At 42.3% G+C, this 288,358-nt stretch overlaps 5 protein-coding genes, 2 long non-coding RNA genes and 1 pseudogene across 12 annotated transcripts in view; 2 read left to right on the top strand and 6 right to left on the bottom strand.

The window, feature by feature from the left end:
* Positions 1-51,131, top strand: part of LOC136950449 (sperm axonemal maintenance protein CFAP97D1-like) — a 62,089-nt gene extending 10,958 nt beyond the window's left edge. The window contains exon 6 of one of the 2 annotated variants that reach the window (XM_067244796.1): positions 50,843-51,131. In XM_067244796.1, the coding sequence (XP_067100897.1) occupies positions 50,843-50,851 (9 nt within the window). In that variant the 3' untranslated portion in view covers positions 50,852-51,131. Of the gene's footprint in view, positions 1-5,652; positions 5,695-50,842 lie in introns of those variants that run through there. The other variant, XM_067244794.1, reaches the window with a different exon arrangement.
* LOC136950448 (glycylpeptide N-tetradecanoyltransferase 1-like) lies at positions 5,795-22,762 on the bottom strand. 2 transcript variants are annotated; one of them, XM_067244793.1, is made up of 11 exons: positions 22,726-22,762; positions 21,169-21,313; positions 20,882-21,000; positions 15,178-15,269; positions 14,954-15,070; positions 11,287-11,457; positions 10,776-10,884; positions 10,457-10,627; positions 6,409-6,576; positions 6,116-6,253; positions 5,795-5,976 (listed from the first exon to the last, which is right to left on the bottom strand). In XM_067244793.1, exons 1-11 carry the CDS (start codon positions 22,726-22,728, stop codon positions 5,956-5,958), a joined length of 1,254 nt encoding a protein of 417 aa, XP_067100894.1. In that variant the 5' UTR covers positions 22,729-22,762; the 3' UTR covers positions 5,795-5,955. The 2 variants fall into 2 exon arrangements, with proteins under 2 accessions (XP_067100894.1, XP_067100893.1); XM_067244792.1 differs by having other exon boundaries at positions 5,795-6,253.
* On the bottom strand, positions 29,927-114,153 carry LOC136950446 (1-phosphatidylinositol 4,5-bisphosphate phosphodiesterase delta-3-A-like). Of its 3 annotated transcripts, none has more exons than XM_067244789.1 (15): positions 114,009-114,153; positions 103,419-103,586; positions 83,625-83,853; positions 82,811-82,940; positions 75,692-75,917; positions 75,339-75,540; positions 69,898-70,042; positions 66,008-66,160; positions 64,928-65,074; positions 64,585-64,732; positions 61,395-61,511; positions 53,027-53,205; positions 52,258-52,393; positions 34,171-34,320; positions 29,927-34,027 (listed from the first exon to the last, which is right to left on the bottom strand). In XM_067244789.1, the coding sequence occupies exons 1-15, from the start codon at positions 114,073-114,075 to the stop codon at positions 33,873-33,875; spliced, it is 2,352 nt and encodes a 783-aa protein (XP_067100890.1). In that variant the 5' UTR covers positions 114,076-114,153; the 3' UTR covers positions 29,927-33,872. The 3 variants fall into 3 exon arrangements, with proteins under 3 accessions (XP_067100890.1, XP_067100891.1, XP_067100892.1); XM_067244790.1 differs by having other exon boundaries at positions 66,008-66,127; XM_067244791.1 differs by lacking the exons at positions 29,927-34,027; positions 34,171-34,320 and adding an exon at positions 51,683-51,762.
* A 27,210-nt stretch (positions 114,154-141,363) lies between these two features.
* On the bottom strand, positions 141,364-143,129 carry LOC136950957 (uncharacterized). Its single transcript, XR_010877528.1, has 5 exons — positions 142,970-143,129; positions 142,665-142,769; positions 142,329-142,517; positions 141,567-142,185; positions 141,364-141,438 (listed from the first exon to the last, which is right to left on the bottom strand). It is a non-coding gene; the product is annotated as an uncharacterized lncRNA (long non-coding RNA).
* A 28,134-nt stretch (positions 143,130-171,263) lies between these two features.
* Positions 171,264-177,311, top strand: acbd4 (acyl-CoA binding domain containing 4). 2 transcript variants are annotated; one of them, XM_067244337.1, is made up of 11 exons: positions 171,264-171,455; positions 171,579-171,770; positions 172,906-173,026; positions 173,529-173,613; positions 173,710-173,830; positions 173,926-174,030; positions 174,188-174,276; positions 175,690-175,897; positions 176,101-176,321; positions 176,482-176,544; positions 176,650-177,311. In XM_067244337.1, exons 2-11 carry the CDS (start codon positions 171,698-171,700, stop codon positions 176,776-176,778), a joined length of 1,215 nt encoding a protein of 404 aa, XP_067100438.1. In that variant the 5' UTR covers positions 171,264-171,455; positions 171,579-171,697; the 3' UTR covers positions 176,779-177,311. The 2 variants fall into 2 exon arrangements, with proteins under 2 accessions (XP_067100438.1, XP_067100437.1); XM_067244336.1 differs by having other exon boundaries at positions 173,923-174,030.
* Positions 177,312-178,605: 1,294 nt separating this feature from the next.
* Positions 178,606-256,879, bottom strand: LOC136950643 (rho GTPase-activating protein 23-like). Its single transcript, XM_067245084.1, has 24 exons — positions 256,752-256,879; positions 202,766-202,948; positions 201,525-201,555; positions 199,975-200,067; positions 199,797-199,875; positions 199,614-199,674; positions 197,898-199,365; positions 197,415-197,591; positions 196,471-196,579; positions 196,279-196,318; positions 196,038-196,175; positions 192,741-193,055; positions 192,520-192,581; positions 192,255-192,361; positions 192,022-192,134; positions 182,731-182,883; positions 182,473-182,551; positions 182,177-182,250; positions 181,866-181,955; positions 181,600-181,725; positions 181,470-181,514; positions 180,309-180,402; positions 179,802-179,833; positions 178,606-179,646 (listed from the first exon to the last, which is right to left on the bottom strand). Exons 1-24 carry the CDS (start codon positions 256,758-256,760, stop codon positions 178,606-178,608), a joined length of 4,719 nt encoding a protein of 1,572 aa, XP_067101185.1. The 5' UTR covers positions 256,761-256,879.
* Positions 256,880-268,394: 11,515 nt separating this feature from the next.
* LOC136951029 (5S ribosomal RNA) lies at positions 268,395-268,513 on the bottom strand (annotated as a pseudogene).
* A 6,130-nt stretch (positions 268,514-274,643) lies between these two features.
* On the bottom strand, positions 274,644-275,424 carry LOC136950843 (uncharacterized). Its single transcript, XR_010877514.1, has 4 exons — positions 275,358-275,424; positions 275,151-275,264; positions 274,957-275,040; positions 274,644-274,844 (listed from the first exon to the last, which is right to left on the bottom strand). It is a non-coding gene; the product is annotated as an uncharacterized lncRNA (long non-coding RNA).
* Between the last annotated feature and the right edge of the window lie 12,934 nt (positions 275,425-288,358).

The following is a 288,358-nucleotide window of genomic DNA, read 5'->3' as shown; positions in this document are numbered from 1 at the left end:
ATAGGCTAAGCATTCTGTAGCTAATAATAACAATATACTCACTATTTATTAATTAAAACTACTTCAGCATAATAATGCACCTAAAATACAAACGTGAGCAAGGGCAGCAATCGCTATCGAATCGACATGTGCAATTTCGCTAGCAGGGAAGAATAGCCTACAAACAACGAAAATCACCAGTTAACTTAATTTAAATTAGCAAACACTATAGACTAATACAATAACTGCCTTAAATTAACTGACAACATAAGTTATACGACTTAGCTCTACAGTTCTCAAGGACGCACACACGCAATCTCAACTGCGCTGTGAAGCGCGTGTCCGTGCAATCCTCCGATACGCTTTAAAACAATCACTGCTGATAGACGGCCTAAAATGTTGTACAGCCCTATTTCTGATACCGTGGCGGCAGAAATTTAGCCGTGGCGGGCCGCCACGGAAAAATCAACATAGCGGAAACACTGCACACTAAATTCTGTGTTTGTGTAACATACATACCGAATTCTGATTCTGATGATTACTGTAACTCAGACTGCCTTTCAGGAAAAACACCGGAAATGTTTTAAAGAGTTAATGCACATTCTTCAGATGGGTGGCAATTGCTTGCAGTTTTCCCTAGGGATGGGCGTAGTGATTACCAGACTGATACTTTCATTCAGCCATGTGTCTTCACAGTGCATGTTTTAAATGTGTCAGCCTTGCATGTTTTATGCTACGTCTACATTAATCCGCATAATTGAAAACTGCGTTTTTGTTTTGAAATTCTGTCTGTCCACACTATGGTTTTATAAAAGTTACTCGTTCACACTGAAAAGTCTGAAAACGCTTATGTCTCTACTGCGCAATGAGTAAAACTTAAGGTGCTTCGAAATGCGTAATTTCCTTCAGGCTTTATTTATTATGATGTACAACCCCAATTCCCAAAAGGTTGGGACGTTATGTAAGATGTAAATAAAAACAGAAGGCAATGATTTGCAAATCTCATAATTGCATGTCTTTCACAATAGATAATTGAAAACATAACAAATGTTTAAACTTAGGAAATGTAAAATTTTAAGGAACAAATATGGTAATTTGGAATATGACAGCCGCAACACCAATCAAAAAAAGTTGGGACGGGGACAATGAAAGGCTGGAAAAAGTGTTACTAAAAAATAAACAGTTGGAGGAACATTTAGCAACTAACTAAGTTAATTGCAAACATGTCAGTAACATGATTGGGTATAAAAAGAGTATCTTAGGGAGACAGTCTCTCAGAAGTAAAGATAAGCAGAGGTTCACCAATCTGCGAAAATCTACACATTGTGGAACCATTTCAGAATAATGTTCCTCAACGTAAAATTGCGAAGACTTTGAATATATCATCATCTACAGTACATTTACATTTAGTCATTTAGCAGACGCTCTAATCCAGAGCGATTTACAGTAAGTACAGGGACATTCCCCCCGAGGCAAGTAAGGTGAAGTGCCTTGCCCAAGGACACAACATCAGTTTGCATGACCGGGAATCGAACTGGCAACCTTCGGATTACTAGCCCGATTTCCTCACCGCTCAGCCACCTGACTCCCCACAGTACATAATATAATACAGTTAATCTGAGAATCTGTAGAAATCTCTTTGTGTAAGGGACAAGGGGGAAAATAAAATGTTCATGCCTGTGATCTTAAGGCACTCAGGCGGCATTGCATAAAAAAAACAGGCATGATTCTCTAATGGAAATCATTGCATGGGCTCTGAAACATCTACAGAACTCATTGTTTGTGAACACAGTTTGCCGTGCATCCACAAATGCAGGTTAACGCTCTATCATGCAAAGAAGAACGCACATGTAAACATGATCCAGAAACACCGCCAACTTCTCTGGGCTAAAACTCATTGAAAATGGACTGAGGCAAAGTGGGAAAACTGTTCTGTGGTCAAATTGAAATTATGTTTGAAAACCTTGGACGCTGCATCCTCCGGATTAAAGAGAAGCACCAACCATCTTTTTATTAGTGCTCAGTTCAAAAGCCTGCATTTCTGATGGTATGGGGCTGCATTAGTGCCTATAGAATGAGTCCCTGAACGAGGAAGTGACGTTCAAACTGAAGACCCGCCTTGACGATCAACTGACAGATTGCATTTCCATTTGAATTTTAAACCAAAAAGAGCGTGGTGACACATATGTTAATGCAATTGCCTGGGGGCGCTGTTTTGCTGCCCCACATTGAATCGCCATTTGAAAAATGCATTTCCATTTGAATAAAGAGTTGAAAAAACTTTGTCAATATGATATGCAATATCATATTGGGAATCAGGTGGCTGAGCGGTTAGGGAATCGGGCTAGTAATCAGAAGGTTGCCACTTCGATTCCTGGCTGTGCCAAATGACGTGTCCTTGGGCAAGGCACTTCACCCTGCTTGCCTCAGTGGAATGTCCCTGTACTTACTGTAAGTCGCTCTGGATAAGAGCATCTGCTAAATGAATACATGTAAATGTAAATATGCAATGTAATAAGCGTTCATTCAAAATGTTATTCAAAATAATACACACTGATTTGCGGATTACATTGTAATTTGCATATTGAATTGCCATTTGACAACTGCTTTCTATTTGAATTGTGGATTGCATTGCCACTTTGCACATTGAATTGTATGGAGCTAAATCAGGGCCAAATGTTTTGTTAATTAAAAAAAAAAAAAAAAAAAGTAGTAATATAGTATAATATAAAAACTAAAGCTTGAAATTGAAAATTTAAGTGTTGGTCTGAAACTTGAAAAATAAAACCATGTATTCAAACTAAAAATAAGTGTACCAATTTTTCTTTCAGTTTGAATAAAATGTAGATTAAATTCTGGAATTATTTTGAATGACTTAATTTTCATTTTTCACTTTTATATTTGTTTTCAGTTCCACATTTCATGTTTTACGGCTTCAAATCTTTTTTTTCAGTTTCAGATCTGTTTTTTTTTTAAATTTCAGACTTTTGTCCCCGATTTTGCGTAGGGGGCGTAGCTTCAACTCAGAGGGGTGTGGAATGTGCAAAGAAGGCAGAAGACTCTTCTCAGTCATGTTGCCTTCAGGAAATTACATTTACATTAATTCATTTAGCAGACGCTTTTATCCCAAGCGACTTCCAAGAGAGAGATTTACAAAAGTGCATAGGTCACTGATCATAACAACGAGATAGCCCCAAAACATTGCGGGTAGCCAAAACATGAAGCATACATTGTGAAAAGCAAATAAGTGCCAATGGGAAGAACCATAAGAGCATGTAGTTAAACAAGTTACAATTAAACCTTGTGTTATTTTTGGGTCATTCTGACCCATCAGTCATTGTGACCCACCGTCGTATTGCGACAACTTTACCGCATACAAAAACAAAGTGAAGCATTTTCTTTTAACCTTTAGGCTGTCTCAGACCCCCCACATTGCAAAGGTTAAAAGAAAATTATTTTTATTTGTTTTTGTATTGGGTAAAATTGGGTAAACACAACGATGGTTCGTTGTGCTGCCTTCGGGTCACATGACCCAAAGGTTCATAAGGGTTAAACAACATGAACCTCAAAAAGTGCAAGAGTGTACCTGTAGAAAAAGCAAGCAACAATAATATAATTCACAGCGAGTACAAGAAGTTAAATCAGTTACAACTAACCAACAAGAGCAACAAGTCCCTCAATAAGAGTCATTGTGTGTCATTGTGGAGGAAACTAACATCAGGTCCAGCAAATCATTCCTAAGTACCGTTATACTCCCGGAACAAGTGCGTCTTGAGCCTTTTCTTGAAGGTGGGGAGACAGTCAGTGTCTCTGATGGAGGTGGGGAGGTGATTCCACCATTGGGGGGCCAGACAGGAGAAGAGCTTGGGTTGGGATCGGGCGCTCTTGAGAAGTGGGACCACCAGACGGTTGTCAGAAGAAGACCGTAGGTGGGGGTGTAAGGCTTGAGGAGAGACTTGATGTAGTCGGGTGCAGTCCCGTTCACCGCTCGGAAGGTCAGTACCAGGGTCTTGAATCTGATACGAGCCATGGCCATACGGGAAATGGTGTTACTGCGAGAACTATGACTGAATGCTTTCTATCCAGCAAATACATTTTAACGAAACAAACTGATGCCAGTGACAACGTTTCAAAAGTTAAAAAAACAGTTTTGGACAACATGTGGTACCAATAAGTTCAAGTTCAACTTTATTTTTATAGCACATTTACAAACAGCCACACGGCTGGCCAAAGTGCTTCACAGAGCGTTTGACAATTACACATACACCATCAAGTCTAGGACCTGCCACAGAAAAGGCACGCTCTCCTCTACGCTTGAGCCGTACACGAGGGATCACTAACATAGCCTGGTCAGATGAACGAAGACTTCTAATAGGAAGTAACACTATAAGAGCAATAAACTGTGCCAGATTGTGAAGATCAGCAGGAACAATGACTTCTCCCCACTTTCACGTACAACTTTGAATGTATGCACCACAGTATTCACTCAGCAGTCAGCATGGCGTCCTCTCGGGCAAGGCAACACGCTGGCACCAGCACACCATTTCCTTTACCATTACCAACAGATCTGAAACTGATAAAAAAAGATTTGAAGCCGCAAAAGAAATACGTTTTGAATCTGAAAACATGAAATGTGGAACTGAAAACTAATTTAAAAGTGAACATTTTTAATTAATAATGTATTCAAAATTATTCCAGAATTTAACCTAAATTGTATTCAAACTGAAAGAAAAATTGGTAGACTTATTTTTAGTTTGAATACATGGTTTTATTTTTCAAGTTTTAGACGAAAACTTAAATTTTCAATTTCAAGCTTTAGTTTTTCAACTCTATATATTTTTTTTTATTAACAAAACATTTGTCCCTGATTTAGCTTGATAGAATTGCCATTTGAATAAAGAGTCTAATAAACTTCCATAAAAAGGAACAATGACTGTAGAGCAAGTGTTGTCATTTCTCTTACGACCACAGCAGATGTTTAGGTTTAGTGGCATTGTCTTTTTAAATGCAATGTGAGACAAAGCATGTACCATAAAGAAACTCAAAACAAAACAAAAATGTCAGTTATTGTGTGGTTTTTAGGAGCTTTATGGAATATTATTTTAGCCAATTGTATGTTCATGTTTACTGCTCAGAAACTGTGACTTTGCTGAAAACACTTGAAACTTGAACTCCCAGCCATCCAATCATTTATATAAAGCGATCTTGCAAAAACACAAAATATTATGAACCCTTGTGCTGCCTTCGGGTCACATGACCCAAAGGTTCATAACGAACCATCGTTGTGTTTACCCAATTTTACCCAATACAAAAACAAATAAAAATAATTTTCTTTTAACCTTTGCAATGTGGGGGCTCTGAGACAGCCCAACGGTTAAAAGAAAATGCTTTACTTTGTTTTTGTATGCGGTAAAGTTGTCGCAATACGACGGTGGGTCACAACGACTGATGGGTCAGAATGACCCGAAGATAACACAAGGGTTAAGCAACTCTCTCCCTTGCAACATGTTATTCTGAACTTGACCATCAAAGATACATTATAGGAGAATTAGGACTACTAACACAAGAACAGTGAATCCATTGTTCTAACTGCAACAGCCTTGTACCAGATGAAATGTGTCATTGACTATATTATTTAAGCATTTAATTTGTAACATCGTCTTTTCTCCCCAGGGACTAAACTTGGTGTAGCACTTGGATCGGTGAAACTTTGCCAAACACTGACTTCAAATTGTCAGACACTGACTTAAATTCAGTAAAATACGTTTTGTTCAAGAATGTTTTATTCATTTTTTCTGTTCCATAATCTTTTAGGACATGTATGTGTAGAATGTTACATGATCTTGCTGTCTTTGATATTTCAGACTGCTATTTTTTTCAATTGCAGTGCAGATTTAATTGTTTAGTTTGAGTTAGTTCTTGTTGTCAATTAAGTTTTAATTGGACCGTCTTTCACGTTGAGCACTCAGGCTTGATTCAGGTTATCACCAAACCCATCTGTTAAAAGAAAAACATTACTAACAGTAGACCAGACAAACTGTATTTAATCTACATATTATACATTGTGGTTTGTATCATACAGCACTGAAAATTAAATGAAAACTATAAACACCATGATAATGTAATAGTATGTTACCTTATGTGGGTAAGTACTAGGGCATTTCCAGTTGTACAGGTAATAATGGAGGTTTCTGTCTCCTCTGTGAAACTTGAGCTTCTCCAAGAAAGAGCTGTTGTCCATCACGTCTAAAGTAGTAAAGAGGTCAAACTCTTTCTTCAAGAAGAAGATAGAGAGGTAATTATAGCTAAGCATATTTGCATTTATTATTTTATTTATATAATTTACGGGTTTAAAACCTAAACACACTGATACAACATTCACACAAAATGCTTTAACAAAACACCCTTGTAAACAGAAAAAACACTTACAGTTTTGGCCAGAACCAGTGTGTCCTCTATAAGTTCAGGCAGGACAGTGTTTGTGCTGACACAGTAAAAGCAGTGGGCTACCCTCAGGAAACTGTGCACAGGATGGTTCATCACCTTGGAGGTGACTGTGTAGAAACTCACCAAGTCTGTCAGTGCTCCATCAGAACCCTGGAGGCAGAATACAGTTTATAGTCACAACAATGAACAACAAAGAAATAATCATGATTACCATTGACATCGTTATCAGTTGCTTAGTTTCGAAGGTATTATTTTGTAATTACATATAAGAGGCAATACCAAATATGAACAGTAGTAATTCTTGCCAGTATTAATTTGTATTTATTTAATTTAACAAACTCCGTAAGTTTGCGGATGACACCACCCTCATTGGGCTCATCTCTGGTGGGGATGAGTCTGACTACAGGTGGGAAGCTGACAACCTGGTGACCTGGTGCAGCCAGAACAACTTGGAGCTAAACACTCTAAAGACAGTGGAGATGGTTCTGGACTCTGGAAAAACCCATCCCCACTCAGCCCCATCACCCTGTGCGACTCCCCAGTCAACACTGTGGAGTCCTTCCGCTTCCTGGGTACTATCCCCTCCCAGGACCTCAAATGGGAACTGAACATCAGCTGTCGCACCAAGAAACAGAGGATGTACTTCCTGCGGCAACTGAAGAAGTTCAACCTGCCAAAAATAATGATGGTGCACTTCTACACAGCATTGAGTCCATCCTCACCTCCTCCATCACCATCTGGTACGCTGCTGCCACTGCCAAGCAGCGTATCATCCGCACTGCTGAGAAGGTGATCGGCTGCAATCTGCCTACCCTCGAGGACCTGCACGCATCTAGGACCTTGCGGCGAGCAAGGAAGATTGTTGCCAACTCCTCCCACCCTGGACACACAATGTTCCAACCACTCCCCTCCGGTAGGAGGCTCCGGTCCATCAGGACCAAAACCTCACGCCACAAGAACTGTTTCTTTCCATCTGCAGCTGGTCTCATCAACAAGGCCCAGGTCCCCCAACTGACACTAACTCACTTATAAATTACTGAGCGTTACATTAACGCTCCTCTGGCACACAGCCTTACTGCACTCTTTTACTTCATATTTTATTTTATATTGTACAGTATTGTTAGTATTTTGTTGTAAATTTCTTACTTTTGTATATATTTAAGAACCACTTTTTAAGATTGTTTACTGTATGCACCTGTCCACCAAAGTAAATTCCTTGTTGTGTAAACTACTTGGCAATAAACTTTATTCTGATTCTGATATACACAGCCTGTTCAAAGCGATGTTGTACCTTTATGCCACCTCGCAGTTCTTTATAAACAGTACGAACACAGAACGGGGGGGTCGTTATTGCCCTGGCATTAAGGCAGGGGTTGTCACAGAGGTCAATCATGTCTGTGTGAAAGGGAGAGCCAGCATGGCGGGAATACACACTATAGCAACGCTGAAGTCACGCCTTTGATTCCAGAACGCTGGAATGCAATGCCGGCATTATTCCGTCTGTGTTTGGTTCAGTGTAAACAAGCAGAGCTAAAGGGGGCTATTGAGACTGGATTGCACAACCAATATATGTACATTATAATGTAATTATAGATTACTATAACTTACTATTACTAACAAATTGCTAAAAATAATAATTGCTGCAATTATTGATGTACAGTTAGGTCCATAAATATTTGGACATTGACACAATTTTCATCATTTTGGCTCTGTATACCACCACAATGGATTTGAAATGAAACAATCAAGATGTGCTTTAAGTGCAGACTTCCAGCTTTAATTTCAGGGTATTTACATCCAAATCAGGTGAACGGTGTAGGAATTACAACACATTTTATATGTGCCCCCCCCCCCCCTTTTTAAGGGACCAAAAATAATTGGACAAACTAACATAATCATAAATCTAATTGTCACTTTTAATACTTGGTTGCAAATCCTTTGCAGTCAATGACAGCCTGAAGTCTGGAACCCATAGACATCACCAGACGCTGGGTTTCGTCCCTGGTGATGCTCTGCCAGGCCTCTACTGCAACTGTCTTCAGTTCCTGCTTGTTCTTGGGGCATTTTCCCTTCAGTTTTGTCTTTAGCAAGTGAAATGCATGCTCAATTGGATTTAGGTCAGGTGATTGACTTGGCCATTGCAGAACATTCCACTTCTTTGCCTTAACCCTTGTGTTATCTTCGGGTCATTCTGACCCATCAGTCATTACATTTACATTTACATTTAGTCATTTAGCAGACGCTCTTATCCAGAGCGACTTACAGTAAGTACAGGGACATTCCCCCCGAGGCAAGTAGGGTGAAGTACCTTGCCCAAGGACACAACGTCAGTTGGCATGACCGGGAATCGAACTGGCAACCTTCGGATTACTAGCCCGATTCCCTCACCGCTCAGCCACCTGACTCCCCTCATTGAGACCCACCGTTGTATTGCGACAACTTTACCGCATAAAAAAACAAAGTGAAGCATTTTCTTTTAACCGTTGGGCTGTCTCAGACCCCCCACATTGAGAAAGTTCAAAGATTTTTTTTTTTTTTTTTTTGTATTGGGTAAAATTGGGTAAACACAACGGTGGTTCGTTATGAACCTTTGGGTCATGTGACCCGAAGGCAGCACAAGGGTTAAAAAACTCTTTGGTTGCTTTTGCAGTATGCTTCGGGTCATTGTCCATCTGCACTGTGAAGCGCCGTCCTATGAGTTCTGAAGCATTTGGCTGAATCTGAGCAGATAATATTGCCCGAAACACTTCAGAATTCATCCTACTGCTTTTGTCAGCAGTCACATCATCGATAAATACAAGGGAACCAGTTCCATTGGCAGCCATACATGCCCACGCCATAACACTACCTCCACCATGCTTCACTGATGAGGTGGTATGCTTTGGATCATGAGCAGTTCCTTCCCTTCTCCATACTCTTCTCTTCCCATCATTCTGGTACAAGTTGATCTTGGTCTCATCTGTCCATAGGATGTTGTTCCAGAACTGTACAGGCTCTTTTAGATGTTTTTTGGCAAACTCTAATCTGGTCTTCCTGTTTTTGAGACTCACCAATGGTTTACATCTTGTGGTGAACCCTCTGTATTTACTCTGGTGAAGTCTTCTCTTAATTGTTGACTTTGACACAGATACGCCTACCTCATGGAGAGTGTTCTTGATCTGGCCATCTGTTGTGAAGGGGTTTTTCTTCACCAGGGAAATAATTCTTCTGTCATCCACCACAGTTGTTTTCCGTGGTCTTCCGGGTCTTTTGGTGTTGCTGAGCTCACCAGGGCGTTCTTTCTTTTTAAGAATGTACCAAACAGTTGATTTGGCCACACCTAATGTTTTTGCTATCTCTCTGATAGGTTTGTTTTGATTTTACAGCCTAACGATGGCTTGCTTCACTGATGGTGACAGCTCTTTGGACTTCATATTGAGAGTTGACAGCAACAGATTCCAAACACAAATACCATACTTGAAATGAACTCTAGACCTTTTATCTGCTCCTTGTCAATGAAATAACGAACTCCCATGAGGGAATAACATACACCTGGCCATGGAACAGCTGAGCAGCCAATTGTCCAATTACTTTTGGTCCCTTAAAAAGGGGGGGGACACATATCAAATGTGTTGTAATTCCTACACCGTTCACCTGATTTGGATGTAAATACCCTGAAATTAAAGCTGAAAGTCTGCACTTAAAGCACATCTTGATTGTTTCATTTCAAATCCATTGTGGTGGTATACAGAGCCAAAATGATGAAAATTGTGTCAATGTCCAAATATTTATGGACCTAACTGTATCATTCTACAGCAATGCATGTCAAATGTTTAATGTCAGGTTCTTCTAACAACGTAAAAACATTTCAGACCCCTGTCCCATTATATCAGGTACTCTTTGACAGCAGCATCCTTATTTCTCCATCCCCACTGCAGTTTCTCCTCACCTCCACCAGGCAGTCATGCCCCATTACTGAGAAATAGCCTACTGTTGAACATTATGACCTTGCTTATAATAATGTGGCACAGAGAAGGATACAAATTCTGACCTCTACCACATATGTGTCAATCACAGTCTCCCTTGGCATAAGCCAGTGCTCTACTTCCTCCAGGGACATGATGGGGGCGAGGTGGGGCTGGGTGAGGTGCTTCTGGAGCATGGTGTGTACCCCTGCTATGTCATGTCTCATCATAGGCCGCAAACCAAAAGTTTTTGTAGCCTAAGATTAAATGATGAATAGAGAACAATAATATAGACAGATTAATTAATACAATAGATGTCAAGAATTGTGTCAAATAAAACCTGCTTAAATACAAAGATTGGGATATTTTTCTATATCTAACCTATAGGTGTCACCATGCACTAACCTCAGGCAGGCGGTGGAGCTTCAGGGAGCGCTGGAGTGTCATATTCCTTCCCTGACTTGAGAGATCCAAATCCGTCAGCTTTCGAGGGTTAAGAGAGCGATGCCAGTATCTAACAGAGTAAAAAACACAATCTAGTACAGATGTTGTACTTAGTGTGTGTGGGTGTTGGTTAATGGAGCAGGTGGTCAATGTTCCTACTAGTTTAACCAGCTGTTTTAACCCTTGTGCTGCCTTCGAGTCACATGACCCAAAGGTTCATAACGAACCATCGTTGTGTTTACCCAATTTTACCCAATACAAAAACCAATAAAAATAATTTTATTTTTACCTTCGCAATGTGGGGGGTCTGAGACAGCCCGACGGTTAAAAGAAAATGCTTCACTTTGTTTTTGTATGCGGTAAAGTTGTCGCAATACGACGGTGGGTCACAACGACTGATGGGTCAGAATGACCTGAAGATAACACAAGGGTTAAATATGCATATGTGGTCGTGCATATGTTTATACCTCACCTGCAAGTCACTACAGGCTTGGGCAGCACCACACTGGTTGTGTAAACTGCCTGGTAGATGCCCTGCTGGTGGACCCGCCTGGTGATCTCTCTGATCAGAACTGGGGACATCCGTTTGGCACGCAATTTCTTATGAACACAGAGGAAGTTCACCTGCACCATCTTCTTCTTCCTAGAAAATACATAATTCTTAACGACTACCTTTGGATGTAATTTGAGAGACAGATGTTTTTACCACCACTGTAAACATCCATGATGATATCCTTCAGATCTGGTGGACTACAACATCAGAATTAATATTTTCGGAGAAATTTCTGTAGTGTCGGACCTTTGACTGTACAAGGCTTCAAAAAGGTTTCTTATATACTAGTGTAATAATTGGACCAATACGCTGTTCCTATTGGTCCAGAAGACGTTCTCAAAAGTTAATAAATCCGTTTATATATATATATATATAAACGGATTTATTAACTTTTGAGAAGTTACCTACTGAAAGTTCGCAGAGGTAAATAAACGTTTTTACAGACCTAGCAACAAGCGGTTGCCTTGGAGATGTAGCCATTGACCTTAACAACGTGGCATCTGCTCGGCAACAAAGTAACCTAAATTGCCTTAAAAAAAAACTAAAACAACCAAATATGGTTGCGCCATATAGACAAGTTTATGAGCCGTTTCCGCTCTACTTCCTAAACTCCTCCCTTCGATGCAATTAACTTCCGTTCTGGCGGGCTGGGTTTGTTTTGCTAGCTAGCTCCGTTGTGCCGACAAAGCACTGATATCGCAGTGACAAAGAGGATATACAATTTACAACATGAAGAAAAGTGGTTCGGGAACGACGTGTGCGGTAGTTGGTTGAAAACACTCGAGAAAGCACCTGAACGAGTGGTTAGATAGAGTGCTACGACCACCAGTTTTAAAACCTAGAATCGCCTCTAGCCTGTTACAGTTATACTACAGTAGTATGCTTATTGTTTGTAGGCTATTCACATTTTGTTGGTGTTCCTTTGTCATATTGTTGCAGTGGATTTAATAATTATACATTGATATGTGGATATAATAATTCAAACCTTTCAAAGTGCCAATACACCCATCTGTAAAAGCCCGGCATGAGGTGTGTAGCCAACCGGTGCTTGTGCTGCCTTCGGGTCACATGACCCAAAGGTTCATAACGAACCATCGTTGTGTTTACCCAATTTTACCCAATACAAAAACAAATAAAAATAATTTTCTTTTAACCATTCCAATGTGGGGGGTCTGAGACAGCCCGACAGTTAAAAGAAAAGGCTTCACTTTGTTTTTGTATGAGGTAAATTTGTCGCAATACGACGGTGGGTCACAATGACTGATGGGTCAGAATGACCCGAAGATAACACAAGGGTTAAAGCAGTCATAACCGGGTTCATAGGAAGAATAGATAGATAAGTAGGCACTTCAGGCAGTGACAAGCCACTTAAATAAGGATAACAGTGTACTGCCTGTCTTGTCCTTCTGAAGTTGTTAAATTAAATAGGCTGAACATCAACATGCAACATCAATAGCCTAGAAATTCCAAACGAATTAGCTTTCAATGTTATGTATACCTAGGCTACTTGGACCGTGTCCTGGCAATAAATAAAGAACATTATGCTACATGTTTTGCCAGGATAACTGGCAAGACCATTGAATGTTCATGATGTTCCTGTATGTTTATTCCTTTGACTGGGTACAACAACGCGATCAGTCAACCGACTATAAATGTTTTTAATGTCGGGCTACAAATTTATAGAACAACTTCTGTCTGATACGTGTGGCATCCTTTAGCCAAATAATTAGCCTACATTTTGCTGAGATTGAAGAGCTAGACAACAAATGTTCTAATGAATCACCGACTAAAGTCATCTTCTGACATTGCCTTTGCTCCATGTTAAAAGCTACAAAATGATGGACTGGCAAAAGCTTTATAACTATAAATCTACTCTAAAATGTACTTAAAAGTATGGCGACGATGTTGGCAACTTATCCAGTAGTAAATGTCAAACGACAAGTATGTCAAAGTAGTAGAACCGTGATCCCAAGCTAGCATCAACATCGCTGTGTTTACACCGCAGACGCTTTGCAAACCACTTCCGGCGGAAATGCATGTGTAGAGTTATGGCGGCCCCCTGGGATTTGGCGCGTAAACTTGTCTATACGCAAACGTCCCGCAATCGCTTCCCGTTTTAAAGAAGTATCTGAAGCAGACAGAAGACGAATTGATGTTGTTGATATGTTGCCTTGGAGATGTAGTGACTTCACCAGTGCAAGTGCAGCTGATTGCTCTGTAGTGATGGGCATTCCTAGCCTGATAATAATACTCATAATTCTAGTCAGAATATGAGTCTGAGAACTCTCCGTTGGGCTGTGACTATGGGGCGTGTTTCAAACGAACCTGGAAAACAAATGCCTCTTCGCTCAATTGGATAGATCTACAACCAATCAGAGCAACGTAGTATGTTAACTTTTACCGAATCCCGTAGGAAGGACGGCAAAAACATATTTTCCATCGACAAATGCCTTGATTGCGTTTCTCTGTTCCTCTTTCAAAATTAATGCGCTGTCGATGGCAGAATCATAACATCCCAGATCTCCAGCGGTAGCCATGTTTGTTCAAAACTAATTCAACTTAAGCGCTCTTTTGTGACGTGGGTGATTACGTTACTGTTGATCATCTGTCCATCATCGTATAAAGCCCACCCTGGCAATTTCATTGGTCCGCCCAGATTCTGGTTTTCTGTAGTTGTCCCCAATACGAGACCCTCCAGACCAAACTTCCCTGCCAAATTTTTTTGTGGGCGGGACGAAGTTGGGCTGGCAGCCAGGCTAGGGCATTCCGGCTCTTTTTTGTGAGCCGGCTCTTTTGGCTCCCGAACGGCTCTTTAAAAAATACATGTTTTAACTATGAATTTGACTATGATAGGTGTGAAAACAATTTGAATTAAATTATGAAATGAAATCATACTCGACCGTAACCACATATCTTAAAAAATGCATTGATTTGTCATGGCTCTCCTCCGAGTTTTGACTACTCTCTGACTGTGTGTGAGTTGGCTTGGCCCTTCCTCATGCAGGATTGACAGGAACAGAATGTGAGGATGATCGTGTGCGCCTTTAAGCCTACAAGTATTTTTTTGTTCTTTGAATTAGTCAATTATTTTAAATACAATTAAAATTCATTATTTCATAATCATTTAGTTTTTATAGGCTGTATTAATCTATTAAAAATAGAGTCGGCTCTTCAGATATGCGAGCCAGCTCCCGACATTCACCTTCAAGAGCCGGCTCTTAGAGCCGGATCGTTCGCGAACGACCCCTCACTATTGCTCTGACAACATGGCGTCTGCTCCAGATTCGACGTGTTTGATTTGGGATCTTCCCACGTATTGTTGTAGTATATAAGAAACCAAATGTTTACTCCTTGACAGGTCAGCAAACGCTTTGTCGCCTCGATTTGTTAAAACGATTTGTTTGTAAACCTCGACCTGTGGTCTCGGTTAACAAACATTTTAACAAATCTCGGTTTACAAAGGCTTTTGCAGACCTGTCGAGGAGTAAACATTTGCTGTTTACTGTTATTTCATACACTATTACCAAACAATCCCATTAGCTGTGTTTACTGTCAAATTATTCATAAAAAGTGTCACATAACTTACGTATCATACGTCCTAATATTAGAAGGGACCGCAGCAACAAAGCCAACTAGCTTCTGATTGGTGTTCCCTCTCACTCCACAGTGCCATTGGGGCTGCCAGCCAGGAGGACACAGGGCCCTGTGGCACAGACAGTGAAGGAAGGGAAAGAGTCAGATCTGCTCAAAAACTTTAGTCATTGAAACCTACAAAGTGTTACATTGTAATAATCAGCCACTTGTACTTACCATGAAAGGTATTCAGGAGAGAAGTCACAACTGAGGGTATTGTCATCGTTCTCCATATAGTTTGAATTAAGGAACTTGCACAGCTCATTCATCTTTCACAGAGAATGAAATGGGAAGAGAGAAAGAAATGGACAGAGTGAAAGATAAACATACATTTTTTGCAGAATGTCTAATTGATGCTTTGCTCAAACATTAAAAACAACTCCATACGAATGACACATTATAATGTATCTTACTAGTGCACAGTGCCCGTGATGCAGTTGGTGCTTAAGATGTCAGTGAAACACACAAATACAGATACAGTTCTTCTCAGTGGCTTTGGTACCTTTATTTCTCAGATAAGAAATTGAAATACTCCGTCATCTCTGAAGTACTTCAACCTCATCTATTCTAGTCACTTATGCACATCATAAAAGCAATTTTGCATTATTTTAAACAAATTGCCAATGCTCTAGTTAGTACCTTCATGCAAATGATAATGTAGCCTTCTTTTGTCTTGTTACATTATAAATTGCTTATGTTATGTTGATCAAAATGCATTATATTGGTTCCCTGTTAAATTGTCTTACTTATAAATGACGAAACACAATTTCCCTTACTGCGCTTTGTTTCATTGCAAAGGCATTTGTTAATCGCATTAGTTCAATTGTGGTAGGCTATTTAGGCAGTTTTTACATCAGGAAACATGTTAATTTATGTAACAAAATTCACTGATCTACACTGAAAGTGTATCCACTTTATATTGTCGTTCTGTTAGCTAGCCAGCACTTTTGAAAGCAGCAGAATATCGGTTGTAAAAGCAAATTTGCTTTTAAATAACGAAACAGAATTTCCCTATTTTCCATATGCCTTTGTTAATCGCCTTAGTTCAATCGGGTTACTGCACACCATTGTATTATAAAATGGCCACCTGCAAAATATTAACTTTGCAAAGTGCCCGGTCCTCGAGGACCAATCAGAGTGAAGGGGCTGGGACGCAAAGAGAGCAAGCCAAACTGGCGGCGTTTCATTATTTGATGTCGATATTTGCAGAGTGCCTGGTTCTTTTTGTGATTGTGGGAAACTAAACCCGTTCTAATTTGTACACGCACAGATTCCTGTCATTATTAGAGAGATGTGTGTCATTTTAGTGATGTTTTATTGATCAGTTGTACCGAGTAGGGTATGCCACTTGGGTTGAGTAAATCAAGGCCAACTCAAGTACAGTATATAGAAAAGTATATGAATAATAATAATATCATAATAATAATAACTAGAGAGGGTACAATTTCTGGGGAAATTGTAGGGTGTGCTTGCTTGCGTCGGTTGCACAGGGGTCCATTTTTGAATGACATTTTTACAACTGATATTTCTGTATATTTTATATAAAAATGCCTACTTATTATTTATAAAGATTACATAGATTTTAAAGATTTTTTTTTGCTGCTCATTTACAACTCAAAATACGAGTGAAGTGTAGACTAAAATAGATAGATGTCTTCTCATTTCCCCTGCAAGAGGCAGCCTCATAGCTGAATCAACGAATAGCACACCTGTGTAAATTGACCTAATCTCTATGACTTAAACGTCCTTTTAAGTTTTTCCCTTATCGTGATATTTTCAGGCATTTAGCCTACTCATTGCATTCATTCATAATAAAGAACCCCCTTTGAAGATTATTCTAAGACGTTACCGGAAGTAGAAGATGGAATCGCGATTTAAACAGTACCATCTGCTAACTGAAAATATGCCCCCCAAAACGTAAATAAGCTTGACATTTATTTAGTGGAAAATCGCTCATTCATAAAAAGCTCACTGGTAGCGATCATTGTCAGTAACAACGCAAAATGCGATATAGCCCTGTGTGGAGAAGCTGCCCCGGTAAATTGTACTACTACGGTACAGTACTAGACTACTGTACTGCTGTGTTCGTCTTGGTAGCGATTGCGTTGGTTGAATTGGATTTAACGTTCCGTTGTACGGTTTAGGCTGAAATTAATTATTTTCATGAACAGATTGACAAAGTTTAGGCTGTGGCAATGAAGTTCAGGTTAGTAGTTAGACTTTTGATTTAAGTAAGGGGAGTGCCGAACATGTTCTGTCGCCGTTTGAATTCTTAAACAGCTGTGTACAGTAGTTAGATGTTTTTGTAGTGTCTCGCGTAGGCTACAGCGTTGCAGTACGCTACACTGGTTTGAAACCACAGGTAATGATCATTTCACCCACAAATCGTTTACTTGTAATCTAATGTCATAATAAATCCTACAACGAAAATGTATTTGTGAGGAATGTTTATTTTAACGATTGAAAACAGATGCATCATAGACCACTGTAGTATGTGTTGCCCGGGCAACAGAGGCTAATGTCATGATGCTAATACTTCAGTGAAATAGTAGACTACTGTTTCCGAAAGTAGATGTACTTCCTTAATAATATCAGCTTATATTGTACATTACACATCACAATTGTGTGTCATATCACAAAGTAAAATTAGTAAATAGTTATCACCCTGGCCTCTTTGCTTGTGGCGTTTCTGCAGCTGCCTTGCAGTAAAGCAGTTAGCTTAGCTATCTCCCAGAAGTTAACGAGCTGCTAAACTAATAGTGATGGGTCGTTCGTGAACGATCCGGCTCTAAGAGCCGGCTCTTGAAGGTGAACGTCGGGAGCTGGCTCGCATATCTGAAGAGCCGACTCTATTTTTAATAGATTAATACAGCCTATAAAAATGAAATGATTATGAAATAATGAATTTTAATTGTATTTAAATAATTGACTAATTCAAAGAACAACAAAAAAATACTTGTAGGCTTAAAGGCGCACACGATCATCCTCACATTCTGTTCCTGTCAATCCTGCATGAGGGAGGGCCGAGCCAACTCACACACAGTCAGAGAGTAGTCAAAACTATGGAGGAGAGCTATGACAAATCAATGCATTTTTTAAGATATGTGGTTACGGTCGAGTATGATTTCATTTCATAATTGAATTAAAATTGTTTTCACACCCATCATAGTCAATTCATAGTTAAAACATGTATTTTTTAAAGAGCCGTTCGGGAGCCAAAAGAGCCGGCTCTTTTTGGTGAGCTGAGCCATACGAGCCGGCTCACCAAAAAGAGCCGGAATGCCCATCACTATAAACTAAAACCCAATTTATACTTAGGTCGCAGATACTTTTGAAAAGGTCGCCGACAGAAATGACATCTCGGTCGACACTTTTAACCGTCGCTTAGAAGTGTCGCCTACCAGGAGAAATTTCTATTGGCGCGGATGTCGTCACATAGTGAAAAATTAAAATTGTCAGTTTCTCCGATTGATCACCTAGGCTACAAAGCGTTAACAATGTAACCATGGCTATGAATGTAACGGTAAAATGATTCTGTTTACGTCACGCGAACCTTGAGCACAGGCGACTGTTTTCCAAAGCATAAATGCAGCAGCCTGAGCGACACTTTTTTTTTTTCGTCGGTGACCATTTCAAAAGTGTCCGCGACCGAAGTATAAATTAAGCTTAATGTTCTGCTAGAGGCAGTCACGCGAGTTTTCGTGACGTTAGTGACGTAAGGAGCGTCATTGACTGTGGCTAGCAAGTTAGCCACCGTTAGCTTCACTTTTCGCCACAAAAACTTAATTTCTACTTAAACCATGCAACGGAACGTAAATCCCAATAGAAGCAACTCAATCGCTACCAAGACGAAACTTTTGGCACCTAGGTTGTCTATGGAGGCCAAATATTGACTGAGTTTTAGGGGCGCGAAAATAAACAATAACTAAAAAAGGCTGTTCCTGCGAAACAGCAGTGAGAATGCTGAAAACCTGAATGGGGATAGCTGACCATGCTAAAAAAGCTGAAAATAGTGAAAATTTAGTAGAAAGTTATAAGCTGAAGCTTCAAAGCAACCGAAAGGTATTTTTGAAAGGGGCTGGAGCAGCATTCCAACAATGATTTGAAAGGATTTACCATTACTTTTAAAGGGAGTATAATTTGCACAAAAACCTTAATATTTTAAAAAGTATAAAAGTGAGAAATGAGAAAATACCCGCAAGCTGAAAGCTGAAATGAATTTCAAAAATGTGTGAGTCACACAAAAGAGGCAGTGTGGAAGCTGAACTGCATCATCTAACAAAGAGCTAAAATAGCCTACAATGCGGGAGAAGCTGAAAGCTGAACTGTTAAACAGAAGAAGTAGGCTAGCTAGTCGTAACAAGAATATTATCGTTTTAACAGCTGAAATTATAGTTGGGATAGTAATAGCAGTAGCAGATGTAGCCTACCATTGAGTGCGTTTACTCGGCTTGCTTAGTAGGATTCAATGTGTTGATGGAATGACATATACAGCAGTAGGGCCGATACAGGAAGACACGGCGACACTTTGTTGCAGAAGGATGATGGTGCAAGTTTTGTCCGTGGAGCATGTAATGTTCATGATTTATAACATGTGATATTAGAATTGTTAGACTATCTCCACATGTGATGTGTCTCAGTTTGTAAGGAGACATTGTTTTATTTCATCCACAAGAGGGCGTTTTAGTTTGGTTTGTGGTGAGGAAAGTAGATATGGCGGTGTTAGCATGAGACGCAAACTATTGTAACCGAGACATATATATTTACTAAAGTATATAAAAGCAATTTTACCGTGCCTGAGATTTATTGAAACATTACAGAGCATACAACGATTAATAAAAAAGAATCATGTAGACGCGTTTATTGAGTAATCGCATAACTAATTACACATGTAAACGGAGTAATCGTATTATTGGCATAAACCGACAATTGCTAGTAATCGGGTTTCTCATGGTAAACGCACCAATCACCTGTGTGAGAGACTGAGTGGTGCGTTTCTGTTGTTGCCATTTGCATTGGTCTCTATGGGGACTTTGTCTCGCTTTCGTGGGGCTCTGAACAAATGTGTACGTTTGTTGGATTCAACAGACAACTGTCTACGACCAGCACAAAATTAGCTATCTATTGATCCAAAAACGAAGCATGAAGAGCGAAAATTGTGGCAATGCTGGCAAACTAGAAATATTTTTTCAACGACATCCGAAGCTCCACTCCACTCTAAGCGTTTCAGTCTGCACTCTAGGCTTTCACGAACACACCCATGTAAATCTCAGAAACGGTTTGAAAAAGTCATGAAACATAATCAGTGATATTGAAAAAAGTTTAATAGATATCAAAAAGCTGAATGATTTAAAAATAGTTTAGGGTTTTGTCAACATTTTAAAGTTTAAATGGTGGCTCTAGCTGAAAGATTGAGGAAGAAGAAGGATTTGGAAGTTGAAGAAGTTTAAAGAAGTTTGAGAGGATTTGAAAGAAAACTCCATTGGAAACCCATGTTAAAAATATTATGAATATTGATTTATAATAATTCAAGCATAAGAGGTACAAAGCTGAAAAGTCATAGCACCCATGGCCTGAAACTGCTGATTTGTTTGATAGCTGAACGGTTTTAATAGCTGAAGATTTGAAGGCGCTGAAAGGTGCCACGGAAGAAATAGAAGAAAAATAATAAGTTGATTAAAGATTCAAAGAACAATACTTGGAATTCTGAAGCAGCATTAAAGAGACAATAAAGAGAAACAGGAAAACAATAGTGAGAATGCTTAACAGCATTCTCACAATAATAATAAATATATATGTGAGAGGACAAAGGTTGTGCCCTTGCCGAAGGCAAAGCACACCCAATAAACATTCTACCCAGGAGGAGAGCAGTGTCACTTACCACTGCAGGGCGAGACAGAGCCAGGGAATCCCAGAGGAAACCCTTTGGTAAAGAATAAGGCTCCTCACGAAAGATAGTCTTATCTTCCTCTATAGGACCATGGGAGGTCACATCCTCGCCTGGGGAGAGAAAACAACCGAGAAAAGTGAGCGGCAGGAGTGATGAAAGTAAAGGAAGGCAGACAAAGAGTAGGAGAGAGATGTTTTCACCCTTTTATCTCTGTCTCAACATCCTATTTAGCACTCCACAGCCCTAAACACGTATTGTGGATTAGGTTTGTTACATACTTAGTTTTGGGACAGGCTGTGTGTCCCAGAATCGATATGTGTGTTTGCTGGCCTCCTCCAGTGTCTTAGGGTGTCCCCCACCCAGGGAGAAGAGGTGCAGGGCCCTCTGGATCTCCTGTTGCTTCTCCTCTGGGAGAGCATCTAGCTGCAGGAGGTGGGAGAGAGACAAGACGCTGATGACCCCACAACCACTGGAACAGGCTCCATTTACATTGAGGGAGTGTTGTGTTGTAGGAACAATGGGCCTCATTCACCAAAATCTAAGTTATTTCTTAAATTTGTTCTTAAGAAAGTTCCTAAGAAAAGTCTACGTGTTATTCATGACGTGTTCCTAAACAGCAGAATTGTTCGCAGGTGTGGTCTTAGAATGATGAATCCCAATATGTCGTAAATTGAAAGCTTGTGCCCCATTGCTCCTATTTAGCATAGGTAAACACCCCGTTAATTCCCATAAAAGGGCATGAGATGGCATGGCCGTGTGCACACTCAGAGAAATGTCGAAAAGACGTTGTAAAGATGGTGGAAGCCTCGATTCCAAAAGAAAGAAAAACTTTAGTAATTATGAAGTGGAGGTACTGCTGCAAGAAGTTAGCGACAAATGACACATCATATTTAGCGTCAGCTGTGGATATAAATAAAACAGATGCATGGAATGCAATTACTTATGCAGTGAACGCTGTATCTGGAGAAGGGCACAGAACTTATGAAGTGAAAAATAAATGGTTTGATCTGAAATCTGAGGGAAAAAAAAACATTTCAAAAAATAGAAGACAGATGACTGTTACAAATATCCATGAGGACTGCTCTTGGTAGCCTAAAGCATCCCAACAGGTACTCGTCACTCTGCAAATAAATCGGTATGGTCACGGAAGATGTGTTCCCTCCTCAGGGCACGATCAGTAACATTTTGCAGCAGCAAAAAATACACCATTGTGTGGCGTAGTCCTAGTGTGCGGAATAGGCCTACTTTGGGCCTATAAATACCGTGATAAGTCACTTATTATTGGATGGCAAGGTTCCCCGTTAACATAATTGATGGGCAAAGCAAGGCTAGTTTATTTATATAGGCCTAGCACAATGCATACACAATGGCAATGGCACAAGTGCTTTACAAATGAGCAGAAGTGTAAGTGTAGTGTTTATTTATTAAAACAAACAAAAATTAAGTAATTAATTATGTGTAAATTAATTAAAATTATTAGTTGCAAAATTATAAAGGAGAGAAATATTCTATTTTAAATTAGAACGGGCGAAAACGATATAATTACTTATTTTGCGCAAACATGTCAGCTCTCAATTGTGTGTAAGAGTGCTCTTGGGTGTGCGTAAATTCTGTTCTTACCTAAGAACAAATCCCAAATTAAAAAACATTGGTGAATGCCAGATACTTCGTTAAAACTGCGTAAGTGGGGTTTAAGAACAGATTTGTTCTTAAGAACATTTGGTGAATGAGGCCCATTATTCTTAAAATATATGTATCCTCAAAGCATCTAAGCAGATTTTTACAGCACACAGACTGTAGATTACAGACTCACTGTAAACTGGCCTTCTACACACCATAGCAAAAGGGTCTCTCTCTCCATCAGGTCTCCAGGGGTCCTCTTTAACACTCTTCGGTTTCTTTTTTCTAGAAGTCTTGATGTCCTTGTCCTCGCCACGCTTCTCACTATGTGAAAACAATCAACAAGATGACAAACATTTCTATAGAATATATTGGTATAAAGAAACAAGTAAGGATAGAGAAAACATACAGAATGTTTGAGTCAGCCATGGTAAGCAGAGACTTACTAAAGAAAAACTCCAACTGTCTTCTGCATGACACTTGTGATTATTTGTGGGGGTCTTTATCTTGCAGTGAAAGGAGGCGAGGAGCCGCCTTTGCACCTACACACCCAAACCTACCACTCCCCACTCATAACGGAAAACAATGCTTACTACTTACTTCAACTGGCTCTGTAATGGGGAAATGCTGATCTGAGGTCCATTCATTTTATGTTTTTTTTTTTTTATGTTCTGTTTTTTTGGTGTGCTTTTGGTCCTTCATAAACATTGTTTTTAACTGTTTACTGTTTATGCACTAATCTTCATGACATGATAATCTTAATCAGAAGTTACCTATCACAAACCATTTGACATTACAGTATTAGGCTGTGCAAGCTTACCAGGCTGTGTCATCGTTTTGTAATGATGTGATAGCTAAATATAACATATTTGCATTTGTTAGTTGGTGTCATAATATTTCTTTTTGTCCTTTTGTAGTTTTAATTCAAAGGGTTAGTGTAATTCACACTAAAGTTATAGGTTTGGATTCTTACACAAGAAAGCATACAATTACAGAGGTTAAATATTCAATTTTACTTATCTAATCATTTACTCAGTCACCAATCTCCCAATCTGCAAATTCTCCTCCGATTGATATTCATAACACTTTACACTGGGACCCACAATTGTTCTGGATAATACAGTACATTACATTTGATTAATTAAGCTGATGCTGTATGCAAAGTGACATACAAATAGCGCATACAAATAGTGCATATAGAAAGTACAGCAGAAGATCAATGATCAGAAGTGCGTGGCTCTAACAGTATTTCGGTGGTTAGAGTCTAGGAATGGTCTGTATTTACCAGGCACAGTGCAACAACTCAACCACAGTGGAACAATAAAATATCCCCAAAATATTAAATAGTACAGAGTTAAAAGCAGCATCATATCTAGTGCAACATCATAAACAATTTTGTGGGTGAAGTCTGTTGCAAAACAGGATCTCATACAACATGCAGAAAAAGATCCATAAACAGACTGCACCTACAAAGATGTTTACGGCAACATTTGACATTAAGGTTACATTAACTACCATGTAGTTACACTTCAGTAGAGTTTAGCCGTTCTTAAGTTATTACTCAACTGAAACTTGGTATGGAGAAGCTTGGGCTTTCAGGGGTAAGTGGTGATAACATTGATGTAGTTTTATTGACACAACCTTCAACTGCCTCTTTACAACATCTATTTACCCCTTACACCCATCCCCTCTTCCCCCATATTATCCTAATTATCCTAAAAAAAGAAATTGCTATGGACGTACAATGTTTTTACTATATGTATTGTTATAAATTATCTGATGGTTAATGAAAGTTCATTAAACAGGGTTGCCTTGTTTATGATAATTTAAACCTTGTTTTAAGTCATAATCCCTAGTTTTAATTCTCACGCATGGTTAAATTAATTAATCCTAGTCTGGATTCTGACAAATCTTTGCCAAAGCATTATTGGGTGTGCTCAAGCCTTCGGCGAGCACAACCATTGTTCTCTCTCATATATATATATAAAGGTTCGTCTTGTTAGCGATTGCGTTGCTTGTATTGGGATTTACGTTCCGTTGCATGGTTTAGGAGCTTACAACGTTTTTGTGGCAAAGAGTGCCTTGTGTGCACAAAGGGACCTCAGTGCTAGTTTAACGTTACAACGTCACAACGTCAGCAATGACGCATAGATACGACGTGCATAGATGTGCTAGTAAAGCCTCGGTCACACCAAACACTGACATAAAATTACCGTACGGTAATTTAACGCAAACATCGCAATCAATATGGGCAAAAAACGCAATCAATCTTCCGCATCTTCATAACCAGTATTGCAAAGATGGAGGAGATCCTCGTTTTGCTAGTGTCTAGCCACCCTTGTTTATATGACACTACCTCGGACGTTTACCGAGAACTAAATGTAAAAAATGCGGCGTGGAAAAGCGTAGCCATGCAAGCAAAGATGCCAGGTTTGTAGAGTTAATTTAATATTAACTTAATATTTCTTAACCAATCGGATCTAGGATGTGTCCCGCTCGAATATTTAGCCAAACTTTGATCTGGTAGGCTAGGCCTACTACAAATATTTAATGAGCTGTCAAATCTATTTTGGCGATCCCATAAACACATAGCTGAAAGCTACATATTAGCACTTCGTCGGTGGTACATCAACTTCCGTTTCTGATACCGTACGGAAAAGCACTGCGCAAGTTGGAAAATTTCAACTCATGCGGCACACTTGCCGTATCGCAACCAAATCTGTCCGAGTACGGTAGATTAGACGCAGCGGTGCGGATTGCTTTCTATTGAAATGAATGGACTTCCGCGGGGGGGGGGGGGGGGGGGGGGGCTGTTGATAAATCTTGCCTAGGACGCCAAATGTGCTAGGACCGGTACTGGGTGTCAAACTCATTTAAGGGGCCACATACTGCCCACTAACCATACATAAAAACAATATTTCTCGATGTTTAAATCATTGGTGAAGGTTTTTTAATGATAAACCCTATTTTAAGGTCTTTCTACAATAAACTAGAAACATAAAGACCGAAAACTCAGACATCAGCCCACTGTGTATCTGCCTGGGCTCTCCTCTGCTGATTCCCAAGGGCAGAATAGCGCATTTACGCAATTTTTGAAGCAATTACTGGATCGATAAAAATAAAAAATAAACGTTTGTACTCATAAACCTCCATAGTCTTAAAAGACATTCGGATTCGGAATAGCAGTCACTTTTATAGAAATGCAATTTATGTCTTTCTGTAATTTTCAAACTTAGCAAAAACATCTGATGGCCGAGCTGGACCCCCTGTCAATTCCCTGGCCTAAATACGTCCAGTGCAAACATTTATCATATTCTCATGTAGGCCTATAAGTTAGTGCATGTAAACCAGCAGATACTATTTTAAAAGAAATTCCTGCATTAAAATAATGCATGAAGACAGTTTGTATGATTTGAAATGGTCATTTAATTTAATTATGGCGGCAAACAATTACACTGCACTTAACTGTAAGTAAAGTACTAAAAAGTTTAAATAACAAAACCTGTAATTATTACTTGTGGACGAATATCATTCACGTCTTACTAAACCTATAGTCACTCGAAAGTGAACGAGGTAAACAAATCCTTTCCGTTTCCTCTTCTGAGCCTATGCAGGTCACGTGACAAATGATCCAAAGACTCGTACCCGGCAGATGAACGAATCGTTCACCTCCCAACCGTGTCTTCGGATCAATGTTTCGTTCTTCTGACAACCGAGTCAACAAAACCAAAGACTTATAAGTTATGCTATTCTGTAAACTTGTTCAACCATTTATTAAACACATCCTGGATAAAATAAAAATGAAATCACATTTCTAGTAATAAAAAATAAAAAGGTAATAGTCAGCAAAACAATTGACTTTTTAACCTCAAACATGACGTGCTCTCTCCCTGCTGACAGCCATCTCTGCACAACTCTGTCTGGCTGAAACTGTGAAACCTCTGGTCCCTCAATGCTAATATATAAAAGCTTCCATAGCATTTCATCAGTACGATACTGAGTACCCAAGTCGACACCATTCTTCTGCCGCAGTTCAATAGCCCGGGGGAACGAGGCAAACGGTTGGTCCGTCCTAATGACGTGATATGCCGTTGTTATAAGTCGTGCAATAACACGATGGGCTACTGCATTTAAATTCCTGACCAGCATTGTCAACGGCCCGGAAGATGGATTGTCATCCAGCCGCTTAGCTGTCACGCAAAGCAGGTGCTGTCTGCTATTAGCATTGCTGATCAGGGATTGTTTTCGAATTTGTCGGTGCCTGTGTAAAAAGATCCACTTCTGTCTGCTTTAGACGGGAACATACGACAGACGACAGTGCATCTTAGTTCCATAAAAAAGTTGCTTCCGTTTGAGCTTGTAGCTCTCCTTGGCTGCCATCTTCACTTTATTGTCTCGCGCCAGTTGCTAAAAAATGTATCGAAATTAGAGAATTACAATATGACAACCACTCGTCACTCACTACTCAACTTTTGATTTGCCAACTGTGCGCCCCACGAGCCGCAAAGTTATTTATGCATTTAGCAGATAGCAAAACATATGAAGGATGTAAACTTTTACAATGCAATTTTTTTTTCAATCAATAATTTGCAGTGGCCCGATCGGGATAGTGAGTTGCTAGTTTAACTGTCCCAACGTTACTTTTTACTGGCCCCGGGCCAGTACACCGATCGTACATTTAAAGATCCTGTAAAGTAAATTTCATGATTTGCTTCTCAGTACATTATATACGTGTGAAATGAGTTCCTGAAAGCATGTGCAAAGCGCTAAAACTTTGTCGCACTGAAATGTGGAGTTAGACCGTAGAACAGTTTCTCTTCCGTTTTCAGATCAGGTTTTGATGGGTGGGGCCAAAAAGTTACCCATCTACGTCATTTCGACCCATCTACGTCAGATCACTGAATGGCTCCTTCTGCTGTACTGTTATTGTATCCTACATCAGCTAGCTAGCCAGCTTCAGGATGTCTCCCTCCACCCGCAACTGCATCTTCCCTGGATGCAAAAACTTCAGCTGCGCTGCAACGCGCGGCTTCTCTTGCAGCGCGGAGCTGTACCGAGCATCGCCCTCCCGGCTGTTCCTCCTCCGGTAGCACCTGGACCATCCACCGCCGCCAGCAGTTCATCACTCAGTTCTGTGTGCTTGTTATAATTATACTAGATAACTTTCCAGAGGTATCTCTGCTATGAGTTAGTGCAAACCGCTAACTTGATATTAGGCTACTCGGTGTAGAATTATGGTATTTTGGTGAAATGGTAGCTAATGTGCTAGAAGTAGCCTAGTTGGAGAGCTCACTGTCTGCTGTCTCTGGTGTCAATTTTTACTGTTACAGCTCAGGGGAACATTTCATTTCTATGCATCTGTATGTTTCACTCATTGAACAAATAAATTCTAATTCTATACGGTTTTGTTCGGCTTGACGTAGCGTCCATTATCTGGGTCGTAGGTAGGCAGCAAGGGGCGGAGCTTCCGCTCCTTCAGGCGACACGCCCCCCCAGTCTCAAGCAGAGAAGATTGCTGATTTTCACGATTTCAAAGCCTAATTTAACATACTTGTCTGTGTTTTTTCCATTCAAATTTGGATGGGTAGTTAATAACACATTATTCTGTGGTGTGGTGAACTCGTTTTCAATTCCACTTTACAGGATCTTTAAGTGTACGGGGCCAGTACACCGATCGTACACTTAAGTGTTTCTACCTTTTCTTATTACGCATCTTCTTCCACCATTGGAGTCTATGGAAGCCCCTAGAAATTTGGCACACTCATTAAGGACAGTCCCCTCTTTATTTTCACCAAGTTTCATGTCTCCCATTGGAGCACCCTAGCGCTAGCCTGGCTCTGCCCTCCTACGTACTTCCGCTCAATTTAGATTTTGCTTCTGTACTAGGTCTGGCCATTCGGTACGCAAGTCAGATTTTTCAGGTTGATTTTCAACCGTCCAATCAGCGAAGAGAGGAAGTGGCTAAGACCGATGACATTGATGTCGTGCGCCAGTTTGTGTTGTAGTTCCGTAATGGCGGCGGAGAAAGATGCGAGCGAAGCCATTCGGTCCGTTGTGGCAACACTGCCGAATATCTATAAACTAAAGCCGGAGCAAGAACAAGTTTTGCTGAGTTTTGTTGGTGAACATGATGTTGTGGCTCTCCTCCCCACGGGGTTCTGGAAAAGTTTGATTTTCAAGCTACGGCAGCTATGTTACAGTAGTGGTGAAGGAATTGGCTAAAGCGAACGCTGGCGATTGGTTATGGCAGATCAGAGTGGCTCTGGGCAGATCCAATAGTTTTAAACTTCAACAAAGTACCCGCCTACAAGGAAGTCAACGCTTGTCAATAGAGCGAGGCCAGACTCTCTGTACAAATGAAATGTACGAGAGTCTGGTTAGGACCAGGCTACCCTAGCGCCACCAATGGGTCAAAGTTGGATATGTGTTTACACGCGTACCGTTTGAACCGTATGGCAGATTTTCAAAAATGAAGTACTGTTGGATTCCCTATATCAAGTCAACGTTATTGTCGAGCCTGGTTAGAATAGCTTGTTTTAAGGGGTTCAACTTGTTTCAAAGGGGGTTCTTAATGAATGAGTAGGCTAAATGCTTGAAAATATCACTAGAAGCGAAAAACTTAAGGTGACGTTTAATCTTCATAAATAATAACTAGGCATTTTTATATAAAATATACAGAAATATCAGTTGTAAAATTACAGTTAATAAACGGACCCATCTGCAACCGACGCAAGCAAGCACACCCTACAATTTCCCCAGAAGTTGTACCATCTCTAGTTTTGTATTTTTAGGTGGAAAAATCCTGACTCTTAATCCATAGTGGTAAAAAACATTTGAATAAATTACATTTAGTCATTTACATTTAGTCATTTTAGCAGACGCTCTTATCCAGAGCGTCAATCAGTACCTTTTAGAGGCACTGTTTAATATATAATGCTGTGCTTGTGGTATTGTACTAATATCATAATTTCATTCAGAGTTGTAGTTGCATCGTGTTTGAGATGTTTTGTTGCACTGTGGTTAGTTGCTATTCCTAGGCACGAGGAATACATCTGTAAAATAGATCAAACATAACTGTAACACATCTTGTTAACAGCACAGCCAGGTTAGCTTGACATGCAATGCTGGCATGTGTTAATAAAAAAAAATATTAGTAAAACAATTTGGGGACATAAATGCTTGAAAAGTTTAGAAGTACATGCCTTAAAAGTTAACTGGAATACGTCAGGAAAAGAGTATAGAAGCCCATGGAACAGATACAACTGTACCGGCGTATATACTGTAGATACAGGATTTTTGTCTTCAAATGTAATGGAGAATAACTCTAACCCCACAATATATACTTTGGAGAAAGAAAATCTGAATGATGGTGGACTTGTTTGGGGAAAAAATTAAACAAAAAAGGTCTAACCCTAACACAATTTCTTAAATATAGTAGTAATTAACTAATCTTAACATATCAGTACTAAAGTCTATAGTTTGGATTACTGAAAAGGCCATTTAAATTAGCATTATCATAATTGTTTATTTAATAATCTTGTTCGGATGGGTTAGGGCTAGAAAACAGAAAATCCAAACAGATGAAAACAGAAAATACTGCATTTGGTGAAAAGGACAGTATTACAATCAAACAATGTGGCATCTCTTCTAAATGTGTATACTCTATATACCATTACAAAGTAATCCTGTCTCCTGTATTGAGATTGTTCATCGCAATACTATATGTTGCACAAGGTAGATTTGTCTTTGTTTCGATCTTCCGAGCGTGTCTGTGCTGTCACACAAGGAGGTCTGATTGACTGAATGTCTTTTGCTTTCCACCATGTGACAAAAATTGTGTTATTGTACAAATAATGGAGTTCCCTCAAACACATTTGAACAGAATTAAATGGTAGAAAGATTTAGGATTTAGGGCCATATCCACCAGCTATCCAAATCCACCAGCCATAATGCTGGAGATTGTGTCAGGGGCTTCTCTCTCAATTAGAAAGAACCCAACTGTACAAGTGTAAAGTCATATTCAGCAGAGGCAGACATGTTTCTTGAATCTGAAATTGATTAAAATAGCTGAGGTGTACCATGAGCCACCATCATCCTTTTCAACAGGTCTCCATTCAGATATGGTTCACAATATGAAAATGATTGAGAAGAGATCAATTGAGATTTTCAGTCTGGTTCTTGGCTCCGAAGTGCTTTGCTGTGAAGAAAACTAAAACTATGAAGAACTACTGGCAGCACGGGGCATGGTTGAGATTTGCCTGTGATAAATGGTCACCGAGAGGTGATGCATCACCTTCTCAGTATTTTTTGAAAGTGCCTGCCTTTTTCCAAACCGTTTCCGATGACAACTTTCAAAATGGATTTGCATAAAAAACCATCTGATAAGTCAGGTTACATGAAACTAGTCTACCGACAAAATAAAACAAAACAACAAAAAACTGACAATTCTACCACAGTACAAAAACTTTGTATGTACTAGGTTATTTTACAAAAGTAAGCTAACACCAACATTTTTACTGTAACAAAAAATATAGCTTCTAATCAAATTATAAACTTAATTTTCAATCTTAAAAATAGACAAAAAACCCTGGGCTCACATAACTTCAGCACAGCATAGGACATATTGTAGTGTATATTAAGTAATTATATAATTCTGTTTATATATAATAAAAAAGCTTGAACCCTGGTTTCTATTGGTAACTATTACTGCCATTACCTAAACATACAATGTAGTGCATATGTAGCCTTAACAACTCAAAAATGTATATAAATATGGATAGTTTACACTCAGTGAATAACAGATAGCAATCTTTCAAGAACCTGATGTTTGATCATTGTTGATTGACCTGTAACTTGTATAACAGAGTATCATTAAAATAGTCCTTAGTCCTATTGTAATATCATCAGATAAAATTTATTTTGAAAGTTTGTATTACGAGCAAAAGGCATTCTTCATATTGACAAACCAGACATCTTTTTACATGCATGGTAACATGAAATGCATACTGGGATAGATGAGGTGCACATGCAACAGGCCCATTCACCCAGGATACTTTTAGGAGAATGGTTTGGTTTCAAGACTTCAAGAAAATCAGTCAAGCAGTCTGACACAAGGACAGTATTAATACTTCAAATTATTGCATAAAGAACACTAGATACAGTACATAGGTAAGTGCTAAAATGAGCCACAATCATGCTCTCTAAGATCTATTCTGAGGTGTCAAAATTTGTTTGAATCAAACTATCCCTACTTTAATGGGATATATGAATCCTGGAACGTAACTTTCCTAGAATTTAGGAGAAAAAAAATCATGAAGAATCAGGCAACCATATGTGACTTGCTCTGGTGAAAAAGGTGCCGTTGTCAGCATTCCGTTTTGTTTTTTTACGGTTTCCCTTTTCTTGCATATTACAAAAGTTTAATGTTCGGTTCAGTTGTAAATCACTCAACATAATAAACAACATGTTTAGGATCACTAAATACTCATAATTTGTTCTTGTTTACTTAAGCTTCCAGTTGAGGTCTGGGCGCATCATGCATGATGTAGCTTTGATTTGTATCACAGTGCAGACGGTTTTCCCTAGGCTACTTTTAGCGCAAAAAGGGGGTCAATGGTCCCTTAATGATCGGTAGATCATAGCTTCTTGCACGCAACCAAGGCAAGGTCGGAAACTGAAGTGGCCTTGGTCAATCTGTCCCTCAAGTTCCCTTCAACGTATAGTCTACTCAAGTCAAGATACCGTCAACATTCCAAGCATTCCAATGCTTACACAGTTCTTTCACCACATCAATAATAGGCCTACATTTCCTTTAGCTTTCTAATATGTTGTAGAATACTCATAGACTCATTTATTGTAACTCACTTGACTCATTTATACTAGGGCTGAACGATTTCGTAAAATAAGCAAATTGCGATTATTTTGACTAATATTGCAATTGCAATTTAATATGCGATTATTACATGATTTATTATTCATAAATATAGATAGGCTATATTGCCTACTACTGATCTCCGGTCTGCAACATAACACACAAAGTTCAGAAAAATTAAGGAAAACATACTGCCTGTAGCCTACCTCATCAAAAATATGTTGGTACATCAAAGCTAAACGTAATAACATGTGGGTTGCACTTTCTTAACTAAGCTAGCTAGCTACCGTTTTGGGGACTGTCAGAAATATTTAGAACTCACGCATCTAAAGGTTAAATCTTAAAAGAAAAAGAAACACTGTCTGAACATTTCTGGTCCAGTCAGTAGCTTAACAGAAACATAATGGCACTGACAGCCATAGTGATCCTACTGTATGTGTATCACCGAGGGGCATCATATATTTTGTGATGAACGCTGTTATTGCTTGAGTAATTTCATACATGAATATGGAGTTAGGCTTTGAAACATTTTGATCAGTGATCCTGTCGGGGGTTATTAGGCTTATTTGACACACTGGTGTTCAGCATTTTAGCAATGCATCTTACATGGCTTTGTGTTGTTTTTTAAGACCAAATTAGGTGTTGCCCGGTGATGTAGCAACGTTAGGCAGGCAGGTTTTGCACAATACTTGACACTGCGCAGCATCTTTTTGAAGTCAAAATTGGCAAAGTGTCAGGTTCTGTCGAGCCTGAGGCCATCGTACAGGTCAAGGTAAATGTTTGTTGTGTATGCAATTAACAAAACATAGGCTACTTCGTTTTACCATTACAATTATTGTTGCCGCCAATGTCATAACATACGAATTGCACTTACCTGTCTACACACAAATGGCTATGTAGTGAACTTCATAGAATTCAATAAAATTGTTGAAAAATCCTTTTGCATAGTCTATACATATTTAGTTATAAATATAAATCTTATTTAGGTTATAACCGTCTGAATTACATATTTGTGCAAGGGAGTCCTTGCAACATAGAAAAGCGAATTGCAGCCTTGAAAATTGCCAGCAGCAATTGAAAAGAAACAGGAGGAAAATAGCTTTAAACTACCTATTCCTGATGTGATTTTGAAAATAAAAAAACACTGGGTGATAAAACATATCTAGTGTAAGTTAAGAAAGCAGGACCCTGGAATTTGATCGAGTGTGAAGATATAATTTTCTTCTTTTCAATGCAGTGAAATGACCGGAGCTTTTGGGGGGGATTTCTCTACTAGAACATTCCAGGTTTATTAACATTCAGATACGCAAATCTTCAACTATTTTCTGATTTCAATGTCTGACACAATTCGAAGTCTTACAATCTGCACTTACAATCTATAAAAAACTGAGAAATGACCTTGGCTGACAATGGCCCCTTTTCACCAGTGTGTCACATATTAGTAAAATTTTGAATTTCTCACAACAGTCTGACACAATCAGGGTGTACACATTAAGTATTTTTGGCTGGTAATTTAGATGGTGACTTCTCAGCAGTGGGGCTCTTGGTGGGGCTGCTGTGGCAGGGAGTGACCTTGATGTGAATGAAGAGAGAGCTGGGGGACAGGCTGGAGCCATCAACCTTCCTCAGGGGAACATGTCGGTAACCTGGGAGTGCAGGGAAGGACAGCTCTTTAACATTCCTCTACAAGGTTGATGAACAAAATATGTTAACTAGGTTTGCATATTGCATAACACAAGAATGAAATTAAATGTGACCACTACAATGTCCACAGATTGTACATACACACCTGTGCGCATGCTGGAAAAGGGCAGGCTAAACTGCCCCAGGAAGTCGTTTCTGGAAGTGTAGTCATGGTCTTCTACCAGAAAGCGTACCAATGTGAGTTCAGGCACGTGAAGAGTGAAGTTGAAAGTACAGTCCCACCGAGGGTTAAACCCTGCAACACAGAGATTTCTTTTCTTTTCAACAACACTGTGTTCCTTCCATATTGTACCACTATGAAAAGTATCTTTAGCAAACTTTGTGTAATAAAATTGCAGGGATGAAAAATTATTGTTTTGTTATTCAAGGGATTCACAACAACCCATATATAAATTAAAGATGTGCTATTAATGCAGAATATTTATTTTTCTTTAATAGATCAGAAGAAAAACCTGGGGACAAATGTACAAAGGCGCGTGTGCAAGAAAATGGGTGCAGAAACGTGTACGGGAGTTTCAGATTTATGAAAATGTGGTTTGAGAATCTGTGCACTTGGGCCACAAATGAGTATTGCCAAATGTGATATATTTGGGGGCCAAGCAGCAAAGCCACGTATTGTGTTTCTACCTTTTCTTATTATTGCGGACAAAGCAGCAAAGCTGCGAAGGCACCAATTGTTTTTATTAATAGTATTATTGGTGGCCAAACAGCGAAGCCTCGGAGCCACTTAAGTGTTTCTACCTTTTCTTATTATTATTACGCATCTTCTTCCGCCATTGGAGTGTATGGGAGTCTATGGCAGCCCCTAGAAATTTGGCACACTCATTAAGGACAGTCCCCTCTTTATTTTTACCAAGTTTCATGTCTCCCATTGGAGCACCCTAGCGCCACCAACGGGTCAAAGTTGGACACGAGTAACTTTTGAACCGTACGGCAGATTTTCAAAAATGAAGTACCGTTGGATTCCCTATATCAAGATGAGTTCAACACACACTGACTTCTATTTCCGATTATATTGATTTTCCGCCATTTTGAATTTGAAGGAAAAACTTTTTTCCGCTACTCCTCCCAGGGGTGCAGATGGAATTTTTGAACTGGGGGGGACCAAGCTGTCAGCAAATGATTCCAACTCAATTAGTTATTTTGTGTAATATATATGTATATATACTGAAGCTGCAATAAACATTAGTATGTCAATCATGCACCAAAACATCATGCCCTGCAAATGTTTTATTTAAACATTTGCTGATCTCAGCAGTAATCATTTGTAAATGATTACAAATATAACAATGTGTATGAAAACGGAAGTATAAACACAGATTTACATAAATAAAAATAAGTATAGCCTACATAGCATGAAATGTGAAATGAAATTTACACTTTAAATTAAATATTCGGAATTCCCTCTGCAAGTATGACTTTTCATTGTAAATTTTTTCCAATAATAAACTAAATTGATGGTAAAAAAATAAACTAGGTGAGTATCTCTTAAAAATGTCTTCAATGGTGAACCCATCTGGGCCAGGGGCTTTGTTGTTAGGGAATTGAGAAATAGCTGTTAGGATCTCCTCCAACGTTATAACGGCATCCATTGCCTTAGCTGCTTCGTCTAGTGAAGGGAGCTGGCTATTCTCTAAAATAGCCAGCATATTCTCATTATCTGTGGATCCGTGGATTTGACTTTAGACTGGTACAGGGCCCCCGTTCGTCGTAAGGGTTGAAGCTAAGTTAATCAATTGTCCCTTTAGCCCGTTAACATTAGCGAGATGAGTGAGAACAGCAAATATCGGTTCGTCAATGGCTGATCCGCATCCAAATCATGTGGTTAATTTCAATCAGGCTAAACTTTAGTGGTGTCGTTCGTGAACGATCCGTTCATTTTGAACGAATCCTTACAAGGACTCGGGAGTAACGAGTCCTCTCAAAGAGTGATTTGTTCATTTTCTCGTGGCCGCGCATCGGGACTGTTGCATAGGCTCTTCCAAGTAAATATAAATGATTCGTTCATTTCCCGACTCGGTCTTCGGGTCTGAGTATTTGGATCATTTTTCACGTGACCTGCATAGGCTCTGTAGTGGTAGCTAGAGGAAACGCTAGAGGGAACGATTCGTTCATTTCCCGACTCGGTCTTTCTATGAGTCTTTGGATCATTTTTCACGTGACCTGCATAGGCTCTGTAGTGGTAGCTAGAGGAAACAAATGATTCGTTCATTTCCCGACTCGGTCTTTCTACGAGTCTTTGGATCATTTTTCACGTGACCTGCATAGGCTCTGTACTGGAGGAAACGAACGATTTGTTCATTTCCCGACTCGGTCTTTCTACGAGTCTTTGGATCCTTTTTTCACGTGACCCGCATTGTATTTTTTAATAGAGGAAACAGTTTCCTCATTCCCTTTCGCGTGGCCGCTGTTTTAGTAAGGCGTGAATGATATTCGCTCCAGTCATCATACAGACTGGTTTTGTTATTTTCACTTTACATTTACACTTAAAGTTTAGTGCAGTGTAATTGTTTGCCGTGATAATTAAATGCTAGTGTGATAATAAATGACCAAATCATACAAACTGTCATGATACATTATTTTAATGCAGGAATTTCTTTTAAAATAGTATCTGCTGGTGCACATGTCATGCATGAGAATATGATACGTGTTTGCAGTGGACGGATAGCCCCCCCCCCCCCGTTGAAATGAACGAATGACTTGAAAAAAGATTCGTTCATTTTACTAAACTAGATTCAAAGAACCGAATCAGTAAAATGATCCGAACTTCCCATCACTACTAAACTAATCAGGGAAATTGCACATGCACGTCCTACTTCAAAAGGCAGGAAAGGTCGATCACCAAAACCGTGATTTTCTAACGGTATGATGGCGGAAAAGACGAAAGAGAGAGCGGTGATAGGCTATTCTCGCCATCCGAGAAAACTATTATAATGAGTCTCTACGAAGACAATAAGCACATGGCTAAGTCAAACACCGCCACCGCTGCCAGAGCAAGACAAGCAGCTTGGCAAAAAAATTGCAGATAAGCTAAATGCGAATGTTTTGGGGAAATGTATAGGCTCATTTTAAGTGCCTCATTACCCCAATCAATCAGATCACATTTCTTTAAATGTGCCTGCTGGCAGTAGGCTTAATGGAAATTAATAATCGAATGAAATCTTGCTAGCGAAAATAATGATCTCAACTCTTTCAGAATAAGTAGGCTAGATAAAAACAAGGCCAAAGAGTATCTAATTGATACGAATTCATAGACAATTATGAGGATATACTGCGCTTATATCATGTAGGCCTACTATATATGTGCATTTAGGCCTATGTGTAAATCCCTCTTTGATTTCATTGACTGGGACATGGCCAGGGAATATGATGAATTGATTCATCAGCTGGTTAAGCGCCAAGTACACTTTTCTTACAGCAACGCATGCTGCGGCTTTGCCAATGTTTTCTGCATCGCCTATACTATATAAAAATGTAGCCTGTACCTGACGCAAAAAACCTCAAGGCTATGCAGAGTCTGAAGCACAGTTAAAGTTTCAAGTAGCTTTATTGTCAATTTCTTCACGTCAAGACATTAAAAGGAATTGATATGACGTTTCCCACTCCCACTCTCCCACCTTGAAACATAAAAAGCACAGGCACAACAGATAAGACAAGACATTTCCTAAAACATTGCGTTACATATTCATATACAGCAGCATAAGCTCATAATAAAGCATAAAGCTTGCTGCAGTGTGTGATATTTGCAATGTACGGCCCGAGAAGGTCTTGCAAATAAATGAGTCCTTGTCGGCTGAATCGATATTGCTCAAACAAGAACTCATCCGTGTGAAATAAAGGATCTTGGCAATCGCGAAGAACTCTATTGGTATGGAAAGCTAATCGAACTAAAATATAGCTCCTTGGTCAACTGGGTCTCTCAAAAAGGGAGCTGCCATGTTATTTTCCGGGGGTGTGGCAAGCTTATCTAGCTACACTTACGTTAGCCTGCTCTGGAGCAGGTTAGTGCTAATTGATATGTTACTATGGTGATTTATCGAAAGTTGCTTCCACGAACCAAAAAGAGGGGCGTTTTTTATCTTAGCCTGAAAATTAGGCCGCTAAACCGCTTAGCGAGGATAGAGTCGTTGACGTCACCAGTGTCATTCTCAGTGATAAAGTGAGAAATAGGTTCTTGAAGGTGGTTAGAAAACTGTTCATCTGCTAGAAGTGTGGGGTCAAAGCGCCACTGACTGCGTCCAGCTCTATCTACCCCTATTTTAAGTATCATGGACAATGGCGCATGATCTGATATAACAATAGGTTGGTATTGTAAGGCTGGGTGTCAAACCTGCCCCCACCTCCCATATGCTAAAGTCTGGAGTTTCTGGACGGTCTCAACTTGATGGCCCTCACACCCCATTCAAGATGTGGTCTGATTGGTTGTCCTTGTGTATAAAGGGAATTGTAATGCATTGTTCTGTGGATTCTTCATCTCCTGAGACCTTCGCCTCAGTTTTCCCTTGTCCTACTGTCCTACTCTTGCTTTCTCTCTGATTTACAATGATCATGGTAGAGTAGGTAAGATTTAAAGCTTTCATTTTGTAACATGTTTGCCTTGTAATTGATTTCACTCATTTGCAATGTTATTAAATGTGTATTTCATTTAACCGTACGTTGACCATTCTTGCTCTGATTTAACCCATATAATCAAATAACTGGAATTATATTTGTATTGGCATTATTTGGTTCATGCTAATACACTGTTCAGTTTCCTATCTTCCTTTAAACCATAGGGGAATTTGTTTTGGTTGTTTGGACAATATTTAACCCCCTACAGTTTGTTACAGTTTCGACAGTTGATAACAGTTTTGAGTCCAGTAAAAAATAATCAATACGGGAGTATGACTTATGCACCGGAGAGAAGAAGGAATAGTCCATCACTGTTGGATGTTTAAGCCTCCATATATCAACTAGGTTGAGGTTGTCAGCTAAAGTGTTTAGGCGAACACAGGAGTTGATTTTTGAAGGGATTTGGAAAACTGTTTATCCAGAAGAGGGTCTAGCACGCAGTTAAAGTCGCCCCCTAGTATAATATTAGTACTGGAAATGTCTGGAATCAAATTAAAAACCTTCTGAAAGAAGTCTGGGTTGTCAAAATTAGGTGCATAAAGGTTGACGAATGTTACTGGAACAGAGTTTAGGGTTCCAGTCACTACTAGAAACCTACCATTGGGATCATTAATTGTAGAAGATTTGATGAAAGGGACATTCTTTCTAATTAGGATTGCCACCCCCCTAGCTTTAGTAGTGAAATTCACTTCATACTGTTGGTCTACCCAACTGACCTTAAGTTTAGCTTTGGCGGTATGTTTAATGTGTGTTTCCTGCAGAAACATTATATCAGCAGACAAGGATTTCAGATATGCAAATACTTTAGCACATTTCATAACATGACCAAGACCCCTCACATTCCAACTGACAAACTTATAGCCACTTCCATGCACTTGAGTTGTAGAAGTGTCATCTGTTATCATCTAGCTTTGTAAGGCAAAGTAAGTATACATTGTCAAGAGAACATCTAAAGATATACCGTTAGGTCCATAAGTATTTGGACATTGACACAATTTTCATCATTTTGGCTCTGTATACCACCACAATGGATTTGAAATGAAACAATCAAGATGTGCTTTAAGTGCAGACTTTCAGCTTTAATTTCAGGGTATTTACATCCAAATCAGGTGAACGGTGTAGGAATTACAATACATTTTATATGTGGCCCCCCCCTTTTTAAGGGACCAAAAATAATTGGACAATTGGCTGCTCAGCTGTTCCATGGCCAGGTGTATGTTATTCTCTCATAAAGGGAGTTCGTTATTTCATTGACAAGGAGCAGATAAAAGGTCTAGAGTTCATTTCAAGTATGGTATTTGTGTTTGGAATCTGTTGCTGTCAACTCTCAATATGAAGTCCAAAGTGCTGTCACCATCAGTGAAGCAAGCCATCGTTAGGCTGAAAAATCTAAACAAACCTATCAGAGAGATAGCAAAAACATTAGGTGTGGCCAAATCAACTGTTTGGTACATTCTTAAAAAGAAAGAACGCACTGGTGAGCTCAGCAACACCAAAAGACCCGGAAGACCACGGAAAACAACTGTGGTGGATGACAGAAGAATTCTTTCCCTGGTGAAGAAAAACCCCTTCACAACAGTTGGCCAGATCAAGAACACTCTCCAGGAGGTAGGCGTATCTGTGTCAAAGTCAACAATTAAGAGAAGACTTCACCAGAGTAAATACAGAGGGTTCACCATAAGATGTAAACCATTGGTGAGTCTCAAAAACAGGAAGACCAGATTAGAGTTTGCCAAAAAACATCTAAAAGAGCCTGTACAGTTCTGGAACAACATCCTATGGACAGATGAGACCAAGATCAACTTGTACCAGAATGATGGGAAGAGAAGAGTATGGAGAAGGGAAGTAACTGCTCATGATCCAAAGCATACCACCTCATCAGTGAAGCATGGTGGAGGTAGTGTTATGGCGTGGGCATGTATGGCTTCCAATGGAACTGGTTCCCTTGTATTTATCGATGATGTGACTGCTGACAAAAGCAGTAGGATGAATTCTGAAGTGTTTCGGGCAATATTATCTGCTCAGATTCAGCCAAATGCTTCAGAACTCATAGGACGGCGCTTCACAGTGCAGATGGACAATGACCCGAAGCATACTGCGAAAGCAACCAAAGAGTTTTTTAAGGCAAAGCAGTGGAATGTTCTGCAATGGCCAAGTCAATCACCTGACCTAAATCCAATTGAGCATGCATTTCACTTGCTAAAGACAAAACTGAAGGGAAAATGCCCCAAGAACAAGCAGGAACTGAAGACAGTTGCAGTAGAGGCCTGGCAGAGCATCACCAGGGACGAAACCCAGCGTCTGGTGATGTCTATGGCTTCCAGACTTCAGGCTGTCATTGACTGCAAAGGATTTGCAACCAAGTATTAAAAGTGACAATTAGATTTATGATCATGTTAGTTTGTCCAATTATTTTTGGTCCCTTAAAAAGGGGGGGGGCACATATAAAATGTGTTGTAATTCCTAAACCGTTCACCTGATTTGGATGTAAATACCCTGAAATTAAAGCTGAAAGTCTGCACTTAAAGCACATCTTGATTGTTTCATTTCAAATCTATTGTGGTGGTATACAGAGCCAAAATGCTGAAAATGGTGTCAATGTCCAAATACTTATGGACCTAACTGTATATATCAGCTGGCAAAGAAAATGAAACCCATAACCAATCCACCACCCTATTCCCCCCCAAAGCCTGGAGACTACAACAGAGGTAGCTCCCGCTGCTGCACGGCATCTCTTGGGTTCTCATGTCTCGAACTCGCAACCCACCAGGCTATAAGACTGCCCCTTCCTATTTGATAATGGTAACAACGAAACAGTAATGTTACAATAAACAGCTTGTTAACACACAGCACAATGTAGACGCTACCCCTCCAGACAAAGTTACGGCAAAGCCGAAGGCAATTAGCCTGGCTCTGCCCTCCTACGTACTTCCGCTCAATGTTATTTTTGCTTCTGTACATAGGTCTGGCCATGAGGTACGTAAGTCAGATTTTTCAGGTTGAGTGGGGAGTGGCTGAGAACGATGACTTTGATGTCATGCGCTAGTTTGTGTTGTAGTTCCGTAATGGCGGCGGAGAAATGTGTGAGCAAAGCCATTCGGTCCGTTGTGGCAACGCTGCCGAATATCCAACAGCTAAAGCCGGAGCAAGAAAAAGTTTTGCTGAGTTTTGTTGGTGGCCATGATGTTGTGGCCCTCCTCCCCACGGGGTTCGGGAAAAGTTAGATTTTCCAGCTACGGCAGCTAACTCTGTTACAGTAGTGGTGAAGGAATTGGCTAAGGCGAACGCTAGCGATTGGTTATGGCAGATCAGAGTGGCTCTGAGCAGATCCAATAGTTTTACACTTCAACAGAGTACCCGCCTACAAGGACGTCAACGCTTGTCAATGGAGCGAGGCCAGACTCTCTGTACAAATGCAATGTACGAGAGCCTGGTTAGGACCAGGCTAGAAGGCAATGCCTCAGTAGGCTAAAAATAGTAGGTAGAAGAAAAGTTTAGCCTAGGTTTTTACGTGACAACATATATGCCGATGGCTATAACCACAAAATAAATAGTTCGCCATAATAACAATCACTTCTAAAGAACCACTAGCGATAACATCAGAAAGGAAAATGTAAGCAGCCAAAGGCACATGACGTTAAGCTTATAGACAGTTAGCATAGCAAGCAACCTATAAAAAAAACTAAAAAAAACTGCTGTCCTCTTCAACTCATGTCTAGTCAAAAACTCACAGGTCGTATGGTTGACAGTTCACGTTGGATCTCGTCGCCTAAAGACTGTGGTGATATGGCTGTTGAAATCTCTGCATGCTGCCCCTTGTCAGCGTAGTATGATCCATCTACTCGTTCGGGTGTGGACGGCTAAACGAAGACACAAACTCTTGAGCCTCTTGGGGAGAGAAAAGCTGTTTCTTGTGTGACGAACAGCTTAGCTGGGTAGTGCAGAGTAGGTTCGAGGCCAAGGTTGTAGAGGGCCTTCATGACATCTCGGTATTCAGCTCGCTGATTCAAAACATCCGGACTGTAATCTTCAAAAATGTGAATTGGATCGCCACGATACTGGAGTTTACCCTCTAATTTTGCGGGCTTCACGTATCACCCGATCGCGAACTTGGAACTTGTGGAAGCAAATCAGAATCAGAATTCGGTTTATTCGCCATGTATGTTATACAAACACGGAATTTACTGTGGCAGGGAGGTGCAAACACTAAACATATACGAATCTTAAATTAAGTAAAGGTACAGAAGTTTAACTATTCCTAAGAACTAAACAATCTAAGAATAAAACAATTGAATATAAAATAAAATATATATAAAAATAAGAATAAGAATGAGCAGCATGAGTGGTCAACATAGTCATAATAATCAGATACTGGGTTAAATAATGAATGAATGTCAATGGGAGTCCTTGGCCTTGTTGAAGAGGCCAGTAGCAGATGGAAAGAAACTGTTCTTATGGCGTGAGGTTTTGGTCCTGATGGACTGAAGCCTTCTGCCGGATGGGAGTAGCTGGAACAGGGAGTGGCCAGGGTGGGAGGGGTCAGCCACAATCTTCAGGGTCCTCGAGGTGTGCAGGTCCTCGAGGGTAGGCAGATTGCAGCCGATCACCTTCTCAGCAGTGCGGATGATACGCTGCAGTCTGCTCTTGTCCTTGGCAGTGGCAGCAGCGTACCAGATGGTGATGGAAGAGGTGAGGATGGACTCAATGATGGCTGTGTAGAAGTGCACCACATTGTCTTTGGCAGGTTGAATTTCTTCAGCTGCCGTAGGAAGTACATCCGCTGTTGTGCTTTCTTGGTGAGGGAGCTGATGTTCAGTTCCCACTTGAGGTCCTGGGAGAGAATGGTGCCCAGGAAGCGGAAGGACTCCACAGTGTTGACTGGGGAGTCGCACAGGGTGATGGGGGTGAGTGGGGCTGTATTCTTCCTGAAGTCCACAACCATCTCCACTGTCTTAAGAGCATAGAGCTCTAAGTTGTTCTGGCAGCACCAGGTCACCAGGTTGTCAGCTTCCCACCTATAATCAGACTCGTCCCCGTCAGAGATGAGCCCAATGAGGGTGGTGTCGTCCGAAAACTTCAGAAGTTTGACAGACGGATGACTGGAGGTGCAACTGTTGGTGTACAGGGAGAAGAACAGAGGGGAAAGGACGCAGCCCTGAGGAGATCCGGTGCTGATGGACCGGGAGTCAGAGACTTGTGTTCCCAGCTTAACGCACTGCTTCCTGTCAGACAGGAAGTCTGCGATCCACCTGCAGGTGGAGTCGGGCACGTTCAGCTGGGAGAGCTTGTCCTGAAGCAGGGCAGGGATGATGGTGTTCAAGGCAGAGCTGAAATCCACAAACAGGATCCTGGCGTAGGATGCTGGGGAGTCCAGGTGCTGTAGGGTGAAGTGGAGGGCCATGTTAACGGTGTCATCCACCGACCTGTTGGCTCTGTAGGCAAACTGCAGTGGGTCCAGGAAAGGGTCGGTGATGGATTTGAGGTGTGCCAGCACAAGGCGCTCAAAAGACTTCATAACCACAGAGGTCAGGGTGACGGGTCTGTAGTCATTGAGTCCTGTTGGCCTTGGCTTTTTGGGCACAGGGATGATGGTGGAGGACTTGAGACAGGCTGGAACATGGCATGTCTCTAGGGAGGTGTTAAAGATGTTGGTAAACACCGGAGACAGCTGGTCATCGCAGTGCTTGAGGGTGGCAGGAGAGCCCAGCTGCTTTGCGGGGGTTCTGCCTTTTGAAAAGTCTGTTAACTTCACTCTCCTGAATGGAGAGAGTCGTCACTGTAGAGGGGGGGAGGTGGGAGGCCTCCTGGGTGGGAAGGGGTAGTTCAAGACTGTCCAATTGTCTTTCAAATCTACAGTAGAACTCGTTCAGGTCGTTGGCCAGGCGAGAGTCGTTAGTGGAGTGGGGGGCTCTGGGCTTGTAGTTGGTAATCTGCCTGAGAACTCTGGTTGTCGTTTGTTGAAGCTTGTCGTTGTTGAAGTTCACCCTGGTGCGTGTTGGAATACAGCAGTCCTCACAGAAGCTGATGTATGATGTCCCAGCCTCTGTGAGTTCATCCAGACTATTGGTAGCAGTCGTGAACATTATCCTGTCAGTACAGTCCAAGCACGCCCGCAGATCCTCCATAGCCTCACTGGTGCACTGTTTTGATGTCCTCACAACAGGTTTACAGAGCTTTAATTTCTGCCTGTATGCAGGAATCAGATGGACCATGGCATGGTCAGAGTGACCCAGTGCTGCACGAGGGATGGCGTGGTAGGCTCTACTGACTGTAGTGTAGCAGTGATCCAGAGTGTTCTCTTCTCTGGTTGGGCATTTGATGAATTGTCTGTATTTAGGGAGTTTGTGGCTGAGATTACCTTTGTTAAATTCGCCGAGTACGATAACAAGGGAATCCGGGTTTGCTCGCTCCACACTCAGAATCTGGTCGGCGAGCATGCGTTGGGCCTCTTTAACCTGTGGACCCGGCGCCATGTAGACTCCGACCAAAATGAGTGACGCAAATTCCAACTGATCGAGGTTTATCCTACGATTTTGGCCTAGCGGTGAGGGCACGATGAGCACGGTCTAAATCTGGTGTTGAAGGAAGGACATTTTCACCCAACACCTCCACCAGTAGTCCAGCAAAAAATTTGGTGGGACGTGAGCCCACGACTGATTCTGGTGGGCTAATGATGCGTATGTTATTCCTTCTGCTACGTCCCTCCAAATCCATCACCTTTGCCTGTAGCTTAGCATTGTCGTTGGCTAGGGCTGAGCAGTTAGTTTCCAATTCCCTAATGCTATCGCTGACCGCATTGGCATTAGACTCAAGGGATAGCAAATGGCTGTCATGGCCATCTACTTTGGATTGCATCATATCAAGTTTTGACTCGAGGGCTGAGAAAGCGGATCTGAATTCAGTCGAAAGGGCCACTCTATGTTCTTCTAACATGGCGGCAATGGCGTCCATATCAGAACGGCCAGCAGCCACGCTATTCTTGGCAGTAGTGTCGTCCTTGTACTTCTGCAGTTTTTCGTGGCCATCTTCTCACAGGATCGATTATTAGGGGTTAATAGTTGTAAATGAATATTCGTAGGGTAGGAAAAAAGGGGCTAAATTCACTACATTTATAAAGTAGGTGGGAGCGTGAAGTAAACGTGTCTACTCCATGTTCACGACGACCGGAACTCCACAAATTTACCCTCTAGAAGCAGACTCAATAGGTCCCTAAAACATCTCTCCTCCTTTCATTTCCCTGAAAATATTACTGGGCAATATCTTGTCCAGTTTGTCAAGTAGGCTATGTCTTGGTGAATATGGCACACAGCAATGCCATTGAGCCTTTTTTGTGTCATGGTTGATCGCAACCATGTTTTCAATCTGCGTAACGCACTGAAACTGTGCTCTGCCTCCGCAGATGATATGGGCACCACCATCAGCAACCTTACTAGTGTCTCTACCTGCTAATACACGCTAACAACGTTACACACGCTAATACACGTTAACAACGTTACACACGCTAATACACGCTAACAACGTTACACACGCGAATACTTCGCTAACATCGCCTAATCAGCTGTGCAGTTATTAACCGATGCTTGTGGCCTTACGTAGGGAGAGTGGTGGGGACGGATCGGGGTCACTAGGATTCTGTCCCCAGTGCCATCTGCGCGCATGACTCCTCCTACAATTCTTGTCCAATCTAGCGCATATCATCGTCAGAGAAACCCTCACTCAAATTATCAAAGGATTTTTGATTTTCAAAACTGTTTTCAAAAAACCAAACAGGAAGTTGGGTCATATCTCAGTAACTCTTTGACACATCAACACCAAACTTGGTATCTCGACTCGGAACCCTTCTGAGGATGTCAATTTTTTTTGTGTCATGTGACCACTGGGAGTGGCCGCAGGAAGCAAAAATGCGTTTTGGCCAATAACTGTTGATTTGTTTGCCTTTATTAATTGATTCCTTTGTCTCGTGATATCTTGGGAGATCCTGTGTCTAACACATGATAACGTGTGATACCAGCCGAATTGATACGGCCGCCATTTTGAATGAATGAAAATAAGTGTTTTCTCTACTCCTCCTACAAAGTTTGTCCAATCTTCACCAAATTTGGCAGAGAATAGGTGTTTTCGACTTCATGCAGCGCCGGCGACGCCGACAGACAGCTGCACCTGGCTGACTTGAAGCAGTGAATGCCATTGGCTGCTTCAAGTCAGCCGGCTGTTGGTGCCGATGGCGCTGCATTAAGTCGAACACACCTATTATATTCAGACCAAGCCTCACAAAAGTTATCACGTTTTTTCTAATTTTCAATTTCGGTTTGCGCGGTGAAGCCTGGCAGAGCTATACAATATAATATAAGATACGATAAAATCAAATTATATACCGTATTTCTTTGATTAAACGCTGCCCTCAAATCAACGCCGCCCTCGAATAAACGCTGCACCAAAAATGAACATTGTTATAAACGCCGCCCTCGATTAAACGCCGCACCAAAAAAATCAGAAAACGGTTATTTAATTGGTTGAATTAAAACAGTATTTATTACACAAGTAAATCACAAGTGTAGGCTACTTTAATTCCCTCAAAGCACTGGCAGACATAAGTGGCTTTCTTGCTACAGGTTTATTTGAAGCTTTTTCTCCAAATCCACCGTGAAAACTAAACCCACAGTATAACGAGAAAATAAAGACCACATTAGCTTAATATGAACATACAATGACATGCGCAGCATGTAAATAACGTTCACCAAAGTAAAATACAGACAAAAAACAACATACCTCGTTGGCTGCATGCTGTAGGCTAAACAAGGGAATAGAGGTTTCCTTAGATTGCTAACATCCGCTATAACAACCTTAAACTTATCGGAGCATTAAATTGTCCGTGCTTCGCTCGCTGTTAGCTTGTCGAATCTCACTCACGAGCGTCCCAAAAGGCCTTCAAAATAAAGGCATTTTACTCTTACCAAATAAAGTCACTTAATAATACTGAATGCAATTATATAATTCTAAATTATGACATTGGTTGAAAACAAATTATACATTGTTATAATGTAATTGCGACAATTACATGACGTAGGCCTACAATATAGCGAGGTAGCTGACTTCACCACTCGCGAATTCGCCTTTCATCAACCCCAAGTTTGCGTGCTACAGATCTGTTGCTGCTGGTGAGTGCTTTCTGCACAGCTTTCTGTTTGAAAGCCAGTGGTGTAACTATAGGGAGTGCAGCTGCACTAGGGCCCGTGGCGAAAGGGGGCCCGTCCTCAATCTCATCGTAGAAGTGAGACAATCTTACCGGCCAAACCATCTGCTTTCACATTGAAGAACTGACCGGGCCCCTCACTCCGCTCAAAACACCGAAAGAAATTCATATGATCCAGTCCCATCAATTCGCAAACATTTCTCTATTATGGTGTCAGTTATTCATAATTATGAGCTATCACCTGCCCAATAAACATTTTAACAATAGTCAGTCTTAACAAGAGGAAATAATTCATTTTGCCTCATTTGCCTTTTGCTGAATGAAACAAGTCTCGTTTTTATTAAGTAATTTTGCCATAAAAAAATAGCAAGGATGTCTGGGTAATATTGTTGTCAAAGATTCTATATCCCACCCACACATGTTGCGATTGTTTCCCATCCTGTTGTGTTGTGTGCATTGCGTTTCGTGTTGAGTAAGCGATAAGTAGGCTACCCCGTGCCCCTCAAACACAAAAGTGGCTGCAGGAAGCAGCACGAACGCAAAGAGCAGGATGAAAGGGTGACAAAGCTGGCAAAATTATCTTCATTTGGAGGCGAAGAGTGTTCAAGAGGACGCTACGTCTGACCCCGAGCCCAACAGCAATGAGTGTGAAACTCAGCCACCAGGGTAGGATAAACACATAATGTTTACTGTCTGGTATAGCCTAATTGAATGCATTTAGACATGGCTAATAAACGTCATAAAATGCACGTATAGGCCTATAGGCTAAGGCAGCAGCCAGGTTAGACATTGTAAACTGCGCAGGATTTAGTCGGAAAATCTAGATAGGCTAAACGTTAAGATAGCATATCTTACGAAAATAAAATCAAACATTCACCATTAAAGTGACAGTATTTTTTTTAGACTATAGCATTTCACGAGCAATTTCCTGTTGCAGGCCTAATGAGTCGGACAGAGAGGATTGCAGTGAGTCAGTTGTGGTCAGTGATCGTCAAACCGAAGCAGGAGTTGACAGTGATCAGGAGGACCATGTTGAGGAGATGCCAGTCAGTGCAGAACAGGATCAGACCAAAGCAAGAGCAGGACGACTGTCTTGTTACCCCCCAGACAGGGGGAGTTTTGATGAAAATATCTTGGACGCTTCATTAAAAAGATATATACTTACTAATGGCTCTTGCAAACCTAAAGGTCCTTTCGCTAGGACAGTGGTTCCCAATCCTAGTCCTCGGGCCCCCTGCCCTGCATGTTTTAGACCAGGGGTCACTAATTGGCGGACCGCTGTCCGGGTCCGGACCCAGGCGGTTCCTAATCTGGACCCGGACCTATAACCGATATATTATTATGGAATTAATTCCTTTTGACGGAACGTTTCCATTTTAACCGGCACATCTGTTTGTTCCAACTAAATGTGGTTTCTATCTTACTTGTCCAATACAAAGGTCCAATCAGGAGCTTTAATAACTGTAATCACCATGACAACTCACTCACTGAAAGTTGGCCGCAACCTCTGTGGGTCAGGTCGTTTGTGTCATTCGCAACAACGCAGGCTAATCGATTTGCTAACAGTACCCGTTTCTTCCTTAGCGAAAAACATGGCGTGCTCTAAACCCCGCAAAAATTTGATTCCAAAAATACCTAATTTCAGACAAGTATGCATTTGTGCTTCCGGTGGGGAGCACAAAACCGATGTGTTTAATGAGACGGTTGCCCTTGTCAATAGTGGTAGCTAATGTGAAACATCACTATCATGGCCGTGGGAACTAGTAGTGCTGTAGCACCCCCTGACAGCACGAGAATTTCCAATGATATGACTTGAAAATTCACCACCGCGGCACAGCCCAGCCCCGCAGTAGCGGACTGGCCATCGGGAGCACCGGGAGAAGAATAACAATGGAAAACCAGGCTAAGAAACGTAAGGGTGGGGCTGAAACATTAAGAGACAGAAATACATTACCTTCACTAGACAAGGTTTTACCATTGAAAAACGTCTATGTTCATTTTACATAAAGCTCCAAAAACTATTTTGTGCTCAAATAAAGGCAAATTGTCTCGCATTAAGTATCCTAGCGTTCTCACGAACTAGCATCACATCAAACATAGAATGTGCATGCCCTATTTTTACTCCCAGTCCGTCCCTACTGCCCCGCAACATTAAGCACCCCCCTCCCCAGCAGCACCCCCCTGATAAAATATCCTATGTTCCCACGGCTATGGTCACTATGACACAAAGCATGGACACTTTGAACAAAATTACCCCCAGAACTCTGAGGTAAGGGCAGGAAAAATAAACCATAATTGTTCCGGACCCTGGACTGAATGGAAATTTGGTTAGTGGACCTTTTGGGTTTCTAATTGAGTACCCCTGTTTGAGACGTGTCCCTGCTCCAACACACCTGATTGAAATAAATAGGCTTCTGTTGAGCTTGATAATAGTACCAAATGGGTATCAAATAATACCCATTTATTTGAATCAGGTGTGTTGGAGCAGGAACATATCTAAAACATGCAGGGCAGGGGGGCCCGAGGACCAGGATTGAGAACCACTGCGCTAGGAATCAATTCAATCAATTCAACCCTTTTCAGAGTCATTTTATCACATCACAACAAAGGCCGGTATCAAACTGCCCTGTGGTTGGCTTTGCTACTCACCAAAATTGGATTGTGTTTACTGTGAACCGTGCTGGCTGTTTGGGGATCGCAGTTCACCTCATTATAACAACACGTGGGTGAAGGGGGTTAGAGACTGGAGGCATTTAGCAGAAAAAATAGAACGGCATGAATCCTCTCAATCTCATTTTACAGCATGTGTTGTCTTTGAGCAATGGAAACTTAATGGCACCATAGATGTGCAGTTGGGGAGGGATGTTCGTAATGCAGCACTCTTTTGGTGACAGGTGCTGGAGTGTATTGTAAATGTAATGCTGACTCTGGCTTGTTGTAACATTTCTTTCAGGGGCCATAGGGAGGTATTGGGGCAGCCAAACAGTGGGAATTTCCTTGCTATAATCAAGCTCTTGGCAGGCTATGATCCTGTGCCACAATCTCCCTCGCTCACCTCAGGGTCCGACTCCTCCCACCCTGGACACACTCTGTTTCAGCCACTCCCCTCCGGCAGAATGCTGCGGTCCATCAGGACCAAAACCTCACGCCATAAGAACAGTTTCTTCCCATCCGCTGCTGGCCTCTTCAACAAGGCCAAGGACTCGCACTGATATAACACTTTATCTATATTTATAAGTCCATCCACCACCTATTTTGCACAAGTAATTTTGCACTATGCTGCCCGATTCATATCATTTTGTATCTTATCTTGTACTTGTAATAGAATGTATCTCATTGTTTAGCTCTTTAGTACATTGTTTACCTCTTTAGTACACTGTTTAGCTTAGTATTAGACCAAAAATCGTATTTATACATTCAACATTTTCTACTTTTTGTTGTTGTTGTAAAGATCCACATACTGTATGTTTATTGTATGCACCTTCCTGCCACTGTAAATTCTTACAAAACTTACATGGCAATAAAAACAAATTCTGATTCTGATTATACCCTTATTGTAATGTGTGCAGTCAATGGCATTGATTACATTTGGGAAAACTGTTTTCGCTGTAAATTACACTTTAATGTTGGTCTCGTCAACCGCAGTGAAAGGCAATCTAATGTACCTTGGGGACAGGCGGATCATGTCATCCCACACCTCAGGCATCACATGACCGATGGTAGATTGTCTTTCCCTCACCTGTCTGCCAGCTCCCGCTGAAAATCCCAGTCGCAGAGAACTTTTACAGTCGATGTGCTTGACTTTTCCTTGACTTTTGTTGGGCATTCCAACACAGGACCCCGCTCACTCAGTACAGAGATCCAAAAGAAGGGCTTTTCAGATATGTACAATTATTTATCAACCAGTCATCATTGTGGGCCAATAAATCAGCACAATCCCTGAACTCCCGCTTGCCTTAATCTCCCATTGGCAATATGCTCCAAAAGAACTAAAGCACTAAACCACCGATAGTATATGACAAATATATATCACATTTGGCATAACTCACTTGTGGCCCAAATTCACACAATTTCTTTCTGGCTAAATAGGCTAAAGCGATATCATTGGCATAATTTGTAGATAACCTATACAATTTACTCCCAGTAAATCAAGTAAAACTGTCATTTGTTAAGCATGCACGCATTTTCTCTCTGTATTTTTGTCACTCTGTGTCGCCGTATAACAGCTAAAAACATAGCGTACCCATAGGTTCTAAAGTGCGCAGAAGGAACGCAGATTCTCTCGCCACGTTCTTTCATAAATCTGAAATTCTGTGAAGAAACACCCGTACACGTTTCTGCGCCTTCGTACATTTGGCCTGTGTTTACCGTTGTTATCAATGCGATGGGTCTTCTCCTTGTTGTTGTCTATAGGGACACCATGTGTTTCCACCCACACCCAAGGGTCCACTATCGAGCTGGGCTTGTCCCACTCTGGTTTAGGAAGCTGCTGGGCCGAGATCACCTTGAAGGGAGTGGGACAGGGATTTTGGGTTACTGTTAAACAATTATGTTGTTTCATGTAATGCTCAAATAATCTCAATGATTATGTCTGGCGACCAACACAAGACTGCAATCAAAGATTTTGATTTACTAAATTCTATCTGTATGTATATTCAAAATTCTGTTTCTATCAAGTTCAGATAGAATCTTTATTTACATGTAATCAACGTTCAATATTAGCAGTCAAACAGCTATCCCAGAATGACTTTTGAATAGACCAAAAGAAAGACAATTTGATAAAGATCACTTTCTCTACCTAGATTGTGTTTGTTGTTGTGGTACCTGATAAACTGTTTGTAGACTGACCTGCATGTTGTATTTGAGATCCTGTTGCAGCACTTGTGAACACAGATTCTACCTACAAATGTTTTAACATGTTTTCATTTGAGATGTTATTGCTGTACTGTCCTATAGTCAGAGTTATGTAATGTTGTAGTTGAGATGATGCTATTGTTGTACTGGCAAAAGTAGGACCATACTTTGACATTAGCCACTGATATCCTGTGCACTTCTGTACCTCTGCTTCTTTGCTGTGGAGAAAAGCAACTGCTGAATGAATAAACTATAAGTGTGTGTATGTATAATTCCCATTTACCTGTATGGTGAGATGGATGGGGTTGTGGCCTGGCCCACCCCCAGTATTGTATGGGTTGAAGTTACAGTCAGGCTGGCACATGAAGGACGGTTTGAGGACATAGCCACAAAGGCCGTTGGGTGTGAATCTCCCCTGGTTCAAGTCCATCTGTTCACCTGGAGTCTGGAAGTTTAATGCCACTGGAAGAATAGAGGGATACATACAGTATATCTTTTTTGAGCTTCAAAATAAAGGTCCATACAAATAAATAATGAATATTAAACCTGATGGCCTACTTATGTATTTTAGTTTCTTTTACATTGAATTGTGGTATTTAATAGTCTAATAATGTGCGCTAAAATATAAAGAATATTTGTCAGTAAATTGCTTAATGACCAGGTCCAGGTTCCTAATTCTTATGTTAATTGGGGTTAGGTTATAACGGCACGCACACATAAAATAACCTTCAAAACATCCATTTGTACCGCAAGCCCAGAAACCGGATAGGCATTCAAAAAGGATCTCGCCAAGGCAAGCTCCTGAGAGTCAACATTAGTGATTGCAACACTTTCTGGACAATTCTGCTGAAGTAACCAAACGCAATTCTAATTGCGACATTGAGATAACCAAACTCAGTCTCACTGTGGATTAAAAGGAAGCCTTTAACAAAAGAACCTTTTGTGAAAGGTTATATGGATTTGTTTAACTACTGCCAAGACTTAAATGGACTCTGCTTCAACCCACAACTACAACACACCGGCAAAAGTAAATGCAAATAGCTATATTTCTTACTTGTGACATTGGCATGAAGTAATTTATATTGTGTGTGTTTCATTAGACTACATGTAAAACTAACTCTCGTTAGTTTACCACTAGACCGGGGGTAGACTACTCAATAGGTGGGCACGGTCCGGATCCGGACACAGACGCAATACAATTTTCCAAAATCAACATTCTAATTTAGTCATGATCCAAGCGAGTTTTCATTGGTGCATGATTTCACGCCCATATTGTTTTCCTACCAGAGCCATATAAAAAGAGAGTTTGCGACACTCCCATGGTTATCGAAGAATGCGGAAGTAAAACGTGTCACATGCGACCTATAGTTCCAAACATTGTATTTTCCACTGCTCAACCCCATTCATTTTCAGTGTCTCCGAAGCAAGTTAGCTGGTAAATTGATGAAAATCCTGCATTTTTTTATATTTCTACCACCACATATCAATTGTTATTAGTAGTATTTTATACAGCCAGCTTTAGATAGTTTATCGTAAGATTATAGCTTGTTAGATTCTAAATGCAGTTAGAGCTAGACTGTAGGTCTAGTATCTAACGTAAGCAACACTTTTACTGAAGCTAGCTAGAGAGCACGTGTATGGGTCAATACTGTTAACCGGTGCCTTTTAATGTCCCCAGGAAATCCTACTTCATAATTGCTATAAAATGTTAAAAAATGTTATTCTAAAAGGCTTTGATTATAGGTTTAGGTCTTCCTTATCATATAAATAACCAAAAGGTGTCTTTAAGACAATTCCTTTGTATTTTAACCACTTTGGGATTTTGTACACATGTTCGTTTTGCCATGTCCCCAGCACAAATTATCAACTTTTACAATAAATATCAGTCATTAAATAATAAAATACTCAAATGATTTGCTCATTATGTTTTAGATCAAGTTAAAATATTTCTACTTATATAATGATGATGATTTAATAATGTAAACCATTTTTGGGGGGATTTACTGTGTTTGTCCCAAAAAAAGTTCCACCCTGTTAGTTTGTAGTTTTTCCCTCTTAAGAAAATAGCCTACACTTCGCATGACACAAAGTTCATGAAATTACATAATTTCAACTTTGCCAACTGAAAAATCAAAACCTTAAATTTCCACCCTGTTAGGCTACTTTAAGAAAATAAATACAATTTTATAATTTCAAATATGGTTTATATAAGAAATAAAATGCTGTTCACATGTAGGGTCTCATGCTAGCTAGATCATGATCACTCACAGAGCTAGGGCTAACATACTTAACACAATTCACCCCTGTTAGGTTCCCCCCTGTTAGGTGTCAGGGTGTTAATATTGTTAGAAAAACTAACTAAAACTGCTTTATTAAGTTGTATTGAGGTTATGAGGTTAAAGAGTCAAGTGGCTGAGCGGTGAGGGAATCGGGCTAGTAATCCAAAGGTTGCCAGTTCGATTCCCGGTCATGCCAACTGACGTTGTGTCCTTGGGCAAGGCACTTCACCCTACTTGCTTTGGGGAAAATGTCCCTGTACTAACTGTAAGTCGCTCTGGATAAGAGCGTCTGCTAAATGACTAAATGTAAATGTAAAGAAGGGCATCAATGTTTTGTGATTTAGGCCAATGTGTTGTTGATTTTATGTTTATTGTTGGTGGTAATTTCACTCCTGTTATGCTCCATTCCACCCTGTTAGCTGAACACAATGAACTCATACAAAATTATTTGGTAATCATTTTTGGACAATAAACAAATCAAAATGAACAAGGGACATATAATGGACAAGAAAATTTAAATACTGTTATGCCTTTACATTTTTTAAGCTTTGTGATTGTTATTCATATGTCCTAACAAAGTGGAATAATGTCACTGTCCATGTCTGAACCAAATGTCCATAATTATTAGGATTTAAGTGCATGAGCTTGGCCAATATGTTTTCAGTTTAACATATCCCTTTCCTGATTGAATGTTAAAAACAGGGAAAATAAATACTTTTGTTTTCAGAAGATACACCGGTTATCAGGATTGACCCGTATCATAACCAGAAGTCAAGTGGTTTATAGTCTGCCAATTAGTTCTAGTTATTGGTGTTCGTTGGCATACAAAGGATCTTCACTTATTAGCATAGTTAGTACATCTTATTAGAGCTAGCAACAATGAATTGCAGATTAAGGGGTCCCCTATCGTCCAGATAGCTCTCAACGCTCGGCAGGAATTGCAGGTCCACTCACTAAAAACAAACTTGATCCTCTCACTGGACGTATTGTATAATAAAATGTTTTATTGAATGCAATTGATTGCCTTGTATATTATGTTCTATTTACAAAACTCATTGGGCCTCATTCACCAATATCTTCCTAAGTTATTTCTTAAATTTGTTCTTAAGAAAGTTCCTAAGAGAAATCTACGTGTGATTCATGATGTGCTCTTAAACAGCAGAATTGTTCGCAGGTGTGTTCTTAGAATGATGAATCCCAATATTTCGTAAGTTGAAAGCTTGTGCCCCATTGCTCCTACTTAGCATAGGTAAACGCCCCGTTAATTCCCATAAAAGGGCATGATATGGCAGGGCCGTGTGCACACTCAGAGAAATGTCAAAATGACGTGGTAAAGACGGTGGAGGCCTCGACAAAAGACAGAAAACCTTTAATAATTCTGAAGTGGAGGTACAGCTGCAAGAAGTTAGCGACAAACAACACATCATATTTAATAGCGTCAGCTGTGGATACAAAGCAGTAAATAAAACCGATGCATGGAATGCAATTACTCATGCAGTGAACGCTGTATCTGAAGAAGTGCGCAGAACTGATGAAGTGAAATGAAATGGTTTAACTGAATTCTAAAGCAAAAAAACATATTTCAAAACATAGCCTAGAAGACAGTTGACTGTTACAAAATATCCATGAGGACTGCTCTTGGTAGCCTAAAGCGTCCCAACAGGTACTCGTCACTCTCTGCAAATAAATCGGTATGGTCACGGAAGATGCGTTCCCTCCTCAGGGGACAATCTGCAAAATTTTGCAGCAGCAATAAACACGCCATTGTGTGATGTTGTCTTAGTGTGCGGAATAAGACTACTTTGGGCCTATAAATACCGTGATAAGTCACTTATTATTGGATGGCTAGGTTCCCCGTTAACATAATTGATGTGAATTGAAGGCAAAGCAAGGCTAGTTAATTTAAATAGGCCTAGCACAATTCATACACCATGGCAATTCAAAGTGCTTTTATAAATGAGCAGAAGTGTAAGTGTAGTGTGTATTTATTAAAACAAACAAACATTTAATTATGTGTAAAATAATAAAAAATATTAGTTGCAAGATTATAAAAGGAGACAAAATATTCCATTTTAAATTAGAACGGACGAAAACAGCATAACTACTTATTTTGCGCAAACATGTCAACTCTCAATTGTGCTTAAGAGTGGTCTTGGGTGTGCGTACATTCTGTTCTTACCTAAGAACAAATCCCAAATAAGAAAACATTGGTGAATGCCATCATTTTCGTGAAAAATGCGTAAGTGGGGTTTAAGAGCAAATTGTTCTTAAGAACATTTGGTGAATGAGGCCCATTGTCTTAAATTGAGCAGTTGCTGGTGTGATTGCTATCTAGATTAGATTCAACTTGCATCAAGAACTACAAATATAAATGTTGTTAACATAGTCAATTATAAGTGGGTTTATGAATACAAAAACGTTTTTAAAATGTCCCATTTCAGGGCTCGACATTAAGGCTTGTCCGCGACAACTGGATTTTTTTGTAGGGCAAGTGGAAGAGAAATGTACAAATTAAACCTCAAACAAAATAAAATGCCATGTTACTTAACGTTATGTGCCACTCATTATGTATATTTAACCTATTTTAAAGTAGCTATCTTTTTTACTCTGTGTTTCGGTGAAGTTGATCATTTCGTCTTGGTGAATTCTGCATTGAAAAGGTCGAGGAGGACAGCCTTTGAGAGAAAGCGATTCCCCATTGATCTGTCGCATCCAAATTTTGATTCATCCGAATTTTGATTTGAGTCACGAAAGTCTTGAAATTTGAGTGAGAATGCGTCGCCCGCATAGTCTTAGGTGGCAGCCATGTCTTGGTCCCCTGTTACACAGTTTTGACGTTAGCCTCAGTCAGACTCGGGTCACTCACTGGCAGTGAGTGTGTTCACAATGTGACATTTCACTCCATTCTACACCAAAAACGTCAGGGAGGACTGCTTTTTGTAGATACGAGCCTGCTGAAGATAGCAAGATAGCAAGAAGATACCAATCTCGGATTTCTTGTTTCATTCGTCATTTGCCTGAGAAAGCGACTTCCGTTATCCAGCCTATTCGAAAACCATTCAAACAGGTTGACAGCAGTGTTTTTTTTGGAACTACAGCGAGCTACTTGAACCACATGATCACGTGTCGGCAAGACCAAAGCGTGTCGCAACTCACTTTTTATATGGCTTTGTTTCCTACTAGATGTGGTTTCTTCTGTGTCCAATCCAAAGATATAATCAGGAGCTGTAATAGTAATGACCATGACAACTCACTCACTCAACGTTGGCCGCAACCTCTGTGGGTCACGCAGGTTGTGTGTGTCATTCGCAACAACGCATGCTAATCAATTTGCTAACGGTAGCCTACCTGTTTCTTCCTTAGCAAAAATCATGCCATGACAAAACCCAACAAAAAGCGAAAAGTTGATTCCGAAAATCTCAAATTTCAGACAGAATGGACTGACAATTATGCATTTGTGTTCCCGGTGGGGAGCACAAAACCGATGTGTTTAATCTACAATGAGACGGTTGCCCTTGTCAAAAGTGGTAGAGCTAACGTGAAACGTCACTATGTCACAAAGCAGAGACACTTCGAAGAAAATTACCCCCAGAACTCTGAGGTAAGGGCCAGAAAAATAAACCATCACCCTGGACTGAATGTTAATTTGGTGAGTGAACCTTTTGAATTTCTAATTGAGTACCCCTGCACTAGACCATTCCTGTTCTTAGACAAGGTCAAATTATTTTCCCCTCTTCCCGCTCTTTTCACCTTTCCATTGTTCAATTTGTTATCCAACTCTAATACTAAAAGAATAACATTTCCAGGACTGTTAATTATATTTACATTTACTTTAATAAATCATTGTGCATGGGTTTACGAAGATCATCTACAGGGGGGCAAGGGGGGGCAGTTGCCCCCCTAACTTTGGTGCCTGGACTGGAGCGACCGTCACCTTAAGGTTTCCTAAAAAAGATGGGTGATCATGTTTCCTTTGTGGACTGTAATTATCATTTTTTATTATAATAGGCTACTTGAGTAGGCCTATTGTCTGATGTTTTATACTTGTAGTCCACTGCATCTAGGACAAAATTATTGTACTTTGAATTTTCATTTAGCTTTTTATACTTTTATTTTTTTAAAGATGCAGTTTTGTTTTGTTTGAACACTGGGCTCAGGCCCGGAGTGGCCATCGGAATAATTCACGTTGGGCCGCTCTGCCCGCTCATAAATTGGGCCAGCAGATTGCCTGCTTTATCTTAGTTTTTTCACACACCGAATAAAACCATATGTGTTAAGTTTGTTAAGTTAGTGTGTGTATGATAAGTAAGCTAATAGGCTACACTAGGTTTTAATCTAAATAAGCGCATGATCAGATTGTGCATTAAAAAGTGCAGTTTTCAGTTGTCGCGCATGATCTCTTTCTCAAACAAGTGTGTGTACCAAGGTTGTTGCCATGGAGACAACCCTAAACCATAATTTATTGTTGTGGAGGGAGTTAGCAAGATTAAGCGGATGTGAAAATAATAAAATGGATTGGAAAAAGATGCCAGGAGGAACTGAAAAAGTCAGGTAAAAAAAATTAAGATCTGTCACTTCATAAATCTATGTTCCTGCAACAGTGGGAAAAATATTTTTTTCAAATCGTTCAGGTAAAAATTTGGGTTATAATTTCCGCAAAAGATTTAACAATATGAGTCCAACGTAATGTTTATATTACATAAAGCTCCCAAAAAAAGGTTGCACTGAAATTAATGCAAAAAATCTCGCTTGCGCTTTGCGCGCTCGCATTAATGTGAAGTTCTGATTTCACCTCACATAAAAACCTTGACTAGGTCCTAGGTTTGGGTTAAGCCCCGAATGTTCAACGTATGGCTCGGCCCCTGGTGGGGATGGGCTGGTTTTGGCCATTACACTGCCGAAAAATGGGTCCCACTCCGGCCCTGACTGGGCTTATTCCTGTTGTGAATCAAAAACGCTTGTAGTGTGTAAGGGCATGATTAAACAATAACTACCATAGTTTTTTGTGTTTGTTTTGTTAAAGCCATTCACATATAGTGATTCCCACATACCGTTTACCCATGCCACCCTCCCAAGACCTCTTGCCAAGCCTTTGCCACCCCATGTAAAATGTTCTCGATCCGCCACTGCCGTAAACCAATATCGAGGTGGTGCCCCGATGACTAAATACTTGATTATAGATCAAGTATATCTATTCTTAAACAACCACACCCTGCTACAGTCCCCTGAAGCTGCTGTTACGTGATGCGATTTCCATCATTGTGCAGCCGGTTTTCACGAGGCTACTTTTAGCGCAAATAGGGGGTCAATGGTCCCCTATTGATCGGTAGATGGAGCTTCTTGCAAGCAATCAAGGCAAGGTTGGAAACTGAAGTGGCCTTGGTCAATCTGTCCCTCAAGTTCCCTTCAACGTATAGTCTACTCAAGTCAAGACACCGTCAACATTCCAAGCATTCCCATGCTTACACAGCTTTTTCACCACCTCAAGAATAGGCCCACATTTCCTTTAGCTTTCTAAGATGTAGACATTTACTTATTTATTGTAACTCACTTGACTCATTTATACCTCTTGATATTTCAGAGATTAATTTATTTGTTATGTGTATCCGATTTACAAAACATAGGCTACAATTATTGTTGCCGCTAATGTCATAACAAACTAATTGTGCGTACGTGTCTATATGGCTATGTAGTGAATTTAATAAAATTGTTGAAACAATAATTTTGCATAGACTATACATTTGTAGCTGTAAATCTTATTTACGATATAACCATCTTAATAACATATTTGTGCAAGTAAGAACTTGCGACATCTGCTGATAGAAAAGCAAATCACAGCTTTGAAAGACAGTAAAGAAATGGCTGAATGTGCAGCTGGTAACAATTTAACATAAACAGGAGGAAAATAGCTTTGAACTAGCTTTTCCTGGTGTGATTTTCTAAATAATACTGGGTGATAAAACACACATATCTAGGATACGTCAAGAAAAGCAGGATCCTGGAATTTGATCGAGTGTGAAGATATAATTATTTTTCTTTTCACCGCAGTGAAATGACCGGCGCTCATTACTTCTGATGATTGACACAAATCATTCACACCGTCTGAAGGCGTGAAAAGGTCAAGAATCTTTAAAGGGGGATTTCTGTACTAGAGCATTCCAGGTTTATTAACATTCAGATACGCGAATCTTCAACTATTTTCTGATTTCAATGTCTGACACATCATTTGAAATCTTACAATCTGCACTTTCACAATCTGTAAAAAACGGAGAAATGATCCTTGGCCGACAATGGCCCCTTTGCACCAGAGCGTATCACATATTATACACAAACAATTCTGGTAATTCCAGATCAAGGTGACTGTGTACCTACCAATCTGGCAACCTCCATTCCACATTTCTTGTGGGTCATAGTTGGAAGACTGGAGGCGCTGGCCTGAGGGGTAGATCCGACTCAGCTGATGACTGTTGTGACGTACAAAATACTTCCCTGTAGGAATGAGAGCAACAGAGAGGTTAAGGGATGTTGAGACACACAACACATAAGACTTATGCATAACCTCACATACATTTGTGCTGAACTCCATTTCATCAATGTGTGTTAATGTAATGTACACTCAAAAACATCTGGATGTATTTTGAAACGTTATGTCAAGGGTTTCATGCAGCTGTGTTGAGTAATTTAAAAGAAACTTGATTTAATAATACTAGTGCACAGGGCCCGTGATGCAGTCGGTGATTGACGGTGAAACACACAAATACAGATTCCTTGAACTATAGATAGTGCATAGTGCCCGTGATAAAACTGGTGGCATACACACACAGATTCCTGGAATTATAGATAGGGCACAGTGCCAACAATGATGTTGGTGACAAAGACAGATTTCTGTAATTGTAGATAGATAGGGCAGTGCCCGTGATGCAGCTGGTGATGACAGTTCTTCTCAGTAGTTTTGGTACCTATATTTCTCAGATCACAATTTAAATGATCTGTCATCTCTGAAGTACAACCTGTATCTATTCTAGTCAAATTGCCAATGCTGTGGTAGCCAACATTCATGCAAATGATTATGTAGCCTTCATTGGTCTTCTGTTTCCTACGTTATAAATTGCTTATGTTATGTTGATCAAAATGTTCTATATTGGTTCTATGTTAAATTGTCTTATCACCACAAACATCTAAACATTTAGTTTATAACAGAAGTCATAACATGCACAATGGTTGAGCCAGTTGTCATAATTGTAGGCCTAATTCACCATACATCGCTTGTACATTTGCAATGTGCAGGCAGTTTTGACATCTGTAAACACATTAATTTAGGTAACAAAACTCTCTGATCTATACTGATAGTATAAGATTTTATATTGTCGTCCTGTTAGCTAGCCAGCCCCTATGAAAGCAGCTGATTTTCGGTTGTAAAAGCCTAAATACATTTTCTATGGCAGGAAGGTGCATACGGTAAACATATAGGAGTTTTAAATATAAAATGTGGAAAATGTAAAATGTAGAAAATGACTAAATAAAGAATTCTAAATAACGAAGCAGATTTTCCCTATTTTCATTGCAAATGCCTTTGTTAATCGCATTTCGCGTAAGGCTACTTAGGCAGATTTGTAAACACATTCATTTATGTAACAAAATTGACTGATCGATACTGAAAGTATATCCATATTTTTATATTGTCGTTCTGTTAGCTAGCCAGCCCCTTTGAAAGCAGCTGAATATCGGTTGTAAAAGCGAATTCGCTCCTAAATAACAAAACAGAATTTCCTTATTTTCCTTAATATTCATCAGGGCTCAACATTAACATTTTTTGGCACTGGCCCGGGTTTGAAACTTACTGGCCCCAAGACAATTTTTACTGGCCCCCCCTCCAAAAGTTGTAATTTATCATTGTTACAACAAAACAAAAGACTTCTAAGTTGTGTTATTCTGTTAACATGTTTAACCATTTATTAAACACATCCTGGATATAAAAAGAACAAAAATGAAATCACATTTCTAGTGATAAAAAATAAAAAGGTAATAGTCAGCAAAACAATTGACTTTTAACCTCAAACATGACGTGCTCTCTTCCCCGCTGACAGCCATCTCTGCACAACTCTGTCAGGCTGAAACTGAAACCTCTGGTCTCTCAATGCTAATATATAAAAGCTTCCATAGCATTTCATCAGTATGATACTAAATACCCAAGTCGACACCATTCTTCTGCTGCAGTTCAATAGGCTGGCCCGTCTTAATTACGTGATATGCCGTTGTTATAAGTCGTGCAATAACACAATCTACATTTAAATTCCTGACCAGCATGGTCAACGGCCTGGAAGATGGATTGTCAACCATCCGCTTAGCTGTCACGCAAACCAGGTGCTGTCTGCTAGCATGGCTGGTCAGGGATTGTTTTCGAAAATTGTCGGTGCCTGTGTAAAAAGATCCACTTTTGTCTGCTTTAGACGGGAACATACGACAGACGACACAGTGCATCTTCGTTCCATAAATAAAAATGTTCCGTTTGAGCTCGTAGCTCTACTTTGCTGCCATCGTCACTTTATTGTCTCGCGCCAGTTGTTAAAAATGTATGGAGATTAGAGAATTACAACCAACAATTATTTGACAACCACTCGTCACTCACTACTCAACTCTTGATTTGCCAACTGTGCGCCCCACAAGCTGAAGTTATTTATGCATTTAGCAAAACATATGAAGGATGTTAACTTTTACAATGCAAATTTTTTTTTCAATCAATAATTTGTAGTGGCCCGATCGGGCCAGTGAGTTGCTAGTTTAAGTGTCCCGACGTTACTTTTTACTGGCCCCGGGCCATCGGGCCATCGTTATTGTCGAGCCCTGTTCATTATGTTTCATTATTTGAAGTCGAAATGCCAAACAACGTCAATCACGGCACTGAACTCCGTTGGATTATAAAGAGGACACTCACAGAATATGAATTCTGCAGAGTGCCCAGTTCTTGAGCTTATTGTGGGAAACTAAACCCATTCTAATTAGTACACATAGATTCCTGGCATTATTAGAGAGATGTACTCAGATTAATTCAAGTAAATATCACCGTGAATTGAGTGAGGATAATATATTATATTAGATACATATAACATTACATTCAATTAACAAAAAAACTAAAAAGTTGTTACCTAACCTAGTGAAATATTTTTTACTGAATGGAGTTAAATAAAGAACCACCCTTTAATGCCTGTGGTATTTGTCTCTTTCCTTTTGCAAGAGGTTTGTGTGGATTGTTGAGCAGGATTGGGAATAGAGGCTGTACGGTGCTCATATAAGGACTATCTAGTTCGCTGGAAAGATCTTAATTTTACCTCAACTTTCACTGACTCAACAAACCGCTAGTAAATTAAACTAAGACACTTTTTTCAAATATACAACACATCTGACACATTACCTGCTGGCATGTATTTGCTGAGTGAGACAAGGTGATTTATTAAAAGAAGACAACAGTAACCTTTTTTGAGTAGGTGTTGCTTAACATGCAAAAACAATTTATTCCTCCACAGAAGACCAACAGACATTCTCACACACAGACAGACAATACCTGAGTCTTTGATATGTTTGAGGGCCTCACTCTCTGAGAAGGAGGACATCTCAGTTGGTAGTTTCTTGACCTCAAAACCTTTAAAGGAAACACTGCGAGTATATACCACCAGCTCTGACAGTTCTGCACTCAGCTTTGAGACACGTGGCTAGGGAGGAACGTACACACAAAAAGCAGATCTACATCAAACAGTATGGACATTAATAGATATATAGATGTGGCACTTTTGTTGCAGGGACAAACAGTCCCACACTGAGGAGAAAACTGTGAAACACACACACTTCCCACCACAAAAAACTAAACACATCCAGTCCACTCAATAGTTTCCTCACAGCTTTCTCACCTTCTTCTCCTCTGCGCTCCTCTTGTGTTTCCTGTCTGCCCGGGAGCTCTCTTCTTCTGAGGAACTGACGTCTGAGGAACTGGAAGAACTCTGCAGCTCCGTCACACTTTTCTTCTTCCCTTTCACTAGAATCTTTCCCTTAAGAGCCTAAACACAATGTGATAAAATAATACATGGGGAATATGATATACATGGGGAAGTGTTTATTTTCCAAGCAAGTTTATTCAGCAGCAATTCAAAATCACTATTGTCTAAAATAGTGTGGCAGTTCACTGGTTGGTCATACTGGAGCTGACACCTAAAATCCCATTAGGGTGCAGGACAGAAAAAATTAGACGCTGAGATGGTAAATTGACGGTAACGCTTTGGTTGTATTTCGTTTTCAGGGAAGCCAGAACCTAGTAGGCATACTGCCGTACTAGGAGATCAAAAGGTAAAATAAACACTTTATGTCAAAGCAAAATCATAACACAAAACAAAGAAACCACAGACGGTCCCTCAAACGCCGTTAGAATGAGTATTCTCCTTCACATTTGTCCCCCGTGTTCACCTAATTGGGTCCTTTTAAAGAAAACACAATCAAGTTCATGCATTTCACCTGGTTATTTAATCAGGTAATTTAGGTGTCCTTAGGCCTACCTCCCAGGAGAGGGTGCCCACGGTCCCTGCATTCCACCTGAACCCTCACAATAGTTATAGGAAACTGTGCCAGAAGAAGAATACAAAATGGATCTTAAGAGTCTGAACTGAATTTTAAGACATGAAAACCTTCTGGTGAACCCAAATTCCACAAGAAGTGCAGAGAGCAGGGATATGACAAGATTGTCTACTTGGTCAGGAGTAAGGAGAGACTAAGAATATTTTTTTTTTGGTGAGATAGCATGTCTAAGAATTCAAGTGAGAGAGAGGGAAGCTTAAAAAGATACAGATACAAAGAAAGTAAGAGAGGGAGAGAGGCAAAAAAGAAATAGAGGAGTGAATAAAATAAAGACATCTACAAACACAGCAACCACCCACAGAACTTGTCATAAACCAATGAACACATCTCCAGTAAAGGAACTGTCCCAGCAGTTCACTCACCTCTGGTGAGGGTAAAGTCTGGAGCTGCTCTTCGTTGAGGGGCTTGGTGAGCAGCCGGTCTCCAAGGATGGAGCGCAGATGTCGGGCCATCACTGTCTGCTGCTCCACTGAGCAGTGGTTCTCCAGGGAAAGGATCAGAGGATAGGGAGAGCTCTGGAGTCAAATGGGTCATTTACATTTAGTAATTATTTAGCAGACGCTCTTAGCCAGAGCGACTTACAGTAAATACAGGGACATTCCCCCGAGGCAAGTAAGGTGAAGTGCCTTGCCCAAGAACACAACATCATTTTCACTACCGGGAATCGAACCGGCAACCTTCTGATTACTAGCCCGATTCCCTAACCGCTCAGCCACCTGACTGATTTACATAATGATTAACAACATTTTCTAAATACAGTCGAAAAGCTGCTAATTGTATAAACTGTATATTAAGACTCAAACTGTGATGTTTTGGGAGATGCTAGTTGTTGTAGGATATACACACAGACACTTGTACGAAAAATACCATAGAACATTGGGCCTCATTCACTAATATCTTCCTAAGTAATTTCTTACATTTGTTCTTAAGCAAGTTCATGTGTGATTCATGATGTGTCCCTAAACTGCAGAATTGGTCTTAGAATGATGAATCCCAATATGTCGTAGAATGATGATACCCAATATGTCGTAAATTGAAATCTTGTTGCTCCTATTTAGCATAGGTAAACAGTAGGGGTGCAAAACCGAACCGAAAAAAAAAAAAAGTTGGCAGCCCTGTGCTAAATGTAATACATCTAACATGATGGGGCATCTACGCTGGATATACAGAAAATACACCGAAATAACAGAGAGAACAGAGGTAATGTTTTTTTCTTCCCCCTAAACCATGACCCATAAAACCATACCGAACCGTGGGCTTGTTGACTTGTTGCACCCCTAGTAAACGCCCCGTTAATTCCCATAAAAGAGCATGAGATGGCAGGGCCGTGTGCACACTCAGGGCCTCATGTACTAACATTTTTGCGCCCACTTCAGGCGTATTTGTTTCGCAATTTGCGCGTAAAAGCATTGCGAGGTATGTACAAACATGCCGCACTGAGGTAAAAGCGCAGACATGTCGCGGGAACCGAAAATAGCAAATTGCGCTTTTCCGTGTCTTGCATATGCATTCACAGGAGGGTCGAGGGGAAAGTGGGAGTTTCCCATAAAGCGATGGGAGGGGATGCGTAAAGTGCGCCTAATAATGTATTCCGCGGTATGTACAAAAACTGCCTGTGAAAGCGCACCTTTATTTTGCTGTGAAAATTCTCCGCCTGTTAAAAGCAGTCAAACAACGGGGATGCGCATATGCCTCCTGCTGAAATGGCAGCCATAACCCGAGCAAGATGAAGACATAGGCCAAAGGATTTTTGCTACAAGGATCACACTTTTTTAGTTGAGTGAACACGAAATCATTACGCATTACAGATTAAGCAGCCATGCAATATTACAGTATTGGCATCAGGATCATTTAAACAGTCATCGCTGTTTTGACTTTGGTGGCTGATCCATGATAGAAAGAGAGAAGGAGGCCCATTCAATTGCGCGTTTAAATGCTCGCAATGTACGGTATAGTGGGCGGAGAAAGGCGCTGATTAACCGATGACCTGCAGGTTTTGTAAATACGACGTAAACTGAAGTATCACAGCATGCGCAATCTGCGGGTTGGCCATGGCGCTAATAACACTACGTTTGCAAATGTACGTACATGAGGCCCTCAGAGAAATTAGAAAAAGACGGGGTAAATCAGTGGAGGCCTCGACTCCAAAAAAATACAAACTTTAGTAATTCTGAAGTGGAGGTACTGCTGCAACAAGTTAGCGACAAACGACACATCATTTTTTGTTTTGTCAGCGGTGGACACATAGCAATAAATACTAATTTCTAGTTCATTCGGTTCCATAAAGCTAGCTCAACGTAGTTTGAACTCGGTTACAATGGCAACTTATGCTGCGAAACTAGTCTGGTCCGGGGCAGGCTAACTGTCAGGCTTAGCGTGACTTGGTACTTAACCATACCTTCCTGTAACACTGACCCAACGGGAAAACGATGATTTACCACGTATATTCTCATTTTCTTATTCTCATCAGTTCAATATGTTCAACATTAATAGAAAATCAACTTAAATAGCCTATATAGGCTACAACATTTAGCCTAATGCATTAAACGATGATGAACAATGATTTGATACACGCCACGTTAAACGTAGCCTATGGCTTGCCTAGTTTGTGATTTCAAATGTTTAGGCATCAGGCATAGGCCTATCTCAATCTAAATTATCTGAGAATAATTAGCATAGCTGTATAGTTGTTAACAGTAGTATACAATTGCAAAACAAATCTAAATCCATAGGCTACATCTATATCCTCCATTTTCCCGACACAACCATGTTAAAAAGTTAGGCTACTGGGTAATGTATTGATTAATAGTAGGCTATTTATTTAAAATAATGTCAAAAAAGTAAATTTACATGTGTTTAGAGGGTGTCTGTTTTTTAATCAACGAAGTAACTAAAGGTCTAAAAAAGGACCTCGACCTACATAGCCTATCGTTCACGTCAATCATGGCGTGTCGTTTCATTTTTATGAAGCGGTGGATAAGGGAACTGTCATAATACAAGGCTTAAAGGGAACGTTCTTTCTGGAAGAAGTCACATGGCCGTGTGCATTGCTTTTGCCGTGGTGGATTGTATGATCCATGTTTTACCTCTCTGGCTGCTTAAGAATAGGGTTCACGCGCAATTAGCTTGACTACTTAAATCTGACTTGAATTAGTAGGACCGTGTGAGCTGAAATTGGCCTTTATGGAACCGCTTTAGCCCCGCTTGACTTGTTAAGCTAATTCAATTCTGGTTTGGGACTTTAAGTCCAACTTATTTGAGCGGCCTTTATGGAACAGGCCCCTGAACTCTGGGTAACACTAGGCTTACATAAACAGGGGGACCTGGGCTTGATCACTATCTTACTAGAGAGGCCATAAAAGAGTTGGTCAAGCTTAGAGGGGTCAGAGAGCGCACACGCACACACTCAAACACGCACGCACACAGGCGCGCCAGGTCTATGCAAGGAAGCCAATGAAGAAGGACCATGGGACATTTGCATGCCTTTATTTTAACCAATGACTGTCAAGAGCGGTTCTGTTTAAATAGGTAGCTAGCACAACATGCTAGCAGACAAACTTTGTAGCACAATGGCGTGTGATGTTTTTGTCTCCTTGTGGGCCGGCCGCAAGCAATAAAGCTTTCTTAAACTTGTTCACTGACTGACTGTGCAATGCTTGATAGATTAATATTTCTGACATAGTCCTAGTGTGCGGAATAGGCTTACTTTGGGCCTATAAATACTGTGATAAGTCACTTATTATTGGACGGCAAGGTTCCCCGTTAACATAATTGATGTGAATTGAAGGCAAAGCAAGGCTAGTTTATTTATATAGGCCTAGCACAATTCATACACAATGGCAATTCAAAGTGCTTTACATTACATTACATTAGCAGAAGTGTAAGTGTAGTGTGTATTTATAAAAAAATAAAATAAAAAAAAACATATAATTATGTGTAAAATAATGAAAAATATTAGTTGCAAAATGATAAAGGACATAAATATAAAAATTTTAATTAGAGTGCACGAAAACTGTATACCTACTTATTTTGTGCAAACATGTCAGTTCTCAATTGTGTGTAAGAGTGCTCTTGGGTGTGCGTAAATTCTGTTCTTACCTAAGAACAAATCCCAAATAAGAAAACATTGGTGAATGCCAGAATCTTCGTGAAAACTGCGTAAGTGGGGTTTAAGAACAAATTTGTTCTTAAAAACGTTTGGTGAATGAGGCCCATTGAGTGTCAATGGTATTGAATATTGCAAATAGCTCACCTTAAAGGCGTACTCTGCTATAGTCTCAATGACATCTGTGAACAACACTTTGGAGGTTAGTGTGTGACCATGGAAGATAACTGGTTCTCCTTTATCACCATCCCAACAGTCTAGCTCTACACAACGACAGCCATGGTTCAGGGCCCTGAAAGTAAGAACACACACAAACTAGAGAGGGTACAATTTCTGGGGAAATTGTAGGGTGTGCTTGCTTGCGTCGGTTGCACAGGGGTCCGTTTTTGAATGACATTTTTACAACTGATACTTCAGTTTATTTTATATAAAATGCATACTTATTATTTATAAAGATTACATAGATTTTTGCTGCTCATTTACAATTGAAAATATGAGTGAAGTGTAGAATGAAATAGATTTCTTCTCATTTCCCCTGCAAGAGGCAGCCTCATCGTTGAATCAAAACGAATAAATTTGGCAGACCGGTGTTAAAATTGACCTAATCTCTATGACTTAAACGTCCTTTTAAGTTTTTCCCTTATCGTGATATTTTCAGGCATTTAGCCTACTCATTGCATTCATAATTTAATAAAGAACTCCCTTTGAAGATTATTCTACAACGTTACCGGCAGTAGAAGATGGAATCGCGATTCAAACAGTACCATCTGCTAACTGAAAATATGCCCCCAAAAACGTAAATAAGCTTGACATTTATTTAGTGGAAAATCGCTCATTCATAAAAAGCTCACTGGTAGCGATCATTGTCAGTAACAAAATGCGATATAGCCCTGTGTGGAGAAGCTGCCCCGGTAAATTGTACTACTACAGTACAGTACTAGACTACTGCTGTATTCGTCTTGGCGATTGCGTTGGTTGAATTCGATTTAACGTTCCGTTGTACGGTTTAGGCTGAAATTAATTATTTTCATGAACAGATTGACAAAGTTTAGGCTGTGGCAATGAAGTTCAGGTTAGTAGTTAGATAGACTTTTGATTTATGTAAGGGGAGTGCCGAACATGTTCTGTCGCCGTTTGACTTCCTAAACAGCTGTGTAGATGTTTTTGTAGTGTGTCTCGCGTAGGCTACAGCGTTGCAGTGAGCTACACTGTTTTGAAACCACAGGTAATGATAATTTCACCCACAAATCGTTTACTTGTAATGTAATGTCATAATAAATCCTACAACAAAAATGTATTTGTGAGGAATGTTTACTTTAACGATTGAAAACAGATGCATCATAGAAGTCGCTCGGGATAAGAGCGTCTGCTAAATGACTAAATGTAAATGTAGACCACTGTAGTATGTGTTGCCTGGGCAACAAAGGCTAATGTCATGATGCTAATGCTTCAGTGAAATAGTAGACTACCATTTCCGAAAGTAGATGTACTTCCTTAATAATATCAGCTTATATTGTACATTACACATCACAATTGTGTGTCATATCACAAAGTAAAATTAGTAAATAGTTATCACCCTGGCCTCTTTGCTTGTGGCGTTTCTGCAGCTGCCTTGCAGTAAAGCAGTTAGCTTAGCTATCTCCCAGAAGTTAACGAGCTGCTAAACTAATGTTCTGCTAGAGGTAGTCACGCGAGTTTTCGTGACGTTAGTGACGTAAGTAGCGTCATTGACTGTGGCTAGCAAGTTAGCCACCGTTAGCTTCACTTTTCGACACAAAAACTTAATTTCTACTTAAACCGTGCAACGGAACGTAAATCCCAATAGAAGCAACTCAATCGCTACCAAGACGAAACTTTTGACACCTAGGTTGTCTATGTAGGCCAAATATTGACTGAGTTTTAGGGGGGCAAAAAGAATAATAATAATGTATATGTGAGAGAACAAAGGTTGTGCCCTTGCCGAAGGCAAAGCACACCCAACTAGAGAGGATACAATTTCTGGGGAAATTGTAGGGTGTGCTTGCTTGCGTCGGTTGCACAGGGGTCTGTATATTTTATATAAAAATGCATCGGGCCTACTTATTATTTATAAAGATTACATAGATTTAAAAGCATCTTTTTTTTGCTGCTCATTTACAACTCAAAATACGAGTGAAGTGTCGAATGAAATATGATGTCTTCTCATTTCCCCTGCAAGAGGCAGCTGACAGGCTGAATCAAAACGAATACATTTGGCAGACCGGTGTAAAAATTGACCTAATCTCTATGATTTAAACGTCCTTTTAAGTTGTCCCTTCTCGTGATATTTTCAGGCATTTAGCCTACTCATATTGCATTCATTCATTAATAAAGAACCCCATTTGAAGATTATTCTACGACTTTACCGGCAGAAGATAGAATCGCGATTCAAACAGTACCATCTGCTAACTGAAAATATGCCCCCAAAAACGTAAATAAGCTTGACATTTATTTAGTGGAAAATCGCTCATTCATAAAAATCTCACTGGTAGCGATCATTGTCAGTAACAACGCAAAATGCGATATAGCCCTGTGTGGAGAAGCTGCCCCGGTAAATTCTACTACTACAGTACAGTACTAGACTACTGCTGTGTTCGTCTTGGTAGCGATTGCGTTGGTTGAATTCGATTTAACGTTCCGTTGTACGGTTTAGGCTGAAATTAATTATTTTCATGAACAGATTGACAAAGTTTAGGTTGTGGCAATGAAGTTCAGGTTAGTAGTCAGATTGTTTCAACTATTGAAAGACTTTTGAGTAAGGGGAGTGCCGAACATGTTTTGTCACCGTTTGACTTGAACAGCTGAGGAGTTTTTGTTAGCTACTCAGACTAGTGTCTCGGGTAGGCTACAGCGTTGCAGTGAGCTACACTGGTTTGAAACCACAGGTAATGGTAATTTCACCAACAAATCGTTTACTAATGTCAGAATAAATCATATAACGAAAATGTATATGTGAGGAATGTTTATTTTAACGATTGAAAACAGATACATCATAGACCACTGTAGTATGTGTTGCCCGGGCAACACAGGCTAATGTCATGATGCTAATACTTCAGTGAAATAGTAGACTACTGTTTCCGAAAGTAGATGTACTTCCTTAATAATATCAGCTTATATTGTACATTACACATCACAATTGTGTGTCATATCACAAAGTAAAATGAGTAAATAGTTATCACCCTGGCCTCTTTTCTTGTGGCGTTTCTGCAGCTGCCTTGCAGTAAAGCTATAGTTAGCCTAGCTATCCCCCAAGTTAACAGATGCGAAACGAATGTTCTGCCAAAGGTAGTCACGCGTGTTTTCGTGACATTAGTGCAGAACGGTGTAAAAATTGACCTAATCTCTATGATTTAAACGTCATTTTAAGTTTTTCCCTTCTCATGATATTTTCAGGCATTTAGCCTACTCATATTGCATTCATTCATGAATAAACAACCCCTTTGAAGATTATTCTACGACGTTACCCGGCAGTAGAAGATGGAATCGCGATTCAAACGGTACCATCTGCTAACTGAAAATATGCCCCCCAAAACGTAAATAAGCTTGACATTTATTTAGTGGAAAATTGCTCATTCATAAAAAGCTCACTGGTAGCGATCATTGTCAGTAACAACGCAAAATGCGATATAGCCCTGTGTGGAGAAGCTGCCCCGGTAAATTGTACTACTACGGTACAGTACTAGACTACCGCTGTGTTCGTCTTGGTAGCGATTGCGTTGGTTGAATTGGATTTAACGTTCCGTTGTACGGTTTAGGCTGAAATTAATTATTTTCATGAACAGATTGACAACGTTTAGGCTGTGGCAATGAAGTTCAGGTTAGTAGTTAGACTTTTGATTTAAGTAAGGGGAGTGCCGAACATTTTCTGTCGCCGTTTGACTTCCTAAACAGCTGTGTACTGTAGCTAGATGTTTTTGTAGTGTGTCTCGCGTAAGCTACAGCGTTGCAGTGAGCTACACTGGTTTGAAACCACAGGTAATGGTAATTTCACCAACAAATCGTTTTCTAATGTCAGAATAAATCCTACAACGAAAATGTATATGTGAGGAATGTTTATTTTAAGGATTGAAAACAGATAACGCTACATCATAGACCACTGTAGTATGTGTTGCCCGGGAAACACAGGCTAATGTCATGATGCTAATACTTCAGTGAAATAGTAGACTACTGTTTCCGAAAGTAGATGTACTTCCTTAATAATATCAGCTTATATTGTACATTACACATCACAATTGTGTGTCATATCAAAAAGTAAAATGAGTAAATAGTTATCACCCTGGCCTCTTTTCTTGTGGCGTTTCTGCAGCTGCCTTGCAGTAAAGCTATAGTTAGCCTAGCTATCCCCAAGTTAACAGATGCTAAACGAATGTTCTGGCAAAGGTAGTCACGCGTGTTTTCGTGACGTTAGTGACGCAGTGACGTTAGTAACGTCAGTGACTGTGGTTAGCAAATTAGCCACCGTTAGCTTCACTTTTCGCCACAAAAACTTAACTGAAGCTTAAACCATGCAACGGAACGTAAATTCCAATAGAAGCAACTCAATCGCTACCAAGACGAAACTTTTGACACCTACGTTGTCTATGTAGGCCAAATATTGACTGAGTTTTAGGGGGGCAAAAAGAAATAAAAATAAAAATAATAATAATAATAATATATATGTGAGAGAACAAAGGTTGTGCTCTCGCCGAAGGCTTGAGCACACCCAACTAGGGGTGTAATGATACACTCAGCTCACGATTCGATATGTATTACGATACTGGGTGTACGATACAATATGTATCACAATATTTTGAACAGCATTTTTTATTAAACAAATTCAATTAACAGATTTATTTTAAAGAATATATTGTGCTTAGTAAAGTTATGCATTGTGCTTATTAAAGTTCTGTCTTATGATCTGAGAAGTGTGCTCAGGCTTAAACATGGTGTGTCACACAGGGTGTGGGAAGCAGGCTGTTCTTTGTGTCTCTATCTTAATTTTCAGAAACAACCTTGAAACCGGGTGGAGACGGCACCCGAGCAGGTGGGACGCGTAGGCAAGAACAACTCCCTGATGCACGAGAGAACAAGCTCAACCCTCTTTTCATCTTTCTGTTTTAATTGCACTGTATACATATCTGCTGGGGAGGGACAGATAGCCAGTTGGACTTCGTGAACCAGCCCAAACTCTGTTGCGGGTAGGGAAACGTAGACAACCCCAGAGCTCTGTACTTGTTGATTTCCAACTGCTGCATTAAAGCTGATATTATCGGACCTCTGCGACTCCAGAACACTCTTTCTAGAACACAGATTTGTGTCATTGAATACCACCATTACATATTGGAATAGACACAACAATTAAAGTCCTTCAATTTTCAAAACATTAAAAAATTTCTATCATTTTCTTTGTTGTACATACAATTTAGTTAACTCAGTTCAAGCGATTTCTGTGAATGCAATGAATGCACACATGACGCAGGTGCTGAGTAGTTTGCGTAAAATATTGCCATAATGCACTGTTCTGTTCATGTCTGTGGGTTTTTATGCATACCCTGTCTGTGTACAGGTCGTTGTTATGATGTGTTGTGTACCTGATATAAGGCTCTGTGCTGCTGTCCCCGGTCAGCTGGTCTTTAGTGAGGTAGGTGTTATGTGAGGAGGAAATGAAGTAATGGGCCAAGGTCCGGGTCATATCCTGGTAGATCCTTGCATGGTCAGGGTTAAACACAGCATTCTCGTGGGACAGCATGTACATCGTGAAACCATTAGGTGTCATGAAGTGGTTCTTTTGAGCTGTACTGGGCAAAATACAAAAACATTACAAAAGGCAGAAAATAAAACTGTCTACTTTTGAATGATTTAAATGGTTACTGTAATAGAAATCTTAGAGTATAATACTGGACCACTTTGCAGCAATTAGCACTGCAGTTGACAGTTAGCGTACCCCACTCGTTGAGCTCATAGGTGAGGATTAGACTCTGAGCATGGGCTACAGAGGCATCCTCTCCTTGGTCCTTCAGGAATCCTCTCAGGTCCACGGTAGAGAGAACACATCCGTTAGATGAGTAGCCCTGGAACACTGCATCTAGTTCAGGTCGTCGTAGCATCTCCCGGCAGAACATTTCTATCTCATTGTGGTCCAGGCGGTTGTCCAGGGAGCGATCACACTTCTATGAAAGCAAAAGAGGAAGAGACACTGTCTCACCTGGAAGAAGCCTGGTAAAGTCCTGTCTGGGGTCTGGGTGTAGGTACATCCAGGAAGGTGCTTCTTCACTTAACCTTTGTCTGACCGCTCTAAAATCACAACGGTCTAACAAATATGTCAAACAGCACAACATAGGTCAAACAGCACAACAAAGAAATATGAAATAGATACCTACATTTAGTCAAGATAGTGTCATGCCCGGACCTGGAGGTGAGTACCAAGACAGACTAAACTGAAGTAACACAGCCTAACTTATTTTGGGGGATTTCCTAAAAAATTCTCAATTAGGTTACAAAATACTGTGTTAATTTCGGTTTTTATTCTGTTCTAATTTGCAATATGAAGAGGAAACTAGTTAGTACTGTAGTTGCTAGCTAACTGAACTTGTCATAATGAGCAACTGTGCCTTTGTCCAAATTGAAATAATATTGTTGTGTCTGATGGCAATGACAACAAGACTTGTTAATGAACCCAACACCTGAGGCCTGTTCCAAAAAGCAAGTTTACCGAATAAGCCAGACTTATGTCAGTTAGTCGGACTAATTTCTAGTTCATTCGGTTCCATAAAGCTAGCTCAACGTAGTTCGAACTCAGTTACTATGGTAACTTATGCTTCGAAACTAGCCTGGTCCGGGTCAGGCTAATTGTCAGGCTTAGACCGTGTTCTTGCTTAACCAGACATTCCTGTAACACTGACCCAACGGGAAAACGATGATTTACCACGGACATTCTCATTTTCTTATTCTCATCAGTTCAATATGTAGGATACATTTATAGAAAATCAACTTAAATAGCCTACATAGGCTACAACATTTAGACTAATGCATTAAACAATGATGAACAATGATTTGATACACACGGCTATGGTAGTTTGTGATTTCAAATGTTTAGGCATCAGGCGTAGGCCAATATCTCAATCTAAATTAGTATAATTATCATAGCTATATAATTGTTAACAGTAGCCTGTTGCAAAATGAACCTAAATCCATAGGACATCTATCCTCCATTTTCCTGACACAAAAACCATGTTAAAAAGTTAGGCTACTGGATAATGTATTGATTAATAGTAGGCTATTTATATTAAACAATGTAAAAATAGTAAATTAAGATGTGTTTAGAGGGTGTCTGTTTTTAATCAACGAAGTAAAGGTCTAAAAAAAGGACCTCGACCTACGTAGCCTATAGTTCACGTCAATCATGGCGTGTCATTTTATTTTGATTAAGCGGTGGATAAGAGCTGTCATAGTACACGGCTTAAAGGGAACGTTCTTTCTGGAAGAAGTCACGTGGCCGTGTGCATTGCTTTTGCCGTGGTGGATTGTATGATGCATGTTTTACCTCTCGGGCTGTTTAAGAATAGGGTGCACGCGCAATTAGCTTGATTACTTAAATCTGACTTGAATTAATAGCAGTGCGTGAGCTGAAATTGGCCTTTATGGAACCGCTTTAGCCACGCTTGACTAATTAAACTAATTCAAGTCAGGTTTGGGACTTTCAGTCCAACTTTTTTGAGCGGCCTTTATGGAACAGGCCTCTGAGGGGTGTTCCATCAACGTCGATTAAGGAAAAGCAAGACTTATTTCGCCAAGTCTCACTTACTTTAGCGAGAGTTCCGTTCCATTAAGGTGGCTAGCTACGTAACCAAGGTAACTTATACTTCGGAACTAGCCTGATCCGTGTCACGCTAAAAGTCAAGCTAAACTAAAATGTGTTGAAAATAATTTCAAACAGGCGGAAACAGAATCTCAAAAGACAGTTCCGTAGAGTAAATTCCTGCGCGCAAAGCACTTTAGTGCGTGTTCGGAAACGTAAATTCAGACGAAGTGCAGACATGAATGATTTACATGTTTACTTCATCTCCAAAAAATATATTAATTTAAATAAACAAGTTAAGAAATAATGTAACTTTAACTGTTTTCAAAAGCCATTGGTTATTGACATAAGGCCTTAGAAACTAAGCAGAGCGTCTAGACGGTTACAATCAATTATGGCGTATCCGTTCTTTGACAACTCTGTGGTGGATGAAGGTGCTCAGATTATACAAAGAGTGTTTATCCCACCAGCCCCAAGGGTCTTCAGAGACAGAAGTAATGCTTCCCTGACCAGTATCTGTGGAAGAAGTATAGGTTCAGCAGGCCCAGCATAGTTTATCTAGATAGATTTAAATGTGATGTAATTATTTAAAAAAACAAAACATAATATATATATATATATATATATATATATATAATGAAATAGCAACTCTTAAGGATGGCGATGAACACATAAGAGCAGCCTACCATCCTTTGTAGAAAGTAATAGAAAGGAGAGTAGTAGACTATAATAGTAGAAAGGAGGGTAGTAGACTGCAGTCTATGTAGGTAGGCCTAGACTATGTAGTCTGCTGGAATCACACACAAGGAAGCAAACTCACTGTAGCCAAGCCTTGACACTGTTCAGTCTGTCTGCATCTGTCTATGTCTTTGCATGTGGGACATTCTTGAACGGGCAACTATGCCAGGAAATATGAAGGGTATACCTTGTGTGGAAGAAATTGGGATTTCCTGTGTTACATTAATCACTAATCAATAGAACTAGTCATTGGATACTAGTTAGTACGTTTATCATGTAAGCTTGCTATTAATAACAGTATATTGTGTCTATGTGTCAGGTTAATAGATGTTCGGGGTCAGGAGAAAGTACTGGCTAAACGGTCCTTGTCATGACTACAAGGAGAGCTCCAACTATGAGAACTCTCTAGTGTGAGAGTTCTCATGTGTTGGGAGCAGTGAATCTTTTTCTCTGAGACTGTTGTAACGTCATTCCTGCCTGACTGTCACAATCTATGTTTACATTCTTGTGCCCTACAAAAGATGGTCCTCCGGCTTTCGGAGCGGAGAGAGACCTGGTTGAGACCTAAGCTTGGTGTTGTGAAGACTGGTTTTCTCTCCCAATTTGCAGATTGATAAATACGTATTAAAATCCAGAACTTAACTGAACTTAGTCACTCCGTTTATGAAGAGACGGACAAAACACTTTCTTCATCACTTGCTACAAAGCAGCACCTGAATATTATCATCAGTTTTTCAGGTCATCTTGAAACACAAAGAATCAAGGAGACTTTTTATTCAATTGCATAAAGTATTTTCATTGTTTAAAGTAGCCTATATGTTGACAAGCCTCTATATTACCTGTCCTTCTGGCTTCCCCAATATTATAGGTGCAATATACTGTCCCCATGGGTGTATCTAGGCCCACTGGAAGACTCAGGGGGTGACTGCCTGGTGCCCCCATGGTTGAAAAAGTGTTTCTTTAATGCCCTCTAGAGTGGCAAAAATTAGACCAAGTGCCCTACTGTCTGCCATTCACATTGTGAAATATGCTTGAGTGCACAGGATGCCCCATGCAATAAATGACAGTGTGCCCTCTATAAATGTAAAAACATGTCATCATGAGTTCCTTTATAGTAGAGAAAATGTAATGCAGTACCCTATAAGTTGCCCTTACAATGGTCTAAATTGGACTGTTCCCATGCCCTTACTTCCAATGGAAAAGGGTGCTGTTATGAAGTGCCCTTTATGCTGCCCTTACATGACAGTGTCCCAAATGTTGCCCTTTCCAAAGAAGACGATTAGATGCTGTGCCCAACAGTCTCCCCTAATGTTCCCACTAGGGCATGCTTTCCCAAAGTGAGGCTGTGACAACCCTTGGCACCCAAGCCCCCTCTGGATCTGTGGAGGCAGACTATGTTAATTGGAAATATGGGGCAGCTGTCCATACACTGTCAGCCAAAATAGTAATAATTGGATTTGGATTAAATATGCACATGTAATATAATAATGATATATTCTTAGTCATGCTGAGCATTTTTAAATGACTGTTCTGCCAAGCAAAGTGTACTACAGTTTTGGTCACCTTCTGATCTGAAGTCGGTGCTGGTTCTGTGCAATACTAGTTCTTGACATTTAGTCATTTAGCAGACGCTCTTATTCAGAGCAACTTGCAGTAAGTACAGGGACTTTCCCCCGAGGCAAGTAGGGTGAAGTGCCTTGCCCAAGGACACAACGTAATTTGGCACGGCCGGGAATCGAACTGGCTTCAGATTACTAGCCCGACTCCCTCACCGCTCAGCCACCTGACTCCCTTATTTCAGTGAATCCCCATTTTAGTCATGGTTATCTTTCCCTTTTATCTTAAAGCTCAGCATTTAGCCTATCAGTTAATAAATGCGTAAGTGGCAAAGTTATTTTGAAGTAATTTATTAATTTTGTTCAAGATGTGAAGACAAAAACCTTATTACTCCACATCAAGTGCAATTAACCATGGCCTTCTTCAGTGTTTTGAATTTTATCCTACAATTTTCAATTGCTGCCACGTTCTTTTTTGGGCTATTATTCTCAATCTCCTATTATTCTCAATATCGGCCATAGGCTAGCCTACTGTCAGAACGGTTTCAGACAGCTCATCAAATTACGCTAATTATCAGTAGGCCTAAATATATAGGCTATATGTTAAGTAGATTTGGTAGGTCTACAATTTACGCATTTTAACAGTCGTAATGGTTTGACAAGTTGTCTCCTTTGCCATGTTAATTGCGGCAACATTGCCCTTTTTGGGGACAACTCCAAAAAAACTAAAAAAATCAATTTACGCTGCTGAAACAACACCACTCTGCTGGTTTACGCTTTGCTTTTTGCGACATAACTCCTCTTTTCGACGATCGCCTGATCTGGGCTGCACAGTCTAAGCTTATTGAGGTCTAGCTTGAATTAGCGTTGCCTATTAGAATCAGAATCAGAATCAGAATGGGTTTTTATTCGCCATGAAAGTTTGCACAGACAAGGAATTTACTTCGGTAGGAGAGCCTACCTAGGCAGCCAATTTCGGCGCCACTAGAAAGTTACAGCATAACATGAGGAGAGAGGAGGAGAGAAAAAGGCAACACCCAGACAATGCTCCTAGAGGAGTACAGTGTGGGAACAGACAAAAACCTCAGCACATAAGCACAACAACATTTACAAAAACACGATACTTGCAACGAGTGGGGGGGGGGGGGGTAGACAAGCAGCATAGTGTAACGGAACATTAGTGGAACGGCTTGAGGCTTAAGTCTAAGTTTACGTTTACCCAAGTGAGACTTCCCTTACAAAAAAGCAGAATATATTTGATATACTTTTAAGGAGTATACTTAGAAAATAGTTCACTTTTAAGTATGCTTTAAAAATAGTTCACTTTTGTAAGAAGTATACTTAGAGAATAGTTCACTTTTGATGTACTTTCAAGTATGCTTTGAAAATAGTTCACTTTTGATATACTTTTAAGAAGTATGCTTAGAAACAGAATATGTTATACATTTCTTCTGGAGTAGGATGTACGTTTTCTATTATTATACAGCAAAAACAGTCAAAATAATTTTTAGGTACATTACAGGTTACATTTTTTAGATCCATCTAATTCTAATTATTCATGTCTATGAAAATCTATTATGCATTGCACATTGAATCTTTTTTGGTACTGAAGCTGTAACCTTAATTACTGCCAAAACATTCTGAAGCCCTATAATCTTATACTAATAATTATCAATTGGAGTATTAATGGAAAAAAAGAAAAAGCTACTTGAGAAAGAAGCAGACAGAAGGATTGCATTATGCATTTGAAGGTTATACTGTCAAACTGACTGAAGAACGAAATAACGACGTGAAAAAATGAAGATGGCGTGGATCATTGGCTGGTCTATTCCCATGATGCAAGGCGGTAAATAGTGTTAAAATTATCTGATAATTTTGCCGTTTGTTTGAAATACAAATGTAACTTCATGAATTTCGTTTTTTAAATGTGTCTGCTTAGAATATAGTGTTTTGTTGTGTTGTCATTGTTGTGGTGGTTAACCATTGTAACCATGAGTTAAATTACTGTTACGTTTTATAAGAAGAGCTGGATTCTTATACCTTCAACGCTTGCAGTCAATAGCTTCTTTCAGCTAAGAAACTGCCATGTAACTTTGCAAGGGCCCATATTCTCGCTAAATTACTTATAATCTGAGGCGTTTGAGGGGCTCCTAAACATTATAATATATACTATATAAGCAGAGGTGATAGAGGAACTCTGTCACAGACATGTCTTGTCCATTTTTACGACAACAACCTGTTGCGGACGGTGCAAGAATAATTTGCAGAATTTAACATGAAACCAAATTAATTGCTCATTGCGTGATAGATAGCCTATCCTTAAGCACGGCGCGATATGCTACTAGCCTATACTTTTTGAGAGATAGGCCTAGCCTATCTTTTTATGTGAGGGTGTCATTTACATCATAAATTTGTTGAAACCACATTATGTGACATTAAAGATAATAAACAAAGTATGAAAATAAAAAAACATAGGACTAGCTTACTGTGATAAACATCTAACGTGGTCACTACTATACATTTAATTTGGTCTGCTACTTTTTGCCAGCCCTCTTTCTTGGATTTTGCAGACTTTGAGGTGTTCCCTGGCGTTCTGATTAAATCTTAAAATTCGGAGTAACCTTCGAGCAAGATGTTGCTCTGTTGGCTCTGTTGCGGAAAAAACGGGGCGCTCTTTTTGGCCATGGTGAGCAGCCATAGACTTATGTGAGCAGTCAATAGCAGCGTTGCTGATCAAGGTTTCTACTATCGATACATACCCCCTTTCAGACCAACGCATAACTCAATCCAGCTATACTAATTATAAATAACATGGGTGTTCGAAGAACCGAATTAGCCAGATCATGATAAGCAAGATGATGTCATCTTGGATATGTCATTTGATCTCGGATGTAATAAGCGACGTACGGAGAACGGGCCCCTGGATGGTAAAGGGGGCCCATACAAACAATACTAATCCCTTTGTACCAACCTTGAACAGGGTGGATGCATACTGTTCACTGAGGTCAATGTTGATCATCTGCAGCAAGGTCTGAACCTCCTCGTAGCTCATCTTCCCATCGTGGTTCTGGTCGGCCCGTCTCAGGTAACCATGAATCCAAGTGACAACACAGTCAAGGACAATAACGCGACACAATGTATGAGTGTTACTGTACAGCCTAAGTTATTAAAGTGGGGTGCTAGGTAGATCGGACCTACCAGGGTAAAGATGCCTATTTATTTGGTCTTTGGTCTCATCTGTCAGTTCAGTTCACACCACTACACAAGCACTCATGACAAACTAAAATGCCTAATCACACAATTTGTCCTTTCAAGAAATAACCTCAGAGATCCTTTAAATGTGTGTTATCAATAAACACAACATTTCACAGCAGCCATGTCACAAAATAATATTGAACGTTCACAATGGACCACAGATAGAACAACAATAGAGCGAAGTCAGATTAATCAAATCCAGCTCTAAACTATAGGATCATCAGGCATGTCTTTTCCTGAACTAGTGAGTAATGGCAAACCCTCACAAGGAAAATGTTGATGCAATCAGCCAAATACCGCATAATGTTATTCGACTGTAAGGACAAATCACTATTATACAACTTACCAGATTGTGTGATTTAAATGCTTCAAATGACAAGTTATCAAACTCATTCCTGCACAAGATGAGGGACAGAATGCTATACAAGTTGAGCCAGCCTAAGTTAGTTGCTTAACCTTATCACTCTAAGAGTGAAACATAATTTAAAATATTTTTCCACATTTTGATTTTTCCACACTTTTAAAGATATTGGTCAAGCTTTTCCTTCTGGGTCATGTTTTCTGCACGTTCCTGGAGGGTGCGAATGCCACGGACCCACTGCCTTGCTTCTTCATCGCTCTGGCAACGCAAATCTAGGCTCTTCCTGCCGCCCTTGAAGACCACTGTCAGACACTGGCCCTCTGGGACCGAGTCTGCTGCACGTCGTAAGGTCTCCGACTGGCAGCCCTCACGCACACACTCCACATCTGTTACTGAAACTGAAGAACAGGGGGACATGAGCAGGAGAGACACTAGACAGAACAGTGGACAGAATACTGGACAAAACACTGGACAGAACATTGGAAAGAACAGTGGACATGGTGGACAGTGAAGAAGCTGTGTTATCAGTGAAAGCTCTGAAAATAACTCTTAGTACTTTTATGGTAATATTGTATTCTATTATGCAATAAACATACATCTCTCATAGATGGACACGCACACATACACAGATGCTTCCAGTAATTCTTGAAGGGTATTTTATCACAGGCCTCCATTACTTATCTCACTTATCTTAAGTGTACATGATATAGACACAGTTGCATGTTCTGTACTGCTGCCAATTTATACATGCCTCTCAAACTATACTCACCAAATTAATAATTAAATAGTCCTGAGTAAGTTCTAAGAACTACATCAAGAAAATCAGAAGACTGAAAGAGGAACACAAGAACACAGCTCCTTTAGAACCAAGAAAATGTCTCAGATCACTGTACATGATTTCATACACAAGCCTATCGTTCTGCATACTGTACATGATACCACATAACTCAAACCGTGTTGTTTTTCATCGCCTCTGCCTGTTTATTTACAAAACCATACTGCAGCTACAACAGTTCACTTAAGTAAGGGACTGCACAAAAATAAGCGCAGCTAGTTTACATTTACATTTACATTTATTCATTTAGCAGACGCTTTTTATCCAAAGCGACTTCCAAGAGAGAGCTTTACAAAGTGCATAGGTCACTGATCATAACAACAAGATAGCCAAAAAACATTGCGAGTAGCCAAAACATGAAGCACACATTGTGAACAACCAAAGTAAGTGCCAAAGGGAAGAACCATAACAGCATGTAGTTAAACAAGTTACAATTAAACAACATGAACAGCTATAAGTGCAAGTGTACCTGTGGAAAAAAGCAAGCAACAGTAATAAAACAATATATCACAGCGAGAACAAAAATTTAAATCAGTTACCACTAACCACAAGAGCAACAAGTCTCTAAGCAAGAGTCATTGTGATCCTTGAGGAAACTAACATCGGGTCAAGCGAACCGTTCCTAAGTACTGTTGTACTCCCGGAACAAGTGCGTCTTGAGCCTTTTCTTGAAGGTGGAGAGACAGTCAGTGTCTCTGATGGAGGTGGGGAGTTGATTCCACCACTGGGGGGCCAGACAGGAGAAAAGCTTGTGTTGGGACCGGGCGGTCTTGAGCGGTGGGACCACCAGGCGGTTGTCTGAAGAAGACCGTAGGTGGCGGGTGGGGGTGTAAGGCTGCAGGAGAGACTTGATGTAGACGGGTGCAGTCCCGTTCACTGCTCGGAAGGTCAATACCAGGGTCTTGAATCTGATACGGGCCATGATAGGTAGCCAGTGGAGAGAGATGAGGAGCGGGGTAACATGGGAGCGTCTGGGTAGATTGTAGACCAGGCGGGCCGCTGCGTTCTGAATCCTCTGAAGAGGGCGGGTTGCACATGCTGGGAGACCAGCGAGCAGCGAGTTGCAATAGTCCAACTTGGAGAGGACGAGTGCTTGGACTAGCAGCTGGGTGGAGTGCTCAGACAGGTATCTCCTGATCTTCCGGATGTTGTAGAGGGTGAATCTACACGACCGGGAGACCGCAGCAATGTGGGCCGATCAGCTAGTTCGATCAGCTAGTTCAGGCAGGGCAATCGGGCAGCGCGTATCATCCATTTATCGGGGACGTAAGGCGTCTTACTCCACCTTCCTTTCCTCCGCCCACTACTACACCCATGTTAGCAGCGCATATTCATGTCCGATAAGGCGTCTGTAGCGACCATCCAGTTCTGTAGTCGCTTCTGGGTGCGGGGGATCCAGTTCATGACGCGCTGTGTACAGAACCAGAACGCATGTCGAGACGGAATTGCGTTCGTTTGGGGTGTTCCCGTTTATTAAATATAAAAGCGGTAAAAACAGTATGACCTCCCGTCACCCTGGTCTCCCGTCAAATGGTGCCTGTGGCCCTATATAACCCAGCCACCACAAACCACACCCAAATGAAACAAGCCCCATTAACCCCATAAGTGCACAATAATGGCTCCTACAGCATCTTTAAAAGACGGATACGCACACACTCACCCCGGTTGTTGTATGATCAGTACTGCTGCCGCCCTCCACCATCCCCTTCTCCCCCATGCTGTCTGTATGTTCTCTCCAACAGGGGGATTATACCTCTATTGCTCCCTGCCTCATATGTTGTGTATGTATGTGTTGCATCGAGGAGGCAGAGAGTGCTTCCCTTAGATCATCCACTCCGCCAAAGTCAAATCTACATGTCAATGTCATGTAACAATAAATGCTCAAATCTAATACGTGATTGTCTTGACTGAACCAATGATTGTAGTCCTAACGATATAGGACAAACCAAACCACAGATGCATGTTGGTTTAGAACTACCGTATTTTATGGTAAATAAGCCGCATCGTGTACAAGCCGCACCCCCCCAGAATGAGCACTTTGTGTTTGTATATCAGAGTATTGACCTTATTCCGCCCCGCCCACGTTTTTCATCTTTTTGCACTTCCGTTGTATTGGCACTTCCTGTTTACCGGGGATATCATTCAATTCAATGGAGAACTGCCGAGAAGTCCCGCTGCTAAAATATTAAATAATTAGGTAAATTTGTGCCAGATGTGCTATGTTCGTGTGCTACAACAAGTCAGCAATACACCCTTTCACTGGATGGCTTGAAAACGACTTTTAAGTGTTTATATAATTTGTTTGCCGGTCAGATCGCTGCCCTGCGCTCTGCTGTGCTGCGATAAGTTACATTAGCCACAAGATGTTCTAACGATTTCACTGCAGGGAATATGCATTTGCTATACTTTGTTTGAAAGCTTAGGTCCTCTAGAATTCAGTCGTTTGATTAATTTTACAGTCAGTACATGTATTTGAGATTCCCCCGCAAAACTGACCAGCTAACATTGTTAGCAGTAGAACATTAGCTTCTTGTTTATATACTTGAGGCATTAGTTTTTACATCAGGTCTCTGTGTGACAAATTACACAAATTATGCTGTAATAATAAATAGTAACAACTTTTTCATCGAGGGTCTTTGGTACAAGCTTTATGCAATGTGTTAAAACTTACATGATATAGGGCAGGGGTACTCAATTAGAAACCCAAAAGGTCCACTAACCAAATTTCCATTCAGTTCAGGGTCCGGAACAATTATGGTTTATTTTTCTGGCCCTTACCTCAGGGTTCTGGGGGTAATTTTGTTCAAAGTGTCCATGCTTTGTGTCATAGTGACCATAGCCGCAGGAACATAGGATATTTTATCAGGGGGGTGCATCTGGTGGGGGGGGGGGGTTCTTAATGTTGCGGGGCGGTAGGGATGGACTGGGAGTAAAAATAGGTCATGCACATTCTGTTTGATGTGATGCTAGTTCGTGAGAACATTAAGATACTTAATGCGAGCGCGCGTAGCACGCAAGATCTTTTTTTTTGCCTTTGAGCACAAAATAGTTTTTTGAGCTTTATGTGAAATGAACATATCCGTTTTTCAATTGGTAAAACCTTGTCTAGTGAAGGTGATGTCTTTTTGTCTCTTAATTTTTCTGCCCCACCCTTACGTTTCTTAGCCTGGTTTCCCATTGTTATTCTTCTCCCGGTGCTCCCGATGGCCAGTCCGCTACTGCGGGGCTGGGCTGTGCCGCGGTGGTGAATTTTCAAGTCATATCATTGAAAATTCTCGTGCTGTCAGGGGGTGCTACAGCACTCCTAGTTCCCACGGCCATGATAGTGACGCTTCACATTAGCTACCAATATTGACAAGGGCAACCGTCTCATTAAACACATCGGTTTTGTGCGCCCCACCGGCAGCACAAATACATACTTGTCTAAAATTAGGTATTTTTGGAATCAACTTTTCGCCGGGTTTAGAGCATGCCATGTTTTTCGCTAAGGAAGAAACAGGTACTGTTAGCAAATCGATTAGCCTGCGTTGTTTGCGAATGACACACACAACCTGACCCACAGAGGTTGCAACCAACTTTCAGTGAGTGAGTTGTCATGGTGATTACAGTTATTAAAGCTCCTGATTGGACCTTTGTATTGGACAAGTAAGATAGAAACCACATTTAGTTGGAACAAAAAGATGTGCCGGTTAAAATGGAAACGTTCGTCAAAATGAATTAATTCCATAATAATATATTGGTTATAGGTCCGGGTCTGGATAGGGAACCGCCTGGGTCCGGATAGGGAACCGTCTGGGTCCGGACCCGGACCGCCAATTAGAATTAGAAAGACTATTAAATAATTTTAATGCTGCGTTGTTTCAAAAGCTTTACATTACATTTAGATGCACTGCAGCAGTTGTTTTGCTCACAGCCATGCCCATACATTTGGTTATAATCTTGTATCTACTAATATTATACATCGAGAATACTAAAACATACTAAAATATAACCTAGCTAGTTTATCTCTTATTACACACTTGATGTTGCAAGTGATACGAGCAGACAAAAGGAAACTTCGGTGGGTCTTTTAAATTCAGCGCCTTCAGCCAGGGACGCTGAAGTTTTCTCCAGCTGTTATGGCAGCCACGAACTGCAGTTGACGCTGGGCATCTCTATTAGCCTTAAATTAGTACCAGAGCCTGTTTAGGAGATTCTCTTTTAGTACCGTTATAAAGCGGAAAGTATCTAAAACGGAAATGAGAATACGCGGATCGCCGCGCCCATCGTGTCTTCCGGAATAAGGTGAATAAGCAGTACAGGAATACAAGCCGCACTTTATCAGCAAACAATGTTACCGTTGCGTGGACCAATGCTGTCAAATTATCACTTGCACGAACTTGCTATGGCTACCCAGATAGCAAGACGACATTGAATTAATATTGATTTTCCATCTAAATCATCAGAATGGTTGAGATTGAAATCTCAATGCCATATAAACGTTGAATCACTATTGCAATACCGATGAAACATAGGGTACATTCGAATAACATTGATTTATAGTTGTCCTGATTAATTGATCAAACATCGATTTGTAGTTGACCGGGTAAACAACAACGATGTTAAAAAGTCATTGAATTATAGTTGACCGGGAAACGAAAAGGGATTGAATTATAGTTGACCGGGAACAATGATTGAAAAGTAATTGAATTATAGTTGACCAGGAAATATGATTGAAAAGTAATTGAATTATAGTTGACCGGGAAATATGATCGAAAAGTCATTGAGTCATAGTTGACCGGGAGACCTTTTGGTAAATCAACATCAGATGAACTTTTTTTTCTCATTTGTGAATCCACATCAGGTAAGCAGAATATTGATCTCATGTTAAATTGTACGAAATGTAATATTCGTAGACGTTTATCATTTATTTACATTGTCTTTATTAAATACAGTCATAGTCAAGTGTTTCCATCAATATTTTATTCTTGAATGTGTACAGTAGCCAATTTACCAATTGTACTATGGAGCTAGCTAGCTCTAGTGTTAACGGCTAGAGCTATCTCTAGTCCCTGGTCATGTGTATAAAAAAAAAATGATGATAAAACATTGTACTTTAATAGTTAGATACATACCAAGCCCAAAACATTCCGGCTTAAAAATCCAATGGTTATATGTCGGGAATCTCTTTTCCTCAATTTGGTAGAGCTAGACTGTGCTAATTTAGCTAGAGCTTGGCTAGTCTACCGGCGTTATCGACAACCCAGCCACTTTCAATACAGAAATGTCAAGTTTGACGCTGCACAAGACAATTATGATAAGCTACACAGTTATAGTTTGAGATAGTGTTTAGATATATCAATGTAGGAGGCTAATTTTCTTAGTTGCTCTGGCAAATCTTTAACAAATGAACGCAAGAAACGGTTGTGACCGATATGCGCCAGAGTTGCCAGGTCTGTGTGACAAAACCATCCCAAAACCAGCCCAATGGCCAATAAAATGTGTGTATGTGCTGATCTGGAGTCATTTTGGTAGGATTTGGCTATAAATAAATAATTAAAATATGGATTTCTATTTAAAGATATTCATTTAATTTGCATGCAAAATCTACTCGAACCAGCGGACAAAAAATTCAACCCGGCAACACTTTAAAAGTAGCCCAATTCCGAGGGAAAACCGTGGACCTGGCAACAATGGGTACAACTTCCAACAGATTTAATCCACTGCATATTTAAGACTACACACATATCTACATATATACCAAATAATAACATAATAAAAACTAGTATGGATAACATGATTACAGATATACATTTATTAATGAATATTAATAGTACAGTAATTCCATTCATACAAAGTCCCAGAGATGTGACGTCAGATTTTAGTCAAAAGTCACGTAAAACATGCAGGCCATTTCCCACGAACAAGAGTGGTACATCGCACATGATACATCGTACATCATACATTGCGCGAGTGTAAAGTTAATGTCGGCGCGCGTGAAATTATATAATTTTCTTGTGAGCCTGTTTTACGCGTTCTTGACTTTTGACCCAAATCTAACGCCATAGAGATAACATGCAGTGACAGGCAATTACATGCGAAATGGTATACCTTGTAGTTGAAGATGTGAACAGTTATGTAACATAGTTCGTTGTAGGCTACATGATAACAGTTAGACCTTTAGAGAAGCCTTTGCAGGATCCGCAAAAAAAACGTGCGAGATTTAGTGTGATATATTGGCTTTTGACATACTATTATATGTTTTGCAGGAAAATGATTTGGGGGGGGCAGTAATGTGTAAATTCGTTTTTGCTTATATGTGAATTTAGTTGTCCCTGAATGTTTGCTAACCTTGCGCTGTATTTTTTATTTTTTTTCAGATTTCAATAAACAGCAGTGATCAAGTAAGCAAGTCTTTAAAATAGATCTATCCCTCTGTTATTTTTAATTATAATTTTTTTTCTGAATCTGTACCCTACTTGCTTAGAGCACCACTGCACCACTTAAATATCCTGAATTAGCACACCACACAATGGCATCACGCTGGTCAAAGAGGCGCAAATTTAGGTCAATGCTTGAGGCCACTGAGTCAGAGATACTAAATACCTTTAGAAATCAAAAATTGCAAGGCAACACCAGTACTGCCTCAGCATTGGAACATGTTGAGTGCCCAAGTGTAGTAGTGGAGTCAGGTGCTTCAGACTCTAGTCACTCAGTTGTAGAGGAGCTACCAGTTATAGGAGACCATGAGCCAAGTTCAGCATTCAGTGAGACACGTGTCACTGGACACTGCTCATGACTGCAATGTTGAGAGGTCTGGTTGCTCTACATCAGCTATTGACTTAGATGATGACGCAGATGTTGAGGCTGAAGCTCCAACTTTTGACTTTTTAATCACAAGCTTAAGGTATTGGGCCTCTACATTTTCAGTCTCCCTAGTGGCACTGACTGCACTCCTGAGCATTTTGCGTGTGTTTCACCCAGAATTGCCTAAAGATGCCCGAACAGTTCTCAGGACGCAAGGTCCAATCCCAACCATGAAAATGGAAGGCGGGGAATACCATCACTTTGGTCTGGTTAAGGGTTTGGTGTCACGGCTGAAATCTTTGATCCTCCCGGCTAACTTGAATACCATTAAGTTGCAGTTTAATATAGATGGACTACCACTATTCAGTAGTAGACTTCAGTTCTGGCCAATTCTTGCTATTTTAAATGTTGATTACACCAAATCTCCATTCCTTGTTGGCATCTACTGTGGACTGAGCAAGCCAAAAAGTGTATTTGAGTTCTTGGGCCCATTCATTGAAGACCTTAGTGACATTTTGAAGAATGGTTTTATTTACAATGGCCAGCAGATAATGGCAAAAGTTTGCTCATTTGTGTGTGATGCCCCTGCACGAGCCTTTATTAAAAACATAAAGGGTCATAATGGTTACTCCGGTTGTGGCATATGTGTTCAAGTGGGTGAATGGAACAACAAAATGACATTTCCTGAGGTTGACGCAAAACTACGAACTGATGCTGATTTTAGCTCTATGATTGATGATGAGCACCACTTAAATCAAAAACTGTCTCCTTTAGCTGGTATCGTAAACATGGTCACAATGTTTCCATTAGACTACATGCATTTATGTTGTCTTGGAGTAACAAGGAAACTCCTGTACATGTGGATCAGGGGCAAAACACTTGCAACTAGGTTGCCCAGTCGTGTCATAGGGGAAATTTCAGTTAAGTTAAAAGGACTGGGACCCTACACACCAATAGAGTTTAGCCCAGAGAGCTGTCAGAAATTGACAGATGGAAAGCAACAGAACTCCGGTATTTCATGTTGTATGCAGGCCCAGTAGTACTCAGGAATAGTATTCCTGTTGAGTTGTATGACAACTTCATGTTGTTTTCTGTAGCAATGCATCTGCTTTTATCTCCTGGTACATCAGACAAAATGATAGACTGTGCCCATGAGTTCCTGGTAGCATTTGTTTCTGACTTTGGACAGATATATGGTAGGCAGGACATTACTTACAATGTCCACCAGCTAACACACCTGGCAGAGGAATATCGACTCTTTGGGCCTTTAGATAACATCTCAGCATTTCCTTTTGAGAATTACTTAGGGCAAATTAAACATCTCCTGCGCAAGCCTCACTTGCCTTTACAACAAGTGGTAAAAAGGCTTTCAGAAATACCTGATGTAGAGGCATCACAAGTAAAGAAAGCACACAAATTCATGCATCTGCATTGCGATGGTCCATGGGTGCCTCACATAGGCCATGGAGAGCAGTATACGAAGGTTATTGCTGAGAAGTACACCCTGTCTGTACAGAAAGGGGATAACTGTGTATAAATTCTCGATGACATTGTTATTGTTCGCAATATTGTTAACGTGGATTCTGTCATTTTCCAAAGGTTTTTACACAAGGAGTCTTTTTTCCAGTATCCCCTACCATCATCGAGCATTGACTGCTACAGAGTATGGGATTTGAGCAATGGTCTTGGTGTGGCCAAACTCCAACATATTCATTCCAAATATTTCCTTTGCCCTGACAAAACAGAATTTATCGCCATGCCCTTCACACATAGTCAATAGTACACTTTAAAATGTATCAGTTCACGTTCTTTCAGAACATTTTCTGTGGTTTAATATAGATTGAAATACCATTGAAGTCATGTTGATCTTTAGTTAGGTTATGATTACAATGTTGTTTCAAAAGTAATATTGGTGGAAATACCATTGATATCGCGTTGATTTTGCGTTGTGATTTCAATGTTGTTTCAATATTAAATAAGGGTGCAAAATGATGATGAATCAACATCAGAATCTGACGTTGGTTCAATGAAATTAGCGTTGACAGCTGAATGTTGATTCAACGTAGTTTCAATGAAGTTTTCTATCTGGGTACGGACAGCTTGGATAGCGATCTAACTAGACAACATTCCAAATCAAGGTGAACACTCAAATTATCTCAACTATAGACCATAGCATTACACATATCAAAACAGAATGAACACAACAATAGAACTCCAAACAATGCTTATTTAAGTAAGCTAATGCCCTTAACTTAGTAGCTTTTCAGCTTGCCGCAGGGCATTCTGGGTACCAAGGCGATCTTACAGCATTGTGTAACACACTTCGGTTGTGGATGGTATGTCCAGAAATAAATCCAAGTCACTCATTTAGTGGCAGAATCCATTGTTATGTCAAAAAAATTATTTAGATATATTATAAGTTTAGCTAGCTTGCAAATCCTGACGATATCCTACTGTAGCAGACCTTTCTATGTGACAACCATAGACATATATAAACACTAGATGTCTTACGGCGGAGTCTCGAACGTCCGCACATGGCGGCCATAAACCTTTATGTTTAATATAAATATTTAACAGACTAACATGACATCAACACCAGTTTACTTTAAAATTTTTACTTAGGCCTACTAATAATGCACTAAACAACAATCACAAATCACAAAGACGGTGCAGCCTGCGGTCTTCCACTCTGCAGTTAGATAGAGTGGCAGGTTTATGCGGGGGGAAAAGCGTTCCGTTAGTTGTGGCGCGTCTGGTCTGCGCAGCTCCCGCGGATCCGGCCCAGAGCCATAGAAAAAGATTAGTTATCATCTTTTTATATGGCTCTGATCTGGCCCACACCCGCCGGGCGGACTCGATTCAGTTGTGGCGCTTCTGGTCTACGCAGCTCCCGCAGATCCGGCCCAGAGCCATAGAAAAATATTTGTTATCATATTTGTATATGGCTCTGATCCGGCCCACACCCGCCGGGCAGACTCGATTCAGTTGTGGCGCGTCTGGTCTGCGCAGCTGCCCCGGATCGGCGCCGCAACCTCCGGACGGAATGTCACAGCCAGAATTGCTATAGAGGTCTGGCGCAAATTTGGTGCAGATCTGCATAGTAAGTGCGACTGCTGCGTGAATCTGCTGATTCGAAAACGGATCTGGCACAGATGTAAATGCTGTCTGGGTAGTGACGTAAGTAGCCTCATTGACTGTGGCTAGCAAGTTAGCCACCGTTAGCTTCACTTTTCGCCACAAAAACTTAAGTTCAACCTAAACCGTGCAACGGAACGTATATCCCAATAGAAGCAACGCAATCGGGACCAAGACGAACATTTTGACACCGCCGTTTTCTATGTAGTACAAATATTGACTGATCCTTAGGGGTGGGAAAAATAATAATAACTAGAGAGGGTACAATTTCTGTGGAAATTGTAGGGTGTGTTTGCTTGCATCGGTTGCACAGGGGTCAGTTTTTGAATGACATTTTTACAACTGATATTTCTGTATATGTTATATAAAAATGCATACTTATTATTTATAAAGATTACATAGATTTAAAAGCATATTTTTTTTGCTGCTCATTTACAACTGAAAATACGAGTCAAGTGTAGAATGAAATAGATGTCTTCTCATTTCCCCTGCAAGAGGCAGCCTCATCGTTGAATCAAAATGAATAAATTTGGCAGACCGGTGTAAAAATTTACCTAATCTCTATGACTTAAAATTCCTTTTAAGTTTTTCCCTTCTCGTGATATTTTCAAGCATTTAGCCTACTCGTTGCATTCAGTCATTAACAAAGAACCCCCTTTGAAGATTATTCTACGACGTTACCGGCAGGTAGAAGATGGAATCGCGATTCAAACAGTGCTAACTGAAAATATGCCCCCCAAAACGTAAATAAGCTTGACATTTATTTAGTGGAAAATCGCTTTCATAAAAAGCTCACTGGTAGCGATCATTGTCAGTAACAACGCCAAGTGCGATATAGCCCTGTGTGGAGAGATGCCCCGGTAAATTGTACTACTACGGTACAGTACTAGACTACTGCTGTGTTCGTCTTGGTAGCGATTGTGTTGGTTTTAACGGATTGGATTTGGATTTAACGTTCCGTTGTACGGTTTAGGCTGAAATTAATTATTTTCATGAACAGATTGACACAGTTTAGGCTGTGGCAATGAAGTTAAGGTTAGTAGTTAGATAGACTTTTGATTTAAGTAAGGGGAGTGCTGAAGTAGCACTCCCCTTAGTGTCTCGCGTAGGCTACAGCGTTGCAGTGATACACTGGATTGAAACCACAGGTAATGATAATTTCACCCACAAATCGTTTACTTGTCATCTAATGTCATAATAAATCCTACAACGAAAATTTATTTGTGAGGAATGTTTATTTTAACGATTGAAAACAGATGCATCATAGACCACTGTAGTATGTGTTGCCCGGGCAACAGAGGCTAATGTCATGATGCTAATGCTTCAGTGAAATAGTACACTACCGTTTCCGAAAGTAGATGTGGGCCTACTTCCTTAATAATATCAGCTAATATTGTACATTACATTTCACAATTGTGTTTCACATCACAAAGTGAAATGAGTAAATAGTTATCACCCTGGCCTCTTTGTTTGTGGCGTTTCTGCAGCTGCCTTGCAGTAAAGCTATAGTTAGCCTAGCTATCCCCCAAGTTAACAGATGCGAAACGAACGTTCTGCTACAGGTAGTCACGCGTGTTTTCGTGACGTTAGTAACGTCAGTGACTGTGGCTAGCAAATTAGCCACCGTTAGCTTCACTTTTCGCCACAAAAACTTAACTTGAGCCTAAACCATCCAACGGAACGTAAATCCCAATACAAGCAACTCAATCGCTACCAAGACGAAACCTTTGACACCTAGGTTGTCTATGTAGGCCAAATATTGACGAAGATTTAGGGGGGCAAAAATAAATAATAATAATAAATATATATGTGAGAGAACAAAGGTTGTGCCCTTGCCGAAGGCAAAGCACACCCAACTAGAGAGGGTACAATTTCTGGGGAAATTGTAGGGTGTGCTTGCTTGCGTCGGTTGCAGGTGGGTCCGTCCTCTACGTTTTTCCCTTCTAGTGATATTTTCAAGCATTTAGCCTACTCATATTGCATATTTCATTAAGAACACCCTTTGAAACAGCTGCGAACCACCTTTGAAACAAGCTACTGTAACAACGTTGTCACTGGCAGTGTGGAATCGGGATTCAAACAGAACCGTCTGCTAACTGAAAATATGCCCCCCAAAACGTAAATAAGTTTGACATTAATGTAGGGGGAAATGGCTAATTCAAAATAAGTTTGCTAGAGGCAAGCTAGCTGCTGTTGCTCCACATTTCACTGATTGTTTGAAAGCACCGGAAATGAGAACGTTTCTTTTGATATAAAGTTTAGCTGTGGCTTTGAAGACAGTACGACACACTGCCAGTGGGAGAGCCGAGTCTGACTGAGGCTAATGTCTAAACAAGCCGCGGTGTCACTCAAATTCCAAGTTTTACACAAATCACAAAAATATGCTGACCCGCTGGCTATCTTCGCAATCGCCATATCTTTAAAACACTGCCCTCCTTCTGATTTGTGATGTAGAATTGACCCTGGTACGAAATTAAGAAAATACTCATCAGAGATCAACAACAGTTGACTCAATCGTCAACGGAGGCTGACGGGGCTCTCACGTAGCAAACCAAAGTTTTTACAGCAACCTACATTAAAATCTCACCATCTGGCTGTCTTCACAATAGTCATATCGTCATAACATTGCCCTCCTTCTGTTTTTTGGTGTAGAATTGACTGAACTATAAAATTACGAAAATACTAAACTACTATGACGCTTGCATGGCTGCCGCCTAGGCAGTCTCACGGGCGACGCCCACTGGCTCAAATTACAAAGACTTTCACGACCTAAATAAAAAATCAGAAATGGCAGTTCCACTCAAAATTGCTTTCTAATTTTTTTAATTTTGGTGGTTAATTTTGGTGGTTGGCATTTTTCACTCATAAAAAGCTCCAATTTGCGTGCTAGAATGTCTCTATCACGTTGTATCCATGCGTCGTTGCTAACGTGTGCTGACGTAGTGACATAGGCTAGCACTGGTACCCTTCGTTGACAGAAGACACTTTTTGCCACAAAAACGTTGTAACCTCCTAAACTGTGCAACGGAGTGTAAATAAAAATACAAGCAACTCAATCGCTACCAAGACGAAACTTTTGACACCTAGGTTGTCTATGTAGTCCAAATATTGACTGAGGCTTAGGGGGACGAAAATAAACAATAAATAAATATATATGTGAGTATATATGTGAGAGAACAAAGGTTGTGCCCTTGCCGAAGGCAAAGCACACCCAATAAATATATATGTGAGAGAACAAAGGTTGTGCTCTCGCCGAAGGCTTGAGCACACCCAATTACTCTTTCAAGTAATAAGCCCCCTTTCAAGTGTTGAGCATAAAATTAGCTGCACGGTCAGATCTTGAGAGAAGCCACTTTTTTGTTCTAAACTATAAACCGCTTTGAAATATAAGCCGCACAAGAAAACTGTAAAATCGGAGTACAAGCCGCGGCTTATTTTCCGTAAAATACGGTAGTTCTATGGGTATATGTGAAGCCCCCCTGTGACATTGCTTGATTTATTTTGACCGTTTCATCAGTTTAATCCGTGCTGGGGTTAAATCTACTCATTCAGCATTGAATATATGAACACCAAATGTACCATACTAGATCTACAAGTGATTATCTCCAAACAAATCTATGTTTGGACAAATAACATATAGATGTTAGAAGACAGTAAACTCAAGTAGGTGCAAAGAGTGCTCAATGCAAATAAGACAGATAGACAGATACTTAAAAAATTTCAGTATGCTCAATATTGAATACAGTACAACACAGTCATGGTGGTGTAGCCTACTAACCTGCTTTAGACTATATAAATGTTTTAGTTTTTTGCAAACATAACTTGAAAACTGCTTGCCAAAAGATGACATGGCATGCTGTTTTTGGATGCTTTTATATAGGCCTTAGTGGTTCCCTAATACTGTATCTGAAGTCTCTTTCCCTAAATTAAGCCTTGGTGCAGAATTACAGCCACTACGAGCATTCCCACAATGAGCTTTCTGTAGGACGTGCCATTTCAGTGTCTGTAGCTTTAAATGCTATGAGGAGGAGAGAGGCGGGGCTAACTGCCATTCTTCGGTCGTTTGCAAGCCATGATGTCTCTTGAGGAAAAAACTATTGCGCTCACACGGTCTCATTTTCTCATTGGTGGGCCAAATTCTCTGTGCCGGCAAAGCAGAGAAAGGGGAGGTAACCTTTAGGGAGGTAAAGTTTTTCAGATCAGAGCATTTGAGCTTTCATTTTCTCAAAGGCGGAGAAGAATACCCAGGGCTTGTTTTACACCTATCAACATTTCTAGCCACTGGGGGACCATAGGCAGGCTAGGGGAACTCATATTAATGTTAAATAACCTAATGATGTGAAATGTTTATGCCATGTGACCTTTAATGTAATCCAAACCAATTCATGACAGGATTTTCTTCTGATTGGCTTTTTACTACTATATAACTCAAGATAACTAGCATCTCAGTATGCCTGCGCCTCATCCATTAATCGTATATAGCGGGAAGTTATCCCTTATTTCTCAGCATGAGAAATGGTTGAAATACGTGAGAAATATAAGGTGTTGCGTGAGAGCGTGACAAATGGCTGAAATGTGCGCGTCACACGACGAGAGCCCTGTAAGTAATGGACGAGGCGCAGGCATACAGAGGTAATTTTTCTGCCGAGTTGAGATTGTCTGAAGTTATACAGCCAATCATAAACAAAAACCCCCCCAAACGTTGACAGGTATGGTCATCTCATGACAAACTTTAGATAGAACTTGAAAACCCTGTAAATCTATAACATAAACATTGTAGTTGTGGTGCTCCTTAATTTTAGATGGGTGCTCCTACATTTTTGCTGGTGCTCCTAACTTTTCAAAGTTGGGAGCACCAGTGCCAACAAGTAAAAAAGTTAATTTCAAGGCCTGGGCTACTCTTATCAGTTGTTGGACTGGATAAATGGGTGCATACAAAATAAGTGGTAATGGTTAAAATTTGAGTTGATGCCAATAAAGAAACACTGAAAACATCCACCCCACAGTTCAATTATAGAACCTGTCTCTATACAGCAATACATTACATTTATCCTCACATTAAGGCACACTTACGAAGATAGTCTTTACTATTTAAGTGCAAAAATGTTTTGAAACAACCGACCAATCTACCAGTTACATACAGTCATGGCCGAAATTGTTGGCACCCCAGAAATGTTTCCAGAAAATCAAGTATTTCTCACAGAAAAGTATTGCAGTAACACATGTTTTGCTATACACGTGTTTATTCCCTTTGTGTGTATTGGAACAAAACAAAAAAAGGGAGAAAAAAAAAGCAAATTGGACATAATGTCACACAAAATTCAAAAAATGGGCTGGTCAAAATTCTTGGCACCCTTTCAAAATTGTGGATAAATAAGATTGTTTCAAGCATGTGACGCTCCTTTAAACTCACCTGGGGCAAGTAACAGGTGTGGGCAATATAAAAATCACACCTGAAAGCAGATAAAAATTAGAGAAGTTCACCTAGGCTTTGCATTGTGTGTGCCACACTAAGCATGGACAACAGAAAGAGTAGAAGAGAACTGTCTGAGGAATTGAGAACCAAAAATATCAACAATCTCAAGGTTACAAGTCCATCTTCTGAGATCTAGGTTTTCCTTTGTCCACAGTGCGTAACATTATCAAGAAGTTTGCAACCCATGGCACTGTAGCTAATCTCTCTGGGCGTGGATGTAAGAGAAAAATTGATGAAAGGTTGCAATGCAGGATAGTCCGGATGGTGGATAAGCAGCCCCAAACAAGTTCCAAAGAAATTCAAGCTGTCCTGCAGGCTCAGGGAGCATCAGTGTCAGTGCGAACTATCCGTCGACATTTAAATGAAATCAAACGCTTGGGCAGGAGACACAGGAGGACCCCACTGCTGACACAGAGACATAAAAAAGCAAGACTACAGTTTACCAAAATGTACCTGAGTAAGCCAAAATCCTTCTGGGAGAACGTATTGTGGACAGATGAGACTAAGATAGAGCTTTTTGGTAAAGCACATCATTCTACTGTTTACCGAAAATGGAATGAGGCCTACAAAGAAAAGGACACAGTACCTACAGTGAAATATGGTGGAGGTTCAATTATGTTTTGGGGTTGTTTTGCTGCCTCTGGCAGTGGGTGCCTTGAATGTGTGCAAGGCACCCATCTGAAATCTGAGGATTACCAAAGGATTCTGGGTTGCACTGTACAGCCCAGTGTCAGAAAGCAATTTGGATTTGCGTCCGAGATCTTGGGTCTTCCAGCAGGACAATGACCCCAAACATACATCAAAAAGCATCCAGAAATGGATGGCAACAAAGCCATCCATCCAGGAAGCAACTGATTTCAGTTATTTTTTCCAAAGGGTGTGCAACCAAATATTAAGTTAAGAGTGCCAAAAATTTTGACCAGCCATGTGTTACTGCAATACTTTTCTGTGAGAAATACAAAAAATATATACTTAAGGTTTCCTATGTTTAATGTGTACTGAACTGAAGAGAGCCGTGTGGTGCAGTCTTGGGTTTGATTCCCACCTAACCCACCTGGGAAATGACGGGGCCTATCTCTTGGGCCTTTTTGATTTGGGATTTGCATGTACTATCCAAGCTCTGTGTCCTCTGCAAAGAACCCTAATTAACCCTTGTGTTATCTTCGGGTCATTCTGACCCATCAGTCATTGTGACCCACCGTCGTATTGCGACAGATTTACCGCATACAAAGACAAAGTGAAGCATTTTCTTTTAACAGCTAGGCTGTCTCAGACCCCCCACATTGCAAAGGTTAAAAGAAAATTATTTTAATTTGTTTTTGTATTGGTTAAAATTGGGTAAACACAAAGATGGTTCGTTATGAACCTTTGGGTCATGTGACCCGAAGGCAGCACGAGGGTTCAAACATGTAGAACGGATTGCTCTCCTGCACATGTCCCTGGTCAGGACAATGGTTGAGCACTTGGACTAGTCCCCCAGGCGCTGCTGACGTGGCTGGCCACCGCTCCTACCAGCCCTGGGAGGAATTGGATATAGGCAGAGAAGGAATTTGTCTTTTGGATACTTCTTGTATGTGTGTGCTCTACAGTGTTAAGGCCGATTTATGCTTCTCCGTTTTTACGGAGACGGACACAGGGAACGCCCTCTCCAACGAGGAATTCCCTCTCCGTGCCCTCGCCGAGCCCCTCGGAGAGCTCTATGTGCACCTCCTGATTTTCCTGACTATCCGTCTGTCCGTCCATCATTTTACGGATACCCCTTGGCTGTGATTGGTCCGTATTAAGAACCGCTTGCGTCAGGGGCGGGGTTGCCGTGATAAACAGGACAAACAGAATCCTTAGACCGGCATTGCTGTAAGTTTTTACAATTCATATTTCAGCTAAACAGTACATGTAAATCAGCATCTGAATTCAAATGTGACGAGAAATGGTCAGTGTAGTTGCTGAAAATGTGCGTATTTTATTGATGAAACGGCTAATTTGTACATTTGCTCCGAGTTCTCGATAACCTAGGTAAATAAACACTCGATGACGACTTACAAAAAAACGTTGCGCCACCTACTCTTCTGGCGGTGAATTGTTTTCAGCACCCACAGCCTTCGGAGTACTATAAATTCAATCAATCCGTCCGACTCCGTCCGTCTGTCCGTAACGGAGTCGGAGAAGTATAATTCGGCCTTTACGCGTTACAGTAGTCAGACTACTTTTGTTAAGTAACAAGTAACTTAACTTAACTTACTTATTTAATTGAATGAATCCGTTACTAGTTCCTTGTTCAAAAAAGTAACGCGTTACTCAATTTAGTCTTTTGGTCGTGAGCCCTCAGCATGTAGCTGAAAGTCTAGGAAAGTTGAGGCTACTTTATAGGTACCTACGAAATGTCTTGATCTGCTAGACAAGTGGGTTCCCCTCTTTTGGTGAGCAGTCTCACAAGCCCAATTTACCCGGCGTCACGGAGCCGACCAGCTAAATAGTTATTCAAGACTTGCATGTACAGTAGGCCTACGTAATGTCATATTAAATAATGTATTTGAACTCAAGCTAATAATACAATGAATGATCTCTTTGTTTTTACTTGTGTTTGGCAATAAAGGTTAAATATCACTATTGACCAAAAAGTAAACATCCATATTGCCCGACCATCCCCCTGTATCTGCATGAAATGGTTTGATCCTGCCTTAGCGCGCGGTGACGGTGTTAAGTTGCAGTCAGTAGATGCACTAGTCGCTAGAATGTCGGGCCGTAAACACAAATCAGGGTTTCAGAAAAGATCAGAGAAAAAAGAAAGAGAGGATAGACAAAAGAGAGGGTTTCAATCAGTAACCCAGTTTTTTACCAAGAAAGGTGGGTAGCCAATCTGTGAGTGGTATTAACCTGTTGGTTTAATGTCCATATAAGCTATCTAGCTACCCAGCTAACAAGCGACGGCCTGGGGACGTCATTTTGTTAGCTGGGTACAGTGTTAGCCTACATTTCAACATTTCAACATTGAATCAGTGCAGGGAAACATTTAGCAAGATATTCAGATTAAATCATTGTCCCGACTCCCTGCCCCTTTTAACAAACTTAACAACAGATGAGTCAGCAGCACCCCAGGCTCCCCATTACTATCGAACTCCAAGAAGCAATCCATTAATTAACCCTCCCGCACTACCAGCAGAGGGCGCCAACCGCGACACGTCATATGTCCGATTTTCGGCGCGAGGGGGGGGGGGGCACTTTGAATTTTTGCCATGGGGCCCGAAATTCCTGGCAGCACCCCTGGGTGTGTGTGTGTAGATGAGTGGGTGTAGATGTGTTGGTTGGTGTGTGAAGGTGTGTGTGTGTAGATGTATGTGTGTGTGTGGGGTTAGGGGGTGTAGGTGAGTATGTGTGTGTGTAGGTGTATATGTGTGGGGGTGGTTGTGGGTGTGTGTGTGTGTGTGTGTGTGTAGATGTGTGGGTTGGTGTGTGTGTGTAGATGTATTTGTGTGTGGGGTTATGGGTGTGTGGGGGTGTAGGTGAGTATGTGTGTGTAGGTGTATATGTGTGGGGGTGGTTGTGGTTGTGTGAGAGTGTGTGTGTGTGGGGGGGGAGGGGGGTTGTGGATGTGTAGGTATGTATGTGGGTGTATATGTGTGTGTGGGGGGGGGGTTGTGGGTGTGTAGGTGAGTATGTGGGTGTTGGTGTATATGTGGTGGGGGGGGGGTGTTGTGGGGGTGTAGGTGTGTGACAGGACACTGCACACTCACAGGACTGTAGTTCCTTGGCCCTGCTGGAGGTCTTGTTGGACTGGCACCAGATAGTGACCCCATCATCGAGGAGCTTGAGAGTACGTCTTTTCTGCCAGCGAGGTGATCGAACCTTCACCATGCTGGAACCCTTCAGCATCCGCTTCACATCTTCATCATTCTCAACACCTGGAGGTAGAGAGGGAAGAACACAGACAAGGCGTTTAGCTCCAGTAGTGTGGATCAGGAGAGATAGAGAGCATAGAGGATGTGTTATATGCATGCATTGTTCATGTTTAGAGTATCATGTGTGTATAAGCGGGGCACCCCAGTGCCTCAGGGATAAAGTCCCACATGGGCTGAGATGTTTAGTGTATGTATTGGAACAGACAGAAATAAAAGATCCAGCACATCCTACGTCATTCGTCAGCAGCACGTGTGTTGCATGCTGGAAGACTTGAGTTAACCATTAGCAACATGGAGCGAGCCAAAGGGTCGGCTGTGTGGAAATATTTCACACTTGCTACGCCAACTAGTTTGTTGGCTGTTTGCAATGTCACATTTGCAAACAAAATGTTTCGAGGGGTGGTGGTAGTACTACGAAGTACAACACTACAAATGTAATCGAAACCTCCAAAATCACCATGCTCAGGAGCATGCCGAATTCCTGCAGCTCAATAAAACCAAAGGAGCAGGAGACGATACAGCCCAGCAACTAACTTTGGCAGATGCATTCAACAACGCGAAAAGTTTCCAACGGCAAGCTTGAAAGCATTGGCAATAACACAGAAAGTTTTAGAATTCATTGTTTTAGATGCTCAACCAATGTCAGTTGTTGAAGACGAGGGCTTCCGTCGCCTACTGGAACACTTAGAGCCAAGGTACTCTCTTCCATCGCGCAAGTATTTTTCTGAGACCGCACTGCCAGAACAGTACAAAAAAGTGTGCGAACACATCTCAAAAGAGATTAAAGACGTAAAGGCAATGACTTTCACTACAGATATATGGAGCTCTGCTGTGTGTCCAATGTTGCTTTTATTTTTAACTGTCCACTGGTTGGACACGAGCTGTACACCGCACAGTGCTATGCTTCAAGCGAAGAACTTCCATGGTTCACACACCAGCTATACCATTTCGGCTGCAATGAAGGAGATGCTTTACCAGTTTCACATTCCTTTGAATAAAGTGCATGTCATACTGCTTTGTTCACACATTGCAGCTTGTAGTCAACATGGGACTACTGTCACAACGGAGCGTGAGCGATGCCATTGAAATCGGTAGACACATTGTGGGACATTTTAAAGATTCCACATTTGCATATTCACGGCTGCAAGATATCCAGATGCTAATGCAACCTAAACGCCTGCAACAAGACTTCAAAACAAGGTGGAAGAGTTCTGGAACCATTTGAAGAGCTGACAAGGGGAAAGTAAGCTCATCGACTGCCTCCACCGCCGACGTCATTCCAGCTGTCACCGTCCTCAAACGCATCCTGGCTAAAGAAGGCGATGCAGATACTGGAATCAAAACAATGAAAAAAAACCTGCTTCAAGCTGTCAACAAACGCTTCGACATTGTGGAAGATGAACCCCTATATGCACTTGCCACCCTGCTGGACCCGAGATATAAAGACAGGTAAGATTTTAAACTAATTACATTAGGTCTATATTATAGATTGTTTTACTCTCCACAGTAACACTACTACTGTAATTGATGAGATGCCATGCTGTAAATTTTTTAAACATGTAGAACATAAAGTATATAAGGCCTACATTCTTTATATAGTTTATACAAATGAACATTTGTATATTACTTTAATCAGCCTCAAGTTGTGTCATAAAGTTTTTCATATTTAGCCTAACCCATGTTTTATTTCTGTTTCAGATACTTTACAAGTGCACAATCTGCAAAGCGTGCAAAAGATGCACTGACAGGGGAACTAGAGGAAGACTTGAGGAGCAGCACAGCTGGAGCATCAGAGGCTGCAGAGCCACAAGAAAAGGCCCCTCGGGTGGAAGCATCAGCAGCACCAATTAAGAGCAGCTTTATGCAAGAGTTTGACCAAATCGTGGAGGAGTGTGAAGATCCCAGTGCAGCAAGCAGCTCGAGCCCTGCAGTCCAACTGCATGGATATCTTGCAGAGAAAACCATCGCTGCCTCAGACAACCCATACCAGTACTGGGGACTCAACAAATACCGATTACCTTGTCTTGCTGCCACTGCCACAAAATACCTCTTTGCCCCCTGCACTAGTGTAGAAATCGAGAGAGTGTTTAGCACAATTTCCAACATTGTGGATGAAAAGAGAAATAGACTTACAGCAGAGAGAGCAGAAATGCTAGTCTTCATGAGAAAGAATTTGCCATTGCTGATTAAGTGAGCAATCACAGGTCATGAGTGGTGTGACACTGCACTACATGTTTAAAATGTTTGGTTATTATTTGTATGTGTGACCAAGTTGTTGTTTAACCAACATTTTATTAGTTTATTCTCAATTACAGCTGCTATGTTTTATTTTGAATTCCTGTTTGCAGGACTTTGCACTTAATATATTTGTTAAATGTTTACAATGTTGGTTACTGATTACTATTGTATGTTCAACCATTACACTGCTGCATACCCCTCTGACACTGGGTAGTTGCCCCCCTGAGCAGGGGCGTAGCAAGCTTTTCAAAAGTGTGGGGGATGGATGTGATTTGTTTATTAACAATAGAAACGATGGATACAATGACAGAGGTGTACAACATGTATAACATACAAGATATAAAAAGCATCCCATTTAAATGAGTGATACTAGAAAAGTATAAAAACACTCGGAATACACGAAAAATAAGTCAAAACTCTGGTTAAAATACACAACAGTAGACTTGCTAAAGAATCAGAAATACTTTAATAATCCCAGGGGGAAATTATTTTTGTTACAAACTACAAATATACAAACTAAATATATTAGCTAGCTAACAGCCTAATGTTAAATGATAGGTTCAGTTAGCTAACGTTAGCTCAGGTTGTATCTACCTAATTACGATAGCAATTTGTACCAGTATTAAAGAGTTAAGCTTTACATTGATTTAACACATTAACGGTGATAACACGTGTACGGCAAACACTAAAGATACTTGCATTACATTTCTTAAAAGTACTGGACTATTGGTTGAATTCCAGTGTAGAATGTGGTCTGTTAAGACCGCTGCGAAATATAACACACCGTTGCCATGAAAAACAGAGCGTTGCTATGGACGCAGTTCTGTTCACTCAGGCAATATAATCGCTACACACAGCCTACAATGTAGCTACGGTGGCAGTTCGACGCAAGGCGTTTGTGCAAAACTGTGGCAAAACTGCAGAAAAAGTGTGGGTGTTGGGTGCAACGCGCCTGCCCCTGAACAGCAGTGTTGAGTTGTGAAATGTGTGGCAGGTGAAAGACATTTACAAATATCTGAAGTTTCTACCAAATTCTATAGTGATTACGGGTAATTTTTGACCCATGTGTGCAAGGCTTGACATTAACACCCGCCCAACCGCCAAATGTGGGTAGAATTCGGCTGTGGCGGGTAAAGCAGTCACTCTTACTAGCCACTTCGGCAGGTGGAATTCTATATATCTGTCTCTATATAGTTTGTATTGTAGTCTTCTCAAAGAACATCTAAAACAGGGTTCTCGTGCTTCACGCGCATTGACCGTGAGACACACGCATTTTAACCAGTTCAGACGCTCACACACCACACCTTGTCAGGGTTTTTTTGCATAGAGAAAATGTAGGCGCGCGCCCAAGCCGTTTTCCCGAGCGCCTAGGACAAATCCCAAACGCCTAACAGTGCGTTCACACTGCAGCGACGCGAATCGCTTGCCATCGCTCGCCTTCCCACAGTTCACCACGCTCGGGGGCGTTTCAAACAGATTAATGTAGAATGTAGTTCTCTAAAGTCACTGTTGTAGTTGTCATGGCCAAGTGTGCAGACTTGGGTTTACGTACTCGCAACATCGATCAAAATACAACTTATATACAAAATACAAAACTGTTTAATAGACATACACGTTGACATGTGTAAAAAACTTTTTATTATATTACTCGAAGTCTCTGCTAATCTGTCGATACGATACAGTAGCGAGTTCCAGCCAGGCTAGCTAGCTAGTTACCACAGGACGAAGTTACGTAATGTGACTAGACTGAATTTGAAAGTACAAGCACCAACAACTTCGGCAACCTTGCGCCATGCATCGTTTACAAAAAAATTAACATCTGTACGAATACAGCTATGTATCGTACAGGACTGGGTAAGCAGCCACACAAACGATTAGTTTCTCCTCCACCTTGAAACCTAGAAAGCTAGAAATGTTTACCATGGTTGCTATGTTACGAGAAACAAGAAAACACTCCGATTAGCCATCGCTAGCGAAAATCGCTCTTCATTTACATAAAGTTGAGAAAATCTCAACTCGGTCGCGTCGCTACCCACAATGCATCGCTTGCGTGATGCATTGTTGTTCCGCTGCACTGTTGCACAACAGTGATGCACTGTTGTTCCGCTGCAAGGGCCAGTCCGACGTGCACAAATGCAAATGAAATTTCCACTCAAAATGCTGACAACAGTTTGATTAACGATTTCCAACGCAGCCTCCATTGGTAGGCTATTCTTAACCTGGAATGATAATATATAGTGTAGGCACGAAGAAAATAAAAGGAAATGCGAAACACCTGGGAATAAATACATTGATTAGAAAATATATATAAAGTTCTATGTGCTCGCTATAACTTCTATTGGAGCCGTCATCGCAATTAATCACTCGTGCAGTCGAAATCGACTGCAGGATGATGAAATACACCATATTAGTTGATATATTTGAATAAAAAAACATGTTATTAAGATTTTACTCCATTAATTGTAGACTACGGTGAACATTTGTAAAGTTGTAGACTTTATAATTACACAATGTTGGTAACGAACGTCCTTTACATGTGGTTACCCTGATGAAAACGAATGAAAATAAACGGATTGATCCGTTGAGCTAGCATGCCCGTAGTTGTTTTGTTTGTTTGAGAGAAACGAGTTGTCACGCGTTGCACACAACACACAGGCAGACATAGCCTACTGAGAGAGAACCCCCAAGTAGATTTCTAAAATCAGCATCAAATGAATTCTCGAAGTTGAAAAGCACAGGGAGTTGTTGTATGTCAGCAACAATTTTTCAAGGACAACGTAGATAAGGATCAATGCTGGGATATAGCCAATGCCATGTTTATGTACCATGTCAGCGTAAAGGAAAGCTCAGAGTAGCTGAAAGGCTTGGTGACCGGCGGGGAGAAATGCGCGTCTGGTGTGAACAGCTGGCTGCGAAGGGCCACGCAGCGCCACGATCGGCTACGACTGAGCAAAAGCTGTTCACACCAGACACGCATTTCTCCGCGCCGGTAACCAAGCCTTTCAGCTACTCTTTGCTGACATGGTACATAAACATGGCATTGGCTATATCCCAGCATTGATCATCTACGTTGTCCTTGTAAAATTGTTGCTGGGGGTCATACAACAACTCCCTGTGCTTTTCAACTTTGAGAATTCATTTTATGCTGATTTTAGAAATCGACTTACGGGTTCTCTCTCGGTAGGCTATGTCTGCACGCGTGTGTGTTGTGTGCAACACATGACAACTCGTTTCTCTCAAACAAACAAAACAACTACGGGCATGCTAGCTCAACGGATCAATCCGTTTATTTTCATTCGTTTTCATCAGGGTAACCACATGTAAAGGACGTTCGTTACCAACATTGTGTAATTATAAAGGTAATCGGCATTTGTAAAGTATAAACTTTACAAATGTTTACCGTAGTCTATAATTAATGGAGTAAAATCTTAATAACATGTTTTTTTATTCAAATATATCAACTAATATGGTGTATTTCATCATCCTGCAGCCGATTTCGCAAGCATCTCGCGAAAAAATTAGACCAGCTGCCGAAACGATCGCTGACGATCGCAGGCGATCATGGCGCTTCGCAGCCAGTGTGGTCAGTCCCATTTGATAACATGGGCACCGAAAGAAAAAAGGAGGCGCTTCCAGGCGCGTTGCAGCAGATCGCAGCCGATCGAAGGCAGTGTGTCCCAGGTGTTACAGTGCGTTCACACTGCAGCGGAGCGGGCGGCGCGGGGCATCTGCTTCCAATTCATTTTCAATGAAACCAGGTGTTGACGCTCGCGTAGGGCATTGTGGGAACAAAGTTACTAATGTGACGAGCCTGAATTTAAAGATTACATTAAACTAATAATGCATGGTGCATGGTTGCCGATGTCGTCAGTGTTCCTAGTGTGTTTTCATAGCCTACTTTTAAATTCAGTCTCGTCACATTACATGACTGTTCTGTGCCACTGCTAGCTCGCTAGCCCAGCCTACAAACGACTGGTTGAGTGACCGGTGGCGTAACATGTATTCTACTGTAATCTTGCACTAGTAAAAATTCGGTATTTATACATAAATGTTGTGTAAAAGTGGTATTTTGATCGATATTGGGAGTACATGAATCCAAATTTGCACGCTTGGCCATGACTACAACAGTGACCTTAGAGAACTAAAACTCTGTATTAACTTGTCTAACACGCCCCCGAGCGTGGGGCACTGTGGGAAGGCGAGCGGTGCAGAGCGTTAAAAAACGCTGCAGTGTGAACGTACAGTTAGGCTACTGTAGGCGGCAGCCACGTCTCGTTCGCGTCATGTCACAAAGTAAATCATTTTACATGTCGGTCAATTTTACACCAAAAAGGTCGAGGAGGGCAGCTTACAAGATATATGGGAATTCTGCATTTAGCCAGGCGGTACGACATCAGGTCATCCGGACATTTCACACTGAGATACGCAGTAAAATTCACTGTTCGGATTTTCCCGCATCTGGTACTTAAACGGTTTGGATAAATACATGGTCTTCAAAGTGAAATAATTTAAACGCCCAAAATGCTCATAATGATAATAATGTTATTGATTGTGTGAACTAGCTGGGTTTGCCGTTTGGTTAGCACAGCAGCGGAAATGATTACATCTGTTTTCCGGTTAGTTTCCGGTTCGCACTCCGCATAACCCTGACATCATCAGTTGGCGGTTAGATAGTTAGATAAACAGTTTGCATATGTAAAGAGGTAAACCTTAATAATCTTTGAACCATACATGATAGCACCATGGGGCTTGGACTATTGTCAATATATTAGCCTATCTATTTTAATCTAAAGTGGAAGCAAAATGATTTCCTCCAGCACAGCCTCCATTATTTATGAAATGGTAAAAAAATATAAAATACATAGATGTCTGCTAATAAGGTGACACGGTAACACTGTTTTTTCTTTTTGGAGCACCGAAGACCCATTTTGACCCAGGGAAAACGTGCTTGTATTTCTCACGCTGAGAAGGCGACGCCAACCAAGTTGTCCTGCTAACGTTGTATACATTAATGGACTAGGCGCAGGCACACAGAGTGAAGTTAGGGTTAGGGTGTTAAACAGTCTTGGTCACCGTGCGTTCGTTACTAGGCAACATAGATGTGCGAACACATGGAACAGTCTCGGTCACCGTACGTTTGTTACTAGGTAAGCAACATAAGGTGCGTTCGACTTCATGCAGTGCCGGTGGCGCCGACAGCCGGCTGCAGCCAGCTGCCTTGAAGCTGAGAATGCCATTGGTTGCTTCAAGTGGCGGCTGCATGAAGTCGAACGCACCTATAGACGCGCGAACACACGTGACGGAGAAGGTAAGTTGGAAGAAAGCTTGTCTAACATTTTTTATATTTACTCCAGAGAGGCTAGAACATTTGGTGATATAGCCCATTTTTGGCTAAATTATTATTGATGCAGTCAAAAACTCTACAACTGCTTTGCAACCAGAAGCTTTGGCTGAATTTCGCTGGCTTAGGCCTACGTTATCTGAAACTAAGGGAAATGTTAGAGGGTATGGGAAGGACTGAAGATGTCTTTCTTCATTTTATTTCAAATTATACTGCATTAATAGTCTTTCTAGTTAGTGATATCCAGAGTGCTCTGGATATAATTTCTGTAATGTTTCATAACCTGTCAAAACATTTACATTTACATTACAAGTAGTCATTTAGCAGATGCTCTTATCTAGAGCGACTTACAGTGAGTACAGGGACATTCCCCCAAGGCAAGTAGGGTGAAGTGCCTTGCCCAAGGACACAACATCATTTTGCACGGCCGGGAATCGTACCGGAAACCTTCTGATTACTAGCCCGGTTCCCTAACCGCTCAGCCACCTGACTCCCAAAAACATAGGCCTACATTAAATCTCACTCCAAGCTTTTGATCAAACTTGAGGACCCTGTCTAAAATAATAAACTCATTGCAAGGCAAGGATGTGGCGGCACATAACAGGTGTAGGAAAACCTGGAGGGCAGACACCAACACAAAAGAGAAAAATGAAAATGAAGAGGAGACAAAGAAAATTGTGGCTAATGAAATTGCTGAGTGGCTAGTAACTTTGGAAAACCAATAGCCACAGTGGCTGGTGAGCACAAATGTTAATGTCAAGCCCTGCATGTTTGTAAACTTAAGGTAGTAACACAAAAACAGTTGTTTATAAAGTATGAAAAGAAAAAGAAGTATTTGCGGCAATCAAAAACAAGATATTTAAGAAATACTAATTAATTTGTAATGAATTACAAAAATTATTAAATGAATTGATTTCAAAAGATATACTCAGCCATACATTAAATATTATAGGAAATGAATATGGGTCATTTTAGACTCATGTTGTGCATTAGAAGGGTGGTGATACAAAAATGAATAAAAAAAATGTCAATAAGGTCTTGTGATTATCAAAAAACAGTTAATTGAGGAATACTGAATGATTCAACTGAATGATTCAATTCATTTATTGGGGAAGATAGAAAATAAAATCTTTGTTGGGTCACTTTTGACACATTACATTTACATTTGGTCATTTAGCAGACGCTCTTATCCAGAGCGACTTACAGTAAGTACAGGGACATTCCCCCGAGGCAAGTAGGGTGAAGTGCCTTGCCCAAGGACACAACGTCAGTTGGAATGACCGGGAATCGAACTGGCAACCTTCGGATTACTAGCCCGATTCCCTCACCACTCAGCCACCTGACACGTGTTGTGTATCAAAGGGTAGTGTTTCATGCTGTCTTGGTAATAAGATGTTGAGGTAATGACAGCTAATTGCTGTCGTGGTTTTAGATGTATTTATTCATCAGAGTTCTAAACTATTCATCATTCTTCCTTATCTTGCATGTTTTAATAGAGCTGTTGTAACATGGGGAATACTGATTTTTGAATAACAGACTCAAAACATATGACATAAATACACAGGAAGTTCAATCTACTTTGTAAGCTTCATAAAGACTCTAGAAGGTAAGTTATGGTTTGGCCTCTGAGACTGTTAAGACTGTTACAGTGTACTAGTGTTAATAGCAGTGGTAATACGATTATCCACCGTGGGTTTGGAAGTTGAATCAGTAACACCAGAATGCAGCAGGACCATGCTCAAGACACAAGGAGATCTTCAACAGCATATTGAAGTCATATTATACTCTGTACATTTCCAGTCACATTGCGAGTACCAAAGTGAATAGGTCTATATGTTCAATTAAAAAAGAAAGTATCTTCTGAGGTGTTTTCTGTGTGCGTTGGAAATGGTGAAACCAGTGTTGACCTTGAGCTGTTTAAAATGCCAGAGTAAGCAACTGTGCTTATAGGGGTGTGGGAAGCCTCCAAACAAGCTACACTAGACACCAAACATTACCCTTCATTTATATTTGCAGAAAAGTTGGCTAGGCCAGTATCAACAACCAAAACTGTAGGTTCACTGTGTATAGGGCTTTGACTTGGTCTATGGGCTGTCAAAGCAGTCTGGAGTAAAGGCACATACACAACATTAACGGGAAAGGTTGGAGCATGGAAATATAATAATTGAATCATATAGTTTTTAAATCTCAGTAATTACCATAAATGACTATAAAATGTTGTGATAACTTCCGCATTTTTGCCATTTTAGTCTTTATTCGAGAATGTGTCCAAGTAAGAAAATAATGCAATGCCTGGTGTAAGCTATGAGGTCTTACAAGGTCTGAAACCGTCTCAAAAAGCTTAGGAATTGTCTATGAACATACTGATACAAATACATTGAAATTACACTTGAGCTATGTGCCTATGCTATATAAAATTGTAGGAGAATATATATGAGTTTGTTTTCAAATGTCGGTGGGACAGCCTTTTTCTATAATTAGCTATATATTTTTATAACAGAGGATGCGGCCGTTGAATATAATTTGCTTAATAAAAAAGTTGGGAGATGTATAATAAATGAATACATAATGTATAATCAAACCTACCATATTACGCATACAACTAGCCCACATCTTTAATTGGTGGCTTATGCAGCAAAAGCCGTAGCCTGCCTAATGTGTCTACGGCGGTAGCCTAGCCTTTAAGCATGGGCTTTATAGGCTACAGTAAATCCTTGCAGCACAGATGCAGTGGGATATTTTACGTTATTATTACCGCCTATATGCCATTTAGTCCACTAATCGTACATTTTAACAGAATAGTGTACATTAATAATACAAGTAAAAGGTAAACAACAAACGCTTACCCAAATCCTTCAGAGGGTCGTTTGTCTTTGATTCTGACGTCCCAGCTTTCTTACCGCTACCCAACATGATAATAGGAAGTGCGCTCGCTCCTTTTATATCCTTTTTTTCCTGTATGACCGCTGTGTTACAACAGCAAGCGCAGAGGAGGTTTTAAGATGAAGAAGTGTTTGCTAGAAAATGTGGGAAGTGTGTTGCATATCGTCAAGATTCAGTCTGAAGCGACACATGATCATGTTCCCTAGGAGAAAAGGCGAGACAGAGATTTGAAGACGTCATGAGTATGGGCGAGCGCACACTAACGTAACATACATAAACAGATTATCTTGAGATGCGGTATGCTCCATAGCCATGCAACATTTATGGCAACTCATCATCAAATAATAGCCTTTAAACACAATGGCAGTGACCGTTTAAAAATCGATATATTTTAATATATATATATACTTTAACTAATTCAGCCATGTCCCATGTAATGACCTTTCAACTTAAATTAAGCATAGGCTACTAGTGCAGTGCAGTGATACCCAGATCCGTAATGCAGACGGTGAATGAGATGTCTGTTAGTTGATTCAGTGTTAATGTGACGGTAACCTATAAATTAAATTCCTGCATTAGTGGGTACAACGCCATCTCCTGTCAATGTTGTGTAATGTTTAATAATTCTGGATGATTGGCAGTAGAGAATGGTGTTACTGAGTTATAGGGCCTAGTAAGATCCAGCGACAGTATTTGTCACCACGTCCACGCGACTCATCTTTTGTGCGGAATGTCAGACAGCTGACTGGAGACGGGACAGAGTTCACATCGACTTAGCCTAACGGGTAAAACCTTTTCACAGTTTGATTAAGCTATTGCTCGGATGAGTGGTTTTGTGTTCTTTAAAGATCCTGTAAAGTAAATTCCATGTTTTGCTTCTAAGTACATTATATACGTGTGAAATGAGTTCCTGAAAGCATGTGCAAAGCGCTAAAACTTTGTCACACTGAAATGTGGAGTTAAACCGAAGAACAGTTTCTCTTCTGTTTTCAGATCAGGTTTTAATGGGCGGAGCCAAAAAATGCCCTATCTACGTCATTTCGCCCTATCTACGTCAGATCACTGAATGGCTCCTCCTACTGTACTGTTATTGTAGCCTACATCAGCTAGCTAGCTAGCTTCAGGATGTCTCCCACCACCCGCAACTGCATCTTCCCTGGATGCAAGAACTACAGCTGCGCTGCAACGCTATTTAAGTTCACTATTGCTAATGAAAGGAAAAATAGGTGGATAGATTTTTTGAAGAGACACGCTCATGGAAAGCTTCGGATAAACTCCAACAGCCGCCTCTGCACTGACCATTTCACGGCGGACAGTTTTAACATGGACCAGAGACAGACGGGGTTCACCAACACACGGCTTCTCTTGAAGCGGAGCCGTACCGAGCATCGCCCCTCCGGCCGTTCATCCTCCGGTCGCACTTGGACCATCCACCCCCGCCAGCAGTTCATCACTCAGTTCTGTGTGCTTGTTATAATTATACTAGATAACTTTTCCAGAGGTATCTCTGCTATGAGTTAGTGCAAACCGCTAAATTGATATTAGGCTACTCGGTGAAGAATGATGGTATTTTGGTGAAATGGTAGCTTATGTATTAGAAGTAGCCTAGTTGGAGAGCTCACTGTCTGCTGTCTCTGGTGTACATTTTTACTGTTACAGCTCAGGGGAACATTTCATTTATATGCATCTGTATGTTTCACTCATTGAACAAATAAATACTAATTCTATACGGTTTTGTTCGGCTTGACATAGCGTCCATTATCTGGGTCGGAGGTAGGCACAAGGCAGCGAGGGGCGTAGCTTCAGCGTCTTCAGGCGACACGCCCCCCCAGTCTCAAGGAGAGAAGACTGCTGATTTTTTCACGATTTCAAAGCCTAATTTAACATACTTGTCGGTGTTATTTGTTCATTCGAATTTGGATGGGTAGTTAATAACACATTATTCTGTGATGTGGCGAACTTAAAACTCGTTTCCAGGTCCACTTTACAGGATCTTTAAAATCAAACAGTCCAATAGCCTTAAGCACAGGCAGGCAAAGGACTCTAAGGAAGCTAAGGACTCCACGTAGACAGAGTCAAATGAGCAAAATAACAGTTAGTGCTCTGTAGGCTAGGCCACACAAACTGACAGAGGTTTAGCTCTATGGATTTGATTTCCATTTCAGTCAAGACACGTGATTGATTTCACCATTTATTCATATACATGAGAATAGGTTTAACATTGGCAGAATGGATGTACATGGGGAAGCGCTCCCTGCCTTCACTGCACATGCATGACATGATGCAGGGAGCAACAAGTTAAATCCCCCACGGGGAGTACAGACAGACAACATGGGGGAGACGGGGATGGTGGTGGGTGGCAGCAGCGCAGAACACTAAGGTAATAGAGGATGCGTGTGTGTGCATGTGTGCAACTTTATAGCGCCGCCTATCTAGCTAAGCCTATGGGCTAAGAACACGGCGATGGGTGATATGACGCGCGATGCCCGAGTGCCATGCCTGAACTTGCTTTGCTCATTTCAGTCAAGACACTCACGTGATTGAGTTCACCATTTATTCATATACATGAGAATAGGTTTAACACTGGCGGAATGGATGTACATGGGGAAGCGCTCCCTGCCTTCACTGCACATGCATGACGTGAGGCAGGGAGCAACAAGTTAAATCCCCAAAATACCAGCGCTCCGTGTGTCGCTCCTCCTGAGCCACAGGAGGACCACATGACATCCCACTATGTACTAGTGACAAAAACTAGTTTTTTTTCTGGATGCCCAGGCCATGCTATCATTAATGATGACTAAGGCTATGTGTGCACATCCGTCATGTTTCATACCATCTGATGCGCAGTCTACGAAACCGTCCCACGCGCACGTCCCGTCCAGACCCAGTGCTCGACGAGACGTGCGCCCGCAACCAGCCCCATACATCGATCATCTCTCCGGTACCCTTCTCATCCAACGGCGGGCAGATGCTACCTCTAGAGCAGAGCTGACACTCTAGCGGCCCATCGTCATTGCGCCCAGGATGTACACAAAGGCAGCATAAAGACGCTATGCTGGAACACGGGGATATGTTATCTAGTGGGAAGGAAACAAGGTGTGTGTGTCAGCAGCATGCTGTTCCCTGGCCGATATCCGGGGTATCTCCTCAGATACCTCCAGAAAGATTGCAATAGTGCATGCGCATGCATGCACTATTGCAATCAGCAGATTTATGCAATCAGCAGATTTATGCTACCTCTAGAGACCCGCCCTGTATCGCCCGTCGACAACCCAAAGGATGTACGCGAAGGTGCCTGTGTGTGCAGACATGGGACATGTAACAACATGAGGATGTAAGAAATGTGGAGCATCCGCTGTTCCCTGGGAGTCCAGGGCATCTCAACGGATATCCCCATGTAGATGTTACCGGCTCCAGACCTAGGGGATATCTGGACCGGCAGCAAATGACACACAGGCTGGACAGCACTGTGTATCTGTGATTAAACAGTGAAGGCTGTGAAAACACGGAGACACACAAGAGTTAGCGTCTTGCTCAGGCCCACGCCAGTTTAATACTGTGTAACATAATCTTGCAATGCAATATAAAACCAATACATCACATTATACACATTATCTTGAGAAAATGCAAACAATAAAATACACTTGAATATGTAATAGTATAGTACAAGACATGCCACATGATATACTGCATCTTTATATTTACATGTAGATACCTATACATGCATATCAATACACATTCATCATTCATCCAAAAGTAAAACATATAAATATCCAAAATAATTTATCATCAATGCATTTCCACAAATGAACCAAGGACTTAACAACCACTAGTGTCTTTACAACCACTAGGTAAAATACATAAAAACGCAGGGCAGACACAACCTCAAACAAAACAGTGCAGAAAAGCATCTGCTAATTATAACTCAGAATACTGTTGATCCGTTTAATATTTGGTACTTTTCAATACAGCATATTACCAACATTTCAGTACTGTACTTACGGTTAAAGTTAATTTACAATTTGCATTGGAACGGGTTAGCTAGCATACTATTAGCCAGTCAATGGCGATCCTCAACAATGTTAGACAATCCGTTTCTTAAACATCTACACAACTTACAACGCTACCAACACACTATTGAAGATCTCATTTACATAATATTCATATTTGAATAGCCATAAACTAATTTATAATATGATTTTATTGTACCTGTGAAAACACAGAGACACACAAGAGTTAGCGTCTTGCTCAGGCCCACGCCAGTTTAATACTGTGTAACAGGCTCGGAGGAAGCTATGGTCTCCCGTGCGATTCACATATGCGCTAAAGCGCTACAGGGTTCTCAAGTTTTGAAGACAGGCAAGAGTGACATCCCCCCCCCCCCGTCAGCGGGTCAAAGGGGGGGCGGATTGGACGGGTCGCAGAAATGGGGGTGTTTAATAATAATATTATTCGTGTTTTTGTTGTTGTTATGAATAATTGCTCTGACTTGCAGAAGAAAATATTGTGTTGTTTATTCTAAGTGTTTGTTGCCTTTTTGGACTCCTTTATCATATGTGGTGTTGGCTCCAATTTGAAACAGTTCGCCTCAAGCCCAGCCATTTTCAAGGTCACGATTGAGGACAATGTCCCATCCAGAGACAAGCTGTTTCGTGTTGAGGTTTTGTTCAAACCGACCATCGAAGATACCCTCTTGGCATCAGCATTAGAATGTGGAAGCACTAAAACCAAGGCTGTGATCTTTGATAGCCTCCCAAATTGGTTCAAGACAGTCACCTTTGAAAAAAAGAACCAGGGGCTGTCAGGGCGAGAGGTACTGTCACGGCAAGAGGTGGGGAGGAGGTAGGACCCAAATGCAGGAGAGTCGGCAAACATGGCGTCAACACAAAGGGATTATTACTCAAAACAGGAACAGACAGGGTACTTACACCAACAGGGGTAATGACAAGACAAAGACTGGACACAAAACAGAAACTTAAATACACAGAACCAAACAAGACACAGGTGGACACAATGAAACTAACGAGACTGAAACCACTGAACGAGACACAGGTGAAGACAATAGGGCATCAAAACGGGGGCATGGCTGTGGCCATGACTGGGGCCTCTATTACTCAAATGTTTTCCTTTCATCGTAATAATGAGCAAGTCATGTTATGTGGGCCTTCCCTTTCTGCCAACTTCTCTGGGCCAGCATCCTCTAACCTAGCCTTTTTAGGGGGCTTTCCTCTGAGGGCAAATGAGAGGATGCTTAATTGCTTTTTACCTGACATCTTTGAAAGACAGATGCTATGATTAATGCATCCATGGCCAGGATATAATGACCTATAACATCGACTATGCAATACACTTACATTTATTTAGTGCTAATACAATTATTAAGCCTATTTGGAGAGAGATGTTTATAATGTGACAATACGTCAGTCATCGTGTGATAATGAAAATATGACTAGGATGAGATTACTTGTTCTGAGCAGGTGTTGTCAGTGAACAAGCAGTAAAACTGTTGGTTAAGTTACAGACACTCATGAAAAACTGATGCTAATTATCTGGGAAACATTTTCTGACAGCAGTCAAGTTGTCATTGTTTGTGTCAAACAAGTTGTGAATTTGTTTTAACATTAAAACAGGAGATCATTACTTACTCTGTGCTCAAAGTGCTCGAGCTCCAGTGGTTTCCTCTGTGGGTGAACGAAACTTTCGGAAGATGTTGTAGTAGAATCACATGTAACAATTCCAGGATATGCTTTTTTTTCATTGGTTGTTGTGTTAAATCTTACTCAGATACAATAGTGCTATTTTCTTTTTTTTGATTGGCTGATAAGTGGCAGGCTCGACTAAGAACTCCAGGGGGGAAGCGCTTGATTCCTGCCGGTTCCATAGGGAGAGCGGCGCGGCCAGAGGAATTTTGGTTTGGCGCTGCGGCATATTACATATATTATAAATAGTTTTTCAGCGTGAGAAATACAATGTGTGGCGGGAGTGCGTGACAAAAGACCGGAATGAGTGACTGTCACGCTCAATGTGTGACACTTGAGAGCCCTGGTGCCATCTACAGACATGGCTGTGTATGAACACGCTACAATGAAAGCTTAAAAAAAATAGAAGGGGGTGTCTGTTTAATGTAAACTAAATCTTAATCCGTTACATAGACACTGTGGATTCTGATGGCTAGCTTAGCGCATCAGATCACGTCTGCGGACCACCACGGCTACATGGAGATCCAAAGAGACATAATAGCATTAGCAATGTACAAAGTCACCCAGCCACAGGATACATGCGGACCACATGTCTCAGACCCGCTCGGCTTGAGCGCTTGCTCAGCTTGAGCTCTATGCCTAGAGTACAGACAGTCGCTGAGCGTTATCCAATGCAAGCCTCTATTGTGTACCAGCTGCAAACATTGCCTGACACAGTCACAGTCTCTGTTCTCAAACGCTCATGAGTACTGCACTTCTACAACGTCCAGCGCAGACGTGGACACCAGAAGCAGAGGTGGCCGCCCCGATCTGGAAGGAATGTGCCGTATACAGCTCCGGGGACAGGTCACAGCGCTCGCACAGAACTCGGTGGTGTTACGTGAGCCACGATCTGGTTGTGGCCTTGCCGGCTGCGTCCCTGGTAAACAGTGGCTCATCAGGTGTCGCCCGGGGGCGGTATAGCAGGTACCGGCGCATGAAGGAGAGGGGACAAAGGTACTTAGTTTGGACAATCACAATGGGGGGTGGCAAATACAAAGAGCAGAACAGGATAAGACACAAACGGTAGTCAGATAAACAATGGTCCAGAAGTCATACACGAAAATCTATAGACAGGGAACAAAGAGTAAATCTAAACGGCTTGGTAATGAATGCTACAAAAAAACAATACCTCACAAAGCATTAAGGGTAAATGGGAGTACTAAATAGGGAGTGCAAATAGGTAAAAGGGAGTCAGTTGGTTGAGCGGTGAGGGAATCGGGCTAGTAATCCGAAGGTTGCCAGTTCGATTCCCAGCCGTGCCAACTGACGTTGTGTCCTTGGGCAAGGCACTTCACCCTACTTGCCTCGGGGGAATGTCCCTGTACTTACTGTAAGTCGCTCTGGATAAGAGCGTCTGCTAAATGACTAAATGTAAATGTAAATGTAAAAGGTGCTAGTACTCAGGTGACTGTGATCTAAGAGAAGAGTTGTGATCATGAGGCGGGTTGTGTGTGTGTTTGAAAAGGAACTGCAGGTAGAGGGCTTGATTGAGCTGGAGGATGATTGAGGGAAGACCTAACAGAACCCCCCTCTCCACGGGCGGCTCCCAACGTACGAGGGCGCCCCACAGGAGGACAACCACGAGGCCTGGGATCAGGGCGATCAGAACAGTCCCGATGGAAGGCCTGAATGAGCTACGGATCAAGGACGTCCCACTCGGCGGGAGTCCAGAATCCCATTGATGGAGTAAGCTAGTTCACCCCCAACATTGAGAGCCTGAGCCGCAGTGATGGGAGGATGCAGCGGGCTGTAATGGACAGGCTTGAGCAAAGACACATGGAATGAAGAGAGAAGTCGGTACTGGCGGGGCAGCTGAAGACGGTATGTGACCGGGTTGATCCGATGAGACACTTTGAAGGGCCCAATATACCTTGGGCAGAGCTTCCAACAAGGCAGACGTAGTCGAATGTCCCGGGTCAACAGCCATACTCGTTGCCCAGGGTGATAGAGTGGCGTAGGACAGAAGGCGCCGGTCAGCCTGGTGCTTCTGAACAAGAGAGGCCAGGCGGAGGTGCTGGCGAGCAGATTCCCACAATTGAGCACTGCGCCGGAACCAATTGTCGATGGTGGGTACAGTCCCAGGTTCTATGTCCCACGGAAACAGCGGGGGCTGATAATCCAGGACACTTTGTAAAGGAGTGAGACATAACGATGAGTGAATGAGTGAGTTTTGAGCATATTGCATATGGTAGGTAACGGTTCCAGTCATGTGGTTGTTGGGAACATTGTTGAAGGAGGTATTTTCCGACGTCCTGGTTGAGCCGCTCCATCTGCCCATTAGATTGAGGATGGTACCCCGACGAGAGACTGATGGACACCCCAATAAGCCCATCACAATAAGCCCTCCATACTCTGGAGATGAACTGGGGTCCTCGTCAGAGAAGATGTCTTCCGGTATACCAAACTGGCGATAAATGTGTAGAAAGTCAATTCCATGGCAGTAGGCAGGGAAATCAGACGACACATCTTGGAGAACCTGTCTACCACTACTAGGATGGTGGTAAACCCGTTGAAATCAGGAAGGTCGGTGATGAAATCCACAGGGATGTGTGACCATGGCCTGTGTGGTGTGGGTAGAGGCAACAACTTGCTGGCAGGTAGCTCCTGAGGGCTCTTGGATTGGGCACAGACAGGGCAGGACAACACGTAATCCCTTACGTGCTCTACCAGAGAGAGCCACTACCGCTGGGCCACAACTTTAATGGTTCTTGAAATCCCTGGATGACCTGTCCCCAGAGAGGTATTGCACCACTGAATTAACTGCGGGCGGATAGGAACCGGTACATAAATTCTTCCAGGTGGCGTTTCAGCAGGTGCAGGATCGCGAAGTAGAGCCTCCTGGATCCAACGCGACAGGAGGACGGTAAAATGGGACCCGAGGAAGGAACACAAGCTGAGTGCTCCAACTGGCAGGACAAAGAATCAGCTTTGACATTCTTTTTTCGTGGTATATAGGAGATAGAAAAATTTAAACGATTAAAGAACAAAGACCAGTGGGCCTGGCGAGAGTTGAGTGTCTTAGCTGACTTGATGTATTCTAAGTTACGGTGGTCTGTCAGAACGAGAAATGGGTGCCGAGCCCCCTCCAGCCAGTGTCTCCATTCCTCCAGTGCCTGTTTGATTGCCAGTAACTCACAATCTCCCATGTCATAGTTTCGTTCAGCAGGGGGCAACAGTCTGGAATAAAAGGCACAAGGATGTAGTTTAGAGGGGTCTCCTTACCGCTGGGATAAGACAGCTCCATCTGCTGACGCATCCACTTTGACAACAAAGGGTAACTAAGGGTTAAGTTGGCTCAAAATGGGTGCCAAGTAAACGCAAAGCAGATTGGGATGCTGTGGTCCATTGTAGCTTAAGGTTCTTCAGGCTGGTGAGAGCAGACAAAGGTGCAGCGATGGAACTAAAATTGCATATAAAGCACCAATAATAGTTCGTGTTGAAGAACTAGACGTCTAAGTTGCTCTGGATAAGAGCGTCTGCTAAATGACTAAATGTAGACGTCTTCCAAAAGGATTATCAAAAATAGAAAATATACCGGTACGAGGAGGCAGACGTAATCGTCAGAGGCGTCTCAACATAAAAAAAAGGTAAGCAGACACCTGTTAATTCAAAGTACTGCTATTCGGAAATTACTGCTATACCAAATTTAGACGATTACTATGTTTCATCGTACCTAGTCAAACCAACAGTGGTGGGAAATCAACCGTTTTTGTGTTTTGTCTTTGTCAAGGGGAGGTTAGAGTCCTCTCCAAAAGGGTGGAAGTCCCTACACGTGTTTTGTCCTTGTCAAGGAGAGGTTAGAGTCCTCTTCAAAAGGGTTAGAGTCCTAACACGTGGCTTGTCTTTGTCAAGGAGAGGTTAGAGTCCTCTTCAAAAGGGTGAGAGTCCCTACACGTGGCTTGTCTTTGTCAAGGAGAGGTTAGAGTCCTCTTCAAATGGGTGAGAGTCCCTATACGTGTTTTGTCTTTGTCAAGGAGAGGTTAGAGTCCTCTTCGAAAGGGTGAGAGTCCTAACACGTGGCTTGTCTTTGTCAAGGAGAGGTTAGAGTCCTCTTCAAAAGGGTGAGAGTCCCTGTAGGCCTACGTGTTTTGTGTTTATAAAAAAGGAGAGGGTTAAATCCACTCCAAGGGTTAGAGTCCCTGAACTTGTTTTGTGTTGAATAAAAATAGAGAGGAGTGTGGTGTGGTTTTTTTCTTTGACCAAGAAGTTACAGAAATCCCGAGGAGAGATGGAGAAAGGTGGGGACTAAAAGAGTCCAGTTACGTTGACATCTTACAAAGGTGATCCCAGAGGGTATACCCCTGGTTTATAAATTGGTTCTAATACAATTGGAAGAGTTATACTAGAGCTAAATTAAGTGAATAGTCGGTAAACGCTAAACAGCTGTATTGGTCAAAGAATGGTTTGAGGAAATGTATGTTAAAAATTATGAGGAAACAATTGGAAAGTTACATAAAGGATTGGTTTAGAGAGGATAATGGAAGGTTATGAAATAAAACAAGAACATTTTGTGGATGTGAAGAGATGATTGGTTTAAACACTGATGTTTTGAAGAGGAAACTATGAATATACTTTGAAGGTTTATGGGATAACATTTTAAGTCAAAATAGTAAAATCTAGGGTTTTTAAGAGTTTTGATAAAGGTATTAGATACAGTTAGGTCATTAGGCTGAATCTGAGCAGATAATATTGCCCGAAACACTTCAGAATTCATCCTACTGCTTTTGTCAGCAGTCACATCATCGATAAATACAAGGGAACCAGTTCCATTGGCAGCCATACATGCCCACGCCATAACACTACCTCCACCATGCTTCACTGATGAGGTGGTATGCTTTGGATCATGAGCAGTTCCTTCCCTTCTCCATACTCTTCTCTTCCCATCATTCTGGTACAAGTTGATCTTGGTCTCATCTGTCCATAGGATGTTGTTCCAGAACTGTACAGGCTCTTTTAGATGTTTTTTGGCAAACTCTAATCTGGTCTTCCTGTTTTTGAGACTCACCAATGGTTTACATCTTGTGGTGAACCCTCTGTATTTACCCTGGTGAAGTATTCTCTTAATTGTTGACTTTGACACAGATACGCCTACCTCCTGGAGAGTGTTCTTGATCTGGCCATCTGTTGTGAAGGGGTTTTTCTTCACCAGGGAAAGAATTCTTCTGTCATCCACCACAGTTGTTTTCCGTGGTCTTCCGGGTCTTTTGGTGTTGCTGAGCTCACCAGTGCGTTCTTTCTTTTTAATAATGTACCAAACAGTTGATTTGGCCACACCTAATGTTTTTGCTATCTCTCTGATAGTTTTTTTTTTTTTTTTCAGCCTAACGATGGCTTGCTTCACTGATGGTGACAGCTCTTTGGACTTCATATTGAGAGTTGACAGCAACAGATTCCAAACACAAATACCATACTTGAAATGAACTCTAGACCTTTTATCTGCTCCTTGTCAATGAAATAACGAACTCCCTTTATGAGAGAATAACATACACCTGGCCATGGAACAGCTGAGCAGCCAATTGTCCAATTACTTTTGGTCCCTTAAAAAGGGGGGGGCCACATGTAAAATGTATTGTAATTCCTACACCGTTCACCTGATTTGGATGTAAATACCCTGAAATTAAAGCTGAAAGTCTGCACTTAAAGCACGTCTTGATTGTTTCATTTCAAATCCATTGTGGTGGTATACAGAGCCAAAATGATGAAAATTGTGTCAATGTCCAAATACTTATGGACCTAACTGTACGTTTGCGCTGGCACCTTAACACTTGGCATCATGATCTTGGGGAAACGCTGTTTCATTTTTATTATGTACAACCATATGTAATTGAAACAATATTTGTATATTGCCACCAACTGAGTTTGCGAATTGCCTCTTACATTTAGGAATGTTGGCAGTGAAACCGAATTGCGCACAATACTGAGCCAACGCAATCGCAGTGCAAGGGAAGTTCACAAAGCTCCAAGCCAGCCAGCCTGATATTACAACATTTATTCATGTATTTGCACCCCTGGTCAAAAATGATGTCTGTAACCAACTAAATAGGCTACGGCTAAAGCATACAAACCTCAGGAGTCAGGTGGCTGAGCGGTGAGGGAATCGGGCTAGTAATCCGAAGGTTGCCAGTTCGCTTCCCGGTCATGCCAACTGACGTTGTGTCCTTGGGCAAGGCACTTCACCCTACTTGCCTCGGGGGAATGTCCCTGTACTTACTGTAAGTCGCTCTGGATAAGAGCGTCTGCTAAATGTAATGTAACCTCACACAGCTTGAGCTTAAGTCAAATGAAACAAACAGATGTGGCTGTAAACCCTTCCCCACCTTTTTATATCATACAGTATTTCAATAGTGACCACCAACTTCATACTACAGTTTTTCTCGATTGGTTACACACATTTTCTGAAAGCATACCTCATACTCTCACACAAATCAAAAAACACACACACAATGGGCAAAATCCCTCACTTCTCCTGCAAAATTAAACTTTACACTCAAAACAATGTTATTTAATCTCAAAATTGTATTTTTTTTCAAATGACACACACAAACCATCATATGAATAGACATTTATAAGAATCATTTGAACACTGATGTACTCAATGTAAAACACTATGATGAATGGAAAACACTTCTTCATTCATCATAGTGATTTAGGCCTTTTTTGTTCAGTGTTACACTTACTGTACCACAGACAGTACATACATAAGTGTGTTGTAAAATATTTGAGAATATTGTTTTTATACTCAGAACACACAAATACACGGTAACAAATATATTTTATTTTTCCCACAAAAACAATGTACACTGTGTACATCCCAACCAACACATACAGTGGTCTACATACAAAACAACAAAATAATTTACTGTATACAGTTACATTATTATTATATTTCTTTGTATTTGCCGTAATGTTATGGCGTTATTTTCTAGGACCATGTTCATGATTTCAGTTTCCTGTTCAGGAGACAGAAGAAGTTCCCGACCACCTTGTGTTGGTAATCTTTAAGTTCTGCCAAACAAATAGTAAAATACTGTAAATATTGTGTAGGAATACAAAGTAGGAATACATTTTCCAAATACTTGAAACATACTTTATTTTTACAGTCCTACAGAACAGTCCACAGGCAATACTGTACTACTGTATTCATTGAGTACAGTATTGATATGCAGTAGGCCTACTGCAATTTCGTAGTGAGAGTAGAATTCTTACCTATTCTCATTTCGGTAAGTCCGGATGATGGATGCTAGAGTGTACCTGCTCAAATTTGGCTGTACTCTTTGCCCAGCCTCCCTCATTGTTAGACCATGGTTGACCACATGGTCAACCAAAGTGGCTCGGATCTCATCAGAGATTACTGTTCTTGGCCTTCCTCATCCTCGTCCTCCCCGTCCTCCTCCTCTTACTCTCACTCCTCTGGCTCTGCCTCTGTTTTCAATGTTTGCATCCATTGCTCCAAAACAGAAGAGGTCACCTGTTGCCCTTTTATGCTAAAGCTATGATTTCTAATTGTAAAACTGTGTGACAGGTGTTTGCCCATGTGATGAGTCAGTGTGCATATTTGAATGGCAGTGTGTTCCTTGTGAAAACAAAAGATTTTCTTCATGACAATTGTGCCAAATGCAGAGAATTGTGTGTAGTGTTTTGAAAAAAGTGTGTTTTAGAACTGCAATTTGAGTGTAAAGCAGGAATTGTACTTGTAGTTTAGCAGAATTGGTTCAGGGGGTTGGTGCATGAGTTACATGTTGTGGTAATTGTGTCTCAAGTGCCAGTATTTGTGTGTAAACAATTGAGAAAAACTGTAATAACTAGCTAGCTAACTGTTACGTCCCCCGGTTGTCTGAAGGCCTGTTACTGTTTTATGTTGGTATGTTTGTGTTCTACCCGAGTTTGCCCAACAGAAAGAACCATTCGGGTCGGCGAGGACGCCTCGTTTCCAGCCCGTGTCTCTGGTCTGGTGCTCATCTAGGCTCCACCCCCTCATCAGCGCGCTACCAGCTGTGGCTGCTTTGGAAGATATATAAAGCCATCAGTATTCGGTTCGGGCTCTCTCTTGGTTTTGGTGGGTCGAACATGTGTCAGGTCAGTCCTGTGTTTTTGTGTAACTACCCCTGTTGTCTTTTACCTGTAGAGTGCGAGGTGTACACCTCCCGTAGGACAACTATCGTTAGGCAAGATCTTGGCTAACGCCCTCTGTGTTTTGGACATGGCGCCTTGATCGTGCGCTAGCTTAGTGTGGGTAGGCGGTCAGGAGCATCTTCTTTTGAGTTCTTTGATTAGGCTCCGTCCAGCATTGACCACAGGGTAAATAAAGCCCTTTGATTACACTTTACATTTTGCCTCTGTGTCCTTGCTCGCACCCACGACTCCATGCCCTTTTCACTGTCCCATGGTTTTCATTGAGCAGCGGGCTGTCGGTCCCCATCCTCTGGGGTGGCGTACGTAACACTAACCAAAATTGTATTTGATAGTAGCTAGCATTAGCACAAGCATCCTTAGGCTAGAGCTACTTTACTAGTTGTTACAATTGTTGTCATAATTTCGCATCCGAGATTCAAGCAAGACTTTAATTTTGGAAACCAGACGCTGATTGAGCCAAACCACACATTAATTTTGAGTGGTTTACTGTACACGTCTTAAAAATGTTGAGGACATTTACGTTTATAAATGACAACGTGTCACGGGACACGGTTCAATTCAAGGCAAAAAATACGGCAAGATAGCATGCAAAGTTGGCGGTAATTTTGTGTGGTCTACACATGTGTCTTAATATTTGCCCACTAGACCTTCCATAGGAGTAGGCAGGCTCCGTAAATTCTGTTTGCAGAAGCGTAACATCAGAGAATGTCTAATAAGGGGAGAACTGCCACTCTCGGGAAACTTACGGCTTCTGAACTGGTTGCAGTTCCACTCCAGGTTCCATAAGAGGATGCTCACAGGCAGGGGCAGCGCCAGAGAATTTTTAATGCAGGTGCTGAGGGGCAGGGCCGGATTTAAAAATTCTGGGCCCCTGGGCACGAAGGCATCATGGGCCCCTCCCACCTCTCCTATCAGCTCAACCACAGCTTGTTATATATGTAAAACTATGTTGGTTACAAAATTCTAAATATTAATTAGCAATATGTGGTGTCATAAGGGGCTGTGATTTTGTGGCAAATATGGCTATTGCCTCGAGACAACCCCTGATAGTAGCCCTACGGTAATGCAACCCAGTATCATAATTTCGTGAAATAGTCACGAAAAATAATCAAATATTTCGTGATACGTTCACGTAATTGGCACTTTTTTCGTGACTATGCCACGTTTCTTCAACCAGTGCATTTCAATGGAGAGAATATTCCGTGACCTCGGCACGTTTTAATTAACCAATTCATTTCAATGGAGAAACACAATGGGGAAATGTTTTCGATTTTTAAGCGATAAAAAACGAGTTCATAAAATAACTTGCCGTATTTTTTAAGAGGTAGGTGAAATAGGCTACATAGCCACAACAGAGACAGTGTGGTAGATGGATTCTTCAGAGCCATTCCTCCATCCACCTATCTAGCTATTGGTGAAGCTGGGCAGTACACCACCCAAGAGCAAGGTACGCTTCTTTTACCCTGTTATAATACTAAGATTTTGAATTGGTTATTTTTAATTATCAGTTGAAGAGCAAACGTGAACTTCACTTGTCCTGGTACAGTATGTTTCTGTGTTCCGTCTGCATTATTAGTTGAATATACGTGTTTATAACATATTTTTTTGCAGCTTGCATTTTACCCACAGTGCGTGCTCCTAAATTGTGATCCTGTGAGGTCGCCAACGTCACTGAGTTGGCTGGAAAAGCAGTAATCGTCATTAACTTGAATGGTAAGGCAAGAATTTCCCCTCATTTAACATTCTTTAGTGTATGTACACAAAGTATAGAATGTTGACATTATTTACTAATTTTTCATCAGGACGTTATGAGTTGCACAAACCTGTGTATTTGTGCAATATCTGCATGCAAAAGTGGACCCCAGAAGTCAGGGACCTGATCAAAAGTGGTTATTGGCCAGCTACAACACTTTCACAGACCCTATGCTCTCTTGACCTCCTAAGTTCATTCCAGGAGCTGAAGGGGATCTCTCCAGGGGCCGAGTGCACCAGCTGGGCGTACGCCTGGGTGTAACGCTACGTCCGACGTAGAACTGAAAGTTACGACTAACTTAAAGTTACGACTAGTGCACCAGTTAGATTTAAGCCCTTTATGTGCTGCACCTGGGTGTACATTTTACGCCTAGTGGGGAGCAGGCGTAAGTTGGAAAATCGGACTAATATCCATGGTAATGTACAACAGTTTGATCGGACAATATACTCACAACGATGGCAGCGCGTCTCGTTTATAGACAACTAATTGAAAGGGCTTTATGGCGAGAAAGAGTCGTCCGTGATCGCACGAATCTACTTGATATTTATCCCGAAAATGAGCTAATTGAGAGGTTTCGTTTCGGTAGGAACGATATTTTTGAGCTAATCGAGGAGCTCTCCCTCATCTCCAACATGCAACGGACAGAAACGCCGCGCTGTCCTCCGCCCTGCAAGTGCTGATTGCACTGAGGTTTTTTGCAAACGGGGCCTTTCAAAATACAATGGGAGACATGATTAATGTTCACAGAACGACTTCTTGTCGAGCAATTCGAAGAGTGTCGTTGGCACTTCAGTGCTGCTTTAGGCGACATATCCACCTACCCACCTACGAAGAAGCATCCAAAACCAAGCAGGATTTCTATTCGAAATCTGGAGTACCTGGTATTGTCGGGTGCATTGACGGTACTCATGTTCGCATTCAGGCCCCCTCCGATCATGAGTATTTATATAACCCTAGAAAGGGTTATCATTCGATTAATGTACAAATAGCATGCGACTCGGATATGTCCATTATCTTGTGGCAAGATGGCCTGGGTCAACACATGATGCTCGCATCCTCCGAGAGAGTGCCCTCCATCGGGAATTTGAGGCAGGGAGAGGGAATGGCATTCTCCTTGGGGATAGTGGATACCCACTAAAACGGTGGTTAATGACACCGGTGATTGCAGCGAGAACTGCACAAGAACAAACCTATAACAATAAGCGCGCACAAATAAGGAACATCGTTGAGCGGTGCATTGGAGTGCTCAAACGCAGGTTAGTAGCCCGGTTAACGGGCAAAAATGAATAGCCTAAGCAGCACTAACACATTTTTTAAAGGTTAGTATAGGACCTATAGGTGTATATTTTGCTCTGATAGCCTATATCATGGTGATTTTAGTTCTTGTTTCTTTTAGGTTTCACTGCCTCCACAGTGAAATGCGAATGCACCCTGAACGCGTCTGTGTTGTTATTGCTGCTACTGCGGTGCTGCACAACATCTGAGTTAAAAAGAGAATCCCCCTTATGATGCAAGGAGAAGTGGTGCTGGAGACTGACGAGAACCCCGTGGCTGGCATCCCTGAAGATATCGGTGGACGACTAGTCCGCAATCATATCATAAATAACATCTAGGCCCATAGGCATAGGCTATGTGTGCTCATAACTTAGTTTTCAAATGGTTTTCTTCAATTTCATTTATATATATCTTATTCATAAGAAACAAACAGTACAAACAATCTCTAGCTACATCAGTAGGCCTTAGAAATAGCCTATCAATGGCAATTATTTATTTATTTATATGTATATTTGTAAATATTTGTATAGGCCTGACAATTGTTTTCATTAAATCAAAATAGCTTAACTAAAGAATGGTGTATGTCATCATGGTGTCTTCGTTTGAGACGTTAGTATATTTTGTCTCAAGAAGTTTGAGTTCTAGTTTGAGTTTTTCTTTTTGAAGCTCTATCTTCTCATGTTCTGCCTTGAGTTTGGCGGTCTCGACCTCAACACGAATGATTTCCTTTTCAAGAAGTATGCGCTACAGCTCAGCAAAATCTGTCTTTCGTTTGGGGGTTGTGGGCATGGACCTCTGGGATTGTGTCATCCTTTGTGTTGTGGGGCTCTCCTCTTCACTCAGGGTGTCGTTTGAGTCTGTAAAATTGCAACAGTGTAGACTATTTGTAGCTATTTGTCTATAGGCTAGCACTTGATCGTAATGCAAACGATATATAGGCCTAACGATACTCGCTAGTATGAGGCTATTGATTAGCAAACAAACAAATGTAGCTGTAGTGGGAATAGGCAAAATGACTTACCACTCACACTGACAGCTGTCATATCGTGATCTGAGCTGCACTGAACGTCGGAGTCTTCAACCATTTGAACTGACAGTTCAGAACTGTCAAAGCCGTTCAATCCGTTAAAGGTGGGAGATTCCTCTCCAAAAATATCAATAATAATACCACTATAAACTGATATTTTTGGTGAAGGACCACCCCCGGTTGGCAGGTTTTTAAATGCCGATGCATCCTTTTTTGCCCTGGAAAGAAGATCTTTCCACTTCTTCCTAACCTCTAAAACTGTCCGCAGTCCTCCGTCACATTCATTATTAATTTGATCGGTTATTGATTTCCACGCTGACTTCTTTTGCTTGTTTGTGTTGCTGTTATTGAATTTTCCCGTGAGTACGCTTCTATTCTGGTTATACATCTATATAAGTTTTCTAATTTCTGTATCTGTAAAGTTTATTTTCCTTTTTTTGGGGTTTTCTTTATCCTGCATTGCTTAATTTTAAGGGAGATGCTAGGCAGTAGTAGGGTGCGCTTAGGCTCTTAAATGTGTTGCTTGGCAACGATCGACGCTTTCTCATTTTCACAAGGACGCGCATCTTAAGACCAGGCGTAGCTACGACCGTGGTCTGTCAAGCTTGGTGCACTCGGTGTAAATTCAAATCACAAAGTCGGACGTAGCTAAGACCGACGTAGGAGTTAAGACCAACTTTTTCACGCCCAGCTGGTGCACTCGGCCCCTGGCTTGTCCAGGCAGGCCTTCACAAAATTGCTTGAACATCGCACACAGCGTGCTGGAAGAGTATGTGTAAAAGAGAAAAGGATATCAGCCATTTTATGTATGTTTTTTGGTATTCTCTTGTTGTGAATTGCTGTAATTTTATTTGTGAGAATGCTGTTAAGCATTCCAAGTATTGTTCTTTGAATCTTTATTGGGTGTGCTTTGCCTTCGGCAAGGGCACAACCTTTGTTCTCTCACATATATATTATTGGGTGTGCTTTGCTTTCGGCAAGGGCACAACCTTTGTTCTCTCACATATATATTATTATTATTATTCTTTTTATTATTCTTTTTGCCCCCATAAAACTCAGTCAATATTTGGCCTACATAGACAAAGTAGGTGTTAAAAGTTTCGTCTTGGTAGCGATTGAGTTGCTTCTATTGGAATTTACGTTCCGTTGCATGGTTTGGGCTGAAGTTAAGTTTTTGTGGCGAAAAGTGAAGCTAACGGTGGCTAATTTGCTAGCCACAGTCACTGACGTTACTAACGTCACTACGTCACTAACGTCACGAAAACACGCGTGACTACCTTTGGCAGAACATTCGTTTCGCATCTGTTAACTTGGTGGATAGCTAGGCTAACTATAGCTTTACTGCAAGGCAGCTGCAGAAACGCCACAAGCAAAGAGGCCAGGGTGATAACTATTTACTCATTTTACTTTGTGATATGACACACAATTGTCATGTGTAATGTACAGTATAAGCTGATATTATTAAGGAAGTACATCTACTTTCGGAAACAGTAGTCTACTATTTCACTGAAGTATTAGCATCATGACGTTAGCCTGTGTTGCCCGGGCAACACATACTACAGTGGTCTATGATGTATCTGTTTTCAATCGTTAAAATAAACATTCCTCACATATACATTTTCGTTGTAGGATTTATTCTGACATTAGTAAACGATTTGTTGGTGAAATTACCATTACCTGTGGTTTCAAATCAGTGTAGCTCACTGCAACGCTGTAGCTTACGCGAGACACACTACAAAAACATCTACAGTACACAGCTGTTTAGGAACTCCCCTTACTTAAATCAAAAGTCTATGTAACTACTAACCTGAACTTCATTGCCACAGCCTAAACTTTGTCAATCTGTTCATGAAAATAATTAATTTCAGCCTAAACCGTACAACGGAACGTTAAATCGAATTCAACCAACGCAATCGCTACCAAGACGAACACAGCAGTAGTCTAGTACTGTACTGTAGTAGTAGAATTTAACGGGGCAGCTTCTCCACACAGGGCTATATCGCATTTTGCGTTGTTACTGACAATGATCGCTACCAGTGAGCTTTTTATGAATGAGCGATTTTCCACTAAATAAATGTCAAGCTTATTTACGTTTTTGGGGGCATATTTTCAGTTAGCAGATGGTACCGTTTGAATCGCGATTCCATCTTCTACTGCCGGGTAACGTCGTAGAATAATCTTCAAAGGGGGTTCTTTATTAATGAATGAATGCAATATGAGTAGGCTAAATGCCTGAAAATATCACGAGAAGGGACAACTTAAAAGGACGTTTAAGTCATAGAGATTAGGTCCATTTTTACACCGGTCTGCCAAATGTATTCGTTTTGATTCAGCCTGTCAGCTGCCTCTTGCAGGGGAAATGAGAAGACATCATATTTCATTCTACACTTCACTCGTATTTTGAGTTGTAAATGAGCAGCAAAAAAAAGATGCTTTTAAATCTATGTAATCTTTATAAATAATAAGTAGGCCCGATGTATTTTTATATAAAATATACAGACCCCTGTGCAACCGACGCAAGCAAGCACACCCTACAATTTCCCCAGAAATTGTATCCTCTCTAGTTGTGTGTGCAATGTAGAACAGCAGCCCAGCTAACACATAACGTTGCGGCAACGTTGCCAGTAAGTGCTCAGTTGGTAACCCGCGACGTTACCTTCTGGCAACGTCGTAGCAAGCAACGTTATATATGTGCTATCAGATTCACATTGTTTACGTTAGGATTTCGCTAGCTACAGTACAGTAGGGTTAAACCCTCCAGAAAGTTATGTTGAAATACTGAAAATGCATAGGCCTACATGTTATCAAAGTTTAGCGTCTCACAAATCACCCACAAAAGAATCAGTGAAAATGAACGTTCAGAACTGTTAAAAAACCTTGTCTCAAAATAGTTTATTTAGCCCGGAATTTTCAAAGACTGTGGAGCTAGCGTGGCTGATCACGTTTTAATCGCAGTCGGTCATGGCATGCACAGCAATGGCGTCTATAAAAGTATCATTTCACAAATTTTTCCAATTTGTACATGACATCAGTTTTTGGATAAGTTTATTTGTTTTAACCTTTAGATGCGTGAGTTCTAAATATTTCCGACGCTTCCACCAGTTATTTTTCCAAAACGGCAGCTAGGTAGCTTTAATTAGCTTCCGTTATCTAGCAACCTAGCATAATACTCGTAGCAATGCTACTACCTGCTAGTGTTACTTAGCCTACTAATTGTACATTTTGAAGCCATACTATAGCGTTTGTCATATAGTTTTTGTCTATCGGAAACCAGTCGGTTGGAATGTTCAGAATCACACATGTGCGACGCTACGATGTGGGGCCCTGCGATCACATATGTGCAATGCTACTCCTTTAATATCAATATGCTATAACTATGTACGTAAACTACATTCCATTTTCATTTCTGTACAGATTATCCTACCACCGTCACACGGCCTAGCACTGTGTCCCTGGGAAATGATGGTAAAGTAATGAATGACCGTTTAAAACAGTGACAATAATTGTATGAGCCATGGCAACCTAAAGGCTATGTTTTGAAGCAAAAGCATGACTTAAAACTTTTGCATCACCAGATTCCATACCCCTAGATGTCAACTCTGGTCTGGTGGAGGTGAACCAATTGGGGGCCCAGGAAAACAGCTGGTAGCCAGGCAAGTGCAAATATAAGACACTTGTCACAAAATATATGCTTTGTAAACAACCATTCAAGCTAACATTTGTTATTTACATCAATGTTACAGCTAATCTAGAAGAACCACAGTGTATGCCAATCATGCTAACTCTTGTAAACTTGTTTTACTTGTCTTTAATGACAGACACATTACAGGTTATGCTCCGGAAGATGGAGACATTGGAGGAGAACCAGCGAGAGGCTCTCCTATTCAGGGGACTACAGGGCAGACACACTGAAGAGGTGCCGGTGATGGACCTACAGGTGGCCCAAACACAGGCTGAACTCCAAGACCTTGAATCAGAATCAGAATGGGTTTTTATTCGCCATGAAAGTTTGCACAGACAAGGAATTTACTTTGGCAGGAGAGCCTACCTAGGCAGCCATTTTCGGCGCCAACTAGAAAGTTACAGCATAACATGAGGAGAGAGGAGGAGAGAAAAAGGCAACACCCAGACAATGCTCCTAGAGGAGTACAGTGTGGGAACAGACAAAAACCTCAGCACATAAGCACAACAACATTTACAAAAACACGTGACTTGCAACGGGGAGTGGGGGGGGGGGGTAGACAAGCAGCATCTGGACCTGCAGCCATGGTAGGCGCTGGACACAGACCCGCCAGCCACCCTGGGGAAACAAGCAGGCGAAGGCGTTGGATGGGGGTGGGGGGGTGGTGATATCTGTAGTAGGTGAAAGTTAATGTGTGAGTAGGTCTGGGTTGGCGCCCTCGACCTAGGCCACAATCAGTCCGATTCTCCCTATGCAGATTGTGTTGGCCAGGAGACATCCTTGGTCATGACCCGGGAAGAGACCAAACCACAGATGTCGGTGGGGGGGGGGGGGGGGGAAGGGAGGAGCAAGATAGTCTCGCTTCAGCGCTCTCCAGGGGAGTTGTTTTCCAGCGACGACCTTGGCCAGGGCCTGTGCTGGTTACGGGGCCGAAAGTGGATAAGATTGGGTTAGTTGTTTTGAAGAGTAGCCGCAACTCAATTTTCACGTCCACCCTTCAGGAAGGTCTCCATGTCCTCCATCTTCCTTTGCAGAGCCGCAAACTTATCCCTGTTGTAATCAATGCTGCGTTGTAAGTTCACAGTCTGAGTTCCAACAACTCTGCCCACCGCATCAATCATATCGGGCAGCCTAACGGGTCTTTTGATGGCTGCAGCCGTTTCCTTGATTTTCCGATATACAAGGCCAGCGCCTATTCCAAACAGCAGAAAGCCTGTAATCATGGTTCCGAATATGAAGATGTCTTCAACGTCCTCCACGGAAAGCACCGCTAGACACACGACACGCCAATTCTCCCACGCGTCCATCGTGTAGCCAGCTGCGAACGTCCCGTCCGGACAGTTGGGTTCCCCCGCACCCGAGCTTCTCTTCGAGAAGATGGTGTCAATAGCATTGAGAGACCATCTAATTAATTCCATGCTTCTAGTTTCGGAGAGTGATGATGAGAGAGTATCTTGAGACAAGACAAGACACAGCCAAGCAGGGAAGGTCAGGGAGGGGAGAGAAAAATGCGACCGCCTTCGTCGAGAGCCAAAGAAAGAGGAACGCCTTAAGGTGCTGGAGTTGCGAAAGAGAGTGGTAAGTGTTTGGAGATGCCATGAACTATGGCTTACACGCAGCGTTCAACGTTCACATTGGTGCTGACAATAAGTTCATGACTTCTAATTCCAGACGCTGTGATGAAGTGGAAGACGGGACTGGGAGAGAAAGCTGTGGAGTTCCTCATAGAGGAGACACTCAAACACACCACGGCAGCCCATTCAAAACAAGCCAGGTGAATGAATCATGATTGCAGCTTCCATATCCAACCTTTCACATGGCTATGTGACAAAAATCTAGAATCACATATTATTTTAGATGTGATTTTTTTATGACTTGTATAGCGCCTTTTTACACGTGCAATTATGTTGATAGAACACTAACTTATTTTGTGCTTCATTGTCAGGGCCAACAGACAGGACCTGTAGCGGGGACTGGCAGAAGATTTTAATTCACTGTTTGGCACTTTGTTTGAAATAAAATGACAATGTTACATGGAAATGCTGCCTTGTTTATGATTAGCTGGAGTTAGGCTACACATCACACAAACATAGTCCTCCTAAAGTAGGCTACCATGTAGCCTATTATACAAGAACAAGTAGCATTTTGGGCAAATGAGGTCTGCATATGAACCGCCCCAATATAAGCAGTAGAATTGAGAAATATAGGTTACTTAGTTAACGTTGCAGTTACGGACTGGCAACGTCACAAAATTACGTTGCTAGGAGGTCGCGGTTACGGACTGGCAACGTCGGAAAATGACGTTGCTAGGAGGTCGCGGTTACAGACTGGCAACATTGGAAAATAACGTTGCCACGACGTCGCGGTTACGGACTGGCAACGTCACAAGATTACGTTGCGGTTAAGTTCTGGCGTCCCACAGATGCACGGCCCCTCAACGTCGCGGCAACGTATGTTTGGTCATCGAATGACATTGCGGCAACGTAAAGGCAACGTAACTGTGTTAGCTGGGAGACAGATTTTAAATATGATCTTTTGTTATGGCCATTCTAGTGACACTACGACTGTCATCATACGGCGAAACCAGGTCACAGGTCACACTACGTTTTTCCAGACATAATATTCGTTACCTAGCTACAAACAAATGCTTCGTAACTGAAGAGTATTTACTTTTTATTGGCGATATTGACAACAGAGGTTAAGGAACTTGTCTTTAATCAAAAGATGGTCTCCGTTTTCAATTTGAAGCAGTAGATATGGCTTAGATAGTCTCCCATTGCATCCTCTCTCTAGCTTAGCTTCGGCTACAGATGGAAGACAATCACGATGCATGCATTATTCATGCCTACGGTGTTAATAGTCTGTAAAAATACCACTTTGACACACTTGCAAGATGATCCGCTGGTTAGATGTAGCATGATCTTATTTACTACCCACAATAGTTCAACTTTTTTTGCAGCAGCATTTTAATCAGTTAGCTCCAGGTCCTCTCTAAAATACATTTCAGACCTTTTGAAACCTGAGCAAATGACTTTCTACTACATTTTCAAATTCTTCTGAATTATTTCTCTTTTTGCATTGTTCTTCTCTTTTCTGTAGTTTATGCTGCTTCAGCATTCCAAGCATTGTTCTTTGAATCTTTATTCAAGTTATTGTTGGAATGCTGCTTCAGCATTCCAAGTATTGTTCTTTGAATCTTTATTCAAGCATCTTCTTCTTCCAAGACACCTTTCAGCACCTTCAAATCTTCAGCTATTAAAACCGTTCAGCTATCAAAAAATTCAGCAGTTTCAGGCCATGGGTCCTGTGACTTTTCAGCTTTGTACCTCTTATGCTTGAATTAATATAAATCAATATTCATAATATTTTTAACATGGGTTTCCAATTGAGTTTTCTTTCAAATCCTCTCAAACTTATTTAAACTTCTTCAACTTCCAAATCCTTCTTACATTTACATTTAGCAGACGCTCTTATCCAGAGCGACTTACAGTAAGTACAGGGACATTCTCCCCGAGGCAAGTAAGGCGAAGTGCCTTGCCCAAGGACACAGCGTCAGTTTGCATGACTGGGAATTGAACTGTCAACCTTCGGATTACTAGCCCGATTCCCTCACCGCTCAGCCAACAGACTCCCACTGTTCTTCTTCCTCAATCTTTCAGGTAGAGCCACCATTTAAACTTTAAAATGTTGACAAAACCCTCAACTATCTTTTAATAATTCAGCTTTTTGATATCTATTCAACTTTTTTTCAATATCACTGATTATGTTTCATGACTTTTTCAAGCCCTTTCTGAGATTTACATGGGTGTTTACGTGAAACCCTAGAGTGCAGACTGAAACGCTTAGAGTGGAGGGCAGCTTCGGATGTCGTTGAAAAAATATTTCTAGTTGGCCAGCATTGCCACAATTTTCGCTCTTCATGCTTCGTTTTTGGATCAATAGATAGCTAATTTTGTGCTGGTCGTAGACAGTTGTCTGTTGACGTACACATTTGTTCAGAGCCCCACGAAAGCGAGACAAAGTCCAACTCTCGCCCCATAGAGACCAATGCAAATCTGGTGACAAAATCGTCAGAGAAAGCAAAAAGAACAAGATTTTGAAACTGCCGGTAGAGTCGTATTTCTGACCGCACAGAAATATAAAGGACATCTCTGGTTTCGGCAGAGTCTTGGGTCTCGGAAAATATCCATATTTTTTGGATTGGACGTATAGTTTTGCGTCTAGGTCAACTTGTTTGAGGTGTGGATGCTAGGTAAATGTTCGTTTTTCTCTCTGCCTAGCTCGTTAGCCATCACAGCTGCGCCATCACCGTGGCAACCAAACAAACACGCACCAGGAAAGCAAAAGGAACACGTTTTCGAAACTGCAGGTAGAGTCGTATTTCTGACTGCACAGACATATAAAGAATATCTCTGTTTTAGGCAGAGTCTTGGGTCTCGGAAAATATCCTTATTTTTTGGATTGGACGTACAGTTTTGCGTCTAGGTTATCTTGTTTGAGGTGTGGATTATAGCTACATTTCTCTTATTCTCTGCCCTCAGCGCGTTAGCAATCATTCATAGCTGCACCATCACCGTAACGACAGACACGCACCACTCAGTCTCTCACACAGGTGATTGGTACGTTTACTTGACCATGAGAAACCCGATTACTAGCAATTGTCGGTTTATGCCAATAATACGATTACTCCGTTTACATGTGTAATTAGTTATGCGATTACTCAATAAACGCGTCTACATGATTCTTTTTTATTAATAGTTGTATGCTCCACGGACAAAACTTACACCATCACCCTTCTGCAACAAGTGTCGCCGTGTCTTCCTGTATCGGCCCTACTGCTGTATGTTTCATTCCATCAACACATTGAATCCTACTAAGAAAGCCGATTAAACGCACTCAATGCACACATCTGCTACTGCTATTACTATCCCAACTATAATTTCAGCTGATGAGACTATAATATTCTTTTTATGACTAGCTAGCCTAGGCCTACTTCTTCTTCTGTTTAACAGTTCAGCTTTCAGCTTCTCCCGCATTGTATTTCAGCTCTTAGCGTTGTTAGATGATGCAGTTCAGCTTCCACACTGCCTCTTTTGTGTGACTCACACATTTCTTGACATTCATTTCAGCTTGTGGGTATTTTCTGCAGTGTCCTCCTTGGGTCATGCTTCTGGTCACCCTAATCATGGTGGAGCCTATGGCAAGATTAGTTGGTTATAGCTGTTTTAAAGAATGACAGTTAGCTATCATTAGCTTTCAGCTAGATCAGGGACCCGTTGGGAGGATCCCTATTTGCGTGCAGTTTATAGGCAAATAATAATTGCTGTTTGTTATTTGAAGGTGTTTGAGGTGAAAAAAAAGTAGGCCTATAAAAAAGTATTTGGAAGCTTCTAGATCGGGAATTTCCGTAAAATCCGAGTCCGGATGATGACATGTAATCGATATAAAGCGTTGGATGACGTTCTGCGTGTTATTTAGAGGCATTTTCTGTTGATAGAAAGAATGGGAGGAATTCGCGTATAAACTGCACGAAAAACTGTGTCTCAATTTTCACATATTTCGCGTGCCATATATGTAAGCTTGTATAATTTAATAAGGAATCATTTATATAGCTGAAATATTATTTGATCCCCTGCTAATTGTGTACGTTTGCCTACTGACAAAGAAATGACCAGTCTGTAATTTTAACTGTAAGTTTATTTGAACAGAGATAGTTCTGCTAAGGGGACAGTCCATCCACATTGTCTGCTACCACCGCCCCTCATCTTTTAGCAGCTTACATCTGAGGAGAACAGAGAGTAGGACAGAGATAGAGGGAGAAAGAGAGAGCGTTTGAGTGATTGTGGTTTATGAAGTTATTTTTCTGAAGCTAAATCATGCAGGAAAGTGGATCACCGCATTAAATAATACCTTCTTCAGCCTCGTCCTCCTCACTCTCTTCATCGCTGCCCATCCTGTCACATTCCTCTTCCTCTCCCACATCGCCAAGGAGAAAGGCCTGTTGACCTACAGCTGCCTTGTAGTACTGGAGAACCAGCTGCAATTTTCCCTCCACTTCTGACAGTCTTAGTTGCAGTAGACAACGTAGTCCATTATTTTCCACCCCTAACAATTTAAGGGGAGTCAGTTGGCTGAGCAGTTAGAGAATCGGGCCAATAATCAGAAGGTCACTGGTTCGATTCCCGGCCGTGCAAAATGACGTTGTGTCCTTGGGCAAGGCACTTCACCCTACTTGCCTCGGGGGGAATGTCCCTGTACTTACTGTAAGTCGCTCTGGATAAGAGCGTCTGCTAAATGACTAAATGTCAATTTAAATGTAGCAAGACAATATGCAGAACCTCATTAAAGTGTCTCAATGTATGTCAAATCTGCAGATTTTTTCCCCTAAACTTATATTGCTCAGTATTACCCTCTTCTGCAATCTTTGTACTGAGGACAGTGGCCAGGTGCAGTGTTGGGCCATCTCACAGATCAGGATGGTCCTCTCCTCTTGCAGGCGTGTGGTCAGCCTATGTTGATCATGCATCCTCTTTTTCTAAGCAATGGACACTACTGATTCTAAATAATTTAAGAAATAAGTACAGTACATCTGTTGTTTTGTAATTTTTGTAGACTGTAGAGATACAAATAAAAAGTTGATACCTTTAGGGACACTTCTAAAAAGACACATACCATTGCAAAGCACCCCCCATGGCCATAGCAGTGACTCTGCACTCGATCCAGCCAGCGACCCCTCTAACACAGCCACATTGATGTTGACATCTTCAGGTACCATGCCATTGTATTTTGAGACCTGCTCAAAAAGCCGCCTTTTATCCTCTGCCAACCTACAGCGTATGCGATGACGAAGCTTGTTGCTGTCTGTAAAAAATCAGAAGAGTTCCAACTGGTGTGAGACAATTGTATCTTTATGAAATGATCTGTAATGTCATTTGATTATGTTCTTCATAATTCATAGATTTGTATATCTTAATCTAAGTCTTTTTAAAGAAAAGAATGCCCACATACCATTCTGACGGTAGAGGCTTTGTTTTCGTGCATGCACACTCATATGAAGCCCCTCAATGGACTGCTGCAGAGCCCGAAGATCAGGGTTTGTGGTACTGGTTTTCTCTACAAAAAAATACGTATGTAATGAAAAAGCATTCGGTGTATGTTGTCTATTATCAAATCTAATTTATTTGTATAGCCCTTTTTACACGCAAGCATGTCACAGAGGGCTTCACATACGCCCATAGAACTGCCCCTAAACCAACCTAAACCCTCAAGGAAGACAAGGAAAAACTCTCAACAGGAGAAAAGATTTAAGAAACCTTGGGAGGAGCAATTCAGAGAGGGATCCCCTCCTCCAGAGATGGTTGGTGAGAGAGAGGAGCAGAACACAGGCTAAACATAGTCATACAGTGTCGATGGGTTTTGAAACACCAAAATCCATTGTTCAACTTTATAGATGTAGGACAAGACCAGAAGACTCGCGACCAGGTCCAGCGTTGGCCGACCGACGACCAGGCAGGTGCTGACAACTCAAACCACACCATAAGGGATGTGTGTGGGGGGGGGGACAGAGAGAGGAGAGCAGGGATTAGAGAATGCCAGGTGCAGCTAACAGTTACAGTCATAATAGAATGAGATCCCCACCGGTCAAGTGTGGACTGGTGCAGCAATTTAACAGAGCAAAAAAGGGGTATTTGATGCAGCCCCACACACCAAGACAGCGACAGCCCCCCTCGGTTGGAACATGAAATCTGTTCCAGGGGAAGAGAACTCTAAAATAAGTTATACTTATAGAATAAGGATGGAAACAACCCGTCCCCCGTTGCCTCCAACTAGTAACATACTTACCTTTAACAGTCGTAGAATTGACTAAACAATAACGTTTTTAACCTAATTTTAAATGTCGAAACAGTATCAGACTCCTTAATTGAGACAGGTAATTTGTTCCAGAGAAGAGGTGCTCTATATGAGAACGCCCTACCTCCAGCTGTTTTTTTCTTAATTTTGGGAACCACCAGATAGCCTGCATCTTGAGATCTAAGTGTCCTTGCGGGGCAATAGGGTGCAAGGAGACCGGAGAGGTACAGTGGTGCCAATCCATGCAGAGATTTGTAGGTTAGTAGTAGAACTTTGAAGTCAGCTCTGGCTTGGATAGGGAGCCAGTGTAGAGAGACAAGAGTAGATGTTATGTGATCAAACTTTCTTGTTCTGGTCAATAGTCTAGCATCAGCATTTTGCACCCGCTGTAAATGTTTTAGGTGGGTAATTGGGAGGCCAGAGAACAACACATTGCAATAGTCCAATCGGGACGTAACAAATGCATGTATTAGTTTTTCAGCATCATCCTTTGAGAGAAATGTTCGTATTTTGGCAATGTTACGTAGAATATTACGTATCACAGTAGTCATTTTGAATGTTGTGTACTTTAATGTGTAGTTAAGCTTGAACAGTCAGTAACAAAGTGTAGTGCTGCTGCCTACAACACAGATTATGTCACGGCCACAGCCGTGCCCCCCTGTTTTTGGTTTCCCTGTCATTGTCTTCACCTGTGTCTCGTTCTCGTTAGCGTCATTGTGTCTACCTGTGTGTCGTTTGGTTCTGTGTATTTAGGTTTCTGTTTTGTGTCCAGTCTTTGTCTTGTCCTTACTACCTGTCCGTGTGAGTACCCTAGCTGTTTTCCCGTTTTTGACAATAAACCCTCTGTTCATCGCAATGCCTCGCAACTCCCTTGCATTTGGGTCCTACCCCACCTCACACCCTGACAGATTATGCCTAAAAAAGGGCTCACGGGAGGGGTGCCATCCTTACCGCTAACTGACCAATCCTGAATATCAGCAACCCACTTCAGTGCCAACTGGTCGGAGCAATGTAGCTACGCCTTGAGCTCTGACATTTTTGCTGCCTCAACCACAGCCCTTTGACAAGTCTGTTTTATAATAATAATAATTAAATATTACTATTCAACTGTGGGATTTCTTTGGAACCACCATATAGATTTCCCCACAGAAGTGGACGCACACACAAAATACAATAAGACAGCTAACATGACTACCTTCACATATCTTGTGGAGAGGGCCTGGTGAAGTTTCACCCTTGTACCTGTTCCACACTATAGCATGGACTGTCAGCATGTCCACACGTGCTGTTGTAAGAAAAAGGATGTGGTTATGTGGCAAATTTAAGAGCAATCTAAGAAGAGAACAGATACTTAATTAGTTGTAAAAGTAGCCAACCTGATTTGGACATGTACTTGGTTGTCAGGGCACAACGGGAGAGGAAACTGTTGACTTGCTCAACTTCTTCACCGGCGGTTGTGCCTGCTCCGCTCTGGTTCCTTCCACTCCATTTGATCTGATAGGGGTAACAATGACAATGTTGGGGAACTAAATACTATGAACATTTATATTTTGGTTGAATGTTCTCAATCTACTTCCTTTATAATGTAACATAGCAAAATGTTAACAGATGCATACCTCACACTTTGTGGCATGGGCTCTAGCATGCATGATGCTGAGGAAGGGCTTCATATCAAGGAGCCCCTGGAGAGATGAAACAACACCGGCCACCTTCTCTAGGTAGGGCCAGTATTTGCAGGCAACGTCCATTGCAAAGAACCTGATGTTTTCGGTGGCATGTAGCTCTTTCTGTAGATACAGTGGGTATGCAAATATCTCCCCCCTGTACATGCTGAGGCCTTTCAGCAAATATCCGTGGCGACACACAGCCACCTCAACCCCTTCCTCATCCAGCTTGTTGGGCCTCCTGGAAGTCTCCCTTGCGGCTGTCCACTGTGAGGCACCACACGTGCCCCTCACTTGTGTCTGTGAAGACAATTCATAAACAAATACATTCAATAACAATGAAATCTAAAACTTTGTATTAGCTTAACACTTGTGTGTGGTAAAAACATACACTTTTTACAGCACTGTGGATGAGGTCAACAAAACTTGCCACCTCGCTGTCCTTCGCAAGGAACAGCCCATCAAAAAGTGCAGCTTCATCAGAGCTAGAGAAAAAACAATAATGTAAATTGCGTAAACCATTTGAGTTGTAATTGAAATGTATTTTAATTAGATACCAAACTCACCTTCCTGATCGCCGAAAGTGGTAAAGCTTGTGGTTACCATCCACTGACACAGCAACTGTTTGTGGTGTGCAGGCTGGACAGGTGAATGGGGTCACACAGCAGAGCTGCTCTTTCTGAAAGGAACAGTAATCAAACTCCAGAAAGCTCTGCTGCAATGCATCCCCATTGATTTGACCGGTACTGAAATATAATAAATAAATAAAATTACAGCAATTCATAACAAGAGAATACAAAAGACGGCTGATATGCTTTTCTCTTTTACACTTACTCTTCCAGCACGCTGTGTGCGATGTTCAAGCTATTTTGTGAAGGCCTGCCTGGACAAGCCTGGAGAGATCCCCTTCAGCTCCTGGAATGAACTTAGGAGGTCAAGAGAGTATAGGGTCTGTGAAAGTGTTGTAGCTGGCCAGTAACCACTTTTGATCAGGTCCTTGACTTCTGGGGTCCACTTTTGCATGCAGATATTAGTATCAGTAGTATTAGTAGAAAAATTAGTATATAATGTCAACAATCTATACTTTGTGTACATACACTATCTAAAGAATGTTAAATGAGGGGAATTTCTTGCTTTACCATTCATGGTAATGAGGATTACTGCTTTTCCATCCAACACAGTGACGTTGGCGACCTCACAGGAACATAATTTAGGAGCACACACTGTGGGTAAAATGCAAGCTGCAAAAAAATATGTTAGAAACACGTATATTCAACTAATCATGCAAACGGAACACAGAAACATACTGTACCAGGACAAGTGAAGTTCACATTTGCTCTTCAACTGATAATCAAAAATAACCAATTCAAAATCTTAGTATTATAACAGGGTAAAAGAAGCGTACCTTGCTCTTGGGTGGTGTACTGCCCAGCTTCACCAATAGCTAGATAGGTGGATGGAGGAATGGCTCTGAAGAATCCATCTACCACACTGTCTCTGTTGTGGCTATGTAGTCTATTTCACCTACCTCTTAAAAAAGAACACGGCAAGTTATTCTATGAACTCGTTTTTTATCGCTTAAAAATTGGAACAAAACCTTAAAGGTGACATGACATGAAAACTTCACTTTAGGAGGTTATTTAACATTAATATGAGTTCCCCTAGCCTGCCTTTGGTCCCCCAGTGGCTAGAATTTTCGATCGGTGTAAACCAAGCCCTGGGTGTTCTTCTCCGCCTTTCAGAAAATGAAAGCTCAATTGCTTTGTTTGAAAATCTCCTCTTTGTGACGTAACAAAGAGGAAGGTTACCTCCCCTCTCTGCTTTGCCCGCCCAGAGAATCTGGCCCGCCCATAAGAAACTGAGATACGACCGTGCAAGTGTTTTTATCCTCGAGAGACATGGCTTGCAAACGAACAAAGCATTACATTTGCTCAGTTTGGATGTACAAAGGAAAACAAAAATCTTTTTACAGTTACTTCATCCGAGCCTCTGAAGACCCAGTATCTTAATTTTATTTTCTCTGGAAATGCGCCTACACAACTTCTGTTGTAGGCGCATTTGTTTTGTATGTCTGCGCCAAACACTTCAGCCACGACTGTTTCCTCAACTTGAGCTAATACAAAACTGGCCTTGCTGAAATTAAATTCTGGATCAGTACTAACTCTCCTTCGTCCAGCTACTAACCTCGGACAAGTAAGTTTACTAACGCTATATCATTTTGTAGCTTTACTGTATATGGTTACCTAGCTTGCTACCCTTAGAATGTGGATGTAACATTAGCTCTGCAGCTAACAGCTGAGTTACTGTCACTAATGGAAAGGTAGATAGCATCAAGTATGTGTGTGAATACACATGCTGTAACATGAGTGTTGTACACTTCTTTGTTATTTGGATAACCGTTCTGCTGTTGGTGTTATGGCGCGCGCGATATTCGCCTTTCCCCTCATTGAAATGACTGAGTGTGTACCTCTGCAAACCAGGGTTATCAGATGAGAATGGGCAAATTCGAGGCATCTTACAGCAACGGGGCTACAGCCATTGCGATACATCCATTGTAAACATTAGCGCATGGTGTCTGCTAAATGAATAAATGTAAATGTAAATGATTGTGCAAACATTGGCAAGGCACTTCTCGCCACAACCATTGACCATAGCGGAACGTTTCCGTTTCCATAAGAGGAATCAGGAGGAGGGGGAGTCCGTGAATATGTTTGTTGCTACCATGAAAAGGCTAGCTGAGCATTGTGAATTTAAAGAGTCACTAAGCGAAGTAATAAGAGACAGACTGGTGTGTGGTCTCAGGAGTGAAGCCATACAGAAGAGATTGCTTACGGAAAAGGCATTGACACTAGACAGAGCCGTGGAAATAAGCGTGTCCATGGAGATGGCAGCTAAAGAGGCCCATCAGCTGAGTTCAAGTACCACACTGCATAAGATTGCAAGTGACACTTATGAAAAGCACATCAAATGCTACAGGTGTGATAAGATGGGACATGTAGCATCTGAATGCTGGAGCAAGGACCTAGATTGTAGGAAGTGCGGGAAGAAGGGTCACATCGAACGTGCTTGCCAGAGTAGAAGGGTCACCAACAGTAAAAGAGAGCCTCAGCCACCAAAACGGGTTTGGAAGAAGAAAGGGGTGTATAATGTGGGTTACCAGAATGACTCATCTGGAGATAGTAGCAGCTCAGATGATCGGAGAGTTCACATACTGACCATTAAGGGAGGGTCACAGGGGTACTCTGTTACTCCATTATTGGAAGGGCAACCCACTCCCATGGAGATTGACACTGGGGCAGCAGTGTCAATTGTATCAGACCGCGTCTACAAGAAGGCATTAAAACATCTGCCGTTAAAAAGGTCTAACATCCTCTTAAAGACCTACACTGGTGAAACAGTGCCAGTCAGCAGCTTAGTTGAGGTAGGGGTCCAACTGAATAAACAAACAGCTACATTGCCGCTCTACATCGTGCAAGGCAATTTTCCATCTCTCTGTGGTCGTGCATGGCTGGAAAAGATGTGTTTTGACTGGTAAACCATCTTCATGAGCACCAAGGCGGAGCCAGGTCTAACCACCGTCTTAGAGAAGTACGCAGAGGTGTTTAAAGACGAGCTGGGAAGCATGAAGGATATCATGACTAAATTAGATCTGAAGGCTGGTAGCAAACCAAGGTTCATGAAAGCCAGAGCAGTGCCCTATGCTCTTAGTCAGTGTGAGTGAATGGGCAACGCCCATAGTTCCTGTAATGAAAAAGAACGGCGCGCTCAGAATTTGTGGGGATTTCAAGGTGACAGTTAACCCGGTGTTGGAAGTGGAACAATATCCACTCCCTCTCACCGAGGATCTGTTTGCTGGCCTAGCAGGAGGAATACAATTCAGCAAAATTGACCTGAGCCAGGCATACCTGCAGATGCATGTCGCGGAGCAGTCACGACAGCAGCTGACCATCAACACTCATAAGGGGCTATACAGATACTTCCGTCTGCCTTTTGGGATCACATCTGCCCCGTCTTTGTTTCAGCGAGCGATGGATCAGGTCTTGAGTGGTCTGTCTGGAGTACAGTGCTACCTGGACGATATCTTAGTCACGGGGAAGACTGAGGAAGAGCACTTGAGAAATCTTGAGGACACCCTACAAAGACTGAAAGCATATGGACTCAGAGTCCGCAAGGCTAAATGTGAATTCTTTAAATCTTCTGTGGAGTACTTGGGGCATGTGATTGATGCCCAAGGCTTGCACAAAGCTCCATCAAAGGTCCGAGCCATCACTGGGGCCCCAGCGCCTCAAAATGTAAGTCAACTACGTTCCTATCTTGGTCTGCTTAATTATTATGGGAAGTTTATTCCTAATCTGGCATCCATGTTGAAGCCACTCCATCAGCTTTTGTGCCAAGACAAGGTGTGGAAATGGACAGCTCAATGTGAGCAGGTGTTTGCACAAACCAAAGAAGCTTTAGTGAAATCAGAGGCATTGATACACTTTGACCCCTCACTTCCGCTACAATTAGCCTGTGATGCATCGCCGTATGGCGTAGGTGCCGTGGTGTCACATGTTCTGGCAAATAGTGAGGAAAGACCAATAGCGTTTGCGTCACGCTCACTCAACCGGGCCGAAAGCAACTACGCCCTAATAGAGAGGGAGGCCCTAGGGATAGTTTTTGGTGTCCGGAAGTTCCACCAATACCTGTTTGGGAGGAAGTTCACTCTGCTAACAGATCATCGTCCTCTTACCACTATTTTTGGGCCACACACCGGGATTCCGTCGTTGGCTGCGAGTCGGATGCATTGATTCTCTCCGCTCACACCTATGACATTAAGTACCGGAAGTCTGAACTGCACTCAAATGCTGATGGTCTCTCCAGACTGCCATTGCCTGACACTCATGTCATGTCTGAGCAAGCAGACATCTTCTACTTCCAGCAGGTAGACGGGACACCAATCACCTGTACACAGGTGAGACATCAGAGCAGAAATGACCCTGTGCTCTCTAAGATGATTGATGTCGTGGTGAGTGGAAGGAAAGTGGAGAGTTTAGCAGAACTGAAACCGTATCTCTCAAGGATGACGGAACTTTCGGTCCAAGCAGGATGTCTGTTATGGGGGCAGAGGGTAATCATTCCACCAAAGCTGAGGGAAGCGCTGCTACAACAGTTACATTCAGAGCACTGTGGAATGGTTCGCATGAAAGAACTCGCGAGGAGCTACTTCTGGTGGCCAGGACTCAATGGTCATATTGAAGACAGGGTGAAGTCTTGTGGCTCATGTCAGAGCGTCCGCAACACACCACCGTTGGCCCCTCTGCACCCATGGGACTGGCCTGAGGAAGCATGGCAATGGATACATATCGATTTTGCCGGGCCATTTGAAGAGAGGATGTTGCTGGTAGCTATGGATGCACATAGTAAGTGGCCAGAAGTTGCAATTATGAGATCAACCACAGCCCAGAAAACGATTGAGAAGCTGGCGGAAATGTTCAGTCGTTTTGGTTTTCCAGAACAGCAGGTGAGTGACAATGGTCCGCAGTTTGTCTCTGAGGATCTTGCCAAGTTCCTTGAAAGGCACGGAATTCAACACATACGGTCTGCTCCATATCACCCCGCTACTAACGGATTAGCAGAAAGATTTATTCAGAGCATGAAACACTCACTCAAGGCTTCACAAGGACAAGGTTCCCTCAATGAACGACTGCACGCTTTGTTGTTGTCATACAGGAATGTGCCACATGGCATGACGAAATAGAGTCCATCAACCCTTCTGATGAAAAGACGTTTGCGTACCAGCTTCGATCTTCTGAAACCTCCCAAGACTAAGTCGGTGGTGTGGCGTGAACAACAGGCGCAGATACAAAGGCGGCAGAAGACGGCAAGAGACAAAGTATTCTGTCCTGGAGACCCGGTGATGGCGCGTAATTATACAAGTGGTGCAAAATGGGTTCCAGGCACAATTATTGCACAGACGGGTCCTGTGTCTTACACGATCCAAACAACTGAGGACAGGGTCTGGAGGAGACACACAGATCAACTGCTACAGGGAGCAGCAACTCCAGTGTTGTCGTCACCTGGGGGGTGTCCACAACCAGTGCCACCACTTCCCACTGAGGTACCTGCTACCATCAGTGTGCCAGCACAAATTCCAGAGTCTGCCACAGTCGTGCTAGACCCAGTTTCTCCAATGGCTGAGTCTATGTCATCTCCATCTGCGCCGGTGCCACTGCCTGTCAACCCCGGTGTATCCTCACCCAGAGACTTGTCTGTTCGTCGGTATCCAGTCAGGGAACACCGACCACTGGACTGGTTGAGGTATTAGATAGGTGACATACCCAGTGCTGTGGGGCAGAATAATCCCCAGGGTGATGTCGGGATTTGAGGCAGTCTACCCTCATTTCCGTAGCATAGCCTAGGAACACACACACATAAGATTAAGGTAGTGTGGTTATGGGTAGAGTTAGTCTGTAAGTGGGGTTTGTTATTTGTTGCATTTCAAGGTGGTACTTTTCATTTAAGGGGGGAGGAGTTGTTATGTATTATGTTCCTCGCTGACATCCGTAGTACAACCCCCGCATTGCATCAGGGGAAATGTATGTATACTGTGTTGTATGCAAGCGAGTGAAGTGAAGAGACAATGAATCCAACTCTGACTCTACCTGGTCTTATTACGATTACCACGACAGAACAGTAGTGGCTGTAATTCTGCACCAAGGCTGAATTTCGGGAAAGAGACTTCTGATACAGTATTAGGGGACCATTAAGGCCTATATAAAAGCATCCAAAAACAGCATGTCATGTCTCCTTTAAATGAACACGAAAAAATGTCCCCATCGTGTTGCTCCATTGAAATGAATTGGTTAATTAAAATGTGCCGAGGTCACAGAATATTCTCTCCATTGAAATGCACTGGTTGACGAAATGTGGCATAGTCACGAATAAAGTGCCAATTACGTGAACGTGTCACAAAATATTAGATTATTTTTCGTGACTGTTTCACGAAATTATGTGATACTGGGATGTGTAATGATACGCGTCAGGGAGGATGGATGGGAGGAAGAGGCCAGGAGGGGCTGAAAAAGCCAGGATGGAAAAAAGAAAGGCATTGGAGGAGGATTCTGCCAAATGTGCCAAGCTTACCGATTAATTTTCAAGAGGACAAACACAAGTGGCAACTGGTATTGAGAGATATAGCTAGGCCTAATTATTAGCATTAGCAATGTAATTATTCGGCTAATATCGTTGTAGCGTTGTCAACCTATTCGCAAGCCAAATATTGAATGTAATTAAAATATTAGCCTTTTGGTATTAGGGCCGGATCCAAGGGGGTGCAGGGGTACAGATTTCTGCCGCGCCCCCCCAGCGCCTTCTGACTTGTTATGCCGTGCCCCCCCAGCTCCTTCTGACTTCAGCCAAAAATGTTACATGTTGAAGCTATAAAGTAGTGATGTGTCGTTCGTGAATGATTCGTTCATTTTGAACGAATCCTTACAAGGACTCGGGAGTAACGAGTCCTCTCAAAGAGTGATTCGTTCATTTTCTCGTGGCCGCGCATCGGGACGAGCATAGGCTCGTCCAAGTAAACAGAAATGATTCGTTCATTTCCCGACTCGGTCTTCGGGTACGAGTCTTTGGATCATTTTTCACGTGACCGGCATAGGCTCTGTACTGGTAGCTAGAGGAAAAGAACGATTTGTTCATTTCCCGACTCTGTCTTTCTACGAGTCTTTGGATCATTTTTCACGTGACCTGCATAGGCTTTGTATTAGTAGCTAGAGGAAACAAACGATTCGTTCATTTCCCGACTCGCTCTTTCTACGAGTCTTTGGATCCTTCCACCAGCTCTTCCTGGGGGACCCCGAGGCGTTCCCAGGCCAGCCGAGAGACATAGTCCCTCCAGCGTGTCCTGGGTCTTCCCCGGGGCCTCTTCCCAGTGGGACATGCCCAGAACACCTCACCAGGGAGGCGTCCAGGAGGCATCCTTATCAGATGCCCAAGCCACCTCAACTGGCCCCTCTCGACGCGGAGGAGCAGCGGTTCTACTCTGAGCCCCTCCCGGATGATCGAGCTTCTCACCCTATCTCTAAGGGAGAGCCCGGACACCCTGCGGAGAAAACTCATTTCGGCCGCTTGTATTCGCGATCTCGTTCTTTCGGTCACTACCCACAGTTCGTGACCATAGGTGAGGGTAGGAACGTAGATCGACTGGTAAATAGAGAGCTTCGCCTTTCGACTCAGCTCCTCCTTCTCCACAACGGACCGATGCAGAGCCCGCATCACTGCGGACGCCGCACCGATCCGCCTGTCGATCTCGCGCTCCATCCTTCCCTCACTCGTGAACAAGACCCCGAGATACTTGAACTCCTCCACTTGGGACAAGATCTCCTCCCCGACCCGGAGATTGCACTCCACCTTTTTCCGGTCGATAACCATGGCCTCAGATTTGGAGGTGCTGATTCCCATCCCAGCCGCTTCGCATTCGGTTACGAACCGCTCCAGTGAGAGCTGGAGGTCACGGCCTGATGAAGCCAACAGGACCACATCATCCGCAAAAAGCAGCGACCCGATCCTGAGGTCCCCAAACCGGACCCCCTCAATGCCCTGGCTGCGCCTAGAAATTCTGTCCATATAAGTTATGAACAGAATCGGTGACAAAGGGCAGCCCTGGCGGAGTCCAACCCTCACCGGGAACAAGTTCGACTTACTACCGGCAATGCGGACCAAACTCTGGCACCGGTCGTACAGGGACCGAACAGCCCCGATCAGGGAGTCCGGTACCCCGTACTACCGGAGCACCCCCCACATGAGCCCCCGAGGGACACGGTCGAACGCCTTTTCCAAATCCACAAAACATGTGTAGACTGGTTGGGCGAACTCCCATGCACCCTCCAGAACCCTGCCGAGGGTATAGAGCTGGTCCACAGTTCCACGGCCAGGACGAAAACCACATTGCTCCTCCTGAATCCAAGGTTCGACAATCCGACGGACCCTCCTCTCCAGCACCCCTGAATAGACTTTCCCAGGGAGGCTGAGGAGTGAGATCCCCCTAAAGTTGGAGTACACCCTCCGGTCCCCCTTTTTAAAGAGGGGAACCACCACCCCGGTCTGCCAGTCCAGAGGCACTGTCCCTGATGTCCACGCGATGTTGCAGAGTCGTGCCAACCAAGACAGCCCTACAACATCCAGAGCCTTAAGGAACTCCGGGCGGACCTCATCCACCCCAGGGGCCTTGCCACCGCGGAGCTTTTCAACCACCTCGGCGACCTCAGCCCCAGAGATAGAAGGGCCGCCCCCAATGTCCCCAGACTCTGCCTCCACGTCGGAACGCGTGTTGGTGGGATTAAGGAGGTCTTCAAAGTATTCCTTCCACCGATCCAGGACGTCCCCCATCGAGGTCAGCAGCGCACCATCCCCACCATATACAGTGTTGACAGTGCACTGCTTCCCCCTCCTGAGTCGCCGGATGGTGGTCCAGAACCTTTTCGAAGCCGTTCGGAAGTCATTCTCCATGGCCTCGCCGAACTCCTCCCACGCCCGGGTTTTTGCCTCCGCGACCGCCAAAGCCGCATTCCGCTTGGCCTGCCGGTACACATCAGCTGCCTCTGGAGTCCTACCAGCCAACAAAGTCCGATAGGCCTCCTTCTTCAGCTTGACGGCTTCCCTCACCTCCGGCGTCCACCACCGAGTCCGAGGGTTACCACCGCGACATGCACCGACCGCCTTGCGTCCGCAGCTCCGGTCAGCCGCCTCAACAATGGAGGCCCGGAACATGGCCCATTCAGACTCAATGCCCCCGGCCCCCCCCGAGACATGGTCAAAGCTCTCCCGGAGGTGGGAGTTGAAGCTCCTTCTGACAGGGGATTCTGCCAGCCGTTCCCAGCAGACCCTCACATTATGTTTGGGCCTGCCAGGCCTGACCGGCGTCTTCCCCCACCATCGTAGCCAACTCACCACCAGGTGGTGATCAGTTGACAGCTCCGCCCCCCTCCTCACCCGAGTGTCCAAGACATTCGGCCTCAGATCCGACGACACGACTACAAAGTCTATCATCGAACTGAGACCATATGTGCCAAGTGCACATATGGACACCCTTATGCTTGAACATGGTGTTCGTTATGGACAAGCCGTGTCTAGCACAGAAGTCCAACAACAAAACACCGCTCAGGTTCAGATTGGGGGGGCCGTTCCTCCCAATCACGCCCCTCCAGGTCTCACTGTCATTGCCCACATGAGCATTGAAGTCCCCCAGGAGGTCCCCCTGGTTTTGTTATTTTCACTTTACATTTACACTTACAGTTTAGTGCAGTGAAATTGTTTGCCATGATAATTAAATGCTAGTGTGATAATAAATGACCAAATCATACAAACTGTCATGATACATTATTTTAATGCAGGAATTTCTTTTAACCCTTGTGTTATCTTCGGGTCATTCTGACCCATCAGTCATTGTGACCCACCGTCGTATTGCGACAAATTTACCTCATACAAAAACAAAGTGAAGCATTTTCTTTTAACTGTCGGGCTGTCTCAGACCCCCCACATTGGAATGGTTAAAAGAAAAATATTTTTATTTGTTTTTGTATTGGGTAAAATTGGGTAAACACAACGATGGTTCGTTATGAACCTTTGGGTCATGTGACCCGAAGGCAGCACGAGGGTTAAAATAGTATCTGCTGGTGGCTGGTGCACATGTCATGCACTAACCTACATGAGAATATGATACGTGTTTGCAGTGGATAGCCCCCCCCCCCATTTTCTTAGCCTCCATTTATTTAGTCGTGAATGGCTGTAATGTAGTGCTCACTTACTTTCATATTCGCTGAAAGTGGCCCGGGTGCTGTTCTATGAGCCCATATGTACCCTGTGAAATAGCCCTGTTAAAAAAATTGAGGTTTTCTCCCTTTTATGGTATGCTCATGAATATATAAATGAGCTGCGTGCTGATTGGTTGGTTTACAACGAGTGAAGCTGCGGCGCAAAGACGCAACACGGCCAACAGCACTCACTGAAACATCGAAGGTGGAGACTTGAAATAAAAACGTACAAATAAAAGTGGCTACACAACACTGTTTTCAACAAATTGACTAGATATCTTTTGAAATTATAACATTAGTTGTTTCCACTTCTGTTGTTGAAGCAAACGGGATCGACTTCGGTGAGTAAAGTTACAGCTTAGCTCTAGCAACCAAACTATCGTGATTCAACTCAGCTTCAGTTAGCTCTAGCTATCTTGCTGAAAAATAAAATAACCTGACAAAGATCGGACAAACATGCATCGTGAATTGTAGATTTACAACACGGGTTATTTATTCGAATGAACACAGTCAGGAACATGAAATAACGTTAGCCCCATTGCCAATAAACTAAATCATCACACGATCTACCGATGCTAGATACAGGCAGGATATGTTAGCATTGCTAATAACTGTTAGCGACAAAACCATACTACAGCTTGCGGTTGTGATGAACATAAGGTCGGAACAGCACCTCCTTTCAGCAGCAGCTTCATAGCAAATCCTGCTTTATATTGTCCCAGGTTTTCAAAACTGTCCTCGGTGAAATGGTTCGAGCAAATGTGTAACTGAGCATTCCCTGTACAGCCTGGAACACTGCATTTACGACCGTAGTCCATTTTCAATATCCTTGAAAAACATTCTTCTTTGTAATTCTGTACACTGAGCAGCGCGCAGCAAATTTTGGGGCGTGACAAGGGTACAGACCAGAGCTTTTTCAAAACATACCGTTTTACAGCTACATTTTTTAATTGTGAGATTTGCATAGGAGAGAGGTGTCAATGGACTTTGAGGTTCACTGTATGTCCATTTTACCCACTGAACTGTCGTTATTCAACTGTGACAAAGTCAATTCAGTTTTGCAATCAATGACCCCTTTAATCGAAAACCAGTTAGGCTATAACACCGGCAGCTCGGGCCGGCTCGCAAGCCGGACTGGTGGTCTCAAAATCAGCCTCATTGCTAACATTACCAGACGAGCTAGCACTAGCAACAGGTGCCCTCCCTGACGAGCAACTAGCAACCTCCTTTATAAAAAAGCTTTTGATATAAGTCACACTTTGAAAAAAAGCTGCTCCACTCGCTTCTTTCACCTTTTAATGCTTTCGCTTAACTATGGTGACCAGATGTCCTCTTTTACCCGGACATGTCCTCTTTTCGAGACCTAAAAAATGCGTCCGGCAGGGATTCCAAAATTGTCTGGGATTTTGCCTCGTCGGATATTTTTGTTTCTCTGGGTCTTTCACAAACTATTAGGCCCTTACAAGTTTTGGAAAAGGTATCTCCCTTACGTTCCACCTTCTTGCGCGAGCTCTGACTGTAGAGAGAACTGTCATTTTGATCAGATAGTGCGGCATGCAATACACGACCAGCACCCCCCGTCCCCCATCGACGCGACAAAGTGTCCTCTTTTTCACAAAATCTAATCTGGTCACCCTAGTTTAACGTACCCACTAGCGCTAGGAGTGAGTCCATCCATTCTTTTCTTCGCTGTCTAGCTACATTTTTTTTCTTAATTTTGTCAGCCTTTACCACTCGTAAAATATTCACACGATTTAATTGGTCAATTTGTCGCGCTTAAACAGTGAGTGTGTAAACATTGGACAGTTGACTTGCTAATTTTAATTTATTTCAGTGGCATAAATACATGTTACATGACACGTTGTCGGGGGCCCCCTAGTGGCCGGAGGCCCCTGGGCAACTGCCCCGGTTGCCCGTATGGTAATCCGGCCCTGCTGAGGTGGTGCTAGATAATTGACAGGGGTAGCTGCGCAATTATATTTATATTATATATGAATACTATTAATAAATGAACCATTTTTTGGGGGGTGCTATCGGGGTACTTTGGTCTTTCATGGGGGTGCTGAAGCACCTGCAAGCCCCTCCCTAGCGCCGTCCATGCTCACAGGCGAGTGCAGAATGAATGGAGGTCTATGGAGCTATACCCCTCAAAATCCACTGTCTCAGGATATAAATTTTGTCTTGTAATTTGAATGTTGCATTCGAAAAGGGAGGCAAAGAAAATACACACTTCTGGGTGTTAGAAGTCGCTTTTTTGTTCTAAAAAGCCTTTTAAAATGTCAATGACGTCATACAATCAGCATTAGCAGAATGCTAGTGTGTTATGGGCAATAATGACTCAACCTGTAAGAAATCGAAAGGACATAAGTACTCGTTCACTCAACTCAAATTCAACTTCGACCTATAATACATGTTACATTTAGCAGACGCTCTTATCCAGAGCGACTTACAGTAAGTACAGGGACATTCCCCCGAGGCAAGTAGGGTGAAGTGCCTTGCCCAAGGACACAACGTCAGTTGGCATGACCGGGAATCGAACTGGCAACCTTCGGATTACTAGTCCGACTCCCTCACCGCTCAGCCACCTGACTCCACAATGTTGAACTACAATCAAATCTGAGATTTCTCAACGACAATCAGGCGAAAGAGACTAATTTAGCTGTCTAGCTCCATAGACTGTCATTCATTTTGCACTCGCCCACGATCACCCCCAGTGGAACTCTGGTGAAACTGCAACCAAATTTTGTAAAATGGGGCTTAATCAGATGTAGGTGGTATTGCATTTCCGATTTGCTACCCGACTCGTCCGGTCGTTTTTATTCAGGCCCCCGCCCCTCGACTTGAGGCAACGGCCCAGGTGGATGTAGGTGGTATTGCATTTACGATTTGCTACCCGACTCGTCCGGTCGTTTTTATTCTATTAACTCCAGTCAACATACCTAAAACTATCTCCCCCAATAATTTTTTTTGATTCTCGAACCTGGCTCATACTACTAGCTTTTTAATATATTTTTTTTTTCAGGATTCAGGAGGAGCAATGTGGTTTTCGTCCTGGCCTTGGAACTGTGGACCAGCTATATACCCTCAGCAGGGTTCTGGAGGGTGCATGGGAGTTCACCCAACCAGTCTACACATGTTTTGTGGATTTGGAAAAGGCGTTTGACCGTGTCCTTCGGGGGCTCATGTGGGGGGTGCTTCGGGAGTACGAGGTACCGGACTCCCTGATCGGGGATGTTTGGTCCCTGTACGACTGGTGCCAGAGTTTGGTCCGCATTGCCGGTAGTAAGTCAAACTTATTCCCGGTGAGGGTTGGACTCCGCCAGGGCTGCCCTTTGTCACCGATTCTGTTCATAACTTATATGGACAGAATTTCTAGGCACAGCCAGGGCGTTGAGGGGGTCCGGTTTGGTGACCTCAGGATCGGGTCGCTGCTTTTTGCAGATGATGTGGTCCTGTTGACTTCATCGGGCCGTGACCTTCAGCTCTCACTGGAGCGGTTCGCAACCGAATGCGAAGCGGCTGGGATGGGAATCAGCACCTCCAAATCTGAGGCCATGGTTATCGACCGGAAAAGGGTGGAGTGCAATCTCTGGGTCAGGGAGGAGATCTTGTCCCAAGCGGAGGAGTTCAAGTATCTCGGGGTCTTTTTCACGAGTGAGGGAAGGATGGAGCGCGAGATCGACAGGCGGATCGGTGCGGCGTCCACAGTGATGCGGGCTCTGCATCGGTCCGTCGTGGTGAAGAAGGAGCTGAGTCGAAAGGCGAAGCTCTCTATTTACCAGTCGATCTAAGTTCCTACCCTCACCTATGGTCACGAACTGTGGGTAGTGACCGAAAGAACGAGATTGCGAATACAAGCGGACGAAATGAGTTTTCTCTGCAGGGTGTCTGGGCTCTCCCTTAGAGATAGGGTGAGAAGCTCGGTCATCCGGGAGGGGCTCAGAGTAGAACCGCTGCTCCTCCGCGTCGAGAGGGGCCAGTTGAGGTGGCTTGGGCATCTGATAAGGATGCCTCCTGGATGCCTCCCTGGTGAGGTGTTCTGGGCATGTCCCACTGGGAAGAGGCCCCGGGGAAGACCCAGGACACGCTGGAGGGACTATGTCTCTCGGCTGGCCTGGGAACGCCTCGGGGTCCCCCAGGAAGAGCTGGTGGAAGTGGCCGGGGAGAGGGAAGTCTGGGCCTCCCTGCTTAGGTTGCTGCCCCTGCGACCCGACCCCCGGATAAGTGGAAGATGATGGATGGATGGATCATTTTTTCATTTCATTCAATCATTTTTGTTATTTACAGTACCAAATGTTTACATTTGCATTTTGCAACGTACTTCTAACTGTAATATGCAATCACTTTCCACTGCACTTTTACACTTTTTTCGGATAGCTTCTGTCCATACTTTATTGCACTACACTGTATATCCTGCACTTGCTGCTATTGCACTTCTGGTTAGACCTAAACTGAATTTCGTTGCCTTGTACCTGTACTTGTGTAATGACAATAAAGTTGAATCATAATCATTTTTCCTGATTTTTGCTGTTTGAAACCAATCAGAAATGGCTAAACTAGCACCCCATTTATTTGTTTACGTCAAGAAAAGTTGCCTGGAAACGTGCTCGCGGATACGAGCTGGGGTCGAGCACAAAAGGGAACATCAGCAAATCGCTGATTTACCTGAGCTGAATGAGAACAAGGAGAAAGGATTTGATAATCTACAGTTGCCTGCCTGTGTTTCTACGTATTCTTATTATTGGGTGTGCTTTGCCTTCGGCAAGGCCACAACCTTTGTTCTCTATGATATATATTTATTTATTGTTTATTTTCCCACACCTATTCGACATTCGTTTCACATTCAGAAGACGCTACTTTGCAGCGTCGAGTTAGGGACCGGGTGAAAATTACCCATACAATTTTGAGAAATTATGACTTTTATAATGATTTTATGACTATAAAACCTCAAACAGCAGAGTATTCCAACAATGTCTGGTATACTTCCACCGCCTTTACTTTTTCAATAATGTTTTTAAAAGAATGATAGAAAATCGCTAATCTCTGAAAATAGCATGAAATCTTCACTAAACTCAATATCTTTTTCAAACTTGTGTCAATAAATCTCAAATATACAACAGATTATTCTAATAATGTCTGGACTACTTCCACACCCTTTACTTTTTCAATAATGTTTTTTTTAAATGATAGAAAATCGCAATTAATTGCTAATCTCTGAAAATGGCATGAAATGGTGATTGTGACGTGCTTCCTGCTGCCACCACGCTGCTCCTGAGCTACTGCTCCAAACTTTTCCCAAGCTTTTGTTCTTGCTCCCTGTTAATCGAATATATATATATATATTACTTAATTTATTCATTTATTTTGTCCTTCCCGATTTAACCTATACATGTACTATCTTACTTATAGGTTTACTCGGCGCGGCTTTCTTCGCGGATTTCTTCCTTGGAGCCCGACACTCCTGTTGAACTAGCCAACTCAACGCTCTTGACGGATTTCCCTGGCTGGCATAAACTCTTAACGTAAGTTAACTATAATGTCTCACACCCACTCACATTGTCCTACATGTGTCATTTTGCTCGAAAAGTTGACTCTGTTAGAGAGTCGCGTTCAGTCGCTTGAGGAAGAACGTATGCTAGTAACTTTAGATGCGACTGGCGCAACATCACTGGCAGGGAGTCCTAGCGCTAGGGAGGACTCAAGATCAGCCCCACCGGTTTCACCTTTGCAGCATGGTGGGAGTGGGACTCCTCAGACGTTAGTGATCGGTGACTCCATCACTCGTAACATTAGATTGGAGCAACCAGCGACAGTTTACTGTGTACCTGGGGCCAGAGCTACCGACATAGAAGCTAATCTCAGGGTGCTGGCTAGCACTAGGGCTAAGGCAAAGGCCCAAGCTAAGGCACATGGCGCACGCACTGATGATAGGTATGAGAATATTGTCATTCATGTCGGCACCAATGATGTTAGGCTAAGGCAGTCAGAGGTCACGAAGGTTAATATAGCTCGGGCATGTGACCTTGCCCAAAAGATGTGTCGGCATCGAGTAATAGTCTCTGGACCACTACATGTTAGGGGGACTGACGAGATCTACAGCAGACTTGTCTCTCTTAACCGCTGGTTGGCTCGCTTCTGTTCAGAACAGGGTTTAGGATTTGTAGATAATTGGTCTTGTTTCTGGGCCAAACCTGGCTTGTTGAAAAGTGACGGGCTCCATCCGAGCTGGAGAGGTGCTTTCCTATTGTCTAGGAATATTGAAGCTATTTTAGAGCAGGCCTGACACTCACTAGAACAAGCCGGGCCACAGTCTCTTAGAGAGTCTGATAGGTATGCTGTGAGCTGTTGGGGGCCCGATAGCCTAGCTTGTAGTGTAGTCAGTGAGGTTGCTGATGTCGTTTCTCCCATTGAGACGGTGTCGGTCCCCCGCCCTTTCTCTAAATTTCGGCCTTCAAGTATTAGGAATTATACCAATTTAATATGTATTCAGCCTTGCTCCCCCGTTGCACTTCCTACTAAGTTTTCTGATGACAGTGCCACCTTCTCAGAAGAATTATCTACGTCTAAATCTGCCAAAAACCCATACTGGAATGTTGGGCTCCTAAACATCAGATCTCTATCCACAAAGGCCGTTTTGATTAATGATCTAATGTCTGAATACAGCCTGGACTTGATTGGACTCACCGAAACCTGGTTAAAACCTGATGAATATTCCCCCCTGAATGAAGCATCGCCTCCGGATTTTGCGTACTCACACATCCCTCGTGTATCAAAGAAAGGTGGTGGTGTTGCTATGATATATAAAGCTAGCTTCAACCTCAGCCTAAAATCTGTAAATACCTTTAAATCATTTGAAATAATTTGCATGAAACCACCAACTATTTTAAAAAGGAATAATGCTACTACTCCTGGCCCCCCTCCCTCATTTTGTATAGTTACTCTATACCGGCCCCCCGGCCCGTATTCCCTCTTCCTGGAGGAATTTGCTGATTTTAGTGCTGATCTTGTGACATATACTGATAACGTCTTGATTATGGGTGATTTTAACATTCATGTGGATGACCCAAAAGATCCTTTAACTAAGGCCTTTACTGCTCTAATGTATTCCACAGGTCTCACTCAGGTGGTTTCCAAACCTACCCATCTTCACTCGCATACATTGGATTTAGTTCTCACGCGGGGAATTAAGATTAGTGACGTCATTGTCCACCCCCACAATCCTATATTATCAGACCATTGCCTGGTCACCTTCAAAATGGACCTCTGCCAGAGCCTTGGAGGCACTAAGAATATTTTTACTAGCCGCTGCATAACCCCAAACACAGCTCTGGAACTGGCTAATATTCTACCCGCTGCACTAGAAGTCCTTGACGTCCCAAATAAATCATTAAATACTAAAACGAGGGATCTGAATTTGGTTCAGGCAGGAGGACTCAGTATGACTTTACGACTACTTTATTTCCCACTATACAAAACACGATTGTATATTTGATTTGGCATTGTGGTTTTGCTCGCATCGGCTCCCTGCCGCATCCAACGAGACACCGTCTCGACCTCCGAGCAGAGAGCAGCAACGCATTCCCCCTGAAACAGGAAACAGAACCAAGGGTGGAGGCCGGGGAGGCGGAGGCAGCAGGAAGACTGAAGTCTATGTCGCACTAGCGATGCATATGCCGGGAACCCCTTATATACCCCGCCCTATTAGGAGGGAGTGCCCTGCACATAAAATGACGCGTTGCTAGTGGCGCGCTATGTCTCACGTCCTCCTTCATGAACCAGCTCCGCTTGTTTCAGGCAGGAGGACTCAGTATGACTTTACGACTACTTTATTTCCCACTATACAAAACACGATTGTACATTTGATTTGGCATTGTGGTTCTACTCGCATCGGCTCCCTGCCGCATCCAACGAGACACCGTCTCGACCTCCGAGCAGAGAGCAGCGACGTATTCCCCAACACAAAACCACATGCCAAACGAGACCATGAAGAGACTACTGTGTGTAGGTGGTGCCCCTGAAAAAGAATGAGATGGGCGTCATGTTACCCATACATACCTCAGCGTTGAATCCCAGCACCCTGGTGCCCCGATGCATCTCGTGACTGAAATGAATCGATTGAAGTGGTACCATCTGAGGCACTGCCTCACATACCAACTGAGGCACCGCCTCGTCATACCAACTGAGGCACTGCCTCGACATACCAACTGAGGCACGGCCTCGACATACCAACCGAGAAAATGCGATACACACGTGAAAGCATGTCATTGAGAGGTAGGGAGAGTGGAAGCCATTCTCCTCTGGCCTTCCAGAACATCAGTGGCATTCAGTCTGATGTAACGTTGAACACTTGCAGATGACCAACGACCCATGACTTTCAGCGTCGAGGCTGAGACCACTTGAGACGCTGACGTAGCCGCACCAATCCGGAACGAGTGCGCCGTGTACAGCTTGGGGTCCAGACCACAGCGCCGGCACAGAATTCCGAGCCTCCCAGTGAACCAATAACGGGTCATGGCTTTTCCAGCATCGGTGACGAACAGGGGCTCGCTCGTTGCCGTGGACGAACGCCATCGGAGATATTTCGCCATGGAGGAGAGGGGACAGAAAGATGAGTTATTCCGCGATATGACAACAGGAGTACTCACACCGGCCTTCACACCCTTGCTGTGTTTCAACACCACTGTGTACATACCCGTATCCATGGTTAAGTCGCCGAGGGTGAGATCGTGCATGGTTTGAAATGTGCTTGACTGACAAGTGAATTCGTCGCACCGCATGAACCCATAAAAAGCCATGAGACACACAGCTTCTAGCATGACATCGGTGGGAACGTTAAAACAACCCACCCGCAACGCTGACACCAAGTGATGCGCTGACACCAAGTGATGAAGTATAGGAAGGGTTATGGGAAGTCGCCTGTCATTGCCTTGCGGTCGCTCTTTCCGCAGCCCGTTGAATAGTAGCCGAACCGACGGGTTCCCCAACAGGCTCTGCACAGACGGGTCCAGACATCTGAGATGAAACTGAATGCCGGCCACCGCTGCCTTGATTGTCGACGGCTGGAGCTTCCGGGAGGTGAAGCAGTGAACGATGTATGCGCATACGACAAGCAGGCTCACCGGGTGATGGGGTGTATCGAGTGCGCGGCAGAAGGAACAGTAATACAACCAAGCACAATCATAGGATTTTTATGTGCCCTTGCCTAAGCCTGCTCGCATGTATCGAGCGGCGGCAGTCATGTAGCCTTCAAGCGACCTGTCTAATCTAACAGTGTCTCCTGAAACGCTGGGCACACCAGGCCGCCAGGCTCTGCCTCCGGACATAGTGCCCGGAACTCCTGAAATTGAAAACGTGACAGAGCATCAGCCACATTGTTGAGTAACCCAGGAATGTATGCGGCCGCAACACAAAGTTGCCTGTGATGGATGTCCAGGTCAGACGCCTCACTAATTTGTTCATCAATGCCACGGAAGATCTATCCTTGTTTATGATGTTCACCGTGCCCTTGTTATCACAGAACACCACAATCCTCTTCCTACACCAGTGTTTACCCCACAAAAGACATGCTACAACAATAGGATACAGTTCGTACAATGCTGTGGATTTGCAATCGCGCGCCAGAAACTCCAGTTCAACGGGCCACGACTCGCTGAACCACTCGTTCGCGAAAACCCCCCAAACCCAACGGACAACGCCGCATCGGTGTAGAACGCCATGGCGCTGGAGGTCTCCACCTCGTCGTTGTAAAAAAACAACAAACAGTTCCAATGCTCGCAAAGCACGGCCCAAAAACACGAATCGGACTGGCAACCCTCATCCAAACGCACAACGTCGTGCAGCGCCGGAACAGACTTAGCCACGACGAGCAGGCGGGAGACAAACGACCGACCGTGGGGAATGATGCGCATAGCAAAATTCAGGTGCCCGAGCAACGATAAAAGATCCCGCTTAGTCAACGAAACCGACGCAGCCGCTGCCGCCAGAACAGCGCGCAACCGCTCAAGCTTCTCCGCCGGGAGAGACGCACGCATTAACAGGCTGTCCAGCTGGACGCCCAAAAACTCGATGGACGTGAGAGGCCCCTGCGTCTTCTCCTCCGAGAGCGGCATGCCCAAATGCTCGAATGTGCCCTTCACCACCGAGATGCACCGAGCCGGCGGCGAGGAGGGCAAATCGACCACCAAGAAGTCGTCCAGCAGGTGCAGGACAAACGGCAACCTGTGCACGTTCAGCAAAACCCAACACAGAGCCTCGGCCAGAGTGTCAAAAATGCGCGGGCTGCTGCGGCAGCCAAAAGCCAGGCGAGCGTAAAAATACATCTGCGACCGCCATTTCACGCCGAACAGGTGCCACTGCGACGGGTGAAGGGGCATCACCTTGAACGCGTCGGTGATATCGGCCTTCCCGAGCCAGGCGCCCACACCTGCCTGTTTGATTAACCGAATCGCGTGATCGATGCTAGTGTAATACAGAGAAAACGGCTCCGACGGAATCAGGCTGTTAATGCTAGGGACCCGAGTATTGTGCGGAGCCGACAGGTCAACGATCAGGCGTTTTTTGCCAGAATATTTGCGAGTAGCCACGCCAATGGGACTGACGCGAAACACGGGAAACGGCGACTCCACGAACGGCCCCAACAAATACCCCTTGCCGATCTCTTTAGCAAGTAACGCATCGACCACGTCGGGCTCCCTGAGCGCCGATTGCAAGTTATGACACACATGAGTTACAGTGGGCACACATTCCACCCCAACCATAAACCCTTTCCGCAACCCAGTGAGGAGGTACTTCACAAAACATCGGTTGGGGTGACCACTCAAAGCGTCAGACAGACGACCAATGTCAACAGGGGTAGAAGGATGGTTATTTATTTCATGCCCTTGCCCGCCGGTCGGAACCAACGCGGGCAGGTCGACCTCGGATGGGCGTCCGAGCACTGACTGGTGTCTGGAGGAGCGACGCTCCGAGCCGCTGGAACCAGGCTTCGCGTCACGGGAAGGTTCCCCCATTTTAGAAGGCACCGTGAGAGGGCAAAGCCCAGTATAATGGGAGAAAGACCCACACACCACACACGACAGGGGACGAACCCCGGTGAATGTGCGGCTAACCAGCTCGAGATCTAGCACAGACCAGTCCAGACGCAGATTAAACCGCTGAACGTAGAGGGCTGCCTTGGCAGAGAAACCCTTGTGATATTCATAGAACAGCGTTCCCCCGTAGGAGAGCGACAGGTCAGCTATGATGGCCAGATAGGTGTCCAGTTCGACTCGCCTCCAGGGGAACCCCTCGCACATGACGTCACGGAAAACCCGTGAGCGTCTTAGTCAGACGGGGATCGGCGTCCCGCAAAAACACAGCCACATTACCGCACTCTACCAAGCGGCTCTCGACTGATTCAGGCCCACACAGCAAGATCTTCACCAGGTTCACATCTTTACCTGAAAGGATCTCCTCGCGGAGACTCGCCGGAACGTCGGCTGACGGAGGCAGAAATGAGGCCCCAGAGGCAGTGGCCGGCACCGCGCTGGCCAAGACGTACGAGGGCCGGATCCCCTGCACTGCGGTAAGCACGCCCACAGCCGCGGCTACGGGAGCCGCACCCAAGGCCCCGGCTCCCTCGAGGTGCTGGAGACGGGCATCCATGCCAGTGAGCGTGCTCCGCAGATTGATCAGCGCCGCCAGCACGGGATCGGGCCGCAGCACGGGAGCAGGAAGCTGCACGGGGTCGAGCGGCGGTACGACCGAGCCTCCTGCGGACCCCGCTCTGGGTTTCTTGGCCAGCCCAGCACCCGCAGCGGAACCCCGCTTGCTCTTCCCCAGCGCTTTGCGGGGAATGGGAACCCCGGCATCCTCCTCAAACAACTCCATGAAATGAAGGTATAACTCCTCGTGTGACATACCGACTGGTGGACTAAGGCCCTTCTCGTAGTATCCACACAGAAGTCGAGGAAAGGGCCATTCCTCGATCGGGACCGGCTGCCTCACCGCCAGACGAGAACTCCGACGGGGTTTGGACCCTCCGGCTGGAGGGATTCCCGCTTCCCCGCAAGGTCCACCGTCGACCAATGAATCCCCATGGAACTCCTCCAATTCAGACCCGGAAAGACACGACATGTAGACACCCTTACTAGACAACAGCAGGAAGACTGAAGTCTATGTCGCACTAGCGATGCGTATGCTGGGAACCCCTTATATACCCCGCCCTATTAGGAGGGAGTGCCCTGCGCATAAAATGACGCGTTGCTAGTGGCGTGCTATGTCTCACGTCCTCCTTCATGAACCAGCTCCGCTTGTTTCTTCAGCTATCCCTAGACTCTGTTGGCCCTCTCAAACCAAGGAAAAGAAAGGACAAGAAACTGGCTCCATGGTATTCAGAGGAAACCCGCACTCTTAAGAGGTCCACTAGAAAACTAGAACATAAGTGGCGTACCACTAAATTGGAGGTTTTCCGCCTGGCCTGGAAGGACAGTCTAATGGAGTACAAGCAAGTCCTCATCAGGTCCAGATCAGATTATTTCTCTAGGTTGATTAGTAAGAACAAACACAACACTAAGTTCCTATTTGATACTGTTGCAAGTCTCACTAAGAAAAGTACACTCTGTGTTAGTTCAGATTTCTCTCCCAATGATTTCTTAGATTTCTTTGACCAAAAAATCTATGCAATAAGGGACAAGCTACAGACTAGTCCTGGAGGAGTGGCCATCAACACTGAACTTTCCCCTATACCAAGCATGCTGCATGTTGAGGCTCTCACTCACTTTAACCCTATTTCTATGGAAGCGTTCATTGAGCTGATTGACTCCTCGAAACCCACTAGCTGCCTTCTCGATCCCCTCCCTGCTAAACTCTGTAGGGAACTTCTCCCTATTATTGGACCACCCATGCTTAGTATTATTAATGAATCTATTGTAATTGGCCAAGTCCCCAACGATTTCAAACAAGCTATTATTAAGCCCCTTCTTAAAAAAACAAACCTGGATCCAGGTTGTCTTAGCAACTACAGGCCAATTTCAAATTTGCCATTTCTCTCCAATTTTTTTTAGAAGGCTGTGGCACAACAGCTCACTGAGCACCTCTCCTCAAATCAGCTTTATGAACCTCTCCAGTCTGGATTTCGTCTCCACCACAGCACTGAAACTGCATTAGCCAGGGTAGTCAATGATCTACTGTTAGCCTCTGACGCGGGTTCTATCTCTGTCCTGGTTCTTCTAGACCTAAGTGCAGCTTTTGACACGGTGGATCATGAGATTCTCTTGGAACGTATGGAGAACTATGTTGGGATTTCTGGTACGTCACTTCAGTGGTTTATATCGTATCTATCTAATAGATCACAATATGTCCACTATGATGGCTGCTCATCCAGGAGCTCCACTGTAAAATACGGAGTACCACAGGGTTCAGTTCTAGGCCCTCTTATTTTCTCTCTATATGCTGCCTTTAGGAAACATAATTAGAAACTCTGGGGTAAATTTTCACTGTTATGCAGATGATACTCAGCTATATATGTCTATAAAGTCTGGAGAATTTCCACATGCTATGGAAAAATGTGTTTCTAGGTTGAGAGCTTGGATGACTGCAAATTTCCTTCTTCTAAATTCGGATAAAACCGAGGTTCAAATTTTCGGTCCTAAAAAATATAGAAATAATTTTCCCAATCTGACCTTAGACCTAGACGGTGTCAAAGTCTCTCAAAGCCAGCTAGTAAAAAATTTAGGAGTCACAATGGACCCAGACCTTTCGTTTGAGTACCATATTAAGCAAATTACCAGAACTGCGTTTTTCCATCTACGTAATATTGCCAAAATACGAAAATTTCTCTCAAAGGATGATGCCGAAAAACTAATACATGCATTTGTTACGTCCCGATTGGACTATTGCAATGTGTTGTTCTCTGGCCTCCCAATTACCCACCTAAAAAATTTACAGCGGGTGCAAAATGCTGCTGCTAGACTATTGACCAGATCAAGAAAGTTTGATCACATAACATCTACTCTTGTCTCTCTACACTGGCTCCCTATCCGAGCTGACTTCAAAGTTCTACTACTAACCTACAAATCTCTGCATGGATTGGCACCACTGTACCTCTCCGGTCTCCTTGCACCCTATTGCCCCGCAAGGACACTTAGATCTCAAGATGCCGGCTATCTGGTGGTTCCCAAAGTTAAGAAAAAAACAGCTGGAGGTAGGGCGTTCTCATATAGAGCACCTCTTCTCTGGAACAAATTACCCGTCTCAATTAAGGAGTCTGATACTGTTTCGACATTTAAAATTAGGTTAAAAACGTTATTGTTTAGTCAATTCTACGACTGTTAAAGGTAAGTATGTTACTAGTTGGAGGCAACGGGGGACGTGTTGCTTCCATCCTTATTCTATAAGTATAACTTATCTTAGAGTTCTCTTCCCCTGGAACAGATTTCATGTTCCAAATGGGGGGGGCTGTCGCTGTCTTGGTGTGTGGGGTTGCATCAAATTCCCCTTTTTTGCTCTGTTAAATTGCTGCACCAGTCCACACTTGACCGGTGGGGATCTCATTCTATTATGACTGTAACTGTTAGCTGCTCCTGGCATTCTCTAATCCCTGCTCTCCTCTCTCTGTCCCCCCCCCACACACATCCCTTGTGGTGTGGGGGGTTTGAGTTGTCAGCACCTGCCTGGTCGTCGGTCAGCCAACGCTGGACCTGGTCGCGAGTCTCCCGGTCCTGTCCTACATCTATAAAGTTGAACAATGGATTTTGGTGTTTTAAAAACCCACCGACACTGTATGACTATGTTTAGCCTGTGTTCTGCTCCTCTCTCTCACCAACCGTCTCTGGAGGAGGCGCTCCTCCCAAGGTTTCTTCAATTTTTTTCTCCTGTTGAGAGTTTTTTGGGAGTTTTTCCTTGTCGTCCTTGAGGGTTTAGGTTGGTTGAGGGGCAGTTCTATGGGCATATGTGAAGCCCTCTGTGACATGCTTGCGTGTAAAAAGGGCTATACAAATAAATTTGATTTGATTTGAAATCCTCGCTAATCTCAATATCTTTTTCAAATTTATTTCAAAAAATCTCAAATACACATCATATTATTCTAATAATGTCTGGCCTACTTCCACACCCTTTACTTTTTCAATAAGATATGTTTATATATATCTATGGTTCTCTCTATATTAGACATTCTCTGGAAGCAGTAATACATCACTAAAATCTGATTACAAACAGAAATTAAGACAAGCTAAATTGAAAAGTATTCATCCTGTAGGGAGCGGTAACGCACCTCATTTACGTTGGTTGCAATCCAGAAGAAGACTCGCGGAAGTCTGACCAAGTAACCCACGTTTTCAACAACAAACTGATAGGCCTACATTAAATCCTACAATGAATGAATGCTCTCCCTAAATTGAGTGTTCTTTTTCAACTTGCAATCTGCTCAACCAGAAATAACGACTTTGATTATCGACTAAGTGTGCTTCTTATCAGCCATGACAAGAGAAGGGCGGCGAACAAGTGAGGTAACCGTTTTATAACTCTCTTCCATGTTATTTGGCCATTGCTGACGTGACGTTGAACGATTGTCTCGTGACCAAATAGCCTAACATACGTACGTGTCGTTTGTCTGTTTCTTTTCTTTCCAGTCTACGGTGGCTTGATTTGCCACTTTGACATTGCAATCAAGTTGCTGTCCCATTTCCAGTTCGATGGCACTTAGCTTTTCAGTTGAGATACATAAACTGCTATACTGGTCCCGTTTACAATGTCAGAAGCTTTAGACCACCAAAAGCGCTTTCAGACCGCTGTCGACGTTATTCATAATTTGCCGAAAGATGGTAAGTAGGGGAGTCGGGTTGTTTGTAAACACTTTGTAAGCTGAGCTACATCCACCCTTTACTTCAATGTAAATTGTATTTTAATGATTAACTATTGTGACTCAGTTTCAGTTGTTGTTTATGAAAAGTAAACTAGTCAAATCAGAGAAGATAGCTTCTATGAGCAATTTTAAACTAGCAATACATTCTATGCACATCACATATGATGTGCATAGAACACTTGTCAGTATCCATCACTTCCTCCCTTACTTGACCTTGTTGGGTACCAATGAATTCGTTGGTGCGCGTGGGTGATATAATTAGGTCATACATGTACATTCATTTGATAAACTGAGCATGTTAGACAGTCTTAGTTATGGTAAGTTTATCCTTAGCCTGGTTATGGCCATATCTCAAGTCTTTGGTCTTAGGTGAGTCTCAAGTTAAATTGGCACATTTTAAGTAACTTTAACCAAATTATATATATTTTCCAATTGATATGAACAACTAACTTGAATAACTCAATTTTATATAAAGAATAATACTTAAACCACAGACTGACTGACTTCTCTGTAATCCCTGTGACGACTGATTTGCGGTAGATGTAGTGCAGGAGCCAATGAACGCACACATTGAAAATCTATTTTTTCATTATCATCTGACAGAATGCACAATGAAAACAGTAAACAACATAGACTGATAGGCTAGGCTACTCACTGTCAGAGAAAAATATTCTTTCAGTACAAAATGTAATTGTTCACAAAAGTAGTGATAGAGCATCAAGAGGTTGCAGGTTCAAATCTAACCCTGTATTCCAGGGGTCTCCAATCCTGGTCCTCGAGGGCCGCTGTCCTGTATGTTTTAGATGTTTCTCTGCTCCAGCACACCTGATTCAAATGAATGGTCATTACCCGGCTTCCACAGAGCTTGATAACAACCCATTAATTTGAAACAGGTGTGCTGGAGCAGGGAAACATCTAAAACATGCAGGACAGCAGCCCTCGCGGACCAGGATTAGAGAACCCTGCTGTATTGTATGTCGCTTTGGATAAAAGCATTTGCTAAATGGGTACATTTACAACTATTACATTGTAAAGTATAAATGGGCTCAGTTAGTCAGTGAGTGTTATTAAAACTGGGTTACTAACTCTCACAGGTTCCTATCGGCCCTCCTATAAGGTGATGCTTAATTTCTACAGCCTCTACAAGCAGGCCATGTGTGGCCCCTGTAACATACCCCGGCCAGGCTTCTGGGACCCAGTGGGGCGCTACAAATGGTGCGTTTGCATATGTGTTTTTTGGAAGGCACTGTGATGAAGAAAAAAGTTATTCACTAAAATGCAGTGCGTCACACTGCATTTAATTTGAGTTCTGGATTTATAAAGTATTATTTATCTGCAGATTGGAAGAGATAACCAGACGTCTGACAAAAAATGACAACACAGCAGACTTAGGTTTCAATCTTTTCTCCCTCTGCTCTCAAGGCCAGAGAACGGTGTAGTAAATAGGGAGAAATAAAGATAACATACAGCCAAAAGCTGTTTGTTATTATAGGCATGCGGATGCTACATCATAGAACATCAGAACACATGAATGATAAGACATAACATATGAACAGATAAGGTAATAGTTTATCTACTAATGTGGTTAACATAAGCACAAAGGATATCCCATTTCTTCCACAACTGCCACAGTGAGTTAGAGTTTGAATGTGTATTTGGTGCATGGACCACTGCATATTTGTTGATGAAAACATGTTGGCTGACACTGCATCCACAGGGATGCTTGGAACCGGTTAGGAGAGATGAAGAGTGAAAAGGCCATGGCTGAGTATGTGGAAGAGATGAAGAAAGTAGCTCAACAGGTAAAGTATGCCTTGGTCATCGTTACTAATGAAGTATGTATGCGTACGACCTGTGTATCAACTGCAGGCACACAGTCCTATATCTCCCCTCCTTAGGTTATTGATACCATCCCTATGAATGAAAAGACGGCATCACTGTTTCACCATTTTGAGCCTCTATACGTTGTTATCCATGACATGCCCAGACCACCAGTGTCACTGCTGAGTATGATTGAAGGTCAGTGAGCTGTGATGTGTCTGTATTTTTGCCTATAAGTAAATGTAATTGTTTAGACATCAAGGACACTTATCAGTCAGCTATTCAAACAGAAGCTGGGGATGGCAAGAGCTCTAAAGAGAACCCCAGCTTCCAGGGTCCAGATGTGGACCAGGAGACCTGTCAGACACCAGAGGTCACCTCCACCAGTCAGCCCCAGGGTGCGTCACACTGCACCTATCTGTCAATCTGGCATCTACAGTATAATACAACAAATGGATAAAGCACGTCCATGTGAACTCCTTAAGCTAATTTCCAATCAATAGATAGAAACAGAATTGTGATATTCCTTTTCGGTTTGTTGTTTTGTCCTTCTAGATATATTGCAGTATGAGGGGGTGGTGTTGACCAGTGACTCGGAGAGTGAGATCTTCTGTGACTCTGTGGAGCTGCTTGACAATGTAAAGGTGAATTGTGCTAATATCTTTACTAGTACAGTCGTGGCCATTAGTTTTGGCAATGACAAATGTTGTATTTTGCAAAGTTTGCAGGTTCAGTATTTGAGGAAAATGTTTTCACATGTTTCTATATAATACTGGAATACAATAAGGCACATTTCATATTTTTTAAAGCTTTTTTTAATTTTTTAATATATACCGTATTTCTTCGAATAAACGCCGCCTTAGAATAAACACCGCCCTCGAATGAACACCGCCCTCGAATAAACACCGCACCAAAAATGAACGTTGTGTAATAAACGCCGCCCTCGAATAAACGCAGCACCAAAAAATTCTGAAAACGGTTATTTAATTGGTTAAATTCAACCCGAGTATTTATTACACATGTACATAACTCTGCACAGCTTTCTGTTTGAAAGCTAACATGTATGAACGTTTAGGCATGCTGCTTCAGATTTCTACGCAATGTAGAACACTTTTATTTGAGACAGTTGTATTACCAACGCACACCTAATTGATAGTCAATGAGAAAGGGAGTTGCCGCACTCATAGACATTTACATTTATTCATTTAGCAGACGCTTTTATCCAAAGCGACTTCCAAGAGAGAGCTTTACAAAGTGCATAGGTCACTGATCATAACAACAAGATAGCCAAAAAACATTGCGAGTAGCCAAAACATGAAGCACACATTGTGAACAACCAAAGTAAGTGCCAAAGGGAAGAACCATAAGAGCATGTAGTTAAACAAGTTACAATTAAAGAACATGAACCGCTATAAGTGCAAGTGTACCTGTGGAAAAAAGACAAACAAAGAATAGACAAGGGGGTCAGCGGTAGTAGCCTAAATGTAACCTGCGTTTTTAGCTGCAGGATTCATTTGTCATAATGCCAGCAACGAAGTTGTCTATGGCTGCACTGCATCTACAATTCACGAAATCTCTCTTGCTAATTAAACGCCGCCCTCGAATAAACGCCGCACCAAAAATTAACGTTATTTAATTAACGCTGCAGCGTTTATTCGAAAAAATACGGTATGCAAATAGTCCCCTCTTTTACAGCAGTCAATCTGCTCTTAAAATCCAATCAGAATGATAGTGATTTCACCTGGCTAGAACTAGTTCACACTTTCCTCTGTGCTGATGATATGACATACTGAAATTATGTTAGCAGTCATTTTATGCCAAGGCCCAGCAAGCTTTGCAAACACAAAATGTATGTCGCTCCCAATACTTTTGGTCACAGCTGTACACTACCGTCACTCCTCATAATTCACAACTATCTTCATTTCCAATTTTTAACGATTCAACAACCATATCGCTTTCTTGAGCAAAACATTTACACCGGTAAAAGGGTTAACGTTAGGGTACCATAACAGGTACATACTTTGTTTGAGGTCTTGTGTTTACATTTTTATAAACAGGTTGACATCCCCAAATCAAATGGTCTTTACAGTGGCCATCCCTCTTCAGGGCCGTCCTCAGTCGGAGAACATCAGGAGTCGGCTGTTCCCCAGGCTACTCAGATGGGGGCGGGGAAAGGTGGAGAAGGAGCGGAGGATAGAAAGGCTCCGCCCATCAGGAGAAGTCGAGCTGCTGGAAGGAATGGAATGCAACATGGATGGAGAGAACGTAAGTTGAAAGGATATAGGACGGTTATATAATACAGTTTTTATTTTGTTATCAAGTATGTATTTTTTAGGTGCACCTGAGGACCTACATCTAACATCTCTACGACTTGTAAGAGACCATCATTATTTGCATACAGGCTTGTGTACAGGTACAATGTGCATGGATGCTATATGTGGACTCGCATACCTGCCCTGTCTTTCTAGGTGGTGTTACCCCAGGCGGCCCAAGGCAGGTAGGCGGAGGGGGGGCAGAGTTTGGGGGCGGAGCTGGCAGAGGGGGAGGAGACGGGTCAGAGGGAGGAGCTGAGAGGCTGCAGGACGTTCTACTGCAGCAGCAGATTGTGCTAGCCCTGCAGAGGCTCAGGGAGGATATGAGGAGCGTCATGGACAGACTGGAGGTGGTGGAGAGACTGGCTGCAGCACATGTATGTTCATTACCCCCCCCCCCCCCCCCCCCCCAAGGTCTATAAAGTAGCCCACAACATTGTTACAGGAAAGCTATGGTTAACATTGCAGATCATTTACATGTTTCTTAACCATTTGGTTATGTTTCTCTTTGTATCAATGTAATGTTCTCTGAAACAGTTTGAGAATACTGATTGGAGACCATGCATACAGCACAATGCAGCCCCCATCTCAGAGTCAGAGGTAAGACTATTAAGGGCGCTAACTAAACCATGTATCTGTAAAGAATGATAAATTCATAGATGGTCCTCTTTTTTTTGCCAAACAAATAATTTTGTTTTTCCTCAGGGTGAGAATTGGTGGCCATTTGACGTGTCAGTTCGAACGCTAATCCTATTGTTGCTGTGGCCTGTCGTGGCTCAGGGCTTGGTGTTTCTCCTGAGGAGAGGGCAAAGAAAACACCACATCCCGATGTGACAGAAGCTTCAGAGTTCTGTCTTAATGCATGCACTGTTTGGTTGGACATCATTACACAGCGACCACCTTTCATTTTGAGCACGCAGAGATTTGTTCATATTTCATGTTATGTTGACATTATCAACTCATCAGATGCACAAATCTAATGCAGGGTACACACTAAAATATTTTCACTCTTAACAATCCTCACACCATGGAAAAATCTGATAAGATAAATTTGTAGATAATCGGGACCTTACCTAGGATTGTCGGAAGGGGGAAATCGTCCCAAAATCAGCCCGATTATCTTGTGGTGTGTACTCAGCATTACACAATGTGGTAAATCAATGGACTAAACTATGTGGCCTTAATTAAGACCTTAACTGTGGAAATTCTGATTGAGCTGTATGTGAATGTGTAGACTTACAATTTGTAAGGGCAAAACCTTATATGTTGAAAAATAACTATTTTCAAAGCTATTGTCGTATGAACAACTTCTGTGAAATACTTCTGCTTGATCTCAATAAAAACCGTGGTGGTCACAAAAGCCAGAATGGCCAATTGGTCATCATCAACAAAAAGCAAGCAACAGGTAAACAATTTGGATGTACTTTAGTGATTCAAATGTTTTAGGAGACATTCCTGACAATATATAAAAGAATTATATGAAGAACAAGTTAATTTCAAAAGAAATAATTTAATATATTATTTAGAATATACAGTATACACAGGTTAACTTGACAAGGCTTTGTACAACTGTTACAAAGTTGGTAGACACACAGTCACCCACATACATGTAGTCCATGCACAAGAGCACAGACAAACTATTAAAGAGACAATGGAATAGGCTTGTAGGACAGATGTTGGCAGTAATACAGGCTGATTCACCACCATCTTGGTTTCAGACAAACATAATTTCCTGTACTGATACATAGAAACTAACAAAGCAGAAAGACTAACCGGTAAGACTTTAAGGTTTTGGATATGAGGAAGTTAGGCTAATTTCAAGACACCCTTTTTTAACTGTTCCCATGAAAATACTATCCCTGTAAAACTAATATCAACCAGAGTCACTCTTAGCAAGTGTTAACTCATACACAAGACACTGTATGCTTGGTTCCCTTTATCTTGTCTGTCTTTCCACTTGTAATGTAATGATGATTGGACATGCTACAATGGCCACAACTGTAAAAAGTAAATATTGGCATGACTTTATTGAGCTGCCACAGATACTTTGTTACTGTCATGGGGGGCCAGAGAGTGGTATTCCCAATATCTGGGTTTACACAGTAGGTAGGTAGGTTACACATTACACAGACAGCTACAATAGGCTTTGTTCAATGCTTCTTTGAATAATGTGTTTGATATGTACACCATAGGTAGCATGCAATTAATTCAAGGAAACTTTGGCATTATGAACACTGAGGAGTGAAAGAATGCATGTTTTAAACACCTAACAGATCACTATTCCTGTTTCACAGCTTTGAAAGAGCTTAGTAAAGAGATATGGTAAATGGAAGAGCTAGTCTATGGAAATTACCTTAGTTTTAGCTAAGAAGTGAACCTGTGCAGGAATAGTTTGTTTCCTTACATGTTCTAAAATGATGTATCCCTTTAAGTAAACACTTTATCTGCTTGTCTTTTCTGTCAGGCCTACCGTCAATAATTTTACCAAAGGCTAGTATAGAGAATGTCAACCAGATTTTTGCTCTTATACGTATAAGCTCCAAAGCAGTTCAGGATATGTCTGACAATGACACTAATACAGTTTGCCTTTGGTTTGGGAAAAAGTGAATGCTGTACTTACACTTTCCAGTGCATGTGGGTAAGGGCTAGTGCTTTTGACTTTTAAACTACCACTGTGTGACGGCGCCATGCCTTCCTCTTATGAGCCTCTAAGGTTGTTTTCCGTAGTACTATGGTGGAAGGATAGAGGGGATCCTGATCTGTCCGTCCAGCTGAAGAGTGGGGGAGAGAGGGAGGCCCTATCGTCAAGAGAGGGCCAGGAGCCAAGGCTGACAGTGTGCTGTCGGGAACTGTAACTGGGTGGACTGTGGCCCACTGAGAAGCCTCCACTGGGCTGCCGTGCTGACACTGCTCTTTCACTGGTGATCTTAGTAACTCAACCCTTTCTCCTCTTCTACTTTTTAATCCATCCTCATCCTTGCCAAGTTCCATCTCTAAATTCATGGACACAGCCCTCACTCTTATTCCTCTTTTTTTCCTATAACGCACTGGCAGTGTCAAAGAGCACCGCAGACCCAGTGGGACCCACTGGGTCTGCGGTGCTCTTTGAAGACTTGAAGCTTGGCTGAGGCTAGGCAGTCTGAGATGGGAGAGCCAGGAGGGGAAAACTGAGCATGCTTTGGCCAGGCTTGGGACATTTAAGAGGGGCAGGGCAGTGAGCTCCTCTTGGGGCCTCATTTGTGTGGTGCTGGTGATGATGTTGGGGGACTGACAGTGTGAGTATAGGAAGCTATTAGGACAAGGCTGGGGTATTTTAGTGGATAATCCCCCTTCATCCCGACGCACAATATTTCTTGCAGGTCTTTCTTTCTCTCTTTCCACTGTCACCCCACTTCCCCTAAACAGTGATTGTTTCTCCTCTATCCTCTTTTTACCCTTATTCACTTCTGTTTCCCCATTATTTTCTATTCTAGGACGGTTCAGTCCTTCAGTCACATGCTCTTGCTCTTGGTCCTTTCCCTTCTTTTCTTCCTCTCCCCCATAGTTGCTTGCTTTGATTGGCTCGTGCTCAGAGTCCTCACCAGAGCTGCTTCCCATTGGATGGGTACTGGGACATTTCTTGCGTTTCCGGGTGGCTGTAAAGATGAGTGATGGAAGGAAGTCTCTGGCACTCAGGTCCTTCTTGATTCCTTCCAATGAGACCTTAAACACAGATCCCAGATCAGACATGGTTGATTGCAGGATAGTCTGTGAGCTGAAGATCAGTCAATGATCATCATCAAGACAAAATAGTTCCATCAATCACCAATCTAACACCATCAACTCCGAATAAAGATCTGGGTAGTAATAGTGCTTACCTTTGATTTAACTGAATCGCTGGTTGTGGCAACTGCATTAGAGTCAAAAAAGAGAAGTTTACAAGGACATGGTGATCATTAGCAAATGAAATGGAGGTAGCATTTTATTTGGGAGGTCAAAGAGGCCACAAGTTATGTACTTGCTGATATCCAACCACTCAACAGTACTATAAGATACTGTTTGAGGATAATACTTGAGGATGTTAGAAGCCAGAAAAGGAATAGAATAATAGAGAAGTGAGAACACAGACAGGAAAACACACACATGTAACTTGAGGTAGTCATGCTCCTACCGAAGAAATTGATCCACAGGTTCAGCTACAGTAGGATAGGTGTGCAAGAAGGTCCAGAAAAAGAGTAATTGGGAAACAATAAGTTTACACAGGCAGAAATTAAACGGTGGGAGTGGAAAAAGTACAGATGTGCAGTACTGTAGCATGTGCAGTAGTCCTTAATGTTATCATTAGCATGTGCAGTATCCTCTGGGTTCTCTGGGTCCACACTCACCTGAGGTTTCCCCGAGCACACCTGTCCTACCGATGTTGGAAAGTAAGTGGTCAATATTTGGAACAGGCAGCATGTCTCTCTTATCCACTGGGGCCTACACACACATACATGCAAGTGCAAACACAGACAAAATAGAGAGAATGAGATTAAATATTTGTGAATATCAAGACCCAGTGTCATGTACAGTCTCACTTTTGTAGTCCAGAAACTACTGCTGGTTCATTATTGTTGTATAGTTGCCTTGTGCGATTCTACTGGGGTTAAGGCAGGGTTGTTGACATAAAGCCCTACTGGGGTTAAGGCAGGGTTGTTGCTAGACATAAAGCTCTACTGGGGTTTAGGCAGGGTTGTTGCTAGACATAAAGCTCTACTTGGGTTAAGGCAGGGTTGTTGCTAGAATAACGCTCTACTGGGGTTAAGGCAGGGTTGTTGACATAAAGCTCGACTGGGGCACAGGCCCCTCATTACTCATATCACCTTTTTTTTCTTTCAAGCTTGCTGCATACAAGAAGTGTGCAACACAATGCACAATAAAAACTTTCCTTGCTTAACCCACTATGTGTACAGTTCAGGGATATAAGTTTGATAGCCTTTTTAGGGACATCAAAAGTTGATGTGAGACCATTTATTTCGCAATACTTTGAGCACAAATAAAAATGTTGGAGCTTCATGTAATATGTTTTGGTTTGATGTTATTATGTTTGAGTCAAAATAAGATGATCGGTAGGCCCATTATTTAGAAACTTTCTTTAGTTTCGTAATTTTTTTTTTTTTTTGCCTGCCTGCCTGCCTGCCTGCCTGCCTGCCTGCCTGCCTGCCTCAATTCTGACGTGCTTGCCGACACCTGTACTTCTTTGTGCCACTGCAGTTATTATAGCAACCACAGAAAAGTGCACGGACATGGAATGCTGCTGGCACGCATCAGTTTGTGTTTTCAGATAAACTGCATTGATTTTACAAGCGTTGATGGGGATACTGCTTTCCTTTTTCCAGGATTATCAATGTTATATGAATGCATTGACAAATAAAGTAAATTGTAAAACTCAAACTTGAGATTTTACTGGGGCACGGCAGATATATACTGGGCATTGTGCCCCAGTAAAAAGGGTCTAGCGACGCCGCTGGGTTAGGATCAGTGTCAGGGTCAGGTTTACTGTCTACCTTCTCATCTCTATCCAGTGCTCCAGCATTGAAGAACCAGTCATGCTAGACAAAAAAAGAGAATTAGTTACAAAAGTTGATTATTTCAAGTCCAAAGCGTCTGAAGTAAGTTAGGAGCTTGAGTTCTTACATGTAAGATGAGTGTCTCAATGATCTTGTACCGGTCTGGCATGTGGGTGACCATGTCAGTCATGTTATCTTCTGATGTTCTAACCAGAGTGGGACCAAACACTAGAGCCAGATTTCTAGGCTCCATCTAGGATAGACCGAGACAAAATGAGGAATTGGGTGGTGGGGAAATGGAGAAGAATTAAATAGTGTGCATAAGATGAGCTTTGCACAGGGTTATTTTACAATTATGACATTGCAGTCAGGAATGACAGGGAACTGGCATACCTTATTTTTGTCAGAATAATCAGCTACTGTTTTCAGATGGCCAACCAAAAACTTGAGGGTGTGGTGATAGTGACTTGGTAGATCATGGATCTGACAGAAAGATGGATTGGAGAAGAAGATAGACGAGGAAGATGTAGAATTACATGGGGAATCATGGCACTTAGTACATGTGCACATGGTAATAATTAAGTTAAATGGGGGTAAAATAGAATACAATAATTATACATTTAATGTATAATTAAATGTATTTATAAAATATCAAATGAATGAAAAAAAAATAATATATATATTTTATAACTTGTTTTACCTACCAGTTTCCTCATGGTCTTAAGTCTGTCCTCTGCATCTTCTAGCCGATTGGCATCGATGAAGTTACTGTATTTGGCTGATTTCAAAAAACAGGTCAGCTATTGTTCCCTTAAAATTATTATTTAACTCATGATTTAAGAATTCAAGAATAAAGCTGTAAGAGTGGTTGGCCAGCCTATCAAAGTCACAAACATGATATGCAGACAAACAAACATATTAAATTAAAACATGAATACAGATACACATAAAAACACAGTTTTTGAAGGGGAGGGGGATTTCATTCTTGTTATGAGCTTACCATCTGTGAACAAGGGTTCTGGAAGTTTCCTGAAGAAGGACTTCAGCAGGCTACTTATGACATTTAAGTCCTGCCATCTCTGTGGATGAAAGAAATTAGATGTTGTTGTCTCAGAGTGTCTAAGCCTAAAACATATCAACCCAATGGTTTATTATTGATTTTGTGAAGAAAGCTGGTATGAATTTGTAAAAGGCTATTTATAGATGTATGTTTTACTTTATCTGGCACACATTCACACTTGTCTAAACATAACCAGACCTCTTCGGTGGTGATGATCTCCATCCCCTTATTGAGTTGCTCCTGAAGGCTGGACACCATGGCATTGTTGCCTGGTACCCTGTAGATGCCAGTGTACTCTAAACCCATGGTTTCCACCATACCACAGCACATCTCCACTATCAAAGGGACAAACTAAAGACAAACAGCAAGCCAAGTGTTGTCAGTTCATTGTTGTTTGTTGGTCTCCCTTCATGTGAGTGTTCCCTCATGTTCCTGATTTTGCTAAAATAATTACTATAGTTTTGATCCTGCCTGTCTGCTTTTCCTTGTGTTTGAGTCCATATGCTTACCTCATCGTGGCAATGGGAAACATTTAAGTCTTAACTAACAATGAGTAAAAGCTTTAAACATTAGTAAACATGAATTGCATTGTCAGTAAGTGTTAATAAAACAATAGTCACACATACATTAAGCATTAATGCAGGGGTGGAAGTAACGAATTACAACTACTCACATTACTGTAATTAAGTAGTTTTTTCGGGGGGTAATTGTACTTTTATGAGTAGATTATTAAGTCTGTAATTGTATATTTGTACTTAAGTATAAATTAATCTAAGTAATCTACTTTTCTACTTTTAAAATCACAATTCTTTACTGAGTAGCCTATAGCCTTCAATTTGAATTAATATTCAAACATTTGACCGGCATCTCAGTAGCCAATAAAGATAACTGATCGCAAATGAACCAATTAAAACCCTGATATTTGGACAGAAAAAAAGGTCCCTGCTGCAGCAAGTTTTAGAGAGAGTTTATCATAATAATCGCACAGTTAATTTACGGATAGAACTGAAGGTTTGGAGAAGCAAACCAACCACATGATGGAGATTAATGACAGCCACCATGAACTCATTGAAAATGACAAAGAAATTCCGGCTGACGAGTGCCCATGGCCGCACCTGGTGGAGTTGTTCATGTAGGCTACAGAGGGAGGAAAGGTGACGGCATGCTAATGCAATGCAAACTTTGTTTGCCATTTGCGGGGATTTCGGTTTACAAGAATTCAAACTGTAATCTCAAAAAACCTCGAATCACCATTAATTAGGGTTTCTCCGGTAGGAGGGAACCTATTGTTTTTGTTAGTATTCTTATTATTTTTCCTCTTCTCCGATAAATGGCTCAATAGCTCAAAAAGTCCTTGACCCGATTTTTTCAAATTTGGCCCAATGATACACCAGGTCACTCACTACCCCCAGACCGCTAATGGCCCATGTACGCCCATAGGTGGCGCTATAAGCCACGCCCAAAGTCTACGTGATTTCCCCAGCGCCCCATTATTCCAAAATGCCTGAAAATTGGCATGCCTTATTTCTCATGGGGAACAAAAAAGCCTCAAGAACCCATTGGGTCCGCCATGATAGATTTTGCTGTACTGTCCAAATTTGGTACAACCTTCATAACCCTTCTCTTCATGAACCATAGATCCAATCGACTTCAAAATTGTTGCAGATTTGTAGAATACATGTCTTTCTATAGGGTGAAATTGAATAAGGAATGCAATACAAAATGGCTGAAAGAAGTGTATTTATGTAAATGTTCACATTGCCACAATATCTTTTTGTTAATAAATCAAATATAATTTTGACTGATGGTTTTTCAAACCTTTGTACCTTCAAGATGACATCATTCTGAAGTACCATACGCAATTTCACCTTGATATGTCAATATATGATTGAATTCAATTGAATTGCTCCACAGCACACGTGCTCCAAATTCTCAGACTCATCCTGCCCCTTGACACTAGGGTGACCACCTGTCGCACTTTGCGTTGTGTCGCACAGCATTTTCACCCCTTGTCCCTAAGCCCCCAACCCTCGCCCCTCGGCTTGAAGCAACGGCCCCGGTGGATGTAGGTGGTATCGCATTTCGTGTTTGACTTCCGACTCTTCCGGTCGTTTTTATTCTATTAACTCCAGTCAACATTTACAAAACTATCTCCCCCAATAATTTTTGTTCGATTCTCGAACCTGGCTCACACTACTAGCTTTTTCATAGAATAATTTTTCCTGATTTTTGCTAAGTTTGAAATGGGTAAACTAGCACCCCATTTATTTGCTTACGTCAATAAAAGTTGCCTGCAAATGTGCTCGTGGATACTAACAGGGCACGAGCACTAAAGTTCACATTGGCGGATAGCCGATTTACCTGGAGCTGAAAGAAATGGCTTGAGTTGCCTGCCCTGTTGTAGCAAGTTTAGCAAATGGTTGTCACACATACATGAAATGTTGTTAATATAGTTTATTCCCGTTATTTTAAAATAGATTTGATTTTTCGTAAAAACGTTCATGACATGATGGCAAATATTATATTATGTTAAGCGTGAGCATAGATTGTTGACATGTCTATCTGGAGCAAAGACGAAGATTAATAGTACTTTAACTGATAACCACAATAGGAAATGATATATATATTTAAATAATATTAGTCTTGCCTTCAGAAGCTTTTGTTAAACACACTCATTATTCTTTTTTTGATCGTGTCAAAGCCAGACTGCTTTTGTGGGACAATGAAGGTCCTCAGTGACTATGTTTCACCCCCACTTATATCTGATGGAAACGTCTTGTATATAGTTCTGTTAATATGCCCCTTTCAAAAGCACGTTCAATAAAGTAGATTATATTTCAGACACACTTCTCAATTTATTACATTATTACCAAGTCTTGTTAGATCACGTTATATCCATTAATAGGCGTTTGGATTAGGGTTAACCCTACATATGAACATATAAAACACAAGCCACATTTCTACACTGATGTTAAATTGAAGGCAGTGTGATTTTCGTGGCATTTCGTTTGAATATAAAGTTGACAGTAAGCTATGGTAAGTCTGCATTATGGAAGATTTCTGTTACAAAAATAACTATTAAGCTTTCTTTGCCTGGCGAGAACAACGACGGAGCTAAGTGTTCATGTTAACAGTTTATTTAATCTGATACAATGCGTTGGAAATCATACTCAAATCACGAAGAAAAAAACAACATATGTGATGAGTTCCATCTAGAATAGCCCTATATTTAGCCCTATAGCCTATTTCTAAAAAACAAGTGAAAGGAATACTATACAGTGACAGCATACATTTCCGTAAAGTTTGCATCATGTCTCTGATTCTTATCGGACTTGTACCCCATTCTGCCACTGCAATGCCTTAGCTCACACGCTCGCAACCATATAAATCTATGCTCGCGACTGGTTGTCGCAAAGTATGACGTGTACAGCTAGTTGCAAGCGTGCACGAGGTCTCGGAGCTAGGGAAAAAAAGAGCCACTGTTTAAAGCTAGACCGGAAGAGTCGGAAGTGGAAAGATGGCGCGGTCCAGTTTCGTACTCTCGCTTGCCTCACTGCGCCACTGAGCACTTTTCATAGAAATGAATGGGGACGCCATCTTGGAAGACAAAAGTTGCTTCCTCTAGTTATATTAACTCTATGCTTGTCCCGCATGTCCCATATTGAAAATGCTGTGCGATACATCGCAAAGCGGGACAGGTGGTCACCCTACTTGACACACGCGCAAGCTTGGCGAGACGCACACACATCCTTTCTGGAAATTGTGTGCTGACCAAGCCCCCACGCTCTGTTTTTAGCTCCTGTTTCATTTCGCTTCCAATCGCAGCTCGCCGTTACGAATATAAATAATTTTTTCGGCGGCCAAGTTGTTTTCAACTGGAATCACCTGATAGTGTTGGAGGCAGCCACGTTCGGTAAGTCCTATTTTTACACATTTTAAGCTAGAATCAATGATTGGTTTTGTGAAAGTACACTACTCTTGAATTATGGTGAAGGTTTTAGCACTTTTAGACCTTTAGATCGTGAGTCTGAAGTGACGGAAAACCGATCTCGAAAAGTAGCTACTGTAGCTCTAGCTTTTTTCCTCTGTGTTTTTAATTAGTGAGTCATTTTGCATCGAATTGTTCATCAAAAAGGTTGAGGAGGGCAGCCTGTAGGAGAAAAAGCAATTCCCCACAGACCTTTCGGCTCAAAATTTTGATTTGGGGCGTGAACGTTTTTGTGTTAAGCCCATGCGCCAGGGAGACCGCATAGGCTTAGGCGGCAGCCATGTTTTGGTGGCGTCATGTTCATAAGTTCACCATTTTACAGTTAGGTCTACATGAAAAAGGTCGAGGAGGGCAGCCTTTAGGAGATGTGGGAATTGTGCTTTTAGCCAGATGCTCCGATTATTTTTGTGATTTGTGGACTTGCAATTGGAGTGATACTGCGTCCTGGGGGTACATTGTTTTGACGTTAGCCTCAGAGTCAGGCTCGGCTCGCCCACTGGCAGTGTGTAAACTATTTTGTATTTCACTCAATTCTACTCCAAAAACGTCAGGGAGGACGTTTTTGTAGACAAGGGCCTGCTAAAGATAGCCAATATCTGATTTTTCAAGGCGAGCCTGTTTCATTTCATTTCATTTATTCATTTAGCAGACGCTCTTATCCAGAGCGACTTACAGTAAGTACAGGGACATTCCCCCGAGGCAAGTAGGGTGAAGTGCCTTGCCCAAGGACACAACGTCATGTGGCATGGCCGGGAATCGAACCAGCGACCTTCTGGTTACTAACCCGATTCTCTAACCGCTCAGCCGCCTGACTCCCTGTTTCATTCGTCATATGCCCTGAGAAAGCGACCTAGGTTAGCCAGGCTAGTTTCGCCAATTTACATTTATGCATTTAGCAGACGCTTTTATCCAAAGCGACTTCCAAGAGAGAGCTTTACAAAAGAGCATAGGTCACTGATCATAACAACGAGATAGCCCCAAACATTGCGAGCAGCCAAAACATGAAGCATACATTGTGGAAAACCAAATAAGTGCCAAAGGGAAGAACCATAAGAGCATGCAGTTAAACAAGTTACAATTGAACAACATGAAACTCCCCACAAGAGTGCAAGAGTGTACCTGTAGAAAAACAGGTAAAATCAACAGTAAAAATATTTCACAGCGAGTACAAGAATTTGAAACCGTTACAACTAACCAACAAGCGCAACAAGTCTCTCAATACGAGTCATTGTGATCCTGGAGGTAAGTCAGGCTATTTAAAGGTCTCTGACAGTCAGAATCACTGTTTACAGGCAAAGGTCGAGCTGGGGCCAGTTCTCCGTACGTCGCTAACTCAGTTAGCTGGATTTGATTGTTGACGATTTGTCATTATCTTGGATTGTTCGGTTCTCGAAGCTCATCCTGGACTTGCTGTCATAGCAACAGGTCCGTAAATTTAAACCTGCTCGGGAGCAGGTTTATTTTATGTAAACACGATTAGATTGAGGCTTTACAAGCAGAGGTGATACAGATAGTCTGTCACAGACATGTCTTGTCCGTTTTTAGTACAGGAACCTGTTGCAGAAGGTGCAAGAATAATTGGCAGAATTTAACATGAAACCGAATTAATTGCTCATTGCGTGAGGCTCCTTAAGCACAGCGCAATATGCTAGCCTATACTTTTTGAGAGGATAGCCTATCGTTTTTTTGTGAGGGTGTCATTTACACAATACATTTGTTGAAACCACATCATATGACATTAAAGATGATAAATGAAAATATGAAAGTATGAAAATAAAAAAAACATAGGCCTATAGCTTACTGTAATAAGCGATAAAACGTGTCACTCCTCTACATTTAATTTGGTCTGCTACTTTTTGTCCTCTTTCTTGGATTTTGCAGACTTTGAGGTGTTCCCTGGCGTTCTGATAAAATCTTCAAATTCGGAGTAACCTTCGAGCAAGCTGTTGCTCTGTTGGCTCTGTTGCGGAAAAAACAGGGTGCTCATTTTGGCCACGGTGAGCAGCCATAGACTTATGTGAGGAGCCAATAGCAGCGTTGCTGATCAAGGTTTCTACTATCGATACATACCCCCTTTTAGACCAACGTATAACTCAATCCAGCTATACTAATCATAAACAACAAGTGTGTTCGAAGAACCGAATTAGCCAGATCATGATAAGCAAGATGATGTCATCTTGGATGTGTCATTTGATCTCGGATGTAATGAGCGACGTACGGAGAACGGGCCCCAGGTCTTTGTCAGATGTGTATATATTGACCAGTTTAGAGCTAAATACTCTTGCCAGAGCCTGGAATAGAACCCGTGTTTTGAGTGACTTTGCATGGGTCTCCATCAGGTCAACACATTTGGATTCAAGTTCAAGTAATGCCACTGCATTTCACTGTCAAAACTGTAGTTTATGTCAAGTGTAGATGGATGTAACTGAACTGACATGGATCCTTTCTTCACTTTACAGGTCTGGAGGGTCATGCAGAGGCCTGCTCAACAGAGTTCAATAGAGGATGCTGAGAGCAACAACAGAGAATGCTGAGAGGATCACAGACCCCTTGCTGGACTATCCCTCTCTAGCTGGACAGCTTCATTCAGCTTGCCTGCCTGCCTGCCTGCCTGCCTGCCTGCCTGCCTGCCTGCCTGCCTGCCTGCCTGCCTGCCTGCCTGCCTGCCTGCCTGCCTGCCCTGCCCTGCCCTGCCCTACCCTGCCTGCCTGCCTCCCTGCCTCCCTTGATGAAAAAGGACAAACCAGCATTTTTTACTTTGATGAAAGTCTAAGTGTTTAATCCTTTCCATGTCCCAGTATGCCAAGCTGCTGACTTTGAGTGTCTTAAGTGATGAAACCAGTTCAAGTGATAGACTTTTTACCTGAATCCAATGATTATTCATCTGAATAAAAACCACTCAAGAGAAGTACTGCTTCTTGGATGATTTGTGCTCCACATCAGTACATCTCACACATTTGCCTTTGTTTCCATGGGATTCATGGAATTGTTAGTTTCTGCTCCACCATTTCCACCATAGTGTAATAATAAATATAATTTAGGACAGCAATTACATTTTTGTGTTATCCTTTCGCATTACACACATTTAGTCAATGTTCTTAAACTCAACCGATTATTGTCATTTTACCATACTGTTCATATTGAACAGACATCAGTGTTTACTTGGAAAGATTACTGTATATTTCCACTTTTGATTTGTATTTCCATCGTAAATTTGGTCTTCAATTTCATTTGGAAGTGGTATTAAAAGGTCTTACATTTAACTTGTTTATACCTGTAGACACCCTGTGAAGCCCCCACCCCCCACTCCAGAGACAGTTGGTGACAGAGAGGTGCAGACATTAAGTTAAACATGCCTTAAGAGTCGAGTAACAAATAGAGACTAAATGTGTAAATGGCTGTTGAAACTCAGTTCTCTGAGTTGGTGCATGTCAGTTTAGGCAAAGGTAGCCTTTTAAACCTCTAGGTTTAAAACATTCAGATTTGATTGGAATTCTCTCTTTTATACATTTATAGTTGGATTTGACATTTAACAGACATTTAATTCATTTAGCAAGTTGTTTAACTCAAACAACCATAACACAGTACATATGGTATACAAAGCTGCAGTCAGATTTGGCGAAATTGTTAGCTTGGATGTTATCTTTACATATAGATGGGGTCTTGATGATGATGCGCACGCAGCTTCAAGGCAGAAAGACGCGTTCCATTTCACTTTTACTGTACCTACACCTTTAATGTTCCCGCCATCCCCCCCTTTCTGAATAAAGTTCGACTGATCTGATTTGTTGATTTCTGTTGCTACGAAAACCAGTTTAGCCGAGCTAACTAACATTGTTTTTAGCTAGCTTGCATTACCATTCAATTGCTAACAAAACATTAGTAAAAGTAGCTTGCTAATAGGGCAGAACCTTATTAATGCAGGAGACTCAGAGACCTTAGCGCGTCACTAGCATATCGTCATATCACGCAGTCGGAGCACAACTAGATAATCAGCTGTCAGCACTCTTGAGTACCCAGCATGCAGTGCGGCATGTCAAAAAACGCAAAGACTTGTGGAAAATAGTTCGGTTACAACGGCCATGCGAGGGATTTCAGTTGTTGTCTTCGTTCAGTTAGATGTTTGTAATGTTATTGTTTGTTAGTTAATATAACCTTGTTGGTCACCCTGAGTGTGCATGTCGTGTAGTTTAATTGGAACAGAGAGTCGGCCGTTATATCATCAGAGGCTACACTCGCAAAGAGCTGGACATGGGCTGTGCCCCAGCCATTGCCTATGAAGCTATTTTTGAGACCTTCACAAGAAGAAAGTGAATATCCGTGGTTTTCAAGCCATCTTTGAGAAAGTTTGAAAACTATGTTGTGTTTGATGTGTATTGATTGTGGGAGGTAATTTTTGAACTACATCAAAACCTCACGCGGCTGCTGCAGCATTTCTGCTTGGCATGACCTGCGCTTGGAGAGAGGGAAACAGCATGGATGGGAACAGCATGGATGGGGATAGCGTACGGGCAGATGTGTCTTTATATAGGGTGAAATGGAATGAGAAATGCAATACAAAATGTCTGAAAGGGGTGTATTTATGTACGTGTCCACATTGCCTCAATATCTTTGTGTCAATAATTCAAATATAATTTTGACTGATGGTTTTTCAAACCTTATTGGCTTCAAGGTGACATCATTCTGATGTACCATGCGCAATTTTATGCAATTTTACCTTGAAATGTCAACCATTTCTTAACCTTTGTCCCAAAGCTGACCAAAGCTCATACTCTGCTCTTTCTACTCATACAATCTCAACAGTTGGTGTGTAGCAGAGAGGATAGAGAGACTTGTGACCAGATGCTCATGAGTTCAAATCCCCATTCAGCCTATTGTTGTTGGGAAAACATGAAGTAGTTTTGCTCTCTTGTTGTCCAACTCTCCATCTTCAACAGTGTACATGTTTATAATATTTTGCCATTTTGCGGAGGAACCCGCATCGCTGCTTGCAGCTATATTTAATAAGGATGTTTTTGCTGTTGTTGAAAGTAACTATTTTCTCTATAGATCTCCGTTTGTATTAAAAGTTTTTTTTAAACTTATTTTATTATATTATATTCTTTAAATATCACCAGCTAAAAAGTAACTAGTACTCTTTTCAGAAGAGTAGTTTGTACTTATACATACTTTAACACCTGTACTTTTACTTGTAATTTATCTGAGCAATGTAACAATACTTAAGTAACCATTTTCAGTATTCTTTCCACCACTGCATTAATATATATGCATGTAAATATTTTGTTAATCAATCTACTTATACTTAGTTATGGTATGTAAATACTCGACTTAAATGATCTTACATACCATTAACAACTTATTTACCACTGGTTTCAGTGGTTTGTAAATGATACATTTTGTATTACTTGGGTGACTCTGTTATTCCAACCAGTTGACTTTGCCCAAACGTTGAGTTTACTGTTTCTTTGTTTCACAGTGACACAATCTACAAAGAACCCCACCATGTTGTTGTGAGCAGGTTGACAGTCCTCCAGTCGCACTCCAAACACCTTGGGATTCCCTGTCTTCTTTGCCTTCTTCATGATGTTAATCCCCCAATGTGTCTTAATTTCATCTGAGCATAGACAAACATACCAAGACAGGCACACAGACATGGCACACAGACTTGTTACAAATACTCTATTACTCTTCTGTTTTCTGTACAGGTCTATACCATAAAAGAAAAGTCACTTACCAGTTTTGGAATAACGGTGCGAAGATGTGTTGTCTGTCTTGGTCAAGAGAAAAGGTGGCATCCTGCGATGGGTCTTGGGAGAGGCATCTGGCTTATTGCCTGTTGGACTGTGTAGAGATTATACTTTCTTGAATGATCAGGTCATGAGTAGATTATGTTTTTATGATCAGACAAATTGCATAGCAGATGCTGCCTTTCTTTCTCATAACACTGTAACATATTAGGACAAAGAAACAGTCTAGTTCCTTAGTAAAGATAAAGTAACCTTTGTTTCCTGTAATCATTGAGTTTCTTGCTGATGAGAGCTTGTCTGGAGAAACCCAGTTCCTAAAAAAGAAAATCAAAACTAAATCAAACATTTCCATTTCAAGAAAGTATTGCGAACTCACAGGTCAAGTAAATATACGTTATCAACATAGAAATGAAATGTCTTCCATTATCTCAATTTCAAATGTAGACAAAAGTGTCATATTAGGTCAAACTAACTTCATTGTCCGTCTTGCTGTTCTCCCGGATGACTCTGATCCAGCCCAGCATGTCATCTCGGTCCTCTGCTTGCAGCAGGTACTCACAGAAGTCCTGAGTGGTCAGCCTCAGCGTGTGCTTACGCTTAGTTTCACTATAAGCAATGTCAATCAAACAGCCCCGAATACTGATTGGTGGATGCTCATCTTCTGTGTGGCTGGGGCCTGCCCCTGCCCCATGAAGGACCGCCTCACGTTTGTCTTTGTAGAGGAACAGTGAATGGGAGCGTAGCACAGAAAAGACACGTTTCCATGGACGCATGCCTCCACCCACCTTCTGTGAAGGGTGAGGAGGGAACAATAGTAAATTCAGGGGAACAGCTTTAACATTAGATGGACAGCATATACAATAAGGTCTAACACCAACTGTTTCTTTGGGGAGGGTTCATATGAATATCCTTTTAACACACCATATGCCATATCTATCTATTTTCAAAACGGTTGTGACAATTCATATTTATTCTAAAAGGTCCCATCCTGGCACACGTGAGAGGTATTTGTTTTCTCACAATAAACATCGGATATTAATTGTATTAGTTTGATCCTTTTAGTTTTTCAACTAGTGCTCTTGCATGTGTTCCATGTGGTTCTATGGGGAAGAACATCAGTTTAAATATATTTTGTATAAGATATCATGTATAAGGATCTTAGTGAAGCAATTCAATTACAGCAAAGTTAATATTTCAAACACAAGATAAACCAAACCATTGTCATCCAAAGTAAAAGCAGGTAGACCTACAGTGACCCAACCATCAGCATCAAGCTAACAGTATTATGGAGTTAAAACATCTACATTTCAAGCCCAGCTGAACTTGGAACATCTCAAGCAAAAGCACAGTCAAAAGAAAATGGAAAAGTTGTGTGGAAGAGCAGAAGGACAACAATCATAAACTCATATTGAAGCTGTGCCTGACATATTTGAAGTACACGGAAAAGCAAGGAGTGCTAATTTACATGGCTTTCACTGACCAATCATCAAATAAACCCCACTGAACATATTTGGGAACATGTGAAAGGGGAAAAGGCACACTGACATTTTTTGACACATTGAGATGCTTGGAGATCAGAACAGTGACACTGTAGCGCTTAGATGCAGCTTGGCAGAACATACTTGTTAAAAATTCTGGAATTTCCTCTAGCCTCTAGCGTTCCGGTCTCCTACCCTGCCTGTATGGTTCCTCCACCCTGTCTGTATGATTCCTCCACCGTGCCTGTATGGTTCCTTCACCCTGCCTGTATGGTTCCTCCACCCTGCCTGTATGGCTCCTCCACCCTGCCTGTATGGTTCCTCCACCCTGCCTGTATGATTCCTCCACCCTGCCTGTATGGTTCCTCCACCCTGCCTGTATGGCTCCTCCACCCTGCCTGTATGATTCCTCCACCGTACCTGTATGATTCCTCCACCCTGCCTGTATGGTTCCTCCACCCTGCCTGTATGGCTACTCCACCCTGCCTGTATGATTCCTCCACCATGCCTGTATGGTTCCTCCACCCTGCCTGTATGGTTCCTCCACCCTGCCTGTATGGCTCCTCCACCCTGCCTGTATGGCTCCTCCACCCTGCCTTTATGATTCCTCCACCGTGCCTGTATGGCTCCTCCACCCTGCCTGTATGATTCCTCCACCCTGCCTGTATGGTTCCTCCACCCTGCCTGTATGGCTACTCCACCCTGCCTGTATGATTCCTCCACCGTGCCTGTATGGTTCCTCCACCCTGCCTGTATGGTTCCTCCACCCTGCCTGTATGGCTCCTCCACCCTGCCTGTATGGTTCCTCCACCCTGCCTGTATGGCTACTCCACCCTGCCTGTATGATTCCTCCACCATGCCTGTATGGTTCCTCCACCCTGCCTGTATGGCTCCTCCACCCTGCCTGTATGGCTCCTCCACCCTGCCTTTATGATTCCTCCACCGTGCCTGTATGGCTCCTCCACCCTGCCTGTATGATTACTCCACCCTGCCTGTATGGTTCCTCCACCCTGCCTGTATGGCTACTCCACCCTGCCTGTATGATTCCTCCACCGTGCCTGTATGGTTCCTCCACCCTGCCTGTATGGTTCCTCCACCCTGCCTGTATGGCTCCTCCACCCTGCCTGTATGGTTCCTCCACCCTGCCTGTATGATTCCTCCACCCTGCCTGTATGGTTCCTCCACCGTGCCTGTATGATTCCTCCACCCTGCCTGTATGGCTCCTCCACCCTGCCTGTATGATTCCTCCACCCTGTCTGTATGGTTCCTCCACCCTGCCTGTATGGTTCCTCCACCCTGCCTGTATGGTTCATCCACCCTGTATGGTTCCATTCTTCAGTTTGACCTTGTTTCTTTAAATTAAAATAAATGTTGTTTTGCAAAAAGTCCGAAAGAGTATCACACAGAAATGTCTTTATGGCCACACTTTTACAGATTTGCATTATGGACTCAAAAATATCTAACCCGGAAAACCACCATGAGGGGATAGGACTCTCCTTTTTCATTTCACTTAGGCAACACTCCCCAATAAAGACTACAATAATCAACATGTATGTGTAACTTTTCAGTGTGCCAAAATCGATTGGAAATCTCACTTTTCCACCTTCCAGCCCCAGGTTTGTTACAGAAAGAATGTCTGCCTGACTTCTCTTCATGGGTGTCCTCCTACCACCTCAAGTTTAACCTCAACAACACAAAGCTTTGCATTCTCAACAAGTCCTCTCCACCTCAAAAGCTCTCCAGAACTGTAGACAGCACCACGGTGGCTGGACTTCTAGGAGCATACACGCCCCAGTCCTGCAGATCCGGCAGATCCTGCAGATCCTACAGATTCTACAGATCCTGACTGAATTCTCAACCCAGCTCCTCAACCACAGTGCTCACTATCCTGAATTCTGCATCTCCCTTCTCGCAGGCCTACCTGCTTGTCTCATATAACCTCTGCAGCTCTTCCAGAGAGCAGCTCTACCTGCCTGGTCTTAAGTCTGCTGATGCTCTCCCACGTCACTCCCCTGCTAAGGTTTCTGCCAGGATGAGGTAGAAAATACGTCTTCTCATGTTGTTGTTGCACTGAGTCTTGTAACACAGACTGTCCTTTGGCATAAACTACTGTAGTATCGTTAGAACTGTGCACCTTTATTTCTTGATTATTTGCTGCACTCACTTTATTCACTTTTGTACGTTGGATAAAAGATTCTGCTAACTAAGAAGTGTTTACCATGTACGGTATCTATGTCTATGTCTATCTAAAGGATGTGTGTATGTTTGGGTATGCCTCTGAATGAGTGTTACCTTTCCCTTTTCGGTAAGGATCTGTTTGTAGTGCAGCCAGCCCTCCTTGCGGACATTACTGAAAGTGATAGTGCCCAACTCAGAGGTGGAGTGGCGTTTGGACCGCACCTCCTCTGCAACTCGCAAACTCTCTAGAGACTAAAACACAGACAACTAATCAGATAACAAATCTACTTATCCCAGCCAGTCATTGATGGAGATAGAAAGACAACAAATAAAACAGTTTCTTTGTACAACTCACCCCATCAGTGAAAAAGCTCTTGACCCTTTTTGGTAGTCGTCTGAGAAAAAAAGTGCACAAAAACTGTAATAAAAAAGTTGTCAATTTTGTGCCTATTTATGTTGGGTAGAAAGAACTTGGTTGGTAATTATTTCCAATAACTTTATATCTGTTTTTATGAATCTCAAGAGTGAAATCCTAAGGTAAACTCACGAGAAAACACGCCCTTCTTCCCTGAAGCTATTGAGACCCTCGTCACATGACTTGGATCGTTCAGTTGTGATGGCCAGCAAGTAGGAGGAACGGCGTCCCTTGATACTGCCTGATCAAAGATACAGATCACAAGATGGGGATTAGAGAGTCAATCAGAGAGGGTGATAAGGGGTCAGACAGATGTGAAATCAGAAATTCTACATAAAAAACCTGGCTGGGTGATACTGAAAATACATTATATAAACATATTTTAAAAACTATGGAGCAGATTTGAGCATTTATATTCAAATTAGTGCCTGACCTAAAAAATGATCTTGTGGCCTGAAGGGAAACAAATCCCACATCAATGTTTCAGCTTCTATTGGACAGTTCCCCATCAACAAGGAGATGTCTGTATAGTTAGCAGCTTTCTACATACTTTTGGCCATATAATGTCCATCTCAATATCTCAGTCCAGAACTTTGTTCTCCAACTTTTTGAAGTGCTCCACAATTCTGGGTGCTGCATCCATTTATTTGGTTGTCTAATGACTCTACACTTGGGTGGCTGCAGAGGTCTGGCTGCAGAGGTCTGGCTGTCAAGTTGTTTGTCTTGTGTGGTAAATATACATGTTTCACATTTAATCTTCATCTTCATCATCCCTGGAAGAGGAGATCCTTCACCTCATAATGCCAATCTCAGTGAAGGTTGGTGATTGGTGCTTATCTGTGGTCAATGGTAAAGCCCTTTGTGACATTGCTGTGCATTTTCTGTGAAAAACCTTATTATATAATTTTGTAAGTTATTTAAACTTCCTTTCTATCGAGGCTTAGTTGTTCTGTTTTGATACAATAGAATTTGAGTTGAGTGATAACGGTATTGAGGTTGAAGGGATAAACTTTTAGATGTGAAAGGAACAGTAGGGTAAGGTTTTGGGAACAATGGGGTAAGGGAGGGTAACTCACTGCAGTCCCTGGTGCGGAGTCGGACAGGGGAGGAGTTGGAGAGGATGGGGGACACCATATTAGAAGTGAGGAGGGTGGGCACAGAAGCGAGAACAGAGGGGCACTGGGCACTGGAGGACACCAAACTGCAGGCAGGCACATGGCAGGCACTGTCAGCATTAGGGCTTGTGGCCTCATCTGTTTGGGGGGGTAGTTTAAGGTCAAATATGTGGGAAGGTGGAAAGTGAGATTGTACAAAGAACAGTCATGTTACAGATGAGTCACACATGAAAATATTCTCACAGCATCTAGAAAGTAAGATGTTAAGTTTAAAGTTCAATTAAATTAAGAGTATGCGCAAGTAATAATCTTGGGACCACTCATACACTGCAGGTGCTATTTATGACACCCACATTCAAACAGACAGAATGAATACTTGGAGTGAAACACCAACAAAAGAAGAAGGGAAAGTGACAAGAGAGAAGGAGGAGAAGGGGCACTCACCTATGAAAGGAATGGAAGCCAGGGAGTTGTCAGGAGGCAGGTTACCATTAGCCTTTCGTAAACTATCCCCTGGCCTTGAACCCCCAGAGACAGGAGAGGACAGTGCGGCGGGAGGCTCAGCAGAGTCCACGCTGACAGTATAATGAGGATGTTGTAGAGTGTGGATGGGGATCCGACAACCCGACGGTGGCTTCTGCCTGAAGATGATCTCTTGGTTGAATGCAAGTGGTGAGAGGGCCTCCCTGTCTTGTTCAAGTGTAAGCTTGTCATCCTCAGTCGAAAAGAGAGCAGGAGTGGATTGGGGACGAGGTACAACCACCAACCCTAATTCGCTGTCCGAGGGACTGGTTTGGTTACAAGGGCTCCAGTTGAAATGAGAGCCGTAGGTGGGCTCCCTAAAAGAATGGTCTTGTTGTAAAAAATCACCAGCTTTGGGAGGGCACAATGGGCTGTAGCTTTTGTAGTCTACTGATTCTTTCCCTTCCATTCTTCTGGTTTGTGGTTCAGCCATCTGTTGGTGCTGCCGCCCAACAGCAGAGACTGTGGCAGAAACAACCATTGATGATGTGACTGTAGTTTTTAAATTTTTCTGCTGGTTTCCTAAACCTTGCTGCTTTTTTACCTCAACAGCTCTTGTATCTGGTTGGCCAGTTTGTGAAAGCCAGGCGGAGGTTTGGTCACCATGGGGGGAGACCAGCGCAGCTGCCTGAGCTAGTGTGTCCACTGAGCGACCGTAGCTGTGCTCATATTCAGCATACGCTGCTAACAGGCCCTCTGAGCAGGAACGACTTCCTGGTCCCACCATGCCCCAGCCTTCAAGCCAATAGGAGTTGTGGGAGGGGGCAGCTGCCTGCTGATGACATTGAATAGTTTCTTGGGAAACTCTCCAGCTTCTCTGATCAGCTGAGGAAGCAGAGCCAAGCGCCAGCCCCAGCTCAGCTAACCGATCCTGAGATATACTTCGATGGCGAGGGGACATGTCTGCTGCTTCTGCCTGGCTGTAGTACCAGTCCGACAGGGCCTGATGGCACCTGGCATCTGCTTGTGCACGTGAAGCTGGCAGGCTGCTTTTGCGTGGCAGCACATGAGGCAGCGTTGCTGAGGCAATGGCAGCATTGTGGTTGGCAAAATGGAAATCCAGAGCACTTAGCGTTGATAATGAACGACCACGATTATGACCGTAAGATGGATTTTGTGCAGAGACAAATTGGATGCCATTCTTCTGCTTGTGCTCTTCAGGACCCCCGGGCCAGCCAGAGGTCAATGTAGATGTGCTAGAGCAGTTGTCCAGGGGGAAGGCTTGGCTAACAGGGCGGCAGTGCCAGTTGTCCAGCGGGATGTGGGTGGGTAAGGCGATAGGAGGGGTGGGCTTGGATCGAGAGTAACAGAGAGGTGGTGGTTCTGGAAGGTTCTGTGGCCTGCCTGAATATGGCTTGATCCCTTGTAGGTTGGCATCCTGAGAGTACGCCTGCATAAGAGAAAATACAACAACATGTCATAAGAAAAAGAGGGAAATGCCAGATAGAATTATGGAATAGAATAAAAAATAAACAATACAGTTGTGAAGCAAGCAAGGATGGCAAGTTTGTTATTTCTCTGCATGGTTGTCGCTGAAATTAAAATGTTCTTCAACATTTAACATGCTCATTTGACTTTTTCACACAAATATTTTAATTGAATTTAAAGTAAGGAAAGAAAGAGAAATAGCATACTCACACTCACCAACTGCATCACATCCTCATCTTTTGGCATGATGGATAGTTCCAGAACATTTCCACTGATTTTCACAATAAGAACAGAGGAGAACTTCTTATGTTTTATGTAGTTTCAAATGTCTTGTTGTATGCAAGAATTACATTTCATTATGATAATCTGAGCATGTGTGCATGTGTTTCTCACCTGTTTTGGATTAGTGTTATCACCTGAGAGTAGGTCTTCCCCAGAACACTCTCTCCATTAACCTTCACCAGTCTGTCCCCTGGAACATACATACACACACACACACTTTTCAGAGTCTGCTAAATCCTCTTCTCTATTGTAAAATCTCCTTTTTACATTTTTCTTTGTAGTGTCATACCTGTACACAGGCCAGCCTGTTGGGCTGGGCCTCTGTCCCTCACACTCTTCACAAAGATGGTGTCCATGGGCTCCAGACCAGGTCTCAGGCTGGCTGAACACAAAGTTAAGAAATGGTTATGTCATAAGCATCACATTCAAAATAAAACAAATTGCAGACATAAATTAAAAATCTAAAACCTTATTTGAGAATTAGTGAAATAATGTGCACTAATAATAGTACGATATCACAGACCCTCCCTTACAAAAAAGAAGTATACTTCAAGTTTATTTTGTAAGTATACTTAGTATAAAAAGTATACTATTATCATGTTACTTAAAGTATACTAGCAGTGTACTTATTTATATACTATTTTTGTACTTATTTATATACTATTTTTGTACTAAGTAAACTGAATTGTCCCACTTTTTAGGTCACTTAGTACACTTTAAAGTACACTTATAGTGTATTTCAAGGTTTACTTTTGAATACTGTAAAGTAGCCTGTGTAGTGCACTTTCAGTTCATCAAGTATACTTCCTAAAGTACTTCAAAGTATACTTTGGAATACTCTAAAGTAGCCTGTGTAGTGCATTTTCAGTTCATCAAGTATACTTGATAAAGTACTTCAAAGTATACTTTTGGAATACTCTAAAGTAGCCTGTGTAGTGCACTTTCAGTTCATCAAGTATACTTCCTAAAGTACTTAAAAGTATACCTTGGAATACTCTAAAGCAGGGCTCCAGACTAACTTGTTGCCTCGGTTGCACTGGTGCGCCTAACTTTTTAATTGTTTTTGCACCAAAATGTAGGTGCACCCAACTTTTTCCTTGCGTTGCCACAATTTCAAGGTCACCTTTTTATCACGCTCCATATACATTCATATATATTATGTAAATGATCTTAAACAAGAATAAGGTGTAGGTAAATATATTTTTTATTTGAAGCACAATCATACTGTATTTATATCAAAAAAATATTTTAAGTGCTTCACTGAGCTACCAAACTAAAACATTTTAAGCAAAATAAAACATTTCAAAATAGAAAGTGCTACTGTTTAAAAGTGCTTCCCTGAACTGAGACCTAACATTTCATGGCTCAAAGTCTTATAGCGGGTCCCACCTTGCTGTCGCATGCCCTTCAGATGGCCAACACCTGTAATTTGGCCTTCTTGCCCTATGGCCTTGGCTAAATCATCTTTCCACACTCTCCCTAGCATCAAAATCCTAGCTCCATGGGTTAGCTCCATGGCCCAGCTTCGTAACTCAGGGGTCCGCAATTCATTTTTACAAGGGGCCACATGATAAACCAGGGCGCATGCTTGGCCCGTGCGCACTGTTGGCGAGGCCAGGGTCTTCTTCCTGCGAAGCTGCGTTACATTGTTTTGTTTTTTTGTATGGCTGTGTTACATTTCTTTCATGTCCGGAGTCCCGCCCACAAAGTTACTTGCGTTTCGTGTTTGATACTTGCGTTTCAGATCGTTAAAATAGGGCCCATACTGTTTGGTGAATACCATTAGATTTTCCAAACATGAATGTGGGAATAATTAAGATTGAAGCAGAATAAAGTCACCTTTTCCAGTTCCATTTCCATTTTCCTCATCCTGTAGAGAGAAAAACAGTAAGTTAGTGTGATGAGGGTATGTTGCTGTGATTACACGACAGGGAGGTGCTAAAGAAAGACATGAAAAAGAGATGATCCAATTTGTCCAAAGACAGTGGCACACCTAAAGGGAATGAACACACATGGACATGCAAGCAGGTTATGAGACATATTTGATCGGTTCTGAGTCAACGTCCATGGTGTGTAAAATTAGCGATGTAGGGGCTGAGAATGTTGCTTAAATACATTATGGTGTGTGATGGAAATGGTAATGTTAACTTCGGTATTCATCAGGGAATTGAAGCACATCGAATTGCGGTCTTATTATCTTATAATTTTGTTAGAGATCGGTCATCTGAACCAGGAAAGGACACCCCATGTCTGCCAACTGTATCAGGCTCAGAAAGTGGGAGGGGATAGGTAGAAATGCAGAGTTTGCTATGGAAAACCTGCTAGCGAGCAGGTTAGGTTTACAGAGTGAAACAGAAAACCCAGAGTTTGCCTCATTTCAGGGTTACCCAACTCTGGGTTTTCACTAAACCCGCTTTCTGGAATACCCCCCTGGGTAAGTTAACTGCTTAAACACAATGTTGCAGCAACTTACTGACATTGTTGCTGCAACACAGTGTTTAAACACAGGACACATCCAGCAGCCCCTGGATGATGGGACGAGGGCTTTAACCTGGGACTTAAGGCCACAGAGCCCTTCCCTCTAAACCTCTCTTTAGATTACATTTACATTTAGTCATTTAGCAGACGCTCTTATCCAGAGCGACTTACAGTAAGTACAGGGACATTCCCCCGAGGCAAACAGGGTGAAGTGTCTTGCCCAAGGACACAGCGTCAGTTGGCATGACCGGGAATCGAACTGGCAACCTTCGGATTACTAGCCCGATTCCCTCACCACTCAGCCACCTGACTCCCTAGGGGCCCACATCAGTAAAGATATGATGCACCTCAAGTAAATAACCCAGTCTCACTAAAAACCTCTATGGCTCTACCATTCATTTCAAGGCCAGGGACACCCATTTATGAAAACTCTACTATTGCTTCGTGAACATTTTCAACTGGTCAAGCTACTGCTAATGATTTTTAAACAAATTCACTGGATAAGATGTTCATGTTGTACTGTTCTAGAAAAAAGTCAGAACAGTATTGAACAACAGTCTAGGAAAGCACTAAAATAAACCATTTGTGGAAAGCATAGTTACTTTATGTGTCTGGAGAGACGGTGGGTAGAGAATGAAGTGGCGCAGTGTGAAGCCGAATCCCTGCTGACTCTTCTGGAGCACCACGGTGCGAGGGCCCTGCCTTGACACACCCTCAACCTCACCCAGCAACTGTGGATGGACATTCTCATTGGATGACACCATACCATCTCTCAGCCCTTTTGCCTGAAACAAAACAAAAAAAAGATTAGGATTAAAAATAATAGGATGAAACACAAACCATCCAAAGGAGTGGTTAGAATACATTGAAGATTGAGTTATGTCAACGTTCAATAGGCTGCTTTCACATTAATTATGACAGAGACCAACACTATGGTGATTGGGTGATTTTAACATTCATGTGGATGACCCAAAGGATCCTTTAAGTAAGGCCTTTACTGCTCTAATGTATTCCACAGGTCTCCCTCAGGTGGTTTCCAAACCTACCCATCTTCACTCGCATACATTGGATCTAGTTCTCACGCGGGTAATCAAGATTAGTGACGTGATTGTCCACCCCCACAATCCTATATTATCAGACCACTGCCTGGTTACCTTCAAAATGGACCTCTGCCAGAGCCTTGGAGGCACTCAGAATATTTCTACTAGACGCTGCATAACCCCAAACACAGCTCTGGAACTGGCTAGTATTCTACCCGCTGCACTAGAATCACTTGACGTCCCAAATGAATCATTAAATGCTAAAACGAGGGATCTGAATTTGGTTCTTCAGCTATCCCTAGACTCTGCTGCCCCACTCAAACCAAGGAAAAGAAAAGACAAGAAATTGGCTCCATGGTATTCAGAGGAAACCCGCACTCTCAAGAGGTCCACTAGAAAACTAGAACATAAGTGGCGTACCACTAAATTGGAGGTTTTCCGCCTGGCCTGGAAGGACAGCCAAATGGAGTACGCAAGTCCTCATCAGGTCCAGATCAGAATATTTCTCTAAGTTGATTAGTAAGAACAAGCACAACACTAAGTTCTTATTTGATACTGTTGCAAAACTCACTAAGAAAAGTACACTGTGTTAGTTCAGATCTCTCTCCCAATGATTTCTTAGACTTCTTTGACCAAAAAATCTATGCAATAAGGGACAAACTACAGACTAGTCCTGGAGGAGTGGCCATCAACACTGAACTTTCCTCTATACCAAGTATGCTGCATGTTGAGGCTCTCACTCACTTTAACCCTATTTCTATGGAAGCATTCATCGAGCTGATAGACTCCTCGAAACCCACTAGCTGCCTTCTCGATCCCCTCCCTGCCAAACTCCGTAGGGAACTTCTCCCTATTATTGGACCACCCATGCTTATTATTATTTGACAGCTCAGTCAAATGGCTGAGCGGTGAGGGAGTCGGGCTAGTAATCTGAAGGTTGCCAGTTCGAGTCCCGGTCATGCCAACTGACATTGTGTCCTTGGGCAAGGCACTTCACCCTACTTGCCTCAGGGGAATGTCCCTGTACTTACTGTAAGTCGCTCTGGATAAGAGCGTCTGCTAAATGACTAAATGTAAATGTAAATTATTAATGAATCTATTGTAACTGGCCAAGTCCCCAACTATTTCAAACAAGCTATTATTAAGCCCCTTCTTAAAAAAACAAACCTGGTTGTCTTAGCAATTACAGGTCAATTTCAAATTTGCCATTTCTCTCCAAAATTTTAGAAAAGGCTGTGACACAACAGCTCACTGAGCACCTCTCCTCAAATCAGCTTTATGAACCTCTCCAGTCTGGATTTCGTCTCCACAACAGCACTGAAACTGCATTAGCCAAGGTAGTCAATGTCAATGTCAAAAGTCTATTCAAAGTCTATTATTAGCCTCTGACACAGGCTCTATCTCTGTCCTGGTTCTTCTAGACCTAAGTGCAGCTTTTGACACTGTGGATCATGAGATTCTCCTGGAACGTATGGAGAACTATGTTGGGATTTCTGGTACGTCACTTAAGTGGTTTAGATGGTATCTATCTGATAGATCACAATATGTCCATTATGATGGCTGCTCATCCAGGAGCTCCACTGTAAAATACGGAGTACCGCTGGGTTCAGTTCTAGGCCCTCTGTTATTTTCACTCTATATGTTGCCTTTAGGAAACATAATTAGAAGCTCTGGGGTAAATTTTTGTTATGCAGATGATACTCAGCTATATATGTCTATAAAGTCTTGAGAATTTCCACATGCTATGGAAAAATGTGTTTCTGGGTTAAGAACTTGGATGACTGCAAATTTCCTAGACCCAGACGGCGTCTGGGTCTAAGGTATTAAGCATATTACCAGAACTGCATTTTTCCATCTACGTAATATTGCCAAAATACGAAAATTCCTCTCAAAGGATGATGCGGAAAAACTAATACATGCAGTTGTTACGTCCCGATTGGACTACTGCAATGTGTTGTTCTCTGGCCTCCCAATTACCTACCAATTTTTTTACAGTGGGTGCAAAATGCTGCTGCTAGACTATTGACTAGAACAAGAAAGTTTGATCACATAACATCTACTCTTGTCTCTTTACACTGGCTCCCCTATCCAAGCCAGAGCTGAGTTCTACTACTAACCTACAAATCTCTGCATGGATTGGCACCACTGTACCTCTCCGGTCTCCTTGTTGCTCCCTTGCGGGGCAATAGGGTGCAGATCTAACTCTTAGATCTCAAGATGCCGGCTATCTGGTGGTTCCCAAAATTAAGAAAAAAACAGCTGGAGGTAGGGCGTTCTCATATAGGGCACCTCTTCTCTGGAACAAATTACCTGTCTCAATTAAGGAGGCTGATACTGTTTCGACATTCAAAATTAGGTTAAAAACGTTATTGTTTAGTCAATTCTACGATTGTTAAAGGTAAGTATGTGTGTATTTACTTCTATGTAAATCTGGGGTGTGTGTTTGCCTATGTGTGTATCACATGTAACTTTTAAATTGTAATTATAGCTTATATGTTCACATTGCCCCATCTGGATGTTACATCGAGATGTTACAAATAAAGTAAATCTGTTACTGTATATTGTCACTGTTATAGTTTCTGTTGCTGTATATTGTTACTGTTATTGTTTCTGTTACTAGTTGGAGGCAACGGGGGACGGGTTGTTATCATACTTATTCTATAAGTATAACTTATTTTAGAGTTCTCTCCCCTGGAACAGATTTCATGTTCCAACCGAGGGGGGCTGTCGCTGTCTTGGTGTGTGGGGCTGCATCAAATACCCCTTTTTTGCTCTGTTAAATTGCTGCACCAGTCCACACTTGACCGGTGGGGATCTCATTCTATTATGACTGTAACTGTTAGCTGCTCCTGGCATTCTCTAATCCCTGCTCTGTGGTGTGGAGGGTTTGAGCTGTCAGCACCTGCCTGGTCGGCCAACGCTGGACCTGGTCGCGAGTCTCCCGGTCCTGTTCTACATCTATAAAGTTGAACAATGGATTTTGGTGTTTCAAAACCCATTGACACTGTATGACTATGTTTAGCCTGTGTTCTGCTCCTCTCTCTCACCAACCGTCTCTGGAGGAGGGGATCCCTCTCTGAATTGCTCCTCCCAAGGTTTCTTCCATTTTTTCTCCTGTTTTTCCTTGTCTTCCTTGAGGGTTTAGGTTGGTTGAGGGGCAGTTCTATGGGCATATGTAAAGCCCTCTGTGACATGCTTGCCTGTAAAAAGGGCTATACAAATCAATTTGATTTGATTTATGAATACTAGAACGTTTTTGCACAACCAGCATGTAACTGCAAACAAAGTGTGAATCATTTTGGAAAGAGTATACAGTATGTCTTACATTGGGAATATTTACTGGGTCATTGGTGAAACTATTTTTGTACGTGTGTGTAAGTACCTAACAGCATGTAAACCACCAAAGAATAACTTCAGAGAGGGAAGTTGAAGTTGGGGGCTCATTCACAAAGAAATTCAAACCCCACCCTGTGTCTGGAATTTGAAACTGACTTCCTCCTTCTCAGGAATATCTAGTTGGGTGTGCTTGCCTTCGGCAAGAGCACAACCTTTGTTCTCTCACATATTTTATTATTATTTATTTTCCCACCCCTAAATCTTCGTCAATATTTGGACTAAATAGACAACCTAGGTGTCAAAAGTTTCGTCTTGGTAGCGATTGAGTTGCTTGTATTTTTATTTACTTTCCGTTGCATGGTTTAGGCTCAAGTTAAGTTTTTGTGGTGAAAAGTGAAGCTAACGGTGGCTAATTTGCTAGCCACAGTCACTGACGTTGCTAACGTCACGAAAACACGCGTGACTATCTGTAGCAGAAGATTCGTTTTGCATCTGTTAACTTTGGGGATAGCTAGGCTAACTATAGCTTTACTGCAAGGCAGCTGCAGGAACGCCACAAGCAAAGAGGCCAGGGTGTTAACTATTTACTCATTTTACTTAGTGATGTGAAACACAATTGTGAAATGTAATGTACAATATTAGCTGATATTGTTAAGGAAGTAGGCCCACATCTACTTTCGGAAACGGTAGTTTACTATTTCACTGAAGCATTAGCATGACATTAGCCTCTGTTGCCCGGGCAACACATACTACAGTGGTTTATGATGCATCTGTTTTCAATCGTTAAAATAAACATTCCTCACAAATAAATTTTCGTTGTAGGATTTATTATGACATTACATAACAAGTAAACGATTTGTTGGTGAAATTATCATTACCCGTGGTTTCAAACCACAGCGTTGCAGTGTGGTTCACTGCAACGCTGTAGCCTACGCGAGACACACTACAAAAACATCTACACAGCTGTTTAGGAAGTCAAACGGCGACAGAACATGTTCGGCACTCCCCTTACTTAAATCAAAAGTCTTTCAATAGGTGAAACTATCTGACTACTAATCTGAACTTCATTGCCACTGTGGCGAAATTTTTGGGCATTCATTTGAGCGCAAAATAGTTTTTTGAGCTCTATGTAAAATAAACCGCAGCCGTTTTCCAATTGGTAAAAACCTTGTCTATGAAGGTGATGTCTTTATCACTTCTGGCTCCAAGTTGTCGACAGGGGAAGCAGAAACATGCATGTAGTTTGGCTGAGTTCGCTAATCAAGTTTGAGAGCGATGCCTAGGACCTTGGCTGAAAATGCGCATGGGGTACGTTTGTATGGAGGATTATAGGGGCCAAAACTGAATAAATAAATACTTGGATAAATAAATAATTATATAACACAAAGCATAAATAAATGACTAATTACATAATGAAATGCCTAATTGACATACAAAATATATAAATTACAAATTAAATGAGACACTAAATATATAAATGTTACATGTATTTATTAACGTTTTAATGTGTTCACATTTATTTATTTATCCTTACATTTATTTATTTATCCGTACATTTATCCACGGTGTAACTTGCTGCAGCAAAATAAATCCGTCGTCTACGTCACAAAGTCAGGGGGCGGGTTTAAGCCTCTGATTGGTGGTTCAACTTGAATCGACTGCTTTTGACTCATTCAAGATGGCAGCACCTAGTGCGGATTCAATGAATGAAATATTGCATGCTACAGTGGTCGAAATGTTGTCGGTATATAGCAGAAGAGATGGAGGCAACTGCCAATTCACTTTTTTTTTACATCATATTGAGAGCTTCGCCGAAATTATAGCAATGATATCGTCCCTGACTGACACAGACATCAATGAAAATGTGTTCACGATTAGGGATGCGTATTGATAAGATTTTAACGATTCCGACTCTTTATCAATTCCTGCTTATCGATTCGATTCCTTATCGATTCTCTTATCGATGTTCCCCTCTACAGCCAACTAGGTCTGTGCGTCCTGCACCCCCCCACACACACACTTGTTCTAAACCAATTTCTCAAACTGTCTTTGACTGGCTCTGAAATGAGCTAATACCTACCACCTCTAGGCCTCTTCAGGCCTCTGTTTTCAAAACAAAATCTAGTCGGAGATAGAAACTTTTAGTTTCTTTGTGTTCAAGCTTCTATTACTCAACACCAGTAGGACTTACAGGGGTCATAACAACAGGGGAAATAACTTCAGTGTCACGTTTCAAAAGAGAATATTTACATGCATGTACTCCAAATGGTTCAACAACAGCTTTCAATGTACTTTGGGTATGTTGTTTAGGCATTTTCAGGCACATTTAACAGGACTATTAAAAGGTTAAACAATTAAAATGCTAAGTTTAATAATGGATTAAAAATCGATATGCTCAGTTTAATAATGCGACACACGAACGTTTGCTGATAACACACGCCGCCCCGATAACGTCAATAAGATCAATACTAATGAGAGACGAATGCCGGAGATAAAATGTATGCTTCAAACGACGGGACAGAAGATAACTAGATCGACTACACATAATAAAGGCAAATTGCTTCACACAGTAACAAGTGGTTGTGATCACTTTTGAGCAGTTTAGCTTTACCTTAGATAGTTGAAGATGGAGAGATGAAGCGCGAACGTTAGCTGCGCTGCTGCATGCATTGAACACATGACGTTCCACTAACTTCATTCCATGCTGTGTTCAAATGCTTCTTCATATTTGTAGTATTTCCTCCCTTTGACGAAATAGACTTTTTACACGCGTTACAAGTGGCGTTGTTGTCATTTTGTCGTGTGAAATACAACCAAACTTTACAACGCATTTCCTAGTTGCCATGTTTGCTGCAGTCTGTCTTCGCAAATGCGCGCGCGAACTTTTATAGTTTATTCAGACAGACGTTCGCGTCTGTTTTTAATCCATTATTAAACTTAGCATTTTAATTGTTAAACGGCACAGAGAATCGTCAACTGAATCGTTAAGGAATTTTGCTAACGATTCCAAGGAATCGATTCACTGCGAACCGGTTCTAAACAAGAACCGGTTCTCGATACCCATCCCTATTCATGATCCTCGGCGAGATGGTACAGCATAGGGGGTGGGCGAATCGATCTCAAGACTGATAGTATCGATACCAACGTTGGCATCAGTAGCCTATTGATTGATACTGGCGTGATAAGATCGATACTTAAGTTTACATTTCTGTTCTCTACATTCAGTACACAATTCCCTTTACATCATAGTGGTTGTAACATGTGCAAACGCCGTCTAACTTCGCCCAAGCTCACTTTGCCCCTCCCCTGCTAGGCTGTGAGTTGTTGCCGGCGTGTACGTGCAGTAACACGACTCAGCGGCACACACTAACAGTGCGTTCACTCTGCAGCGGAGCGGGCAGCGCGGGGCGTCGGCTTCCAATTAATTTTCAATGAAACCAGGCGTTGACGCTCGCGTAGGGCATTGTGGGAAGGCGAGCGGAGCGGAGCGTTGCAAGTTGGATTTTCTCAATTTTATGTAAATGAGGAGCGTGAAAACGCTAGCGTTGGCCAATCGGATTTTCGGTTTCTTGTTTCTTGTAACGTAGCAACCGTTGGTCATGATAAACATTTCTAGGTTTCACAATTTCAAGATGGAGGAGAACATTTTCGGATGTGTCTACACACCCAGTTATGTTCAGAACAAAGTTATTAATGTGACGAGCCTGAATTTAAAGATTACATTAAACTAATAATGCATTGTGCATGGTTGCCGATGTCGTCAGTGTTCCTAGTGTGTTTTTATAGCCTACTTTTAAATTCAGTCTCTCACATTACGTGATTGTTCTGTGCCACTGCTAGCTCGCTAGCCCAGCCTACAAACGACTGGTTGAGTGACCGGTGGCGTAACATGTATTCTACTGTAATCTTGCACTTGTAAAAATTCGTTGTTTTTAAATAAATGTTGTGTAAAAGTGGTATTTTGATCGATATTGTGAGTACATGAACCCAAATCTGCACGCTTGGCCATGACTACAACAGTGACCTTAGAGAACTACAACTCTGTATTAACTTGTCTAACACGCCCCCGAGCGTGGGGCACTGTGGGAAGGCGAGCGGTGCAGAGCGTTAAAAAACGCTGCAGTGTGAACGTACAGTAACAGTGTTTTTGACAAAACTCTTTGTCCTGCGTTTTATTATGACCATAATCACGAACAAGTAATTAAAGAAAAAATCATTAAATGATCATGAAAATTCAAATTGTTTATTTTAATTCAAATTTTCATATTGATATTGATATTCACTTCATAAATTATGAGGCATTGCGCCCCTCGACACGAAGGTAGATAAACTGCTTTTCTAAGTAAAAAGTAATATTGCAAATCAGCAATATTGGTATTGGCAGGGGCGCCGTATGGCCCTGTATTTACTCTTTGGTATTGGATCAATACTACATTTTGCAGTATTGCACACACCTAGCAGCTGCCGAGTGAGGCGATAGAGGATCCCTCTAGATTGAAGAGAGCTTGATCGACTGGTTGAGCCTGCCTGGTGTGTAATACTGTTCATTCACCAATCAGAGGCTTAAACCCGCCCCCTGACTTGGTGACGTAGACGACAGATTTATTTTGCTGCAGCAAATTACACCGTGGATAAATGTAAGGATAAATAAATAAATGTAAGGATAAATAAATAAATGTAAGTATAAATAAATGTGAACACATTAAAACGTAAATATATTTACATTTAGTCATTTTAGCAGACGCTCTTATCCAGAGCGACTTACAGTAAGTACAGGGACATTCCCCCGAGGCAAGTAGGGTGAAGTGCCTTTCCCAAGGACACAACATCAGTTGGCATGACCGGGAATCGAACTGGCGACCTTCGGATTACTAGCCCGATTCCCTAACCGCTCAGCCACCTGACTCCCATATATATATATACACACACACAAATACATGTAACATTTATATATTTAGTGTGTCATTTAATTTGTAATTTATATATTTTGTATGTCAATTAGGCATTTCATTATATAATTAATCATTTATTTAAGCTTTGTGTTATCTAATTATTTATTTATCCAAGTATTTATTTATTTAGTTTTGGCCCTTATAATCCTCCATACGTTTGCAGAACAGGCTGCATTGGATTGCTGTCATTCAAACCATGCTCGCCTTCACAAACAGCAGCAGTAATGTTGGTACCGAGAGACAGGGAAGTGCTTCCACTAGGACCAGCACGCTCTGCCTGCTCTGGAGTTTAATATCCCTTGTTGCAGGGGCAGTAGATGGTTTGGGGATCAGAAATCGATGCATGATAAAAGGTTTTTCTTTGTAGGTACAAACACGCACGCAAAGAACAATCGATGGCTAACAAAACTAAAAGACTATTAACGTCTTTAACCCGTGTATCTTCTATGAAAACAAATAAAGATTACAACTGAAACAGAAGTATGAAATTCCAGGGTCTAACATTAAACACCAATGCTACACCTACTATTCGTCAAAAGCCCTCCACAAAAGACCGATATACAATAACTTCGAGAACAAGTGAGTGAGTGGCAAGAGATTCGAGGTTGATTTCACTTTTATCGGAAAACGTGGATGCGGAGCTCTAACCTACGTTGCCCATTATCAACCAGATCACTGGGGAATCTTTTAAAAAGATTGGTTGAAAAAAAAGTATATTACTGAAAGCACTAACAGACTTTTTCATAGCTTCAACATGTAACCATTTTGGCTGAAGTCAGAAGGAGCTTGGGGGGGGGGGGCACGGCAGAAATCTGGGGGTGCGCAGCCCCCCCCAGCCCCCCCCTGTCAAACTGTTCATGAAAATAATTAATTTCAGTCTAAACCATACAACGGAATGTTAAATCGAATTCAACCAACGCAATCGCTACCAAGACGAACACAGCAGTAGTCTAGTAGGTGTACTGTAGTAGTAGAATTTACCTGGGCAGCTTCTCCACACAGGGCTATATCGTATTTTGCGTTGTTACTGACAATGATCGCTACCAGTGAGATTTTTATGAATGAGCGATTTTCCACTACATAAATGTCAAGCTTATTTACGTTTTTGGGAGCATATTTTCAGTTAGCAGATGGTACTGTTTGAATCGCGATTCCATCTTCTACTGCCGGTGACGTCGTAGAATAATCTTCAAAGAGGGTCCTTTATTAATGAATGAATGCAATATGAGTAGGCTAAATGCCTGAAAATATCACGAGAAGGGAAAACTTAAAAGGACGTTTAAGTCATAGAGATTAGGTAAATTTTTACACCGGTCTGCCAAATTTATTCGTTTTGATTCAGCTATGAGGCTGCCTCATGCAGGGGAAATGAGAAGACATCATATTTCATTCTACACTTCACTTGTATTTTGAGTTGTAAATGAGCAGCAAAAAAAGATGCTTTTAAATCTGTTATCTTTATAAATAATAAATATGCATTTTTATATAAAATATACAGAAATATCAGTTGTAAAAATGTCATTAAAAAACGGACCCCTGTGCAACCGACGCAAGCAAGCACACCCTACAATTTCCCCAGAAATTGTTCCCTCTCTAGTTGAACATGTACTTAAACACCACACTATTTTAAACAACACACAATGCTGGGGTAAAAATACATACAGAGTGGGTATGACATACCAGGAATAACAAGAACAGATCCCCCCCACTTTGATGCACACCTTCAAAATAAGAATCAGCCTCCAAAGTGAACACCCACATTTAAAAGCACAAATACAAAAAGAAAATTGCAACAATGAATCATGTCACTGTAGGACTGTAGTCAAGCATCCTGAAACATTTTTGCAGCCAAAACTCCATCCCTGCTGTTAGGGAACAATCCCCCACAACACTCCGTTACATAAGATCTACAGTACACACACACACACACACACTTACTCATCAAGACAGCAGAGAGACACATACTCTCACAGAGCTGTAGAAATTAAAGCTAGTTGACACACACAACACTAAACTTAGCACTCCGAAATACATTCCATTTCCTGAACAGACAGGAAAGGTGAAAGCAATCAAACTGAAGGCAGCATGGTTCACCTGTCTATGTGGCTCAGATCAGGAGACAGGCAGAAATTGGCAATCCTTGGCAGTATTTACCAATTGAAATCAAGCATTTTTCCACCAGTGTATGTTAACATATAGTGTAAGGTAACAGTTAAAATATAATTAACCATTATGTGTGGATCCATAACTACATTCTGTGAAGAAAACCCCACTTTAAGCACCTGCAAGCATAAACAATCTGTTTGCGGTTTAATTGACTTTATTGGTAAAGAAAATGTAGGGCTGCTAATCGTGCTAAATTTGACTGCCTTACCCTGGCCAGGCCACTACTCGGTATGGTCCTCCTGGGCACGCTCTGATGATGGGAAACGAGGGAAGATGCAGGGGGGTAGGAGTGTGGTGTGTTGTCTTGTGAAACCCTTTGTAACACTGCCAACCAGATACAACGTGGCTCTGGGTCACTGCAGTCCACCCCCACCGAACACTGGAAACACCAGTTCCGCCCTGGCGGGGCTGGGACATCTCCTCTCAACATCACACACAGTAGCTAACAGACAATTAGGTTGCCCAAGACACCTCACCTAGACAAACGACCCACATTTTCTAAACATGGTGGTCAAAAGTCAATACATGTACTCCCCCATATGTTTTCCATAATGTTTGAGGTAAGGTTCCTTATTCCTTTTGTTTCACTGCGCACTGAGAAGTTTCAGTGTCCGAGGAACAACAAGGTGAATGAGTAGGCTGGGGATGAATACAAATGTAGAGAGATCTGGATGGATGCAGTAGTGGTTCTGGTTCATATAAACTAGTGTCTGCTGTTGCCCTTCTGTTCTCTGAGTCCAATTTCCTGTAGTCCTCTTCAACAAGATATAGTATTGGAGCGGAGTATACCCAAACTAGTCCTGTTGGTCTATGTAACAGTTTTTTATCCATCATGAAAGGATCTGGTCCAGTAATCTGTACAGCAGGCAGAGCAGGTATCAGTCACCAAATGAATGACAGGAGTTAGTCTTCTATTTTGTATATGTGACAGATGGATCTCCCTCCCTCCTCTCTGAGTATCCAGATCTGATTAGTCTTCTCCATGTTGGTTGAAGAGTCCTGCATTGGTTAAAGCTACAGTAGGAGTCCTTGCTCTCTGTGTAGTCACACTGCATTAGGGTGCTTCACTGGTTCAGAAGAACTATCAGTATTAATCCAGTGTCAGTGGCTGCACTGTTGTCTATGTATAGTTTTCTCCTTTCTGACCAAGCATAGATTGCCTCCACCCCTCTTTCCCCACCGCTCTTTCTATCTTTTCCGTCTCATACCCCGGGTGCTCCATGCAACACTGGTACACTGTCACCACACTCACTCTTGTTCTTTCTCTCTCACACACAGATTCCTCACATCTATACTCTGCCCAGGCTGGTTCAGCTGTGAGCAGCAGTCCTCACAGTGCTTCTCTCTCTCTCTTGCTTTCTTCCTCTCCCACTATTCTGTCCTAATATTTCTCCCGCTCACTCTGTCTGTGGCTCCCTGTCTCTTCTTGTTGGGCTCAGCAGACACTGTGAAAAGCAGCCAATGTGTGTATGTGTGAGAGTGAGTCAGTGAATCTGCACAAATGTTCCTATTCAGGTAAAACTAAACTTCATTAGTTCAACTAAGTTGTTCTCTTTTTTGCTTGGACACCTGTGTGACATGCATCTAATGGATGACAGATAAGAGACAAACAACGGCAGACCAACTCTTCCCATCTATCCCCTCCCACCTCTGTTCTAAATTGTAACCAGCAAAAATAGAATGTGTGACTCAGTGTGGAATAAAAGTGCTGCCCTTCCTGCCTCTCTGTATCTCTCCTCCCATGGCTAACCCTAACCCTGGATATGAATGTTTGTGTGAGTCTCAAGCCCTGTTGGTGAGGGCACACACTAACCATCCCCCACTAGAGGGGGCAGGATGAAGAAAGTGGTCATGTGTGTGTCACATGTCATTTGTACGGTGGCCGACATGTGCAAACGCGCTGCAAATTAAGAAAACATCTTCACGAATTTGACAACACATGCGCAGCATTCAGCAAACGCGCTGCAAATACACACAACACAACCAAATACATGCAAATACATAAACGCGTTGCAAAAACATTAATACATTTACATTAATTTCAATGCAAAATAGTAAAATTATTTTTTCTAAATCAATGCATTCTGTAAACAGGCAAGTCAACGATCCTCAATTGTGAACAGTTGTTCTAATCAGAGTACAAAGTGTGCATAATGTCTCCAGAATATCAGTAGAAGCTATTGTCTTCAATAGACACTGGGTCTTGTGTGGCAATGAAGAAAACAAGTTTTAGGGTTAGGGGTTGTGTTAAAAGAGCAGCAGGAAGAAGCATACCATTTCAGTATGCACAAAGAAGTGAGAATTGAACACACAGTGCAATTCATACATTAATTCACACAGATGTGATAACAATCTTTGGTGATGCCCGGAGTTTTTGTTTTGAATATAGTTACATAGATACAAAAAACTAAGGACTTATGGCAATGCATTTTGGGGAAGCAGTAACATCAAAGGAAATTGGCAATATAAAGAGGGGAGACCTAGGAAGAAATTTTGTGTGAGTTGTTAGCTGTGTATTTCTGTGCACCTGTTATGTTTTCTTAATACATTGTTCTAGAAGATCTACTGTTGTACAATTGTTAAACAATACAAACAATACATTGAATAATCATTCTGATTTGAATAAGAATGACAACCTAAATTCATGGAATCCAGACATGGAAGCTAACCCACCAAAGTAATATGAAGGAGACACTCAACATACTGCACAGATTGTTGTTTCCGGGAATATATGCAAGGATTTAACAGTGGCTGTCAGTGCATCTTAGTCTGGGATCTCAAGAACACCAGAGAATTGCAAAGCCAGGTTCGTTGACCTTACATGGAGTTTCGAGAGATAGAGTCAGGAACCTCTAGTACCATAGGTTTATACTGTACGCACAAAAAATGTCCTGAGGCGAGTACCATCCCATTGAACTGTGGTCTCCTCTGACACATCCGTGAGGGAAGACGACAATGTTCATGTTAGTTGTTTTATGTTAATAGATGTTTTTATTTAATTTGCCTACACGCTCTTCTGGTAATGACTTATATGGGCTTTCATTGCCAAGTAGGAAACAGCATTTCTGCCAAATGCAATGTCATGGTCGTTTGCCACTGGCACTTTAAGCTCTTCATCAAGTTGCCTACCGCTCTGCAGTGTCTACTTTGTAATATCCAAGTGACATCACGCATGTCAATATTGTGCAGAACACAACATTGCACAAAGGAGACACTGGATTTTTCATAATTTGATAGGGGTTTTCAGTGAGGCCTGGTAACTGTCTTTCCAAGGTCAATAAGTAATCTTGTGAACTTCACACAGCTCTATCTGACACGAGACCGCTAGTTGGAGACAGTATGACCTTGCAGTAGCTGAGTTACGATATTGTCATATGTATTTGTATACAAGGCTAAGAAGTTGTACACTGTACTGTTCTATGTTAAAACTTCACCATTCCATGCTGTGTCCTAGAAGGCAAGCTCTACGGAAACTGCAGTATATTTGTACTTGTTTACTCCATTGTCACTCTGTAACCTATCCACTTCACTGATTAGAACCATGGTTCAATAGAATGGAATGGTTCAATGATGATTTCTAACCTTTCTATTGATAATCTTAGTTTTTCCTCAGACAGAAATAATTGGACATCTTCACAATAGTATAGTGCCCCCCACCCAAATATCCAACGTTGACGTCATTGATTGAATGCGTGTTGTCCCAGAAATGTCGGAACTGTGTTCAGTGAGACATGTTAAGAGTGATGAGCTAGGTCTTGAATGGATACATTTTTACAGAATATTTGTTCACGTAGTGTGTCCTATACAAATAACTTTGTAATGAGATAATTTCATATTAAAGTGCTTTAGGCCTATCTCTATACTCATACTCTACAGGAAATATAACCTTTGGAGGAAGGGAGTGGTTGTAGTGGACCAGTATAGTTAGCAACAACATACTGTATGTGTGATTGACAGTATTTGAAAAACTGTTGTGTGCTCTGTGAGTACCAGATCAAGGCCATAGTACCAGGCCAGTTGCAATTTAGCCTAGAACAAATTGTTATTTTGTTGGATGCTTAAGCTTACTGGTTGACATTACACTTTAAAAAGCTTTAATTGTTATTCATTCATAAGAACTGCTTGTTTTTATAAACTAGGCTAGCCCACAATGTACATGACAATGAAAGGATTTCTTTTTGGAGATGATTTAATCCAAAGTTATTTCAAAACATACTCAAGGGTAATAAACCTTGACATGTTAGTCTTCATGAGGTATGTGGGAAAAACAAACAAAAAGGCAACCAAAAATAGCGTTAAGCACATTCACAACTGCCATCATTTCATCTCTAAATATTCCTTGTCATTCAAGCCTAGTGTACACCAGATTCACGGCAGAGCAAATACTGCATGAGTGGCAACAGGGGTGAGGAAGCAGCTGGTTGTCCAGATGGGGTGTGATCCCCAGAGAGCTCTCAGAACTGGGGTGGTGATGGGGACATGCATGTCCCTCCCTCATATGTGATCCCCGGAGAGCTCTCAGAACTTGGGTGGTGATGGGGACATGTGTGTCCCTCCCCATATGCACTGTCTGGAAGCAGAAGTCTTTGTTGACTGCACCTGATACCTTGTGCCTATCGCTGCCTCCTTTTTACCTTTCCCTCTTTCATGTTTTTCTCTGTAGACATTAGTATCGCTTTCAAGCTCATCCCCAATTACTGGCCTGTATTTTCGGTTGTATTTTCTCCTCATTTCATTATTTTAAATATTTGTGTTCCTCGCTCTTTCTCTTTTTTTTATTGCACTGTAAATCTACATCAGTCTTTTGTTGACACAATCCTGTCAGCCCACCTGTGGGACAGTATATGCTGTGTATCCTAACATTCACAAACACAGAAATGCAAGCAGACAATGGCACGTACACACACACTCGTTTCTCAATCACTGTGTGGGAGCCCATCTTCCACCACAGACTGGGTATATCCAATGAACCCATCATTCTAGAATACAGACAGCACTGTCTACCCTTGACCTTTAAACCCTGACCCACACAGCCTCCAGCTACCCACATCATTTCTACCCTATCTTCAAGCACCATCCCAGCTCAACAGAGCCTCATTGTCAAGTTTGCATTTCAGTGTAGCTGAGTCTCATTCCTCAGTCCTGCCCCGCAAAAAAAAACATGCTATACAACACTTGCTGTCCCTGTGGTCAATGCAATTTTCTTCCTTTCACCCATTTGCATTTCTGCATTTAGCAGACGCTTTTATCCAAAACGACTTCCAAGAGAGAGTTTTACAAAAGTGCATAGGTCACTGATCATAACAACGAGATAGCCCCAAACATTGCGGGTAGCCAAACATGAAGCATACATTATGAAAACCAAATAAGTCCCAAAGGGAAGAACAATAAGAGCATGTAGTTCGACAAGTTACAATTAAACAGCATGAACCTCAAAAGTGTAAGAGTGTACCTGTGGAAAAAAGCAAGCAACAATAATATATTTCATGGCGAGTACAATAATTTTAAGACAGTTACAACAAACCAACAAAAGCAACAAGTCTCTCAATAAGAGACATAGTGATCCTGGAGGAAACTAACATCAGGTCAAGCCAATCATTCCTAAATGCCATTGTACTCCCGTTACCATCACTTCCACTACATACTTTCTTTCACTTGGATGATGAAAAGACACATCTGCAATGTTCTATCAAAGGAAATGCCGGAAGGTTTGTACCTTACTGATTTAAGTGGTTGTATGAGTAGTAGTATATGTCTGTTTCACCAACTTCTGTCACATTTTGAGGAATTTTCAATACATTTCATGTAGCATGGTTGACTTTATGACTCTTCACTAGCATAGTCAGAAGACTAAGACTGTTGGCTATCATAAAAGATCAAATCAGTTATATCATGATAGCACAACTAAGTAGAATGCAAAGAAGCCTCCATAATACACCAAGTGCTAATATCTGATAATAATAAATTAAATCTTGTCCAAATAATAAAGAATTGAACACTCTTCGAGCAACTTAGCAAATGTATGCAGAGGCAGTTGGAAGGCTGCCAGTTGGTCTCAATGGAATTACTTCAAATACTCAAAACTGGAATACTAAATTTTTTATCAACCCAAGATGAGTAATTTATGTTGGATTATGGCTGTAGGAACTAATCAATTGTTGTTTTTTAAAACTGGATGAACCATTTTGGTGAACCATACTAGCTTCAAGGAAACACCCAAGATTTCCCTATGGAAATCCCTATCCAAAAACACGACTCTGATAAGTTCATCCAGTTAGTCATACAGACACAGACGTTTGATGAACTGTTGAAACAGACAGAAAACATTGTATTAATTTAGTCCGTTTAATTCCATGAGCTGATTTATTCATTTTATAGGGAGGTAGTTGTAAAAGGGAGTTGTAGAGACAAGTGAGAGAGGTTGGTATGAACAAAACAAAAATAACTACATATTAACCTTAACAGTCTTGTTTATCGTAGGCTCATAACAGTACATGCTGCATTCAGAGACATTGTATGGCCATGTTTGACAGTCAATTAGAGAAAATTACAGCAACAGCAAAATGCAGCTACTTTTCAAGATGGCGTTCATCATTCAGTGGTAACATTTACAGAAGTTATTGTCCTTCAAACGTACTTGAACATTTAAACTCCAAACTATTTGAATTTTACATGTATTAATTTTGCAGACACATTTAAAGAAACATACAAATAGTGCAGAGGCTATAGTACAGCACCTATTCAAGGAACCGAGGTACACAGTTTAAACAGTATTTCGTGTCACGGTCTGTATTACCCCCAGACACAGTGCAACCCAATGTCCATCAAGATGCATGCTTTAATTTAGAATGGCAATAAGGAAAGTTGCATGCCAAGTACAAATCCTCCATGGCACAAAGTAAGATGTTTACTTTGGGAATTATATATTAGACAAGACTTTCTCAACGTAGGACACAGAATCTAATTAGATTCTATGTCACAAATCTCTCAAATATATTATTGATTTCATAGTGCAATACCTAAATGAAGCCGTTTTTGCACAAATACAATGAATGGGAATGTTACTGGGTATTGAGACCCCATATCTTAATTGATACAACAATTCCATAGCAATCAACAGTAAATAAGGGAGTCAGGTGGCTGAGCGGTGAGGGAGTCGGACTAGTAATCCGAAGATTGCCAGTTCGATTCCCGGTCATGCCAACTGACGTTGTGTCCTTGGGCAAGGCACTTCACCCTACTTGCCTCGGGGGAATGTCCCTGTACCTACTGTAAGTCGCTCTGGATAAGAGCGTCTGCTAAATGACTAAATGTAAATGTAAATGTAAATGTAAATGTAAATAAACCTAACCTAAGCCTAAACCCTATGTGGACGCCTACTAATGACTAAACTTGGGACAGATAAGAATGAGTACCAGCTACAACATGCCTTCTTCCATGCATGCTCCCCGTCTCTGGAACTCACTACCACCCCAACTCAGAAATAATGATTCATTCCCCCATTTCAAATCACAAATCAAAACACATCTCTTTACTACTGCCTATTCCACGTAATGTCATTTGCACTGCTTCCTTCTGTTGTTTTTAATGTTGTTGTATTTCTAATTTTTCTGCTGCTTTTAATGTTTTTTATATACCTCTGTACGGTGTCCTTGAGTGCCGAGAAAGGCGCCTTGGAAAATAAAATGTATTATTATTATTATTATCTGCAGGATAACATGGATGTTGAGGCATTCTAAACTTTATATTGGCTCTGACTTCCTCCCGCATATTATGCAATGGAGTAACAACTGGATCAACTAATTCTATGAAAGTTGAGAATCGGTTGTCACAGAGTGCAAATCTGTGTTTTTGAACACTCTTGAAATTACAAGTAATAAAGTGTCACATAATTAAACACAATACAACTGATTTTTCATAATTGCCATGTATGTCCAAAAAGCAAGCCCTGCTCTTAAACTCATAACTTTCCTGCACAATAACATAAATATAGCTGGTCATGCTCGGTGCGTACTTACAAAACGTATTAACAATAAGATGTAACTTCCCAGTGAACACTGTCCATATAGACCCACCCATCGCACAGTGCAGTAAGAGTTGATCTGTAAGGGCACCGACCTTGCCTCCCTCAGTCAGCGTCAAAGACGAATAAAAAGTGAACAGTTTCAAACAAACAAAGCCTAACTCTATTCAATCAAATCGTTCAGACTTAAACATTTCTTTAACAGGTGCACTTACGTCTGCTACAGTGTTGCGCGGAATTCCAACAAGGCAAAAAACAACTCCATTCATTGGGCAGCCCGTATAGTGTGCCTCAAAAGTGTGCGACGCGAACTAACAAAAAATAATTTTATATTATTCTGTCAACATTATGTGGTGTCATTCGGCAATCCTTCATATATCCCTCATTCACCCAGTATAAACAATTCAATCCCGCCGTTTTCGATAGGATGCCCAATTAAACTATCCCATCATCGACTCTCCTTCCTGGGTCCAATAGAGGAGGAGAGCAAGAACGCAACCAAGACACGGACCCGCCCTTCTACTACAATATGAGGGTATTAGAGCCTACATGTTAAGTTTCCTGGAACGGACAGTAGTTGTATTTGTCCGTCGTAAGAAAAAACAACATAGCAGCCAGTCGTTACTTAAAATAAAGTGGGCTAAATGTTTGGTCCAACCAAGGGACTTGTGTAGCTACACGAACAGAGGCACTGTAAAGACATGAACTTTATTATTTCTCCAAGGACCAAGTGTCCAGGTAACTCCGTTTGCACTGCTACAGAATTTAAAACAGTTAGCCCAACACATAAGCAGCAATTGAATGAATATAAATAAATCCAGAAATGTCATATTCGTGGGGGAAAATGAAACTGCCTTGGAATAGAACGTAAAATACTGCATTTGTACCTATGTAACAAGTTGGATATGTAGGCTTATGCATCGCTGTTATGGCGAACATAACTTTCCATCGATTTTAAATGACGTTTTGTATACCTGTGAAAAACGTTATAATAGCATAACAGAACCAGAACAAGATGGTGCAGTAATGAGCTCGCTAGTGGGGAACAATCACTATAGGCTTTCAATCGGGTCAGTCGCTCAGGTCTTATCCCTCCCATAAGGAGGAGTGGCCCTTATTTTTTAGGTAGCTACTCATTTGTGCTTCCCATTTTAATCAGAAACATACACATACCGACAGGAGCATAGACATACCAACCGCTAGAATGCGTCATTGTCCATCACACCATAAGGCAGGGCCTGTGTTACGCAGAGCTGTGTTACAACTACGCAAGCAGCACACGATACCGCGCTTTAGAAGGCAGCATTAGTGATAGCCTTGAAGTCTACTCACTCCTACATTTGGTAAGCAGGGACATGAAAACAATACAACTCTGGAAAAAAATAAGTGACCTGGCACGTTTTTCTTAAAAAAAAAGAGGAGGAAAGGAAGGCCACTGCAAATTTTACTCTTCTGTTCCTCACTCTAAATTGTCCTTCTCAACTTATCTAAAAAGGAAAGAAAAAGATGCAGTGGTCTCTTAATTTTTTTCCAGAGCTGTATTTGTATTCAAATCATATAGAAATAGCTCCAATAATTGCACATTTTGCAGTATGCAGTCAGTGTACTGTAGCTTACGGCCAGCTTGATAGCATTCTACATAAAAATAAATGTATGTTATCTCCTTTTCAAGTCTAATACTCTCTACCCCTCTTGATACTGACTAGCACTTTTTGCTCATAGTGCCCACAACTATTTTCAGTAGATGACTTAGCCAGCGGGATCCATTTGCCAATATATTCTTCATGACGAAATGGGATTGTGCAATTTCACTTTAAACGTGTAATAAACAAACAAACAAAAATAATGAATGCATTTAATTCTGAACATAGGAATTTAAGGGAAACACCCATTGAGTCAGGAATTGTCTTTGTTGTACCATATTCTTGCTTTGTTTTGTGTCTTTACTCTTCATAGTATGTCTGTACTTGGAATTGCATCTAGAAAGAAGAAGAATCAAACTATATTCCAGAAACATGAATTTGTTTTTATGCTTTTCTATTCCATATTGTTCCTCAAACTTAAAATGCTGTACTAAAGAGTGGAGCCGGATCAATTATTATTTCTGTTTCAATTCTGAATGATGCAACTAAAACTAAACTGACATTAACCAAGGCATCTTATCTGTCTGAACATAGACACATGACCTGATTCCGGTTAATAAGGCCTTTAGAAGCTTTTGTACACATGTATATGTATCCACTATATAGGTGAAGCAGGGTCTTTACGTCCATTAAGATATTATAAACTTCTGAGTGTCGGTATTTTGATGGAATACTCATCTGAATGTCACAGAACACACGTCTGAATGTCTGTTTGCAGTTCACTGTTCTTGTTCTATATGAATCTGCAGGAGAATCCCCACGCCTACAGGGAGCGAGTGTGCAGCATGCTCTGCATGAGTCTGGCCCTGATGCTGATGTTAGCTGACATTCCCCTCAGGCTGTAGTTGGGAGCATGCGCATATATAAATGAACATTTGTACTCATTGTACATCATTATGTAACAGCTATTCATGAAAACACAAGGGAGGTAGGGGCGAAAGAACCACTCAAACTGCATCTAAATTATTCACTGTTCATTGTGATATACTGTGTGCTGGTTTGAGACCCTCTCACATATACACACACATATATACTTCTTACTCTACTTATTTGCCTCATTCTACTCTTGTCTTGCTTCCTGACGAAGACTGTGATGAAATTACAGATTTCATTTCCGGAGATTTTGACCTGGGCATCACATTCTGTTTGACCTTGTACCAGCTCAGTCACAACGTGAAGAGAACATTTGTTCACTACACTACCATAATCATATTTAATGTTGTAGTGGCTACATGCCACTGAATGACAACCAACCCACCTTGTCTGTATGCATTCAACATTTCATGGCTAGACGGGGGAGGGAGAGGTAGCTTGTTTGTGCTTTTCTTTGAGTTCAATGGGGACTTAGAGGGCTATTGCTGGTTCCCAAGGTCCCTTGGGATTTCAAGGATGGTTCTGTACTGTGGCAAGATGCCAAGAGTGCTCGAATAGGAAGTATAAATTGAAAAGTGTATTGTGTATTTAATAGCTATGCATTTAATCAATTTAACTTTCCTGCTTAAATTGAACTTACTCACTTACTACCCCCATTTGTAACTTATTATGGGTTAAATCGGTAACTTTGCTTCATTATTCATTTAGTTTTCTCCCAATATAGAAACAAGACAGACCATGTTACTTTCTCTACCTCCAAAATATTTATGTAAATGAGAGATCATGGGCCACAATCTCGCCCCACCCAAAAAAAGATTAATAATCATAATAACACCACAGAAAATATTTGTATCATGATTGTGTAAAAGCCCTTAGCCTTTAACACCCCTTTGGCCCATAAAGAGGGAAGCTAGAGAATCAGTCTAGACACTGTTGCAAAGTGTCAATGTAGAACAGAGGGTGATGGAACCCATGGTGGCTGTGTAGGGGGCTGCCCTCTGTGAGTGGGGGTTGTGTGTCACTAATCTCTCCTTGCCCTGACAGGGTTTCATCCTCTCTCCAGGGGGTTGAGCATTCTCTAGCCCCAACCCCCCCTCCCTTCTCTCATATGACCTGCTTAGCCCCCTCTCATTCTCATACCCTGTCCTTAATATTTAAATCCATCAACATAATTACACACACCTCTTTTTTATTAACCGAGTATGCAGCCATTTAACATAATTTTCTCAATAAAATGTGGGGGGTGGGGTCATATTAGCCATTTTACAAAAGTGTATAATGTATGTATAATGTATAAGGAATAATGTATAAAGAAACCCTTGCCCCTGGTCAAAAGTATGTACTGTAGACACCTGCTCTGTATACGCACATTAAGGAATTGGTCCCCGATTTGACAGCAGATCAAGAGGTCTCAGGTTCAAATACCCCCTCCCTGCATACACAGCTTTGATAAGGCAGCTGTTAAATGAAATGAATGGTTGTTGTTAATTTGCGCATATGGTGGAACAATGCTGCAGTATTTGTTTCCATTGACCTACAGTAGCATGCCCCCAGGAGCCCTGAACCATTAGTCCCTCACCTCTGTTGCCCCACTCAAACCTAGGAAATGAAAAGATAAGAAAATGGCTCCATGGTATTTAGCGAAAACCCGTACTCTCAAAAAGTCCACTCGAAAACTGGAACGTAATTGGCGGACCACAAAACTGGAGGTTTTCCACATGGCTTGGAAGGATAGCATTTTGGAGTACAAGCAGGCTCTCATCAGGAACAGATCAGAATACTTTTTAAAGTTGATTATTAAGTTGAGAGAATCGGGCAGAGCTGAGTCATGCAGGAGACTCAGAGACTTTAGCGCGTCACTAGCATCTTGTCATATCACGCAGTCGGGGCACACCTTCTTAGCAGGGCGGGCTATTTAAACAGGATATCGCTGCACTCTGCATTGCTAATGCGACACAGGATGCTCTCTGTTTAAATCTGATGCCTCCGCCTCCACGGCCTCCACCCTTGGTTCTGTGTTCTTTTAGTAGGGGGAATGCAATTACTGCTCTCTGCTCATCAATAAAGTATCAAGTAATCACTACTACTGAGTCCTCCTGCCTGAACCAGCACAACGCTAAATTCCTATTTGATACCGTTGCAAAACTCACAAAGATAAGTACATATGGTCTCAGGACAGATCTCTCACCCGATGACTTTCTATAATTCTTCAACCACAAAATCTATGCAATCGGACAAACTACAGAGTAGCCCTGGACAAATGACCATGAATACCGAATCTTCCTCCGTACCAAGCACGCTGCATGTTGAGGCTCTCACCCACTTACCCTTATAGATGCATTCCTAAAACGAATAGATTACAGTTTTTCTCAATTTCTAAAACACTAAAACCCATTGGCTGAACAAAGTTCTCAGTTGCCTGAACTCATGTAGCTAATTGTGCCTGTCTGTTGTCAATACCTTAAGCCACTTCACATGGTAAAACACAATTTGCAGATCTCACTTAGAATTTTGAGCAAAAATTGTAAACACATTCTCATTCTCAAAACACATTCTGCACTCTAATGCACATCATCCATACTGGTAAACACAAATGGCAACAATCAAATACAAATAGAGAAAACATGTCATTGACTAAACACAACCACTCAAAATTGATTTCACTTGTTCCAAATGATGTGACACAACCAATATAAGCCAGTTCAGAGAGCAAACAGGTTGTTGAAGGTGGGAAAATAGATTTAGATTTAGTCACTTAGCAGACGCTCTTATCCAGAGCGACTTACAGTAAGTACAGGGACATTCTCCCAGAGGCAAGTAGGGTGAAGTGTCTTGCCCAAGGACACAACGTCATTTTGCACTGCCGGGAATCGAACTGGCAACCTTCAGATTACTAGCCCGCTTCCCTAACCGCTCAGCCACCTGACTCCTCCTTCGAATTATTGCTTGTGATGTCGACAAAGTGCCTTGGCCTAACCCAGCCCAAAGACAATAAGAAGCACATTGATCACATGTTTACTTCTTTGATTTTTGTCCCTTTTAGTATTGTATACTGTAGTACAGTGCATTGTAGGCTGTATACTGTACAATGAACAAATTGTATAGCCCTAAACATTGTGCTTTCCATTTGTTACAGTAACAGTACTGACTGCTCAATAGATTTTGACTGGTTGCAGGTTCATATCAACAAAGAACAAAAGTGAGTTGTGAGTAGTGAGATGCAGGGTACAGTACTGTATAGGGGTACAAGGAGGAGAAAAAACAAAAAAATTGCAAAGAGCAAAGCAGAGTAGTAATTTCTGATCAATTTTGAGCTACTATGACAAAGCATGTTTTTGTTCATCAAAAGACAATGACGGATAAATATGAGATTACGTAAAACGTACGTGCTTTATAGTGTATATATTTGTGGTTTTGTAAATAGTGCTTGAAGATGAGGTTTTGTGTTTACAGGTTGAGAAAGTGGGTGACTGTTTCAAGAAATGTGTTTTAGCAATTGTGAAAAACTGTAATCTAAACCCACCAGCTGCCTTTTAGATCCACTTCCTGCCAAACTTCGAAAGGAACTCCTCCCCATTATTGGACCACACATGATAATTATTATGAACAAATCTATTGTAACTGGCCAAGTCCCTGTCAACTTAAAACAAGCAATCATTAAGCCCCTGCTTAAAAAAACAAAAAACCTGGATCCTGGATCTTTCAGCAATTACAGGCCAATTTCAAATCTGCCATTTCTCTCAAAGATTCTTGAAAAATTTGTAGTACAGCTCACTGGACAACTTTATCTCTGTCCTGGTTCTCCTGGACCTAAGTGCAGCATTTGACACTGTGGATCATCAAATTATCCTGGAACGTATGGAGAATGATGTTGTGATCTCTGGTCCAGCACTCCATTGGTTTAGATTGTATCTATCTGACAGACTATGTGACAATTTGTCCACTATGACGGCCGCTCATCCAGGAGCTCCGTTGTAAAATACGGAATACAGCAGAGTTCTGTCCTAGGCCCTCCGCTATTTCCCTCTACATGCTGCCACTAGGAAACATAATTCGAAGCTCCTGAGTAAATTTCACTGCTATGCAGATGACACCCAGCTATCCATGTCCCTAAAGCCTGGAGAACAACCACACACTCTTGAAACGTGTTTCTGCGATAAGAACATGGATAGAAGCAAATTTTCTACTTCTCAACTTGAATAAAACGAAGGTGCAAATTTTTTTTACCTAAAAAACCCCAGGAGAGATCTGTCCAATCTCACCCTGGACGTCAACGGCATCAAAGTCTCCCAAAGCCAGCTTGTCAAAAATCTAGTCACAATGGACCTCTCATTTGACATTTACATTTATGCATTTAGCAGACTTTTATCCAAAGCGACTTCCAAGAGAGAGCTTTACAAAAGAGCATAGGTCACTGATCATAACAACGAGATAGCCCCAAACATTGCGAGCACCCAAAACATGAAGCATACATTGTGGAAAACCAAATAAGTGCCAAAGGGCAGAACCATAGGAACCATTTCAATACCATATTAGGAACATTACCAAAACTCAATTTTTCCATCTACGTAACATCGCTAAAATAAGACATTTACTCTCAAAGGATGATGCTGAAAAATTAATACTCTCATTTTTTACATCTCGATTGGACTACTGCAATGTATTATTATCTGGCATCCTAAGGACCGATATAAAAAATTGCAACTGGTGCAAAATGCCACAGCAAGACTCCTCACTAGAAACAGAAAATACAAAACAATCTAATATTGCCTCTACACTGGCTTCCAATCCAAACCAGAGTTGATTTCAAAGTCCTACTCCTAACCTACAAATCTCTCCATGGATAAGCGCCACTTTACCTCTCTGGTATCCTCACACCCTATCACTCAATGAGGAAACCACGATCCCAAGATATCGGCTATCTGGTGCTTCCCAAAGGCAACACAAAAACTGCTGGGGGCAGGGCGTTCTCATAAACTTCTCTGGAACAAACTCCCTGTTTCAAAGAAGGAGGCTGACACCGTTTCAACAATCAAAGCTAGATTGAAAACCTTTCTGTTTAGTCAGTTTTATGGTTGCTAAAGTTTGTGTGTATGCATGTACGTTTCATTTCAAACTTACAAATAAAGCAAAGCTGAAGTGTTTGTGTGTGTCTGTATATATGTATCGTATAACTTTGAATTACAAATGAAGCATCTTTATGTCTGTATATGTAAAATAAAGCAAACTTAATTGTCTGAGAAATTTAGAATGTAAGGTTATATTCTGAAAATACTTGTGCTAGCATTCCTTTGTCAGTAGAGAGCCCTCTCCCCACATGACCTATAGATGACACTAGGCTTACGTAAACAAACTGACTTAGGTTTACCATTATCATGCTAGAGGTGCAATAAACCTTATCTGTGTTGAGTGAATCATATGGTCAAGCCTAGGGTCAGAGAACTCTGTAAGTTTCCACGTGCACACGCACTCTGTCTCTGGGATCGATCATATTGACAGCTGATATGCAGGGGAGGAGACTTCTTACCAATAAATGGTCTTACCTGAAGACTTTTGAACCAGACAAACTTTGTAGCACAATGGCGTGTGATGTTTTTGTCTCCTTGTGGGCCGGCCGCAAGCAATAAAGCTTTCTTAAACTTGTTCACCAACTGACTGTGCAATGCTTGATAGATTAATATTCCTGACACTAATAAACCTTGTTTATTACTTCTGTTGCTAGTTGGAGACGATGGGGGACAGGGCTTTTTTATTTAGAGTTTCTCTTTGTAACAGATTTCATGTTCCAATCTAGGGGGATGGCACTGTCTTGGTGTCTAGGGCTGCATCAAATACCCTTTTTGTCTGCTAAACTGCTGCACTAGTTCACACTTGACCGGTTGGGACCTCATCCTTACAGTTATTGTAACTGTTAGTTGCTCTTTTGCATTCTCTAATCCAGCTCTATTCTCTCTGTCCCCATCTACACTTCCCCTGTGGTGTGGGGGGTCACACAACCAGGCAGATCTGCTAACGTTGGACCTAGTCGCCAAGTGGATATCGGTCTCCTTTGATGGACAACAGGGAGTTCCTGGTCCCTTACTGTCCATCCATCTACCCGGCTGTCCTGGGATGCTGCAGAAATCACATGCCCCAAGGCCTATGGCTACCACTGCTTAAACTAACATTCACCTGTTATGTATGAGCCACACCAGTCGTGGCTCTAGCTGTTGCAGTTAGCACAGCAGTTTTATGACAGGCTGCCAAAAACGGGTTTGTTCCTGTGAGAGGGCTGTTTAAGTCATGTGCAGACACAATAAAGTTCGCTGTGTGAACTGACAGCGGTCATTAGATATAACTTTGGCAATGGCGATGGAGTTTTCATTCCTACCTCTTTCTCCCTTCCTTGCTCTGCCTGGCGAGCCACCGATTCCATGGACTCGCTGGCATGAATCCTTTCAAACATTCATAGCAGCCATCAGATTAACAGATGCTAGTGACGACCGGCAGAGATCCATGCAAATCTACAACCTGGGCAGCAAGGGCAGTGGATTTTTCAGACTCTCGGACACACTGCTACATATGTTGAATGTGTCACACGGCTGTCTGGACATTTCGCTCCGGCGGATCAATTGCCACCAGCGTCGTTAACAGGCGGGTGAGTCAACCCACCATTATGTAGCCAATCTGAGGGGCTTGGCCAGCCTCTGTAAATTTGGGGCACTGGAGGATGAACTGATAAAGGACCAGCTAGCTGAAAACACTAACAACACGAAACTCAGGGAGAAACTTCTGATGTCCCCTGATGATTTAACCATGATAAAGGCTGTGGAAATAGCATTCCAGCTTGAATCTGCGACTGGTTTAACATCACAGCTAGCACCCTCCAACCCCTCCCTCTCTCCACCCATGCTATTGACACAGATGGTGGGCCTGCCCACAGGGTCTCCTCAGGACATCCCTGAGGTTAACTTTGCCGGATGCCAGCGCGCCAGACCTGTGGTAATTGCGGCACCCCAACCCTGACTTGCCCTGCCCTGCCTTCCCAAGGGGCAGAAGTGTCAATGTTGCGACAAACCATTTTGCCAGGGTCTGTCGCTCTGCCCCCGCTGCAGCCAGTTCAACGTCACATCCTGGTCTGCCAGCACCAACTACCATTCATTCAGTGAGCTCCACCTCCCGGTCATTCAAGTGGTGCATATTGGAACAAGAGAGGGTAAAATTTTTGGGGAAATTGTAGGGTGTGCTCGCCTGCGTCGGTTTCAGGTGGGTCCGTCCCCTTAAGTTTTTCACATCTAGTTATATTTTCAAGCATTTAGCCTACTCAAGAACCCCCTTTGAAACAAGCTACTGTAACAACGTTGTCACCGGCAGTATTTCAGATGGAATCGCGATTCAAACAGTACCGTCTGCTAACTGAAAATATGCCCCCAAAAACGTAAACAAGTTTAACATTAATTTAGGGGGAAATGGCTCATTCAAAAGAAGTTTGCTATGAGGAAGCTATGCTGTCACTGAGGGGATTGTTTGAAAGCACCAGAAATGAGAATGTTTCTTTTGACATAAAGTTTAGGCTGTGGCATTGAAGACAGCGACGCACCACACAAGCTTGAGTTTAAATACATTATTTAATGTGACATTACTTACTGTACATGCAATTCTTGATTTGCTTAAATGTATATGTGCTGCAAGTACACCACAGCACGATACTCGCTGTGCAACGTTGCACATCAATCTATGCGTCGTTGCTAACGTGTGCTGACGTGGTGACATAGCTAGCACTGAGTACCCTTGGTTGACTAAAGGCACTTTTTGCCACAAAAACGTTGTAACCTCCTAAACCGTGCAACGGAACGTAAATAAAAATACAAGCAACGCAATCAAGACCAAGACGAACATTTTGACACAGGCTTTGTCTATGTAGTCCAAATATTGACTGATCCTTAGGGGGGCGAAAATAAACAAAAATAAATAATAAATATATATGTGAGAGAACAAAGGTTGTGCTCGCCGAAGGCGTGAGCACACCCAACTAGATGGGGTGTGCCTGACACTACTGCTGGATACAGGGGCTTCATGGTTACTATTAAATGTTTCTACTGTCCAGCGTGTCTTTTCGCTCTGGACACCCTCTTCTGGCGCTGAGGACCCGTATGGCTATACACACTCTAGAATTGGCATGGTAGGCACAATCACCTTCTCTGTGCACTACGGGACTGTCAGAAAAGTTAAAGATGAAACTCTTTATCCTTTATAAGAATGATACCGTGTTTAGCTTTGTGTGCAAAGAGAGGCTACCCCTGAATTAACTCTAGGCTTATGTAAACATACTGGGCCCTTATCTTGACCTGGGGGAAGGGTGAGCATTTGTTACAGACCAAGGCTGAGAGGATGTTTGGGGGGTTGAGCTTTTACGACACCAGAACCAGAGATTCAACTAGGGTTGCAAACACGCACACGCGCGCGTGCCAGGTCTATGCAAGGGAGCCAATGAAGGAAGAGCCATGGGACATTTGCATGCCTTTGTTTTAGCCAATAACTGTCAAGAGCGGTTCTGTTTAAAACGTTGCTAGCAACATGCTAGCGGACAAACTTTGTAGCACAATGGTGTGTGATGTTTTGTCTCCTTGCGGCCGCAAGCAATAAAGCTTTCTAAACTTGTTCACCGACTGACTGTGCAATGCTTGATAGATTCATATTTCTGACAGGGACCAAGGCTCTCCTTTCATTCACCTTCCAAGTGTCTCGCCATGGGGCCAACCTCATTAGCATGGACTTGTTTTCTGACCTGGGTTTCCCTTTCCTGGACAACACCGGTTCAGCCATCTTGATTGTTTGCCTTGAGTGCAGCGCTGGCCTTCACTGTTCAATGGTCTGGGTTTCATCAACACTTTTTACCACCAGCCGCTGTTCAACCCTGAGGTGCGTTCTGTCATTCAGTCCCTGCGCCGCCTGCCCCTTGCCCTGTGTGACAACGTCACTGCTCAACTCCAAAAGCTGTTGGAGGCAGGTATAATCGAGCGTGTGGATTCCTTGGTATCCTTGGATTTCAAACTTAGTGGTAGCGAGGAAAAAGTCAGCTGGCCTGTGCCCATGCTTTGACCTCAGGTCAGTGAACAAGGCTGTGATCTCAGTATCCACTGCCAACAGGATACAACTCCACGTTCTCCAAACTTGACCTTCACCAGGGATAGCTGCTGGTGCCACTGCATCCTAGCAGCCTTGCAGCTTTTGTGTCCCACGTTGAGGTTGGCGCTGTGCCTGCCATCGAGTTTGTGGGGTTTCGCCTGACCGCTGACGGCCTCAGCCCACCTCACTCTAATGTGAGGTGCAGTGTCTCCCTGAACTGTCTAGCCCAGCCCAGATGGCATCGTTCCTGGGGATGACAGCCTACTACCTACACTTCCTTCCCCAACATTCCACGACAACTGCCTAAAAAGGACGCCATTTGGACGTGGACCCTTTGTTTTCATAATATAAAACCCACAAAAAGAACAATCCCTCGTTGAGTCCATTGATACCGCAAGTCCAGTGAAATCGGATAGGCATTCAAAAATGATCTCACCAAAGTTTCTCCTGAGATTCAACAAGATTAGTGATTGCAACACTTCCTGAACCCTTCTGTAGAAGTACCTAAACGCAATTCTTATTGCAATGTGACTGAAATAACCAAACTCAAGTCTCACAGCCCATTAAAAGGAATAATTTGATGAAAGGACTTTCTGATGAAATTACACAGATTTGTTTACAGCCAAGACTTGGCTGTAAATGTGACTACCCTTTTAACCTGACTTCTTTTTTGACCCATAACTTCAACACACCGGCAAAAGTAAATACGACTAGCTATTTCTTACTTGTGACATTGGCGTGAAGTAATGTATATTGTGTGTGTTTGATTAGACTACACGGAAAACTAATTCCCGTTAGTTAACACTAGACCATTCCTGTTATTAGACAAAGCCTTCTCCTCTCCCGCTTTTTTCATCTGATCCATTGTTTGTTGTTTTGTTTCATTTGTTAGCTTATCAAACTCTTACAAATACCAATAACAAATATATCCAGTACCGTTCATTATATTTCCATTTACTTCAATGAATCATTGCTTATAATTATTTTCCGCGTAATCTATTCCCTCATGTTATCTGATCTGCTCTACGCTTTGAACCAATTAATTCCTTCATGTTACGGACAAAATGCATAATAACTAGGTTTCATGGTCCCTAAAACCAAATTCCAAGGGGGTGCCCCGACTAATAAATACTTGATTAGAAATGAAGTAATTCTATTCTACAACGACCACACCCCGCTACAGGATGCCGTGTAAAATGTAAATAAAAACAGAATGCAATGATTAGAAAATCTCATTAACCCATATGCTATTCACAATAGAACATATAAAACATATGAAATGTTTAAACTGAGGAAATGTACCATTTTAAGAAATAAATAAGGTAATTTTGATGATGGCCGCAACACGTCTTGAATAAATTGGGACAGGGGCAATAAAAGGCTGGAAAAAGTAATTGTTACTTAAAAGAAACAGCTGGAGGAATATTTTAAAACTAACTAGGTTAATTGCAAACAGGTCAGTAACATGAGTCTAGAAAGAGTATCTTAGAGAAGCAGAGTCTCTCAGAAATAAAGATGGGCAGCAGTTCACCAATCTGTGAATCTACATATTGTGGAAGAATTTCTGAATAATGATCCTCAATGTGCAAAGACTGAATATTGCATCATCTACAGTAAATAATACAATCAAAAGATTCAGAGAATCTGGAGAAATGTGCAAGAGACAAGGGCGGAAATAAATACTGCATGCATGTGATCTTCAGGCCCTCAGAAGGTACTGAATAAAAAACAGGCATGATTCTGTCATGGAAATCATTGCATGGGCTCCGAAACAACTTCAGAACTTATTGTCTGTAAACACAGTTTTCCGTGCCATCCTTGGGTTAAAGTTCTATCATGCAAAGAAGCCATATGTGAACACTGCCATTTTCTCTGGGCTAAAGCAAATTTAAAATGGACTGAGGCAAAGTGAAAACTGTTCTGTTGTTGTTGTCAGCTCTCAGTTCAAAATCCTGCATCTCTGATGGGGGTGCATTCGTGCCTATAGTGGGCAGCTTGCACATCTGGAAAGGCACTATCAATGCTGAAAGATATATACATGTTTTAGAACAACATTTACTTCCATCCAGACAACATCTTTGTCAGGGAATGCCTTGCATATTTCAGCACGACAATGCTAAACTACATTGCATATGTTACAACAGCATGGCTTCATAGTAGAAGAGTCCGGATGCTTAACTGGCCTGCCTTCAGTCCAGACCTACCAGTTAAAAAATTAAAAATAGGACAAAGAAGACCCAGGACCGTTGACCAGCAATAATCCTGTATCAGACAGGAAAGGGACAACACTCCTCTCCCACAACTCCAGCAACTGGCCTCCTCAGTTCCCAGACAGATATAGATTGAAAAGAAGAGGGGATGCTACACAGTGGTACACATCGCCTGTTGCATTTTGCTGCCATCAAATTCTAAATTACCATATAATTTCCTTAAAATAGTACAGTTCATCAGTTTACATGTTTGATATGTTTTCTATGTTCTATTATGAATAACATAGGTTTATGAGATTTGTAAATCATTGCATTCAGTTTTTCTATTTACATTTTACAAAGCATCCCAACCTTTGGGGAATTGGTTGTAGTTTTAAACTAGATAGGGAGCAAATAAAAGTAGGTGATCAAGAATAGTAAGTATACCGAATAACCGAAGAGTCCTTCCTTCTGCAATCCAACCAATAAATTACAGGTATTTGATGAAGTTTTAAAGCTAGAAATGGCATTTAAGTTGTTGGTATAAAATATCTGCCATTGTCCTTCCCTGTGTTTGTAAATTTTTCAGATAGCACCAAGCTGAGTTTCCCAAATATCTAATCCATCTAATCGTTTCCATGTGGTTTTGGAGAAGGTCTGTACCAACACAAGCTGTCCACTGGAGGGTGCCTGAAGTGCATTCCAGTTTTGATTAGTGAAAATATCCTTGAACCCATGCATTTAAGTGCACATACACTTAGTGAGGAAACACTCACATTCCTCTACACACAACAAAAAAGGTTCAACATACCTAACTGCATAAAGCAATAATGCCCACACTATTTTACTTTTCTAACCATAGTGACATTTCTCCAACCTCCAAAATTGTTAGGAACGTTATGAAGACTCTAGACTGATTTAAAGTGAATGTCCTATAAAGTAATAGTTCCTTTAGAAGCCATGGTGGCCTAATCGAATCAAGGATTCAGCGATGATTGTACCGGGGCACCACATCCCTGGAGGGATGAAGAGCTAGGATTGGACTGTCTGGTTGAGTGATTATGTGTCTGCATAAAATGTGACCTCATGGATAGAGCTTGTAACATTGGTTCTGAAAAGTCAAGAATGTTAAAACTAGAAGGTTATGATAGAATTTTCACTGAACACATCTTTCATGTTTTTTACTTTAATTCCTAACTCCTCTCCTTCCCTTCACTCTGCTCTATTTCAATGTTATGTTAGGCAGACCATGAGTGGTCAGAGGAGCATGATGTCTATTTGTCACAGTTCCAGTTCATCCCTACGTACACAGTACACTTTATCCCTTCAAGGGACAGACACACACAGTTACCTAACAACCATAATCCCCTGGATTTAAGCCCACTGCTGTGAATATACAAGCACTAACACAGTGCTGCAAAGGAGGTGAGGAGAAGACCTTGTTAAGAGTTCCATTCATAATTGTCTTTTTGCTCTCACAGATACAGCTGTATGCTAGCGATTCAACAAAATGGAGCATGAAGCAAAGGAGACTGCCTCTAGGTCCTGAACATGCAGCAAGCAAGAAAACACACATGGGTCTGCTCTGGACGACAGAGGGCTGGGACCCTAAGGGAGACACACAGAGGAAGCCCATTATCTGGTAGTCATACACTTTTGTTTCCTCTTCTCTCTCACCATCATCTTTATCCACTAACACACAGACACACAGGCAAGGCTTTGGACATTATTTACAGGCCTGATAAGGCAGTATGAACCAGACTAAAGTGAAGCAGAAAGTGGGCAATGAGATCAACCATAAGCAAGTACAGAAAAACATAGATTTACATCAATACATTTGTACACATGAACATTTATAAACTGACAAATACACAATCCTACACAAGCTATTATTTCACATTAACAAATGGTAACTGTGACGGCCTCCTCAGCCGTTCAGTGGCTACACCTGGGCCCGGCGGTCTCTTCTCCTTTAAGAGGACGTCAGGAGAGAGAGAAGACCCTTCAGTTTGTCCGCAGCACGTTTTTGTTTTGAGTTGTGGCCACCTTTTGACTTTTGTTTTTACACCCTTCAACACCACTCACTATCATGAGACACTCACACACATGTACACCACTGAATTACATACCTCGATTTTTTGCTATGTTAGATTAATATTCTTTAATAAATTACCACAGCATTAGTCCTCGCGCATGTGTTCCCCTTTGTTTTGTCTCAACCCCCAAGCCGGGTTCGTGACATGGGGGCTCGTCCTAAACTCCTTCGTTGATTACAGGTTCGGGTTTTTGTCAGGTTTGCTTTAGGGGGCATATGCGCTGAGATTCTGGTTTTTGGCTGTTTTTGTTGTTGTTTGTTTTGGTGCTGCTGCTTGTACGTCGCTCCGTTGGGCTGAGTGTTGGTTTGGCAGGGAGAGTCGGTGCTGGTTTTCCCCTGGTAGGCGTAGCGGCGTGGTACTTTCGGGACGCGCTGGTTTTTGTTAATTTTGTTAGTTATTTTTGGGGGTCATTGTGGTTGAAGCATTTGTCTCGGGGGCACTTCCGTGGTTTGGGGGAGTCGTCAGCTTGCTGGTTGCCTGTTTCCACTCCAGCGGGCTATAGTGCGTAATTACCTGCCACAACGTCCTTGAAGACTAGGGTTGAGCTAGCTGTAGTTGGGGATCCTCTCCTGTTGGGCCGGGCGACTGACCTGGAGTTCGTGGGTATAACAGCTACTATGGAGGACTTCATTAGGGCTCCGTCGGAAGAGCTGTTGGCAGGGTTTACTAAGGACCAGTTGTTGGGGCTCGCTGACCATTATAAGACAGGTGGGGGTGGCTCGTATCGAGACTGTCACTATTGACAGGAATCGGGGCATTGGAAGAATGAGTGCCCTGCCTTGAGGGCTAGACATAGAGGTTCCGCTAATGTTAGACCTACTGCCTTGGCTGCGCCGGTCCCTGGTTATTCTAAGGGTGTCCAAGACCCTGATGGGGTGAGTGGTTCCTACCCCTCTGTTAAGGGGGATTATTTGCCGTTTATCACGGATGGGTTTGTCTCCCTTGTGGGTAGTGAGTTGCAGGTTCCGGTCAGGGTATTGAGGGACACTGGTGCGTCTGAGACGTTCGTGTTGCAGTCTGTGTTTCCTTTTTCCACAGTGTCTGGTACTGGGTACTGTACACTTTTGCGGTTCCTTTGCACAGGTTGGTTCTCCAGTCGGATCTGGTGCGAGGTGAGGTGGTGGTTGGGGTTCGACCTTCCTTGCCCGTCTGTGATATTGGGTAATGACCTGGCGGGTGCGCGTCTGGGGGGATGCTACTCCGTCCCTGGTGGTTTGCCCTGACCCTGTACCATCGGGGGCTCCCGATCACTGTGAACAATGTTTCCCCGAGGTGTTCTCTGCTTGTGCTGTGATGCGCTCCATGGGCTGCATCTGGCCGGGATAAGGATGTTTCCTCTGAGGTGCTTGCTTCTACCTTGCCCTCGATTCCACTGTTGGTGGACCTACCCCGTGCTCGAGGAGCAGTGGGAGCTTAAGGGGTTGTTTAGTCTGGTTGTTCCTTTTGACGAACTGGGAAGTGTTGGGCAGGGTTACTTCCTGCGTGACAGGTTGCTAATGCGTAAATGGGTGCCGTCTGGCGACTGTTTTGTGGGGGAGGCTATATACCAGACTGTAGTGCCAGGAAGGTTTAGGGAATTGGTTTTGGGGGCTTCTCATGGGGACGTGGCACACCATTTGGGGGTGAGGAAGACCTACGATCGTATCCTTAGAATTTTTTTTTGGCCTCGGTTAAAGTGAGATGTGTCTGCCTTTATTAGGACCTGCGGTACATGTCAGGTGGATAGGAAGCCGAATCAGTCAATCAAGCCTGCTCCGTTGTTTCCTATACCTGCAGTCTCTCTGCCTTTTGAGTATTTGATTATTGATTGTGTTGATCCGTTACCTCGTTCGAAGGCTGGGTTTAATTATTTGTTTACATTGATGTGTCAGACCACTCGTTATCCTGCTGTGTATCCACTTCGTACCATTGCCACGAAGTCGGTGTTTAAGGCGTTGACCCAGTTTAATGTCGGTGTTCGGGATTCCTAAAGTTATTCAGAGCGATCAGGGCTCTAACTTTACCGCAGCCTTTTTTCTCAGCTTTTGCAGCAGCTCCGTATTAGGCACCATCCAGCCAGTGCGTATCACGTTCAGAGCCAGGGTGCGTTGGAGCGGTTTCTTCAGACACTTAAATCGTTGCTGTGGGCATACTGGGCTGAGACTGGGGGGAGGGTCTGCCCTGCTTGATGTTGTCTGCTCGCAAGGTCTCACAGGAAAGTACCGGGTTCAGCCCCAACGACCTTGTGTTTGGACATGCCGTTCGCGGGCCTTTGGCCGTGTTGCAGAACGACTGGATGTCTTCTGAGCCGCCACAGAGCTTGTTGGCTTATGTAAATGATTTTCGGCAGCGGCTGTGTGTGGCCGGTGTGATGACTAAGATCCAAGATGGCGCCGATGAAGGCTGCCTCGGTCGTTAGGTACGCTCTTTTTTGTCTAGTTTTGTCTGTTAATTCAGTGTTCTGCCAAGATTTCCGGGGTTCTCTAACAAGAGAAGTACTTCTAAACATCAGGACTACAACTCCTGCGGATTTATTTCCCACTTTTCTGCTTCCAGCGGCAGAATTAGTGGGAATTATAGTCAAAGCCACCCTCGGCTTTGTCCTAGCAGCGAAGCGTCGTAGGAGAGGCAAACGAGCCGGTGCACTGGTACGACTCCGTCGGCATGGGGCACGCACAGCGTTACCGGGGATATTTCTCTCCAACGTGCATTCACTGAGCAACAAACTGGATGAACTTCAGCTACTGGTGTGGAAAAACAGAGACTTTCATTCATCTTCCGTTTTGTGCATTACGGAGACATGGCTGAGTGAACTGATCCCAGACTCTGCGCTACAGCTAGCAGGTTTCAAACTGCTGAAAGCAGATTGTGACCCTGTGCTCTCTGGCAAAACGAAAGGCGGTGGTATTTGTTTTTACATTAACAGTGGCTGGTGTAAAGATGTGACAGTGATTCTGCAGCACTGTTCTCCTGATCTGGAATCATTTTTTATTAACTGTAGATCTTTTTACTCAAGGCTCAACGTGTGCTCGCCAGCCAGATACTGAGTGTGGAGCATGAAAATCCGGATTCCTTGGTTATTGTGCTAGGTGACTTTAACAAAGGCAATCTCACTCAAGAACTCCCCAAATACAGACAATTCATCAAATGCCCTACCAGAGAAGGAAACACCTTGGATCACTGCTACTTTACAATCAGCAAAGCATACCATGCGGTCCCCCGAGCAGCACTGGGTCACTCTGACCACACCATGGTCAACCTGATTCCTGCATACAGGCAGAAGCTAAAGCGCTGTAAGCCTGCTGTGAGGACATCGAAACAGTGGACCAGTGAAGCTATGGAGGATCTGCGGGCGTGCTTGGACTGCACTGACTGGGACATGTTCACGACTGCTACCAATAGTCTAGATGAGCTCACAGAGGCTGTGACATCATACATCAGCTTCTGTGAGGACTGCTGTATACCAACAGGCACCAGGGTGAGCTACAATAACGACAAACCCTGGTTTACAGTTAAACTCAGAAGGTTGAGGTCAGCGAAAGAGGCCGCGTTTAGGAGTGGGGACAGAGACAGTTTCAAGGAGTCGAAGAACAGGTTTAGCAAGGCGGTGAGGGAGGCTAAACGACTGTACTCGGAGAGACTAAAACACCAATTCTCTGCAAACAACTCTGCTTCTGTCTGGAGAGGGCTCAGGCAGATTACCAACTTCAAGCCCAGAGCCCCCAACTCCACTAACGACGCCCGCCTGGCCAACGACCTGAATGAACTCTACTGCAGATTTGAAAGACAATTGGACAGTCCTGAACTACCCCTTCCCACCCAGGAGGCCTCCAGCAGGCTGCAGCGTATCATCCGCACTGCTGAGAAGCTGATTGGCTGCAATCTGCCTACCCTCGAGGATCTGCACAACTCGAGGACCCTGACGTGAGCGAGGAAGATTGTGGCCGACTCCTCCCACCCTGTTTCAGTCACTCCCCTCCGGCAGAAGGCTGCGGTCCATCAGGACCAATACCTCAAGCCACAAAAACATTTTCTTCCCTTCCGCTGTTGGCCTCTTCAACAAGGCCAAGGGTCCACACTGACTCTAATGACTTCCTGCTTAAAACACACTGCTTTTTGCACTGCATTACAAAATTGTATCTTGTACATTTGTATTTTTATATTGTAAATTACGGCAATTTATATTTTATTGTATATTTCATTTAATTCTAATTCCACTTAGTACTGCTAGTTTATGTACCCTTAGTATAGATAGTCCACATTTTTTTATTTTAGGTTCCTATATGTTTATTGTATGCACCTTCCTGCTAAAGCAAATTCCTTGTCTGTGCAAACTTTCATGGCGAATAAATCCCATTCTGATTCTGAAGAAGAATCTGGCCGCCTCACAGGTAAAGATGAAGCGGCTGTTTGATCGTCAGGCGGAGCCCCGTCAGTTTACGTCGGGTGACCAGGTTCTGGCGTTGCTGCCTGTAGCGGGGTCTCCGTTTCAGGCAAAGTATAGTGGTCCTTATACCGTGGTGCGGCAGTGCTCGGACCTGGGGTCTCATTTATAAAGCTTGCGTACGCACAAAACGGGGCTGAAAATGTGCGTACACCACTTTCCACGCAAAGGTTGTGATTTATAAAAACCAAACTTGACGGGAGAATGTGCGGTCCTCCACGCAAACTCTGACCCTCCTGTAGGCCTACGCACATTTTGGAAACAGTTGGAATTGGCGACGCAGATGACCGTACTGTAGTCAGACTGCAGAAAGTAAATGTGGGAAGAACGATTACTCGTAATATTTATATATTTTGTTTTCTTCACACACGTTTTTTTCAATTGATTTCATCTTATCATGAAGATTCAATCCAGCAGTATTATTTGAGCTTGTACTCAGTGATAATTGTTCCATAAACACCTTGTACAATCAACTCAAATTTTAAATCAAAATTCAGCGCTGTCTCACCATCATATTGTCCACTACCGGAGTGCAGGAGGGGGAAATGCCCGACTGCATGAAATGCAGATAACATCACATATCCTACCTTTAATTAACTGCAGAATACATTGTATAACTAAATATATGTCTTTAATACTGTACATATCGCATATATCGCAGCGGCCCGCCTGGTCTACAATCTACCCAGACGCTCCCATGTTACCCCGCTCCTCATCTCTCTCCACTGGCTACCTATCATGGCCCGTATCAGATTCAAGACCCTGGTACTGACCTTCCGAGCAGTGAACGGGACTGCATCCGTCTACATCAAGTCTCTCCTGCAGCCTTACACCCCCACCCGTCACCTACGGTCTTCTTCAGACAACCGCCTGGTGGTCCCACCGCTCAAGACCGCTCGGTCCCAACACAAGCTCTTCTCCTGTCTGGCCCCCCAGTGGTGGAATCAACTCCCCACCTCCATCAGAGACACTGACTGTCTCTCCACCTTCAAGAAAAGGCTCAAGACGCACTTGTTCCGGGAGTACAACGGTACTTAGGAATGGTTCGCTTGACCCGATGTTAGTTTCCTCAAGGATCACAATGACTCTTGCTTACAGACTTGCTGCTCTTGTGGTTAGTGGTAACTGATTTAAATTTTTGTACTCGCTGTGATATATTGTTTTTATTGTTGCTTGCTTGCTTTTTCCACAGGTACACTTGCACTTATAGCGGTTCATGTTGTTTAATTGTAACTTGTTTAACTACATGCTCTTATGGTTCTTCCCTTTGGCACTTACTTTGGTTGTTCACAATGTGTGCTTCATGTTTGTTTGTTTTGGCTACTCGCAATGTTTTTGTGGCTATCTTGTTGTTATGATCAGTGACCTATGCACTTTGTAAAGCTCTCTCTTGGAAGTCGCTTTGGATAAAAGCGTCTGCTAAATGAATAAATGTAAATATATCATCATATGTCAAAAACTGGAAATACAGTCGTTAAGCTCTCGCACAATCGCTACACTTCACGTCCTCGTTGTCAGTCCAGACTTTAATAGATTACTGTTCATAACAAAACGCTTTTGTTTTCAAATTGTATCTCGACTCGCGGTATCACTTGCACAGTTGACGCCACTCGCACAGTGTTTTTAATTGGTGATATACCGGCCACCAAATTTTTTGAGTTTTTGGGCTCCACCAATAGGATAACAGTGTCTGAGAAGTTGTCATGCGCCATGATTCACCGTAAAGAACAATCGCATGCCAGGGTCATGATGAGATACTAGATTAGCATTCATGAGGTGCTTTGCATTGACTATTTATGGTTAAAAATGGGCGTGTTCAGGGCGGGGTACAATGCTGATTCACGTACGCCCACTTGTGGGTAATCTGTGATTTATAAAGGGGACATTGCGTACAGGTGTGCGTACGCACGGTTATATAAATCTGAATTTTTGTGTGCGTACGCCATTTTAGGCTTTTGGGCGTACGTACACTTTTAGTAAGAATCCTACGCACAGTTTTATAAATGAGACCCCAGAACTACGAGCTCGCTACTCCTGGCCGGAGGAAGAAAAGTCAGCAGTCATATTAACCTGCTGAAGGCCTATTATACGCGTCGGCTTGGTTCTGGGCCAGAGGCTGATGTTGGGAAGGTTCGGCCAGTTCTGTTGGTAGAGTCTGTGCCAGGGTTTTCCGGGTCTCTGGCGGTGCCTATGGTTGATGAAGAGGGGGTTCCTCACGTGGACGATTTTGTGCTTTGGGGTCGGTTGAGGAATTCGGAGTCTCTGGCTTCTTTGCCGGACTTGTTATACCATTTGCCCCCTGACCGCTGTGCCGCGGTGGTTGGGTTAGTCCGGGCCTATCCATCCTTGTTTGCGGATACCCCTTCCCGTACTCACTGGGCCGTGCACAACATTGATGTTGGTGATGCAGAGACGATTCGTCAGCGTTTCTATCGGGTTTTGTTTGAGAAGCGGGCCCACATGGATTTGGAGATGGCGTACATGCTGGAGAATGACATAGCTAGGCCCTCGTCGTTTAGTTGGGCATCGCCCTGTCTGTTGGTGAATAAGCCTGACGGTGCGTTTAGGTTTTGCACAGACTACCGTAAGGTTAATCGTGTGACCAGGCCGGATTCGTTCCCACTTCCGCGGATGGAAGATTGTATTGACAGCGTTGGTCCTGCTAAGTTGGTGAGTAAGTTTGACTTACTGAAGGGCTATCGGCAGGTGCCGTTGACCCCGAGGGCCAGTGACATCTCCGCATTTGTGACTCCGTCAGGTCTTTATTCTTACTCAGTAATGAGCTTTGGGTTACGGAACGCGCCGGCCACTTTTCAACGCTTGATGAACAAGGTTGTTTCATGTCTGGAGGGCTGTGCGGTTTATTTGGTAGATGTAGTGGTGTATAGTGACACTTGGGGAGAACATCTGTCCAGCATTCAAGCTCTGTTTGACCGGCTGGCTGACGCTCGTCTAACCGTTAACCTGGCGAAGTGTGAGTTTGCCAAGGGGGTGGTTACGTACCTGGGTAAGGGCCATGTTCGTCCTGTGCGTGCCAGGGTTTTGGCTATCGATGATTTCCCAGCTCCGGCCACTAAGAAGGGACTTTTTGGGCATGGTCGGTTATTATCGGGGTTTCTGTAAGAACTTTTCTACCGTGGTTGCGCCGTTGACTGACCTGCTGAAGGCGCACGCACCGTTTGTTTGGTATCCAGACTGTCAGAGAGTTCTCGCTGCTCCTCGGGTTGGGCTGCCTTTTTTGTTGCAAGTTGACGCCAGCCAGGTCGTAGCCGGAGCAGTCCTCATCCAGGCTGTTGGAGGTGTGGAGAGGCCTGTCAGTTTCTTTTTGAGGAAACTGAATGGTCACCAGCTGAACTACTCTGTGATCGAGAAGGAGGCTCTTGCACTTGTTTAGGCCCTTCAGCATTTTGAGGTCTATGTGGGTTCTGGGGTGACTAACGTTACTGTTTATACGGGCCATAACCCTTTGACCTTTCTGCACTCCATGCTTTGTCCTAATCAGCGGATAATGCGGTGGTGTATGTTTTTGCAGGGGTTTAATTTGGATGTGCGCCACATCAAGGGGAGGGACAATGTGGTGGCTGATGCTCTGTCGCGTGCCCATGTCCCTTAGGCTTGGTGTGTGCGCTGTCTTCTTATGCTGTTCCTGCCTGTTCCCCCCCCCCTTTTTTTGTTCTGTTCCAGGTTCTGTGGGCTGCTGGTGCGGTTGGGGCCCGGTTTGTGTTTCGGTGACACCCTGTGTCCCCGTCTTGTGGAGGGGCGTGTGACGGCCTCCTCAGTCGTTAAGTGGCTACACCTGGGCCCGGCTGTCTCTTCTCCTTTAAGAGGACGTCGGGAGAGAGAAGACCCTTCCGTTGGTCCGCAGCACGTTTTTGTTTGGCCACCTTTTGACTTTTGTTTTTACACCCTTCAACACCGCTCACTATCATGAGACACTCACACACATGTACACCACTGAATTACATACCTCACTTTTTTGTTATGTTAGATTAATATTCTTTAATAAAATACCACAGCATTAGTCCTCACGCATGTGTTCCCCTTTGTTTTGTCTCAACCCCTGGGGGGTATTCGTCGTAGCTCGCTAAGCATGTTAGCGAGCTAATTTTCAGGCTAAGATAAAAAACGCCCCTCTTTTTGGTTCGTGGAAGCAACTTTCGATAAATCACCATAGTAACATATCAATTAGCACTAACCTGCTCCAGAGCAGGCTAACGTAAGTGTAGCTGGATAAGCTTGCCACACCCCTGGAAAATAACATGGCAGCTCCCTTTTTGAGAGACCCAGTTGACCAAGGAGCTATATTTTAGTTCGATTAGCTTTCCATACCAATAGAGTTCTTCGCGATTGCCAAGATCGTTTATTTCACACGGATGAGTTCTTGTTTGAGCGATATCGATTCAGCCGACAAGGACTCATTTATTTGCAAGACCTTCTACATTGCCGTACATTGCAAATATCACACGCCGCAGCAAGCTTTATGCTTTATTATGAGCTTATGCTGCTGTATGTGAATATGTAACGCTATGTTTTACGAAATGTCTTGTCTTATCTGTTGTGCCTGTGCTTTTTATATGTTTCACTGTGGGAGAGTGGGAAACGTCATATCGATTCCTTTTTATGTCTTGACATGTGAAGAAATTGACAATAAAGCTACTTGAAACTTTAACTGTTCTTCAGACTGCATAGCCTTGAGGTTTTTTGCGTCAGGTAGGCTATAGGCTACATTTTTATACAGTATAGGCGATGCAGAAAACATTGGTAAAGCCGCAGCATGCGTTGCTGTAAGAAAAGTGTACTTGGCGCTTAACCAGCTGATGAATCAATTCATCATATTCCCTGGCCATGTCCCAGTCAATTAAATCAAAGAGGGATTTACACATAGGCCTAAATGCACATATATAGTAGGCCTACATGATATAAGCGCAGTATATCCTCATAATTGTCTATGAATTCGTATCAATTAGATACTCTTTGGCCTTGTTTTTATCTAGCCTACTTATTCTGAAAGAGTTGAGATCATTATTTTCTCTAGCAAGATCTCATTCGATTATTAATTTCCATTAAGCCTATACCAGCAGGCACATTTAAAGAAATGTGATCTGATTGATTGGGGTAATGAGGCACTTAAAATGAGCCTATACATTTCCCCAAAACTGTCGCATTTAGCTTATTGGCAATTTTTTGCCAAGCTGCTTGTCTTGCTCTGGCAGCGGTGCTGGTGTTTGACTTAGCCATGATAATATATGCTTATTGTCTTATAGTGACTCATTATAATAGTTTTGCTCGGATGGCGAGAATAGCCTATCACCGCTCTCTCTTTCGTATTTTCCGCCATCATACCGTTAGAAAATCACGGTTTTGGTGATCGACCTTTCCTGCCTTTTGAAGTAGGACGTGCACGTGCAATTTCCCTGATAAGTTTAGCCTGATTGAAATTAACCACATGATTTGGATGCGGATCAGCCGTTGACGAACCGATATTTGCTATTCTCACTCATCTCGCTAATGTTAACGGGCTAAAGGCACAATTGATTAACTTAGCTTCAACCCTTACGACGAACGGGGCCCTGAGCCAGGTTCGTGACATAACACACATTAAATGTTTTATCTTACATTTTTGTGTCAGGGATGATGCCTGACGAGGTGTACATTATCACCTACATTTACATTTTATTCATTTAGCAGACGCTTTTATCCAAAGCGACTTCCAAGAGAGAGCTTTACAAAGTGCATAGGTCACTGATCATAACAACAAGATAGCCAAAAAACATTGCGAGTAGCCAAAACATGAAGCACACATTGTGAACAACCAAAGTAAGTGCCAAAGGGAAGAACCATAAGAGCATGTAGTTAAACAAGTCACAACCAAACAACATGAACAGCTATAAGTGCAAGTGTACCTGTGGGAAAAAGCAAGCAACAGTAATAAAACAATATATCACAGTGAGAACCAAAAATTTAAATCAGTTACCACTAACCACAAGAGCAACAAGTCTCTAAGCAAGAGTCATTGTGATCCTTGAGGAAACTAACATCGGGTCAAGCGAACCGTTCCTAAGTACCGTTGTACTCCCGGAACAAGTGCGTCTTGAGCCTTTTCTTGAAGGTGGAGAGACAGTCAGTGTCTCTGATGGAGGTGGGGAGTTGATTCCACCACTGGGGGGCCAGACAGGAGAAGAGCTTGTGTTGGGACCGGGCGGTCTTGAGCGGTGGGACCACCAGGCGGTTGTCTGAAGAAGACCGTAGGTGGCGGGTGGGGGTGTAAGGCTGCAGGAGAGACTTGATGTAGACGGGTGCAGTCCCGTTCACTGCTCGGAAGGTCAATACCAGGGTCTTGAATCTGATACGGGCCATGATAGGTAGCCAGTGGAGAGAGATGAGGAGCGGGGTAACATGGGAGCGTCTGGGTAGATTGTAGACCAGGCGGGCCGCCGCGTTCTGAATCCTCTGAAGAGGGCGGGTTGCACATGCTGGGAGACCAGCGAGCAGAGAGTTGCAATAGTCCAACTTGGAGAGGACGAGTGCTTGGACTAGCAGCTGGGTGGAGTGCTCAGACAGGTATCTCCTGATCTTCCGGATGTTGTAGAGGGTGAATCTACACGACCGGGAGACCGCAGCAATGTGGGCCGTGAGGGAGAGCTCGTCGTCCATGGTAACCCCAAGGTTCCTGGCAGAGGATGAAGGGGTCACCGTCGCAGATCCCAGGGTGATTGAGAGATCGTGGGAGATGGAGGGTTTAGCCGGGATGATGAGAAGTTCTGTTTTGGCGAGGTTCAGCTGGAGGTGGTGCTCGGTCATCCAGGCGGAGATGTCTGTGAGGCAGGCCTCAATCCTAGCTGAGATCCCCGGATCGGTCGGGGGGAACGACAGGTACAGCTGCGTGTCGTCAGCGTAGCAGTGGTAGGAGAAGCCGGGAGGTGATGATTGGTCCAAGTGAGGTGGTGTACAGAGAGAACATGGTGTACATTATCACCTGATAATGGACGATGCGGAGGCGTGAACCGTCCCACGCGCAGCGGAGTCCATTATCAGTGATAATGTACACCTTGAAGGGCATTATTCCGCTTATACCATGGTCACTTGCCAAAATTTGAAAATATGTTTTCATGCGTTTTGCAATAGAAATGTAGCGTCAATGTTAGCCAACTCTGATATTTCTAGTCCGCTCAGCTCATAGAACCAACACAGGCTTTCCTTTGGCTGAGCTATTAGCCCGAAAGCTAACGTTATTCTAGCAAGATTCAAAGGCAATAACATTGTGTACGGTTGACAAACAGTAGATATAATAGCCTGCTCCATAAAGCAGCCTATAGCCTGTTCCATAAAGCGAGTTTACCGAATAAGCCAGACTTATGTCAGTTAGTTTGACTAATTTCTAGTTCATTCGGTTCCATAAAGCTAGCTCAACGTAGTTCGAACTCAGTTACTATGGTAACTTATGCTTCGAAACTAGCCTGGTCCGGGTCAGGCTAATTGTCAGGCTTAGACCGTGTTGTTGCTTAACCAGACGCTCCTGTAACACTGACCCAATGGGAAAATTTACCACGGAAATTCTCATTTTCTTATTCTCATCAGTTCAATATGTTCAATATTTATAGAAAATCTACTTAAATAGCCTACATAGGCTACAACATTTAGCCTAATGCATTAAACGATGATGAACAATGATTTGATACACACCATAGCCACGTTAAACGTATGGCTATATGGTAGTTTGTGATTTCGAATGTTTAGGCATCAGAAAACGTACCTCTAAGGAGTACGCTGCCAGCATCTCTATCCTTGCGCGGTATGCTCTGCGCTGACCCCTGTCCTGCTCCATTCGACACCTCTCCTCTTCCATCCACTCCTGCAGAAACTGATGGACAATTGCAATGTTCGCCATTCTCGCCATTTTTCATTTTAAAGTATTTTAAACCTTACAGTTTTAAACTAACTAAAGTTTAACTTCACTTAAAAACGACTTACCTTAGTTTAGCTTACCTAAGCTAACCTTAACTTACCTTGCCGTAACTTAAATTACCTTAAGTTTACCTCAAACTAACTTAATGGAATCTGACTTAATTTAAATTTTAGCTTAATTTAAGTTTAAATACACTACAGTTTAACTTGACTTAGTGTGACAATAAACTTGTGTGACTGAAATATCAGTTGTAAAAATGTCATTAAAAAAGCACCCCTCTGCAACCGACGCAAGCAAGCACACCCTACAATTTCCCAAGAAATTGTACCCTCTCTAGTTTGGTTTATTTTCCTTTGATGGAAGTAATAAACATAAATTTAATGTAATTAATTTTGTTTTATTACTTGCTAAATTTCATATTCATAAATGTAAATGTAGTACCAAAAACCCCTGTTTTCTTGTCTTGCAAAAATAAATTGAACAATACTTTAAAATAATCTAGAACTCTTCCAACAAAACAGTACTTAATTTGATTGTTTGTTTGTCCCTTAAAGTCTTTGTTTAAAAGGTCTGTACCCCAGAGGCCTGTTCCATAAAGCGAGTTTACCGAATAAGCCAGACTTAGGTCTTATTATGACTCATTTCTAGTTCATTCAGTTCCATAAAGCTAGCTCAACGTAGTTCGAATTCAGTTACTATGGTAACTTATGCTTCGAAACTAGCCTGGTCCGGGTCAGGCTAATTGTCAGGCTTAGAATGTGTTCTTGCTTAACCAGACGTTCCTGTAACACTGACCCAACGGGAAAACGATGATTTACCACGGTCATTCTCATTTTCTTATTCTCATCAGTTCAATATGTTCAATATTTATAGAAAATCTACTTAAATAGCCTACATAGGCTACAATATTTAGCCTAATGCATTAAACGATGATGAACAATGATTTGATACACACCATAGCCACGTTAAACGTATGGCTATATGGTAGTTTGTGATTTCGAATGTTTAGGCATCAGGCATAGGCCTATCTCAATCTAAATTATCCGAGTATAATTATCATAGGTATATAGTTGTTAACAGTAGTCTGCAATTGCAAAACAAACCTAAATCCATATAGGCTACATCTGTCCTCCATTTTCCCGACACAACAACCATGTTAAAAAGTTAGGCTACTGGGTAATGTATTGATTAATAGTAGGCAATTTAGATGTGTTTAGAGGGTGTCTGTTTTTTAATCAACAAAGTAAAGGTCTAAAAAAGGACCTCGACCTACGTAGCCTATCGTTCACGTCAATCATGGCGTGTCATTTTATTTTGATGAAGCAGTGGATGAGGGTGCTGTCATAGTACACGGCTTAAAAGGAACTTTTCTTTTTGGAAGAAGTCACATGGCCGTGTGCATTGCTTTTGGCGTGGTGGATTGTATGATCCATGTTTTACCTCTCGGGCTGCTTAAGAATAGGGTGCACGCACAATTAGCTTGACTACTTAAATATGACTTGAATTAGTAGGATTGCGTGAGCTGAAATTGGCCTTTAAGGAACCGCTTTAGCCCCGCTTGACTAATTAAATGTATTCAAGTCTGTTTGGGACTTTAAGTCCAGCTTTCCTGAGCAGCCTTTATGGAACAGGCCTCAGGTCTTTTATTTCTTTCTTTTGTTTTGTATCTGTATAGAATTGTTGTCGTTGTCATATACCGTACTTGTGATGCTACTATTTTGCTAATTTGTTTGTAACTTTTCTCATTGCTTGTATTTCAGTACTGCATTTAAATCATAATAAAAAAAAATAATGAACGAATACCTCTCTGAGACTACTCGTTAGGCCTATTATAATCCCGAGTCATACTACAGATTCGTTCAAAATGAACCAATCTTTCTAAATCACAAGAACTGTTGCAAAGTAAACGACTGAGAGCAAAGCAATCGCCAAGATCCATTGTACAAAAGCATCAACTTTTTGGCACAAATGGAACCCCATAAAATCCTGCTTTACATTGTCCCAGGTTTTCAAAACTGTCCTCTGTGAAATGGTTCGAGCAAAGGTGTAATTGAGGGTCGAACTACACACAAAAGACATCACACAGCGTTTTGATTTTCGCAACCATTTGTTAGTTACAGCCAATCAAATTGAGCAACTGATCCAGAAAAAGTGAGGTCATATCTTAGCCAATCTTTGATGCATTGACTCCAAACTTGGTGTATGGACTCGGGACCCCCTTATTAAGAGGTCTGAGACAGGTAGTGTCATTTGACATCTAGGGGGCACTACAATAGGCACGATTGTGTGTTGACCAATAACTGTTGATTTGTTTGTCTTATTTAAGTGATTCCTTTGTCTCGTGTCTGACATATGTTAACTTTTGATACAAGCCGAATTGATGTGGCCGGCATTTTGAAGTTTGTCCAATCTTCACCAAATTCGGCACAGATCATCTTCAGACCAAGCCTCACAAAACACATCACATGTTTTTTTGATTTTCTAAACCTTTTGTCTGGAACAGCCAATCAAAGTCGTCAACCAAGCCACCATAAAAGAAGTGAGGTCATATCTCAGCATCTCTTCAAACGTGGTACAGGTGTTCCAAAGAGGTCCACAAGGTTGTGTCAAGTCACCGCTAGGTGGCGATCCCGTGTCTTACACATGTTAACATGTGATACCAGGTGAATTGATGCGGCCGCCATTTTGAATGAATGAATACAACCTTTGTTCCCTACTCCTACAAAATGTATCCAATATTCACCAAATTTGGTGAATATTGGAACCACCCCAACTGCTTATATTTTTACACAGTAACTGAACACAGTAATTTCCAGCACTGAGAATAGCTCACTAGGATAAGTTGGTGTCCTGGCAAGGGCAACATAAGAGGTTCAAATCCAGCCAAAGCCAACAAGCCTGTCATGTCACTGGTTATCTGTTTACACTATCAAACCTCACCTCACTCTATCAAAATGATTTGAGATTTTCAAAACCATTTGTCCGGTACCATTTGTCGAACTCGGCAGCAGAGCTGCCAAACAGAAAGTTGTGTCGTAGCTAGGGCTGTCCCCACTCAGTCCACTAGTCGATTTTCTGGTCGATATGCTCTGTCGCGTGCCCATGTCCCTTAGGCTTGGTGTGTGCGCTGTTTTTTTTAATAGATTTTTTTAGTCAAGCTGCCGTATGGCAGTGTGAGATCTGATTCCCGCTTGTGTCATCATTGCTGAATTAACAAAATGTTCTACAGAAATTGTATATTATATTATTTAAGACAAATAAAGCAACTCTAAAAATGTAGAATTTAAAAGAAAAGGTGTTACTGTTTTCCCTTTCGTTAATCTGCGCTTTGTTTTGTTTTGGTATTTTGCACACGGCACGAGCACAATTGGCTGCCGAACTACAAACTCTGCCATAGCCTACTTTGTCGGTGTAATTAGTCAAAATGGCAAAGCAATCTGTGGTATGGCAGCATTTCATTAAAGTACATTTACATTTACAAAGTACAGATTGAAAAATGAATATGCCAATTATAAGAATCACATCCAAATCGAATGACATTATCTTCTCCGGCCAAGACAACAAAATCTTTCTTTGTTGCACTGTTCCCCACTCAGCGTCTACGTAAGTTCGCATGCTGCAAGTTTTCAGGCAGTGATAAGCGCGCTCTGATGATTTGCATGTTAAACAAACAATATTTTTAATTTGTAGTTCATTGAAAGAGATATTAAATACCATCGGCATTCGATTACAACAGGACTGGTGACACGAGTCTTATTATTAGTAGGTTATTAGCGGCTGAATCTGCAATGTCCAGCAGCCATTGAGTCAGATCGGGAAAATGTTTGTATGTTTTTTTTTTTTTTTTTTTTGATTAGTCGATTTTCAGACGTTTTAGTTGAGTCTTGGTCGACCAAAGAAAATCTTAGTCGGGGACAGCCCTAATTGTAGCTCAGCAAATCTTTGATGGATTCACACCAAACTTGCTGCGTGTACTTGGAACCCTCTTCTGAGGATGTCGAAAGTTTTTTCTCCTGCTTGGCCACCCCATTGCTGCTTGCAGCTATACTTATCATTATTTTCCTCCTGAACTCAGCCTGTGAACTTGAAATTATTGTTGCTCTCTAGAGGGCATTTCCAAACCCTAACCAAATGATGTCCTTAGAAACATGAATCCAAAATACTTCATGGTGGCAATATAGCAACTAATAGACTAATAAAACTTTAAACGTTATGAAATCCAATAAAAATCACAGAAAACAGCTAAGCAAGTCAGAGATGTCCACCATTTTGGGGATCAGTATCTGACAATGTAAGACCAAAGTGTTCATCAGACAGTTTTTTGTACTGTACCTGTGAAATGTAATAACACAATTAAACTCACACCGACTTAAAGGAAAAGAAAGAAACTATTTTATTTTAAACTTAATGTACAGAGAGTAAATTCAATTGTTTTTAAGAAATCCTGCAATTTACCCCCAAATTGGAGTATGTGTAAACACATCCCTCAAAAAATACAGCCAAGAATCAAACCAGCAACCTTCAGATTATTAGCCCAATTCCCTAACCGCTCAGCCACCTGACTCCCTATATAAGAAAAATATTTACAAAATGTAAGTATGCTCAATCTTGAATCCATACACAATGTACTACATTAATATGGTGTACTACTCTGCTTTTAATAATAAGGGAACATACGTTTTTTCTATTTTTTGTAGCAGTGTGTCAAAATATAAAAAGGACAACTCTACAATGGCTTAAATTCTTCTTATAATGCTTTTATTAGACTAATCACAAAATCTTAAGGAAAAATTCTGTCTGCTAATATCCACACACCGGAAGTTATGCCAATGTAGCGCTTTATCGTTTGGTAAGAGCCCTGCACATATTGTACCTTCCAGTTTTCTGACCCTAACCCTGAACAGTAGACCTATCTAGCCTACTGTGTAATGCAAAAAAGGAATTACATTGAAGTTCAAAGTCAGACTTTAATGGCCCTGTTGGTTGTTGGGATTAACAAATGGACAGTTGAGTGCATACAGTTTAAATATGAAAAATCCCAGCAATAAAGTAATAGCAGTGATATTTTGGAATACTTCTAGTCCTTGAATATCTGCTACATTTACTGTAAGAGTACTTTGCTTTTTATATACAATTATTTGTAATTTAATTTCACTTCAACTCAATGTAAGTTTACTGGAAACATTATTTACAACACATTTTAACGGTAAGAGTTTCAGCTTACTAGAGTGCTCTTTATATGGAAACCTTTTATTGTAGGATTTTCTCAAAGAAAATATTTAACAATAAGTGGAGCCTTGAGTTTACAAAGTTGGGGAACCACTTTTCGCAAAGTTAGGTCACCTGAGACACAGAAGCTTTAGGGTGTGAGATAACCCCAAACTTTAACTGTTTGGATGCCATCAATGCTGCTTTTAGCTTCATTTTCATTATGTTTTTACAGACAGAAGTACAATTAACAACAACAAATATTGACAGTGACATATTCAATTTTGGTTTTGTCCACTTTGTGTCATTTTGAGAATAAAGGTCACATAAAAATAAGTTTGCAAACAGCACAATCCAAAACTGCTATGTATGAAAATACCCTTACAAGAAAAACTTTGGTTCTTGTCTCTCTCTCCCTCCCTCTCTCTCTTTCTGTCTGTCTCTGTCTCTCTGTCTCTCTCTCTCACACACACAGTTTATCAATGAGGCTGGATTTAAAGTGATGATTAACCTCAGTAAGGGTCTCGAGAGTCAGAGACCCACTGTTCAGATTATTTTTTTGTGGTAGTGGAGAACATGATAAAGTAAGGCCTAATGAGACATTCACACAAGGATCGTAAGGGTACATTATTTTGAGGCTCTACCCGGTCAGCCTTGAGCTTTACAGTCCGTTTGTGCATGGAAGGATTCAGATGCTGCTAGCTAGCTAGCTATGTTTAGGTCCTAGCATCCACATTTACACAACCTGCTTCATGTAAAACAGAATAAACATTAACCATTACAACCGTAGCCATCACAGCCTTCCCTCTTGTACCAGCTTTGTTTTAATCCATGTTTTGTTTATACCAAGATAAAAACAGGTGCATAGGTACATCAGAGATAGGAAGAAGTGGAACACACCAGTATGGTTCCATATGGGTTTCATTGATCAGTCGCCACACCCTTTTGTCACCAAAAAGTTGATAATGTTTCACATTTCATCCTTGCTTGACACACCTGACACTTTGACAACCTGCAGCATTTCCCATTAATCCTGACTGGACACTGATACATAGTACACACACTGTTTATTAATTTGACAGTTGTATATTATGGTCAGGACCTATATTATACAATTATCAAATTTTACTGAAAATTAAGAAAATAAATGTACTACTAAGAAAGGCATCCAACCATTGTTCAAACTTAAATAAATTAAAGCTTGTGTGAAGACTGTCCAATTTATAAATCATCATCTTCCAACTCTACTGGAAATGTACTCCAATTCTATTCCCATTCTTTGTGCAACAATTGGAAATAAATCTTCAAAAAATGCATTCCAGTAAACATATCTGGCTGTCCAAAAAGTAGTCAAGAGCAGGATATCCTGACTCCAGTTATTGCCATCCACATACACACACCCTCAGTGTGACCCAAAACACAATAGTATTGGATTGTTCCATTATGTCACGAAGAGTAGCTTTAAACACACTTAATTGTGTCTATATGTAAACTCTCTGACAATACATACTCACTCTGTCTTTAATACTGTACTTACAAAAGTATATAGGAAAACCCAGTCTCGCTATACCAAACTGACCAACATCACAGCACTTTCACTAAGAGCAAAGTAACATTCTTGTTACCTGTTCCATCTCTTCAGCAGGACTCCAGGTGACTCCAAGTCTGTGACATGGTTCCGAATTGCTAGAATTCTCTTCAGATACACATTAAAGAGACAATCAAGCAAGGATATATCCCTCCTATCTTTTTCTGTAACCAGCATCTCCCATCATCACATCTCCAAACCCTCTTTCTTTCTTGACAACCCCACAGCCAATGTCTTCTGGCTGAGTGGCCTTTTCCTCTGTGTAAAACAAATACAGACCTTTTCCTGTAACTCCCTTTCTCTCTTTCCAGCTTGACTACAGTCCCACTGTTCTCTACCTTACTCTCGTATCTCGCAACAAGGTCGTCTTGCTGCTTGATGCCACTTCCCGGTCACCATTGCTTCCCCTTGTTCCCTTTCCTCCCCTCCCCCTCTACTTCACTGTACACACGCATGGCATTAGAAAGAGTGCAAAGAGAGAGAGAGGATCAGAGAGATAGTAAGTAGGAGACCATGTGACATGCAGCATAGTGTAGTAGGATTCAGTACCAGCTGTTGTGCTCATTCCTTCATATAGATTGAATGAGATAGGCTTCAACAGTCACTCCTTTCTGCCTGGAATGAGATAGGCTTCAACAGTCACTCCTTTCTGCCTGGTTGACATCACAAACTGTGGGTTCATGTCTTCCCCAAAGGATTCTAGGATTTATTGTATTAATGAACACTTACAGTTGAGCATATTTAAACCTTTTGTATTTTAGTTTTAGAGGCCAATATTTTCAAAATACTTAGGAACTAGTTAACTTCAGGGAATGAGTGTGAAAATGGTTTACACAAAGTTTCAACCACACAGAATTGTTATTACATATTGTTATTTCGGGTACATTATCCATACACATGCACAACCTAATCTATTTTTGTAATCAGGAAGGGGACATCCTTTGGTGTTTCCTTCTCAGTGTTTAACTGGAAACTCCCTCATCTAAACAACAGGAACTGGGCATGCAATGTAGCCTAACTAGAAACTGATCATATTATTTCATGTCCAGATCATATACTCTGTTGCATTTTGTATGTTGTAATCAAATAAACTTAGACAGAAAAAGATCACAGGTTGCTGAGAATTTCCAATAAGATACAAATAAATGTAATCGAGGAAAATGGTAACAAATGAAATGTTGGGGTTAACTACTACAGATGGCTAAAGAAGTGTGTACATATCAAAGACCTATTTGTTAACAGATGAGTCATGCACCTATTAAAGTCAAATTTAATGTATACTATTAAGATTTTTGTTTAGATTGTTTCACAGGTGCAAAGCGCCATCTAGTGTACAACTAAAAGCCCTAGAGCTACTTCTGACACAAATTTACCAGGCAAATTATGAAAGTTAATGTTCATCTCTCTAATAATGCCAGGAATCTGTTTGTGTGTGTGTGTCCGCGTTAGTAGAACTGGGCACTCTGTAAAATTCATTTCACAGGTTTCCTTTTTATAATCCAACAGAATGCAATGCGTCGCTTGACGTTGTTTGGTCAGCTTTTCGACATTTCCAAAAACAATCCACATCTTTCATGTGCCTCCAAGGCATCTTGGGAACTCATCCCAGCCCCTTCACTCTGATTGGTCATCCTTTTCTCCCTCACCGTAACACTCCAGGACCCATATCTGAAGAACCAGGCACTCTGCAAATTTCATATTTTGCACCTGGATTGAACTAATGCGATTCACAAGGCATTCACAATGAAACGCACCAGAGTTCATAGTAAAGGAAAATAGGGAAATTCTGTTTCAATATTTAGAAGCAAATTCGCTTTTCCAACCTGTAATCAGCTGCACAAGGCACAGTAGCGGCCGGCTATCTGGTGGTTCCCAAAGTTAAGAAAAAGACAGCTGGAGGTAGGGCGTTCTCATATAGAGCACCTCTTCTCTGGAACAAATTACCCGTCTCAATTAAGGAGTCTGATACTGTTTCGACATTTAAAATTAGGTTAAAAACGTTATTGTTTAGTCAATTCTACGACTGTTAAAGGTAAGTATGTTACTAGTTGGAGGCAATGGGGGACGGGTTGCTTCCATCCTTATTCTATAAGTATAACTTATTTTAGAGTTCTCTTCCCCTGGTCGTCGGTCAGCCAACGCTGGACCTGGTCGCGAGTCTCCCGGTCCTGTCCTACATCTATAAAGTTGAATAATGGATTTTGGTGTTTTAAAAACCCACCGACACCGTATGACTATGTTTAGCCTGTGTTCTGCTCCTCTCTCTCACCAACCGTCTCTGGAGGAGGGGATCCCTCTCTGAATTGCTCCTCCCAAGGTTTCTTCCATTTTTCTCCTGTTGAGAGTTTTTTGGGAGTTTTTCCTTGTCTTCCTTGAGGGTTTAGGTTGGTTGAGGGGCAGTTCTATGGGCATATGTGAAGCCCTCTGTGACATGCTTGCGTGTAAAAAGGGCTATACAAATAAATTTGATTTGATTTGATTTAGCGGCTGTACTTCTTAAGGAACCTAAAGAAGGCCCGCCTATCCACCAACATCTTGGGAGGTATTCCATCAAGTCACTGACGAAAGCCGCGCTTACACAAAAAAGCCTTGCTTAGGTAAACGGTAACTTAGACTCAAAGATCCTGTAAAGAAAATTACATGATTTGCTTCTCAGTACATTATATACGTGTGAAATGAGTTCCTGAAAGCATGTGCAAAGCGCGAAAACTTTGTCGCACTGAAATGTGGAGTTAGACCGTAGAACAGTTTCTCTTCCGTTTTCAGATCAGGTTTTAATGGGCGGAGCCAAAACATGACCTATCTACGTCATTTTGACCCATCTACGTCAGATCACTGAATGGCTCCTCCTGCTGTACTGTTATTGTAGCCTACATTAGCTAGCTAGCTAGCTTCAGGATGTCTCCCTCCACCCTCCACTGCATCTTCCCTGGATGCAAGAACTTCAGCTGCAACGTTATTTAATTTCCCAATTGATATGGAAAGGAAAAATAGCTGGATTGATTTTGTGAAGAGCCACGCTGATGGAAAACTTTGGATAAACTCCAACAGCCGCTTCTGCAGTGACCATTTCACGGCGCATAGTTTTAACATGGTCCAGAGGTATCTTTGCTATGAGTAAGTGCAAACCGCTAACTTGATATTAGGCTACTCGGTGTAGAATGATTGTATTTTGGTGAAATGGTAGCTAATGTGCTAGAAGTAGCCTATTTGGAGAGCTCACTGTCTGCTGTCTCTGGTGTAAATTTTTACTGTTACAGCTCAGGGGAACATTTCATTTATATGCATCTGTATGTTTCACTCATTGAACAAATAAATTCTAATTCTATATGGTTTTGTTCGGCTTGACGTAGCGTCCATTATCTGGGTCGTAGGTAGCCTACTTGAGGTGGCGCCTTCCAGCGAGGGGGCGGAGCTTCAGCTCCTTCAGGCGACACGCCCCCCCAGTCTCAAGCAGAGAAGACTGCTGAGACTGGGTCGCAGCCGATCGCAGGCAGTGTGTCCCAGGCGTAAATGGGTCTCTTTCACCTGATTGTCGTTGAGAAATCTCAGATTTGATTGTAGTTTTTGCATGTTCAACATGGATTACAGGTCGAAAGTTGAATGAACGAGTACTTATGTCCTTTCGATTTCTTACAGGGTAAGTCGTTGTTGCCCATAAAACGCTAACATTCTGCTAACGAATGCTGATTGGTTAGTGAAGGACTGACTACGACCAGAGATCCCGCTGGCATCTGAAGCAGAACCAAAATGTCAGAGCATTAGCAACATTAGCAACAACATTAGCAAACCAAAACTCTTTCTAGCATGTGTTTTGGCAGGGAGAGCCTCCCCCGTCAGCTGTGTTGTCGATGCCTCAAGAGAAAAATGGAAGTGACCAGAGCTTGCCGTGAAGCAGTATATCTGGCCGTACAATGTGTATGACGTCAATGACATTTAAAAGGCTTTTTAGAACAGAAAGGCGACTTAAAAAAAATCTAACACCCAGGAGTGTGTATTTTTTTTGCCTCCCCTTTCGAATTCAGAATTCAAATTACTAGACAAAAAATTATATCCTGAGAAAAGTGGATTTTGAGGGGTCTAGCTCCATAGACCTCCATTCATTCTGCACTCGACTGTTAGCGCCCTCATATGGAACTAGAGTGGAACTGCAACCGGTTCAGAACCCGGAAGTTTCCCGTGAGTGGCAGTTCTCCCCATATTAGACATTCTCTGGTGTCACTTAGCTTAGGCTACCTCTTTTATGTTGCCTTTCTAATTGTCGGGGCTCCAGTCATCTAAAGTCAGTATCCGTAGCTGTTAGGGTGTTATATTGCTGAATGTACATACTGCTGTGGGTATGTAGCAAGAAAGCCACTTGTGTCTGCCAGTGCTTCGAGGGAATTATAGTACACTTGTGATTTACTTGTGTAATAAATAGTGTGTTTTAAATTAACCAATTAAATAACAGTTTTCTGCTGAAACTAACTTATGGAACGGCATATCAGAATGGGATTTATTCGCCATGAAAGTTTGCACAGACAAGGAATTTGCTTTGGCAGGAAGGTGCATACAATAAACATATAGGGACCTAGAATTTAAATATGTGGACTATCTATACTAAGGGTACATAAACTAGCAGTACTAAGTGGAATTAGAATTAAATAAAATATACAATAAAATATGTGCCAACACGTGTTAGCGTTCGCGTTAAGACGACTTAGTTCTCGTCTTGACAGACTGGTCTGCCTCAAAAGGTGCCTGCTAGTGATGTGTCGTTTGTGAACGATTTGTTCATTTGGAACAAATCTCTAGTATGACTCGGGAGTAACGAGTAGTCTCAGAGTAGTCTCAGAGAGTGATTCGTTCATTTTCTTGTGGCAGCGCATTGGGTAGTGATGTGTCATCAGGGAAAGATTGGTTCATTTTGAACGAATCTTTAGTATGACTCGGGATTATAATAAGCCTAACGCGTAGTCTCAGAGAGGTATTCGTTCATTTACATTTTTTATTATGATTTCAATGCAGTACTGAAATACAAGCAATGAGAAAAGTTACAAACTAATTAGCAAAATAGTAGCATCACAATTATGGTATATGACAACGACAACAATTCTAAACAGATACAAAACAAAAGAAAGAAATAAAAGACCTGAGGCCTGTTCCATAAAGGCTAGGGACGCTCTGGATAAGAGCGTCTGCTAAATGACTAAAAAAAAATGACTAAATGTATTGTCATTTGGCGTGTGAGTGAGTATTAATCATCACAAACTACATTTTAACCAGCCTTGGTTCACTCGTTTAATTTTGCTACATTATTGTAATTTTGTACAGAAACAGTATGCAAGCAAAACTATACCATAATGAATACATTCCATATTTAAATGCTGAAGTGCTGCACTGTGAAAGCAGCTCTGTGTGCAAGTCCTCGCTGGTCATTGGCTGCCTCTGCCACCATGGGCACATCTGCATCATCCTGATCTTCCATTGGCAGATCAGGACAGCCATGCTGCGTCAGGTAGTTGTGCAGCACAGCTGTAGCAATGATCACTTTGCAGCATCTTCTTGGCTTGAAACGAAGCGTATTTCGTAAGCACTGGAATCGAGTTTTCCATACTCCAAACATACGCTCGATCATCCCTCTAGTACGGATATGAGCTCTGTTGTACCTTTGCTGCTCAGCTGTTGTGGGATTTAGATGTGGTGTGAATAAATAGTTACTCTGACCATATCCACTATCACCAAGTAGTAGTCCACTATGTTGTCCTCTCTCAAATTGTGCACACAATGAAGAGTTGAGAAAAATCCTTGAATCATGGGTTGCACCTTTCCAACGGGCAACAATGTTTGAAAACTCCAAATTAGGAGTGCATACACCCTGAACATTGATTGAAAAACTGTTCTTACGATTCCTGTATTCCTCTGCATCAGGAGTTGATGGACACTTGATAGGCACATGACATCCGTCTATACAGCCAATCACTCCTGGGAAGTGCCCATATTCATAGAATTGCACTTTATAGTTGGCTTGCCCAGCAACATCAGGGAACTTGATGTAAAGACTCCTCAGTTCACAAATGGCACTGCAGACTTTGTGAACTATTCTACATACAGTTGGTTCACTGACACCACACAAATCACCAGTTTCACGATAAAAGATTCCACATGCCAAGAACCTCAAAGTGATCAGAACTTGCAGTTGATTGGACACAGGCTTTCCTCTTTGAGACAGAGAGGAAAGTCTAGGCTCAAGCAAAGTAATTATCTCCAATGCATTTTCCTTGTGCATACGAAAGCGGTCTCGAAAAGTTATTTCATCAAACTGACTCACTGGATCACTCCTATCCAGCAGTATTCGTCTGGCTGGCCTTTGTCGTGCATGTTGGTCCTCATTTAGATATTCCAAATAGTCCATGCTCCCAAACAATCCAAGCTCAGTTTCACAAACAGTAGCCTAGCCTACTAAGCGGGAGTTAAACCTGCCTCCTTGGCAGATTAGTTTAAGCTTCAATTCAGTCCAATTTAGTCCTGGAGTAGCTCTAATGCTCAATTTTGCAATCAGCTTTGTTTAATCCAGAACAGGCTTAATCCACGACTATTTTAAACTACGTCTGTGCAAGTGAATTTCAGTTAAGACAGCTCAAACAGCATTTTAGTCTGGGACTAGGCTTAAGCCTTGTCTCCGAAACCGGCCGAATAAGACCTAAGTCTGGCTTATTCGGTAAACTCGCTTTATGGAACAGGCCTCTGGGGTACAGACCTTTTAAACAAAGACTTTAAGGGACAAACAAACATTAATCAAATTAAGTACTGTTTTGTTGGAAGAGTTCTAGATTATTTTAAAGTATTGTTCAATTTATTTTTGCAAGACAAGAAAACAGGGGTTTTTGGTACTACATTTACATTTATGAATATGAAATTTAGCAAGTAATAAAACAAAATTAATTACATTAAATTTATGTTTATTACTTCCATCAAAGGAAAATAAACCAAACTAGAGAGGGTACAATTTCTTGGGAAATTGTAGGGTGTGCTTGCTTGCGTCGGTTGCAGAGGGGTGCTTTTTTAATGACATTTTTACAACTGATATTTCAGTCACACAAGTTTATTGTCACACTAAGTCAAGTTAAACTGTAGTGTATTTAAACTTAAATTAAGCTAAAATTTAAATTAAGTCAGATTCCATTAAGTTAGTTTGAGGTAAACTTAAGGTAATTTAAGTTACGGCAAGGTAAGTTAAGGTTAGCTTAGGTAAGCTAAACTAAGGTAAGTCGTTTTTAAGTGAAGTTATTAAGAGAAGTTAAACTTTAGTTAGTTTAAAACTGTAAGGTTTAAAATACTTTAAAATGAAAAATGGCGAGAATGGCGAACATTGCAATTGTCCATCAGTTTCTGCAGGAGTGGATGGAAGAGGAGAGGTGTCGAATGGAGCAGGACAGGGGTCAGCGCAGAGCCTACCGTGCAAGGATAGAGATGCTGGCAGCGTACTCCTTTGAGGTACGTTTTTAAAACATCATTTTGGAAATACGTGATTATAGTAAAATGTCAATTATCACTGTGTGTGACATAATTCTGCTATAGTATGTAGTTATCGTCGAGATACAATCACCACGTACAGCATCTAGATACCGTCGACCTTACCTTCCTGAGGTAAATACAGTACAGTAGAGTGACTAACTGGCACGTAGTCGCTCACGATAGCTTCATACTATCCGTGATTATAGTAAAATGTCAATTATCACCGTACAATCAGTTACATATATGTGATATTTACAGTTATGTTCATTAATGTGCACTGTCCATGTCATGGATGGATGAATTCATGAATAAATAACATCTTTGATGAACAACTGGTTAACATTGTTTACATGTCATCAATTTCAGGGTGGTGTACGGTATGCCAGCCTGAACAGGGCAGTGCCCCTTCTCCGGCATTATTTTGCTGGGGAAGACACTCGCCCTGATTTCCGGCTCAGCAGAGCCTCCATAACCAGTCTGCTGCAGCTGCTCAACCAGGAGCGGTGCCATGGATGGGGGCCAACCATAGAGGGCCTGGTGTTTCTGTTTTGGCTGGCCAGCGGTACGTCTTACCTGGGCCCTCAGGCATTGGAATGTGCCCAAGAGGCTCATTTTCAATCTCAAATAGTGGGGTCGAAACTGACATCAGTAGATTCTGCAACATAACCATGAGCACAGTTACCTGTATCACACTTAGTGAACTTTCCAAAATTGTCAGCGAATCTAACTCCACAACCTCAGATATTGATCCTATACCCACAACATTCTTTAAGAGAGTGTTTGATAGTGTCTCAGGTCCGGTGCTAGAGATTATAAACACATCCCTTAGAACTGGCGTCTTCCCAGATGCCTTCAAAACAGCTGTTGTAAAGCCCCTATTAAAGAAACTCAAATTGGATAACAGTCTACTTCCAAATTATCAAACCTTCCATTTATTAGTAAAAAGATAGTTTTAGTCCAATTAAATTATTTTCTTGAAGAAAATAACATCTTGGAAGTCTCGCAGTCAGGTTTCAGGAAATATCACAGTATTGAAACTGCTCTCACCAAAGGGTTAACCCTAACCGCTTTCCGCTGTATCGCACAGCATTTTCAATATGGGACGTGCGGGACAAGGGGTGAAAATGCTGTGCGACACAACGCAAAGCGCGACAGGTGGTCACCCTAGTGTCAAGGGGCAGGATGAGTCTGAGAATTTGGAGCACGCGCGCTGTGGAGCAATTCAATTGAATTCAATCATATATTGACATATCAAGGTGAAATTGCGTATGGTACTTCAGAATGATGTCATCTTGAAGGCACAAAGGTTTGAAAAACCATCAGTCAAAATTATATTTGATTTATTAACACAAAGATATTGTGGCAATGTGGACATTTACATAAATACACTTCTTTCAGCCATTTTGCATTGCATTCCTTATTCAATATCACCCTATAGAAAGACATGTATTCTACAAATCTGTAAAAATGTTCAAGTTGATTGGATCTATGGTTCATGAGGAGAAGAGTTTTGAAGGTTGTACCAAATTTGGACAGTACAGCAAAATCTATCATGGCGGACCTTATGGGTTCTTGAGGCTTTTTTGTTCCCCGTGAGAAATAAGGCATGTATACCAATTTTCAGGCATTTTGGAATAATGGGGCGCTGGGGAAATCATGTAGACTTTGGGCATGGCTTATAGCGCCACGGGAGTAGTGAGTGACCTGGGGGGTATTCGTCGTAGCTCGCTTAGCGGTTTAGCGAGCTAATTTTCAGGCTAAGATAAAAAACGCCCCTCTTTTTGGTTCGTGGAAGCAACTTTCGATAAATCACCATAGTAACATATCAATTAGCACTAACCTGCTCCAGAGCAGGCTAACGTAAGTGTAGCTGGATAAGCTTGCCACACCCCCGGAAAATAACATGGCAGCTCCCTTTTTGAGAGACCCAGTTGACCAAGGAGCTATATTTTAGTTCGATTAGCTTTCCATACCAATAGAGTTCTTCGCGATTGCCAAGATCCTTTATTTTACACGGATGAGTTCTTGTTTGAGCGATATCGATTCAGCCGACAAGGACTCATTTATTTGCAAGACCTTCTCGGGCCGTATATTGCAAATATCACACGCCGCAGCAAGCTTTATGCTTTATTATGAGCTTATGCTGCTGTATGTGAATATGTAACGCTATGTTTTAGGAAATGTCTTGTCTTAGCTGTTGTGCCTTTTTATATCTTTCACTGTGGGAGAGTGGGAAACGTCATATTGATTACTTTTTTTATGTCTTGACATGTGAAGAAATTGACAAAGCTAGCCTACTTGAAACTTTAACTGTGCTTCAGACTCTGCATAGCCTTGAGGTTTTTTGCGTCAGGTATAGGCTACATTTTTATACAGTATAGGCGATGCAGAAAACATTGGCAAAGCTGCAGATGCGTTGCTGTAAGAAAAGTGTACTTGGCGCTTAACCAGCTGATGAATCAATTCATCATATTCCCTGGCCATGTCCCAGTCAATGAAATCAAAGAGGGATTTACACATAGGCCTACATACACATATATAGTACATGATATAAGCGCAGTAGCCTACATATATCCTCATAAGTGTTTATGAATTCTTATCAATTAGATACTCTTGGCCTTGTTTTTATCTAGCCTACTTATTCTGAAAGAGTTGAGATCATTATTTTCGCTAGCAAGATCTCATTCGATTATTAATTTCCATTAAGCCTAGTGCCAGCAGGCACATTCAAAGAAATGTGATCTGATTGGGGAAATGAGGCACTTAAGATGAGCCTATACATTTCCCCAAAACATTCGCATTTAGCTTATCGGCAATTTTTTGCCAAGCTGCTTGTTTTGCTCTGGCAGCGGTGGCGGTGTTTGACTTAGCCATGCGCTTATTATCTTCGTAGAGACTCATTATAATAGTTTGCTCGGATGGCGAGAATAGCCTATCACCGCTCTCTCTTTCGTCTTTTCCGCCATCATACCGTTAGAAAATCATGGTTTTGGTGATCGACCTTTCCTGCCTTTTACATTTATTCATTTAGCAGACGCTTTTATCCAAAGCGACTTCCAAGAGAGAGCTTTACAAAGTGCATAGGTCACTGATCATAACAACAAGATAGCCAAAAAACATCGTGAGTAGCCAAAACATGAAGCACACATTGTGAACAACCAAAGTAAGTGCCAAAGGGAAGAACCATAAGAGCATGTAGTTAAACAAGTTACAATTACGCAACATGAACCGCTATAAGTGCAAGTGTACCTGTGGAAAAAAAGCAAGCAACAGTTACCACTAACCACAAGCGCAACAAGTCTCTAAGCAAGAGTCATTGTGATCCTTGAGGAAACTGACATCGGGTCAAGCGAACCATTCCTAAGTACCGTTGTACTCCCGGAACAAGACGCACTTGTTCCGCCTTTTGAAGTAGGACGTACACGTGCAATTTCCCTGATAAGTTTAGCCTGATTGAAATTAACCACATGATTTGGATGCGGATCAGCCGTTGACGAACCAATATTTGCTGTTCTCACTCATCTCGCTAATTTTAACGGGCTAAAGGGACAATTGATTAACTTAGCTTCAACCCTTACGACGAACGGGGCCCTGGTGTATCATTGGGCCAAATTTGAAAAAATTGGGTCAAGGACTTTGAGCTATTGGGCCATTTAGCAAAGAAATATAATAATACGAATACTAACAAAAACAATAGGTTATTAGGGTTCCTCCTACCGGAGGAACCTTAATAAATATATATGTAAGAGAACAAAGGTTGTGCCCTTGCCGAAGGCAAAGCACACCCAATAATGATATATATGTGCGAGAATATTGGTTGTGCTCGCCGAAGGCGTGAGCACACCCAATAAAGCACCATACCAAGATCCCCAGGAAGTTTAATGATCGTGATCCCAGGATGAGCATTAGGGACTTGGGGGGAAGATGAGCCATTCCCAGTCGGTCTCCCATCCAAGTACTAACAAGGCCCAACCCTTCTTAGGTTCCGAGATCGGGCATTGCCATGCTGGTTTGGCCGTACGAAATACGTTGACAACCATAGGCTACTCCAGATTTTGTATTTGACAATCCAAAGTGGTCTCTCTCTCTCTCTCGGCAAAATGAAAACAGCTTCCAGCCCCTTTCATGAAGGACTACTTGTGCGTATTGCAAGATTTCAGTTTTCTAAGTGAGTGAGCAAAAATACATACAGCACCTGGTATTCCCAGGCAGTCTCCCATCCAAGTACTAACCAGGCCCAACCCTGCTTAGCTTCCGAGATCGGACGAGATCCGACGTTGTCATGCTGGTTTGGGCGTACGAAATACGTTGACAACCATAGGCTGCTTATTCATATCCAGATTTGGTATTTGACCCCGGCTGCACACCTGTCTGCGTGCGGGCTGCGGGGGGGCGGAGGAGACTGGCGAGCCGCGCCTTTGCCAAGGAGGTGTGGGGGGAGCTGGGCCGCCTCTTCCGGGGCATGGGGCCCCTGTCCCTGTCCTGTGACTTTGTGATGCTGGGGTTGGGCCTTTGGGGGAGGGGGCGGGCAGGTTTCCTGATCTGGCTACTGCTCTCAGTGGGGAAGACGGTCCTCTGGGATGCTCGGCGGGAGCTGGTGTGCCACCGGGTGGACTGGGGTGTGGGTGGAGTCGTGTGGCGGGTGAAAGCCGAGCTCCTGAGGAGGAGGATGGAGAGGGTGTGCTGGGGGTACCACGCAGGCTTGGAGCGGTGGAGATTTTTGTTCCCTTAACATTGTCTTTGGTTTTGGTTTGTGGGTTTGGTCTGTGAGTGTTTTTCTCCTGTTTTTTGTTGTTTTCCTGGCATGTTGATGTCTGTGGTTTTGTTGTGAGTTTTGTTTGTGTTGGTTTTTCTCCTGTTTTCTTTTTCCTTGACCGGTGTGGTCCATGTGGCTATAAAGCCTGGTGTTTTGGTGTGTGTTTGAGATAATAAACTCATTAACATTCAAAAGTAAAAAAGGTGATCTAGAGGTTCATTTTCAATCATATAATCCATAATCATTCTCCATCTTCATAATTACAACAGTGTGATGTTATTCCACTTCATTCTCCTTACGAGCATGTTCGGGAAACGCACGTAAGAAATAACGATGGATCGTTATTTTGATCGTAGAGAACCCTCATAACAACTACGATCCATCGTTATCGAGAAAACGCAGCCCAGATTAGTCTGGAGTATGGAAAAAAAAAAGGCTTCAGAGGCAAGACATTTCAACACCACTTCAACACTCTCATTTGGCAGACACTTCAAAACGCTCCGGGAAGGGAGGCGAGCGCCGCCTTTCGGAGGACACGCTCCCTGGAAGGGAGGAAAGAGGCCTGGGCGGTTTCGGAGAGGTCGCTCGCTCGGAAGTGTGGGGAAAAAAGGCTTCAGTGGGGATGTTTTCAAAAATCCCATCCAAAAACTGCACGTTAAGGGGATTCTAATGAGCAAACCAGACCAAGTTTGTGGCCTGGGGGAGCCTCCTAGGCAGAGTTATGGGGGGGAAAGGTAGACAGAGTCAAGCGGGAGTCCAAAACCCACTTTCTTCAAAATGGTACAGTCGAAAACCCCCCTTTCTTCAAAATGGTAAAGTCCTAAAGTGTCTTTCTCTAACCCTAACACTCAGGTGCCTGGTCCTGCCCTACTCTGCCATGTCCCCTGAAATGACCCATTTTATTTCACAGGGGCACCTCCACATTTCTGGGGGGAGGCCCTGACACCTCAGGTGCCTGGTTCCACCATACACTGCCATGTCCCATCATTTAGTTTCACAGGGGGCCCTTCTCCATCTCTCGGGGAGGGGGGGGTGGCCCTGGACCTCTCTGCATTGTGTTGGGGGGACAGCCCAGGGCCTCTCCGCATTTCTGGGGAATGGGCCTGACACCTTTGGTGCCAGTCAACCAATCGCTGTGTCTATCAGACAAGCAGGCCGATACCACTCTTTGGGGCTACCATTCCTACCTTTGGTTTCTCAAATCATTTTGCGTTCCCATGATCCTTTGGGGCTGACTGTTTGGTGGACATTTTCCAGAAATTTTCCAGTTTGATTATGCTCAATGGGGTTTTGTAGCAGTAGCAGATGGAAAGAAACTGTTCTTATGGCGTGAGGTTTTGGTCCTGATGGACCGCAGCCTTCTGCCAGAGGGGAGTAGCTGGAACAGGGAGTGACCAGGGTGGGAGGGGTCGGCCACAATCTTCCTTGCACACCTCAGGGTCCTCGAGGTGTGCAGGTCCTCGAGGGTAGGCAGATTGCAGCCGATCACCTTCTCAGCAGTGCGGATGATACGCTGCAGTCTGCTCTTGTCCTTGGCAGTGGCAGCAGCGTACCAGACGGTGATGGAAGAGGTGAGGTTGGACTCAATGATGGCTATGTAGAAGTGCACCATCATTGTCTTTGGCAGATTGAATTTCTTCAGCTGCCGTAGGAAGTACATCCTCTGTTGTGCTTTTTTGGTGAGGGAGCTAATGTTCAGTTCCCACTTGAGGTCCTGGGAGAGGATGGTGCCCAGGAAGCGGAAGGACTCCACAGTGTTGACTGGGGAGTCGCACAGGGTGATGGGGGTGAGTGGGGCTGTATTCTTCCTGAAGTCCACAACCATCTCCACTGTCTTAAGAACATTGAGCTCCAAGTTGTTCTGGCTACACCAGGTCACCAGGTTGTCAGCTTCCCACCTATAGTCAGACTCATCCCCGTCAGAGATGAGCCCAATGAGGGTGGTGTCGTCCGCAAACTTCAGAAGTTTGACAGACAGATGACTGGAGGTGCAGCTGTTGGTGTACAGGGAGAAGAGCAGAGGGGAAAGGACGCAGCACTGAGGAGATCCGGTGCTGATGGACCGGGAGTCAGAGACTTGTGTTCCCAGCCTAACAGCCTAGGGTTAGTTAGGCACCTGGCACCTGTCTGTTAGGTTAGCTAACCCTAACCCTAACAGACAGACAGACTGGCAGACAGACAGACAGCAGTAAACACAGACTCACAGACAGACAGACAGAAAGGTAGGCAGGCAGTAAACAGATTATTCGGGAGTGTGGAAAAAAAAGGCTTCAGAGGCAAGACATTTCAACACCACTTCAACACACTGCGACACCATCATTTGGCAGACACTTCAAAACATGCCGGGAAGGGGGGCAAGCGTTGCTTTTCAGAGGACTCGCTCCGTGGAAGGGAGGGAAGAGGCGTGGGAGTTTTCGGAGAGGTTGCTCGCTCGGAAGTGTGGGGAAAAAAAGGCTTCAGAGGTGGTGTTTCCAAAAAATAAACATCCAAAAATTCCATCCAAAAACTGCACGTACAGGGGCTTCTAATGAGCAAACCAGACCAAGTTTGGGGCCTAGGGGAGCCTCCTAGGCAGAGTTATGGGGGGGGGGAAAGGTAGACAGAGTCAAGCGGTCGTCCAAAACCCCCCTTTCTTTGAAATGGTACAGTCCAAAAAAAACCTACATGGTAAAGTCCTAACCCCCTTTCTTCTCCATGGTGAAGTCCTAAAGTCTCTTTCTCTAACCCTCAGGTGCCTGGTCCCGCCCTTCATTGCCATGTCCCCTGGACTGACAGGTCGGTGGACCCATTTTGTTTCACAGGGGGCCCCTCCCCATCTCTATCTCTATCTCTCTGGGGTGGTGGCCCTGGACCTCTCCTCATTTCTGGGGAGTGGCCCTGACACCTTTGGTGCCAGGTCAACCAATTGCTGTGTATCAGACAAACAGATTGGCTTGATGTTCACTTAAAATCATGCCGTTACCCCTCTTCGTGGCTACCATTCCTACCTTTGGTTTCTCTCAATCAAGCGGGAGTCCAAACCCCCGTTTCTTTAAAATGGTACAGTCCAAAACCTCCCTTTCTTCTCCATTGTAGTCCTAAAGTCTCTTTCTCTCTCTAACCCTAACCCTCATCAGAATCAGAATGGGTTTTATTCGCCATGAAAGTTTGCACAGACAAGAAATTTGCTTTGGCAGGAAGGTGCAAACATTAAACATATAGGAATCTATATGTTTAACTATTATCTTAAATGTAAATATGAGGACTAACTATACTAAGGGTACATAACCCAGTGGGCAATTGATGTTGAAAATACATTAAATTTACATCAAACATTGGCATCAAAAAACTGGTCAAATATGCAAATCAAGTTGATGTCAAAAACTTGATGTCCATTTGACATCCAAACACTGATGTTGAAAATACATTACATTTAGATCAAACATTGACATCAAACTATAGGTCTAATATGCAAATCAAACTGATGTCAAAAACTTGATGTCCATTTGACATCCACTCGACAACCAAAAAATGACTCATACGTAATCAAATTTAAGAAGTTTTATTCATGAGCTTCAAATTTAAAAGTACAAATGTAGGCTGGATTTTGTCAAATACTTATTCAGATCCTGAACAAAGATCGACTGCTGTCTGGCCCTTTTGGCGTCCCATACCCCCATATCTGTCGGGAGCAGACCGGAGATAGTTCTTCATATGATTTTTTATATCCACCTCTGACGATGCTGGTTTTGACTGCTGTACAGCACCTGAATAAAGATGGAGAAACATTTATTAGAATTTTAGGATATTAGAATGTAAAGAATACATTTTCAGAAACCATCACTGGTACATACACTCAAGCTGAGCATCTCAGAGGACTGGACAGAACGGATCTAGATAAAACCATACTCGAAGTGATGAAGTATTACACAATTACCTATTATAACTTGGCAAAGCCTTGTTTTGCCAAAGGCTTTCTTTGGCCCTGTGCCATCCATGTTCATCATAGCCATCAACTTGTTTGTAAGAACTCTGTAAAAGGAAAAACAACAATCAAGTGAAATCAGAAACCAATATTTGTTAAGCTGAATGAACAATACAATTAAGTGACCAGAGCGGCGGAGCCTTCAAGCAGAGGCTGACTGTCTTAGTTTCTCAGTCACTTTGGTGCATTTCTCAAATTATCATTAACGTTTGCACAACAGTAAAGGCCTTTGCACACTGAGTCCGAAATGTTCGTGTTTATTTTTTAATGTGCGAACATTTCAGACACAAATTTTGGACTCTGTGTGCAATGGCCTTAAGTACATTGCTTGATCCAATCAGTACAAACCGCCCCACACAATGCTTTGTAAAATGCTTACTTTATGTCTCAAAAGCAAGTACTTATGCCAATCAACATGTCAGTGCCATTTTAATGAAGAGTTGATTTTACAGTTAAGTTTGTACTGCAGTTTGTCGGCAGATCATGTAATTAATTGTCATACAAGAGTATACTGATTTACAAAACAGCAATTCATTCTAGAAATGTGTAATAGAAATGGAAAAATTATTGAAAACAAACTGCAAACTTATTCAATACTTCATATAATGACTCAGGCAATGACTTAATACCTAAATGTGACTATTCAACAGAGCTTTTATGATGTGACTAGATTTGACATTTTAAATTCTGATATGAGAAAGGCACCAAAGTGACTGAGAGAAACTATATTATGGATTAATTTACCTTTTCATCATATTCTTCACACAGTCCTCAAGATCTGCACCCCCAATCTTGACCAACTGAGACATCTGATAATAAAAAATACCTATCAGGAACACAGAAAACACTGAATATGATAGGAACAGTATTACTATTGGCCTGGCATAGTTAAACTGACCATGAGATTTTTCTTTCCTTTATCAGCCAGTTGCCCTTCCAGGTTCTTGAGCTCACGCCTGCTGTTCATCTTCACCAGGTGGAACTGAGAGTCTGGGGGCTCACAGTTTTGGCCCACCTGGGACAGCTTTTCACGAATATCGGCCAGCAGATAGAGGACCCGTCTTTGGAACTCTGAAGGGCAAATCGGAATGAAAATGAACATAAGTCCCATTTGTAAAAACACCACTGTTAGTAAAATAAGGAGGTATACTAACTTCCATGATCTAATGGGAATGGTTCACCACCCTCTTTGTGCTGGTTTCCCCTATGTGGAGTGTGGGACCACTGATGAGTGGACTGGGAGTGCTGGTGTGTAGAGCTGTGGTGAGGAGAGCGGGATCTGTGGCGCAGTGTGTGGGATCTCTGGCGCGGTGTGTGGGATCTCTGCCGCGGTGTGTGGGATCTCTGGCGCGGTGTGTGAGATATCTGGCGCGGTGTGTGAGATCTCTGGCGCGGTGTGTGAGATCTCTGGCGCGGTGTGTGAGATCTCTGGCGCGGTGTGTGAGATCTCTCGCGCGGTGTGTGGGATCTCTCGCGCGGTGTGTGGGATCTCTCGCGCGGTGTGTGGGATCTCTCGCGCGGTGTGTGGGATCTCTCGCGCGGTGTGTGGGATCTCTCGCGCGGTGTGTGGGATCTCTGGCGCGGTGTGTGGGATCTCTGGCGCGGTGTGTGGGATCTCTGGCGCGGTGTGTGGGATCTCTGGCGCGGTGTGTGGGATCTCTGGCGCGGTGTGTGGGATCTCTGGCGCGGTGTGTGGGATCTCTGGCGCGGTGTGTGGGATCTCTGGCGCGGTGTGTGGGATCTCTGGCGTGGAGAGGGGGATCTCTGGCGCGGAGTGCTGTGGAATGGAGAGCTGGAGCTTTTGTGCTGAGTGTGTGATCTTTTCGGTGTAGTTTGAGGGATGTGTAGGAGACTGTGGGACTTAGATCTAAGTCTCTTTTGTTGAACCCTTGGTGGTTTTGGCAAGGATGGACCTAACGAATGAAATACAACAAAATGGAGCAATTAGATGACGGATTTGCCGCATTAAGCACTTTCAGATAAAAAAATATATATAAAAGTTATAATGCTTAACAGTTTGCTTACTGTGTTGTGACTGTGCTTCCACACATGGTTTCTGCACATTGCCACATCCGGTTCCAGCACCATCTGAGCTGCTTTCATCCTCACCTGTGTAAGAAGAGAAACAACAGTATTACCACAATGCATAGTGTCACAACATATACTTTTATCCAGCACCAGAAACTATGGGCCTGCCACAATGTGCAGTTATTGTATACCTAAGACAAACCCGGGGTATTTTTTCTTCTTCACCCTCCTAACAGGAGTGCATTCTTCCTCACTTAGCTCTGCAGTTGTTGTTTGGTCGAATGCTTCACACTCTTCTCGCTTCTCTGAAGTAAATGGAACAAGCATGCTTATAATAACTAACTTGATTTGAGTAGTAGAAAAACCCAGATTTAGCTTAATTATTCATGTAAACTTACTTGAGTTGATTTTGATTTTCAGCAGTGGAAACTTTTGCCAGCTGCTTGCTGGTTGTCGCATTTCTTCGGCTGCTTTGGTTACATTAGCTCCTGTTGGCCAGTAAACCATGTTATCCTTCACCCAAACCTCCGGGATGACTCCCTCTTCTTCTCCCTTTGGCTCTGTCCAAACTGCCCTGACCCACATCATGAGACCTGTACAACAACCAGAACAAAATATGCAAAGATTCAGGCAACTACAACAACTAACTTTAGGCAACTTAGTCATTCTCTGAATGTGTTGCTCTCAATCCACATAAGGGTAGCATTTTCCCCTCCACACTCAGAACAATAATTGTATACAACCTGCACACCCTGACAATGATAGTTATTGGAAAAGCCCTGAGGAACATTAATTTTAGTAACATACTTACAATTCAGTTACTTGCGTTCTATATGATGCAGCATGGGGAACAAAATATACCCGGTGTCAGCTTCACCAGGGTTGGCTTGCAGACAGACAACTTTACGATGCAACTGCTGTTTGCTGATAAGTCGACGTCTAGCTCTGCTCATGTCACTAACACGGACGATGTTGAGCAGTTTAGAATCACAAGGATCATTGAAGAAACTCTCTGTGTGGTATTGGCGTAGGACATCACAAACCAAGGTGCCTTCTTCGCGTATTTCCTTCACAAATACAAAGTCATTGTTCTGAAGGATGAAACAACAATCTCGTGGTCTTGTGGAGATGCGAGTAAAGCTCTCTTTGGTAAAAGGCCTACATTTTGTAGAATGTTCTAGTTCTGCTAGACGTTTGGCAACCTGAGCTATAGGATTGCGAGATTGTCTGACCATTTTCTTTAGAGTCTGCAGGTAGTTCTCAAATGGAAAGCATGAAACATCATTCAGTGAACATCTGAAGTGTTCTACATCATCTGCTAAGTGAGTTAGTGAGTGCACATTGTACACAGTGAAGGTGTTTCCATATATATCCTCACACTTCCTCACATAGTACATGAGTAGCTCTCTGACATAGTCCAAGTGTTCCTCACGCTCTGCATCATCAGAATTCAACAGTATCGACACCGCAACCATCAAGGAAAGAAAGTGATTGTATACAGCACGTGAAACCACTCTTCTCAGAACCACTGGTCCAGTATAAAGCAGAAACTGTCTGAGTTCTGTAGCCTTCCACCTGTCCAATTCCAGTAAACTCCTAGGCTGCCGAGCAAACTCACTAGGAAGTTCTCCATTCAATGCCATGAGTTTATCCGAAATCACACTCCTTTTCTGAAAAGACAGTTTGCATGTGTTGGGTCCTCCCTTCATGTAGTGAAGCATTCTCCTAACTACACCCAAACACACCAAGTGCATGTAGTCCAATGCAAATGGTTGAATGCATGGAATCCCAGCTAGGGTCAGTGGGGATTTCTCAATTTGGTGGTCTTTGTAGGCAAGTCTACCAAATTCTGCTTCAGACCTTGCAACAACACCAGGTGCTGTAGCACCGAGAACAACTCGTCCCACATATGTGCCTCTAACTGTGCAGCGCTCACAAGCGAAGTAGCTATTGTGATTCTTTATGCACTTCAGGAATGATCTGGCTGGTGCATCACAAATGAAGGCTTTTACAGTCACTTGAAGGGTTTTCTCTCCATGGACTATGCCATCTTGCTTAAGTTGCTGCAACTCCTGAAGAAAATCAGACAGGTAATCTTGAACTGGGCTGGGTTTTGCCTTTCCACAATAGAGTGCCACAATAAAGGGTGCAAAAGCATGGAAATTGCACAGGATTGGCCACATCTGCATATTTGATGATTTAAACAGTGGAATACCATCAATGTTGATGCACATGTCTATGCGATCTTCATGGAAATCAGGGCACTGGGCTAAAACTTTCAAAATGCCAGATGTAATACCAAAGTAAGCATATTGTCCACCACACATTTCAACTGTTGCCACTCTTTTAGGGGTCTTCAGCAGTGTTCTGGCATCCTTGGGGAGGCGATGTCCTTGGCGCCTTAGAATTTCTAATAGTTCATTTAGTGCAGACCGCTTGCATTTGTTGGTAGCTGCCCAAGATGCAACTTCTTCAACCAGATCAGGAGCAGTTTCCTCTGCAGAATCCTCAGACAGATTGTCCGCAACCTCAGAGTCAGTTTCAGAAGACAGCACTAATACATCAGAGTCGTAATACGAGATGTTGGCATCAGCTGAAGGTGACAAACACACAGTTTCATCCTCACTGGACTGAGCCCTCAGCAACACATCTGCATCACTGCTATTTGAATCATCAGCTGCAAGAGCCAGCACTTCAGCATGACGTTTCCGCCAGTTTCGGTGGTATGCCATCACACAAAGTATAGCTGCAAAAAAGCAAACTAGTTTAATATTAATCTACTAATATTTCATTTTATGGAATATTTTTTCTTATATAACTAATGTATTATTATTTATTATTTCCAAATATTTTTTTAAAATTTGTATTATTTAAATCCATTTATTTCATTTATTAAACTATTTGTTGATTTACGTCATGAAATATAATTTTAAATTCAGGATCAAGCTGATACATAACGACTGGCCAGTTAAGACAGCGTTGCTTGAAACTAGGGCTGCAACTAACGATTATTTTAGTAATCGATTAATCTGTCGATTCTTTTTTCGATTAATCGATGAATCGGATAAAAAAACAAAAAACAAAAAAGCATTAAACAAAAAAGTTATTAATATTAGCGTGGATTTAAAGCTATTTTCAGAGATGAGCAATTTATTTGAGTTTTGTTTAAAACATTTTTGAAAATGGAAAGGTTGTGGAAGTAGGCCAGACTTTATTAAAATAATGTGGCGTATATGTATGATTTTTTGACACAATTTAAAAAAGTTAAAGGTCACATGACATGCTGTTTTTGGATGCTTTTATATAGGAATTAGTGGTTCCCTAATACTGTATCTGAAGTCTCTTTCCCGAAATTCAGCCTTGGTGCAGAATTATAGCCACCACGAGTAGTCCACAATGAGCTTTCCTCAGAACGCGCCGTTTCTGTGTCTGTAGCTTTAAATGCTAAATGAGGAGGAGAGGCGGCACCATGCGCTAATGTTTACAGTGGATGTATCGCAATGGCTCGTAGACCCGTTGCTGTAAGATGCCTCGAATTTGCCCATTCTCATCTGATAACCCGGGTTTGCAGAGCTGCACACTCAGTCATTTCAGATTCTAAGGGTAGCAAGCTAGGTAACCATATCGCAAGCAACAAAATTATATAGCGTTAGTTGACTTACTTGTCCGAGGTTTGAAGCTGGACCAAGGAGTAGGCTACTGATCCAGAATTTAATTTCAGATGGTCAGCAAGGCTAACTTTGTATTGGCTCAAGTTAAGGAAACAGTGGTGGCTGAAATGTTTGGCGCAGACATGCAAAACTTTGAGAGGTTGTGTCGGCGCATTTCCAGCGAAAAAATGTGCAGAGGCTCCTTGTGACGTCAAAAGGAGCGTTTGAGCCTTAATTTTATCCAAGGTGGAGAAGAACACCCTGGGCTTAGTTTACACCTATCGAAAATTCTAGCCACTGGGGGACCAAAGGCAGGCTAGGGGAACTCATTAATGTTAAATAACCTCCTAAATTGAAGTTTTCATGTCATGTGACCTTTAAGATTTGCGAGGATTAAGCTATTTTCAAAGATCAGTGATTTTCGATCATTTTATTTGAAACTTAATTGAAAAAGTAAAGGCTGTGGAAGTATACCAGACATTGTTAAGATACTCTGGTGTCTGTCTGAGGTTTTATATTCATAAAAATATTATAAAAGTCTACATTTTTCAAAATGGTATGGGTAGTTTTCACCCGGTCCCTAGCGCGACGCTGCAAAGTAATTCTTCCGAATGTAAGATGAATGTCGAATATGAAACTAACTTCACCCTGGTCAATTAACACACCGTTTCGACGTATTTAGTGTGAAATGCTCCCACACCTTGGATGACTTAAGTCGTACTGATTTCTCCGCCACGTGTTTCAGAACAACGTTACTCAACAACGTCTCTCCGATGGTCTTTCCTCTACCTCCGCTTTGCTCCGCGCTCAACTAAACTTTTTTTAAATACTCAAACATCTCCGCGACTTATTGAGTGGTGTAGTAATCGCGCGACACAACGAATGGATAACGAAATTTGTTGCCAACGCTTTTAATAATCGATTTTAATCGATTTAATCGATTCGTTGTTGCAGCCCTTGAAACTGAAAATTATCTAAAATGGCGGAGATATCTCCGCCATTTTAGCTAGATTATTTTCAGTGCTACAATGCATTCCGCGCGCTTATGTGTAAAGTACAGTAAAATCATGGGAGCTGCCTATTTATAAGTTATTAGTTCAACGAACGTAACATTTACATTTACCTCTTTGACATTTAAAAACGGGCTAGAATGGGTTTAGAGTAACCCATTCTAGACAGAGTTTCAAATATTTCCAAAAGTCCCCACAGTGCAAGTTATTTTTCCAAAACTGTAGGCTAGCTAGCTAGCTTAGCTAACGCTAAGTGACCTAGCATTATACTCGTAGCAATACTACCATGCTAATGTTACTGGCTACTACTAAAGCGTTTGTAGCGTAGTTTTTGTCTATTCAATTGCACTTTTTCCGAATTACATTACTGTGGCAAACGGACATATGACGCTACTCCTTTTTACACAGCTTCAACTGGCCTAGCATTATTCAGGCTACATTAGCTTTCACTGGCGGGAGATTAGAGCTATAGCATACACAAAAAGTACCAGAAATAGTAGCTAAATGTTTCATTAAAACACACGTTCTTCGAAGTTTAATTAATGTTTTACATTTCATGAGATGTCAGCACATTTACCCACCTGATTAAAAGATGATGAGCTGAACACAGTGAAAATATTTTCCGTTGAGGTTGGGTCGTTCCTTTGGGTCCGTGGATTCTCGCGGCTCACACTTGACCTTGTCATAACCAGAAGCTACTAACACAGCTCCATCTACAGGTGTGGTTTTAAACAGCAGAGAAATCCTCATTAAATGGGCATTGTGTCTAGATTTGTTGAACTGCAAAAAGGAAATCATTAGTAGTAAAAAAAAAAATTGTAGTTTTTGTTTTTCAGACATCAAATGTCAATGTTTTTTCACTGTGAAACATTAGACCTACTATAAATTTAACACTAATTAACACTTTCCAGCTTCACATTTGGGAACAATTGTGGTAGCCTACATTGCCGTCCAATCACCGATGTATTTCTGAAAACTGCCAGATCCTCATGACAATAGAAAAGCACAATATTAGCTAAAATAATTAATGTACACGGTTCAAAAGGAGGTGTGCCAAAAGGGTGTGTTTTGGGGAAAAAATGCTATTTCAACTTAATTAAGCTGACAATTAATATAAATGTATAAATATAATAATATTATATTATATAATCCTAAGTAAACATACTAATCATTGATGTCAATGCGATGTCTGTATTACATCAATGTCTACGTCTAAAATAACAAGATGAATTTATGTCAATCGGACGTCAAACATATTGGCCTACATATACATAAAACCAATTTCTGTGTGGGATTAGTTTCCTATTTTCACCCACCTACCATTGGAATAAATTGCCATACAAATTGAATTTTAAATTATGTTATACAGCATCTTGATCAAGTCTTGACTAATATTGGACCTCAAATTGATATCAAGGTGCCCGCTGGGAAGTAGCAATACTAAGTGGAATTCGAATTAAAATAAACTATACAATAAAATATAAAATAAAATAAGTTGCAGTCATTTACAATATAAAAATACAAATATTACAAATATTAAAAAAATACAAATGGTACAAGATTGTGTAGTGCACTGCAAAAAGCAGTGTGTTTTAAGGACATTGAGTCATGAAGTCAGTGTGAACCCTTGGCCTTGTTGAAGAGGCCAACAGCGGAAGGGAAGCATGTGGTATTGGTCCTGATGGACCGCAGCCTTCTGCCGGAGGTGAGTGACAGAAACAGGAAGTGACCAGGGTGGGAGGAGTCTGCTACCATCTTCCTCGCTCGCCTCAGGGTCCTCGAGGTGTGCAGGTCCTCGAGGGCAGGCAAATTGCAGCCAATCACCTTCTCAGCAGTGCGGATGATACGCTGCAGCCTGCCTGGGTCTGCCCTACACTGTCATGCCCCCTGGACTGACAGGTTGGGGGACCCAATTTATTTCACAGGGGCCCCTCCCCATTTCTGGGGGGTGGCCCTGACACCCTCAGGTGCCTGGGTCCTCCCTACACTGCCATGTCCCCTGGACTGACAGGTTGGGGGACCCATTTTATTTCACAGCGGCCCCAACCAATCGCTGTGTCTATCAGACAAGCAGATAGATTTAATCTTCACTAATACTCAGGCCGATACCCCTCTTCGGGGTACCATTCCTACCTTTGGTTTCTCAATCATTTTGAGTTCCCATGATCCTTTGGGGCTGACTGTTTGGTAGACTTAGGACATTTTCCAGAAATTTTCCAGTTTGATTAGGCTCAATGGGGTTTTTGATACCCGCTGCCGACACCGCTTGCCACTCTCACCGTTGAAAGATTTGCTACCTCAGTTGATGGGGTCTCCCTGAAACGATTCAAGGCCTCATCCGGATCCCTCGGCAGACTCCTGACGTAGGGGTTCCAGACCGGGTTTTCCACGGCTTTGGTGAGTATACTTTTCCGAGGTATAGTTAGCGTCGGTAGAAGACTGGTGGGTCCAGTGGTTTAGCACAATGGGACATAGTCCCAGGACTCACCCGCCGTCAAACCTAGGCCCTAGCCACTGGTAGAAGCTTGTAGGGAGTTCCAAGGCTCGATAGGAGCCTTACCTCCCTTTCGCAAGCACTTCTTAGCCCCCGCTGGGTAAGCTGTGACAGGGGCAGCTTGTCTGGGTGGGCGGGAGACTTTGATCCACTCTGGGCAGGCTGTGATCACAAGCAGTCTGTCCGGGCAAGTGGTTCTTCAGGCTCTCCGGGCAGGCTGTGGTAACCTTGCGGTGTTAACAAGCAGTCTGTTTGGGTGGGCGGTAAGTATGCGGCCCTCCTGCGTCCCACTCGGGACAGCACGCAGGATGTGGTGGTCCAGGGCTCAGGACCTTGATCGTAGCCCAGTCTTTTACGGGGGGTAGCCCCACTCATGCACCACTGCACCTTTGACTGATCCTGATCATCACCCTTTAGCCTGAGGGGTGTGATCAAACCCATACCCCAGGATACGCTTTTGCCTCCCTGGTTCCCGTGACTTTGCTTCTCCATGAGAAATTTATTCTCTTGGAAACTTCCTCTTGCACAGCATATTGTGTTCTACACTTTGGGTATCCATCCTACCCCAACGATTTTCCGTATGGAGAGAGCAGAGGGCAGGATTCAAGGTAAGACTAAAACCATTTTACAAAGTTTGACACTGATGCTCCTTCCAAGCCCTCCCACAACACCCACCTACTCCAACTCCATCCCAACAGTTAGTCGCCCTAATGTCTCCGGACACCAGTATTTCAATCCAGGTGGGGATGACCCTATCCAAGACTCTCAAAAGACCTAGTCACTTCAACTTTATCCCAACAGGGAGTCACCTTAATGTCTTTAGACACCACTATCTCAATCCAGGTGGTAACAATACTATCCAATACTTTGATTTCCCCCCTCCTTCCTCCCTTTGTTGAAATGATCTATATTCTGCAGTTCATCCCTAGTTTGGATCTTTCTCATTACTCTTATGTATACTTTGTGCTCAACAAACTCAGTTCTACTCAGATGACTGTTCATTTATAACCTTAATCCCTTTCTTAATGGACTCTTCAATGGAGACTTAACCAATTAGAACCTTATGACCTGTTTCACTAATTGGACAGGAAACACACACTGGGACTTGATCAACTCTGGTGGGCCTGCCTAAGGAGAGGGTGTCTAGTAAATTGACATAAGGCCGAACACCCAATGACCCTGAGTTTGCTACTGATGTGTTTCCACAATTTTAGAATCCTTTTAGTACATGTTTACTATTCTCCTTTACTTGGACTGGACTTCAACCTGACCAACATGTATCTTTATGATTATGACCTGGCAGCTAGCAAGCTTCAAGTCTCCAGACAACAATATTTTAACCCAGGTGGTGTTAATACTGATTGATGCCTATTCACCCAGTGTCCTTTCCTCCTAGTAGTGTTGCTTCAAACTTAACTATACATTGACAGAGGGTAATTGTATAATCCTACCCAAGCGGTTGTTTTTTTAAATATTTCCAGACTACAATATACCTACTCTGGGGTTTGTTATTCTGATAGACACCCAATGGCCCATTGACACAGCCTTAGTCTCTGGACACCAGCTGTTACAACCTGGATTGTGTTTGTTGTTGGCTTGAGATCAAGAAGGGGACATGGAACCTTTAACCCTCGGTCGCTAGTTTGGATTTATCATTTCAGGCTAATATCTCCCTGACGTCTCAGTCTTAGTGTCTCCAGACACCAGTTATCGCTCCACCCTTGGAGGGTGGTGATAATCAGACTGACATCTATTATAGATGAAAACCAATGGTCTTAGACATTTAACCACCAGAGCTCAATTGGATCATTAGATTGATTCTGGCCAAAGCCTTTTATATAACTGTCTCGAAGATTCCGGACCAACCCTGGTGGTTATGAGTTAGACTGATTACCAGTTCTCTTGTACTTCTTGTTGGAGACGGGGTGAGTGAGATTTGAGTGCTTTCGTGGGGTCTCACCTTAACTGTGGTCCCGTCTGGGTCCTGCAGGGTGTTTCCTCATTAATGCTACCACACCTAACCTGCCTGGGCCTTGGTCTCTACTCACCCCTACAGCTCCTTCTCATTCCAACCTTAGATTTGCCTTGAGTCCTTTATCATTAAGAAGATCTGAAGATTTGCCGTCAATTTTCTCTCCTTTGGTTCTCTTCCTTTACCCCAAAAACCCTCTCCCTTGCCTTGGGGACCCCTTGATAGCAGCTGTGTTCTTCTGGGAAATGGATACGGTCCCCCAATTTCACCCTGCAATCCTCTCCTCTGGGAAGGTGCTTATGATTCTTCACCTAAAACCCTACCCTTAATTACCCCTTTGCACCCTCTCCTCCCATCCTTGGGACCACCCTTTGGATGGGAGGTAGACTTGCTTAGCCCTGTGGGCAAGTGTCCTTTGCTCTGTGGGTGTTGGCTCTGTAGTCATTTCTCTCTCTCCCACTTCCTGACTTCTCCTTGTCATTTCTCCTGTCTATACATCCCTGAGCCTCTGGACCAACACCTAAATGTAACATTGTTGGAGCTTTGGACCTGTACTAGTCGCTGTTGTAACTAGAAACCTATCCAACTCTCTAACCCTAACCATTTGGGACCTATGCCTAAAGGACCCGGTTCTGACCTTCCTGCTACCTACAGCATCCTCCTCCACTCCAATGGGACTTTTATTTTGACAAGCTCTCATTGGTTGTCTCTGTCCACCACACTGCCCACCCCCCTCCTGTGCCTGAAATTGTAAAGGACCTTTCTTTGAAAGGCTTTCCTCTTACCTGCCACTGGTCACCCTGACCCATGGCTTTCCATTCACTGAACCCTTGTAGGGCCCTCTCCCACCCCCAGTGGTCATCCTGCCATACCTTCACTTCATTGGGACTTTTTTGAAAACGCTACCGCCCATCTCTGGTTACCCCCACACAGACTCACATTCTCATTGGACCTCTCTGCTACCATCATGACTTTCCTTCTTGGGCACAATTTGAAGGGACTCTTATTTTTAAGGACCTTCCTTTCACCCACCACTGGTCAGTCATGGTCTTCTTACAATAAGGCCCTTGTAAGATCTTTCCTTACCCCCAGTGATTGTCTTCTTCCTAATGGGACTTATTTTGATAAGCCTTTTGGCTTTCTGCCACGGCGTAACTTTGACCTTATACTCCCAATCATTCTCAGAAGACTTTTTTGAAAACCCTGTCCATCTCCTGGCAACCCAACCCTGGCTTTCCATCCATTAAGACCCTTGTAGGGCCTCTCCAACGTATCTTAAAGGACTCGGTTCTGACCTTCCTGCTACCTGCAGCATCCTCCTCCACTTCAATGGGACTTATTTTGACAAGCTCTCATTGGTTGTCTCAGTCCACCACACCGCCCACCCCCCCATCCAACAAGACCCTTGTCATACCTACCGACCTCCTCTGCCTGAAATTGTAAAGGACCTTTTTTTTGAAAGGCTTTCCTCTTAACTGTCACTGGTCACCCTGACCCATGGCCTTCCATTTGTTGAACCCTTGTAGGGCCCTCCAACCCCCAGTGGTCATCATCCTGCCATACTTTCACTTCATTGGGACTTTTTAGAAAATGCTACTGCCCATCTCTGGTTACCCCCACACACTCACATTCTCATTGGACCTCTGCTACCATCATGACTTTCACCAACGGTCTTTACTGACCCCAGTGATTGTCCTCTTCCTAAAGGGACTTATTTTGAAAAGCTTTTTGGCTTTCCGCCACGGAGTAACTTTGACCTTATACTCCCAATACTCGCTCATGAGCCTTATCTCACCATTCTCAGAGGACTTTTAGCTTGAAAACCCCATCCATCTCCTGCCAACCCAACCCATGCCTCTTCATCCTGAAGACCCTTGTAGGGCCTCACTTCCCTCCCTGATCCCAGTACTCCAACAACCCCCTCGTATCTTAACAAGGGGCCACAACACTGTTGTCATCTTCCACATCCAACCAATCAAGGTTGTCCTCCCCGATTGCTGGACCCTTACCGTCCATGCCTGTTCCCTAGGGGAACCTTCGTATGACCCACTTACATACCCGTGGTCACAGAACAGGCATTACCCATCCCTATGCAAATTACCTGCATTTTGACCCCTTAACATGTTATATCCACCACAAGGGGCAACGATTGTGACCTTATAGTATGGCAATGGTTCAAATTCTTAGTTTTTGGGGCACCCCTGTCTTACATGCTTCACTGCTCTAACATACACAATTCAAATGAAGGGTGATTATCAAGCTTCTGCAGAGCTAGATAACTACCGATTCATTAAAATCAGGTGTGTAGGAGGAGGGGAAACATAGAAACCACCTGTTCTGTATGATTTACAAGGACCAGGGTAGAGATTGGTCACTATTTCTCAAGGCCCCACTATCCTAGATTTTTCCAACATTCCTGATATAAATGAATTGGTTGTTATCTAGCTCTGCAGAAGCTAGGAAGGGCTGTTCATTAAAATAGGGTGTAGGCGGAGTTGAAATATTCAGAACAATCTGTAATGCCTAAGGTCGAAAATCACAGGCGTAGGTCACTAGTGCTCAACCCTGGTCCTCAGGACCTCCCTGTCCTGCACATTTTACATTTTTCCCTGCTCCAACATACCTGATACAAATGAATTGGTTGTTATCAAGCTCTGGAGAAGCCTAATAATGACTGTTCATTTGTATCAGGTATGTTGGAGCGGGGAAAAATAAATGTGCAGGGCAAGGGGCCCTGAGGTTGAGGATTTTGAAACCCTTGGGACCAGGGGGCACCCCAGGATAAAAGGTCAGGCTGTAGGGCAGGGTTAGGGTTGGGGTTAGGATAAAAGGTCAGGCTGTAGGGCAGGGTTAGGGTTGGGGTTAGGATAAAGGGTTAGGGTTGGGTTTAGGGTTAGGGTTAGGTTTAATGTCTGAAAATCCCCCGAGCCCAGTAGTTCGGTACTTCGACCCACTTAGGCTCAGGACTGAGGCACACGCTATGCCAATGCTGAGTCATCCACCACATCCGAACAGGGGCTAGGCCCCTCCAGGAACCCCGAGGGGAACCCAGGCCGGGTAACACCTGAAGCGCTCGCCACTCAACACAGGGTGAGTGAGGAGTACTCAGGGGGATAGTAATATATAAACATACAACAAGAAACAATGCATAATATATAAGTATAGGTCGAGCACATGGATAGCCGTCTCCGTATCCACTTGACATGTTCAGGTAGCAGGGTCAATGCGGGAGCATGCTCAGAGTCAGAAAGGTCCCTTGTTGTTAGTAGAAGTTATTATCTGGAGGGTCTCTGTCCACCTGGGGACAAAGTAAACACCATCAGAGTATATAAAAGTCATAGAGTGTTTGAAACCGAGTTATTATTCCAACTATGGTATTGATCCTTAGAGTTCCGATCCCCAAGGGGTCAAGGTACACATCCTCAGATTATAAATCATGTTTGATGTCTGATGATCCCTCGAGCCCAGCAGTTTCGTGCTTCGACCCGCTTAGGCGTGAACTCTCACTGGTTGGGGTTAGAAAAAATGACTCAGTGAGGTGGCCCAGTGATCAGAGATAAACCCACTGGGGGGAAGCAACGGTTAAGTTTTAGGCGTAGACCCCCCCAGGTTGGGGTTAGGATAAGTGACAGGGGGGCTATCCCACCCCATTAAGTCACAGTAGGTTAGCTTTACGGTTAAGTTTAGGCGTAGACCCTCCCAGGTTGGGGTTAGGATAAGTGACAGGGGGGCTATCTCACCCCATTAAATCACAGTAGGTAAGCCTATGGGATGGTGACGGTTGGGTTGAGGTACGCGGAGGAGGGCAAGAAAGGGAGCAATATGCAGGCGTCTAGGGGGAGTACCCGAGGAACGCAGGAGGGATAGATAGAAATTAAATAAAGGGCCTGTGTGGACATATGAGGTGCAACTGAGTGTGTGAGTGCGTGTCCTACCTTGACCGGGCAGCTAACTTAATCTGAAAAGCTAAAAAAGGTTCTACCTGGAAAGTTAAGAATCTATACCAATCCCGGGTGCAGATGTGGGGAGGACCCCAAGGAAATGCAGGGCTGTGGAAGGAAGGGGTTAATAAACAAGATACATGAGTGTCATAGCCCTGTCCTCACTGCACATGAGTGCGATGAAGATAAAGCCATGCAGACAATAGTGGTGGGAGTGGGGTGAGAGAGATATAGAGAGAGGCGCTCCTGTTAGAGCAAATAAAAGTTGTAGTCAAAAACGCAGGACTCCATTCCCTGGGCGGTGCCTCCTGCCGGGCCCATGCCAGAAATTA

This window comes from Osmerus mordax, chromosome 10 (genome assembly GCF_038355195.1).
Source record: "Osmerus mordax isolate fOsmMor3 chromosome 10, fOsmMor3.pri, whole genome shotgun sequence".
Lineage (NCBI taxonomy): Eukaryota > Metazoa > Chordata > Actinopteri > Osmeriformes > Osmeridae > Osmerus > Osmerus mordax.
This window is presented reverse-complemented; position numbering and strand designations above follow the sequence as displayed.

Bases quoted from the DNA above. Each gene is read 5' to 3' on its own strand.
- LOC136950446 (XM_067244789.1), bottom strand. From the start codon at position 114,075: ATGTTGGGTAGCGGTAAGAAAGCTGGGACGTCAGAATCAAAGACAAAC. The intron at 82,941-83,624 runs ATATCTTTAAAA...CTGTGTTGTCAC, and splicing joins CAGAAGGAAAAGCTTGACCA to TTGGATTCATGGTTACCTGA. The intron at 53,206-61,394 runs GTAGGTACACAG...CTATTCTTCCAG, and splicing joins GAATGGAGGTTGCCAGATTG to TGGCATTAAACTTCCAGACT.
- LOC136950448 (XM_067244792.1), bottom strand. The intron at 11,458-14,953 runs GTAAGTTATGTG...TGTATTTTCTAG, and splicing joins AATATTAGGACGTATGATAC to GAAGAAGAAGATGGTGCAGG. The intron at 6,254-6,408 runs GTAAGTGTTTTT...TTCTTCTTGAAG, and splicing joins CACTGGTTCTGGCCAAAACT to AAAGAGTTTGACCTCTTTAC.
- acbd4 (XM_067244336.1), top strand. From the start codon at position 171,698: ATGTCAGAAGCTTTAGACCACCAAAAGCGCTTTCAGACCGCTGTCGAC. The intron at 173,831-173,922 runs GTCAGTGAGCTG...CTATTCAAACAG, and splicing joins ACTGCTGAGTATGATTGAAG to AAGCTGGGGATGGCAAGAGC. The intron at 175,898-176,100 runs GTAAGTTGAAAG...CTGTCTTTCTAG, and splicing joins GCAACATGGATGGAGAGAAC to GTGGTGTTACCCCAGGCGGC.
- LOC136950643 (XM_067245084.1), bottom strand. The intron at 196,176-196,278 runs GTGAGTTGTACA...TCTGTGTTTTAG, and splicing joins AGAGCTTTTTCACTGATGGG to TCTCTAGAGAGTTTGCGAGT. The intron at 180,403-181,469 runs GTAGACAGTAAA...ATGTGTGTGTAG, and splicing joins CACTGGATAGAGATGAGAAG to GCCCCAGTGGATAAGAGAGA.